At 46.9% G+C, this 286,422-nt stretch overlaps 5 protein-coding genes across 12 annotated transcripts; 4 read left to right on the top strand and 1 right to left on the bottom strand.

Moving 5' to 3' along the window:
• The first annotated feature begins 56,706 nt into the window (after positions 1 to 56,706).
• MYH10 (myosin heavy chain 10) lies at positions 56,707 to 180,095 on the top strand. Of its 5 annotated transcripts, none has more exons than XM_041770848.1 (43): positions 56,707 to 56,795; positions 63,176 to 63,551; positions 77,804 to 77,960; positions 84,483 to 84,510; positions 100,944 to 101,046; positions 101,672 to 101,701; positions 108,029 to 108,121; positions 116,356 to 116,419; positions 117,616 to 117,714; positions 119,763 to 119,906; positions 120,142 to 120,237; positions 120,910 to 121,028; positions 121,681 to 121,833; positions 124,965 to 125,138; positions 128,140 to 128,313; positions 128,552 to 128,666; positions 132,743 to 132,805; positions 139,772 to 139,965; positions 140,059 to 140,180; positions 141,882 to 141,951; positions 142,038 to 142,198; positions 145,104 to 145,212; positions 145,300 to 145,431; positions 146,169 to 146,375; positions 150,037 to 150,174; positions 150,551 to 150,674; positions 152,239 to 152,410; positions 153,590 to 153,802; positions 156,945 to 157,089; positions 158,279 to 158,485; positions 160,946 to 161,050; positions 162,061 to 162,213; positions 162,620 to 162,868; positions 163,328 to 163,540; positions 165,256 to 165,468; positions 166,806 to 166,967; positions 170,119 to 170,247; positions 173,525 to 173,613; positions 174,356 to 174,479; positions 174,562 to 174,770; positions 176,177 to 176,285; positions 177,501 to 177,673; positions 178,500 to 180,095. In XM_041770848.1, exons 1-43 carry the CDS (start codon positions 56,737 to 56,739, stop codon positions 178,642 to 178,644), a joined length of 6,114 nt encoding a protein of 2,037 aa, XP_041626782.1. In that variant the 5' UTR covers positions 56,707 to 56,736; the 3' UTR covers positions 178,645 to 180,095. The 5 variants fall into 5 exon arrangements, with proteins under 5 accessions (XP_041626782.1, XP_041626783.1, XP_041626784.1 ...); XM_041770851.1 differs by lacking the exon at positions 56,707 to 56,795 and adding an exon at positions 56,852 to 57,059; XM_041770849.1 differs by lacking the exon at positions 101,672 to 101,701 and having other exon boundaries at positions 56,708 to 56,795.
• Positions 180,096 to 184,750: 4,655 nt separating this feature from the next.
• NDEL1 (nudE neurodevelopment protein 1 like 1) lies at positions 184,751 to 235,388 on the bottom strand. Of its 3 annotated transcripts, none has more exons than XM_041771838.1 (10): positions 235,325 to 235,388; positions 220,323 to 220,386; positions 205,776 to 205,873; positions 204,569 to 204,722; positions 203,282 to 203,430; positions 201,212 to 201,348; positions 199,634 to 199,807; positions 195,926 to 196,017; positions 191,985 to 192,136; positions 184,751 to 185,983 (listed from the first exon to the last, which is right to left on the bottom strand). In XM_041771838.1, the coding sequence occupies exons 3-10, from the start codon at positions 205,859 to 205,861 to the stop codon at positions 185,890 to 185,892; spliced, it is 1,038 nt and encodes a 345-aa protein (XP_041627772.1). In that variant the 5' UTR covers positions 205,862 to 205,873; positions 220,323 to 220,386; positions 235,325 to 235,388; the 3' UTR covers positions 184,751 to 185,889. The 3 variants fall into 3 exon arrangements, with proteins under 3 accessions (XP_041627772.1, XP_041627771.1, XP_041627770.1); XM_041771837.1 differs by lacking the exons at positions 220,323 to 220,386; positions 235,325 to 235,388 and adding exons at positions 189,094 to 189,128; positions 214,841 to 214,997; XM_041771836.1 differs by lacking the exons at positions 220,323 to 220,386; positions 235,325 to 235,388 and adding an exon at positions 214,841 to 214,996.
• A 19,380-nt stretch (positions 235,389 to 254,768) lies between these two features.
• RNF222 (ring finger protein 222) lies at positions 254,769 to 255,449 on the top strand. The gene has a single exon (XM_041769987.1). It carries the CDS (start codon positions 254,844 to 254,846, stop codon positions 255,447 to 255,449), a length of 606 nt encoding a protein of 201 aa, XP_041625921.1. The 5' UTR covers positions 254,769 to 254,843.
• Positions 255,450 to 263,487: 8,038 nt separating this feature from the next.
• On the top strand, positions 263,488 to 269,263 carry RPL26 (ribosomal protein L26). Its single transcript, XM_041773115.1, has 4 exons — positions 263,488 to 263,574; positions 264,310 to 264,482; positions 265,986 to 266,126; positions 269,094 to 269,263. The coding sequence occupies exons 2-4, from the start codon at positions 264,315 to 264,317 to the stop codon at positions 269,220 to 269,222; spliced, it is 438 nt and encodes a 145-aa protein (XP_041629049.1). The 5' UTR covers positions 263,488 to 263,574; positions 264,310 to 264,314; the 3' UTR covers positions 269,223 to 269,263.
• A 1,616-nt stretch (positions 269,264 to 270,879) lies between these two features.
• Positions 270,880 to 274,737, top strand: KRBA2 (KRAB-A domain containing 2). Of its 2 annotated transcripts, XM_041772242.1 has the most exons (3): positions 270,923 to 271,060; positions 271,670 to 271,819; positions 273,087 to 274,737. In XM_041772242.1, exon 3 carries the CDS (start codon positions 273,110 to 273,112, stop codon positions 274,340 to 274,342), a length of 1,233 nt encoding a protein of 410 aa, XP_041628176.1. In that variant the 5' UTR covers positions 270,923 to 271,060; positions 271,670 to 271,819; positions 273,087 to 273,109; the 3' UTR covers positions 274,343 to 274,737. The 2 variants fall into 2 exon arrangements, with proteins under 2 accessions (XP_041628175.1, XP_041628176.1); XM_041772241.1 differs by lacking the exon at positions 271,670 to 271,819 and having other exon boundaries at positions 270,880 to 271,060.
• Positions 274,738 to 286,422: the final 11,685 nt, after the last annotated feature.

Below are 286,422 nucleotides of genomic sequence, written 5' to 3'. Positions count from 1 at the left end.
GTATGTCAATTCAATAAGATTGATTTCTTATTGTGTTCTATATCCAAAATAGGTCATCAGGAAGCCTTTGCTTGTCACAGATACTCAGGGACCAAGCTGATGAAATATCCATCTTGACACGTGCTTCCATTGGGATTAAGGCAGAGAGATGAGACATGGTGAATTGCATACTGATTTTTTTTGTTAAGAGAGAGACAGAGAGAGCATGTAAGGAGGGGTGGGGAAGCAGAGGGAGAGGGAGAATCTTAAGCAGGCTCCATGCCCAGTGCAGAGCCCAATATAGGGCTCCACCTCATGACCCTGAGATCATGACCTGAGCCGAAATCAAGAGTTGGACACTCAACGGACTGAGCCACCCAGATGCTCCTGCATACTGATTCTTAAAGCTTCTCCACTGAAAATGACATGTATCCGTTGTGCTCATGTTCACGACCACATCTCAGGGAGAGGAGAAGGGGAGTGTTCTTGGCAGGGGAAGAGAAGGGACAGTGATTGTCCCAGGAGTCATAGACATATATGTAGTAACAGAAGAGCCTAAGTACCTGATACAAATGACCTACCCGGTGAGAGAGGACAGAGTGGACAACACGGGGCCCTTGGGGCCTGGCCCTGAGGAATGCCACCAGCCTGAGAGAGGGGATGAGCCCATGAAAGAGGCTGAGATGGAGCAACCAGGGATGGGAGATGGACCAGATGAACTCATGATTGGTCAACTGCATCTAACATGATGGAGGGGTCATGCAAGATTAGGACGTGAACAGTAGGGTGTCACTGACGTGCCAGTGGAGTGACAGAGGGGGAAGCCAGAGAGAAATGAGTAAGAACTGAGTGTGTGGCAGAGAAAGGAACACAGAATATCTTCGGACACCCTTTGAAGATGTAGGTTGGGAAGGAAAGGAGGGCAGTATCTGGAAGAGGGCATGTGTTCAGAGAGGATTTGTTTGTTATTTCAGCGGGAGAATCCAGAGAAGTTTCAAATGTTGATGGGAAGAGTCTAGTTTGGAAGAAGTGGTTAAGCACACAAGAGAAGTGGGGGCAGGGACACCACGGGGTTCCTGGAAGGTGGGGCTTGAGAATCCGCAGTGGAGGCTGCGGTAAGGAGGGGGAGACAAGCCAGCAGAGGAAACAGGGGAGAGGCAGTAGAATGGAGAGATCACATGGTGAGCAGCGGCGGGAGGGAGAAAGTCTGCAACACCATCTTGATGGCCACTGGGGTTGCTTCCATTCTGACTTCCAGTTCTGGGCCTTCCATGTCCTTACAACTCCATTTTTCTTGAAAATATTTCATGCATTCAACAAATATTTCTGGAGCATCTGCTACATGCCAAACCTGGTCCTGAGCACCACACGTAGAGCAGTCAACAAGACAGGTGGCCATTCCCATACTCAGAATCTTATCCTTGCCCCCAACAAAGCCAGGTGGCCCAACCTCTTTGGCAAGACAGGTGCCCTCGATGTGAACCGATTCTTGAATAGCAGCAAATAGACACAACAGATATGGGAGGGGCAGAGGGAAACGGACTTCTTGTAACAGTAAGAGGGCCATTGCATAGGGTTTGTCATCAGGAAAGTCTTGGAGACTCTGGGGAGAGAGGGTGTGTGTCGAGTGATGTCTCTGGGGCAGCTGGATGCGGAGAATCAATCTGTGGTTCAGGAGTGTTGTGTGTGCACATGAGTGTGTGCACATGAGTGTGGTTGATTGTGGTTGAATGTGGTTGATTGAGACGAGCGCCTGGGTGGCTCAGTAGGTTGAGCATCTGCCTTCAGCTCAGGTCATAATCCCGGGGTCCTGGGATTGAGCCCCGCGTCGGGCTCCCTGTTCAGTAGGGAGCCTACTTCTCGCTCTCCTGTTCCCTCTACTTGTTTCTCTCTCTCTCTCTCTCTCTCTCTCTCTCTCTCTCTAATAAATAAATAAATAAAATCTTGGAAGGAAGGAATAAAGAAAGACCAACAGAGCGACACCCTCGTAGGAAGCATGCCCATTCTGATATTTTGTGGTTGTTTTTCACTTTTGTTGTAGAGGTTTGAACACACACACAGAAGTGGACAGAATAGTGCAGTGAACCTCCAAGACCCATCGTTCTCCCTCATAGTGACCTCTTCCTCCTCCAAACACCTCTGACCAGTCCCTGCTCACCCTCTGGCACTTCATCGTGTGCTTTCTCCTGGGATTCAGCTATTCCTGAAACCAGGACTATTTCTCAGCTTTTCTGTTACGTGAGCCAACAAACTTCCTTCTATATTTCATTTAAAAGTGATTTTTTTTTCCCTCTCTGGCAATGGAAAGAATCCCATCTAATATAGAGATGGGAGTTTAGTTTTTAGTTTAGATTTAGCAGAGTTTAGTGCCGCCCAACCTTACCCGCCTGTCACCCTGGGCCCAAGTGGCCTTGCAAAGGCACCCACCGCTTAGTTATCTATGGCTGCATAATAAAGTACCCCAAACTTGGTGACTATGGTAACCAGCCTCTAATATGGCCCTTAAAGATCCTCATGTGCTTCCTGGTAATCATGCTCGTATGTAGACCCTTCCCATAGCCTATCAGGGTTCCTCTGTGAGGCCACTAGAACACAGTGGAGGTGATGATGTGTGACTTCCAGTCTGGGTCATAAGAGACCCTACACTCTGCCCCTTGCTTTTGTTGGGCATGTCCCACTGAGCTGTGATAGCTGAGTGAGCACAAAGGAGGGACCAAGGAGGGCTTCCTGGAGGAAGCAATAACTGAACCATACCCTAAATTCTTATCCTCCTGTGGGAATGCTCAGGGCACACGGGTCTCTACAGGCATATTCAGTGATGACACTCACCCCTCAGGACAGGCTCTCAAGCCTTCTAGGATGTCCAGGGACACATCAGGTCAGTGTATGCACCCTGGAGGGCAGAAAGCCAGGCGAGGCCCCCAGATCCTATTTCCCTGCAAGGCCACACCAGAGCAGCTTCTCAGGGACCTCCTGTCCTGGCCTCTGTGGTCGCTCAGAGACAGGGAGCTAAGGGGGAGGCCCTGAGTGACAGCCCTCAGAAGGTGGGTGCGGACCCCCTGCCCCTGCACACACACACACACACACACACACACACACACACATCCTGAGATGAGCTGCTCAGTGGCAGGAGCCACTGCTCAGATTCCCCCACCCTACCTCCCCTGACCTGCCGTCTCCATTCCTGTTTGGACCTTCCCCAAAGGGGGAACCTGTAGTCTTCTAGAATGGCCTTCCCCTTCCAGCAACCTTGGCTCTCCTGCCCACGCGCCTGGCTTCCTGGCGGAGTGCCTTCACCAGGCCTGCCTTCTCTCCCTCAGGTTCTCATTTCTATCACATCGTCCCCTTCTTCCCTTCTGCTTAATGTCCTTGTTTATGTGACAGGACAACGGGTGGGCATGTCTCTGCCCACATTGCGTCTCTGTGCACATTCCTGGGTGCGTGCTGGGTGTTGGCACGTGTGCGGGACCCGGGGTGTGGGTATGGGCCTGTGCTGGGGGCTCAGATGCGACAGGAGGCTGGGGAGGTAGGCAGAGTTCCAAACCTTTTAGCGTCTTCTGGAAAAGGCCTCCCTGCTTTGGCTTCACATCTCCCTGTGCTCCCCAGGCTCTTGCTCTTTCTCCTTAGCCTGGACTTTCTGCTCCCAATCCCCAGCCATTGTTATGCAAACTAGTGCTTGTACGGTGTCACCTCCTCCCAGGACACTCCTTGGACCCCTAGGTCTGGGCTGTATGTCACCTCCCCACAAAAGCAACAAGGGCCAAGGCCTCATCTCTGCCCCAGGGTGAGCTGCTGGAGGGCAGGGCCCTCACCTGTGCTGGTCACCTTCCCCCAGCATCCAGCCCTGCACCTGGCCCAGAGTGAGAACTCAGAGCACCAGGATGAGCCCAGCAGGGCAGTTTGGCTGCTGAGATGGGGCAGAAGGGGAAGAAGGAATTGCAAAAGGCAAATAATAATAATAATAATAATAATAATAATAATAATAATAATTTTTTTTTTCTTATTCCCAGCTAAACAGTCTAGACTCAAATTTCTCCTGGTGGGTTCAGGTCAAGGGAACTGTAGAGGTTGGGGAATGAGGGTTTGCGATGCCCTGGGAATTGGGGATGACAGTGCCCCCCTCCACCTGCTACCCACATCTACAGACACCACACTCTGCTGTTTTCCCGGAAAGAATGTGGGTTTATCACTCAACTTCTAATCTTCCTGGTTTAGGGCCAGGATCAAACACAGTGCACCAGCTCAGAGCCTCCCCTAATCATCCACCCCACCCCGGACACATGGTAAAGTCTGTCCAGGCCTGAGTGGGGGGGGGGGGGGTGTGGAGGAGGAGGAGGGAGTGGGAGGGGGAGGAAGGAGCGGGGAGAAGGGAGGGAGGCCCCGCCCCCTGGGCCCCCACCGCCTCACCCACACACACACAGCCAATCGCTGAGCCCCTGGGGTTTCCGGAGCCAGGGTGGGGGGCTGGAGGGAGGCCGGGAGGGGTTTCGAGCCAGGCAGGCTGCATGCTCCGGGGGCTGACGCAACTGGAGAATTTGGCTTCTTTTTATCACATATATCATTTTGCCATATATGGTCACCGAGAGCTACTGGCAGGGAGGCTCGGGCCCAGATGGTGGGCTCCCAGCGCGAAATGAGCTACATACCAGCCCAGAACAAACAGACCATCGCTCACGCCGCGGGACAGGTGGGTGGGCCAAGAGCGGGGTTATATATAGTTCTGGTCACATTCCTTCGCTAACGCACGTTGGCCCCCAAATGCGCAAACAATCTCCATTTCTGGCTCTTTTTCCTGAATTTGCTAATTGCTATTCTTCTATAACCAAGGGAACGAAAAAAAAATCCGAGAGGAATGTGGGGGACGAGATCTGCCGGCCATTCCCCTGCCTTGATCCTGTGACCCTCCCTCGGCCGCCTCCCCGTCCCTACTCCCCTTGGAGCCCCCTGGAAGCTTTCCCGTCCCGCCACCGCCACCGCCACCGCCACCGCAGACCGCGCCTCGGCTGACCCTCCTCATTTGTCTCCTCCTTCCCGGCAGCCCTCCAGCCCAGGTGAAGCTGGCCAGGTGCAGGTGAGCCCGAGGCTGCAGACCCCAGCTCCCAGCCCCCAGCTCCCAGAGCCCCCCCCCCCCAGCAAGAGATGTGCCCCCACCCCCCCCAGTCCTCCCAAGGACCCGAAGGTACCTGATAAGGGCAGCACAGGAAGCCAAGCCCCGGGATCCTAACAGACCCAAATAAATAAATACTGGCGATCCCCCAAAGCCACCCTGGGGACTTCACTTCCTCCTTCCAGGTCAAGTGGTCAGGATTTCTGAGCTTCACTTCTTCAGCCCGGATCTTCTCTGGAGCACCAGACTCGGGTCACAGGTGGCACCTTTACCTGCCAGGGTGGTGGCACAAGTCTGAAGCCATGAAGGCAGATGGACTAAGGTTAGACCAGCTCTTGAGTGACTGACACAGGTTTGACGCTGGAACCCCCCGATGTAAGGGGTCAGGAAGACAGTCGGCCCCTGGCACAAGTGTCTGGAAGCCAGCCTCGGAGCATGCCCTGGGTGAAATGTGGTTTTGCTGCCCCTCGTCGTCTAATTCGCTCCAAATAATAGGGACTGGTTCTTCCAAAACCGCATGCGCATGCCCTGTGCCTCTGGCCCTACTGATGTGAGAAACCCAAGGCAAGTTTTATAAACTGGGGGTGTCCAGGCCCGGTCCCTTCCGACGTGATGGTCCGGGATAGGTCTCAGGTATGTGATATGATTTATATCTGTCCCCTCAAGCTTCCTGGATGATCTGATGTGTGTGGCTACAAAGCAAGCTGGCTCTTCCTGGGGCATCTGCCCTGAGCCCACCAGCTCCTGATCCCCCGGCCTGGGCCAGGCTGAGGTCCCCCAAGCAAAGCCTCTGACCAGGAGGCAGACGGGGCCCAGCTGGCCAGGAAGGATGAGCAATTACCAGGACCCCCTTCACTCCTAATTTCTTAAAACTCCAGTCTCTTCAACCACAAGATCTGCCACTCAAGAAGTCTTAGAAAGACCAGTGAGATGATTTACAGGGCAGTAAAACTACTGAACAATTACTGTGTACCCACACCGTGCTGAGTGCTGAAGACATGTCATTGCATGTTCTACTCCTCTGCCCTTTTTTTTTTTTTTTTTTTTTTTAAGATTTAAGTTATTCATGAGAGAAAGAGGCAGAGACACAGGCAGAGGGAGAAGCAGGCTCCATGCAGGGAACCCGACGTGGGACTCAATTCCAGGTCTCCAGGATCACGCCCTGGGCTGAAGGCGGCGCTAAACCACCAGGGCTAAGCCACCAGGGCTAAGCCACCAGGGCTGCCCCCTCTGCTCGTTTTAAAGATGAGAGAATTGAGGGTGAGAGAGGCTAAATCACTTGGCCAAAGTCCCACCAACACTGCCTACAGGAGGAACAGGAATCCAATTCCAGAGCTTGCATGCCCAAGCACTACCGTTGGTGCGCACACACTGGGCCTATCTCTGGCTGTCTTTTCGGGAGTGTCAAGGTTGACTCAGGCAAGACCTACTCTGGGAGGACGCTTGAGGTCATGCAGAGAAAGGTCATCAGCACGCTCCTTGATTTTGGCACAAGCCGCAAAACCAGCATTTTTATGAAGCGTTCACACTTACGACGTGCAAGTTAAAAATCCAGAAAACTGAGTTGAGAAAACACTACTTTTACAAGGCAAAATACGTAGAAACCAGTTGGTAGGTTCATACCCCGGTTCCCAGTTCATGAAGGCCAGACTCCCATGGTTCTTGTCCTTATTCTGTGGTGATTCCAGTGCGAGGAAACTTTGCCTTTTTGCTTCACCTGCCTGATTTGCTGAGCACACTCCTCCAAGGGGTCCACGGTCAGCTCTACAGCCGCACTTGGAATCCACATCCCTGCGACCCCAATCCAGCACTTTCTGCAGCACCACTGGAGGAGCTGATGGCAGGGCCATGGAGGCAGCATTGGGGATGCCATAGGCTAGGTCTGAAGGTCAGGTCTCAAGGTCAGAGGGGCCTTCGTGCAAACCATGGTTCTAACCATGAGGTTTCCTGCTCCAGGGTGGACGACAGTCTCAGTGCATGATAGAGGATGTGAAATGTCAGCCACAAAGCATCCCCCCTAGACTTAGTTCCCCTGTTTCCCTCTGGGGAGGAAGAAGCAGATAAGAACCACAGTTAGAGCTCCTATAAAGCTTCTGGAACCAGGTTTACCCAGTTTACCCAGAGAAGGGAGGCGTCGGTGAGGCCCAGGTGAGGCAGGGTCAGGAATACCAGGTGTGGGAGGAGGTCTGGTCTCCAGATCCTCCTGGATAGGATCATCCTTTTTTGTTTTTAAGGTTTTAATTTATTTATTTGAGAGAGAGCACATGCATGAGTGGGGTTGGGAGGGCATGTGCAGAGGGAGAGGGAGAGGCAGACTCCCTGCTGAGCAGGGAGCCCAAATCGAGGGGCTCCATCCCAGGACCCTGAGATTATGACCTGAGCCAAAGGTGGACCCTTAACCAACTGAGCCATCCAGGCACCCCACAATCGTCCTTTTAAAATGTTTTCACAGGGCACCCTGGCTGGCTCATTTGGAGGAGCACACAACTCTTGATCTCACAGTTATGAGTTTGAGCCCCATGTGGGATGCAGAGATTACTTAAATAAAACTTAAAAAAGATAGTAAGCAAAAAATAAGACATCCGCATTATTGAAATTTTCAAGCATATACAACAGTTGAGAAAATAATACAGAGAACCCCCTCATTACCTGCCATCCCATTCCAACAGTTAGCGACATTCTTGGGCTCTTGCCTCATCATTCCCTCCATGCGTACTTTGCTTTTGTTTTTTTTTCCCCCTGAAATATTTAAAGGAATTTTCAGATATATTTTTTCATCCATAAATACCTCAGCATTTATCTCTAGCAGATAAGGCCTTTTTTAAAAGGATTTTATTTACTTAGTCATGAGAGACACACAGAGAGAGGCAGAGATACAGGCAGAGGGAGAAGCAGGCTCCCTGTGGGAAGCCCAATGTGGGACTCCATCCCAGGACCCCAGGATCATGACCTGAACCCAAGGCAGATGCTCAACCACTGAGCCACCCAGGTGCCCCTGTATTTTTTATTTTAAACACAACCATAAAAAAAAAACCCACACACACAACCATCATACCAATATCACATCCAAAAAAAACTAAACATTAATTCCTTAATATAAAATAATCTGTATTATGGTTCCTCTAAGCCATCTCAAAAATGCCTATTTTGGGGTTTGTTCGAATCGGGGTCCAGACAACGTCTGCACACAGCATCAGGGTGACACGTGGCCTGTCTTTTTGTTTATAACACTTTCTGCACTCCTGCTCTGGTTTTCATGTCATTTTGTTGTTGAAGAAACTGGGTCATCTGTCCTGTAGAATTAGCCACATTGGCTGCCTGTATCCTCATTGGATGAGTTAGCTGTTCTTTGAGGATAAGATCAGATGCTCAAATTCAAGACCTGGGTACTCTCAACCCTGGCTGCACAGCGGTGTCACCTGGGGAGATGTCAAACCGTTCAAGATTCATGGCCTTGCCCCTGGTGATTCCTGTTCAGCAAATGTAGGGTAGAGTCCAGGAGCCTGTTTTATGGGTGTTTTTTTTTTTTTAAGCTGCTCTGTTGATTCTTTTGGGCATCCCCTGGTTGAGAATGACTGACTTTTCCCAAAAGGGCTTGCTGATATCCTGGAGGTGCAGAGAGGAGGGAGGGGAGAGGCAGAGGAGGGGAAGGAAAGGGGAGGAGGAGTTAGTGGTTGCCAGCTACCTACTGAGCACTTAGCCCTAAGTTACACGGGAATGGCATTGTTGAGTGAGAAATAAAAGAAATCCAGCTTACTGGTTTAAAAGTGTAGATCAGGAAAATAAAAAATAAAATAAATAAAAAGCATAGACCAGGGAACCCAAACTCTGTGACATTTGGCACATAGGATAAATCCCTTATGTGGCATATAAAGAAAGATGAATGAAAAGAAAATAGCTTCTTTCTATCCTCTTAAGTAAAAGTCTAATAATTATTTAAAGTCTAATAATTATTTAAAGAATAGCACTTTGGAAGGGTGCTCTTCATGACGGAGTATGAAAATTTCTCATTATTCAGAGAGGTGAGTCTGATAGGAGACAAGATTCAAATTGGGGGAAAATAGCATAAGGGAAAAACGCTAATCATTAAATATGATTAAAATATGATGTATCTAGTGCAGACTTGAAACAAAATTAAGGCAAAAGCAACAGAGTAGGAGAAAATATTGGCTATGATTTTTTCAAAATAAAAAAACATCTCCAGGGCGCCTGGATGGCTCAGCAGTTGAGCATCTGCCTTCAGCTCAGGGCGGGATCCTGGAGTCCCGGGCTCGAGTCCTGCATTGGGCTCCCTACATGGAGCCTGCTTCTCCCTCTGCCTATGTCTCTGCCTCTGTGTGTGTGTGTGTGTGTGTGTGTGTCTCATGAATAAATAAATAAAATCTTGAAAAAAATAATCAGTACCCTGTACACCCAAAAAACCATTTGCAAAAATGGTCTTTTATTTACCTATTCTGTAAATATTTGTTGAGTGTCTGCTGTGTACCAGACACCATTTTAGGCACAGCAAGAACAAGGCATCAGAAAAAGGGTTTCCTTTGAAGAAGTTGAAGCTCCAGTGTAGGCCAAACAGAGCAAAAAGCAAAGGAACAATCCAACAAACAGGTGACTGAAATAGGATAAAGTCAGACAGTTAATAAATGCTACACAAAAATATTTAATGCGGCATGATAATGAAGAAAATTTGGATACCACTTACATGTCCTTCAAATGGTAAATACTTTTAAATATACTCCTAGTATAAGCTATTATGTAGAATTCTTAATAAATGAAATATGAAAAAAAATGAAATACGGACACGATGGTGAGCTCTCCAAGATGTAAAATTATTAGGTAAAAACAAAAACCACAAAACCTAAAAATCTGCGATTCAATATGTAGAATTTAATCCCATTTATGTAAAAAAAAAAAAAGACACCAAGTTAGATATAGATACACGTATGTACGGAAATGAAAAGGTCTCAAGGAACACACAGTAAATGGATAATGTGGTCACTTCTCAGCAGGGGCTTAGAATACGAAGGGAGAGCCAAGGGGAATTTTTGCTTTTTCTGTATGGTTTGAATTTTTTACAGTGGGAATGTTTTTATAAATGCCTAGCATATTAAAAGGAACAAACTAACTCACAGAACAGAGAAGAAGATGGAAAGCTTCCCAATTCAATTAACAAAACTAGCATAACCCTGATATCAAAACCCAGCAGCGTCAGCACAAATACAGAAGACTAGAGATCAATTGTCACCTATGAATATGGATGGAAAATGCCTACGTGGGACATTAGCAAATGGAATCCAGCAGTATATAAAAAACCATGACTAAGCAGCGTTCATTGGAGAATCACCAGGGTGGAGGAACATTAGGAAGTGTATTCATACAATCTCTCAGGACAATGGGTACTGCCCTTGGGCCATGACAACAGAGCCCCCCCCCATCCTGACCACCTCCAGCCCTGGTCCCAATGGGTAAAGGGTTCCTCTCAGCCAAGAAGACTTGTCCTGTGTTCCTCCTCTCTGTCAGACCACACTTTTCCGTACCAGGACTCCAAGAGTACCTGCCCAGATGGCCCCAAGCCCATATTTCCAAAGCCCTCACCAGCCTCTTCCCTGGTTCCATGCCCTCAAGGGTGGATTTTGCCTCCAGCGCAGTGGCACACCGCAAGGCCTAAGGGATGGCCAGGGTGAGGCTCTGTTTGTGGAGGATGGCAGTAGTAATAAGGTGGAGCCTGGAGACAGGGGTGGGGGTACCCACAACTGTGCACGTGAGGTGCCCCACAGTGTGTGATGGATCTGGGTGATGGGAAGAAAAGAATTGGCAGGCTGCAACATGGCTCAGAGATGACGCAGGCTTTCTCTATGCTTCCATATTCTAGCATGAGGTTCCAAGGACGAGCATTCTAAATTCACACCTGGCCTCCCAGGTTATGCAGGTAAAGGTCCAGGTAGGAGACACAAGAACATATCATATTTAACACTTTGACATTGGAGTTTGCAATTTCTAAATAATTAGAAATATAACAGGCCAGGTCTCTGTTTATACTCTGGGCCCAGGCCCAACTGTTAAGGGCAGCCCAACAATAACAGAACCCAGGAGACAAAGGGTGACACCAAAAATAGAACCGATGTTGGAAAGTTGCATTGAGAGGAAGAAGGGACAGACAGTGGGAGGGAAGATAGAAACAGAGACAGTGTAAAACGCAATCACTTAGTCCTTAATACATGCTCTTGTCATCGCCTTTCCTCTGCTAGATGATGGGGTGAGGAGGACCATGGTAACGCGGGGTGGAGGAGAGACTGTGAATTTAGAGACTTTGAAGGGGTGGCAGGAGGGACTGCAATTTAAGAGTTAGGAGCAATTTTTCCGTTACTAAAGAGGGAGCTTGCAATTTCTCTTTGAGGCCAATGCTTTCTATCATTGATTGTCTAGCAAAACATGCTCGAATTGACCCTTTGTCACGCAAGTATAAAGCGGAGACCCATCCACTCTTCTACAAACTGAGTAGTCCACACAACCTGACTGCATTTGCTAATTGTGGTGGTTCCCTCCATGTCTGCTGAATCAGAGTGTGGAAGAACGTGCCACTACTCTGGCCTTCTCTACAGAGAGGTGGTTTTGTGTTTATCTTTAAGGGAGATTGACTTCTGGAGCTGAGAGTCCAAGGAACAAGGTGCTCTGAGATTTCTAGTCTTCTATCTTTAACCTTGGCACACACATGCACACACACACCAGTGAATGACTTTTCTCTTTTATTTTTTTAAAAAATTTGTATTTATTTATTCATGAAAGACACACAGAGAGAGGCAGAGAAGCAGGCTCCCTGAAGGGAGCCCAAAGCAGGACTTGATCCCAGGACCCCAGGAATCATGCCCTGAGCCAAAGGCAGATGCTCAACCACTGAGCCACCCAGGTGCCCCGACTTTTCTCTTTTTAAATAACTTTATTAAGAGATGCCTAGGTGGTACAGTGGGTTATTCATCCAACTCTTGGCTTCAGCTCAGGCTATGATCTCATGGTTATGAGATCAAGCCCCACGTTGGGTGCCATGCTCAGTGTGGAGTTCTGCTTGAGATTCTCTCTCTCTCTCCCCCTCTGACCCTCCCTCTTGTGCTGTCTCTCTCTCTAAAATAAATGGATAAAATCTTTAAAAAGAAATAAATAGCTTTATTAAGGTATAACGATGTACCATAGAACTCACCCATTTTAAAGGTACAGTTAGACAAATTTTAGTAAAATTCATACAGTTGTACAGCCATCACCAGAGTCCAGTTTTAGAGTTTTTCCATCACCCCAGAGATTTATTTTGTGCCTATTTGCAGTCATTCCTTGCTCCCACCGCCAGCCCCAGGCAACCACTGATCTGCTTTCTGGCTCTACAGATTTGTGTTTTCTAGAAATTTCATCTATGTGTAATCATACTTTATTGTAATCTTGTATAACGTGGCTTCCTTTGGTTAGCATGTTTCTGCAGTTCATTCCTCCATGTGATCGAACACATCAGAACTTCACACTGATGTTTTGTTCATGCTGTTTCTGAATAGTTTTCCATCGTGTGGACATTACCACATTTTGTCTACCCGTTCGTCAGCCGATGAACATTTGGGTTGTTTCCAGGTTTTGACATTATGGAAATCTTTGCCATGAACATCTGATACAAGTCTTTGTATGAACATATGCTTTAGTTATTCTTGGGTGTACACCTGAGAGTGAAATTGCTGAGTCATCTGGTGAGTTTGTGTTGAAATGTTTAAGAATCTGCCAAACTGCTTTCAAGTGGCTGTGTCATTTCAGTTCCCACAAGCAATGGCTGAGCATTCCAATTCCTTCACATCCTTGTCAGCACTTGGTATCATCAAATTTTTTATTAGAGCCATTCTGACAGAACATGTTATTATTGCTTTACTGTGCGTTTCCTGTCTCATGATGTCAAGCATCCTTCCTTATGCTCATTTGCCATCCAGGTATCTTCTTCAGGGAAGTGTCTATTTCAATCTCCTGCTCATTTAAAAATTGACTTATCTTTTTATTTAGAATGATCTGTGAAAAACATAAATTGTATTGGGACACACGGATGGCTCAGTGGGTTAAGCGTCCGACTCTTGGTTTCGGCTCAGGTCATAATCTCAGGGTCGTGGGATTTTTTTAAATAATTTTTTAAGGTTTTTTTATTTATCTATTCATAGAGACACAGAGAGAGAGAGGCAGAGACACAGGCAGAGGGAGAAGCAGGCATCATGCAGAGAGCCTGACATGGGACTCAATCCAGGGTCTCCAGGATCACGCCCTGGGCTGCAGGCGGCGCTAAACCGCTGCACCACCAGGGCTGCCCAGGGTCGTGGGATTGAGCCCCACGTGGAGCTCTTTCATGCTAGGCGTAGAGCCTGCTTATGATTCTCTCCCTCTGTCCTTAGCCCTTTGCCCCTCCTCCCTCCAAAAATATAATTATAAAATAAAAACATAAATTGCATCATGTAACTGCTTTGTTGAAAACCTTTCAGTGATTGTGTTCCCCTCCTTCTCCTACCACCTCCTCTTCTCTGGGCTAACTCTCCATCATCCTTCTTCCCTCCACTCAAGTTCTCTTCTTCAAACTAAGCCAGGAGCCTCCCCTGTGACACTTTGTCATGGCACCTGCTACCATTGTGATTAAACATTTACATCTCTGCCTCCCAGGCCTCCCCACCCCGGGCTCCATGAAGGGAGCATGGCTGCAAGTGGCCTCTTACCGCTAGAGACAGGCCTCTGACAGGAGAGAATGTGTACACGAGGAATTCCTGCCTAAGGAGCAGTCATCTAGCTCTTGAACTGAGCGTCGGTGAGGAATCACCACAGATGAGGTGCAGAGAAAGCTCTGCTGTGAGAGAGGCCTCTGAGGAATCCCCTCCTCCTACACCCCAGCTTAGGCACTGAAGAATTAACTGGAAGCCAGTATTGTTAGGAGAGCCAAAAGGGCCACTCGCCTGCCTGCACATGTGCAGGAAATAAGTCTCTCAACCTCTTTCTCTCTTGGCCCTGTGTCCTTCCATCTCTGTGTTCACATTGAGTGAAAACGTCTTTGTTGGCGATTCTATTTGTTTGCAGTAACCTAGTGCTAAGAAAGCATGGATACAACTGAACTTTTTACAAAAATCACTCTCAAGAACCATCTCAATGTCCCTCCATGTCCCCAAATGAGGTTCTCCCATATTATTGGTTTCCTGTGGGTGGGTGGATTTGGACAGATGAGCTCTTTGAGTGGGAATCCCTTTTATTTCTGCAAAACTGTGTGGCTTTTGATGGCGGAAGAGAGAAAGAAGACTGAGTCTTGTATAGTGTGACCTGGATAGGGTTGGCTGTGAGCCGGGCGCTCCACACTCCACGCTCCACACTGGGAACCCCAAGAGCCATGAGGATGAGGGACGAGGTGCCCAGAATTGGGTCTTGAGCCCTGACCAAGCCTTAAGATCCTCTAGCAGATTGCAATTCAGAGACCCTGGTAGTGAACCGGGCCTCTTAAGTTGTGGGCATTGGCTTCTTCACTCTTGAATGTCCAGGAGAAAGAGAATCTCTGAACAATATACCAGGATATATGGTTACCTGTTATTGGGGACGCAGAAGGGGGTCAAGGATCAGAGGCAAAATTTTTACTAGGTAATTTCAGACATTTCTATTTTGCAACAATCTCACATGTATACAAAAGCTGCAGGTGTGGTCAAAAAATTTTTTGAGAGTAAGTTGTTGATTGGATGCCTCATCATTCCCTGGGACTCAACTGTGAATTCCATATAGCTTGGACCTTCTGTGACATAGACGGAACACAATCAACACCATCAGGAAATTAACATTATGTATATTTCCACCATTTGAGTTTCACCAGATGCCCCGACAGTGTACTTCCTAAAAATGAAAGAATCCAGTTCATAACCACATGTGGCTTTTAATTGTCATGTGTCTTTGGACTCCTTTGGATCTGGAGAAGTCCCCTAGAGTCTCCTCAGCCCTCACGGTCATAAAGATTACAGGCTAGTAATCCTACAGAAGGTCTTTCAGTGTAGGTGCATCTGATGTTCCTCACGAGTAGATTTGGGTTCTGAGTCTCGGCCAGGACTATCCCAGAAGTGATATGTGATCTTCTCATTGCGTTCCACCAGATGGCACATGATCGTGATGTGTCCCATTACCAATGCCATCATTAACTTGAATCACTTCATTAAGGTGGCGTCTGCCAAAATTCTCCTCTGTACACTTACTCTTTATCCCTTTGTAATGAATGAGTATTTTGTAGGGATGTCCTCTGAGGCTACATAAATATCCTATGCCATCTCAAATTTTCAATGTATTCATTTTTTAACATATAGACTCATGGTTTCCTATTTTATTACTCTTTAGCTTCCAAAATGTTATTTTTTTGGAACCATGTGACTGTATTAACTATTTTAAAATCTAACTCTTTTTAAAAGAGGGGACCTGATGTCTAAACCCTCCACCGATCATATGCCTTCATCGAATCCAATGGATGATGGCCAGGCTTAGGGCACGCACCACCCCCTAAGGTGCCTGGAAATGTGTGTAGGGTTAGGGGTGGGTCTCATCACCCACATGGTGATTCTCCACATGGAGATGGGTGGCTGTTACCAGAAACAGGGAGAATGGAAAGCAGCCATCAAAGACGATAGTGGGTATAGAAACAACAAAACACAGACAAGGGGCTATTATGACCAGAGGGGGTCTGGTGTTGGGAAATAGGGGCTATATTGGAAAAGAAATGAGTGCCAGCAAGTCAAGAAACAAGCCCCAGAGCCGGAGGGTGCTCTGGGCAGGGAGGCCCCTGCTTGCTGGTGTTTTGAGTCACATACTGGGCCACTTTCCATGAAATGGGTACCCCACTGGGGCCAATTGGCCCCAACTGGCTGGGGGGGGGGGCAGTAAGGGGTCAGAGAATCAGCTCCTGGGAAAGGTGGACAATGTCTTCAAAAAGCCAAAACCAAAAACAAAACTTGTGGGATGCCTGGGTGGCTCAGGGGTTAAGTGCCTGCCTTTGGCTCAGGGCGTGATCCCGGAGTCCTGGGATCAAGTCCCGTGTCGGGCTCTCTGAATGGAGCCTGCTTCCCTCTCTGCCTATGTCTCTGTCTCTGTCTCTGTCTCTCTCTCTCTCTCTCTCTCTCTGTGTCTCTCATGAATAAATAAATAAAATCTTTTAAAAAAACACACACACACTTGTGTCTTGGTAGAAGACTTCCCCAGACAGAACCACCCTGAGAACTTGCTAGCCATGCTTCCCAGAGGTGGCCATCAGCCCAGTGTTTGACCTTGGCAGAGACGCTGGAGTGAAGAAAGTTGTCGGCCCGGGGCTCTGGGGAGACCCCGTTTTTTAAATGCAGGAAGTATCTGCCACATTACATGAATTATGCTTAATGCCACTTACTCTATACCTCTCCCCCAGGCTTTTCTCTCCCCACCTCTCAGCCACAAATCCATGGAGTCTGCTTATCATTCCTGTGTGCGCAGATATTTTAGGAAACTGTTTGCATGTTGGCAGCTGTCCCTAGCCTGACCAGAGCACACCTCCGCAGACAGACACATTCTGCAGATTTCTAACAAAGCAAATATGTTGGTTTTGGCGTAGTTTGGCCCCAACTTATCAGACTATATTGCTTGGTTGACTAGGAGAAAATATCTAGGGAAAACACATTTTATGATTTTAATTGTTATTATAGGTACTCTCAAAAAATAAATCTGTGACCTGCAATATATTTCAGTGAAAGTACTCACATCTGGTTCTGATTAGCTCTGGAGTCTGTTGGCTGACTTAGCACGGGAGCCTTTTCTGGAAGTCAGCTCTGTGTCTCAGGGATTTTGTTTTCACCCAGAGAGGCACAGTGGAGACCTTGTTCCAACACAAAGGCATTAACTGTGAGTATGACCCCTCGCAAACATGGCAGTGCTAACCAAAGACCTTAACACGTCAGAATCCTGTCCCGGAGAACTGAGACCAGCAAGTCTGAAGGCAAGGGCAGAATGGATGGAGAGTTCCAGAAGAGCTCGACAGCTCATTGCCATTTCAACCTCCATTCACCAGAGGACCAATGCAAGCTTGGATAAAGACCATCTGGCACTTCTCAGCTTTGTTCTGGGTAAGAGGACAGAATCCAAATGCTGTGCCATGTCCACTTCCATTATGAGCAAGACAGTGGAATCTCTAACAGACATCTCCTCGGATGGTTCATACTCTTCTCGCAAGATGAGAAGAGCTATAATAAAAACGTTGGTATGTCTCACTTTCTCTGTGGGCAAGATGGCAGAGTGGATGATAAAAATGGGTAAAATAAAAAGAAGCCCCCACAGTCAATACTGTACTGGCTCTGTAGAATCCACGAAGCATCTGTGACCCAAGCCCTGGTGATTGTAAAATCTGTGGCATGAGCACTTTCAACTCATGGGGTATCACAGCTCTTCCCACACCCTTCTCTGTGGGTAGGAAGAACAAGAGAGCTTCAAGCTCCCATGTTTCTCTCTCGACACACATTCTTCCCATGGACTTTGGGGGTCATGTTAAAAAAGAGATCCCGCCCAGCTCCTGGGACATGAGTGGGTCATACTTGGGGTGGCCTGCTTTCCCTCTCCGTCTTTGTGGCCCTCAGCCCCCTGTCATACCCTTCAGAAAGCCACATGAGGCTCCATGAGCCATTGGAGGACTCCTCACTTTTTGTCACAAGTAGGGAGCTACTTAGGTGCAGGGATGAATGAATGCCTCTTGGGACAGAAATGTATGAATAATAATTGTTTGAATAGCCAACAGTTATGGAGTGTTTACTATGTGCAAGGCATTGCTCTGACTACCTTCCAAGGGTTAACCCACTTATCCTCACCCCAGCCCTGTAGGGGAGGTGCCATCATGATCCCCACTGCACAGGCCAGGAAACAGTTACAAAGACTTGACTGAGGTAACCCAGCTGGCTCCAGAGCCATCATCAGTAACACTGCAATAATTCACTTACATTTTATAGTAAAACTCACTGTAATGTTCGCAAGTGACAGAAAATACTTAAAAGCTTTGAAAATTCCATGAGAATTTTCAGCTTCTGGTCACAGTTTTGGCTCTGTCTGTCCTCAGTGTCCCTGCATCATACTTCACAATGTCCCCTCCTTTTCAAGCCCCCCCAGCCACCCACTCTGATTCAGGCCTGACTCTCCCTGCCCTGAAATCTTGTAATGGCCTCTTCACTGGTCTCCTGGCTTTCTGCTGCTTCTCTGCTCCAATTCAGGTACTGCTTCTTTGCCAGGTCGAAGGAACACAGTGCAGCTCTGGCCTGATCCTTGCCAGTTCACAGCCCACCAATCTCTATATTCCATGCCTTTCATAGCATGCTCCAGCCGACTTTTCCAGCATTGTCCAAGTTATGCTCTTTGACTCCATACTTCTTTTTTTTTTCTTTTCCCCAGAAATGACCATGAGCCAAAATACCATGGTAGGTGATGGGAATTCAAAGTTGAAAGGTCATATGGCTTATCCTCAAATTGCTTTTCATAGTGAGAAGATGAATTTGTAAACGGATGCATGATCATAATCATAGGAATGTATGAAATACATCTGCCTATAGGCATCACAGAGGGCACCACGGACAGGGAGCTTTGAGTCGGAAGAACGAGCCAGGGTCCCGAGTGGACCAGGGGAGCAAGTTTCAGGCGGAGGACACAGTGCGTAATGACGGGGAGCAGAGAGTGAGCAGGGGTAAGTCTAGTGAGAGCATAAGGTTTGATGAGAGATGGAGGAAGCTGAGAAAACAGGAGCCAGAAATGAGACTTTTGTGATTGTACAGCTATAAATCCAGCTGCAAACTACAAAGTGATTCCAAAGTTCGTCTGGAAAAATAAATGTGAGAATTTCCAAGAACCCTTTCTAAGGGAGAATAATGAGGAAAGAAGAAATATTGCTTCGCTAAATGTTAAAGTATAAAATCACTGTAGTCGGAATTGTGTGGCCCTGGAGAAGATTAGGAAGATAAAGGGAGAGATCAAGAAGTGTAGATCAAGATCAAGAAATGAGTCCAAGCATTCATTACCAGACTCACAGGTAGTATAAATGGGACATCTCAAATCAGGACCAAAGTGATGACTTATTCAAGATATGTTGGGACAACTACCTGAACTATTTTGAAAGAAAGTTGGATTTCCTACCCCTCTCCATCATTCAACAAAATAAATTCTAGATCCGTCCCGTCCAATCGAACGTTCTGTGATAACAGAAATATTCTATATCTGCAGTAGCCACTGACCACATGCATATTCCTCACTTGAAATGGGGATAGCACCAAGGATCTGAACTGCCTATTTTATTTTATTTATTGTCTTTTATTTTTTAAAAGAGTTTAAGTATCTCTACACCCAACATGGGACTCGGACTCACAACCCCCAGATCAAGAGTCACATGCTACACCAATTGAGCCAGCCAGGTACCCCCTAAACTGCTCATTTTAATTGGTGGAAATTTAAATAGCCATTTGTGTCTGGTGCCTACCATACTGAACAGCAGAGTTCTAGATGGACTAAATGTATCAATATAGGAAAGAAAATAATAAAATATAAGTTAATATTTATATAATCTTGGGGTATAATCTTTGACATCATACCAAAAGCAGAAATCATAAAAGAAAATGTGGCATTTAGTACCTAAAAACATTGAACATCAGAATACATGAAATATATTGGAATAAGTTAAAAGACGGTCAAAAAATAATTTACCTCATATATGATGGATAAAGGGCTCATTTTTTTGATATATAATGATTATAAGTCAACACATCAATTGTAAATTAATATTGCAATTTGATGTAGCATTCCAGCTGTGCTCTCTTTAAATCTCAAGCTGACGGGGATCCCTGGGTGGTTCAGCAGTTTGGCACCTGCCTTTGGCCCAGGGCACGATCCTGGAGTCCCAGGATCGAGTCCCGCGTCAGGCTCCCTGCATGAAGCCTGCTTCTCCCTCTGCCTATGTCTCTGCCTCTCTCTACATATATATATCTATCATGAATAAATAAATAAAATCTTTAAAAATAAAAATTAAAAATAAATAAATCTCAAGCCGAATTCATAGGTTTTCAGGATGATTTGAAAGTTAGATAATTTGGTGGGTACAGGTGACTTGGGGACCCTACTCTTCCGCCATCTTGCTCCTTCCTCCATTATTGCAATTTGATAAAAAGTGAAGAAGCTTTAGAAAACCAAAGGATATGAATTTTTGAAAATCACAAAAGTAGAAATAAAAAAGCCTGGAAGATATGAAAAATCTTCAACTGTACCAATAATCACAGGTTTTAGCAATCAGGACAACTGAGATATTTTGTCAAACTGGCAATGCCATTAAAAGTGTTGCTGTTGTAGAGTACCTGGGGGGCTCAGTCGGTTAAGCATCTGCTTTGGGCTCAGGTCATGATCTCAGGGTCCTGGGATTGAGTCCTGGGTCAAGCTCTCTGCTCAGTGGGGAGTTTGCTTCTCCCTCTGCTCCTCCCCCTGCTTCAGCTCTCTCTGTTGCTCTCTCTCTCTCTCTCTCTCTCTCTCTCTCTCTAATAAATAAATAAAATCTTTAAAAATTTTTAAAAATAAAAAAATGTTGCTATAAGCATTATTTTTTTAAGTAACCTCCACAGCCAACTTGGGGCTCAAACTCATGACCTCAAGATCAAGAGCTGTGTGCTCTTCCGGCTGAGCCAGCCAGGTGCCCCTACTCTAAGTGATACTGAAGAGGATGTAGGGAAGCAGGCACCTTCCTAGATTTATGTCCAAATGTAAATGGATGCAACCTTTCTGGAAAGTAATTGAGCAAAACAGATCAAATTACACATTCTTGGGTCAAATTCTAGTTTATTCTTATAACCCCCTTGTTTATCTTACTGGAAAACCCATAAATGAAGACCCTCAGATGGCCTCTGTGTGTGTGTGCAGTAAATTTTTATTTAATTGAATCAAATATTTCGGGATGGCCATCACGTAGGCTCTTTGACGGCTGTACTCCAGGTCCTGTCTCGGTGGCATTCCTATGGCAAAGGGGAGCCGTGGAGGGATGCCTGGGTGGCTCAGTGGTTGAGCCTTTGGCTCAGGGCATGACCCCGGGGTCCTGGGATCGAGTCCCACATCGGGCTCCCCGCAGGGAGCCTGCTTCTCCTTCTGTCTACATCTCTGCATCTCTGCTTCAGCATTGTCCCAGGCAGCTGGATGCCAGGATTGAAAGCCAGGTCTGTGGCTACTAGCCAGGCTCCTCGTCCTGGCAAGGACTCCAGGACCCTGGGTGGCACTGAGGCCCCCGTAGGCCGAGCTCACTCAAGGTAAATCCTACAAACAGGGAAGCTATGACCCTGGGCTCTCCCACTCTGCAGCAGGAACCCCACCAGTGAAGACAGTCAGACGGCCTACCCAGCGGTCCGTGGGTCTCTAAGCTACCCCCTCCCGTGACCTGAAGTAAAGACAACTGATGTAGATGTAGGTGGAAAGAAACTGGGTTTCAACTCATTTGAAAAGACTCTAACTTGTTGAGGCTGAGCCGGGGCAGAGCTCTCAGAAAAGGAATTTGGAGAATTGAGTGTCCTCAGACTTTTCCATCTGCTCTTTGAGGAGGCTGCGCCAAGTGACCACGGAATGCTGTGTGGGTGCCCAGCCTCGTCGCGGCTCATCCATCTCCTGCGTCCCGGGGCCAGGCTGGGGTGCAGGTTCTGCAGCTGTGGCGGGGAGCTCCTAGGGGAGAGAGAACCGCAGGCTGCCAGCTGCCTCTTGCAGCATAGTTAGAGCCTGAGATAGTTGTGCGCTCAGAAGGAAGTGGGGTGGGCAAGCAGAGCCAGACACCATGTGGTCTCCATCAGCATGCAGGAAGCGCGTTGGGTCAACGCTGCAGGCAGAATTGGTTCTGCAGCAAGGACAATGCGACAGGGACATTTCCTGGGGTGGCTGGACCTCCCAGGGAACCTAGAGAGAAAAGTGGTCTCCCCTGGGCTGGGGGGATGGGACGGGGTCGGTTTGCGGGGATGGATAGAGACCAGCGTACAAATGAATTTTAAAAAATTTTATTGGTTTATTCATGAGAGACACAGAGAGGCAGAGACACAGGCAGAGGGAGACGCAGGCTCCCTGCAGGGACTCAATTCCAGAACCCTGGGGTCATGCCCTGAGCCAAAGGCAGATGCTCAACCACTGAGCCACCCAGGTGCCCCTATTTATTTAACTTTTTAATAGTTTTTTTTAAGATTTTGTTTATTCATGAGAGACACAGAGAGAGGCAGAGACACAGGCAGAGGGAGAAGCAGGCTCCCTGTGGGGGAACCAGGGATCATGCCCTGAGCCGAAGGCAGACGCTCAACCACTGAGCCACCCAGGTGCCCCTTAGCTTTTTAATAGCTGAGGATACTGAAGCACTATTTATTTCTTCGCCCAATTTTATTGAGACCTAATTGACACACAGCGTGGTATACATCTAAGATCCACAGCATCATGACCTGCTGTATGTATATGTCGCAGAATGATTATCACAGTAACATCCATCACCTTGATAGTTACATAAAAATTCTTTTTCCCTTGTGATGAGAGATTTTGAGGATCTACTGTCTTCGCGATCTTGAAATATGGTATATTTAGCTCCAGTCACGCCGTAGGTGACATCCCCAGAACTTATTTACCTTCTAGCTGTAAATCTATAACCTTTTGGCACCTTCATCCCATTCCTCCGCCTTCCACTCCTGCCTCTGGGCGGCCCTGGATCTGATCCCTGTGTCCACGAGTTCGGTGCGGTTCTTCTTAGATTCCACACACAAGTGAGATCATGCAGCGTCTGTTTTCTCTGTTTGACTTAAGCTCACTGGACTCTGTCGCTCAGCACCCCAATGAGTCTTACCTCAGGAAAATTCAGGAGTGCCTGGAGGAGAGGGGGTGTCTCCAAATTCCCCCTGCCCTGTTATTTTGGAGAAAGAAAGAGAGGAGGAGAGGCTGGGAGCACCAGGCTTTAGGGGCTCTGTGGTATCGGGATGGGGAGCCTGCGATGCTGGGGGTCCTTGTGTCCTCCGTGGTGTCATCAGCAGCCCCCGGGGACCTAAGGCTCTTGCGTGAACTGGCTCCCACATCTGGACACCCAGAAGGGGCAGCAAGTGATCGGCATGGGGCTTGGGGACCACACTCCAGACCAGGCTTTTAAGGAATAGACTCTGGCTCATCTCTGCCACTGATCTTGGCAGCATCGCTTTGTGCCACTTCGAGCCAGGGCTGGACTTTTCCTGAGCTCTGGGTTATTTAGCAGTGAAGTGGGGCCATTAATAAGCACGAATATTATCATCTGGGGTCTGTTAGGGTCTGTCTTTTAGGCTTGCCAGCAGCGTCCAAAGAGGCATGAATGGAGGTCCCTGGAGCAGTTAGGAGCTCTTTTACCCACATTTCCCAGAGCGTGCACCATCATGTGAGCTATTATTAATAGCGTCCCATGAAAATAAAAGGGTCTGTATTCAGTTGAGAAAATGCTTGATTAAATTGAATTAAACAGTTTCTGATTGAGGACTTCTCTGAGTCCTTATGAACACACTGTACCTCCAGGGCTGAGGCCATGTGTGTGGGGGCTGCGAGGGTGGGAGTCAGAGCTCCCCAGGCTGGTTTCTTGGGTGATGCCACTAAGGAGGGTAGCACCTGTTTCTGTATGTGCGCGGTAAGGTATGCATAATGTGCAATGCACTATTCAGGAGCATTAAGTGCGTTCACATTGTATAACGATCACCACCATCTCTTTCTAGAACTGTCTCATCTTCCCAAATGGAAACTCTACTCATTTTTTTAAAGATTTTATTTATTTATTCATGAGTCACAGAGAGGCAGAGACACAGGCAGAAGGAGAAGCAGGCTCCCTGGTATGGGACTTGATCCCAGGACCCCAGGGATCACAACCTGAGCCAAAGGCAGATGCTCAACTACTGAGCCACTCAAGCGCCCTGGAAACTCTACTTACTAAACAGCAACTCCCCTTCCCTCTCCAAGCCGCTGGCAACACCATTCTCCTTTCTGTGCCTATAAATCGCAGTCCTCTAGGAACTTCATATAAGTGGAATCATACAGTATCTGTCCTTTTGTAACGGCCTCCTTTCACTCAGCCTAACTCCCTGACATTCACCTGTGTTGATAGCAGGTGACTGAATTGTCTTCCTTTTTAAGGATGAAAAATACCCATTGGATGGCATGCGCCAAATTTTGTGTATCCGTTCATCCATCCGTGGGCACTCGGGTTGTTTCCACCTTTTAGCCCTTGCAAATAACACTGCTGTGAACATGCAAGTGTCTGTTTGAGTTCCTGCTTTCAATCCCCTGGGGCATACACCCAGAAGCAATTGCTGGAGCATCTCATGGGCTAGTGTTCTGAGGAACACACTTTGGAAACAGTGCTCTTTATCGCTCTGAAGGACGGAGGGGGCGTGAAGAAGCGAGAAAAATGTCCAGGGATTTTTCCTGCCTTAAATGATTTTGACGGAAAAGCGTCCCAGGTTAGGGGTTAGAACTCACATTCCTCCCTGATGAGGACCTCTGCAGTCCTTAGCTTCTGCAGCGGTTAATTAAGCGTGGTGAACCTGAGGATCTGAGATTCTCAGACTTGGTATGGTCCCCTTTCACACGATGTGGCATCAGCATAGAGCATGGAGGGGACAGGGGACAGTCAGGGAAGCAGATTTCCTGGGTGGCTCAGGGGTTAAGTGTCTGCCTTTGGCTCAGGGCATGATCCCGGGGTCCTGGGATCAAGTCCTGCACCAGGGAGTCTGTTTCTCTCTCTACCTCTCTCTGTGTCTCTCATGAGTAAACAAATAAAATAAGATTTAAAATAAAACTTATTTCCTTTGAAGGGAGAAAACGATATTTAGCCCTTTCCTGACTTCCATGCTTCAGGATCCAAACGTTTCAGAGTCGACCTTTGACTCTCTAGAGCTGGTGTCATAATCACAGACGGCCTGTCCCTCACCAATCAGCCAACTGCTAGTAGGGAAGACAGGGGTGCTGGTATTCATCCTTCCGCATCCCTACTGGATGGGTGGCTTTCCTTTTCTTCCACTGTTAGAGATACAAATGAAAGAGTCATCACCTACGTTTGGTGTGTCTTGAGGCCACAAACCATGAGCCTCTGAGACGGGAGTGATTTCCCACTTCCTTCTTCAAAAGCAGAGTTTCCCCTCTCCCATTAGGAATCTCTGGCTGCTACTTGAATTTTAAATATAATAACCAGGTTTATACAGCAAGCAAGCTTTCCCTGGTTCCCTTAGCAACGGCTCTAACTTTTATAGCCAGCCCGAGCTCATTCTAAAGGAACTTGCAGATTCTATGATAATAACATCTCCCTGATCTGGAAAGGAAGAGAGCTTAAACCTTTCAAATGATGGAAATCTAAAATTAAGCCACAAAGCAAAAACAGAACCCTTGGAGCCCCTGGAATAACCTTCGCAAAGTCCTGTGCTAAAAACCAGAGCTTGGCGTGTGAGAAAAAGCATTTAGGAGGCCTGGAAATTCTATTTACCTTTTTTTCTTTCTTTCTTTCTCTCTCTCTCTCTCTCTCTCTCTCTTTTTAACACATCCTTCTCAACAGGGTGACAGGGAGGGGGCTGCTAAAAGCCAAGTTAGCAGCAGTGCTAAACCATCTGGTTGCCTGGGGATAAAGGAGGCAGAAAAACTTTTAAAAAGCCACGTGGCACTGTGCTGTGACATTTTTGACAGACCCCAATCAAAACGGCTAAAATAGGCGAAGGGCTGGTTTTTGCAAAGATGAGCCTCAGTTATTTGGAAAATTTATCTGTTTTTTGAAGAACTGGGTGCCAGCAGAGCTATCTATAAGCGAAGCGCCATTGAGTTTTGAATCAAAAACAAAACAAAACAAAACAAAACCTAGCAAGATGTTCAAAGATTCAAAAAAAAAAAAAATCTATCAATTGGATGAATCACCAGTGGTGTGCACAGGGGTGGGGGAGCGGGTGAAGTCTTGGGTAAGCCTAACACCTGGATTTGGAGAAAGTTTGATGGTCCTCTGCAGGGAAAACCAACATTTCAAAGGCCTAGGGTGTCCCTCCTGTGTAGGTAGAGGCTGGGATTTTTAACTCGAGGGCAGTTTGCTGCCTTGATGTAGGGAAAACGCTCTAATGGGTCTTGGATTCCGCCTCGGAGAATGTGTCACTTGCTACAGAAAATGGGAAGTTTTCACTTCTCTGCATGATAATGTAAACTAGTGTCTTCCCCCAGGGGCAGAGCTCCAGCAAGGTAGGTCTGAAATTGTTTCTTCTGGGGAGATGTGTGGCATGGTCTTGTCCAAGATTGGGGACAGTTATTAGAGGGTTCAGGGAAGATGCCTAGAGGCTTATCTACACTTGCCTGACAGACAGAGGTCCTCTAAAGGCAACCAGACAGGCATAGCCTGAGGCAACTCTTACAGTCCCCCCCAGGCTGGGTTATTCTAAAACAACTGTGCCATCTAGACATTAGGAAATGTGCAGGTTCCAGAATATTGGTCTGATGCCCTTTGCGAACAAAGGACAAGAGCAAATTCTTCTGGGTGTGGATGGGGTTTCCCTGAAAATGAAAGGATGTTGCCATGATCGATCACCAGGGGACAGGGGAGCCCCAAAATAGAAACTTGGAAGGAGAGCCTTAGGCTTTCCAAGGGGCAAACCATTTCTTGTTCTTGGAGCCTCGTGGTCCGAAAAGCCTGGACCCTGGGGAGGGAGGGTTTTTCCCAATTCCTCCTACTCTGGGAGGTTAAGTTGAAATCTGCAGTGGGGGACATGTCAAGGGCCACTTGAGAGACACCAGGAAGGGACAGGCTTCCCAGATAAGATGCTGGACGCTCAGTTAAATCTGAATTAAACAGCAAATAATATTTTACCATAAGTATGTCCCAAATATGGCATGGTTCCTAATATTGCACAGGACATACTTAGACTAAACAATCATTTGTTGTTTGTTTGAAGTTGAAATTTAACTGGGGATGCTGCATTTTTATTTGCGAAATCTGGCAATCCTAAGAAGGGAACCTCTGGGAAGACCCTTCCTACGATCCCTTCTGTTACCCTCAAGTTTTCAGTATTAAATATTAAAGAAGTCTGGTTCAGGCTTACTGGGGGCGCTTGAGGGATGGGTCTATGCCAAGCCTTGGGTGAAGCTGTACTGAGGGAGGGGCAGTCCTGGGGAGCAGGGAGTGAGGGAGTGACCCAGAGTCACAGGGCTGGTTGGGATGGAAGTGGAGGTTGGGGCAGATGTGTTGCAGAAAAACTTTTATAACTTGCAGAAGAGATCTTAAGCCTTTCAAATGATGGAAATCTAAAATTAAGCCACAAAGCAAAAACTTCTGGAGTCCTAGAAAACTTGCAGAAGGGAACCTGATAAAAGTCTGTGATCAGAGAGGCAGAGGCCCTGGGCTATTGGAATTTGGACATTAAAGTGCAATATGGGGGCGCCTGGGGGACTCGGTTAAGCATCTGCCTTTGGCTCAGGTCATGATCCCCGAGTTCTGGGATTGAGACCTGAGTCTGGCTCCTTGCTTGGCAAGGACTCTGCTTCTCCCTCTCCCCCTACCCCTTCCCACTGCTTATGCTCTCTCGTAAATTAATAATAATAATAATAATAATAATAATAATAATAATAGTAAAAGTAAAAATAAAAAACTTTAGAAATAAATTAAATAAATAAAAATAAATGAACAGGGATCCCTGGGTGGCGCAGTGGTTTAGCGCCTGCCTTTGGCCCAGGACGCGATCCTGGAGATCCGGGATTGAATCCCATGTTGGGCTCCCGGTGCATGGAGCCTGCTTCTCCCTCTGCCTGTGTCTCTGCCTCTCTCTCTCTCTCTCTCTCTGTGTGACTATCATAAATAAATTTAAAAATTTTAAAAAAAAGAAAGAGGTTGAAATAGAACAAACTCTCTAAAAAAAAAAAAATGAAAATAAATGAACATAAATAGATAGATAGATAGATAGATAAATAAATAAATAAATAAATAAATAAATAAATAAATACAAACCTCCTGAGCAAGTGAAGTCCTCCATGCATGGGTTAAGGGTTCAACTCAACGCGTCAGGGTTAAGGGCTATGATACCATGATTTATAATAAAAATAGGTATTTGGTCTTTAACCCCATTTCTGGCACAGAGCTCCTAAATCTCTAGGAGTATCCTAAGTGAAGAGAGCCATAAAAGGTGTCTTTTGTTATGTTAATGAGGCCCATGGAGGGGGGTGATATACCTGTGGGGTGGGGGTGGTTGCCAGGGCAACCAACCACAGGATTGGGGGAGGGGTAGAATTTTCAATCCTACCCCCACCTCTGGGAAGGGAGGAAGGGCTGGAGCTAGAATCAATCGCCAAAGGCCAATAATTTAATCAAGCATGACTGTAATGAAGCCTCCATAAAATCCCCACAGGACGGGCTTCGGAGAGCTAACGGAGGAGATTGGAGGAGAGGGAGAGGGAGGTGCCTGGAGAGGACAAGGACGCTCTGAGCCCCTCCCCACACGCCTCATCCTCTACATCTCTTCCATCCAGCTGTTCCTAGTTCTCTCCTTTTCTAATAAACCAGTGATCGAGTATATAAAGCGTTTCTCTGAGTTCTATGAGCCACTCTAGTGAACTGCTCACACCCATGGAGGGGGTCGGGGGACCCTCCAATCGCCGGCAGGGTAGTCAGAAGCGCAGATGACAACCCGGACTTGCAGTTGGTGTCTGAAGTCACGGGGGAGGGACAGTCTTGTGGATAGTGCCCGAATTGAGTTGGATCATAGGATACCCAGGTGGTGTCTGAGAATTGCTTGTTAGTGTGGGGGTCCCCCTCCCCCACCACCCACACACCGATGTTGGAATTGGGTGCAGAACCCTTATAGGGGTATTTCTACACAAAGACATCCTTTAATTCAAGTTCTCACACAGCATATTAACACGCAACTTATTCTGTTGTGTCTGGTGCAGCTGAGCCGCCCAAGCTGAGAGGATAGGATGTCAGGTGCCCACATACTCTAAAGTGAGACTCCAAACCATCTATGCAGAGCTCACTAAAGTAATTGGGGAAACTGGTCAGGGGACCCTCAGAGCATCAGCCACTGAAGGTGGTGCAAGGGGAGCTGAGGTATCCAAGGGCACTGGATGGGGAACCCCATCCAGAGTTATCAGGAAAGAGTGCAAAGCATGGGAGGGGGTGTCTTTCCCTTCCAAGCCAAGTGAAATGGATCTTCAAGTACTTTGAGAGCCTGGCTGTGTCCCCGGGGTGACCTCACCCCAGAGCCAGCCACACCTGCAAAACGAAGGGGGCACAGGTGCCTGGGGGCGGCTGCCCTTGTATGTATGGCAGGACATGGGTGAGTGGGTTTTCCCGGGGGCCCTGAGCGCCTGTGGAAAGTGGCCAGGCTTCTGTTCCTTGGAAAGTGCCTCCGGGAAGAACCTTAAAAGAAAGATGCTGAGTGAAAGAAGCCCACCAAAGAGTGCACACTGTGTGGTGCCATTTATAGAAATTTCTATAAAATGCAAACTTATCTGTCATGCCAGAAAGCAGATCAGTGCTGCCTGAGAGAGGAGGGGGGGAGGAACAAGAGAGGAATCACCATGAGGAAACTTTTGGGAAGGATGGAATGTTCATTGCCTTGATTCTGGTTCATTGGGCTCCTTCAGAAGTCAAAACTTATCACGTAATATGCTTTAACTATGTAGAGTCTGTTGTGTACCAACTATATCCCAATAAAGCTATTTACCCAAAAAAGGACTCTGGGTAGGAGGGATCTTCTGTGAAGATCTACCCAGCAGAAAGAGGTTGGATACAGAAACTAGTGGAGAAGAGGGCTAAGTCCTAAGTGGTTAACCAGGGGGGTCATTATCCTGGCCAAAAAGTCTCTCTGTGGGCTGTCCCCAGGGAGAGACTCTCTGGGGAATTCACACAAGAGGCCCTTGTCGAGAAGAGCCAGCATTTGATCACCTGCCACAGGCAGAGGGCAACTAAAGCCAAGAAAGACTCCCTGTGACTCTCATTCCCCCTTGCCACTCCCACCCCTAATTCTGCAGGAGGAGCCAGAGGAAATCAGGAGGACCCCCATCCCCTACCCCGTGACCTCCTTCCCTGTCACAAATTTCCAAACCTGGGGCAGGAGAGAAGCTTTTAAATAGCTGAGAGACCAGAGTTCTTATGCAAAATTTGATTTCAGATTTTAAATCTCCAGTGATGAAATCGTTTCTTAATTCCTGAGAGACGCTGGTGTGGAAAAAATTAAGTCGTTTCCTGTTTATATACCAATGAGTCTGGCTCACTCAATAACCAGTTATGTTTTATTGCTTGTAGTCTAGCTACCTGGTCGGTTTTACCCACCCACCCCACCCACCCCCACCCAAGGACCAAATGATCTGCTGATTACTCTTTATCACCTCTGTGGGAAATGAAGAAAAACAGAGCATACATGGGGATCTTGCCAGCTAAAGAAGTCTTGTAGGAAACCAACAAGACATTTTCAGAGGTGACATGGGGAAGTGGCCAAGAGCGTGGACTCTGAGGCCAGACTGTCTGGATTTGAATCCTGGTTGTAGGACTTCAGGCAATCTCAGGGTGCCTTGCTTCTCTCCTTGGTGGAGTAGAGGTGATGCTAAAACCTTAGGCTAAATAGTGCTGTAGTAACAGCTCCAAACACTTAGGGACATACAAAAAATAAACCCAAGGTTTATTTCTTGCTTATATCACATGTGCACTACAAGCTTAGCTTTGGCTCTTCCCCCTGGGACCCGACTGAAGGAGCAGCCCTTATTGGGGACATTCCTGGTGTTAGGGCAACAGGGAAAGATGATTGAGGGTGGATCTAGGCAATGGCTCTTAAGGCTTGTTTTTGAAAATGATATATGTCACTTCTATTTACATCTCCTTGGCTAAGATTTGATGTCAACATTGACAGGGGAGATAGAATTCTCCTACAAGGAGAAACGAGAATATTTGGGACAATCCTACCAGTCTATTGCAGTACTTGCCCATGTAAAATGCTTACAACGGTTCTTGATAAGGCCATGTAAGTGCTATCTAAGCATCGCTATTAATATTTCTTTTTTCCTCCTGGATATTTTGGGGGTTTTCCTTAAGGAGGCCTGGTGCTCTCAGAGCTGGATTTAGGATCAGTCCCTACATCAACTGCCCAATTGAGCAAGAACCACCAAAACACCAGAGAGGAGCCCTAATAGAGAGGTTACTAGAACTTGGGCCCCCACCCCACCCCACCCCATGCTGAGCTTGATGTCGGTTCTAACTGAAACATTTTGGGAGGCCTGGATGGCTCAGTGGTTGAACCTCTGCCTGTGGTTCAGGTTGTGATCCTGGGGTTCTGGGATCGAGTCCCTCATCGGGTCCCCCGCAGGGAGCCTGCTTCTCCCTCTGCCTGTGTCTCTGCCTCTCTGTGTGTGTCTCTCATGAATAAATAAACCTTAAAAAAATAACAGTAAATGAAACATTCTAATGAAGAGGAATAAACAAAGCTGTGTTTTCCTGGACCACTCACAGCAAGTCACCCCCTGAAAGACAGGTGTCAAGGAACTGGCAATGATTCCTCAGCTATTTCAAGGTGAGTAGGTCCCACAGTGTTATTCTTGTCTTGAGGCAGACTACAGTAGCTCCACTGCTGTCAAGTGTTTAGCCCACAAGGGTAGGAGGGAGCGTGGCTCATTGCTGGGAACAGCCCCCTCTTTGGACCCGGTCACTGGCCCAAGGTTTTCTGTGAGGTGTCATGAGTTCCACACTCCCCCACCAGGCAGTCTTCCTGGTGTGTGTTTGATCTTGGGTTTTCAACTGGGCTGTCAGAGTCTAGGGCTGTAGGGCTGGGAATCAGAGGGAGGGGGTTTTTTCACTGTCCTTAAGCTTCCAGGACCATAGGGCTACTGGAGAGGGACCACTCTGGGGTCTCAAAGACTTTTCTCAGAGCATTTGAAAACCCTCCCATCTAGATGATGATGCAAGGACAAAAACTCCGACTATTCCAAGTGGGGAGGGAACTGGGGCGAAGGAGCTGCATGCCACCGAGAGATAAAGAAACTGAAAACATTTCAGTTCTTTTTTTTTTTTAAGATTTTATTTATTTATTCATGAGAGACACAGAGAGAGAAGTAGAGACACAGGCAGAGGGAGAAGCAGGCGCCCTGCGGGGAGCCTGATGTGGGACTCAATCCCAGGACCCGGGATCACACCCTGAGCCGAAGGCAGACGCTCAACCACTGAGCCCCAACATTTCAGTTCTTATTAGAACTGCCTGAACTTTCTTCCTTTCTGATGGCTTAAAAATTGTCCCAGCATGCCCAGTAGAGCCCTTCCGTCTCTCATCTTACTGCTTTTCTCCTTATCAGGCTCAATTTGAAATAACAAATATTTCTAGATTATTCGCTGGCTCATAAAACAGGTACTAGCCAGGGGCTTTGGACCATATGGACAAGGTTTGAATTCTCATCCAGAGGTTCACGAGCTCAAGGAAGTTCACAAGTGCCCAGACTGTGGAGCCAGTAAAGACAGGGCTGCAGTGGGGCTCGGGAGCCCCTAGACCTGTGAGCCACAGGCAAGGGCTGAAGGCTTCTGCAGGAGGTGGCATCATGCCAGCTGGGCTTTGTAGGATGATGCTCCCCAAAGAGCTTTGCTCAAGTCCTAGCCACCATACCTGCAAATAAGGCCTTATGTAAATATCGGGTCTCTGCAAATGTGAGCAAGTTAGGATGTGGGGTGGGCCCTCCATCTGGTGGCTGGGAAATTTGGTCACCAACACAGATATGCCATGTGACAACAAAAGCACATATTGGAGTGACAGGTCTACAGGCTAAGGAACTCCCAGCGATTACTGGCAGCCACCAGAAGCTGGGAAGAGGGCTGTTGGGATCCTCCCCTAGAGCCTTCAGGGTGAGCACAGCCCTGCTGATGCCCTGGTTTCAGACGTGGAGCCTCCATAACCACAAGAGGACAGATTTCATGCTAGGGTAAGCCCCCTAGCATGTGGTAATTTATCCTGGGGAACCAGTGTAGATGGACTGAGATGTAGGACTCTGAGATGCAAGAAAGAGGCATCTGTAGACAGAGCCACTGCGAGAGTCTAACAACTTTTGAGCGCATATGGTGTCCTTATGGAATAATTAGGAATTGGATGTGGCTGGAGCAAAGGCGTTGGAGCAGAGGGAGCCAACTACAGTAGGAGATGGTGGAAATACCGCCTGGCCTCCAGTGCCAGGATGAGGACTTGGGCTTTTGTCTTGTATGGGATCGGAAGCCATTAGCATTATTTGACTGGAGTCTGAGTTGTCCCCAGTAAATTACTTTCATTAATCAGGAGTAACAAATGGCCTTCTCGGTATAACACTGGATTTTTTTTGTCCTCCTTATTAAGTTTTGGCTACAGTGATATATGATATATGTCACTTCTATTTACATCTCCTTGGCTAAGATTTGATGTCAACATTGACAGGGGAGATAGAATTCTCCTACAAGGAGAAACGAGAATATTTGGGACAATCCTACCAGTCTATTGCAGTACAGTGCTGGGCTTAGTACAGTACAGTACAGTTAGACAGTGCTGGGCTTAGTGCCACGGGGGGGATGATTCAAGGTGGGGACAGGGTTTAATTCGCCTCTGCATTCCCATCACCCAGAGTAGGTAACACGTTCGTTGTGGACCTGAGTGGTATCGGAAACTTGCTTAAGCAAAACTTGGCTCACAAGACAGAGGGAGAAAATGAGAAAGAGTGGTTATCATTTTGCATGGGCCACTGTGAAATTGGGATTTATAATAAGAAATATATATTCGGTCTTCTTCCCAGTTTCTGGCACTAAGCTCCTAAAACCATTGGAATTCCCTAAGTGATAAGAGCCATAAAAGGTGTCCTGTTGCATTCAAGAGGTGACTTTTGGAAAGCCCCTGGGTCAACTCCCTCCAAAGGCAATGTCTCTGGAGGCTCCAGGGTGGATTGCACCCAAGGTCTTTCTCAGCTGCTGTGGTGCTGGTCATCCTTGGCTTGTGGACACATCCCTCCAACTGTCACGTGGCATTCTCCCTAAGTGTCTGTCTTACGCTTCTTATAAGGACACCCAATGGTGTCTTCCGAACTCAGTTGCATCTGCAAAGACCCTAGGTCCAAATAAAGTCCCATTAGGACACCTGGATGGCTCAGTGATGGAGCGTCTGCCTATGGCTCAGGGTGTGATCCTGGGGTCCTGGGATCGAGTCCCACATTGGGCCTAGACACCCTGTTACCTGGTTGGGGCAGCTGTCCCAGTAAAGTACAGGTACCTAATATAACATTGTCTATTACTTCAATGATTAAAAAGTGGGGGGGGGGGGCAGGTGCCCAATGCCAGTCTGAAGAAAGATCACTCTCTTTCTGTAAAGTTGGGTTTCCTTCTAGGACTATTCCCCATTCCCCTGGTACCAACCCTATCATTCCCCTTTAGGGTCATCCCCCTACTATCACTCCCCCCATTCCAGCTCCCGGGGTTGGGGGGTTCCCTGAAAACCCCAGACTAGGCAACCAGCACGGTCTAGCATCCCCTCGGTGACTGTGATAGGCTGCAGGAAAGGCGTCCTGTCTGGTGGGTCCTCTACCTAGACTTTTTCTAGAACTGCTGGTACAGAGAAGCCTTCTTTTCCGCGGGGGTTGTGAAACCGGGAGGATGTAAGTGTGAGGCTGCCAGGGACCATCTGTGCCACCACCTGGGAGAGCCTGCCTCCGAAAGAAACCAAGGCAGAGGAAAACAGGGCTGAGAAGTAGGGAGAGAACCTGCAGCCTGGCAACACGCTTGGGGATATGGATCTAGCTCAGCCAGATGGAGGGGAGCAGAGCCAGTAGTCTACAGGGGTGTGTGAGTGTACAGACCTAGGACAGTAGAATGAGGCCAGGCCCCGGTCATCCAGCTGTCCACCTGTCTGCCCAACAAATAGGAAAGATCTACCAAGAGCCAGGTTCTTTGCTAGTTTCTTTTTACTTGTTTTTGTTTTTTGCCAATTTTGATAATGAGTTTAAAATGACTAAATAAGGGGGCACCTGGGTGGCTCGGTTTCAACTCTTGGTTTCAGCTCAGGTCATGATCTTGTGGTCCTGGGATCGAGCCCTGTGTTGGGCTCCTCACTGCATGTACAGCCTGCCTGGGATTCTCTCTCTGTCCACCTCTTTCTCTGCCCCTCCCCACCCTGCTCTCTCTCTCTCTCTCTCTCTCTCTCTCTCTCTCAAAATAAAATAAAAATTTAAAAATAAAATAAAGTAAATAAATAAGGCAGGAGCCCTGTCTGCAAGGATTCCTTGCTCCATGAGGAATGCTAAAGGCACCTTTCCAAGTTATGTTAAATGGAGAGGCATTCCCAGAAAAGGAGCTGCCTGAACAAAATAAAAACCATAAAGTGACAAAGGGATGGGCCAAAAGTTGCAGTGTTGTGAAACATAAGAAATCTGAGGTGGTGGGGAATCGGACAGCCTTGAAAGGTGCACTCAGAGATGGATCTGGGAAGGCTGGTGGAGGCCAGAGGAAGGGATTGGGCTGTATTCTATTGACAATAACTTTTTACTTTATTTATTTATTTATTTATTTATTTATTATTTATTTATGATTTTATTTATGATTTTATTTATTTATTCATGAGAGACACAGAGAGAGAGGCAGAGACACAGGCAGAGGGAGAGGCAGGCACCCTGCAGGGAGCCCAATGTAGGATTGGATCCTGGAACCCCGGGATCACTCCCTGGGCTGAAGGCAGATGCTCAACCACTGAGCCACCCATGTGCCCCTAATTATTTATTTTAAAGCAGGAGCCCCGTGCGTGGTTGGAAGGGCAAGAGACCTAGTGTAGGGAGCAGTTTTGCAGGTGAGAAGTTAGAATGTCTCAAGTAAGTGAATGTTCTGGTTCTTCATTGCTGTGTCAACAAATCCCCCAACACTTAATGGCTAAAAGTAACAGTTTTATTATATCTTACAGGTGTATGGATCAAGAAATCGAGCTCAGACACAGTTGTGTAGAGCAGCCCAGGACTCCGCTGGATGATCCTTCTGACCAGTGTAATGCCAGCCTGAGTCACTCAGGGGGACTCAGCGAGTAGGCTTGGAAGGTCTGGAAGGTCCGAGATGGCTTCCCTCTTAGGTTGGGCTCTTTGGCAGAAATGGCTGGAAGGCTGATCTCACCTGGGCCCCTCTCCCTCTTCGTGAGGTCTCAGGGTCTATACCGCAGCCCACAGCTCTAAGAGAGAGTGCTTTCAGAGACCAAGTGAGGGGGCACCTGGGTGGCTCCATCAGTGAAGCGTCTGCCTTCAGCTCAGGTCATGATCACGGGGTCCTGGGATCGAGCCCCACATCAGGCTCCCTGCTCAGTGGGGAGTCTGCTGCTCCCCCTGCTTGTGTACTCTCTCTCTCTCTCAAATAAATAAATAAAATCTTTAAAAGAGAGAGAGACAGGAAGTGGACATTGCCTACCTCTTAAATCCCAGGTCTGGAGAGTAGCACAATATCCCCTCTACTTTATTCAATTGGTTGAAGTAGCACAGAGTCTGCTCTGGTTCCAGAGCTGGGCAGGGGAGGTGGGCAGGGGTGGGGGGGTGGGGAGGTGGAGGGGGCGCATATGCTTCTCATCTCAATGGGAGCATTGTCAAAAAACGTGGTCATCTCTGGGGCACCTGGGTGGCTCAGGCGGTTAAGTCTGACTCTTGGTTTTGGCCCAGGTCATAATGTTAGGGTAGTGAGATTGAGACCCTTGTCAGACTCCACCCTGAGTGCAGAGTCTGCTTGAGATTCTCTCTCCTTCTCCCTGCTCATGCTCGCTCTCTCACTCTCTGATAAAGAAATAAATCTTTAAAACAAATGTGACCACCCTTAACCCACCACCAACCCACCCTTAACCCACCATTCCTTAACAGCAGGAATGCGAGACAACAGATCCCAGATCCATCATAGAGGGAGAAACCGTGGGACTCGGGCAAGGGCTTCACTTCAGCCATTTGTGGAATGTTCATTGCACGTCTGCCATGTGTCAGGTGATGCTGCAGTCACTGAGGACACAGCAGGAAACACATAAAATCCCTGCTCCCCCAGAGCTCGTGTGCTGGTGGATGGCAAGGCAGACAAGGCACTGAGGTCCCCACTCTTGTGTACCTGGCAGGACGGTGGTGACATTGTCAGATAGAGGGAGCCAAGCAGGCCAGTGTGGATCCAGTTTGACAGCATCACCATGAAGCTGCACGTTGGAGTCTCCCAGTGCTTCAGCTGGTAAGCATCTCACAGCAACACCCCACTCCAAGCTCTTGAAGAAATCCAGGATTTTGCATCCAACCACAGGCAGTGCCTGTAAGATGACAAGAGAAAGGCAGGCACTTTATCAGCCCCGTAGGTTTCCTGCCTTCCTTGGGCAGGAAGAGCATGTGGAATCATTCAAATCCACCGTTCCTTGTGAGCTGTATTCCATTGACGTGGCCTCTAAGGTTAGAATTCACACTCTGACACACTCAGCTTGCTTCCCGTGTGTTTACTGGAGAACTTCTCTGCTGACTCACATCTTTTCTTATTTTAATTTATTTTGTTTTTTAAAGATGATGTATATTTATTTTCATTTATTTTTATGTATTTTTTTATTTTTTATTTTTTCATGTTTTTTTTAATTTTTAAAAGATTTTTTATTTATTTATTCATGAGAGACACAGAGAGAGAAGCAGAGACACAAGCAGAGGGAGAAGCAGGCTCCCTGCAGGGAGCCCAATGTGGGACTCAATCCCAGGACCCCGGGATCAGGCCCTGAGCTGAAGGCAGATGCTCAACCACTGAACCGCCCAGGTGCCTCTTTTCATTTTTATTTTTTATTTTATTTATTTTTTTTTTTTAGAGAGAGAGAAAGAGAGTGCATGCATGAGCGGGTGGTGGGGGGCAAGGAGGGAGACGGAAAGAAAGAATCTTAAGTAGGCTCCACACCCAGTGTGGAGCCTGACACGGGGCTCTATTTCATGATCCTGAGATCATGACCTGAGCTGAAACCAAGAGTCAGATACTTAACCAACTGAGCCACCCAGGTTCCCTACTGACCTGTATTTTATTTTATTTTTTTAAAAGATTTATTTATTTATTTATTTATTTATTTATTTATTTATTTATGAGAGAGAGAGAGGGGCAGAGACACAGGCAGAGGGAGAAGCAGGCTCCAGGCCAGGAGCCCGACGTGGGACTCGATCCCGGGACTCCAGAATAGCGCCCCAGGCCAAAGGCAGGTGCCAAACCTGCTGAGCCACCCAGGGATCTCCTGACCTGTATTTTAAAGAAACAAAAATTTCTGGCATGAAGAACTGTTTAGGGGCCTTTGAGTATTCAGATTTTTTCATTTCAAGGTAGATTCAAACGCCTATGATACATTATTGAGCTTAAAGAAAATTAAAATTTGAAGAGCAACATGTATGCACCCCCCTCCACCATGACCTGTCCCCCAGCTTCCAATGACTGTTAAATCAGAGACAATCTTATTTCAACAGAGGATATGCACTCCTCCTTCCAGATTATTTTGAATAAGTCCCAACATCATACTAATTTGTCTTAAATATTTAAGTATCTATCTCTAGATACTTATTATTATGTGGTTATTTTAAAAATAACCACAATCTCAAGGCACCTGGGTGGTTCAGTTGGTTAAGCATCTGCCTTCAGCTCAGGTCATGATCCTGGGGTCCTGCATCAGGCTCCTTGAGCAGTGGGGAGCCTACTTCTCCTGCTTCTGCTTGCCTGCTCATGCTCTCTCTCTATTTCAAATGAATAGATAAAATCTTCAAAAAAATAAAAAATAACCACAAAATCATTATCAATGCCTAAAAAAAAGTTGTAATTCCTTAATATCATCAATATCTGTTCAGTGTTCAATTTTTCCCAATTATATATATACACACATATATTTTAACATATATACATATATATATGATATATATATGATCATAAGTCAATATATATATATATATATATAATTTTTTTTAGTTTGCTTGACTCAAGTTCCAAATACGGTCAGTATATTATGTTTGATGATAGGTTTCCTCCCTTGAACTTGACCTACAGATCTCTCTCACAATATCGCTTTCCCCTTCTTGTTAATTTCCTTGCAATTTATTGTTGAAAACATCAGGTTCCCAGTCCTATAAAATTTCACAAAGTTTACAGATTGCTTTCCCATGGTGATGTTTAACATGTGTGTCTGTACTTTGCATTTCTGGCAAACCGGTAGTGAGTTCTAGAGGCTTGATCAGATTTAGGTTTGGTCATGCACATATCACATTGGGTATGTTTGTATTATGTCGGGTTATATATATTTCCACCATGAGACACAAGGCGGGCTGCTTTTCTTTTTTGTGACTTAGGATCCATTGATGATGATTGCCTAGATCCGATATTTTCTGGGGTTGTAAAGCAGTGCCTTCCAATTCTATCACCCCTTTGTCATTTATTCACTGCAACACTTCTAGAAAGAGAAAACTTTTCCCTCATGGATTCTTAGGCTATCCCAAAGTGCGGTTCGTAAAAGGAAAAGCATGATAAACACTTGATTTTTTTTTTTAACCTCTCTTTGCCTTTTTTCAAAATCACGTCATTGTTCGCTTTACCTTCTTTACCTTAACCCATGAATTTGCTTTTTTTGGTGTTTTAATCACTATGAACTCCTGTATTTAAACTCTTATTTAACATGTTTCAATTTGGGGCCCCTGGGTGGGTCAGTGGTTGAGCGTCTGCCTTCAGCTCAGGTCGTGATCCCGGGGGGTGCTGGGATCAAGTCCCACATCTGTCTCCTCGAGGGAGCCTGCTTCTCCCTCTGCCTGTGTCTCTGCCTCTGTGTCTCTCGTGAATAAATAAATAATTTTTAAGAAATAACATGTTTCAATTCATTGCCGTTGTTATCAGTGTGCCTGATAAATTAAATTGTGCCTCCAGTCCTTGGCCAGAGGGAGCCCCTGCCAGTAAGCCTTGAGTCTTTTGGTCACACCCTACTCTTGATACTTTGTTTCCAAGCTCATCTTGTCCTCTCCTGCCTCAGACCCAGACACTGGCCCAAGGAGCCCTGCTTTCATCAATGGGAAACAGTATTTGTTTGCTATGATTGGTAGCCCTTGGGGGTACTCATTGTTTCTAGGCCTTTCTAGTGGGCAGAACCAGGAAATGACAGTTGACCCTTGAACAATGCAGGGGTTAGGGGCACCCAACCCCCTTGCTGTCGAAAATCCGCATATAACTTTTGACTCTCCAGAAAGGTAACTGTGATTGGCCTCCTGTTGCTGGGAAGTCTACCAACAACAGTCAATTAATACATAGTTTTATGTCCTGTGTATTATCTACTGTATTCCTACAATAAAGTAAGCTAGAAATATTAAGAAAATCATAAAAAAGTCAATACATTTATAGAACTGTACTGTATTTATCAAAAAATTCCACATAGAAGTGGATCCATTAAGTTCAAACCCACGTGGTTCAAGGGTCAGCTGTATTTTTTTTTTTAAGATTTTATGTATTTACTCATGAGAGACACACACACACACAGAGAGAGAGAGAGAGAGAGAGACAGGCAGAGGGAGAAGCAGGCTCCATGCAGGAAGCAGGATGCGGGACTCGATCCCAGGACTCCATCCCTGGGCCAAAGGCAGGCACTAAACCACTGAGCCACTCAGGCGTCCCCAGCTGTATTTTTTAATGACAAGATAGTATCATCAATTCTTGCTAAAACTTCTTTTTTAAAATTTTTTTGTATTATTTTTTAAAATTTATTTATTCATGAGAGACCCACACAGAGAGGCAGAGACAGAGGCAGAGGGAGAAGCACTCAACTGCTGAGTCACCCAGATGTCCCAATCTTCTTTTTTTTTAAAGACTTTATTTATTTGAGAGGGAGAGGGAGAATGAGTAGGGGAAGGGGCAGAGGGAGAAGCAGATGCCCCGCTGTGCAGAGCCCTACATGGGGCTTGATCCCAGGACCCTGAGATCATGACTTTAGCTGAAGGCAGATGTCTGACAGACTGAGCCCCCAGAACCCCCACTTGCTAAAACTTCTGATTCAAAGGCAATATTAAAAGTTTTTCTTTAACCTTGTCTGTCTTACCTGTCTTCTCCTACACAGAAATCCTGGCTCTGGGGACACCTGGGTGGCTCAGCAGTTGAGCGTCTTGCCTTCAGCTTAGGTTGTGATCCTGGGGTCCTGGGATTGAGCCCCACACTGTGTTCCCCGCAGAAGGCCTGCGTCTCCCTTGCCTGTGTCTCTGCCTCTCTGTGTCTCTCGTGAATAAATAAATAAAATCTTTAGAAAAAAGAAAAGAAATCCTGGCTCTGGACAATCTAGCAGAATTGCTCATCACAGCACACACATCATGGAACAGCAGCACCGGCCAACATTATATTTAATGAAAATGGTTTGATTACTTTTTTTTAAAGATTTTTAAAATTTATTATTTATTCATAGACATAGAGAGAGAGAGAGGCAGAGAAACAGGCAGAGGGAGAAGCAGGCTCCATGCCAGGAGCCGGACGCGGGACTCGATCCCGGGACTCCAGGATCGTGCCCTGGGCCAAAGGCAGGCGCCAAACCACGGAGCCACCCAGGGATCCCCTGATTACTTTTTTATTACTTCCTTCCTTTTCCTTTCTTTCTCCTCCTCCTCCTCCTCCTCCTCCTCCTCCTCCTCCTCCTCCTCCTCCTCCTTCTTCTTCTTCTTCTTCTTCTTCTTCTTCTTCTTTCTTCTCTTTCTTTTGTCCTTAGGCTATCGTCCTAGGAATGTACACTCAAGTTTCTACACTTTCAAGTCACTTGGACTAGCTTTTCTCCATATGGTTATGCCTTGGACAGAGGTTAATTTCTTTTATCTACATTAGCTTTTTCATAATGACCCTTTCTTAAAACTTCTGTTTTGTTATAGTTATATAAGGCATTTACCTGGTTCCAAAGCTGTATTTACAAAACAAACTATACTTAGAGAAATCCAGCTTCTGTCCTTCTGTTTCTACCCAAATATTCTACCCAAAAATATATATATAATAAAAAATGCACATTATAGAGGTGCCTGGATGGCTCAGTTGGTTATGCATCTGCCTTCAGCTCAGGTTGTGATCCTAGGGTCCTGGAATCGAGCCCTGAGTTGGGCTCCCTGCTCAGCAGTGAGTCTGCTTCTCTCTCTGCCCCTCCCTCTGCTCATGCTCACTCTCTCTCCTCTCTCTCTCCCTCAATAAGGAGTAAAATATTTTAAAAATACACATTATAAATCTATAAATCTATAAAAAATATATTACATATAAATACATATGTAACAGCATACCTTTTGTGATTGAATTTTTTTAGAAGCCATATACGCTCTATCTTACATTCTAAACACAATGTACCTCCACGTTGCTTTTTCACTGGAGGTGACTCCAAAGCAGGATTTTCCTTAAAATCTGGCAAAAGGGGTTCCTACATGGGTCCCTGCTGCAAAACTCATGCTTTAGAGGCTCCTCCTCCTCCCAATTCACAAACACAAGCAACACACTTATCAAAGAACACCAGGCCCCCCACACTCCACACTGGCACAACGTGGTGCAAGGGAGGGCCCATACATCCTCTCTCAGAGTTAACACCTTGTGTGGAAGCCTCAGGGAGATGCTTCTCCTCCTTTCTTGCCCTGGGGCCTTGAAATGGCGGTGTCTGTGTCTAAGGCCTGGACCATTGCCACCTGAGAGGGAGATGGACACAGCTTTGATATATGGCAATGATGTGAGCAAGGCAAGTGCTCGGGTGAGAATAAAGACAGATAAACTGACTCATTAGATCCTGCTAGTGCAAATCCAGGAGGCCCTTGCATAATAAAACTGAGTTTCAGAGGGTGCCTGTTTCTCTACCACTTTGCCAAGAGCATGTTGTAAAACTTTTGGGTTTGGGCCAGTCTGATAGGTTGGAAAGAATATCTGTGTAGTTTTAATTTTCATTGTTCTTCTTATGAACACATTTGAGTATTTTTTCCCCGTAGGATTAAGAAGCACTTAATTTCCTTTCCTGTGAATTATATATTCGGATCTTTAGCCCGTTCTTCTGTGATGTGTCTGATTATTTTCTTCTCTATTTTTACCAGCTCCTCATAGACTAGGGATATGAATCTTTTTGTCTGCAGACACCTGCAATCCTTCCCTAGACTAGACTCTGGATTCAATTTGGGGAATTCAACGAAATATAAGACACCATCCATGCCCCACAAAGGAGCTTTAAAAATTAAATAACAACAAAAAATATAAGCAATTTTATGAAACAATAAGGAAAGAGATCTCAAAGGAGAATAGAATTAATTGCCAGATAGAAAGACCCCAAGAAGTTCAGAGAGAGGGAGTGATCAGGGTGTGGTGCCCAAAAGGCCTTAAAAGGTGTAGTGAATTCAGGTTGAATCTCCAAGAACGAATTGAAAACATAATGAGAGAAAGGTGGAAAGTAGGATTCCAACTTTTAGCAGGGTGGGCCTTGAAAGCTGGAAGGGTCTAGGCTTCTTGCGTAGACCACAGGAGAAAGACACAGGCTATGATATCAAATGAGAGAATATAGGCCATTGCCCTGGATGCCTGAGGACATGTACACTGGCAACATGTGTATGGGTTATCCTCTACATAACCCAACATATCCTCTACATAACCCAATTTAGCCGTTCCCAATTTTCCCCGCAATGAAAGTTGTGGCTATGAAGATAGATAAACTTTTAACAGATCTTGACTCCAGGTGTGGTCCAGGGGAGCTCCAGGGGTGGTGTGGGAAGAGAGAGAGAGAGAGAGAGAGAGAGAGAGAGAGAATCTGCAGGGCTTGGGGAGAAGGGGTGGTCTGGGAGACTGAACATTACCTAAAAGGACTTTTTTTTAAAGATTGTCAAAAATTTTAAGTATAATCTACCCCAACATGGGTCTCAAATTCATAATCCCAAGATCAAGAGTCATGTCCTCTATGGACTGAGCCAACCAGGCGCCCCCTAAAAAGACTATTTGAATAGATCTATTTAAAAAGACTATTTAGGGATGCCTGCCTGGCTCAGTGGTTTAGTGTCTGCCTTTGGCTCAGGGCGTGATCCCAGTGTCTCGGGATCGAGTCTCGCATTGGGCTCCCCACAGGGAGCCTGCTTCTCTCTCTGCCTCTCTCTGTGTGTCTCTCATGAGTAAATAAATATATATATATATCTTAAAGGCCTATTTAAATAAATAGAGAGTTCAATTGGATTAGTTCACCTCAGCCCTAACACAGGTAAGGGGAGTGGGCAGGAGACTCAAGAAAAAAAGCTGATTAGTTATAGACAAATAGAATACATTTTCATCTTCTGTACTGTACTCATCTTCTCTACTGTCTCAGCTGTAGTGAAGCTAAAAGTGTCAACTCTGCTATGTACTGATACCATCTCACAGGGCTGCTGGAAGGATAATAAGAGGTGGTACATACAAGGTGCTTAGACCTGGCAAGTGCTAGCAGTCATTATTTATCTTTAAAGATTTTATTTATTTATTTATTTATTTATTTATTTATTTATTTATTCATGAGAGACACAGAGAGGGAGGCAGAGACGTAAGCAGAGGGAGAAGCAGGCTCCCCAAGGAGAGCCCAATGCAGAACTCAATCCCAGGATCCCGAGATCACACCCTGAGCCAAAGGCAGATGCTCAACCACTGAGCCACCCAGATGCTCCACTAGCCATCATTATTAAGGGATCATAAAATAGTTGCTGAGGGACAGAATGAATAATGGAATCAAAGGACAAATGACAAACCAATTGGCAACAGTCGGGGTACATGCCATGAGGATCAGGCAAGCCCAGTGCCCTGTGCTCTTCTGCTGAAAGCCATGAGCATCCCCTGCCTAGACCCACACTTTCCCCAGCAGGAACCGGTCGGTGCTGGTTTGGCACACAGATTCCTTCGCTGTGTTTCTTTGACAATTATAACTGAGGAATTCAGCTTATTTTGGGTGAAATCCCTGGAAGCCCGAGTTCAGATCTCAGACAGAGCAATGCAGCCACATTTTCCAATGAGTAACCCCGTCCAATATAACTCCTGGCAAGCGACCCCAACAGTCACTGAGAGAATGTGCCGTCATGCGTGGTAAATAGTAAGACCACTGGGTGGGGCTTGACTCATCTGTCAGAGAAGGGGTATTTTGAAACCTTGACCTCACTCGCAAACATGTGTTTGCACATACCTTTTGTCAGATGTAAATTTTCCGTTCCCAATTTAGCCGTTCCCAATTTTCCCCGCAATGAAAGTTGTGGCTATGAAGATAGATAAACTTTTAATAGATCTTGACTCCAGGTGTCGTCCAGGGGAGCTCTTCTAGGTCTCAAGGCCAGCTTCCTGTTGACTCAGGAGCTGGGACTCCAGAGACAAGGGCGCAAGGTACCAGAATGATAACAGCTGCCATTTATTGAGGGGTTACCTGCATGACACGCACCGTGCTTACTATGTTATGGAAGGTGACCCCTCCAACCTCCATCCTGATCGTGACGTGTGGGAAGGAGATGCAGACTCAGAGAGGCTATGTGACTTGTCTAAGGTCAAGCCACTCCTGAGCTGGGATTTGAAGTTGAACTCACGCTGTGTCTTCAAAGCGGCTCTGTTTAACCAATATGCTAAATGTTACCTGGATCTCACCTGTGTAGAGCACACACCTAGCCTCTCACCCTCCAGTTGGGGACCTGGAAAAAAGTTTTAAACATTTTCACAGGCCATTAGGTATTGTAGGGAAGACAAGATAACTGGAGGTCTCTATGATTCGTAAATAAACACTTTGGGAGAAGAATGGACATCTTTCTATTTGAGTCTCCCTTGGGCTTCTAGATGGGGCTCCCCATTATCTATCTGGATGCCCTTCGCCTGCCTCTCCATACTTCTGTCCAAGCTGAGCTAGAGCCTGGTGTCCCTGAGTTCTCTCCATCCCTCCCCAACCCTTACCTAAACACATTAGCATCTTTGGAATTCTACGAGAAAGATGTGGCTATGAAGAGGGATGAGAGAAACTTTTAATGGATCTTGACTCCAGGTATGTTCCCGGGGAGCTCATCTGTCTCTAGGCCAGCTTCCTGTCGACTCAGGAGCCAGGATTAGGGAGACAGGATGCTCTGCACTATTTTTCTCTGCACACAGTATGAGCTCCGCACACAGCAGGTGCCCCCCACAAAATTGCTATGATCAACAATGCTGACACACAGAAAACCCTGGATGGGGAGTGGGCAAGCAACTTAGGACAAGTCCTGGCTCAGCCTAATCTGGGCTGTACTCTCAGGCAAGTCTACTCAGCGCCTCATCTGTGAAAGGATGACCTATGGCTCCTCTGGCCTCTTCCACCTATACCGATCTAGATTCTGTGATGCCCACATGCCCTTCTGAAGGGCAGGCACAGGGTCTGGAGCTCCTTTGTGGAAGCTGGGTTCCTGGGCAGGGCCTCTGTATTTTCCACCTGCCAACCAACTTTCACAAACCTATGGAAAGTCGTGTTATCAGTGGGCTCATGGCCATCAATGTTCTCAATAGAAGGAAATTGGGAAATCTCCTTTTATGAGCACATCTAAAAGCAGAGCAGGAACTACCATTTCCTAATGATTCAAAAAATGCTGGACAACTAACATGAAAACTTGATTTTAACATAGAAGGGGAGTGAGGGCTTTTGCTTGAGCTCCCCAGCAGCATTTCTCACACAGGAGAGCTTCCGCAAGGCTCCCTGACATGCTACACTGGGTGATCCCATTGATGGCTTCCAAGCCACTTTGGGCCAGACTTCTTTCGAGAAGAAAATGAGCTAACTTGGCTAAAATATTCTTGGTTACATATGAGTGGGATCCTGGAAAGACTGCACAACAAATGTCTTTCAAGCACCAACAGCAAAGTTAAGTGACGTATGGGGTTTTTTACCTCCTGAAAATGCTCATAATCTAGAAGAAAAAGTGTCTCATCTATGAATAACCTGAGCACCAGAAAGATTGTGATCAATGTGATAAGGACGGGACCTGGGCAGGAATGTAATCTGGGTCCATGAGCCTCTCACAAAGTTAGCTATGACATGGTGTTTGTGCATACGTGCCTTCAGGGTGAGGAGAAGAGTGTCCACAGCTTCCATGAGATTCTCAAAGTGTGCGGTGATTTTCTCCTGCCAAAACTGTTGAAGAATTTAAAACTTCAGGGTGCATGGGTGGCTCAGTTGGTTAAGCATTCACCTTTGGCTCAGGTCATGATCCCAGGGATCAAGCCCCACATAGGGCTCCCTGCTCAGAGGGAGCCTGCTTCTCCCTCTCCCTCTGCTTGTGCTCTCTCTCTTATGTCAAAGAAATAAAATCTTTTTAAATTTTATTTTTTTAAGATTTTTTAAAATTTAAAAAATTTTAAATTTTTTAAGAATTTATTTTATCTTTTTTTAAAAAATTTATTTATGATAGACACACAGTGAGAGAGAGAGAGAGGCAGAGACACAGGCAGAGGGAGAAGCAGGCTCCATGCACCAGGAGCCCTATGCGGGACTCAATCCCGGGTCTCCAGGATCGCACCCCGGGCCAAAGGCAGGCACCAAACTGCTGCGCCACCCAGGGATCCCTATTTTATTTTATCTTATTTGTGAGTATCCCACTGAGGGATTTCTTATTTTCTATAGGGTCTCATTTCCTTTCCTCTAAACTCCGGACCTCCCAGTAGAAATCATAGCAACAAAAATGATTTTGGGGGTGCCTGGCTGGCTTGGTCAGTGAAGCACATGGCTCTTAATCTCAGGGTTGTGAGTTTGAGGCCTGTATGGGTGTAGAGATTACTTTAAAAAAATAAAATCTTAAAAAAATGATTTTTTTTAGATGTTCTATTATGGAGGATTTCAAATACATACAAACATAGAAAGACCAGTACTGCAATGAAATGAATGTGTATGCTCCCTCGCCAAATTCATATGTTGAAATCATAGCCTCTAATGTAATGGTGCTTGGAGGTAGGCCTTTGGGAGGTGAGTAGGCTGTGAGGAGGGAGCCTTTGTGAACCGGACTGGTTCCCTTATTAAAGACTCCAGAGAGCTCCCTTGCCTTTCCAACCATGTGAAGACACAGCCAGAAGACTGGCATCTACCAACCAGGAAACAACCCTCCTCAGACACTGGGGACCTTGATCTTGGACTTCTAGCCTCCAGACGGTGAGAAATGAATTTCTGTTGTTTATAAACCATCAGTTATATGGGATTCTTTTACAGTAGCCTGGCTAGACTAAGACAGGTCATAATGAACTCCCTCTACCCAATACCCCATTCAACAACTCATAGACAAACTCATCTATACCCTCTCTTCTATCCCTTTGCCATTTTATTTATTTTTTTAGATATTTTTGTAAAGGAATCCCTACACCCAACGTGGGCCTCAAACTCACAGCCCTGAGATCAAGAGCCACATGCTTCACCAACTGAGCTAGCCAGGAGCCCCCGCTGTGTATCTTTTTTAAACATACATCTATAAAGAGTCATGGAAGAGCACTGTAAACTCCCCATGAAAGTCTGTGTATAAGTTCTTTCGACAGGGAACAGATACTAATGAGGGGTGTAATTGTAATAATAAGGAGTAATTCTACTGTCTGCTAATTTGTGCTGAGAGCTTCACAAGTGCCACCATGTTGTGTTGGATCCTCCTGCAACCCTATGAAGTAAGTGCTATTATCCTTGTTTTGCACACAATTAAATTGAGGCTCAGAGAGATTAAAGGTTTCCCAATAGCAGGCAGGATATTTTATTTTAATTTTTTAAAGATTTATTTATTTATTATTTAAGAGAGAGAGAATCCCGAGCAGATGCCACGCTGAGTGTGGAGCCCACCATAGGCTCAATCTCATGACCCTGAGATCACGACCTGAGCTGAAACCAAGAGTTGGATGCTTAATTCACTGTGGCACCCAGGTGCCCCCAGATGGTAAACAAAACAAGCCTTTGATAAAAAATATCTTTCATGGATAGACAGATTTGGATTTTCAAAACAACCTCCAATGAGATAGATGCCCACACATTTTTTTTTTTTTTTGACTGAAGAACCATATCCATTTTCAGCAAATTCAGGGCAATTTCCTGATTTTCTCTACATCTGGTGAGCAGGACTGATGCAAACCTGGCTCCTTCAGGGCCAGGTGACAGTAACGCTGCATCATATAACAAGAGTCAGGCTTGATTTCAAGCTCAGACCCTCTACACCCACACACAACACTCCACATTCCCTCCAGGACTGATTGACCAGGGACCAGCAGACCTTCTGAGACCAACAACCTTGTTTCCACTTTGAACTATTGACCAGACTTTGGGCTTCTCCCGCTGTTTGCCTCCAGTGACTCATTCCCCTTTCATCAACCACCAGGGATGATGACAACCTAGATTTCTTGAATAAACTTTCCTATGGTTTGTTTCCTGCCCATATGAACCCCAGCAATTGTTAACCACTTGGCTAACGTTTTCTTTTCTCCTGTCATCCTTTTCTGGTACCTCTTCCTCTCACTGACCTGTTCATTTGTTCCTTAAATATTTACTGGTTGGAAATTACTCTGGAAGCTTGGGAATCCCCAGATGTATAGGGTTGCATGTCAGCTTTCAGCAAACTCCAGGACCACTTCCCACCTTCTTTTCTGCGGTGTGCAGCACATACTTTAGCCAAACTACTCTCTGCTATTTCCCAGCATCACTTTTCCTTGCCTATGCTTCAGTCCTTCGCATCCGTGTCCTGGCAGCCCACCGTCCTTAACTGCTGACCTTTCCTGACTTAGCTGTAATGACATCTGGAAAGCTGGAAGACATCTCCTCATCCATCCATCCATCCATCTTTCCATCTTCCTATCCCATAAACAGTTACTGGGCATTGACTAGGTATCAAGCACCAAGCTAATTGCTGGGGATACCAGTTGAGCACACTGGCCTTGCGGGCAAGGAATTTGCCATCTAGCTCTGTGCTCTGTCTTCTATGGTAACCACCAGCCACATGTAACTTGAGCATTTTTTTAAAAAGATTTTATTTATTTATTTGAGTGAGTGAGAGAGAGAGAGAGCATGAGCAGGGGGAGGGGCAGAGAGAGAGAGAGGGACGAGCAGACACCTCACTCATTCAGTGAGCCCCAATCCAGGGCTCAATCCCAGGACCCCGAGATCATGACCTGAGCTAATGTCAGACACTTATCCGAGCCCCAAGCACCCCAACTCTTAAGCGTTTCAACTGTGGCAGGTCCGAAATAAACTGTGCTTGTAGGTCTAAAACACACATTGGATTTTGAACACTTAGCACAGAGAAAAGGATGTGCAACTTCCTAGCAATGATTTTTCATTGATTACATGTGGAAATGTAATATTCTTTCCGTGTTGGGTTAATACATCATTAAAATTAATTACAGGGGTGCCTGGCTGGCTCAATCGGTAGAGTGTGAGACTCTTGATTTCAGGGTTGTGAATTCAAGCCCCATGTCAGGCATGGAGCCTCCTTTTAAAAAATTAACTAATTTCAGTTATTTCATGTTAATTTTGGAATATAGCTGCTAGAAAGCTTAAACTCACTTATGTGGTTTAAGACCTTAAGGGGCCCAAGGAAGTTCTGGAAGTTTTTTTTCTTTCTCAGCTCATTGAAGTCTCTGTTTTTACCATTTCCCCCGCTGATTGAAGATGTCAATAGCTGAGTCATGTTCCTTCAGGTTGCTCAGGCATGTGGTATGCATTGGTGGCTCACCTTCCATACCTATGGGACAGCACTAGTCTTGAATGAGGGTACAGGGACAGGGCAAAAACGTGTAAGGATTTTTAGATAGATCCTTCTATAAAAAGGTGTGTGCAGGATTCAGTGGGGGAGTATTTTTAGTTCAGGAGGCCAGGAGATGAAGGAGCAAGGGAACCCATTTCTCATGCGTCAAGTGTTGTGCAAGGCGCTGTAGATATGCTTGTGCACAGTGCGAGGCACTGTAATATCTTCAGGCTTTGGCTTGGCATTTAAAGTACCTCCCTTAATCCCTGCACCAACAATCACCACAACCAGACTACACCTTTCCAGCCTGCTTGGATCAGGTCATCGGCATCTCTACGCAGAACTGTTTGCTGCAGTGGCCTCATACCCCGCTTCAATCCATCCTCTCCATTGTAACCAGAGTGATCCTTCCAAAACACAAACCTGGCCATGTTACTCTCCAAATTAAAACTCGCCTGTAGTTCCCCACTGTTTTCTCAAAGAATTATCCTCCTCTCTTTGCTTGGTTAACATCTTACTCAGATTATATTTTCAAAATAAAAAATTTCTCTAAGGAGACTTTCTGGAACTTTCCCCAGACCCACCCCTGCCACCATTCTGACACCAAGTGTCCCTCTTAGGTATCCCTGGATCTTACTCTGCTTCTGAGTATAGTACTGATCGTACTATATTGCATTTCCTCAACCTTTTTGGATGAGATGCCTCTTTGAGAATCTACTAAGACCTGTAGATCTTTCTCCCCGGGGGGTGGGGGTGGGTAGGAATAAAGCACACAATAAATTTTGCATATAATTCAAAAGTTTTGTACAATTGAAATTCTCTCCATGGACTCCAGATTAAGAGCCCCTGCTCTATAATTATATATTTATCTATAATTATAATTCTCTGCCTATTTGCTTTTATTTCCTGCTAGACTGTATGCTCCTTAAGGATAGGGACCATGCCTATGTTGACGTAGCATTTTCTTGGCACCTGGCACAAACCCCAGACACAAAAGACGCTTGATAGGCATTTGCCAAAATTTTTTTTAAAAGTATTTGCCGCAGGTATGACTAACTCTAGGACATTAGGATACAGGGACTCTCACACTTTCATTTCTCTTTATCACATCGAATCTGACTTAACTTATTCTACACGATTGGCAAGAAATCTTTGATTAGGAAATTTCAGGAACCTCTTCTCATGGCTCATTTATTTGGTTTTGTTCTTTCCCCCAGAATTCCAGAGCTTAAGGGGCCCAAGGAAATTCTGGAAGGTTTTTTTTTTTTTTTTTCTTTCTCAGTTCATTGGAGTCTCTGTTTTTACCATTTCCTCTGCTGGTTGAAGATGTCAATAGTTGAGCAGTGTTCTTTTAGTTTGCTCGGGCATTATTCCCCCAGGAGAGCTGTTTATTATAGAGTCACTATAATAGTCTGTGCCTCAATGCCCAGGAATCATGTTGAAAGGGGGCCCCTCTCTGTACTTCTCACGGACCCTCTAACCCTTCACCACCATCAGGGAAATAGCTTTTTTAAAACAATTTTTTTTGTAGGATCCACGCCCAATGTGGGGCTTGAACTCAGAACCCTGAGATCAAGAATGGAGTGCTCCACCAACAGAGACTGCCAACGCCCTAGGGAAACAGCTCTACAACTCAAAAATACCACCCTTCTCCTCTCTCTCTGAGGTGATCTGGTTTGAAATTCTTCAACAGGCAGAACAAGGAGTGAAAAACCTCAAATAAATGCCTTAAAAGGCCAAGCAAAGAATGTCAGTGAATAAAGCAGGTCGGCTCTGAGAGACCACAGGGATTAGCTGTGGCTGAGGTACCCTGGGGACACTTGCTTTGTCAAAGAATGAGTGGCAGTTAAGGTACCACCGCACTGACATCGAATTTCCAGATCTTCCCATTTTTCCAGGGAAACCAGAAATCTGGATTTTTGTGCAATGGCTCTTTCTCCCCTATTTTTAAAAAAGTACTTTAATAAGGTGTGTTTTGCAAATCATGTCATTCAGACTATAGAATTCAGTGTTGTGGTTTTTATTTTTTTAGTACATTGTACAACCATCACAGTGAATCCATTTTAGAACATTGTCACCAAAAAAAACAAACAAACAAACAAAAAAAATAGAACATTGTCACCATCCCAGTAAAATTCCTCATGTATATTTTCTGCTAATCCCAGTGCTGTCACTTCTCTCCCCACCCTGGTCCTCACCTCAGGCAACTACTGTTCTACTTTCTGTGTTCCTTGCTTTGCTTCTTATGGGTATTTCATATAAATGGGATCATACAAAATGTGTCTCTGTTTCTGACTTCTGTCACTGAGGGTAGTGTTTTCGAGGTTTCTCTAATTTGTGGCACATATTATAGTTTGCTTCTTTTTTTTTTCTGAAGTAGGCTCCATGCCCAGGGTGGAGCCCTATGGGGGACTTGAACTTGGGACCCTGAGTTCAAGATCTGAGCTGAGATCAAGAGTTGGACGCCCAACCAACTAAGCCAGCCAGGCACCACTGTGGTGGGTTCCATTGCATTGATGTCCACTGTATGGACATACCTATCACATTCTATCTATTCACCAATTGATGGACTCCCTTATTTATTTATTTATTTATCTATTTATTTATTTATTGCTATTATGAATAATGCTGTTACGAGCATTGACATGCAAGTCTTTTTAAAAAAATTTTTTTAAGATTTTATTTATTTATTCATGACAGAGAGAGAGAGGCAAAGACAGGCAGGGGGAGAAGCAGGCTCCATGCCGGGAGCCCGACGTGGGACTCGATCCCGGGACTCCAGGATCACGCCCTGGGCCAAAGGCAGGTGCCAAACCGCCAAGCCACCCAGGGATCCCTGGCAGATGACTCTTTAGAGTGGCTGCACCATTTTATATTCCCCCCAGAAATGACTGAGGGTTCTTTTTTCTCCACGTCCTCGCCAACATTTGTTATTGTCTGTCTCTTTTTTTTTTTTTTTGTCTCTTTGATTCTAGTCATTTCAGTGGGTGTGATATGGTATCTTATTATGATTTTTGATTTGTATTTGCCTGCTGGCTAATGGTGTTGGACAGCTCTTGATTTGCAAATGTTGGAATTCATTCAATTTCAAAAAAAAAAAAAGCTTCATATCAGCCCTGTGCAGATGGAACAAAACAGTTTAGAACAAAACAGGTTCATGGGCCGGAACCACCCTGAGGGAATGAGACTTGGACTTATGACCTGACTGTGCAAAACAATGGTCTGTGAACTTTCTCTTTTGGGGGCAAAGCAGCCTAGACTGCCAGCAAAAATTACTATGGAGAAAAAAAAATTACTATGGAGAAAGAGGGGAAAGATCTCTCTCCCTTGTAATGAACTTGTAGACTAAGAAACAATTTTCAGTCTATTATATTTCATAATTCCTCTTCCCCCCAACCCCAGCACATTATCCTGTTACACATCCATTGGATGAGTCTTTGAAGCATCCATTCATATCTCCTTTTTCATGATGAGGTTTAGGAGTTGGTCAAAGGTTAGACACCTAGTAATGGCAGAAATGGATTCAAAGCCAGGTCTACCTGGTTAAAAATTCTGTGTTTTCCTCATCCAAATGGCAGCAGATTCTGGGCTAGAGTTCTATGGGGTGAGAATGGAGTCAGAGAAACCTGACTGGCTGGATGATAGAGGGATAGAGGGATGTAATATTGAAGTCACAGAGAGGAAGAAGCAGGGGTGTTAAGGTTGGTTTCATTAACAAACAAAGGGGTTGGGGAGAGGGTGAGTTTGAGTTGTAGGCTGAAATGGAAATGGGAAGAAAAGAGATTTGAGGTTTACTGCTTTGCAGTTTTTCTTTCATTCAGGTAGAGATTTCCAGCAAGCTGTTAAAAATGTCAGGAGAGGGATGCCTGGGTGGCTCACTTAGCTCAGTTAGTTGAGCATCTGCCTTGGGCTCAGGTCATGATCCCAGAGTCCTGGGATTGAGTCCCCATGAAGCAGCGAGCCCTGCCTCTCCCTCTGCGTCCTTCTCTTTCATGAGTAAATAAAGTCTTTAAAAAAAAAACTGTTGGGAGAGTCACCAGGGCTAGAGATACTTTTGGGGACTTTTTCTTTATTATTGATTTCTCAATAATTAAGACTGACATCTTTGTGATGTTTAATTCTGGTGAATCTCCTGCCCTCTTCTGCTGCTGATCCACTGGGTTTGTTTTAAAATTGGGAGAAACCACAGACTTGGTGGCTAATAGGGCTGTGTGTGTATGGATGCTCTAGGCAACGCACACCACATCGGGGGAAATGCCCAGTGACTGACAAAGCCGAGATGGAGTGCAGATGGAGTCTTTGGTCTTCTCTAAACACACTTAAAGATTCAGAAGAGGGATATCATTCATGTATTTTTTTTTTGTAAGGATTTTATTTCTTAGAGAGAAAGTGAAAGAGCATGAGGAGAGGAGGAGGGGCAGAGGGAGAAGCAGGCTCCCCGCTGAGCTGGGAGCCTCCATGTGGGGCTGATCCCAGGACCCTAGGATCAAGACCTGAGCCAAGGCAGGTGCTTAACCCACTGAGCCACCCAGGCGCCCCACCATCATTCAAAGTTTGTACCGTTCACTTGTACTCCATGTGCAGACTGCATTAAGGGCAGACCTCTTCTCCAAGCCAAGTCACAAGACACCTGGACAAGGGGCAGCTTACCTTAGTGGGCTGGGGGGCGGGGGTGTGTAACCAGATGCACTAGGACAAAGGACAGAGACAGGACCTGATTCTGACTTCCCCAGGAAGGACTCTGCACTCGGCTGCCTCTTGGAGCCTCCTCTGTGAATTCCACCAACCCTTCCTTATCATTTCCTGCTTTTTTTTTTTTTTTTTTTTGCTTTGTTCACTTTTTACCAGACTGGACGTTTCGGAGGCTCACCCACTTGCCCTGTCATAACGTATTGCTACGCACCCATTCCCAACATGAAGTGTAATCGCATTTTGCTGTAAACATTTTTGAAGGCGTTTCTGCTAACTTGCAGTTTTTGCAAGAATAAGTCATTTTGCTCTTGAGACTCCAACTTTATAATATTTATATGTAATTATGTAAGAGCCCTTCCTGTTGCAGTAGACTAGATTCTGCAGATATTTCATTATTTATTAACTTCAATTTTTCTAGTTTCCTTTCCTTATTTTGGAACCTTCTTTTCCTCTCCCCTCCCCCCAGTTCTCAAACATTTTCTAAGGCCTTCGAAGAGCTCACGGGTCCTAGGGGCTCTGACAGCTCTGCAGAACCTCCTCACAGGCCCTTCCCACGCAGTGGAGGCGGGGGCGGGGGGCGGGGGGCGGGAGGGGCTCCCCGTGATGAACGAACGAATGAATGAAATTAGGAATGAATGGATGAAGTGAACGAGGTCCTTTCCCAAGTCTTCTGTCCTTGTTCTGGAATCTCAGGCCAGCCAGGAGCCTGGGGAGGGGAAACAACAGAACTGCGGCAGCATTGGAAGGCATCCCCCGCTCCGCCGACCCGGGCAGGGTCAGCCCCGCAGCCCCGGAGCGCCGCCGGTGCCCCCCCGCCCGCCCCCCCCGCCGCCGCAGAGCCTGTGCGCAGGCGCAGAGCCGCAGCGAGCCCCGCCCCCTCCCCCACTGCAGGTGAGCCGCAGAGCCGCGGCCCCCCCGCCCCCCTGCAGATCCCGGGGTGACGTAAGGCCTCTGGACCGCGCTCCGGCCCCGCCCCTGCAGGCAGCGCCGGGGGGCCCGCGACTCGGCGGTGGCAGCCGGTGCCGCTGCGGGACACGCCGGCTGCCGCAGGGGGAGGCGGCGGCGAGGCGCCCGAGGGGGCTCTGTGCGGCCGGACGCCGGCGGGGGCGCGTCCGGGCGCAGGGCCGGGCTCCGGCCACCGCACACCTGCCCCCGCGGCCGCGCAGCCGAGGCCCCTGCGGGGTCCGCAGGCGCTGTCCCGCGGGCTCGCCGGCGCCGGGTGGCGGCGCCTGTTCATCTCCGCGGGCGCCAGCCAATCACCGACCAGCGCCGCGGCCGCACCTCCCGGAGTCCTTGACGGACGTGCGGGGCGGCCTATGAGACGGGCGCCCCGGCGGCCTGGGCCGGGAGCGGGAGCCAATGAGCGTCCTTCCAGGTGGGTGGGGGAGCGGCCTCGGGAAGGTAGCTTCGTTCGCGTTGCTAACGTCTTCCCTTGGAGATGGGCGCGCAAACGGACCAGTGGGTCTGGGGGCGGCGGTGACGGGCGTGGAGCTGGCCCAATGAGGGTGGGGGTGGGTGGGGCAGCCCCGAGCAGCAGTGCTAAAGGAGCCCGGCGGAGGCAGCGGTGGGTTTGGGGCTGAGGGGCCGGCTCTGTGGTCGCGGCTGGGGACGTGCGCCGGCGCCACCATCTTCGGTGAAGGTGAGAGGGGCGGCTGCCCGGGTCCGAGCGCGGCGGCCGCGGGGGGCGGGGGTGGGGGTGGGGGACGCGGGGGACGATGGGGGGGCAAGGGTCCCGGGCTGGTGGGGGCGGGGGCCGCCGGGCGCCTCTGCAAGGGCTGGAGCGCAGCCCGAGCGGGAGCACGGGGACGCCCGAGAGGGCTCTGGGCGGAGGGCGGTAGGTTCGTGCGGGGACCGGCCCCGCGGACGGAGGCGGGGAGCGAGCCGACCCCGGTGGGTGGAGAGACCTCAGGAGCGGCGGGCAAGGGGGGGCCTGGGGCTGGAGACCCCTGCAGGGATCGCGGCCCGAGTGGGCCGGCGAACGACCCCTCGGGGGCTGCAGGGAGCTAGTGCTCGGGGTGTGGGGTCCGTGGGACGCGGGGGTGGGGGAGGCCTAGTGCCCCGGTGGGGGTCTCGGGGCTCCCGGGCGGGGCAGGCGGGGAAGCGCGACCCGGGTGCGGGTGGGGGGCTCCGGACAGAAAAGGGTGGGCTCCTGGGCGTGTTAGGCCGGCGGGGCTGCCCGGGTGCGGTCGGGGCTCCGCAGGGCTGTCGGAGCGCGGGCGGCGCTCCGGGCCCCGTGGGGTGGGGTGGGGGGCCCCCGAGGGCAGGGGGCCTGAGCTCGGCCGGGGCGGGGGGCCGGGCGGGAAATGTGGCGGGGGCGCGCTGCGGCAGGGCGGCCGGGGGGAGGGTCAGCGCTCGCTCGGGATCCCTTTATTGTGTAAGCGATCCGGGCACGGCTCGCCGCGGACTCCCTCGCTGGCCTTCTGCAGCTGGGGTCACACCCTGATCCCGTGAAATGGGACCGGAATGGGGTCGGGGCGGAGTCGTGGCGTTGGCGGGCGCTTTGTGGGCCCGCGGTGGGCGGGTGCGGCCCGGCGACCCGGGAGCCCCCTCCACCCACCCCCCCAGCCTGGCCGGCCTGGGAGCCCGGGCCTGGGGAAGGGAGGCCGGCCAGTCGGCGGGTCTGGGCTCAGCCGCGGAGGCCGGGGTGGCGTGGCCGCTGCCTGTGACCGTTATCTGTGTCTCCGGGCCTCTGCGGCTTGCCTGCGAGCCCACTGCGGTGGATGCAGGGGGGCGGGGAGGGGTGGGGTGGGGTAGGGGAGAGCAGGCGGGGGAGATCCAGCCTGCCCACGGAACAAAGGCTGCTGTTTTCGCTGAATAATATAATATACTAGATGTAATACTTGGGCTCTGCCGAGATTTTGTTTTTTTTCCACGCTGGAAGTGAGGATCCTTTTGAGTCAGGCTTCATTATTCTCCGTAGCCTCCTCAGTCTGGAAAACTTTAATCTATTTATTGTGATATTTCCTTTCTCCGTCTGCCCTCCCCAAGTATTCGTGGGGTCCCCTGCTCTTGATGCTGAAGTATGCCCTGTCTGTCTCAGATCCCGAAAAAGTGGCCATTTTATTTGATGCATCTCTTGACTTGTGCATCTTAAATTTGCTTCTTTGCCATCCTTATCTGGAGACAGCATATGCTGTGATGGGGCGCTATACAGTGCAGGCTTTGGCAGTGAAGGGATGTGACCCTAGAGGTTGGCTTTTTATTTGGGCTCCTTAGGGAAATCATCACAATGAAGACAGACTGGATAAGATGATAAGAGACCAGATGGAGAAATTCTGAAGGGCACATTGTGCAAGAGGGAAGACTCGGTGCTTCAGCGGGTTATGTACTTTCTGATTCTGTAGGAAGGATTGAAATTCCTGGCGTTGCGTCCACATTTTTAGAAAGATTTTAACCCAGTGTGAAGATGTTCACTGAGATGGCGCGGGCCATACAGAGCGGTAGTGCCCTTGTGTGTTTGGTTGGTATCTGCGCTCATGTGGCTAAGCTGAATTTTGGTAAATATACATTTGGTTTGCACATCCCTGTCATGTCAGTGACCGCAGTGGGGTCGTTAAACCAAGTGGCACAATTCTGTTTTAGTTGATGTGTTATAGATCATTTGTGTTTTGCTTGTTATGTGCAAGGTAGTCACAAAATTGAGTTGTTTTCCTGTCTCTGTACCTGTGGTAGGTGCTGGGAGGCAGGCAACCCAGAAGTTTACCGGGTGGCATTTTTTTGGAAGTAAAAAAATGGCTGTGGGGGAGGGGACAGAGCTGCAGGGGAGTGTATGTCTAAAACCAATGAAAGGGATGGGGCTCTGCCTTGGAAGGGGCTCTTTCATATACAGAATAATGACTTAGGTATAATTAAACACTCTTTTCAAAATGACACCAAAAACCTTCCAGATTATCTTTCTGTCTGTGGCAAAGAGTTTGCTCTTTATTCCTTTTTTTCCTAAATATAGGTGTTTTTTCTCTTAAATGTAAAACCTATGCCAGATTGTGCTGGCATGTTGATTGCTGAGCCTGCATTCTTGAAACTGTAATCGATAGGATTTTTATTTAATGGAGAGGCAGCGTAGAGTGCCCTCCACACCCTTCAAAATCCTTCAAAATCGGCCCCTCCCCCCCCACCGTTGTTGTGGTGGGCATTCCAGCAGGAACTCTGAGGTTAGCCCAGCTCTGCTACTGGGAGCTCCGTGACCTTGGGCTGGTTATCGGCTTTGTCTCTACCTTAGGTTTCTCATCTGTAGAATAGAGATATTAATAGTACGAACCTCATAGGGCTGTTGTGAGGATTGAGTTGATAAAGGTAAACTGCTTAGCATGGTTCCTGCCCATAATTAATGATACAGAACTGTATTTGCTGTTTTTAAAATTGTGGTACTCCCCCATGCCGTAAAGCTGAGCATTTGGGAGGGGTTCACTGGTAAATACCAGCATTATCAAGATCAGATACACATGTACAGTAGAATGGAAAAAAATACAACATACTTGGCAATCACAAGTGAAGAGTTAAAGTGGACAAAACCTCCTCACTGGCCTCCCAAACTCTATCCAACTAAATCGCAGTTGGAGTACCTGCTATGTGCTAATAAGCCCTCAAGTAGGGTGCTGGGGAGGGCAAGAAAAAACCAGAAGAGCAGTCGAAAATGTTCAGAAGGGGGCAGTTGCCAGAATGACCTGAAAAGAACTTCTCAGAGGGTGGCATTTGGGTCAGGATTGGAAGGAGTGGTAGGTGTTTGTGGAGAAGGTGAAGCTCACTGTGGGGGTAGGGACCACGTGTATGAGGTTTGGTCAGGAAGGGAGAGATCCCCCACCCACCCACCCACCCCATGCAGACCTGGGAGCCACCTAGGTGCTCACCAGATAGCCAGGGACAGGAAAGTGTCCTCTCAATGACATTAGTTGTAGAAAGCTCTGGAAAAGTAAAAAGTAAAAGTAATTTGTAATCTCACTGCCCAGTGAAGACCCAATGAATATCTGTTCCTTTTAAAAATATTTATTTATTTATTTATTTATTTATCTATCTATCTATCTACCTACCTATCTATCTATTTATTTATTGTTACCTGTTCCTTTAAAAAAAAAGTGTCTAGGTAATCTCCCCCCACAAAGTCGGGAGCATTTTTCAATTATGTTTTTGTGATCTGTTGGTTTCTTTCCCATAAATTATAAGAATTTCCTCACCTAGGAAAAATACTGATAAATTTTAAGTGTACCAATTTGGTGAACTAATTTTTAAATATATCATTTACTTTTTTTTTTTTTATAAAGGTCTACTGCAGAAATGACCTGTTGGGCTACCCTAATTTATAGCCATCCACTAAATTTAAGCATATAATTACATGCCCAGTGTAAAATTAAAGAAATGTGTGTGCACACGCCTCCTAGCAGCAAGACCTCCTCCTAGGTGTCATATGGGATATACAGTTCCTACCTATTAAGGATATGAGTAACTTGTTACCATATTTTGTTATAGTGGGATATTTTCTCTTTTAAAAGGCTCTCAATCTTAAAGGTGGAATGTGTGTCCTGTTGTCCATGTCCAGATTTATCTAGGACGATTCCCACCGCAGAGCCATGCCTCCCTTCTTTTTAGCAGTTTGCAAAGTATAAGTTGGAAAGACAGAAAGTGTGTTAATAGTCTTACGAAAGCCAGTCCCTAGAGATAATGATGGGCTTTGGAAACCATTCTTCAGAATGTACACATACCCTGTGAATATTTTCTGAATTGCCCACCCCCACGTGAATGCCTTAGAAGGTAAATTACAAGTTGATTTATAAAACGTATTAGCATTTTTATTTGTAGAAGTCTTAATATTACATCTTTGGTGATTTTTTTTGTTTCATTTTGTTTTGTGATTTTTGTTTTATTCAAACCCATAATTTAAAAAACATTCGCATATCCTTTAAATCAGTTAGGAATTGGTCAACATTGGTTTTCAGCCTTTTTTTTTTTTTTTCTATCCCAGCATACCTGTTAACGACATTGGTTCACCATGGCAACCAGAGAACTGTGGAGTGATGGTTCTCAAAGTGTAGTCCCAGGACCAGCAGCATCTGAGAACTTTTTAGAAATGCAAATTACCAGGCGCTCTGCCCCAGACCTACTGAATTGGAAACCCTGGCAATGGGGCTTTGGTCGGTATTTCTGTAAGCCTCCTACGGGCTGCCCGTGCACACACCAAAGTTTGAGAACCATGCTCTAGGGCATGCATGTTTATAATGCACTACATTATAACATGATTTCTGAAGTATATATTTTTATACCATTTCAGTGACTTCACGGAGTTTGAAATTTGCGGACTCAAGGTTAAGATCCTTGTAACCATTTTGCTTTTTTTTTTTTTTTTCCAAAGATTTTATTTTAAGCAATCTGTATACTCAGTGTGGGGCTTGAACTCATGACCCCGAGATCAAGAGTTGCATGCTTTTCCAACTGAGTCAGCCAGACACCCCCACCCCAGGCTGTTCTGTGATTAGCCTTCTGTCTGTTGCCTACTAAGAATCCCCATCATTTTGGGAGGAGGGAAAAGCTGGGAAGAGGTAACAGAAGCAGGACTAGTTACTCAGTTGGCCTCTTATGTTGACTCGGATGAGGTCATGGAAACCATACTTGTGAGATTTGTACTAATGTGGAATCTGGGGTAATAACAAAAGTGTTTAATGATGGTATCAGATTCCAAAAAGATATTATCAGGCAGGAGTGATGAGTCACATCAGAAAGGTGAGTGATGACTGTAAAATCCTGCCACTTGGTTGAAAATGTCAGTTGCACCAGCATCGGATGGGTCGTAGCTGAGAGTAGTGCATATGGAACCATAGCTGATGGCTCATCATGAGCCAATGGTAAGTGAGGGCTAAGTACACCAGTTAGGTCTTGACTTAGGTCAAATTTGAGCATCACAGAAACAGTGCTTTTCCCAGTGTTAGTGGTTGTCTTTCTTCTGCACCTGGTCAAACCACATCTGGAATGCAAGTGTGCCTCTGGGCCGCCCTGCCTGCCAGGGCATAAGTAGGCACACTGCATGTTGGGAGGGTAGTGGAGTGAGTCTTGATGAATGATGGAGGCTCGCAGAGAAGATGGGGAGCGGGAGCAGCTGCAGAGTGGGGGTGAGGCCTGGAGAGCCCGCATCACATGCTTGAGTAGCTGTCCCTCCCTGGCATCCTCCAATTGCATTAAGACCACACGGGCCATAGAGAAGCTACAGGGGACTGAGTTTAGGGGTGTTTGTAGGGAAGAACTTCGAGTCTCTTATCTGAAGGCAGAATGGGAGGCCTGTGTAGACCTGACCTGACGCTTTACACTTTTGGGACCTGCCGTGTGTTTTGTAGCTGCATCCTTGTGGCCACGTTAATTCCTGTGCTGCTTCCCAGACCTTTTATTATGACTCTCTTTTCCTTTGTCCTCATTGCCTTCTTAACTCCCTGTTTAATTTGTGGTGAAGGTGCAAGAGGGAATGAAGAGGAAAAAGAAGTCCCAACTGGAGCCCTGCCTTCTCCCCCTTGCTGGTTTTTCAGCCCTCAGCCACTGCCGGCACATCTTGCCTGGTCTTTAGACAACCAGAGGCATAATTTGTGGTTACCCCTGAAATTTACCTTGGACTCTCGGTTAGTATGGCCGTGAAGAGCACTACCCTGGCTCCTCCACTAAAGGTTATGCTTTCTGTTTACCCAGGGTTCCGTTTTAAGTTCCTGACAAGAGTAAAACCTATGAATCGTTGCATGTTTTTTAACATCTAACCTGGTCCTCCTCCCCCTCTTCTCCTAGAGGCAATTGCCCTTGGATCCTCCTGTTTACAATGGCCCAGAGAACTGGACTTGAAGACCCAGAGAGGTACCTCTTTGTGGACAGGGCTGTCATCTATAACCCTGCCACCCAGGCCGACTGGACGGCTAAAAAGCTAGTGTGGATTCCATCAGAGCGCCATGGTTTCGAGGCAGCAAGTATCAAAGAGGAGCGGGGAGATGAGGTTATGGTGGAGTTGGCGGAGAACGGCAAGAAAGCCATGGTCAACAAAGACGATATTCAGAAGATGAACCCACCTAAGTTTTCCAAGGTGGAGGATATGGCAGAATTGACGTGCTTGAACGAAGCTTCTGTTCTACATAACCTGAAGGACCGCTACTATTCGGGATTGATCTATGTGAGTACTCGCTGCTAAGTAATCAAGGGATGGGGTGGCTGGCTGTCAGTGTCGGTTACTCGTGGTGTCAGAGCCAAACAGAACGTGGGATGCCCACCCTCTCTGTTTCACGTTACTGTTCGAGTTAAAGACAAAGATTGTCTCTTGCTTACCCATCTTGCACCGCTTTACATCTGAACGCATAATTTTGAATAATCTAATCTGTGATTAAGCATACTGACAGGGCAGTTGAGGACTTCTAGAGCGGTTTGCTGGAGCACGATGAGAGGGGGAGAGCGTGGGGCGGGAGGACCGGGGAGGCGGACGTGGGGTAAGAGTTGCGTGTATAGTAGGATAGCGACCGCACACCGGTGAGAAGTCAGCGTCTGTCCAGGAGAATGGAGTGGAGGGGATTCGGCAAGGAGCCAGAGCTTCTAGAATGACAAAACATGTTTGAGGGATCATAGATGCAGGTGGCAGCGAGTTAAAGAGGCGACATAGAAACTTCGATGTAAAAAAAAAAAAAAAAAAAAAAAAGAAACTTCGATGTAGAATGAAAAGAAGCAGAGAGAAGAGTTGACTTTGTATGGTCTGCATTTGGGGGAGAGCAGTTGAATTTCTTGAAGGGGTATGCACCTGGGGCTCACAATCATTCAGAAATTCTGCAAATCAGAACGAACTTTCCCATAGAAATGGGTGTACTAAGTGACCCTATTTACTGAACACCTATAGGTTCTAGGTGCTGAGGAGGGTGGTGAACAGGCCAGGCCAAGTCCCTGCCTTCCCAATACACCCCATAAGGAAATGAAGCCAGACTAGGGGATATAGTGAGTCAGGGAATGGCTTTCCACAGCGGGTCTGTGCAGGGCTCTTTGAGAAGGTAGCATTGGAGCTGGACTCTCTCTGCTAGGAGGGAGCTAGCCATGGGAAGCTCTGAGAACTGAATAGTGCTCCCATGACCCTTACCAGAGTGGATACCATCAAGCCTGATGGTCTCTCATTTTTGTTTTTCCCCTATGAGGTAAGGTGCAAGGTGAGTTTAAAAGGCACCATGGTTGGGAAGGTGGCTTGAGAAAGGAAACGGCTTGGGGAAGAGAAGCTACTAGTAAGAACATCACTCGGATAGCAGCCTTGAGAATCCGGCCAAGCCTGCGCAGCAGAGCGTGTGGGGCCACCGTATCCTGGCCCCGCCCGTGATTTTGCCAAGTCACAGGCTTGGGAAGGCAGGGGACCCCTGGCTGTTGTCTCTAGTGCCCACGTGGTTCTTCCCTTTGTCCCTCATCCAGCAGGTTGAAGGGGTCTGGAGAGGAGGTGAGGGAGTGCGGGAGTGGGATGGGTGGGATCACGAGTTGAAATTTCAGCTCTGGGTGGGGGTCAGTGAGTTGACAGCTTAGATCTGAGTGGGAGTCAGTTTTGGGTGCCACCTCGTGCTGGACATGTGATACCGCCAGAGTTGTGGGGAATTGCAGTGTGGAGGGGAACCAGGTGCTTTTTCTGCCAGCATCTTCACCTTGCTTCCCCTCTTTGGACTTTGTGCGTTCCTGCAAGTAAGAGAGAGAAGAGAAATACGAAGAGGGGAGGAGATGACGAAGAGGGGAGGAGACAGTGGGAAAGAGAAGGAATCGGACAAAAGACACTTGGTTCATTTGTGGCCATTCTTCACTGTGATTCTAAGACTTGTGTCTTTTATTGAGCTTGTCTGATTTTTTTTCTCCAGCTGAACTCAGGGACAACTCAGGTGATATCTGAGTTTCTCTTCAAAGCATGCCCCCCCCTTACTCTTTACAGACAGACAATCTAAGTTCCTCTGGAAGCTGGGAATTTGAGGTGATCATGTGTGCAGTTAGTGAGGCGGAGGAAGGGTTCCTTGGAGTTGGAGCACTTGACTTGAAAGAATCCTAGTAGGAAAGTAGGGCTGTGGGTGCCCGAGACTGTGAGGGATGTGCCTGGGTGTTGAGATTCCCCAGTCAGTCGAACTGGAGCCATTGAGTTGTGTGATGTAAAGACCATAGTAACTTGGGGAGGACCTTTCAGACACATTTCTAGAGGTGAGCTAACGTATGTTCGTTTAAATAAGTTACTTTGCTAACAGCTTGGCTTATGTTAGTTCCTTACATTTTCTTTGGATTGATTCTCCCTGACCTCCTAACTTCTTGGGTCATTAATTTTCACCTCTTTCCTAATAAAACCATTTGAAAACTGCAAATGTCTCCTCCAATATGATTTTAGCTCACCTCACACATGGGGATGCATGGCATTTTTATTACTCGATCCTAAATATTTTCTGTTTTGTGTTAGGATTTCTTCTTTGACGTGTGAAACATTTAAAAGGATACTTTAAAATTTTCTAAATATGAGTTTTTTTAAGTTACCTTTTTACTACTGTTTTTTTTAAAGATATTATTTATTTCTTTCAGAGGGCGAGCACAGGGGTGAGGAGGGGCAGAGGGAGAGAGGGAGACTCTTAAGTAGACTCTATGCTGAGCGCAGAGCCTGATGCAGGGCTCAATGCTACGACCCTGAGATCATGACCTGAGCCAAAACCAAGAATCAAGACGCTCAACCAACTGAGCCATCCAGGCAGCCCCTTATTACTGAGTTTTAAATGAATTGTGTTGCAAAGAATATAGTTCAGCTAATATCCTGCTTTGTTTTTGTTGAGACTTGCTGTGTGAGACGTATTGTCTGTCTTTTTGGTTTTTTTTAAATATTTATTTATTTATTTATGATAGACATAGAGAGAGAGAGAGGCAGAGACACAGGAGGAGGGAGAAGCAGGCGGGAGCCCGACTTGGGACTTGATCCCAGGACTCTGGGATTGCGCCTTGGGGCCAAAGGCAGGCGCTAAACCGCAGAGCCACCCAGGGATCCCCCGAATTGTCTGTTTTGATGCGCCATCTCTGTGTCTGGGAAGAGCATCCCTTCCGTTATTGCTGGGTGTAGGGTTCTATCTGTGGCCATTGGAGTAAGCTTTTTAATTCTGTTTAAATCTTCTTTACCAATTTTTGTCTGCTTGGTCTGCTAATTACAGAGAAGTGTCTTAAAATCCCTTGGTGTGTTTTATCAACTAAGTGTGCCTCCCTGACCAACATAGTTTAATTTTTCTGCTTATGAACTTTTTTATGAATGGATCTCACAGCATATTGCCTCCATGTCTGCTTTCTCTCTCAGCATTACATTTTTAAGGTCCATCTGTATTGCTTTGTGCTGGTATAATTTAGAAGCTCTCGAAGTGTGGCCTGTGGACTCTCAGGGTTTCCCTGAGATTCTCCCAGGCGATCTGTGAGATCACAACTGTTCTCATGATTATTTGAAGCTATGATCTGCACTTTCCACTGTTGGCGTTGGTACCGATGGTACAAAAGTCATGGTGGGGAAAACCGCATGCATCATAACATGACCCCAGACTGTGCTAGTGGTCATTTTAATCTTTCCACTGGAGAATGTCCTTGAGAAAGCAGGAGAAAAGCTTGATTTTATTAAATGTCAACCCTTGAGTACATGTCTTTTTGATATACTGTGTGAGGGGTGCCTGGGTGGCTCAGTCAGTTAAATGTCTGCCTTTAGCTCAGGTCATGATCCTAGGGTCTTGGGATTGAGTACTGCATCCGGATCCCTGCTCAGCAGGGAGTCTGCTTCTCCCTCTCCCTCTGCCTGGCTCCCTGCTTATACTCTGTCTCTTGCTCTCATTCTCTCACTCTGTCACCGCCCCCCTTCTCAAATAAATAAATAAAATCTTTTAAGATTTAAAAAAAAATTAGGATTCAGGGAAATTTGTATTTACCACTATGAACGTGACAGCTTCTCAGCACTTAAAACCCTTTCTGGTGAGATGGATGGTGACATTAATGACTGTTTTTTTCTTTTTTTTTTTAATGTCATATAGTGAAATGGCATCATGTGGAAGACTTGCATAATTTATTGAGCTAATGTTTTCCAAATGATGTGTACATTGTAACAAAATCACATGTGGGTAAAAGACCTTTCCACACGCAAGATGAGCCCATGGATTTAATGGATTTTGATGTACGTAATAGTATGAAAGTTCATCCATGGGTTTCAGATGCCACATCGCATCAAATCTTTAATTCTCACTTGTTGTATTTTGGTGTAGTGTCAAGGAGGTATATCCATGATCACTTGAAAAGTCAGTTAAACTACACCTTCCTTTTCCAACGAAATATCTGCGTAGTCTAATTTTCTTCATGTGCTTCAATCCAAACATCATCACACAACAGATTGAATGTGAAAACAGATATGAAAATTGAGCTATTTTTGTTAAGCCAGATAATAAAATAGATTTGCAAAAATATGAAACAACCACCCCCTTCATACTTTCATTTCAGAAAAACAAATGGTTATGTTTCATGAGAAATGTTATTTATGTTAACATATTTTGTTATTTAAAAATGAATAGATCTACATATGTAAAAACTTGGTTCTCTGTGTATGGCTATACATAACAAGATCTTTGGGGTCTTTTAGTAATTTCCAAGGTCAGAGGGCCCTAAAAGTGAAAAGGTTGTGTTATTTTCTCCATCTTGTTAGAGCGTACTGTTCCAATGTAACCTTTTTGACCCATTTATCCACTCAACTACTTCTGGGCGTTTGCATTTTCCAGTTTGGGGCTGATACCCGGTGCATCCAAGCATGCCTTTCCATACAGTGGGTAAGAAGGAGTGGATATCCTGGGTTGTTGGGTTTGTGTCCCTGTAACTCATGCATTCAGCTTTTCTAGGTGAAGCCTGATTTAGCCACGTTCCAGCAGGATACAGAAGGCCCTTGAACCGGGTGTTCTGAGAGCTCAACAAGGGGACAGTTTACAAACATGCAGGCAGAGTTCAGAAAACAAGCGCAGGAGAGGACAATGCCCTGGCATGGTGATGGCTGGGCCCTTGCTGTGTCTCCCATCTCTAAAGGCGTGTTGGGCCAGAGCTGATGCCTCGGCTGGTGGAGGGTGGCTGTGTGGGCAGGCCTTCCCGTAGGAGGTGGGGCCTCCTGACAGCTCACACGGAGGCCTGGGTCTAGGCCTGGGTGGCAAAGGTCCTGACTTCATTCTCCTCTTGCCTTGGTCTGGGAAGGAGATGTGATGATTACTTGGGGTTGGCCTCGGGTCCATTTGGAATTGGATTTTGTGTGTGGTGTAAGATAAAGACAAGAGGAGCGTCTGGGGGCCTCAGTGGAACATCTACCTTCAGCTCAAGGTGTGATCCCAGGGTCCTGGGATCTAGTGCCGCATCAGGCTCCCTGCAGGGAGCCTGCTTCTCCCCCTGCCTGTGTCTCTGCCTCTCTCTGTGTGTCTCTCATGAATAAATAAAATCTTCAAAAAATATATATTTTATTTTTAATCTTTTGCCCAACCTGGGACTCAAACTCACAACCCCGAGATCAAGAGTTGCCTGCTTCTCTGACTGAGCCAGCCTGGAGCACGTGGGTGCTAAACATCTGACCCTTAATCCCAGCTTGGGTCTTGATCCTCGGGGTCGTGAGTTCAGTCTCCATGTTGGGCTCCACGCAGGGCATGGAGCCTACTTAAAAAAGTTAAAATAAAATGTAGATTAAATTAGATTTAAAAATACAAAAAAAGTCTTACTAAGATTACTTATGGGTTACAGCACTTTAGCTGAAGATTCTTTTGGATTTTCTATGAATGCACTCATGTTGTCTACAAAGAATGACAGTTTTATTTTTCCCCTTTCCAGTTCTTACACATTTCTTTTACTTGCTTTGTTGCACTAAGACCCTCAGTAAGTATTCATTGAAAGAAGTGGTGATCATGGGCATCTTTGTATCATCCCTGATCTCTGAGAGAAAGCTCCAACATTTCACCATTAAGAATGATGGTTGTTCCCATTTTGGTTTGTTTTTAATATTCTTTATCAGATTAAGGGAAGTTTCCTTCTGTTCCTAGTTTTTATCTGAATGGATAAACTTCTAAAGTCCTTATTGGATATTAATTTATCAAATGTTCTTCCAGCATCGAGTGAGATGATAGTGTGATTTTTCTGGCTATTGTATTATTGTGGTGATATATATATATATATATACATATATATGTATATATACATATATATTTGAGTTTTAAACTAACCTGGCAAGGACCAAGTATTCTTTTTCTATACTCCTAGATTCCTAGATTCTGTTTGCTAATATTTTGTTTAGGATTTTTGCATCTTTGTTCATGAGTGAGATTGTCTTAAAATTTTTCCTTTCTTGTACGGTCCTTATTATATTTTGCTATCCAGATTATGCGGGTTTTAGAAAAATGAATTGGAATATCTCAACTCTGTGGATTCTCAGACACTGTTCATATAGGATTCATGTTATTTCTTTTTATTTTTTTATTTTTTTTAAAAATTTTTATTTTTTTAATTTATTTATTTTTTTTTAATTTTTTTTTTTTAATTTCTTATTTATCCATGATAGTCACAGAGAGAGAGAGAGGCAGAGACACAGGCGGAGGGAGAAGCAGGCTCCATGCACCGGGAGCCTGACATGGGATTCGATCCTGGGTCTCCAGGATCGCGCCCTGGGCCAAAGGCAGGCGCCAAACCGCTGCGCCACCCAGGGATCCCTCTTTTTTAACATAACACTATAGCTCTCTTTGTGGGCAAGTTTTTCTTTAATAGATGTAGAACTTCTCAGATCTTTGGTTTGTTGTGTCAGTTTTGATAATGATATTTTTCTAGGAATTTCTCTGTTTCTTTTAAATTTTCAAAATTTCTAGGCATAGAGTTGTTCGTCATACCATCTTAATTTCTGTAGGATTTGTAGTACTGTTCGCTCTCATCCCTGATCTGCTGGAGTTGCACCAAGGTCTAAGTCATAAGCGTTGAGCTGTATTGTACAGGTGTTAGTGTGTTGTATTTTCACTACCATTCAGTCCAAATAATGGGGGTGTCTTCGTGGTACATATGAGTTATTTAGGAGTAGATGGCTTGTGATTTCCAAACGTAAGGGGATTTTCAGGTTTATTTGGTTATTTCTTTTTTTTTTTTTTTTTTTATTATTTATTTATGATAGTCACAGAGAGAGAGAGAGAGAGAGGCAGAGACACAGGCAGAGGGAGAAGCAGGCTCCATGCACCAGGAGCCCGATGTGGGATTCGATCCCGGGTCTCCAGGATCGCGCCCTGGGCCAAAGGCAGGCGCCAAACCGCTGCGCCACCCAGGGATCCCCTATTTGGTTATTTCTAATGTCAGCTCCCCCCTGGTCAGAGACCATACCCTGGAAGACTTGCTTGTCTGGCCCATCATGTGCTAGGGTCGGCTACAAGGTCAGCCATTGGGCACGGGTCCCTTGTGTACAGTATCACTCTGTCTTGAGTATAATCACAGTTTTCCATGGTTATCCACTGGTTATCCTCTCTCTGCTCCTGCTAATCTGTTTCTTTAGTTCTGTCATTTTTGCTGTATACACTTGAAGCTGTGTTACTGCATATATGCAAATGCAGGATGTTTCTATCTCTCTGGTGAATCCTCATGAAATGCTGTTTAGCAGTGATGCTTCTCGCAAAGGATTAGTTTTTTTTTTTTTTAAGATTTTATTTATTCATGAGAGAGAGAGAGACTCAGCCAGAGGAATAAGCAGGTTCCCTATGGGGAGCCTGGTGTGGGACTCGATCCCAGGACCCCGGGATCACAACCTGAGCCGAAGGTAGATGCCCAACCACTGAGCCACCGAGGTGTCCCTCCTGTGTCTACTTCAGATGGTACATCTGTGGGAAGAGAACCCTCGCTGAGCACGGAGCCTGAGGGGGGCTCAATCTCATGACCCCGACATCACGACCTGAGTTGGATCCAGTGTCAGACCCTCACCCGGGCCCCCCAGGGTGTCTACATTTTAAACCCCATGTTAGCGCCTGCCTTTGGCCCAGGGCGCGATCCTGGGGACCTGGGATCGAATCCCACGTCGGGCTCCCGGTGCATGGAGCCTGCTTCTCCCTCTGCCTGTGTCTCTGCCTCTCTCTCTCTCTCACTGTGTGCCTATCATAAATAAATAAAAAAAATTAAAAAAAAACTAAACCCCATGAGGTGCTTCCCACTTCTCCATATGGTCAGTGTTCACTTAGCTTTCTCTTGTCGCTATGTTCCTCTCCACCTTTTACTTCCCCTCCTCCTTTTAGGAAGGGCCACCTTGTGTGATAGCACCTTTATATCCTCCTTCATGGTGTTTGAAGTCCGCTCCACACCCAGCATGGGGCTCGAACTTACGACCCCGAGATCGAGAGCCAGTGGGCTTTCTGCCCCAACGTACTTGGATCAAGTTCCTTCTCTGTCTTTGGTTTGGAGCTTATAGCATTTTTGTCTGTGGCTGGATGCCTTTGGTCAATGTTGGAAAATTCTTAGTTTAGTTGTCTCTGTAGAGACTCTTCTGCCCCCACACTGTCCGTCCACCTTGGACTCAGGCATCTTGAGTCACCTTTCACCATGTCCCATGGAGCCACTTCTATTTAATCCTGTTTTCCCCTCTGTGCTTCAGCCTGGATATTTGCTTCTGATAAATTGTGGAGTAACTGACTCTTTCTTCAACTGTGTCTAATTTGCCATTAAGCACATCCGGTGAATTTCTAATTTCAGTTACTCTGTGTTGCAGTTTTCATTTGGGGTTTTCTTTTTGTGATTTCTTTAAAAGGCTTTCTATGTTTGTTTGTTTGTTTATGGCTTCTTTCTTATGGCTTTTTTCTTTTAACAGTTCCCAAAACTCCAGCAGAATCCTCGATCAGGTTTTTTAATCACTTGAACATATCCAAGATGATAACACAAGGCGACACAGGGGTGTGAGGATTATCTTGGATTATGGTCACAGGTGATGGCTTCTGTGCCAGTTATTGGACCTGAGAAACTGGGGAGGTGATCTGCAGCTCTTGGTGCCATGAAATTCTTTCTGGAGGTTTGCTCTGGGTGGGTGGGAGGATGACAGGGACTAGCATCAGGGATGGACACCCCCCGGCTGGGCTTTGGGCTGTGCGGGGCCGGTGTTCCTGGTACACCCCAACCCTCATGGTGTAGCCACCAAGGACTCAGGGGGCCAGGGTGGGGGAGAGGGGGACATCAGGGCTGTTGCCAGCCACTCCCCTCAGCCTCTTGCTTTCTAGCCTCATGTTTGGGGTTGGTAACTCTCATCTGCATAAGCAAGAAAGAATAATCCTGTGTTGTCAAATTCTCCATCACATTCACATTGTCCTTATTTCTCATGAATGTTTATCATAGTTGCTTTGGTCTGTTTGCATCAAGGTGCAGGCATGGTCACCATCCTGGAATTACTTGCTCTGTCTCTTCTGATCTATACATTTCCCCTCTTCTCTGGTCCATTGTGCTGTAGAGCCTCTCGTAGTCTGGATTTTGTTGATTGCATTCGCGTCCAGAGGCTTGACCAGATGTGGATTTGGGATGACCTTAATGCCAGGTCCTCTCTCAAGTTGTGGTGTTGAGATTGAAAAGCAGGGTCAGTCAGAGTCTGGGGTTTTATTGGCGAAGTTCATGCAGTAGGAGTGTCTTCGTGTGCCATTCATCTGAGAGTGTGGCAGCCGTGGGGAGCACTGTTCAGATGCGTCATCTCGTGAGGCCTGCACCCCTTCTACGTGGACTGGCTTGGTGGATTCTGTTTGACTCAGTGTATGTTATACACCACCCCGCGCATGCCCATACTACATTTTCAAATTTGTTTTTGGATGATTGCTCTTTTTACAGAATTTTGGCCTTTCTTCCCCCAGAGAAGCGATAATGATTAATATTTTAGCGATCGTTGCTTTACTTTCTGGATTCATCTGTCCTTGAAGTATTTTTGTTGTTTTACCCTCATGCCTTCCTTTTATTATTGTACGTTTGTTCTATTTTGTCATTAAGAGGGAAGCTCTCAGAAGAAATGTGTCCACTGTATCACTCCATTTCCTGATACCCATTCTGCTCTTTATTTTCTCTGCTGGGACTTTTTGTTTTTTTATTTCATATGATTCCTTACAGCTTTTCCTCGCTTGCCTAGCCACCTCTTTTTCTCTTATGTGTGTCTGTTCCGGTATTTAGAGTCCCTGTTATCCTACATCCCCTTGTAGCTATAAATCAGTTTCCTAAACTTTTCTTTTAGCTTATTTTATAGGTAGTTTCCATGGGTACATTCTTTGTCTGAAACCTTTGGATGCTGTTTTCCTTCTTTTTTTTTTTCCTTCTTATATCAGATTTTGGTTTGATTTTTTAAAAAAAATATTTATTTATTTATTCATGAGAGACAGAGAGAGGCAGAGACCCAGGCAGAGGGAGAAGCAGCCTCCCTGCAAGGAGCCCGATGCGGGACTCGATCCCAGGACCTTGGGATCAATCACAACAGGAGCTGAAGGCAGATGTTCAACCACTGAGCCCAGTGACTCACCTGGTGAGTGACTCACCCAGGTGCCCCTGCTTTTTTTTTTTTTTTTTTAAATACACACGTTTTTGTCTGTTTCCCTTAGGTAAGGTATGTGATGACATCAGCTGGTGTCTTAAAGGCTATGCAGTTCTGCAGAATGTCCTCATGGCTTCAGCAGTGTGTCCAGCTCTCGCTGGGCATTTTCCTGGACTCACCTGCTATAGCGAATCGCCTTTCAGCTTCCCACGATCTTGCTGTGCTCAGAGGGGGGTCTTTATCTTCCCTACGAATCAAATCATTCCTTTTTATTTTTTAAAGATTTTATTTATTTATTTATTTATTTATTTATTTATTTATTTATTTATTTATTTATGGGAGAGAGAGAGAGAGAGGGGCAGAGACACAGGAGGAGGGAGAAGCAGGCTCCATGCTGGGAGCCTGATGTGGGACTCGATCCCGGGACTCCAGGATCGTGCCCTGGGCCAAAGGCAGGCGCTAAACCGCTGAGCCACCTAGGGATCCCCCATTCTTTTTTTTTTTTTTTTTAAGATTTTATTTATTTATTCATGAGAGACGGGGGGGGGGGGTGTGGGTGCAGAGACACAGGCATAGGAAGAAGCAGGCTCCATGCAGGGAGCCCAACGTGGGACTTGATCCCAGGTCTCCAGGATCACCCCCTGGACTGAAGGCAGGTGCTAAACCACTGAGCCATCCGGGCTACCTGAATCAAATCATTCTTGCTTTTCGTCAGTAGCATTTCCAGCCTCTCAAGCTTAAAAACTTGGGGCAATTTTTAGCTTGCCTCTTTGGTGGTTTTTATGCTAAGAGCTTCCAAGTACCTTTGAGTCTCCCTCCCCGGAGTGGGTTCTTATGACCCACAGTCTCCCTCTCACCTGGGCCCTCTCCCTGTGCTAGGACTAATGCAGTAGTCTCTATTCCCCCCACTACTCACCTCTCTCCCTTCAGTATTTTTTCCATGGAGCCTCCATATCTATACTTTTGCAAACATGCTTCTTCCCTTCATTGCTCCTCTCCTCTGAACTTCTAATAGCTGATCACTCTCGCAGGACATAACCTAAATAGTTGAGTCTGCCTTTCTAAGCTCCTGCCGCACACATTCCATGGTTCAAACCACTTTCAGTGAAGCTGAGTTTCCCCCTCTGCCTCACCTATATCCTGGCACCAAGTTTTAGGCTCTCCTAGTTTTAATAGGAATTTCTTTATCCCTCCTTTTGACCTTTTAATAGTCTTTAAAAGAACATCAGAGACCATCTAGGTCTGAATTTCTTTCCTCGTTTTACAATTTCTGACGAGATGGCTATGACTTTCAGGGCCTGGGGTTGGTTGTATGTTCTGCTCTGGAGTTTCTGTCCTATTATAATCCTGTTTGTCTTTCTCCTTTTCTTTTCGTACTCCTTTCTTTTTTAGTGCCTAAATTTGTGTTTTGTTTGTTTAGTGCGTATATATTGTTTTCATACCCAGAGTGTGGTATTTCTGAAAGGTACATAATGTCCTGTTTGTGTATTCAGACAGTGAATGAAGTCTAATTGGAATGTCAGGCTCTCAGAGACATTATTTTAATAACATATCACCCTCCTGCCATGTGCCTTGGGGAAGATAAAGATGACACAGTGTCGCCTCCTTTATCAGTTCTAGAGGAGCCTGGTATCGGAGCCAGTTTCCAGATAGTTTGAAGTGAGCTCTTTAAGCACTGAAATTGAATAATATTTCCACATAAACATTTTTTACTCCCCCTCTTTGGCAGGCACAGGCTTCTGATGATTATTTAACCTTGTTTTTAGATGACGTACTCATATTTGTGAGACTGAGTCATCTTTGTAACCCTAGACCTCAGAAAAGTACCCACCACGTGGGAGACACATATGTTGAATTATTTCTGATTTAAATGTCATTGTTATGCTCTGCTAACCATGCCATACATGCCGTGGGATGTCAAATGGAACTTCCATATTCTGATTTTCTTGGGGTTTTTTGTTAATTGGTTGGTTTTGGTTTTGGTTTGGTTTCTGATTTTTTCTTTTTGGCCGATTGGTAATTTACCTCTTATAAAAGTGAAGTGTAGAATCTGTAACTTCATGACAGACTGTGATCTAATTTTCCAATGGAAAAGCGAGGAATATATGAAGATTCATTGAGGTGTAGATAGTTAATGTCTTGTTAACTTGACCCTGTACAAATTAAGCTCAATAAACTATGAAACCAAGATTGCCTGGCCTTAGCTTTCTCACCCTTAATAAAACCCCTGTTTTTCTTGCCTCCTGTTGCCTTTTGGTCATGTGGTGGCAGAGAGAGGCTGGACTGGGTGAGTAAGACAAGGGGCTTGTCCACAGTGGGGAGCTGAGCTGCCCAGGCCTCTCCAGGAGCTCCCCGGACATGAGAGCCACAGCCTGAAGACCCGAGTGGTCAGCTGGGGATGGGCAAGCACTTACTCTTGGCCTCAGGCCCAGGATCAGCTCAGAAGGAAGGCACACAGCCCCTGTCGGTGAACTTGAGGCAGAGCCTTTGGCCTTTTATCCTCTCTCTACCCCTAACCCAGGTGGCAGGTGTGATCCACATCCGAGCCTCTGGTTGTTACATAGGAAAGCTGCAGGGAGAACAGCTCTAGACATGCTTCTGATCACTTAACTTCTCCTGGCAGGCCTGCATTCCCTAGTTGGAGTGTTAGTTAGTAACCTAACTGCAGGGTTCACAGGAGAGCAGTCTCTTGAGTGCCTTCTGGTGGCAGCTGCCAAGGGGTTCAGCCTTTATGAACACAACTGTTGCTGAGAAGCACCTGGGGTCTCTGGGGAAGCGGGTTGTGGCATGAACACCATCAGTCCTCAGCCTTTTTCGTGTCCTCTTCCTGTAGACTTGGGCACTCAGATCACCAGATCACCCAAGTCGCCCAGATAAACAGATTGCCCAGATACGTAGATCGCCCAGATCACCCAGATCACCTTAAATTAAAGGCCTGCATCCATCCAGTGTGACAGACTGCCCTTTCCAGATGCCTTGGTCCCTCAGTAGGCTGGAGTCCTCTGGTTCTTCCACCACCCCAGGGGCAGTTCGGCACCTTCTTCTTAGAAATCATTCTTAGTGAATTGAGAAAACTCCCCCATATCAAAAGTGCTCTTACCGTCAATTCTGAATCAGGGTTATTTTGCTGATCAGGAAAGGTTTGTAACTTAAACGAATGGTCCTTAAAAATTATCAAGCACCTGACTGGGTGAACGGGTGGAGCACACAACTCTTTTGTGTGGTTTATATTTATCAATGTTTACTGTACTTGAAATTACAGCAAATTTAAAAAATATTTCTCAGTTTGGTTGACAATAATAAAGCATTTATTTATTTAAATAAATTCATAAAATAACTGTGTAGCAAGTTAACATAAGTATCTTTCATGAAAAAAGCTATTTTCTTTCCTTTTTTTCTTTTTTTAAGCTATACTTTACAGAGCAAAAAAATTCAGAGAAGTTTTTACACTTTTGCAAATCTCTTTAACAGCCACCTTTTCAGATCATTCTTCTTTGATACATACCCAAACTTAACAAATGGTATTTTCTTAAAGATTAGTTGCAATGTGGAATCTGGAACTATATTACTGACCTTCCATACCTTCTATGCTCAGGAAAGAGTGACCATGAAAAGTGAATAACCTTATCTTTTCAACCTTCTAGTAATAGCCCTAGGAGGTCAGGAAGCATATGTGATTACGACCATTTTATCCAGGAGAGTACCACTTAGTAAAGCATCTGTGGGAGACCTTCCTGTGGCTTAGAGTTGCCCATCCTTGGCTAGATTTAATTGGGGAATAGACAAGTTACTTCAGAGATGAAGGCCTCTATTCCAGTCACTGTATAGTTTCTGACTGGCTGATATGTTTAGGGTTTTTTATTTTTAACCACTGTATTTTATTTTTCTTCTAGACTTACTCTGGACTCTTCTGTGTAGTCATAAATCCTTACAAGAATCTTCCAATTTACTCTGAGAATATTATTGAAATGTACAGAGGGAAGAAACGCCACGAGATGCCTCCACACATCTATGCTATATCTGAATCTGCTTACAGATGCATGCTTCAAGGTAACTGGAAGTGATAGAGTCCTCAGTACTCAGTTTCTTAAATGTGATTTAGTATTTTTGTGTGTACCTTGATCTGTTCTCCAAAGGGCTTTACGCTTAAAAAAAAAAAAAATTAAAAAGAAAAGAGGTAAATGTTTATTGCAGAAGAATATTGAATTCTTCAGATTATAATGGGCAGTGTGGTCATTTTCTGGGGGAAGCAGGTAAGGATGATTGTGGCTTCATAGCTACATCACATTAATTTTTTCATTGAAAAGCATCTAGTTTTTACATAAGTTTGCTCTTCACTACATGCCAGTATGGTCACAGCTCTCTCACAGTATGTTTCAGAACCCACAGAAGGAGCCACAGGAGGAATGATAGAAAGGGTAGAGGCTTCGTTGGGAAAAGAAAGGTCATAAGATATTTCTGTCTTAAATACATGTAAAGGGAGCAACAGAAGTTAGAAAGCACAGGGCAAGTTGGTTGATGTCAACCGATTCCCTTTGGATTTGGGATGAATTATAAATCTGGAGTCATTCACTTGCATGATGGTGCATTTAGACATGGCATTTTCCTGAAAATCAGAACAGTTTTGAACACATTGCATATTATTGCTCAAAAAGACTGCATTGAACATAGGCCTTCCTAGTGCTGTGTGAGATCCCCTGTAATGACGCTGCGTCTCCTTTTGTCTTTTAAAAAAGAAACTTTAGGGATCCCTGGGTGGCGCAGTAGTTTGGCGCCTGCCTTTGGCCCAGGGCGCGATCCTGGAGACCCGGGATCGAATCCCACGTCAGGCTCCCGGTGCATGGAGCCTGCTTCTCCCTCTGTCTATGTCTCTGCCTCTCTCTCTCTCTCTGTGACTATCATAAATAAATAAAAATTAAAAAAAAATAAAAAAGAAACTTTAAAAAAAATAAAATAAAAAATAAGTAAACTTTTTTTTTTTAAGATTTCATTTATTTATCCATGAGAGACACAGAGAGAGAGAGAGAGAGAGGCAAAGACACAGGCAAAGGGAGAAGCAGGCCCCCTGCAGGGAGCCCGATGTGGGACTCGATCTCAGGACCCCAGGACCACGCCGTGGGCCAAAGGCAGACGCTAAACTGCTAGCCACCCAGGAATCCCCTAAAAAAGAAACTTTTAAAGTGCCCTAAGACCTATTGGTTCTTATGAGATAGTTCGGTGATCTTTGGGGAACAGAATAGGCTGCCTCCTGCTGTCGCTGACTTGCAGTTCACGGAGGCTGGGTCTGAATCTAAGGGTAGCATGAAGCCATTAATCAAGAGCAGGTCTCAATCCCTTATTTCATGTTTTACTTAGACGCTTCTTATACCAGGTCCCTTGGCAAATAGGAGGTCCTTCCCACCTAGAAGACTGTCATCGATTGGTAAGGACAGGTGAATATCCACAGTCAGCTCAGGCTAAGATGACATTTAATACTCTCTGATTCTCAGAGCCAGAGAATCCTAAGAAATGCCTACAGCTCTGGTGAATTGCTGATGGTGGAGAAAGGATGGTCAGCTTTCTTGCTTTCGGTTCTGTGTCTCTGTGAAGAAGAATCTTTATATATGCAGAAAAGCAATTTGTGTGAATGAACAAACTTTGCCTTATATGGGAGAAGAAATTGGAGAAAGCATACTCCTTCTCTAATTAAATCCATATTTCCTCATTGAAACAAGCACGTTCTCACAGTTGAGATGGGTCCCTGAGCTGTGATATCTAGGAGGGGAGTTTCCAGAAAGTGGGGGCAGAGTCCCATATACAACCCTAACTTTTCAAAAGGGGAAGAAGCTTCAGGCCACTGAGCTTTACATACCTGCCAGGAAGGATTCTAGAATCTATTGTTAAAAGTCAAAGAACAACACGAAAATATGCCCCACATTCCTTTAGCTTAGTGGGCAGGGAAATTATAGTGGAAAGTGTTTGCTGAGAATCAGGACTTCCACGTAGCCTCCCACAGTCTCCTGTGATGTCCTCATGGCTGTTGGTGGGAAAGGTGCACGTGAGGTGCTGGTTGGTGATGGAGGTTGTCCAGCTTTGTCAGGATGTCCACAAAGGGGTATCCCGTTGAAGTCTCAGGATACTTCAAGATAAGGGATGCATGCATGCCCATGCAACGTATAGATGACTTGAAACTTCCATGCCATAGATACATTTGAGGAAAAGAAACAATCTTAAAAATTATCTGGACAGGTTGAATGGAAAAATCGAATCTAACAAAACAGTTAACAGGGATTAAATGTTAATGTGCCATTAATGTTGCCAGACCAGCTTTATGCATACGGAGTGGGGAAGATGTGGCTTACCAACCTATTGTTTTTCTCACTGATACCATCATTAATGCTAGAATGATATATATTGAATATTATTGTGTGCCAGGCGCTGGGCTAGGTGTTCTGTGTGTGTGATAAAATCTACAACAGTCTTATAAAATAAAAAGAATCACTGTCCTGCTTTTACGGAGGCACAAAAAGTTAAAAACTTGACCCCCGAAAGTATAGAGAGTTAGAGGTTATGAACTAGGACTTAAAACCAGGGCACTGTGACACATTCTTTTCCACAATAATAAAATTCCATATGAAGAATAAAAATAACTGGTTGATAGTTTTGATTACATAACAGTTGAAAAGTGTGACACAAAATGAAAACCAAGAAAAGCCCACTGTAAACAATTTCATTGCGTTCCAATCTGTAGGTGGGGGGGCTGCATGCTCATGGACCACACAATACAGCTAAGTTGGGACTCGCACTAGACTAAATGCCACTGGGCCTGTGAAGAGGATCTGAGAAGGGACCAGGGGACAACTCAGAGCACAGGGTCCCACTGAACAGTTTGTGTCTTGCATGCACAAAGCCAGAAGAGAGCTTCAACTTGTTTCCCTAAGTTTGGATGCTAGAGGATACCATTTTAATAAAATGCAGAGTGTGTCTGGCACATAGTAGTTGCTCAAGAAATGTTCATTGAATGAATGAATGAATGAATGAATGAATGAGACCTCCTGGACATAAACTTGGTTGCAAAAATCACAGACTCCGTTCTTGTTAGATTCATACCTAAATAAAATATATACCCTCACCTAAATAAGGGTTTCGTGGTTTTTTAGCGTTAAATGGAACTTTAAATATAAAAATTTCCAATCTTGCACTGTATATATATATATATATATATATATTTTTTTTTACAACTTTGTAAAACTCACTTATTCTGGAAGGTTTTTTTGATAGAATATTGGGATTTTCTGTGTAGAATCATCATGTCCTCTGCAACTAGAGATGTGGCTATGTCCTTCCCATCTTAGGCTTTGGACTTTTTTCTTGCCTTATACTACTGAATAGCTGTGGTGACAACAGACATCCCCCCCCCTTATTCTGGTCTCAGGGGGACAGCATTCAGGTTTCCACCATTACGGATGGTGTTCGCTGTATGGGCTTTTTTTGGTACATGCTGTTTATTGGATGTGTGAAATTCTCTTTATCTGTTGCTTGCTTAGGTTTTTTAGATCCTGAGTGGATGTTGAGTTTTATCAAATGTTTTTTCTCCTTCTATCCAGATGACTAGGATGTTCTTTAGTCTGTAAATGCGGGGAGTCAGATTGTTTGCTTTTAGACGCTGAGCTAACCTTGCCGGGATAAATGCCACCTGCTTATTGGGTGCCCTCCCCTTGCCTCCCCCCCTCCCCCCGTGTGTATTGCTGGATTGGATCTGCTAACACGTTAAGGATTTTTGTGCCCTTGCTTTGACAGACATTTGTCATTTTTTTGTATTATGATGTCTCTTTAGCTGGAGGCTCAGGGTGAGGCTTGTCTCTGAAGATGGATCAGAAGATATTCCTTCCTCTTCGATTTTCTAAAAAGTTTGGTTTTTTCCCTTAAATGGTGTATAGAATTCACAGATGGAGTATGTTTTCTTTGTGGGAAGGTTTCTAATTATAAATTCATTTTTTTAACAGGTGTAATTGACGTATAACATTGTGTGAGTTCCACAAACTCAATTTCTTTAAAAGGCATGGGACCAATCAGGTTATTTCTTTCGGAATGAGCTTTAGCAGTTGACGTCTTTTTAAGAAGTTGTCCCTTTCGTCTTAGTTGTCAGAGTGGGCCTGTGGGGTTCAAGGTAGTTATTTGCAGATATTGGTAATTTGTGTCTTTTTCCTGATGAGTTTGCTAGAGGTTTATCAACTGTATGATTTTTCTCAAAGAACCAAGATTCGGTTTCATTTCTTTTTTCTTTTTCCTGTTCCCCACTTCATTGATTTCTGTGCTTTCTCATTTCCTCGCCTGTTTAATTTGAATTCGATATGCTCTTTCGTGGTTTTTTTTTAAGGTAGGAGCTGAGGTCATTGATTGGAAACCACTTCCACTGTTGAAATGTGATTTAGCTTGGTGTAGATTTATCAAGGAGCTGCGTCTGTGATTCCTGGGAGGTGCTTTGGAAATCACTGAGCTAGGAGAAGAGTCTGTAGTCTTCAGAAGGCTAGTTGCATTTTTGAAAGTGAAATTGTCTCCCTTAAATAACAATATGAGGCTGTGGTTACATTTATAGGATTTTTGAGCTCAGTCATTGTGTGTGGTGACAATGCTTTCACCGGCCCTTGTAGGGTGAAGGAAAGGAGTCGTGGGGTCACAGTCAGAGAGAATCTTGGAGGTGGTCAAACCCAAACCCTTACGCATGGGTAGGGAAGCTGAGACCCAAAGCCATACAAGACCAGACAGACAGACATGGAGGATGGGTGATAAGTCTGACTAGCGGAATTGTTTGGATTTGGGTTGGGCTGGGGGTGAGAAGCGTGGAGAATGAAGTATGGAGCAGGATTGAAGGGTAGGTGGTTGTGTAGGTCTGTGATTTCAAACAATGATAATAAGTACATACAGATGCAGGAAGAAAGCCATTCTGAACTAATGAGGTGGCAATTGAGTTTTGGTTAATTTTTACACCTTTTGATGTATGAACCAGTTTGGAAAAGCCATAAAAAAGTTAGTGAAGTTCTATAGAAGTTGCTGAGACCTGGAGAATTTAGGGGCCTGGGGGCTCATATTTACAATGAATAAGCAAGGACTTGATAAAATCCTAGCACCCTAGGAGAAGAACCTGACGCCAGCAAGGTCGCAGCGTTACATGTGTAGACGCGAAGTGAGTTTGCAGCAGAGAGGGAACCAGCACACAGGAGCTCAGTCCCCACCATCCTGCCAGCACCCAGGGTAGGGGGCCCTCGCACTAACTCTCCCTCAGCCCCCCAAACAAGGCTAACCGTAGCCAGTGTGGGAGTGAGGAAAGAAGACAGCCCAGTCTCAGGCAGCACCTTGTAGCAGGGGAGATACAGTGGCTGTGGGTCTGGGGGAAGCAGGTGGAAGGAAGGGCTTGGCGTGGACCCCCGGAAAGCCAGCCAGTAACCCCAGTAAAGGAGGCAGTGGTCAGCCCGGTCCTGGGAATGTCACCTGTGCAGCCAGAGGAAGGACTGCGGTTAAACATGCTCTTTGCAGAACTCGGTTTATACACAGAATATATGCATGGGTTTGTTTATTTTAATAACAATATGGCAGAGCACACAAACTCTTTATTTCTAATAAAGGCTTTTTACACCTAAACTGCTGAGACCCCCATTGGGTCCCCGGTGGCAGCCACCTGAGGCACAGCAGGCACAGGAGGGAGTGACAAAAGACGTAGCTGGGCCCGGCCTGAGCACAGGTCCTTTCTAAGCAGTGGCAGCCTTGGTTAGTGGCGTAGACCACACAGGTGCCAGAGGCAGACACACAGGCCCTCGGCCCTCTGCAGCTGTGGAGCCTGGGTGGATTCCCCTGACCCCCCTCCAGGAGCATTTCTCATCTGTAAGATAGATATTTGGGTTCACAAGTGATTGGAGGTCATACATCCCACACTGCAGGTTCATCCGTGGGCTAGACATGGGTTTGAACTTCACCTTTTCATTTGAAAAATCTAGCTGAAGACTCAAACATTCATCACTTTAAAATCATGTTCGATTTTTTTTCCTGGTACATGTCTTTTATTTTGGGGGATGTGTACCGCATGAACTTGAGACTGTTTAAACTTTATATCGGTGTCTGTCCACCTGCCACCTTCTCTGCTCAGAGTGTGATTTTTTGTTTTTTCCTCTTTTAAGATCAAGTTAATAATGATTCCTCTCTGGTTATGGGTGTCCTGGAAGCCTCTGTGAAAGGCAGTGGCTTCCAAACCTGACCCTGCATCAGAATCACCTGGGGAGCCTATTTACAGAGGGCATTTCAGTCCCTGCCCCCTTGAAAATGATTCAGTAAGGGAGGAGCTCTGGGGGTCGCATCTTTACAGGGCTTGTGCATCAAGGCTGACAGGCATATAATAAGCCTTCGAGAAGCCAGGGCCCTCATTTACCCTTAGGAATCTGGCATTATCGTGAGCGAGCAAGACTGGGTTTAGGGCTACATAAGGGGGTGGGGAGCAGAGTTACTAACATGATGAGGGCCTTTATTGCAGCTTTATTATATCGCATATTTGAAAAACCAGGCAAATGGTCACCTTGTTCTTTTGTTTGTTTTTTATAGATCGTGAGGACCAGTCCATTCTTTGCACGTAAGTAAATATGAACGTTCAGACTTGTTTTTGATTCTGTCGGAAACAAAAGCAATTGCGTTTTTTGTTTTGGGGAGAGGGGGGAAAGTTGAGCAGTAATTTGAAGAATTCGATGTAAAGCTTGCAGTAATTCTAAGACTGAGATGATGCAGATTGCTTAAATCACTGTTTGGCTGTCACACCTGGTTTCTCCGACATTTCGCAGTGTTTATGTGCGAAACTTGCGTGTGTAGTCCCTGTGTACACCTGTGGCCTCCTGCATGTTCCAGCAATGCGTCCACGTTACCTGGTAAATGTGACCAGCAGTCATGTCCTTGTGAGCTGAGTGCTGGAGCACCAGGATCGAATGAAGCCGTATTGACAGCAGGACACCATTAGTTTGGCTTAGAAAGACCAACCTGGCCATGGTGTGGGTGGAAAATGAATTGGAAGACCGGTTGGAGGCTGTTGGGCATTGCAGGCAAGGGTTGGCTGATGGCTTCAGGCAGCAGTGTGACCGCACCTGGAAGGGAGTGAGGAGACACACCGAGTATGCAGGGGGAGTTAGTGAAGGGGTCGGAGTGTCTTTCCCCCGCTGGCCCTAGGATACTGGGTGTGGGTGGGGACACTGGCTGTGATGCTGCCAGCCTATCTTCCCATCTCTGCCCACCGGCCACCGTGCTGCCTGCCTGGAGGTGGAGCTCAGGAGAGGGCTGCCCCAGGCACTGAGACCTGAGCTGTCGGTGCAGGCCTGTGAGAGGGGCTCCTTCCAAGAGGAGGGAGAGAGAAGGCCAGGGGTGGAAAGACACATTCAGGGGGGGCCGAGGAGGCAGGAGGGTGTGTGTCGGCAGAGCGAGCCCCATGGAGACAGTGCGTTGTGTGTGTCCTTCCAGCACCTGGGGGCTAAGAGGGAGGCAGAGGCCAGACTATGCTTGAGGCATGATGGGGAAGTGATAAAGTTAACACCCAAAACACTGAGTATAGGCCTGCTGCTCTCAAATAGCAGGAAGCATGAAGGGTGGTTGTGAGAGACAACAGAGTCTTGCTGTTCACGGTGGAGTGTTTACTGGAAGAGATTTTTTTTTAACATTTTATTCATTTATTTGACAGGACAATTGGGGCGGGGGGGGGGGGGGTTGGGGAGGGAGAGGCAGAGGGAGAAGCAGACTCCCCACTGAGCAGGGAGCCTGATGCAGGACTCGATCATGACCTGAGCTGAAGGCAGACGCCTAACCACTGAGCCCCCCAGGTGCCCATGTGGAAGAGATTAAATGGGGGCTGGAAACTCATCCAATGGCTTCTGTCTTCAATGATGTCACCACTCCAGTATCTGATGGGGATGTGGAGAGGTGGGAGTGCTGGCACCCATCTGCTTATTGTGTACCTTCTCTCCTGGCGTCATTGGGCTCTGGGTTCTACAGGTCTGCTCCTCTGAGCACCAGGCTGCCCTGGAAAGACTTCTAGCAGCAGTTGGGTTGGTCTCAGCTGGGCGGTTGCACGGATCTGGGTCGGGCTGAGTGTTCGCACCTGGGCTCTCCCACCGGCAGCCAGCTGTGGGGATAGCCAGGTGCCTTGTCTTGCCCCTACGTCTCCTCCTGGGCACCCAACACGGTGCCAGGACTCCAGGAGCAGCGGGAGGGCGAGATCCGGCATGCAAGCGTCGTTCAGGTCTCTGCTCGTGTCACGTTTGCCAAATTCCTGTTCCCACGCCAGACACATGGCCAAGGCCAGAGTCGGTGTGAGAAACGCTACGTTGCCGTGGACCGTCCTCCATCCAGTCCATCAGAACGTGGAGTGATTGCCGTTTTTGCAAGTGGGGGACGGTGGAGGGAGAGAATGGAGAATCTTGGCAAGCAGAGTCATCCCAGGGGGATGTGGGCAGAGGGGAGTGGACAGATTGGGTGGGGGGCAGCAGGTGGGTCGGGACAGAGTGCCAGGGGTCTTCATGGAATAGAGCAGATAATGCTGGGGACACCGGTGTTGGTGCAGGAAGGGTGGGCGTGTGGTCATGGGAGTGAGTGGCTGGAGAGGTAGGAGGTGTTGATGGAATTGAGGGCGCCCAGGGTCAGGGGTCCGGGTGATGTGTCCTTGACATGCAGAGAGGAGGGTCTTGGCCACACGCATGCGTGTACACACGCACACACCAGCGCTGAAGTGCCAGCTCCTCATTAAGCTAAATGATTTCATCTAAAGGAGAGCCCTTTATTCCAACATAATATCCTTCCCATTTTGGGGGGATAAAAACTGCTTTTTTTTTTTTTTTAAATTTTCATCCATCCATGATAGTCACACACAGAGAGAGAGAGAGAGGGAGGCAGAGACACAGGCAGAGGGAGAAGCAGGCTCCATGCATCAGGAGCCCGACGTGGGATTCGATCCCGAGTCTCCGGGATCGCGCCCTGGGCCAAAGGCAGGCGCCAAACCACTGTGCCACCCAGGGATCCCTGCTTTCTTTTTTGAGACCAGAGTAGAGGTTTTTGTTTTTAACCATCTTCCTGGGTGAGAGGAGGAGGCAGGGAGGGGCAAGGGCTTTTTCCCATGCAAAGCTCTGGAAATGGCATGAGGGTAAGTGAGCAGGATGACTTTGCTCCTGACTCCAGTTGGGGGGGAGGGGAGGGCAGGAGAGAGAGGGGTGGCCCTCACCTGGGAGGGCAGTCTAGGGCACGCTCACTGAAGAGGTAGAGGATGTGGGTGACTCTGCTCACTCTGGAGTGGGGGATCCCGGAGTCTGCAGAGAAAACTGGGGGTGGGGTGCTGGGGGTCAGACTATAGCAGGGTTTGGGGTCAGGGGAGGGCAGTGTGGGGAGAGACTGTGAGAATGCAAAGTGACCAGAGGAGCTGATGTCTTTGGCACTGAACAAGCACAAGGACAGCTAGGCTGTGAGCCTGAAGGATTCCCACGAGTCCATGGGGGGAGGGGGCCTGGGGCCTCTGGAGGCTGTGGCCGCAGCTGGTACCTCCTGGTACCTCTGGTGCATTGCTAGCTCAGGTGAGGCCCCCAGCCAGGTGAGTTTCCAGACCCTGATCCTTCTAACGCTCCCTGATGGCTTCCTGAAGAACCAGTGTGCCAGGTGGATGAGGGCGATCCCCTGAAGCCTCCAGGCGGGGAGGACAGCAGGTGAGAATTGGCATCCGGCAGTTGTCAAGGTTTTAGTGTCACTAGAGCATATGGTGTGAAGTAGGGTACAAATGCCAGCTTGAACTCAAAGTGCTGAAAAAAAACCTACATTCCTGTACAAGAATCACACAGTTTCTCATCAGCTCCTGTGTTTTAGGACTCAAAGCCCCACATCTCACGGTGTCCCTCGTTTCTAGTCACATGGTCAGACAGTTCTTTCTGTCTTGTCCTAGCCCCACACCTCACATCTGACCCATTCTTTTTTAATATATTTTTTTAAAAGCTATTTATTCATGAGAGAGAGGCAGAGACACAGGCAGAGGGAGAAGCAGGCTCCATGCAGGGAGCCCGATGCAGGGCTTGATCCTGGGACCCCGGGATCATGCCCTGAGCCATGGCAGATGCTCAACCACTGAGCCACCTGGGTGCCCCATGTCTGGCCCATTCTATGTGGATCCCAGCAGACTTTGTGCCCTTTAGCTTCTTCTTCCCTCCAGGGAGGAAATCTGCAAATTGAGTCACACCTACATGACCTGTTCCAATCCACATTGGTTTTCTCTCCTTGGACCTTTCTTCACATTCACTACTGTTCTTGGTCCCTTCTTTGGGTCACCCGTGTCGTGTTTCACAACTAGGCCATAAGGGGGATACTCTGACTTCCTCAATTGCTTCTTCATGACTCCTGAGACCCTGGCACGCTATTCTGAACATAGTACGTGCTTCAGAAACAGATAAAATTTCAAACGAAAGAACAAATCTAATGAAGCAGGAACCCAGATAATAGACTACACTGTAGAAATTTTAGGAACTGGTGAGGCTATGTGTTTTCTTTTTTTCTTAAATTTATGATAGACATAGAGAGAGGCAGAGACACAGGAGGAGGAAGAAGCAGGCTCCATGCCGGGAGCCTGACGTGGGACTCGATCCCAGGACTCCAGGATTGAGCCCTGGGCCAAAGGCAGGTGTTAAACCACTGAGCCACCCAGGGATCCCCAAGGCTATGTGTTTTCATGGGAAAACATTGCTGCTGCTGTTCTTAAGAGGCATGAGTAGAATGGTACGTGCCCCCCCCGCTCCACGTGCATCACCCAGCTCCCGTGATTTTAAAATTTTTACCACATCTTCATATTTTCCCCTTTTTAAAACTTTTGCTGATGCATTTCCCCAAGTTATTTTAAAAATTTCAATACTGTCCATTGTTACATACCCTTTACTTTGTCAGTTTTCTCTCTATGCACATGAGCCCTTTTTTTTTCTAATCATTTGCAAGTTGACTGCAGACCTCCTGACACTCCGGACTTCTCCAGCATGTGTCTCCCAAGGATGAGAACTACAGGCTGTTATCACCCTTAGAAGGTCAACATCAGTTCTGTAACATCTAATGTGGAATCCATATTCAATTTCCTGTAGTGGTTCTCAACGCATTTTCATATAACTTTGAAAATCCATGATCCTGTTAACTTCTTGCATTAAGTCTCTTCATTTCAGTCCTGTATTCTAGAATAGTCTCACTTTTTTTTGTTTGTTTGTTTCATTGGCTTGTGTTCTTCGAAAAAGTCAGTTATTTAGAACCTGATCTGCAAGTATCTTTTAAAGATGATCCATGGCAATGCAGTTTTGACATGGACCACCCAGAGCTCACTCCTCCACACAGTGCCCCGACTGCGGACCCCAGACATAAGTCGGTCCCAGGCCACCTGTACCTCTGACCAGCTGGCTACAAATTTGGGGGTTGCTACCCCCTGGAGGTTGATGGTTCATGGGGATGACAAATCAGAGCCAGCCAGAAGAGACAGCTAGGGTGAGGTCTGGGAGGGTCTCAAACATAAACTTTCCATATCCTCTGGATACTTCCTCTCCCTGCATGTCGATGTTTATCACCAACCAGGAAGCTCACCCGAGCTTTGGAGTCCAGAGTTTTTAATGGGGTTTCCTGAAGCAGAATGATTGATTGAGTCATTGGCCATGTATTTGAATTACATCTCCAGCCCTTCTCCCCTCCCAGAATGTTGGGATGATCTCACATGACTCAATGCTTCCAATCACTTGGTTGGTCTTCTGGGATGGCCAGTGCCCCTCCTGGAACTTTCCAGGGGCTTGCCGTGACTCCCCTCGTTAGCACAAGCTCTCAGGACCCACCATGAATGATGGAGACTTTCCAAGGACTTAAGAGGCTCCCTTCCAGGAGCCAAGGACAAAGACCAGTCCCATTCTTCATTGTATACCATCAGTTAGAGTCACACAGGAATCTGAGTACTGGACGATTCTGTGGAAGGAGGGGATAAGGAAGCTGCATTCTGCTCACACGGTAGGAAAGAAGAGAATTTGTGTATTCATGGTCTTCAGTGTCTTGGGGATCATAATAACCCCACATACAGTAAGCAGGGAGCCAGGTGCAAGACTCAGACCTCTCCCCTTGACTGGGCAGTTTGGGAGCTTGGGTGACCTTTTTTTTTTTTTTAATTTTAATTTTTAAAAAATATTTTTTGAGAGGAAGCAAGCATGATTGGGGGAGGGGCAGGTGGAGAGGGGAGAGAGCAACTCTCCAGCCAACTCCACACTGAGGAGATCCCAACTTGGGGCTCCATCTTGTGACCCCGGAGCATGCTCTGAGCTGAAATCAGGAGTCAGGCACTTAACTAGTTGAGCCACCTGGGCGCCCCTGGATGACTATTTTTGATGAGGATTTTTTTTTGTAACGTCTGGAAGCAGGAAACACTCGGAATTACTGCCGTTGATAATAATGAAAGGTTAGTGAATGCTAATTTACTTTTGTCACCGGAAGTGACCTTTGTGGGCATTTGTAATTAGGGTCATTTTAGACAGCTTTGTCATCAATGAATAGGTTTGGATGTATGAGGTGAGTCTCCTAGCATCTGATTCTCTCTTCTTGAGCATAAAGTAGCAGTCAGCAAGTACCTTCTTTCCTTTTCTTCCCTTTAACTTAGTCCAAGCATCTTACTGTGAATATTTCCAAACATGACTCAAAATCCCTTCCACTTTAAGACCCATATATCCCTCAACCTAGGTCCTAGATTCATGTTTCACTCTATTTGCTGTTTGATACATTGATCTGTTCATCTTCTTTCCATCCACCAATCCATTTTGTTGTGTTGGGAGGGAAGTTTCTTCTTTTCCACCCCATGTCCAGCAAGTGGGGGTTTGCAAATTAACTGGCCATAGATTAACAGGAGAAAAGACTGTTTACCTGCACACACGAGAGTACTCAGTGATGAGTATCTTGCTGAATAACCGGAAATAAAAAGGCATATGTACTAAACATGACAAAAAAGGAGAATTAGGTCTTCCAGGAAAAAGCATGGAGGGTTCTCTTTACCAAATGCTGAAAGACCTCTGACTTAGCACTTCCTGGGTCTGTCTGTTCCCCCATCAGGATGCTCCCTGGGATGAATGGCAGCTGAAACTCAGGAGGCTCTGCTTAAGGTTAGGTGATGTTTCCTTCTGTTGGCTGCTGATCAGGTATTTTCCAGTTCAAAGTAATTTTTATACCACTTTGATGAGCTATCAATCCCTTCATTTGATTTATTTCAAGTTAAATTGTAGACGTCAGTACACTTCCCCTTAAAACCTTCAGTGTGTGTAACATTAAAGTCCAATATTTATATGTTTATGTTTGGAGTAAAATTTGTATGTAATGAAATGCTTAAGTCTTAAATATATACATGATTGCAGAGTTATTTGTGTAACCTGAACCTGTATTGAGATAGAGAATGTGGGGCACCTGGGTGGCTCATTGAGTGTCTGCCTTTGGCTCAGGACGTGATCTCGGGGTCCTGGGATCGAGTCCTGCATTGGGCTCCTCACAGGGAGCCTGCTTCTCCCTCTGCCTGTCTCTCTGCCTCTCTGTGTCTCTCATGAATCAATACATAAAATCTTAAAAAAGAGAGAGCTAGAGAACGTGACTGTTGCCCTGAAGAAATTTCCCCAGCAGATCCCTACCCTCACCTCTTTTAGCCTTAGCACACTTCCAGTAATTCTTGGATGCCCCAGTTATGATATTTAATAACATTTTTTTTGTTCATATCTATTATAAGCTACATTGTAACTTGAGAAATATGAAAATGTGAAACAATGTATCTCAGATTTGAGAGAATAGGATCCTTTCAGTGGTGCCTTTGAGTACCCAGCAAATAAAGAAATCCAAGAGTGTATAACTGGAATCCTTTAAAATTTAGCACACAGCCAAGCTACTTACATTTCCTGTGTGAAATTAACTATTTAGTCAATTTTACCTAGTGCTTATTTTTTTTAATTTATTTTTTAAGATTTATTATTTGTTTATTCATGGAGACAGAGAGAGAGAGAGAGAGAGAGAGAGAGGCAGAGACACAGGCAGAGGGAGAAGCAGGCTCCATGCTGGGAGCCTGACGTGGGACTCGATCCCAGGACTCCAGGATCGCGCCCTGGGCCAAAGGCAGGTGCTAAACTGCTGAGCCACCCAGGGATCCCCTAGTGCTTATTTTCTATTAAGTACTCATGTTTGCATAGTATCACAAAGAAAAATATAGTTGGAGGCAACTTTTTTAAAGATTTATTCATATTAGAGAGTGTCGAGCAGTGAGAAGGACACAGCAAGAGAATCCTCCAGCCAACTCTGTACTGAGTGTAGAGCCTGATGCAGGGCTCGATCCCACAACTCTGAGATCACAACCTGAGCTGAAACCAAGAGTCAGACATTATACCACTGAGCTACCCAGGCACCCCAGAAGCAACTTTAAAAAAAAAAAATCAATACTTAGGTATTGATTAGATATCAAAGTTCTCTCTAAGCTTTACCATTTTAATCACTCTCTACTTTTCCTCCAAAAGGACAAACCTCTTCATCTCTCCTCTGGTCTCATCTGCCTACTACCACCACCCAGCCTTTCCCTCTGCAGACTCAGGCCAGACAGTGTAGACCTCCACTTAGGGTCCAGCCCCCTGCACGGTCCTTGTTCTCCTGTTTCACCAAGGTCTTTAGTGATGATGTTCAGAGTTTCTCTTATCATAAGAAAGCCGTGTTCTCCACACTTGCATCCCAGGTCATCAGCAGTGAAGTCCTACTAAGAACATGTCCTCATGTTGACTTTCCTCTCATTAGCATTGAAACTCACAGGGCAGTCACCTTGGTAAGAAAATGATTCTGTTCTCTAAGCTCCCTTTTCAGGGGATCCCTGGGTGGCTCAGCGGTTTAGCACCTGCCTTCAGCCTGGGGCGTGATCCTGGAGTCCCAGGATCAAGTCTCACATCGGGCTCCCTGCCTGGAGCCTGCGTCTCCCTCTGCCTGTGTCTCTGCCTCTCTCTCTTTCTGTCTCATGAATAAATAAATAAAATCTTTAAAAAAAAAAAAAAACCCTCCCTCTTTAAAGAATAATTTGTTTAGAACTAACTGCTGGTTAACTCAGGTTTTTCCTCCTTTTAAGTTATTTGATCATGTAACAATTGTAAATGCTTCACATCAGCCTTCCACTGGGACGTGATGAGATTTTTTTTCTGTTAAGGAATTTTATCCCGTGCAAATACATTAAGTGGTGGTGACCGAGCCAGCCTGGGTTTAGAACCATTAGTTCTTGCTCTGAGTAACCTGCATTAAAAGCTTTAACAGGGAAGCCTGGGTGGCTCAGCGGTTGAGCATCTGCCTTTGGTTTGGGGCTTGATCCTAGGGTCCCAGGATCGAGTCCCACATTGGGCTCCCCTCAGGGAGCCTGCTTCTCCCTCTGCCTATGTGTCTCATGAATAAATAAATATTTTTTAAAAATAAAAGTAAAAGTTTTAACATAACTCAGAAGAATTGATGAACTAGCTAAAACCCAAAAATAGGCCCCATGAATGTAGTGAACAGATCTTTGACAGAGGAGCAAAGATAGGCCCTTTAACAAACAGTGCTGGGACAGCTGGACATCCACATGTTAAAAAAAAATCCAGGTGCAGGCCTTACACCCTTCACAGAAATGAACTAAACCCAAACTATAAGATAACATAGGAGGAGGCACGCCTAGGGGGCTCAGTTGGTTAAACAGCCATCTCTTGACCTCGGCTTAGGTCTTGATCTCAGGGTCATGAGTCCAAGCCCCACCGTGGGCTCCACAGAGGGCATGGAGTCTACTTAAAGATTAGAGAGGAGGAAACGTGGATGATCTTGGGTCTGATGATGCTTTTTTAGATACAACACTAACGTCGTGATCCATGAAAGAAATAATAAGTTGGACTTCATTACTATTAAAAACTTGTCGGGCCCCCTGGTGGCTCAGCGGTTTAGTGCCACCATCGGCCCAGGGCCTGATCCTGGGGATCCGGAATTGAGCCCCACGTCAGGCTCCCTGCTTCTCCCTCTACCTGTGTGTCTCTGCCTCCCCCCTTTCTCTGTCTCTGTCTCTCATGAATAAATAAAATCTTAAAAAAAAAAACAAAACTTGTCTGCAAAAGACATGTCTCGATAATGAAAACAGAAGCCATAGCCTAGGAGAAAGTATTTTCAGAAGACACATCTGATAAAGAAGATTGTTATACAAAATAAACCAAAAACCTCTTAAAACTTAATAAGGAAACAGCCCCATTAAAAAATGGGCCAAAGACCTTAGCAGACACCCACTAAAGAACATAACAGATGGCAAAAGAGCCTGTGGAAGGGTGTTCCATGTCCCGTATCCTCACTACACACCTACTAGAATGGCCAACATCTGGAATGTTGACAACCCGAGATGCTGACAAGGATGTGGAGCAACAGGAACACACACTCATTCATTGCTGGTGGGAATGCAAAATGGTGCAGCCACTCTGGGAGACTATTTGGTTTCTTATAAAACTAAGCATACTCTTTTTTGAGAGAGTAAGCGAGGAGCAGAGGGAGAGAAAGAGAATCTTAAGCAGGCTCCAGGCTTGATGTGAAACTTGATGTGGGTCTTGGTATCATGACCCCAAGATCATGACTTGAGCAGAAATCAAGAATTGGACGCTTTACTTCCTGAGCCACCAGGCACCCCAAAATTAAGCCAATGACCCACCAATCACACCTCTTGGTATTTACCCTTTGGGGTTAGACTTAACGTCTACAGAAAAACCTGCTTTGTACATAATTACCCAAACTAGGAGGCTACCAGGATTGCCCTTCAGTAGGTGAATGGATGAACTGTGGTACGTCCAGGCGGTGGAGTCCTAATGAGCTCTCAAGCCATTAGAAGACCCAGAGGAATCCTAAATGCATATTAGTAAGTGAAAGAAACCAGTCTGAGAAGGCTCCATACTGTCTGATTCCAACTATAGAGACAATGAGTACAGAGGGTGTAGGAGGGAGAGGAAATGAACAGACAAGGTACAGAAGATTTTTATAGGGCAGAGAAAATATCCCATATGATATTACAATAGTAGACACAAGTCGTCACTTATTTGTAGGTGAGAATGTACAACACCTGGAGTGAACCATAACAAAACTATGGACTTTGGGTGACCATGATGTGTCCGTGTAGTGTCATTGTTAGTAAAAATGTCCCATTTTAGTGATGTTGATAATTGACATTGTGCATGTGCAGGCACGAGATAGATGAGAAACCTCTGCCTTCCTCTCAGTCTTGTTGTAAGCCTAAAATTGCTTTTAAAATATACTTAAAAACAAAAACAAAAAATGTCTCAAGCAACAGTGTGGTGTAGTTGAAAAGTCAAACAGAAGTCTGGTGTTCTATCTCATACCCTGAGCTACTCTGTGACCCCAGGCCCAACCGTAGGCTTCTCTAGAACACACTTTGCTTTTTCTTTTTTTTTTTTTTTTTAAACTGAGGCTGGTCTCAGATTTCTTTCTTTTTTTTTTTTTTTAAATTTTTATTTACTTATGATAGTCACACAGAGAGAGAGAGAGGCAGAGACACAGGCAGAGGGAGAAGCAGGCACCATGCACCGGGAGCCCGATGTGGGATTCGATCCCGGGTCTCCAGGATCGCGCCCTGGGCCAAAGGCAGGCGCCAAACCGCTGCGCCACCCAAGGATCCCCCACTTTGCTTTTTCTGATGATCCTTTGCCTTGGAAGTACTCAAGTCTGAAAACTGGGGCATTTTTAGATATTCTAGGTGCATCTCAATGATAGCTTAGTTCTGGGGGTGGGGGATGTAGGAGGATAAGTATGCAAATCAACTGGTAAATAGAAGTTTAAGATGTTCCCAGCAAATAGGCCAGGAAAGGGAACTAACATCTGCAAATGTTCCCTCCATTCATCTTTGCAGCAGCCCCGTTAGCCCCAATCACATGTCGCTTTATCCGAGGCTGGCCCTAATGTTAGTGGGATGCAGGACTGGAACCTGCGCCCATCTTGATCACAGAAACCTCTGCTCTTGCTCATGAGCTGCTTCCTGGCAGAACAGGATTTTGAAACTGGGGGAAATCCTCAGCTAATGTCCCATGGGTGATAGGAGCTGTTGGTTTTCTGGCAGAGGTCGTCTGAAGCAAGAACTTCCAGTGCAGGGTGTTTTTGGAACTGGGCTGGATTTGATGTATCTCGAGAAGACCAACAGAAGCAGTGAAGATCTGGGCGAGGAGTTTCTTGCTGGGGAAAGGCACCCCTGGTCCAGAAGGGACTCAGAGAAAGACCTCAGGATTGATCACGTGTTGACGATCTGCTTCCCCGCTTCTCAGCACTGTTGGTTTTTAAATTTCATTTTGGATTGTGCACCTGGGAAGCCCCGAAGGCCATAGACCTCTCTAGAAAGCTGGAATACCTCCAGGCTAGAAACCCCTGATCTTCGGTGTCTCAATGTCCTGCACAAGATGCGGGCACTCCACCCTTCAGGCTCCCTGCTGTGCTCTCTTGTTGACCTTGAACCTCTTCTGCATGGACCAGCACTGAAGCCTGCAGTGTCTCCAGTGTAGACCTATTTCCTCAGTGGATCTTCTTTTGTTGGTGAAACCAGATCAGATCCTTTTGTTGTCCTTGCTCTTTGCAGTCCTGTTCTGTTGCTCTCCTCTCTGAGGATCCTCCTGACTCACTTTCTCAGGGAGACCTCTGCCGAGCTTTCTGTTTGGCTCCCTCTCATCTTTACTTAGGTTCAAGCTGCTTTTATTTCTCTGCCTCTGCCTGGGATGGATGTGCCATTTCCCTTTATAAAAAGATCGTTTCCAAGAATTCTCATACTGTGCCTTTGATCCTGCCACCTCTTTCATATACACACTGGGGATAGTATCTGGGTTGTTTCCGGGTTATTTGTTTGTTTTTTTTAATTAATACCTTCCTCCTCCCCATACCTACTTACTAGCACTATTACCTTTACTGAGAGCCTTTAGGCCGGGGCAGCGCTGGGCTCCTGTGCGTGCTCTCAGGCCTGTGAGGTGCTGACCTCTCCTTGAAATAAGCTGAAACCCAGAGAGCCAGAAAGTGGTGGACAGGACTTGGATCTAGAGGGGTCATGTGGACACCATAGCCCACATTCTCAGCCATTCTGCAGACACTATAGATTCGTAAAGTAATTCGGGGCTTCATAACCCAGAATGACTCCTGAGCAGTGGGGGGTAGCTGAGTGGGCAGGAACTAGAGATGTCCATCATATGCTTATTATGTGCCTCCGGTGGGCATGGTTCTTCAAACAATCTCATATGTTAGAAGCTGCTGTCCAGGGGCACCTGGGTGGCTCAGTGGTTGAACATCTGCCTTTGGCTCAGGTCATGATCCCGAGGTCCTGGGATGGAGCCCCACATTGGGCTCCTTGCTCAGCGGGGAGCCTACTTTTCCCTCTGCCTGTGTCTCTGCCTCTCTATCCGTCTCTCTCATGAATATGTAAACAAAATCTTTAAAACAAATAATCTCTCCACATTTTAAGATGGGGAATATGAGGTTCTCCATCTCCCCTGTTGGGAGCTCCCTGGTAACAATAGGTCTTTGCAAGTAGTGGCTTCTCCATCAAAGTTTCCTTAGACCTGAAATACAAGAAACCGTAGCAGAGATTATAAGCAGGTGTCGAGGCACCGCCCGGTGAGTGTGACAGGGAGGGAAGAAACGTGGTCAAGACACCCTGAATCAGCGTGTCTGATCGACAGGAGTTAGCTGAGCAGCCACACAGGCAAACGAAGCAGAAGGGGAACAATCAGAGCTGTTTTCCAGACAAGGCATCATCAGCTTAAATGAGAGGCTCATTTCTTCGCGTAACAGAAAAATTATTTGTTTGAAGCCAACTGCCAACATCATGATTAGCCTGGAAATGCTAAGTGTTTTTGAATAAAAGTTAACAAATCCGAGAAAACTGCTCTCCTAGCTCTTGAGAAATCACGCTTGAATAAAATCCGGATTCCGCCCCCCATGGCTGGGGCCCCTCCTACCCGCCCCCTTCCTGCCTACCGAGCTCCTGCAGCTCTCTGCCTTGCTGGTACTTTGCACCAAATCCTACATTTCCAAGTGCCCCCACCCCCCAGTTCTCAGCAAAGACCTTTGACCTTTGCATTCCTGTCTCCATCTGCATGATTACCTGATTGGGGTGTCCCCCCATTTCACTGGCCTATTCTCCCTATTTAGGAGTCTCTACCAGACCATTGCATCTCCTCTCTGCACTCCCTCTCCAGTTGCCTTAACGGCCTTCCTCAGGCCTTCCTCACATCCTGCTCTCCTTGTTTGTTTTTGTGGTTTTGTGGTTTATCTTCCATCTGTTCTCCTGACCTTGAGCTCTGCAAGGTCAAAGACTTTGCTCCCTGCCCTGGCTCTTGCACTTAGAAGCATGCCCACCATTGATTTCTATTTGTTGAAATGAGTGAATGAAATTATTACCTTATCCCGGTACCAGTGAATAGCAGGAATAAAAAAAATATTTAGAAAGAGCCTAGGAGGGGCGCCTGGGTGGCTCAGTCAGTGAAGCATCTGCCTTTGTCTCAGGTCATGATTCCGGGATCCTGGGATCCAGGCCCACATTGGGCTCCCTGCTCAGCGGGGATCCTGCTTTTCCCTCTGCCACTGCTGCTTCCTCTGCTTGTACTCACTCCATCTCAGATAAATAAAATCTTAAAATAAGTGGATTCCTAGGCTTTTTTTTTTTTTTCAATTAAACTTGTAACAGGACCTGCATTCATTTTATTCAGTGGTATTTACCCAGCACCTACTGCATTGGGCACTAGGATTTCAAAGATGTAGAAGACAAACATGGTCCTTGCTTGTTGTGAACCTAGAAAACACAAAATTTACCTGAGAGAGATGAAGACCTCATATCTCCTTAAAAAAAATGTATTAACATAACTTCAAAATTCTACCTCTTTTTGTGTGTGAGGCAAGAGAAGGAGGGATAGCAGAACAAAATTATTGAGGTTTATCTGAAAAGATAAACTTCAGAGGCTTTTTTAAAAAAGATTTTATTTATTCATGAGAGACACAGAGGCAGAGACATAGGCAGAGGGAGAAGTATCTGAAGGCAGATGCTCAACCACTGAGCCACCCAGATGTCCCCTGTTTTTTGTTTTTTTAAAGAAGAGCAATGATGGCTGCTCTGGTTAGTGCTATTTCAAAACTACTGCAACATGATTCTGGACTTGGAATAAACTGTATGTATAAGAAGTAAATACAAGCTAACATTTTGGATCACTGGATAATGAGCATCTTTGTCAAGCATTGATACTGGGATGTGGGCTGAATCATTTAGGGAAAAAAATTAGATTATATTTTTTACCTCAACTATAATTTTTTCCCCCAGATGAATTAAGGATTGCATTGTAAAAAGTGAAACCATCAAAGTTCTGGAAGAAAATACTGATGGATTTAAGAATAATGGGTGTTACAAAAATAATATAGATGATTATAATCTTGGTGCAGAAAAGACCTTTTTTAAGCATGAACAACAGGGCAAAAAACCCTTAAAATGTGGTCAGGGCACCTGGGTGGCTCAGTGGTTGAGCATCTGCCGTCAGCTCAGGGTGTGATCCCGGGGTCCTGAGACTGAGTCCCACTCGGGCTCCCCGCAGGGAGCCTACTTCTCCCTCTGCCTGTGTCTCTGCCTCTCTGTGTGTGTCTCTCATAAATAAACAAATAAAATCCTTAAAAAGCAAAAATTTGGTCTATTTAAATACATACAATTCAAAACTTCTAGATGGTAAAACACACAAGGGGACTATTTTTAATATAATAATGGATGGTGGTTAAAGAGCTTCATATATAAAATATGCTTATAAACCCGTAAATAGGTTATTTCTAGAATCTTCAAATCTTGGTAGCTAGAGAGGCTCTAAGAGAATTCCTCCATTGTATAGACAGTGGCATGGAGGCCCAGAGAAGGTAGTTCCCTTGCTCAAAGCTCTCTTTGCTCATACCCTCTGCAGTTGAGATAGTAGGTATTGGGATACAGAGAATTGAGATAATGCAACCAGTAACCCTGAAAATTTTATGTTATGGCCAGCTCAAATAGTATAATTCTGAGTATATTTCCAAGGAAGGGTCAGAGTTTATTAGAGAAATTAGACTTTTTTAAGCCTTGGATAAAACGAGCTTAGAGGATTATTAGCCAGCCATGTGTATAATACTTTTGGGTTTCTGGTGCTTTTCTTCTGTTTTCTGGGAGTTTTTGTTTTTTTTCTTGGGTTTTTTTTTTTAATAAAAAACCTAATTAGATGTTAAAATTGTTATTTTAATCCAAATTGAGATTTTTATTGACTATGAAGATAGATTCACTTTATTCAGATCTTAGGGAGCCTTAAATATTTGAACAGAAAGGCCCTAATGCACCACTGTGCCTAGCAGCTTACCTGAATGTCAAGGTCAGTCCTTGAGCAGAAATAGAAATCCTTCGAAATGTGCCAGTCTGGTTTTTAAACACAAAGCAGATAAAATGGTGGCATGAAGTCCAAGTTCATCACAAAATTCATAGTGTTATTGCATACTGGTGGGGTGCCTGGGTGCTCAGTGGTTGAGCGTCTGTCTGCCTTTGGCTCAGTCGGGTCGTGATCCCCGGATCCTGGGATCAAGTCCCAAATCAGGCTCCCTGCATGGAGCCTGCTTCTCCCTCTGCCTGGGTCTCTGCTTCTCTCTCTCATGAATAATAATTTTTTTTTTTTTTAAATAAAAGAACTTTCACTTCTCTGGTGGAACCCCCCACCAAACTCCTAAGAAAAAAACTGTGTTGTGAACCTTATCCTTATCTTGCCTCCATCTTATTGGCATCTTCCAAAAAAAAAAAAAAAATGTTGGGTTAATTTAATACCATTTTAAAAAGAATAATAATTTTTCTAACCTGTGCTGGCAGGTTTTTTCCCCTGACTTCCACGGTTTCCCCTGACTTCCATGGTGCCAATTCTTGTCCCAAGTCCACCTCATTTTGCCAGTTATGACTCGGGAATGTGTATGCTCTGCTTTCTTTAAGGCGGCCTGTGTACTGTTTTCTTGCAGGGGCGAATCGGGTGCCGGGAAGACAGAAAATACCAAGAAAGTCATTCAGTACCTTGCTCATGTTGCCTCTTCGCATAAAGGACGGAAGGACCATAATATTCCTGTAAGTTTTTCTTCTGTTGTTTGTTGAACTCTTGGGCTTACTCTCTTATAATTTCAGAAGAAGCAGGCCTCCTATAAGGAGGCCCAGCATTCTGGTGGGATAACAGCTCCCTGGTCTCCTCCACTCTCACCCAGACACCTCCCCCTGCTCAAAAGGGAGCACGCTGACCTGGAAATTGCTATTAACTGGGTGTCTGAACAGGCCAACTGGAATTAACGGTTCTAGCTTGAAGCCTAATTTCTGGCAAAGCTGTGGGAAGAATTGTTAGCGATCGATAAGCAGTGCTTATGAAAATTTCTTATTTCCACCAAAGGAGGGTCCTCAGGTATCTTTAGCAGTTCTTTTGCAAAGTAGACAGCAGCCCATTGCTATTGTCCACTGCAGCTTGAGGCGAGGAGAGAGACCTGGGGTCAATTGATGGTAGAAAAGGATAAGGACAGAAGAGTCCGTTACTGCTAATCTGTAGGTGTGCAGAAGAGGCAGGTGCCCCTGCTGAGTGAATGCCAGCTGGACCTGCTTTCACGGTTCTGAGCTGCACATTGACACAGTGCTTTGGATGTGGCTCACTGCTCAGGGAAAGACTCAAACTCGCTAACGTTTGCATTTATCTGTTTGTAACAAACAGCAGGAATCGCCTAAACCAGTGAAACATCAGGCAAGTGCTTTTCTTTCTGCTTCTTAGTCTTGAATGCTTGCACTAATTTCTGTCTCTAGATTGAGTCTCCATTAGAAACAAGTACAGTTAGCTCTGAGTGAAATTCACTGTGGAAACTTAATTTTGAAAGTGTTGTTGCTTACAGATGTATTCTTTTGCAAGCAGCATGCCCTCCTGCTTTTAAATTTGTTTTCTAGACGAGTTTTGATACTTATTTGCCCTTTTATCATGACATTGAATCACATGTTTATGAAGCCTGTCCCTTCAGGGTTTTGTATTTCAAAGACCAGGTGGAATTATTTTGATTCTCCTCAAATACGCAGGAGGCTCGCTCTGTGCCAGACGTTACATTTTGAGTCCTGGGCTGCAGCTCGAAAAGTTGTACCTTTTTGGGTTCACACATTTCTAATCTATTAAAGTTTTATAGCCCATAAACGGTTTAACCTTCAAGGCTTTAATGATTTCCTATATAAAGTTAGCACTTTTTGTATCCAGGGCAGGTAGTGGAGGCATGTTAGATCTTCCTGATTAGAGAATGCCCCTGCTCCTGGCTCCCCAGAGCACAGCAAGGGACAGGTGACAAGCCAGGAGGACAAGAAGGGCAGTGCCAAGCCAGACACCTCTGAAGGAAAAGAATGTGTGTCCTGGACTTAACCCTTTCCCAGGCACTGGAGTGTCTGCCACAGGCGTGATGATTTCAAGCTCAGTTGAAGCAGGGAAGAGTGATGCTACAAAAATGATCTATTAATAGAAATTATCTTAGTTTCTGCAGGCACAGTCCTAGATACCAAGATTTTCAGATGTCTTTCTCAAAATTGTTTAGCTGTCAGACAGCAAAGCCACATTACACCTGTGGGGGTGCCTACAGTGTGCTTTTGTTCCTTCCGCTGTAGAGCAGATTTGCGCAAGTGAATATAAATTGGAAGGGTTAATGAAATAACTGTTATCCTAGACAATACTTAAAGGCTTTTTTTTTATCAATAACAGAAGGAATCTCTAGACCAGAAATTAGCTTTTCTTTGTGCCTGGTTGATACACACTAAAAATGACCTTTTAATGCGTGCTTAGGTCACTAGTGAAACAGTGTTAGATGATTAACGGCCAGATTTGGGTTTTCCAAATCCACCGTGGAGTACACACATCGTTGTTGTTAACATTTTGTTTCGATGTCATTTTAAACTACAGAGTGGATCCCCATGGTGTGTGAGTCGCATGCCTATCCCTGGGTTTGACTTTGGGTCAGAGAAGTCCCTGCGGAGCAGGTCTTCTCAAAGGCAGCAGCTTTTCTGGCCGCTGATGTGCATGTCTTGCCTGCATGAACTCGCTGCGCGGACTTTCCAGAGCTGCTTTTCTCCACGTTTATTTTCACAGTCGTCTAGTCCAGCTCTGCTTATGTTTTTAGAAACCTGAGAAGGGTGCTGGTTCTCAGCTTGAGGAACGGGATGCTCATGAGCAGCAGCAACCCTGGAGGGGACTGTGTCAAGAGACCTCTTCTCTGCCCACACTCCCTCCCCTTTCCCAGGGACCCCCTTGCCCCATTCTGGGAATGGCCACCAAAAGTCTGTACTTTACAAGGTGTTTCTTTTGGTTTGAGATCCCTGGTTTGTGAATTTACATTGAACTGTGCGGGCAAAACTTGCTCAGAGTGCCAGGCACCATTTGTATATGTTCCTAGCATTTTTTCATCAGACTGTAGCATGAATCATCAGAACCAAGGGGAAGGCGTCTTTGGGTTCCTGATTTTGTGAGTCCTTTATTTATTTGTCTCCTTGCTCATTCTTTTTTTTTTAAAAAACAGCTTTATTGAGGTTTAATTCACATGCCATAAAATTCATGCATTTCTACAGTTCAGCATTGTCATTTTTTTTTTTAGTATGTTGAGTTATGTAGCTGTCCCTGCTGCACACTTGAGGACCTTCTTATCACCCCAAAAAGAAACTCATGAGGAAAAAAAAAAAAAGAAAAAGAAACTCATGAGGCCTCCCCTTCCACCTCCCTTCAGCCCCCGGAAACCATTCATCATCATCTCCTTTGTGTCTCTATGAGTTTGCCTACTGTGCGTACCTTCTGTGAATGGAACCCTAGCGTATGTGGCTCCTTCCCCTCAGCATGACGTTTGTGAGGTTCATCCGTGTCATAGCGCGTGTAAACATGCCCTACCTTTCCCTGGTTGGATGCCACTCGTTCTATGAAATCAGTCACACGGCCCATCCACCAGCTGACACATGTCTGGATTGTATACATTTTTTGGCCACTTTGAATGATGCCCCCATGAACGTGTGTACAGTTGTCTGCGTGGACCTATGTTTTCCATCCTCCTGGGCATGCACCTAGGAGCTGGGTCCCAGTAGTGTTCCACTGACCATTTTGAGGCCCTGCCCCACCATTCTCAGGAGCAAAGAGTGATGGTGCTGCTGGGCATCCCGCCCCACCAGCAATTCATGAGGGTGTTAGTTTCCCCATCTTGTGGCTAGTGCATTCCTCCTTGTTCCATTTGAGCTGTCCCCGCATGCCTTTGTACTTGCCTTTATTTTTTATTATTATTTTTTTAAAGATTTTATTTATTTATCCATGAGAGAGACATAGAGGCAGAGACACAGGCAGAGGGAGAAGCAGGCTCCTTGCGGGGAGCCCGATGTGGGACTCGATCCCAGGACCCCGGGATCACGCCCTGAGCCCAAGGCAGATGCTCAACCTCTGAGCCACTCAGGCACCCTGTACTTGCCTTTAAAATTTAATCCTTATTAATGGAAATATAAACCCATTTTCAAAATGAAGCTCACAGTGTTTAAGCAGTGAATGGTAATCAGCATTTAAAGTATAGCATTATAAACTGTGGGTGTGGATGATCCCTGGGTGGCTCAGTAGTTTAGTGCCTGCCTTCGGCACAGGGCATGAACCTGGAATCCCGGGATCGAGTCCCAGGTTGGGCTCTCTGCATGGAGCCTGCTTCTCCCTCTGCCTGTGTCTCTGCCTCTCTTTCTCTCTGTGTCTCTCATGAATAAATAAATAAAATCTTTTAAATAAATAAATAAATAAAACTGTGGGTGTACTTCTTGGAACAAAGTTAGGTCTTACCTGGCTCTGTCCACCCCCCACTCATGTCAGCTGGAAGTAGTTTGATTTCTGTGTTCCCTCCCCAAAGCTGGCTGTGCCACACCCTCAAGAGTCTGGCGCAGTGTCCAGAGCCTGGCCCCAGGCTGGTTTCAGAGCAGCTCTTAACAGCTGACTCCTAACACTGAACCATCCCCTAAGAATGACCCCTTCTGGTCAGCCTACCTGCCCTGCTGACTCTTGAGTCTTCCACACGTGGATGGCAGGTTCAGGATGCCTTCCTACCTGCTGGTCTAGACTGCCTTGAGCTAAAGCAAGATGGGGGCAGATAGCCGGCAGCCAGCATGGAAGTTAGAGCCGCCAGTGGATGTTAAGTCTGGTCCTCAGCATGGCTAATGAGCTCCCACCACCTCTTTCAGGTCCTTATGGGCAGCGGGACACCTGCAGCTTTATCCACCGGGCCCGCAGAGCCCAGCACGATCCCAGCCCACATCCCATTGCCGGCTGACCTGGAGTTATACCAACTTCAGACTCGTCTCCCATCTATCACATAGCAGGCATATATTAATTTACTATATAATAAATGCAAGGGCATGGCTTTCATCAGGATTTGTAATCCTTTAAAGCATGATATAATTCTAATTACTTAAAACTCTAAAAATAATGTCAGTAGCTAATGCTAAGTGTTCCCCCTATGTTCCCAGTAGACCTTTCTCGTTGTCCTATAGAATACAAACAAGGGACACTGCCCCCCTGATTCTAGCAGAAAGGTTAGCACTTAGCCACCATCCCCTGATGGTTTCTAAGGGGCTCCATAATTTGCTTGAAAGATGTTAGTGCTGTTTGATCAAAATGTGAAATTGTATGACACCCAGATGATCAAATGTCATGGTACTTTCTTAATTCAAGACCCTTTTTATGTGTTTTCTGGTGTTATTTTTGAGATCTTTACTTGGTCCCATTGATGTCACCAGTCTATTAGGAGAAAAGTGATACCACGACCCTGTTAACATAGTGGCCCCAAGAGCAGAGACTAGGAGTGCCTCAGTTGGCAGGTACCATGGTGCCAGTGAAGACCCTTGACTCGATTCTTACCACCACCCTTGGCTCACCACCATTCCACCCCCAAACCCTACTAGAAGGTTTTGGGACTTCTGATCATACATTCATTCAGCAGACACTCCCGGAGCATCCTTCTGACCCAACAATGAGCTCAGTGCAGAGGATACGACCAGTTATCACAAGCCAGCAGAAGGACTAGAATCAGTAGATCACTCACATAAGCACACCCACATACGCAAAGAAGGAAAGAATCCTTGTGGCCACCTCTAAGGAATATTGAAATGAGATGTGCCATACTCGTTTTACCTCCAGATTAGGAAAACATCTGAAAGGTAAAATATTAAAGTTTTTTTTTTTTAAGATTTTATTTATTCATGAGAGACAGAGAGAGAGGAAAGAAAGGCAGAGACACAGGCAGAGGGAGAAGCAGGCTCCACATAGGGAGCTCAATGCAGGACTCGATCCCAGGACTCCAGGATCCCAACCCTGAGCTGAAGGCAGATGCTCAACTGCTGAGCCATCCAGGTGCCCTAAAGTATTTTTTTTACCTTATGATTTGACAGGATGATAGTGTGTCATTTTAAGGAATCTAGATTCTAGTTCCCTGATCTAACAGTAGATGGTTAGTGTAAAGGTAATGCCCCATTTATGAAAATTCAGGGTTTTTCTGACAGTTTTTACATTCTGATCACACAAACCACATGAGGTAAGGAGGATTCTGGAGCCCAGTTTGCGCAGCGCTAGGATACCCAAGACTTTGTAAGATGTTGGTCATGGCCAGCCCAACATGGGGCTCGATCCCAGGACCCCAGGGTCATGACCTGAGCTGAAGGCAGACATATAACCAATGGAGTGCCCAACACCCCAATAACTGCCATTCTTAATGATGCTTCTCAGTTGTTCAAATTGGTCCCCAGGATACCAAATTTAAGAAATCTGGGGAGCGTATAATGGTTAGAAAGATTTACATCAGAAATAATCTGGTGTCCATAAACCAGAGGATGCGCTGCAAGGGAGCATCCTATCTAATGCCAAGAAAGGAAGTTCATAGCACAGATGTATGTTGTGCTTGAGACCTGTCAAGATCTGGACAATTGAGATAAATGCTAAAGTGTAGACCTGTGGGGAAGTACCTCCCTGTGCCCTGGGCCTCCATAGCACTTCCCCACCCTTCCTGCTGCACTAGATGCTAAGACTGAGTGTATGGCACACATTTGTTCTGCATCATGCAGCAGCTGGCCATGAGTTTAAGAATCTTATGTGAGGGTCCCTTTATCCCTCTCTTGCTTAGAGAATCCCATTTGCCTGGTGGTTTGTAAGGCTTTCTTCAGGTCTAGAATACTGGTATTCTAAAATACAGGGGTAAGATCTGTGTTTGGAAAAAGCAGATTTCTCTAAGCCCTACGATATAATTCTAAAATTACATTCCAGGAACACAGCATCACTTTCTAGTGCTTTTTGTGGCCGGTGATGGCATCATGCTTTCTCATACAGCTTCCTATTGTGTGTCATGATCAAGGCACATATTAACGTGCTTACATCTTCTGTTTGTAAAAACCTGCCTTCTAGCTGAATTTGCTGCACATAACTAAAGACACTGATAAAGCATGTAGGTTATCACAGACTCTACTTAGCCCTTAAAATTTGAGCAAAAGGCCGTAACAGCATCTGCATCTCTGTCCTGTCTGAAAGTGGAGGTGAGGACATTGCCCTGTCTGCATCATTAAGACACTGCGTGAAGCCCTTGGCACATCTTCCACAGTCTAGTGGTGATTATTAGAATTGGCTGCCTTAAGTCACTGGAACAAGGCAGAGGACAAATGAACAGAAGCGTAAGTGTTAATATGTTCTTCATCGCAGCGTCCTGCTAGATTTCATTTCATGAAAACGTGTTTGCTTTATTTTCACAATTCTCCACCTAATTTATGTGCCCTGCCCTTAGAGTTCTCTTCTGTGCTCAGTGTAACCTTTTCTGATCCCTCTGATCACTTTATAAACTTTATAAATTGTTTTCCTTTGACAGAGCCCAGTGGGACCAAGAATCAAGCTGAAAAGGGTACAGGGTGGCAAAAAAAAATGAAAACACTGAGGGGAAAAAAAGGATGTGTTTTGTATTTTCCCCCGAGGATTGGAGTAAAGACATGAGATTAACGTTCACATGCTGTGTGTGTGTGTGTGTGTGTGTGTGTGTGTGTGTGTGATGTCTTTTAGGGGGAACTTGAACGGCAGCTTTTGCAAGCAAATCCAATCCTGGAATCCTTTGGAAATGCGAAGACTGTGAAAAATGATAATTCATCTCGCTTTGTAAGTCTGAAAACACCAGAAACTTTTAATTTCTCTGATTTTTAGTTAAATGTCTATTGGGATTAAGCAGCTAGAGTACTTTTTTCTTCCTGGATTTTGGGGAGAGGCTAATCAATGCAGTATGGAGCGATACCGTAGCCCAGTAGAAATATTGACGGGTCTCACGTAATATTCAATTTTCTAGTGGTCGCATTTTAGAAAGGAAAAAATATGGAAGTCATTGTAATGATGTATTTACCACATATAATTATACTGGATGGCACATGACTCGTTCTTCATCTTTGGGGACAATCTGTAACACTCGTTGCTGGCTGGGCATGGAGGACTTAGCACACAGCACTAGGAATGTCCACGCTCTGCCGAGTTGGTATTCAGTGTCGTCAATTGTCCTGTTCATACTTGCTGTTTCTACAGGATATGGAGGTCAGAATAATGAGTCTGTTCTGTTCCTTCTCTGTAAAAATCCTCTCAGCTGTTTGGCTTGCTCAATTCCTGGAGAGCTTTCCTCTCTCCCTCCATTGGATCACCTGTCCCTGACTGCCTGGGGCTGGCCTTCTAGGCAATGGCCAGATCAGCTCTCCCCGTTCAGCTACTCCCAGCCCACTCATCAGTGGCAGATCTTCTCTAGAACCATATTCAGCAAATTGGGCCTGCCCGCAGTAAAGCCCTCACCCTGGATTATAGTCCTCAAGATGCAATAACCATTTCCACAGTGAGGTTGGAAGGGAGCTTCAATTTCAGTTATTTCTCCTTAAATCATTGAGTTAATATCTATGTTTTTTCTCCCTCCTCTGATACTAGAAGTATTTGTAAAAGCTCAGAAGGCCACGTTAAGAGAGGCTTTAATTCTCATGACTCTCTGATGGGTAGTTTTGGGGAATCTAGTACCATTATGATGTACGGTTTTACCCTGAGAATGTGAAGTCATGGTGTTCGTGTTGACTTTCTGATGGCACAGATTGGGGTGGTTAGTGGAAACAGCCAGATATGGGATCACAGAGGACCCAGTGAACCCAAAGGTAGCCAGATAACCATCTGTAGGAGTCTGCAGGACTGCCATAAAGAGCTTCCCAAACCGAGGAGCTTTATTTTCTCAGTATTGGAGGCTGGAAGTCCAACACTAAGGGAGAACAGGGCTGGTTTCTTCTGTAGCCTCTCTCCTTGGTTTGTCGGTGGCCACATCCTCCCTCTGTGTGTGCCTATGGCCCTGTTCTTTTCTTGTTAAGGACACTAGTCCTGTGGGACTAGGGCCCTAGTGACCTCGTTTGGACGTAATTATCTTTGTAAAGACCCTGTCTCCAAATATAGTCCTGTTCTGAAGCACTGGGACTTAGGACTTTGACATAAGAATTGGGGGCAGGACATCCGACTGAGCCCATGGCACCCTCAGAGGGTCCAAGAGGCTGTCAAGTTACAGAAGAAATAGGGATCTATTTGTTTGAGACATTGTTTATTCCCAGAAGATAAATTTTGAAGATTCATTTAATCCGAATTCATTAGGTAGTGTTTTTTTTTTTTAGCTTTACATACAGAGTGGGATATGAATATACCTGTGTCAGGAGAAAGTCTGGGTGTGACTTTGGGGTTTATAAAAGATTTGGGGGCACTAAGCTTCACTTATAGAGTTTTTGTCATCATCCCCTGGATCTTCAGCATTGAGCCTGAGCCACATTTAAATCTTAAATTCTTCCCACTTGAAAGCCCTGTGTTTAGTGGCTATATCACAGGATAGAAGAAACAGTGAGCTACCAGCTTTGGTATGTGCATCTCTATGAAGATTTACAAGGATTTCTTAGTGGAAAATGTTTCATTTTACCACATAAATGTGAAGTTACCAATCTATTCTGATTCCCCCCTGCCCCAAACCACACTTTAAATTCAGGAGAAACCATTTTGTGACTAGGTGTCCCCTCTTTGCCTAGAAAAGATAAATTGCAGCCAACCAGTCCTTGTTCTTTGGTAAAGAATGTCGTGAGTCTGTCACTAAGTGGTCGGGATCCATCTGCCTGCCAGCAATTTTGTGTTTGGTGCAGATGGAAGTAGTATTCTGTATTAGTCAGCTGTTGCTGTATAACAAATTGCCCTGACCCTAGTGACCTGAAACCTGTATCACTCGGCATGTCTGTGTGATGGGTGGTTCTGACTCGGGGCCTCTCACCACCACTAAGGTGGTATTGGCTGGGGCTGTAGTCCTCTGCAGGATCTTCTTCCAAGCTGACTTGGTCAGGTTTTGGCAGGAATCCTTGGTTCCTCACCTTGAGGCCTCTCTGGAGGCATGCCCGCTCATGACCTGGCAGCTGGTGTTCCCCTAGAGCAGATGATCCAAGAGAGCAGGACAGAAGCCGCACAGGACAGAGCCACACTCTTTATGACCTTGGAAGTCACACACCAGTCCTTTGATGTATTCTACTGGTCACTCAGACCAGTAGAATAATGGTACAGTGGGAGCAAGGGAACTGCACAATTACACAACAATGGGAACGCCAAGGTTAGGGATTACCTAGGCCATCTTGGAAGTTGGCTCCCACACGTTATTAGAGAGATTTCTGTATTGACAAATATAAGTTGTGACCTGTAATTTGCATTACTCTAGATCAGTGGTTCTCAGTTGGAGACGCTCAGGGGACATTTGGTATCATCTGGAGGCATTTTTGGTAGTTCGATTTGGGTGACACTTAGTGGTCTGCCTCTGGCATCTAGTGGGGAGAGGCCAAGGATGCTGCTAAACATCCAACATTGTACAGGACAGGCCCCGCGACAAAGAATTATCCAGCCCAAAGTGTCAAACTGTCGAGGTTAAGAAACCCCTGTCCAGCTTGTTTCTTCAAATTGGAGTCTAAAGTAAGGTAATCATTTTTGAAATTTATTTGCGAAATAATTACTATACACAAGTCTCTTTAAAGCTTACTATTTAGGCATCCTATTCCAAAGGTTGGTGTAAATAATTCTGGTCGGAACTAACTTTACATTGTACTGGCAGGAAGAATTTCTTAGATGGTTTTCTAACAAGATGGATTCCAGTGAGAATCACGCATCTAATCTAAATCCTTAGTAAGCCCGGTGTCAGCTGGAGTGCCAGCTCCCAAAGCACTTGTACTACTGGGTGATAATCTCGAAGTCTACTCATTCTAATCTATTAAAAGCTCATTATTTTTAAGGAAAGAAGATTTTTCACTAAGGCAGTGTTCTTACATGTAGCTAGTTCAACGGAGACACAAACATGTCCTTACATTGTTGGCTTCAGGTTGCAATCCTTAGAAAGTCAGTTTTATGTTGGTATATAGGACTTTTTTTTTTTTTTTCTTAAGAAACAGCAGTAGCTAGCTACTAACCCATCGTAAGGCATTCACTGTACAAAGCCACAACAAGTAGTTGGTTTTAGTGGTTCCACAAAAAAACAGTGAAGGATCTGGTTACACTGTGGACAGGAGCTCATGCAGCTGAAAGGTCCCTTTGGCAGTTCTCTGCAAGCGTGGCCGATGCTTTGCTTCTTGGGGCGCTCTGGACTCATCTTCTAACCACATTGTACAGAATTCACATTTGGCTGCCGGGCACTCCAGTAAATTCTTGAGCTCCTGTCCTCTGCCAGGCACTATGGTGTGCACATGCTCTTTCCATTGGGATGTCGAATAGGTCTCTCAGATGTCATGTGTTCCATATGGAACCTTTTCTACTTGAAATCTGTTCCTTACATCTTCTGTCAGGATGTGGTCCCATCAGCCCACCCCCCCCCCCAGTTGCATAAGTGTAAAACAAAACACAACAACAAAAACCCAGAAAAATAAAATAGCTAGGAATCCCCAGGCCCCACCCTTTCCTTGTGGCCCCTGTCCAGCCCGGAGCACATCCTGTTGCCACGCTTCCAGATCAGTCCACAGTTCTCCTTCCACTTTTCCTAAACACCTGCTTGGTCTAAAATTCTACCCGAGACAGTCTCTCTGTGGCTCTGCATGGTGTCCTGTTGGCTTTTTTCACGTACTCACAGTCTGTGGGTGAGCAGGCTGCTTCCTGGTGACCCCTGTATCTCACATGAGGGACTGTCTCCCTGCTCTCTGGATCCATAGTTCCTGGCGCTGTGCCTTGCACATGGAAGTACACAGTAGGTGCACATTAATGGAATACATTTAATTACAATGTGGTTACCTACACAGCAAGAGCCTGTGGCCTCCTTGGGCTTGAGCTTGCCTTCATCTGGGTCTTTTTTTTTTTTTTTTTTTTCCATCTGGGTTTTGACCTCAGTGTATTTTCAATGACATGCCATAGTGCACAGTTGAGCCCAGGGAGTGTGTGTTGCATGGGCTGGACCCTCCAGGAACACGCGTGCCCTGGTTTTGGAAGCTTGAGCAGTCTAAGGTAACCTGGGAAGTGACAGCTTTGGGGCCAGGCCAGGCCTGGGACCAGGAAGGATGTCGCACGTCACACCAGAAGAGCAACGTGATGGGTGAGAAACACGTTGCATGTACGGTGGAGCTGCGTGGAGGCTTTACAGGACGCAGGCTTGCAGTGGAAATATTTGGAACTATAAACTCTGTAAGCTTTTAGAATCCATTTGTTTCCCTCTCTTTGATCTGATAGAGATGAATAATTTCCTGAAGAGTATCTTTTCTTTCAAAGATGCTAGCGTATGGTTTGTATTAGAGGGGCTTCTTTGAGGAGAACATTAGCCTTACGAAAATAATCATTCACAGCTAGTCCCATTCTGTTTATGGAGAAGTCAGATGCGTTCCAGATGGAGGGGATTGATGTCAAATGACTCTCTTGTAATGAAACTTTTAAAACAGGGACTTCAATTTCTGACTTGTATCAGTAGAGACGTCTCCTCCCAGAAAGTTTTGGTAAGAATCCCTCTCTGTCTTTATGCAAATGTTTTTTTTTTTCTTTCCTCTGGACAGAATTAAGCCAGTTTGGCAACCCCTGGTGTTACGTACCTTTGGGGAGATAACTAGCCACAGTAGAGGTCAGTAAAGGCTCAGGTGCCCTCCCTACCTCTGGGGAGCAGAGAATGGCGGACGCAAGCCAGAGCCCTGGGCCCTTGCCTGTACTTGTTAGCAAACAGACACTAGAAATGGTTTTGTGAAATCAGTTGAATGCAGTCCCTGCTGTGTTCTTGAGCGCTCGCACCCTCCTCCTAAAGACTTTTGGGGGCTGATGTGACTTTGTCACAAGACAGTGTGACCTGCAGTAAGAACCCGGCATGCAGCCGTTTCAGCCTGGAGTTCAAAGCAGCCTTCCCGACAGACACCACGGCCTCCAGGCCTTTCTGGAGTCTCTGCACCTTGTTCCCACCATAGTGGAGGTGTCTGCGTCCTTCCACGTCACCCCGGGAATCCTCCTCTCTGTTATATTAAGCAACGAGACCACTTGATTAACTCCCCTTACTCATGAACAAAGCTTCTGGTACAGTTTGGAGATGAAGATAGCTGAAGCCTTCAACCCCGCCATCTGGTCTCGGGTTAAATCTAGCTCATTACTCCTAGGATGGCTTTCCCCATTTAGGGCAGAAGCTGCTCCCAGACTGGAGGATTTTTAGTGGTGTGAGCTCACACACAGAGCACGCCCTCGATGCTGCGATGTTTGGAAGTAGATTCCAGATATTACGATGACTTGAATAATCTGGCCTGTGTGGCAGTCAGATGTGGGGCGGGGAGCGTAAGTGCAAGTTTCTCCACGTACCGTTCAAAGAGACCCTGTTGGCAGAGGAGCATAGAGGGGCCCCCAGGTGCCACTTGAAGTAGCTGTTGGCCAGAAGGTCCTAATTTTCCCTTGAAGTATGGAGTAGTTTCTCTCTTATGGAATGCTTACTAATGGGAGATCAAAATCGGGTTGTCATGTGTCATGGACTTCTGCCATTCATAGTGCTTTTATTTTTTTTTAAAGATTTTAAACATTTTTATTTAAGAGAGAGAGTGCGCAGGAGGAGAGGCAGAGGGAGAAGCACACTCCCCACTGAGCAGGGAGCCCAATGTGGGACTCAATCTCAGGACCCCCAGGATCATGACCTGAGCTGAAGGCAGACACTTCACCAACTGAGCCCCCCGCCAGGTACCCCAACAGAGAGCTTAAAGTGGAGAAGCACAGAACCTCCCTTTAGTAGCATTTAGCCAGCAGCAAACTAACACATTTATAAGCTATAAGATCACTTGACTCAAATAGTGATCCTTCTTGAAGCCTTCCTCTGTGTCCCCATAGCACCTGTTTGTCCTCTGGAGGCATATTACCACGATGTCCTTCAGGTGTCGGAAGAACACAACCCCAGGATTCTGCTTCCATTCGGGGAGGACATTAAGTTAGCATCTCTCAATGCCATGATCATACAATTTGTGTAAAATTATTTGCATAAAAGTAGTACTTCTGTGAGATCACAACAGCCTATCTTAGAAGGAGGGAAAGTTTTTCTTCTGTTTAAAAAAAAGAGAGAGAGAGAGGCACCCGGCTGACTCAGCAGTTGAGCGTCTGCCTTCGGCTTGACGTGACCCCAGGGTCCTGGGATCTAGTCCCACAATGGGCTCCCCGCAGGGAGCCTGCTTCTCCCTCTACCTGTGTCTCTGCCTCTCTGTCTCTCATGAATAAATAGATAAAAATCTTTAAAAAAAAAAAAAAGAGACACAAAACTCTCTCCCCACGCTCCCAAAAAACAGAACTACCCAAACAAGCAACTTGTCATTTTTGTCTTGTGATTTTTTTTAACTTATGACATTGAGCAATCCTTTTATATACTACTGACTGTTTACATATCCTCTTTGATGAAATAATCTGTTTAGATAATTTACCCAGTGGTTTTTTTGTGTTGTTTGTCTTGTTATTGAGTTGTAAGAGTTTTTTAATATACTCTAGGAACAAGTTTTTACCAGGTAGGTAGTTTGCAAATATTTTCTGCTAGTCTATGGTTTCTCCTTTCATTTTCTTCGCAGTGTCTTGAAAATTAGAAGCTTTAGATTCTGATGAAATCTAGTTTATCAGTTTTTAGTTGATAAACTAAAGGTTCGTGCTCTTTGCATGTTTTCTAAGAAGTCTTTCTCTACTTTAAGGTCATAAGGATTTTCTCCTGTTTTCTTTTGGAAGTTTTATGGTTTTAGCCTGTACTTCACATTTATGATCTCTTTTGAGTTACCTTTTTTACATGGTGTGAGGAAGGCTGTAAGTTCTTTTGGTTTCATTTTACGTATTTTTCAGGCACCCGTTTGTTGTTGTTTTGGTTTTTGTTTGTTTTTAAAGATTGGTCGTTTCTCTGTTAAATTATCTTGGCACCTTTTGTGAAGATGAATTGACCGTATACGTGTGGTCTATTTCCGGACTCTTCAAATCCATTGATCTGTATCTCTGTCCTCCCACCAATACCAACCTGTCCTAATAAACTTACACCTTTTTGAAATCTAGTAGTGTGAGTCCTTGAGGTTCTGCTCTTCCTCAACATTGTTGTGACTTTTTTAGGTCCTTTCCATTTCCCTGTAAATCTTGGAATCAGCTTGTCCATTTCCCCATAGAAAGCCCTCCACTCCCTTGACCATTTGTGTGACAAGTGAGCTTTGAAGGACTAAGTCCTGGAATAAACCATTCATTGCCATTGTCAGGCAAAGGATTTAATTTGTGAGATACTTGCTTTTATTTTATTTTTGCTTTCTCATTTTAATGATCACTTTACCAGCTTTGATATTTAGTATTATGATAACTTTATGAAATGAATTATGAAATCACCACTATTTCTGTTTCCTTAAAACAGTTATGTGTAGTAAGGCCATTAAATATTCCTTAGGAACTGGCAAAACTGTTTGATCAGACCAACCCACCATTTTTGAATAAGTAATTATATTTCATTTTTTATGATTACAATCTATTCAAGTTCTCTTTTTTTTTTTCTTGAATGGATTTCTGTTTTCCTAGGGAATTACATTATTCTGTTTTTCAAGCCTGTCATTATAAGGTGGGATACAGTGTTCTTTAATGCTGTTAAACCTCTTATCTCAGATTATGTGGAAGAGCTTCTTAAAAGTTCTAAATGATTAGGATCTCGTTTTTATTATGTTACAGCTCAGGAAGGTCGCCTGTCCTGTTGCTGCTTTGGGGGAATTTACTGAGGTTTTTCCTTCTCTTTCTATTGGAGACAATATTTAAGACCCATTTTTTTATAACTAACGGATACTTGGCAGGGCACTTTGATTTATCATCTTATTACAGTGTTCGTATCATCTGTGTCCTTACTTATTTTTAATTTTCTTGCTGTGATTTGTTTTCAGGGCAAGTTTATTCGAATCAACTTTGATGTAACTGGCTATATTGTTGGGGCCAACATTGAAACGTGTATCCTTTTCATAATAACATAATCCAAACTAAAGAGGGATTTCATCTTTGTCTAGCCTTGAGGTGACCCTCTGGCATCACTGCCATCACCACCCAGATGATCAGCCTGAAGCCCGGAGAGATGGTAACCTGGTCAGATACTTCCAGCTGAGGAATGTTAATCCCTCAGCATTGTTTTGTTGGTGGGGTTTGTTTTTAACACCAGGTCCTACCCTGTTCACAGGGTGGGGGCAGTGGAGAGGACCTCCAGGTGAAGGCCATCCTATTGAACCACCCTTCAGTTTCCTGTTGGGTGTCGGGTTAGCCCTTTATTACCATCTGCTTCTGGTAGTATTGGGATGGGCACATACCCCCAAGACAAGCCTTGTAAAAGTACAGAGTTCTACTAGTTTTGGTTAGTGTTACACAGAATAAGACCAGAGGAAAAACAAATGTCCAACACATAAAATAGTCCTAGGAAATGTCACATGCCTCAAGTGGCCGTCAGAAATGCTCAGTCTACGTAGAATTAACTTGATTTAGAGAAATAACAGAAATGATTCTGAATGATAGTGTGACAGTTAGGAAGGAGACAGGTGACAGTTCTCAGCTACTTCTGGCAAGTGCCAGAGATTCAGTGATAGAAATAAAACGTTTCCAGGTGAGGGGTGCCACAGCTGACTCTGGAGAAGCAGCCAGAGGAGGCCAGTGGTTCACTAGGTCAGGGTGCTCTCAAGAGTATTTGGGAAGTCCGAGCAAGACCGTGGATGTAGAGGGGCCGGCGCCACTTGCATGAGGGTTTCTGTGAGGGGTCCTTGGGGGGCATGGGCCAAGCACATGGGTTGTGGGGTTGAACCGAGCTTTGATTCCTGACTCTGCCTCCAACAGCTCAGCTTCCTTTTTACAGCTTCTTAGAGTTCCTGGTTTAGCGCTGTGTTCTTTGAAAATAACTCGGATTAGGAGTATGGGTGGGGTGGAGTGGGGCGAGGGAAGCACCCTGATCTTCTATCCCCCTCCCATCCACCATTCTCGCAGATTAGCTAGGGACATGAGTGCCTGAATTTTCCTTTTTCACTTACCATTTTTCATCATTCAGAGTGGTTAATCACAGGAGGGTTAATATATATCCCAGAAAGAAAATGTTTTATGCCTTACATTTGTGTAGACTCAGAGGGGAGGCCACCTTTTCTATTCCATCCTTAACCATCCTCACTCAGACCTTCTGGAAAAATCTCGTGCTGTTCGTCAAGCAAAAGATGAGCGTACTTTTCATATCTTTTACCAGTTGTTATCCGGAGCAGGAGAACACCTAAAGTGTAAGTTCTAAAGTTTCTTACTATTTTATACTTATTTGAGTTTTTTTTTTTTTTAGTAATAATTTTATTGAAAGAGAACATTTTGGGGAAACAGTACAGTTGACCCTCAGAACAATATGGGGGCTAGAGGCACCACTCCCTGCACCGTCACAAATCTGCAAATAACTTGTGACTTCTCCAGAAGTTAACTATGAGAGCCTATGATGGACTAGAAGGCTTACCGATCACCAGTCCTTTAATGCGTATTTTGTATGTTCTGTGTATTATATGCTGTATTCTTACAATAAAGGAAATAGAGGAAGAAATGGTGAGAAAACCATAAGGAAGAAAGCACACATTTACAGAACCGTATTCTATCAGAAAACACTCGTGTGCAGGTGGACCCATGCCGCTCAGACCCATGGGGTTCCAGGGTTGACTGTCATTTGTATACACACCAAATGGAAATGAAATTTAACCTCCATTCCATGGGATAAATACTTTATTTTAAATGGCAGTTACATGGCTCGTGTTACATTATTTTCAGTATGTATATTTCTTTTCTTTAAAAAAGTTTCAGGGGTGCCTGGGTGGCTCAATTGGTTAAATGTCTGCCTTCAGCTCAGGTCATGATTCTGGGGTCCTGGGATCAAGCTCTGCATTGGGCCCCCTGTTCAATGAGGAGTCTGCTTCTCCTCCTCCTTCTGCCTGTCACTCCACTTGCCTGTGCTCTCTCTCGAATAAATAATAAGTAAAGAAATAAGTTTTAAATTAGAGGACAAATGATGGAGTTTTATAAAAGTTCTGTTTCAACATTTACAAGGATAAAAAGTCAGAAAAAAAATTATAAAATTGAGTTAAATATTTTTGTTCCCAGGCTTATAACAGAAAATATATGCTATGCTTCCACTAGTACAAGAAGGAGCTTATCATGGACTTTTATTTTGTCACAAATCCTAAGGACTGGAAGCTTAGGGACTGGGTGGGGCAAGGTTCCCAAGCAGAAATTTGCTGGATCAGAGATATTTGAGGGTGAGGGGAGGATGTACAACTTCCTGATTCCTTCTCTGCGACATTACGTATGTTCTCCAGAGATACCAACAGACACAGGCTTCGTACTGCTTTTGTCATCTAGGGTCCAGGCTCTTGCTAATAACCACAGATACCTGTGCAGGCGTTGAGCCCAGAAATGAGACCAAGACGTGCAAGAAAAAGTAAGAGTCACTGCTGTTAGAAACTAAGCATTCAAGCCGATGACCATGTGTAATGCTGGAGAGGAGGACACCCACAGGCTTTCAGACTGGCAGTAACTCTGTGCTAGTAATGTGAATTAAAAAAAAAAAAAAAGGGATCAAAGTGTTAAAAGAAGGAGGTAGGAAAAGAAAGCAGTCAGTACCCAGAGCAGGTGTAAGAATTAAGAGAGGTGTGCTCGCAGAAATTCTCTACAGGAGAGCACATGGTAACATCCCATGTGAGGGGAGAGAGCCCTGTCTGTGCTCATCCCTCCTGAGAAACATCCCACTGCTCTCTTAAGTTCTAACTCATGGACCCTAAAGCATCAGTGGTCAATGGGGGCGGCCGTTAGAATAGCCTGTCATAAATAGGGGTTGTGCATCACCCGCAAAGGCAAATTCACTACCGGACAAACTGGCTCAAGAGAAAGGGTTTCAGAGCATTGGCTGGGCTGGAAGTCTGTACCTTCGACATGAGGGTCTTCAGGTCCATGTCGCTATCAACTGCTTCGCTGAAGGATGCCTGGGGGCCTCAGTTGGTGAAGCATCTGCCTTCAGCTCAGGTCATGATCTCAGGGTCCTGGGATGGAGTCCTGCATCGGGCTCCCTGCTAAGCAGGGTGTCTGCTTCTCCTTCTCCCTCTGCCCCTTGCCCTGCTTGTGCTCGCTCTTTCTCTCTCCTGCTTTCTCTCAAATAAAATCTTAAAAAAAATAAAATGAATCTGCAAAGAAAGAACAGATATGGCAGGAAACTGTGTGTGGTAGTGAGGATCAACCCAGGTGGGTGTGTTTGGTCTGCAGGGGCATTAAACTGTAACTTATTTCTGTTTTCTTCTAGCGGATTTGCTCCTCGAAGGATTTAATAACTACAGATTCCTCTCCAACGGCTATATTCCCATCCCGGGACAGCAAGACAAGGACAACTTTCAGGAGACCATGGAAGCGATGCACATCATGGGCTTCTCTCACGAGGAGATTCTGTGTACGTGGGGTTTCCCTGAGTCTCTGCTGCCCACTTAAATAGGACTCACGGGGGTGGAGAACAAAAGCCAGGAAACAACCAAGGAAATAACAAGAACCACCTGTATGAGTTCCTGGGACCTGAGATACTGAAAAGTTCCATGTAGCTGCTTTTGAGCACAAAATAAATGAGGAGATATCTTTACTACATTCTGATGCAATAATTTTGTTTTTTTTCTTTTTATGTCCTTATAAAGCAATGCTTAAAGTAGTGTCATCAGTGCTACAGTTCGGAAATATTTCTTTCAAAAAGGAGCGAAATACTGATCAAGCATCCATGCCAGAGAACACAGGTAAGCGGACCAGTAGGGATTTTGTTTGTGTTTGGACATTTGTTGTTGTGTTGTGGTGGTGGTGGTGTCACAAGCGCATGTTGTGATGTGAGTGTAAACGTGTTCCTGAGGCTTTCCTGCAAGCTGTCGGGAGCAGAGTGGGGGCCTGCAAGCCCATATGGGGGCCGACCAGTTCCGTGAGTGAGGGGCAAGCCAGACTGGCAGTGGAGACCTGGCCCCAGCACTGGGGGTGCATTGGGAACTGGGGCCAGTAGACCACGAGCTGTGGAAAACACGCGGCTCATCGGAATGGGGGCTGCAGGTGTAGAATCTGGCCAGTTGTTCCCTTGCCGGGAATAGAGGCCTGTGTTTCCAGATGTTATTTTTCAAGGAAATCCGGATTTTAATATGAAACCTTCCAGCTTTGAAATGTTAAATGTGGACTTAACTCTCCTGTGTACCATCGGTGGGTTCTAAGACTCCATGACTTACATTAAACAACCCAGAATTAGTATCTGCGGCCTGCCTCCTATGATCTAAGAATGGGTACTGTTCATTTGAAAGGATGAAGGCCTAAACCTTGTCCTCCTTTAAGACTTACTTAGTTTATTTCTTGATAAGGCTTCTTAGGGAGGACGTTGTGACCAGATCGTAGGTAGAAGTCTAGTATTTAGGAGACTTTTCACGCTCTAGTTGCACAGAAACTCTGCCATCTTCTTGGGATGAACGTGATGGAGTTCACTCGGGCCATCCTCACCCCCCGGATCAAGGTCGGCCGAGACTATGTGCAGAAAGCCCAGACCAAAGAACAAGTGAGTTTAGCATTGTCGTTACCCATTTGTTTGAATGACAAACCGGTGTCCTAAGACCCTCCGCTTTGGCGAGTAACAGACATTAATGAAAGCTCTCCGTAGCAGGTGTTTCTTGGTACCGTGTATTTTATTCTTATACAGTGTTCTCTTTCTCAAACATATTTTAAAGGTGACTGTTTAAAAAGTAAATGTGAAATGTCACCCTAGATTTTCCCCAGGTCAATAGATCATCTAGGAGGACAAAGCTGTAGATGCCCGTTCCTTGGTGGGGCGCAGTGTCCCCTGGTCCCTGTGTGGGTGGCCCCAGCACCAAAGATGTAGGAGTCAGGCGCACCCATCTCATGGCAGACTCCTTTCAGACTAGATAGGCCGCACAGAGCCCTGAGGGCATAGGGACAGGCTTATTTCTCCTGGGCATCTTCACCTTTCCCCTAAATCTCTAGTGTACAGTTATCTCTAGCGTACGGTTCTAGTGTACAGTTCTCCATTGAACTAATGCCCTCCGTTGCCATATAAAATTAAGACATGATTAAGTAGCAAGGGCTCTTTTAGGTTTCGGGAGTGCTATAGAACAGTTAAGCTCCAGATGACACCCTGTAAGGCTTTGCTGAGATCGTTTCCAGAACAAATAGTTGATACTGTCTAATTCTAGGCAGATTTTGCGGTAGAAGCATTGGCAAAAGCTACCTATGAGCGGCTCTTCCGTTGGCTCGTTCACCGTATCAACAAAGCTCTGGACAGGACCAAGCGTCAGGGCGCATCTTTTATTGGAATCCTGGATATCGCTGGATTCGAAATATTTGAGGTATGTCACTCTGTCACCATGTCACTCTCTTTCCTTCCCTCCCCCTCCTATTTTTTATTCTTCCAATAAATATTAATGCAGGTCCCCTGTGTGCCTGCACCAAGCAAGGGCCATAATGGCAGAGAAGCAGGTGTGGTCCCCACCTTTCTAGGGGTGCTGTGAGGAAGACCTGGGGGGGGGGCAGCTATAGAAGCAGAATCATGGAGGGGGGGTTCTCTGCAGCGCTAATGGGTGAGCATCGTGGAGGAGACCCCCCCCCCCCAGCCTCAGTAGGGTTTCCCAGCATAATGAGAGTAAGCCCAGAGATCTTGGACAGGAGAGCATTTGTCAAATGCTAGAAACTGCTAGAAAGCCAGCGTGGCAGAGACTCAGCTGATGGAGGGTGAGGGCAGTAGTGGACAGATGGAGGACCTCAGAAAGATCGTGAAAGATCATGCTCCGTGTCCTGAAGATCCAGCCGAAGCATCTGACAGTGGATTGCTGTGTATTTCGCTGTCGCTCTGACCGATGTGTCCACACACCCTGCATCCATTCCAGGTGTGTAGACACACATCCACTCTGGTTTGGAAGAAAGGCAATGCACTTTTGGGCTCCTAAAAATGTGTCTCTTTGATGGACTGACTGTATGATTGGGGACAAATACTACATTAAACTCGCCTTGGGATCGGTGTACCACGTTGGCCGCTTCTGTGAGAGGAATGGCCTTGCTTTAAAATGAACTCCTTTAAAATACTCAGTTTTGCCCAAAAAGATCAGAACTGTTACCAATCCAAGCACTTTTATCCACTGAGTGCCACTGTGCAAGATTGCGTTGACATGTACCGATTCGTTAAAAAAAAAAAAAAAAAAAAAAAAACCTTGAGAAATTGTGGAAGGCGGCTAGCTACGTGTCACATTTAAAAAAAAAAAAAAATCTGTCGCCTTCCTCTACATAATCAGATACAACAAAAGAAAAGATCCCCGATTCTAACTACAATGTAAACATAAGATTCCAAAGAATCAGGTGAAGAAGAAATGGGCATGATGTAGTTGAAGGCAATCTCTGGGTGCTACCAAGAAACAACAGAGCAAATGTGCCTTGTTCTCCTATGGGAAATCCTGCATCGTAAAGGTGTAAATCTTCCCCAGATTATCTCTAAGTCGAACATACGTGTTCAAAGCCCATCGGTGGGAATTTTAAGGGGTCAGAGAGGACAAAGCCACCTTCTTCTAAAACCAACTTGAAAACAATTAATGAAAAATAATAGTAAAATTCTGGAAAATGAAAAGGATATGAAATGATGTAAAACATTATAAAGCTGTAGAACTAGAAGTATGGTTTTGACCTATGAATATACAGACAGGAGAAAAATATAAGAAGCTAAAGATGCAGAATTGTTTAGCCAACGTTATTTGTTCTGGGGAAAGAACGGGAAAAGCCTAAATGTCCACCATGAGGAAATTGGCTAAAGCAGTTACAGCATCTCCATACAGCAGAATGCTGGGGACCCGTTATAAAGAAGGAGGTGCCTTTATTTACTCATATGGAAAGACCTCAAGGCACATTAAGTTTTAAAGAAAAGTTGGTAACACACACACCTACGTTCCCAGACATCTCTGGAAGGGTACTGAGAAGCAGGTGTCAGTGGCTGACCACAGGGAGCACAAGCAGATGACGGGACACGAGACGTGGCATCACTGCTCTTCGTCCATTTGTAATTGCACACTCTGCGTGACCATTGTAGGAACCAATGATATAAAACCATAGCTGGCAGCTTAAATATGGAAAAGCAGAAATCTAATTTGTTATGAAATGTCGTTGCACACAGCCGCCCAGGCTGAAGGGAGCAGTAAGGTCTCCTGATCCTAAGGCAGGACAACATCCATGTACTGAGATGTGACTAAGCACCACCGGCGGTCCTCATGCTTCCCGGAGACATGGTGCGGAGCACAGCCAACAGCGCTGCCCTCCGAGCGTGGCCTCCTGAAACAATGTCACAGCCCTGGCGGGGCGGAGGCCGTAGTGGCTTCTTCTGGCTGTGAATCTATTCTTGGAGTTGATTTGCACCTTCCCTGAAGGGAATAGCCCTCTTTCTATGGAAAGAGGTTATTTACAGGCATGTGCTGCTCGAGCACAACGTGGAGGCCAGACAAGGGGTTGAGGGCCTCTAACATATAAAGTGATCACTTGTAAAAGTTAGAGCCCCCAATCCCTCCATCCCTTCACCTCTCCCCCAATCCCCCCTCCACTCTTCTATCCCCCATCCCTCCATTCCTTAGGCCCTCCACCCCTCCATCCCTCCATCTCTCCACTCCTTGGCCCCTCACCCTCCCACCCCCCCATCCCTCCACCCCATCAGCAGCCTAGTGGAGAAATGGGCAGACTTTGCAGAGAAGGAAACAGCCGTGTCTATAACACGGGAAAAGTGTTCAAGTTCACTTCTGAGGGCCACACGCTAGCACTGTTTCTGCTGAATTGTCACGAGCAGACAAGGCTGTATCAGGTCCAGGTGTGCAGTTTGATTCGATACTGCTGTACAGACACCACTCAGGGCTCAGGCCATGAGCGTGGTCACCCTCGGTCATCGCACAGCGTGGCCGCTGCTAAGGAACAGGAAGGCGTTGAGAGGCAGCCTGGAGCCTCACACGTCCTGAGGGGTCTTGTCAGGCCCGGCTAGAATCTCATCAGTGTCCCTGTGAACCAACAGGACTTCTCTGAAGCTGCCCCAGAGTCCGCGGCTGAAGAGAAGATGGGACAGGAGCACGTCCACAATCTCCCTCCTCCCAGCTTAGGGACGCATGTGCCACGCGGCCTCTGGCCTTCCTGAGCCTTTGGTTTTCTTCCTTTTCCCTCTGCCTTTCTTGCTGCTTCTTTCACTTCTTTCCGTGAACCTTGTAGCAGTAGGATTGGAGTTGTCTTCTGTGTCGATCATGTACTTAGCGCAGCAAGTTGAGCGTTTTGGTGAAGTTGCTGGGCCCGGGCCATGGGCGGGGGAGAAAGACACAGGGACGGGCTGAGGCCCCTGGGCTCAGTCACCCTCATCACATGGAGCCGGTGACATGGTGGGCCCCTGGCTGAGAGTGTCCATGTAGGTGGCTCATGTTCATGTTCTTCCTCCCTCTCTCCCCACATTCGGAATCCCCGCCTGCAGCTCAACTCGTTCGAGCAACTGTGCATCAACTACACCAACGAGAAGCTGCAGCAGCTCTTTAACCACACCATGTTCATCCTGGAGCAGGAGGAGTACCAGCGCGAGGGCATCGAGTGGAGCTTCATTGACTTTGGCCTCGACCTGCAGCCCTGCATTGACCTCATCGAGAGACCCGTAAGGGCGCGTTCCACTCTGGTGCAGGCAGGGCTTCCAGGCAGTTCTGGCACTAACCCCCGCTAATTAACCTCTTAAAAAAAAAAAGTGGGCTCCACGCCCAGCATGGGGCTCGAACTCACAAGCGTGAGGTTAAGAGTTGCTTCCTGGGGGGGGGGGGGGGGGGTGCGGGAGGAGCGGGGGGAGTGGGACGGGGCGGGGAGGGGGTAAAAAAAAAAAAAAGAGTTGCTTCCTCTACCCACAAACCTAGACAGCAATCCCCCTACCCCCCACCCCAGGCAAGTAGCCTTAAGACAATTTTCTGACATCAATGCTGTAGGAAGGTGCTACTTTGATAAAATACGTATTTAAAAAGTAAGCAAGCAGCCAGGGAGGCTCATCCTCAGCCCTCCTACGTGTGAGCCTGTGGCTCACAGACCACCGTCCACAGTGCGTCCTGCCCCCTCCCCGCCCAGCCCGTCTCCCTACACCTGCCAGGGCCACAGAGGCCGCTGCCATTGGCCTAGGGCAAGACAGGGCATCCAGACTTGTTCACATAACTAAAGCTTACCCCGGGGGAGTATAAAGGCCTTATTTTGGCAGGGTTCTTTTTTCTAATTTGAAGTTTCAGGGGTTTTTTTGGGCAGATTTTTTTTCTTTTAATACTATTTATTTGAGAGAGAGCACACAAGCAGGGAGAGGGGCAAAGGGAGAGGAAGAAGCAAGCCCCTCTTGAAGCAGGGAGCCCAATGTGGGCCTTGGTCCCAGGACCCCGAGATCATGACCTGAGCCAAAGGCAAATGCTTTACCGACTGAGCCCCCCAGGCTCCCAGGGCAGATGTATTTTTTACAGCAAGTTTAGCAAGCATCAGGCATTCTTTCCCTTTTGGCTTAGTGTTAACACAGAAATACACAGGACTGAGACGCCTGGGTGGCTCAGTTGATTAAGCGTCTGCCTTTGCCTCAGGTCATGACCCTAGGGTCCTGGAATCAAGCCCCACATTGGGCTTCCTGCTTAGTGGGGAGCCTGCTTCTCCGTCTCCCTCTCCCTCTCTCCCTCTCTCTCTCTCTCTCTCTCTAAGTGAATAAACTCTTTTTAAAAAGAAATACAGGACCACGTAGAACTCATTCACTCATGATCTCAAACAAATAATGACTTGGCTGTTTTCCCTGGCAGTCAGGAAGCTCAGCAAGCCGCTTATAGAACACCTGATGCTGCCTCCGGCCTCAGATGGAAAGTCTCCCAGATTTCCAGCTCTGTAGAAATCCCCAATTAAAGGAGAAGCGGTAACAAAGGACTTGACATTGAAGGATGGAGTAACAAAAATAAAAAGACCTAACCGTGGACATTCATAATCGTGCTGTCACTGAGCCGTTTAGGAAAGATTAAATTACATTTGGGATCCTATTTCAGAATTTAGGAATATTTTCATTGAGAGGGATTAAAACGTAAAAATGATGGTAGAAAGATGAATGTGTCCTTATTAATGTTAATACAGATTTTTTTTTCTTAAGATTTAATTTATTCATGAGAGACACAGAGAGAGGCAGAGATACAGGCAGAGGGAGAAGCAGGCTCCCTGCGGGGAGCCCAATGCAAGACTCAATCCCAGGACCTCAGGATCACGACCTGAGCCAAAGGCAGACACTCAACTGCTGAGCCCCCAGGCATCCCTTTACGGATCTTCAGAGTCTGGTGAATGAGGCATATTGACTTACCTACCTCTCTGAGATCACCTGAATCCTGCCTGCCTTGGATTATTGCTCTTCGAGCTGGTCTGAGTCCTAGCAGTTCTTTCAGGACCAGTTAGCCATCCAGGGCTCATTGCAGGACCCCGGCTCCTCCCTGCTGGCCTCTGTGAAGTCAGTCACTGCCTTCCTCTGACCACACGGTCACATTGACTCCCCTGTGCGTTATCCTCTGCTTTGAAGCCGGCTCATTCCCAATGGCCACAAAGGCCACAGGAGTTGAAGCAAACAGCTGATTTCGTAGGCATGCCCCAGAATTGCCTCACTCAGGCTCGTATCACTCACCCCCGTATTGAGGGGGTGATAGTGAGGGATGACCCAGAAGCATTGACCTAGGCCTTCCCAACCAAAGCATTCATGCTGCTTTCACGCACTGTCTACTTGCCTCCAAGGGGGACGTCTGGGCACAAACTCTATGCTTTTTCTTTATTGAGCCATAAGTCACGTGCCCTAAAATCCACTCTTCACAGGAGCAGCTCAGTGTTTTCCATATGTGTCACCCTACTGCCCAATGGCACATATTCATCGTCCTAGGCAGAGACGTCGGGCCCTCTCCTGCCCCCGGCTACACAGATCCACTCTCTGTCATTCTTTCTGGGCCTGTCTTCAGTGAACTAGTTGAGTGAGATAAAATAGCCTCCCAAGTATTGGTTGAAATAAAAACATAAAACAATTGATAACCTATTATTACCCCACCTTTTATATCCCCTACGAAACGCTCGTTTCACTCTTGCACCAAGCATGAAGTGACACATTTTATTTCATCATCCCTTAAACAGGAAATTAAATCAATTAAGAGTTAAGATGCTGGAAGTGTTCCATCTAGGTGAGGTGTGCTTTTGTTTTGATTTTAATTTTTAAAAACTTCCCTTTATCTTGCACCTGCTGCCTCCTTCTGGCAGCCACGCTTTGTTCTGGTGGAGGTTTTAGGGTAATTAATCTGTCCAGTCATCAGATGTCAATATTTTGCTCTGTCTCTCCACTCCTGGCTCCTTACCGGAATCTTTTATTTGCTGCTTTTGGGGGAACTCGTTGACTTAAAATTTGGAGATCTGTAAGTTTTCCAGAGTAAGTGACTCCCCCCTTCCTCAGCAGCTCAATCCTCTGCCTGAGTCATCGATCTGGTATCTCTGTGACCTGCTGTCCTGGTGGCTCAGTTTCCTAGATCTTCCTAAAACTCTTAATCATTTTAGAAGTTAAGCTGCCAAGCGCAATGGCCAAGAGCATCCTGGTGGCGCCACACTTGTCCACTCTCGCTGCCTCTTGTTATCAGGCTAACCCCCCCGGTGTGCTGGCCCTTTTGGATGAAGAGTGCTGGTTCCCGAAGGCCACAGACAAAACCTTTGTTGAAAAACTAGTTCAAGAGCAAGGCTCTCACTCCAAGTTCCAGAAACCCCGGCAACTGAAAGACAGAGCTGACTTCTGCATCATCCATTATGCGGGCAAGGTAAGGGCCAGGTGACTGTTACCTGTGGCTGGAAACGTTGGTGCGTCCGATGATGCTGATGACAGATGACAGATGTCCTGATAAACGGTCGCTAACCCTAAATGTCGTGCATGTTATGAATGCATGGCCCTCAACACGGGCCACTCGTCCGGTGGTTCTGTGAATGTTCTTGGTTGAGGCTGAAAATGTTCCTTGTGTCTGTGTGTCCCTGCATCTGCCCCGCGTGGCCTGCGGCCAGGTGGACTACAAGGCCGATGAGTGGCTGATGAAGAACATGGACCCCCTGAACGACAATGTGGCCACCCTCCTGCACCAGTCGTCTGACAGATTCGTGGCAGAGCTTTGGAAGGATGGTAAGAACGCGCTTACGTTTGTAATTCGGCTTGGCCGGAAGCTTTCCCAATTAAGATGCTATCTGGTGGTTCTGCTGCGTAGGTATGTGCACGTAGATTTTACTTTAAAACTCTCTCTCCCTAGAGCAGGGCTGCCGCTATAGCAAAGTTACCCACTCTTAGAACACATGGGTAAGGGGACATCTGCCTTCTTGATCAGATGCTGTGGGAACTGTGGAACATTCTAGGGCCCGGTTCGCCTGTGATCCAGGGGTATAGGGACATGAGGCCAGAGGAGCCCCGCATGTGCTGTCGGTGTCTCATGTAGGTCAGCGGAGAGCATCCTGCTCCAGTGGCAGCCCTCCATTGGCTCACAAAGTGGCTGGTGAATAAATTCAAGAACCCTGCATAGAGATCAGTTCATATTCCCCCGCCCCATCCCGTCTGTGTCCATAGTTCTCTCACTTACATGAGCCTTAGGTATAGATTTGGGCTGATTCGTCACAGCCTAGGAGGTCAGGCTGGCCCCACAGAAGCCAAGCTCCTGTGAGGCTGTGTGCACAGTGGGAGGCCGTGCCTTCCAGAGCTGTGTGCTCACTGTGGTGTCCGTCCTAGCTGCACCCCGCAGCCCGTCACCCCGGATCCACCCCTGCCTCGACCACAGCCAGGCTGCCTCAGGGAACTGGCTCGCTTCTGCTCTTTCTGTCACATCCACAGACCTGGTGATTGGGCCTTCTTCACAGAGGTAGAAAGAAACCCAGGGAGCAGAAGGGTTAGGGTTCTTGAGGCAGAGGAGCAGAGCACAGTGAGCGCCGAGGCGGGAGAGAGCCAGGCCGGATGGGAGGTACACGGGCCTGCGGGAGGGGACGCGCCGGGGCCTTTGCATGCTCAGGACTGGGGGGCAGGCTAGGGAGTCTGTGTTTCAGGTGAGAGCATCCAGCTTAATGCCTAGTGTTCCTGGGCAGCCGAGGGAAGTGGCAGGAGTCTAGTGCAGGGAGTGGTATCTGGTGCAGGGAGTGGTAGCCCAGGGATGCGAGACACTGGAACCAGAGCAGACAAACCCAGTCTGAGTGTGGCTGTCCCAGTGCTCCGGGTGCAAGGGGTCTGGTGTCCCAGGGAGACGAGGGGGCAGTGGCACCCGTTTACTCGGCTGTGACTCTGCGAGGCCCCAGGCCCTCCCCTCCTGCCCACACCCTGGTGAGGTCTCTGAGCATAGGAAGGGGAGACAGGAGATGCCCACAGATAGTCGGGCACCAGCGGCTGCTGTGACAAAGGCTTCATGAGTGCCAGGAATGAGCTTTTGGCAGTGTACAGTAGAGGAAGGGTGACCCTCTGGCCTGGGTGCCAAGGCGTCTTGTTGTGGAGCTGGAGGCGCAGAGTTCCTTGTCCTCGAAGGATCACGCTTTGCTGAGTGATGAAGGCTGACACTTACTGGGCACATCTTGGGCGCCACGTGGTTTCCCAGCACTGCCTTTTGAGCACGCGTGGCCTGGGGGTGAGCCGGCTCGCACGATCAAAAAGGGTCATGCTGGATGAGTTACTGCAGCATGGAAGCGAGAAGCCCAGCTCGGGGCATCCTGCGGGGGGGCCAGGCAGGAGGGTGCCAGCAGGAAACCTGGGGGTGAGGGTGGCCACCAGGCCACAGGGAGCCCTGCCTGCTGCTCTCAGGTGGGCTTCGCTCTAGCAGGTGTGCACGAGGGCGGCACCCCGGGAGGAGTGGAAGGAGGAGCATGGGTCTGACTGGGGAGCTGAGTGCGAGGTGGCTGAGGAGGCAGTGGCTGTGGAAGAAATGCCCATGGAGCTGGGGACAGAGGAGGCCGGCATTTTTTACTCCCAGAGCCTCAAAACCTGCCTTTATCTTAATTCTGAATGTAAGGAGGATCCAGTATTGGAGAAATAATGACCATGTTACAGGAGCAACCAATCCTCAGCTAACACACCGGTTCTGATACTGTGAACTGCTTTTGACACCTTTTTAGTTTTCTTTTTTTCTTTCAGTATATTTTTTAAAGATTTTACTTATTCATGAGAGACACAGAGAGACAGAGATACAGGCAGAGGGAGAAGCAGGCTCCCTGCGGGGGGGGCCCCGGTATGGGACTCGATCCCAGGATCCCGGGGTCACGCCCTAAGCTGAAGTCAGATGCTCAACCACTGAGCCACCCCAGCGGCCCACATTTTTGAATTTCTTAACCAAAAACCATAATGGTGGGAAACTCCTGGCCCATCTGGACGAGGCCACCTTGCCCTGTGCTCACCACGGTCGTAATGTGGGGTCCATGAGGGCCCTGCCCCTGTCCACAGAGCCTACAGTCCAGCGGGACACTGGGGACACACACAGAGGTCGCAGTTAGGATAGGGAGCCTCTATCTTGGCTCCCAGCTCCCTTCGCGGGCTTCTTTCTCCCCTCCTCCTCTACCCCTGTGCTTTGGGAGGAGCCGGTGGCAGGCATGGGCAACAGGGTCAGTGCCCACCTCAGAGCCCAGGTGATGTGTCTCTCAGGAAGGACCATGGCCGGAGGGTCGAACCTGCTTTCCAGTGCTGTCTGTGCCCGTGGAGAAGCTAAGGTCTACTGAGCAGCCTCGCGGGCTCCCCTGGGCCTGGTGCAAGCCCTGTCCATCCGTACCTCATCCTCGGCTCAGGACCCCCAGATGGTAGTGTTTGCTAGGCCTTGTTGTGGGCCTGGACTTTGTGAAGTTAGCCGCTTGGGAGTGAGTGTGGCCACTGCCGTCACAATAGGCTGAGAGGAGTCATGTGTGCCCCCAGCCTCATGTGGCCGTGCTGGCATCCACCCCGGAATCACCCTCATGGCTGCTGCCCTGCAATGGCTATTGTGAGTGGAAGTCCTGCCTCCCATCAGCTTAGCTGGTCATTACTTAACCGAGTGCCAGGATCCCAGAGGTCGCTCAATGCCGCAGAGCACGGGACCAATCTCCAGGGCCTAGGGCAGGCGGACGGTTTTGAGGACTGCGTGTTTCATTCAGAGAGTCAGTGGCAGGTGCAGTGTTTGGTGAGGGTTCTAGGCTGGAAGTCACCCTGGGTGTAGTGATCTCTTGGCATAAGGGGAGCTCAGTGGGAAAAGAAAATAACCCTAGAAAAACATGTCCTTATTTTTCTCTTTTTATGGCCACATAAACACAAAAGCAGAAAATGACAAATTGACCATGAAAGTAGGAATGAATATAACCTGGAAAGTAGGATGTATGAATATAACCTGCCTTTGAAGTCACAGTCCCCAGGGTATAAAACATTTGTGTTAAATGGACTTTTAGGGTTTTACGGAGTTCTCTCAAGGCTTCAAACCAGAAGCAATGAGATTTTTGGTGGCAGCCCTGCCCTAGGATTCATAATGCCCTGCTTTTTGCTAAAAGGTGTTTTGGGATTTCTCTACCAACTGCACAGGACCCCTTGCCACTTCTTGGGGCTTTATATACAGAAAAAAAAAAAGCTTAACAATTGCATTTTCGTGTAAATGTGCCTCCTCGCGTATATTCACGGGTAACAGTATGATCAACAAGTGTCACCTTATGACTTAAAGTTGTTTTAACGTTTTGCTGCAACAGAACTTGGATTTTGTTCCCTTAATAGTAGTTACCTATCTATCTGTTACTAATTCCTATTTGAAGTAAATTGTATTTCCAATATCTGTATTGGAAGTCAAAGTAGACAGCAGTGTGAATTTTTAACAGTACAAGCCATTACTGTACCCACTTACCAGAGTGCTCAAACTTACGCAGTCTCGTCCTGATGTTCTAGTTGCAAGATAATTTTATGAAAGACAAATAGGACCTCATTACTCTTAAATCTCCCCCTGCGTTTTCAGGGGGCTAATCACGTAACATTGATAATGATATGATGCTCATACTTGCAGGGGGGATGTGCTCTTTTGATTCAGTTTAAGTGTATTTTATAAAGAACTTTGTCCAAATGTGCAAATTCTCTGGGCAGTAATGTTGCATGGGCTCTGCCCCGGACTCTAGCTACTGTCATAGCCCAATTTCAAAGTTGACTTGTAATCTCAAATGTCTCTCACACTAACTGAAGTGTTTGTGTATTTGCTCTTCTGTCCTCCTGTTTTTGCTGTTTCTCTGCTTTAGAGATTCAGAATATTCAGAGAGCTTCTTTCTATGACAGTGTTTCTGGTCTTCATGAGCCACCAGGTGAATGTATAAAGTCTGTAGGTCTTCCACACAGAAGGGTTCTAAGCCCACAGGAAGAGCTCGCGGGGGGGCTGGCAGGGTGGCCGGGAGGGCAGGGTAACTGGGGGTGGGGTTGGTTCCTGGGTTTCTGTTTTTGTTTTGCTCATAGACCTGCATGAACCTTTCATTTCATGCTCACTTTTCTTATACTTCAAGGCAACTGTTTGAGTGCATAAACAATTCGATTGCTACCGCATACACATTGCTTCTTATTTTATGCATAGCGCCTACAGCACTGCATATTAAAAGGTATGTCATTACCTTTTCCAACAGTGCCGTTTTGATACACAGTCCTCGGAGGGAATGCTGGGAATGGATGTGCTAATAATTAATGTCTTCTTTGTCTCTGGGTCACCTCTGCATTTCCCAGGGAACTCCAGAGAGAGGGATGGATTTCTTTTTTTAAAAGTCATGAACATTTTGGAGAATAGAGAATTCCACATTTCTGTCACATGTTGGTCTCATCATTATACCTTATATTTGGAACTTTATGTGGATATTTAGCTACTTGGCTTTTCTTTGGAATTTGAGATGGAGAAACTATCCACAAGGCTCGATAATGCAAGTTGAGACTAAGGCAGTGCAGCAATGGTCAAATCTGTGTCCTGAACCTGAAATTGAGCTCACACGAATGAGCCTTGTGGTCTGAAGCCTTAGCCCTGTGTTTAAATACCGCCTATGCACAGCTAGAGCCCCCCCCCCCCCAAAAAAAAGCTCCACCTAAAAAAGAATGTACTAGCCAGCCTTGTAATCATGTACCAAAACTGTCAGGAAGTGACGCTCAAAGTCAGATTCATCTTACAAAATTTCCTTTATGATTTTTTTGGAACACAATAATGCTGAGACCTAAATCCATCTCAAAAGTTTGTTACCCATAAGATTAAAGGAGCGTGCCCATCTTAATCCAAGTCACCACCATGAGCTCTAGTTTCCGTCCTGGGGGAGACGCGCATTAGGAGTGCTGAGGGCCGGGGTGCGGGGTGGCTCATGCCAGAGGTGGTTCCAGGCTTTGGAAAGCACATTCCACCAAAGAATCCAGACCCAGAACTTCTGACGCAGCCCTCCTTGGCCTTGGGGCATCCTGCCTGAGTTGAGGACGTTGGGGAGGGACAGAGAAGTAGGAGGTAGTTTTAAGCTAACAGGCTGCCAGAGACGTGTGCTCTTGTTAGAAGGTTAGTGCTTGATCTTCTGGACTTTGTCCCAAAATACAGTGCCCTCTTTATTTTTTTTTAAGAGTTTATTTATTCATAAGGGATCCCTGGGTGGCGCAGCGGTTTGGCGCCTGCCTTTGGCCCAGGGCGCGATCCTGGAGTCCCGGGATCGAATCCCACATCAGGCTCCCGGTGCATGGAGCCTGCTTCTCCCTCCGCCTGTGTCTCTGCCTCTCTCTCTCTCTCTGTGACTATCATAAATAAATAAAAATTAAAAAAAAAATTTAAAAAAAAAAAAAAAAAAAAAAAAAAAAAAAAAAAGAGTTTATTTATTCATAAGAGACACAGCAAGGCAGAAACACAGGCAGAGGGAGAAGCAGGCTTCCAGCAGGGAGCCTGATGTGGGACTCGATCCCAGGACCCCAGGATCACGCCCTGAGCTACCCAGGTGCTCAGACGTTCAGCCACTGAGCCACTCAGGTACTCCCAGAGTGCTGTCTTTAAATTAACCCTCTGTGACTCTTGAGCTTCTGATATCTTGGAGGCCTTTGGTGCAGTTACATGGCTGAACCAAGCATCAGGCCTCCATCTCTCCTCCTCCTTGGGAGGAGCCTTCCATCCACCATGGCAAAAATCTGGTCCTTGAGGTTGCATGTAGTCTTTCTACCACAAAATGCCTTCCTCCCCAACAAGTGTTTATGGATTCCAGCCCCGGGGAGAGGTAGTCGGCATTAAATGGAAATGTGGGGCTTTAGTCAATGAGTTCTTGGAAGACCAAGGGTGAAGGAGTTTCTGGGCATCAAAGTTGTGGTCTAGTCATCTCTGATGTGCTGGTAACGCAGTGCGTGTCCTTCTGATTGTGAGAACATGAAGCACGGCAGACCATGGGCTTCTGGGCACTCCTGTAGGGTCAGGGAAGTAGCATGGTGCACATGGAGGCCCTGAGAAAGGTGAGAGGCTAGAGTAAAGACAGGTTTCCAGAAGCATCAGCAGACAAGTGGACAAGAGGAAGGAGCAGCATCCCCACAGGCAGAATAGGGAGGTCAGAGAGTTTCTGCTGTAAACCAAGGGGCTGTTTCTTCCAAATCTGATTTGAAAGTCCAGACCTTCTGAGTTAACCCAACAATGAGCCTGTGAAGAGGGTTTGTAACCTCAGAATTCTAGGTAGTGTGTCTGTGCCACAGGGTGGCTGTGCGTCCTTGGCCGTGATCCCAGTTCTACTCCTGCTGTGTCCTTCTGAACTGCTGCGAGTGCCAGGAGGCCTCCAACAGCTCTGGAAGGCTGGGCTCCACCAGAGAAAGCTTGAGAAGAACACAGAGCAAGTTCTAACTGTTGCTAGAGTACCAGCCCACCTCCATGCAACCCTAGTCCTTTCCAGTCTTCCATAGAAGCAGCCCTTGAACTTGGGATCCCAGTTCACTTGGACTCACCCAGGAGAGGCTAGCCAGTGCTGTGGGAGGGCTTCCTGTCTGTCACGGGCTCACAGGGCCTCCCTTCATCTCTGATATCCACTGAATTCTTCCCTTCCTTCTTGTCACAGTTCTGGGAGGAAGCTTCTCCCTTAGCCATGCTTCCAACCGAGATGATGTGCTGGCTTCAAAAAATGCTGAACCAGTCTTTCTTTCTTGGCCCAGGAAGTCATTAAAGAGGTTCCAATTAGAATTGAGGAGCATGACTGATGAGATGGCAATCATTTTAATCTCCTTATAAGTTGTGTCCTTCGGTCACGATCTCTGTTGTGCCAGTTTAGACTCTGCGGGTCGGATCTGACACAGTTGTGTGTGGCATTAGATTGTGGATGGAGGTTTCTTTGCCGCACAAAATATCCTTGTCCTGGTTTTTCTTTACTCTTGAGTCTTAACAGGAGCTGGGAGAGAAATAGGTTTCTGGTTTTGTAACTTGTGTCCCTGAGGTCACGTGGGGACAGTGACACTTTGCTCCCAGGGCTATCATGAGTGTCACACATGAGGGGCTAAGAGCCTGCCTTTGGCTTCAATGTTTTGCTGCTGCTCTAATTCTGAGAAACAAAATCAGTAACTGTCCGTGTCCTTGAGGGTTGGTTGATGCAAGTCCCCTTTCCTCTCATGCGCCAGGGCCACACCGGGGGTGGGAAAGGACAGGTGAGGAATGGAAAGGAGAAAACCTGAAGTGCAGGTGAGCACCAGGGCCTGGGAGCAGGAAGACACAGAATCACAGGCTCCCAGGCAACCTGTAGACTTACATGAATTCTCAGGATTTCCAAATACGCCACTAACAGATCAGTTCCACCACCCAGCAGTAAAACCAGAACAAATGTATTATTATTACATGTTGGGGCTACATGGAGATATGCTACTTGATGTTAAGATTGTTTCTGGGAATTCAAGCACTTACAATTATATTTGTTTCCAAACCTGTGCTTAACTGTTGGTAGCGTTTTACCATAGGCTAGAGTAGAATTGTTGTAATTTTTTGGAATGAGTATCGAGAACATGCTACGCGCTTTGCACAGTGCCTTATGTCTTTGCGAAAATGCACCTGGTTTATAGTTGGAGCTTCAGGTAGCAGGGAGGGTGGCCAGAGGTCCCTCCATTGAGCCCTGGAATGTTCCCCAGGCCCTCACACTGAGGTCAGTCACTATGGCTCCATCTGCAGAAGAAGTGGCTGAGACGGGGAGCAGCCAGGTGAGTTGACTCCAGATGCCACAGCTGGTGAGGGGCAGGCGTTTCTGGCTCAGCGCTAGGCTCTGCATCGCCGGCTGTACTACGGGGCTCAGTGATGTGGACTGTACCCTACAAGCTGCTGGAGAAACGGAAGCATTTGAAGTATAGGGATTAGGAACCAGTTCAGTTGGGTCTTTCATAAATCCCTGCTAATCATGACCCTGGGACCAGAGGCCTACGTGGAGAGAATAGGTGCTATGTAGAGCACCACAGGTGGCTCCGGGAGAGGACCCAGGGGCAGAGTGGAGCCCGAGGCAAGAGCAGGTGGGAGGTTACTGCAGGGGAGGAGTCCAGGGGAGGAGTGAGAGCCCAGACAAGTGCTGTGGAGCAGAGCAACGGGTGGAAAGACCTTTTGAGGTTTGGCTTGGACCGGTTTTGGTGAGCAGCCGATCCAAGGGCAGTGGAGGGGCTTCCTGGTCTCCGGCCTCTGTACCTGTGGGTCCCTTCTGTGTGGGAGGCAGAGAATATGCTCTCCACCCCAGGGTTTTGACCTCCTGGCTCTCCTCATCCTCCCGGCTGGCTCTTCCGCTCTCCCCAACTTGGTCCCAGGTCCCCCATCCCTTGCCAGTCACCCTAAGGTGGCCCATCTGGCCCCATGACGACTACCCACAGCTGACAGCTCCCACATCCACCTTCCTAGAGCCTTCTTCTCCTCCTGGCAGCTGCCCACCACCCCAGACTTCCAGGATTTGCAGCCTGTCTCCCCGGTCTGGCAGTGGCACCACCAGCCACTCCTATGCTCTGGCCAAAGTCCCAGGACTTACTCTTGACACATCTGTCTGCCATATTTTCCACATCAGCTTGATCGTTAGCACAGGTCCGTCCTTCCACCGAAAGATGTCTTGGATCTTCCTTCTCCTTCTCCCTCCTCTGCGATCACCAGTTCGCCTGCCCTCCTCTTGCTCAGAGCCCAGCCTGGCACAGCCATCACCTCCCCAGAGACCCCTCCCCAACCATCCCTTGTGCAGCAGCCGGCATGGGCACCCTGTGTATCCCTGCTGTCCTGCTTCCTTCCACGGGCTGCTGTCCTTTCTACCCCTGGTCCTTTGAGCTGCCGCCTGGAGTGATCTGCTCCCTGCTGGCTCCTTCTCACCCTGTGGGTGATAAACAGACTTTCTCCAGAGAGATCCCCCAACCACGCGTCTCTTTCATGTCATCTTGTTTTCTTTCCGTGCTCTTCCCATTATCGGTCATTGTCAACGTACTCCGCGTTTGCTTCATTTATTCACTAGCATGCGCATCAGTCCTGTGACAGGCCAGACCCCAGACGTTGTGCTGGGCACTTAACAAGAATTTTTAGGAGGCAGAGACACCTTTGTGACTGCAGGGAGATAGGAGACTCCGGTGTTTGGTGGCTCGTGCTGGAGTCAGATGATGAGAGCACCCAGGACGAGAAAAGCAGGTGAGGTAGTAAATGCCCCTACTCATAGGTTGTCTTGAGGGTTTCAGGGGTGAGCGGAGTTTGGACCTCCAGTGAGCACCACAATGCTCAGGAAAAGGACAAGAAGAGTCACCGTAGCAGTAGGTGGGGGTCCGGGGCAGGTGGTGTTCACATGGAAGCCCCAGGGGTAGAGGGAGTTCTTAGGGTGCTGTCAGGACGGCAACACACAGGTGCATGGAGGTCAGGTCAACGCTGGGCAGCCTGTGCAGCCTCGGGCAGGGGCAGGAGGGCGGCCTGGAAGCCAGTCAGCTGCCATGGACTGGGAAGCAAGCGGGAGGCATGCGGGGCGCCAAGTTTGTGAACTGCCCTTGAGGAGACCAGGAAGTGGGTGGACTCGGTCAAGGGCCATCCCTGGTCTGGTGGTGCATGCAGGGCTGGGCGCTGGGCTGGGCGCTGTTTTCTGCTAGAACACATGAAGTGGGTTGTCGGAGGCACAGAAAAGGATGGCAGACGGCAGTCTCTGAGGTGGGCAGTGGGCGGACTGGGGCAGGACACGAGCCAGGATAGCCTCCACCCCAACCTTCGAGTCCAGTGGTGCTGCTTCGCAGATGTCATAGGACAGGGTGCATGCCCGGGCCTGGAGACAGATGAGTCCCCTCCTTCCCCAGCTTACACCTGGCCCACACTGACGGCCTGCATGCTGGGAACCGTGACCTCGCCACTGGTGTCCTGGGGTCCTGTCCCGTGGGAGCCTCTCTGTGCTTCACCCAGTGCCAGGTCCCCACCACTGCCTGATGAGGGGCAGACCACAGAGATGGAGGTGGCCGCTAGGGCCCACCGGGCGTCAGTGGGGATAGTTCAGTGGACATTTTGAGTGCTTTTAAAACATCCCAGTACCGAGTTTCATTTATCTCACGGCTGTTGTGAATCAGAGCACGTCACATGCAGGATGCTCCGCTGGCAGCTGCGCTCGGAGTCCCTGTGCTCGGAAGGATTAGGTCCGCCTGGTCACTGGTCGTGTCTACTGCTGCCACCAGAGCGAGGCCTCTGAGTGGTTCCACCACCACCACATGGAGCTGAGACCCTGACTCTTGGGGGGCTTCCTCCCGCTCCACGCGCTCATCCCTTAGCATTACTCCTGCCTAGAGGACAGAGCTGGCACTTGCTCACCCCTCACCCGGTCTTCCTCTGTGTGTTCCTGAAACTTAATGACTTTAACTGACAATCTGATGACGGAGATGAGAAGACTCTGATCCCTCCGCCCCGAGCATATCCTTAAGGGATTTGCTTCATGGGGTCATGTCTTTTCACAAGCTGCTTCCTCTTTCGAGACTTGTCACAGGGTCCCTTTTGTGTATCAATAATGCCCGCGGTGATCCCGCATTTACCACAGGGTGGTGCGCGTAACAGGCAAGATGTTACCAAATGCAGTGCATTCCCAAAGTAGCGCAGCGGAAGGCACCTGCTATGTGGTGTGGAGCTGTCCGGGCACTGACTATCCTGCCATGGGAGTGTGTGGCTGTTGGTTCCACGGCTTGTGCGGTGTCTGAATATGCTGACTGCCTACCGACACACGGCATATCCTATCATCTGTCCCACAAAGCTTGTGCTGCTGCACTATCACTGTGTCTTTCCTTTCCCTGCGGAACAATTCCAGTTGGCTTATTTTCCTTTTCTTTTTTCTTTTCACCAGTGGACCGTATCGTGGGTCTGGATCAGGTCACAGGCATGACGGAGACAGCCTTTGGCTCTGCGTATAAAACCAAGAAGGGCATGTTTCGGACTGTCGGGCAGCTCTACAAAGAATCCCTCACCAAACTGATGGCAACTCTCCGGAACACCAACCCTAACTTCGTCCGCTGCATCATTCCAAATCACGAGAAGCGAGTACGTGTCACATAGAACATAATGCTGGTATTGGAAATGGACCCGGGTCAGGTAACAAAGATGAAAGCATAAAACTGTCATTTGCTTGATTAGGCTGGAAAACTGGATCCGCACCTAGTGCTTGATCAGCTTCGCTGTAACGGCGTTCTGGAAGGAATCAGGATCTGTCGCCAGGGGTTCCCCAACCGGATAGTTTTCCAGGAATTCAGACAGAGGTATTGCTAATTTTGACCTTTTTCCCAAATGTTTCATAGCTTATCTTGACAGGTATCAAAACAGTGAGCTGATGAGGAAAAATGTTTCCTTGTTTCCGGGATGTTTGAGTTGCCTTTCTTTTTTTTTTTTTAAATAAAGATTTTATTCACTTATTCATGAGAGACACAGAGAGGGAGGCAGAGACACAGGCAGAGGGAGAAGAAGGCTCCCTGCGGGGAGCCCGATGCAGGACTCGATCCCAAGACCCCAGGCTCACGACCCAAACTGAAGGTAGATGCTTAACCACTGAGCCACCCAGGTGCCCCTGAGTTGCCTTTTCATATAGGGAAGGGATAATCATTACCTCGTTACTAGCCAAGAATATCGAGCACTGTCTTTATAGAGCGCTAACTTGCCAGTGGCCACTACAGGTGCCTGAAAGTCTAGCTCCCGGCAGCGTGAGCTAGATCCTTGAGGCTGGGAGCCGGCCCTGCACTCGTGTGCACATGGGTCTGCCCAGGATTCACACATGATTATTTTCTGACCAATTTTTTAAAATATGAGTAATGTTTGTTCCTTTAGAAACATTTGAAAATATGTGAGAGGTAAAAATCATTCAGAAGTGACTCCTGCAAACATTGGAGTTATTTTTCTCCACCTTTCAATGAGTATATCCATGTAGATGTGTTTATGTGTGAACGTACATGTACGTTTCCCACCGTGTGTGTGTGCACAGGTCCACTCACAGTCCTTTTACTAACATAGGAGAGGGACCGGGATAGATTAGAAAAGGATTAAGAAAGAAAGATCAACGAAGTGGATGCGATACAAATGAATAAAAACATGAGAAACTGATTTTTTCTAACATATCGTGTAATTTGTGTATCATTGGGTATTTCTGTTATTTGCTTTTTTCATATTTCACTTGGAAATGAGATCTTCAGTTATGATGCATTGGCTGTCCTGTGACATAAGCAAGTCTGCAGGTCAGAGACGGGCACATTCTGCTACCAGTCCAGATGGAATCCAGCTGAGAGATTATTCCAGTCCTTACGGGTTTGGGGGAGGCCTTACCATGGCCCTGCTGTGTGCCCCCAATGGTAGAATTTTGCTTTTTGTTGGTAGGAGAAAAAGCACCATAGTTGGTACTGACTGACGCAGGCAGGATTCATCCTTTCACGCAGCCACTGTCTCTTTGCTAAAATGTGTTTTATGGAGGTACGACCCACCCAACGTGCCCAGATCTTAGGTGTGCAGCCTGGCGAGTACACGCATGCCCAGGCCAGTGCCGTCGTGAGCATCACCCTGGTTCTTCCCAATGTTCTAGGTAGAGGCCTCCAGGCATTGCTCTACTACATAATAAACGCCTGCAAATCACCGCACAGAGAGCAGGTTCTCCTTGCAGTTTAGGCCTGTGAACATTTGGGGGAAAATAAAAAACAAAAGATTTTTTTCAAACACCCTGCCTTACTCTTCTCCGCCACAACTTCTCAGACCTAGTGTTTGTCTTTGGAGAATTCATGTCCTGTTCAGTTTGCCTCCTGTTTTGGGAAAGAAAAGCTAGATCTGCAGAAAATCTCAGATCATCACCCTGTCGTGTTTTTATTCTTCCTGTGACATGGTTACCTATCCCATTCTTGCATCTTAAAGAAATGTAACTCACAGCAGGGAGATGTTTCCACAAATTTTTACCGAAGATTTTGGGGCTGTTTTTCTTACAGATACGAGATCCTAACTCCAAATGCTATCCCTAAGGGTTTCATGGACGGCAAACAGGCCTGTGAACGAATGGTAAGCTTTCTCTGACTCCACTGCCCTGCGGGCTACCGATAGCATCTGCCCCATAGCCAGCAGTAAATGGACTCTTTATCTTTTAGATCCGGGCTTTAGAACTGGACCCAAACTTGTACAGAATCGGACAGAGCAAGATATTTTTCCGAGCTGGCGTGCTGGCACACTTAGAGGAAGAGAGGGATCTAAAGATCACCGACATCATTATCTTCTTCCAGGCTGTCTGCAGAGGCTACCTGGCCAGAAAGTAAGTGGGGACTCACAAATTAGATGTTCGCTAAGCATGTGCTTGGGCTGGGCGTTGTGCTGGAGATGCAAGAGTGAGGGATGCAAGATCCCCGTCCCACAGCAGGATGGGTGTCCAGGTGTGCAGATGGATATTCCACCAGAGGACACGCGGCCATGAGGGAAGAGATGAGTCGAGGCACAAAATCAAGGGTTCAGGGGCTCACTTCAGCGTGGGTTCTCAGTGAAGGTTTCTCTGAGGCTGTGAAACCTGCAGGATGAAAGAGTGCTGACCCTGGGGAAGGGGGCAGGGGCAGAGCAGTCTGGGAGCTGCTGGGGAGGGGAGCTGTCTGGGGAGGGGAGCACAGTTGTAGTTCTGGAAAGCATCAGCGTCCTCTGAGCAGGTGCGGCAGCCCAGCATGTCAAGGGCATGATGGGGCAGTGGGGGACCCTGCGGGCTCGCTGGAGTTTCAAGGTCTCCCAGCTGCCACAGCAGACTGGAATGGGGCCAGAGAGGAATCAGGTGGGCCGCATGGGCAGGTGATGGAGACCCAGAGTAGTTACTGGACTCGAGATCCAATCACAAGGCCTCAGGGCCGGCGCAGAACCAGAGGCAGTGATGGTGTTTCCTTTATCTCCTCCTACAGGAGGCCGGGGCTTGGGAGGGAGGAGGGCACAGCCTGCCGTCCAGGCCCCTGAGGCCAGCAGCACCAATAGCACCCCGCTGGAGGCTTGGGACCACAGCGTTGGGCTCAGGGTGTCTGCCCCTGACACTGTTGCCAAATGAGGAGGAGGCGGTGTTTGTGAGTCTCTGCCCACACATAACAGGGTCCCGAGCTAAGGAGGAGGCATAGAAGGTCAAGGAAAATGATGGTGTCTTCAGTGGTTCACAGCAGGACACCATGGGTGAGGAGGAGTGGAAGCCTTGGGTTTACCTGTTGTTGCTTGCAGCATGTTAACTGTTGGCAGCATCACCGTCCCATGGCCGCCAGCTGACAGGATGCCCAAGGGGACAGGACTGAGCACAGCCAGGTGCCTTCCTTCGTGCCTTGAGCTGGGAGCACATCCACAGCTTCCAGAGCTTCCAGAAACTAGAACAGTTGATGCACAGGGAACGAGCTGCATACACTGAGAGCATGTGCCACTGCTTCACCAAAGTCTAAACCCTGCAACACTGTCGTTGGGATCAGTCCTCAGGAACAAAGATCTTGTCTCGAGGACAGAGACCGGATGCCTGTGTGACTGCTGCATAAGGAGCAGCTCTGTGACTTGCGGCCCCTTCAGTCATGCTCCGTGCAGGCTGGGGTGGACCTAGAGCGAGGGGCTCAGAGGAGCCAGAGTAGAACGTGCAAGAAGCAGAGCAGTGCTTACAGTGGTCAGGAAAGGTAAGCGTGTGTCCGTGACCCGTGACCTTGAGGTTGGAGCACCTTGGGGTCACCAGGACAAGCGTATAGAGACTGAAGAAACAGGTGGCTTCCTGACGATGTGCTTCAGGTGCGGGGCAGGTGTCCCAGTTCCAATGAGTGTTGCGGGGAAGGAACTCCTCATTGAGACAGAATGGCTGGCGTGTCCTTGACCCATTCTGACGGTCTTCTCCCAGGGGCCCCCGGATGCAACAGGACAGCAGGTCTCACTAAGGACATTGAGGGATGTTCACTGCAGTCTTGAAGGACGCAGTGAGGATTGGGAGGCAGATGCTATTTTGTAGTCTCAACATACTTAAAGTTATCACTCTTGCAGAAACTTAAAATTAAGACTTGGCCAAGCTTGCTTGGCTGGGGAGCATATATTAGGAGGAGGAAGGTCTTATAGGGAGCAGAGCAGTGGACTGGAGGACGGCCTATGCAGGGATTCTTGTAAGGAAATGTGAGCCACAGCAGAAGGGCAACAAGTCTCAGATTGTGCCTTGGACCTAGAACCTTCTGCTCCCAAGGCCATCCTACATGACTCCAGTGCATGCTGGTCATTGCAGTGAGCGAGTAATTATAAATGTTTCTTACCATCTTTCCCATTTCCTCCACGTGCCCCTCTTTCCCGGGAGAACCCCATAGCCAGTCTTGAAAAGAGTTTTGGAAAGATCTCAAGAGGAATAATCGCAGGTCCCAAGGAGCCCAGGTGTTTGTTCATTCACCCGGAAGACATGACTTGAGGGGCCTCGAGTACATGGCTCTCTACTCCTGGGGAGCTGCACCTGCTTGGAAAGGGGCCACATTCATGGACAGAGTGGTGCTTGATGCTGCGACAGGGAGTGAAGGAGGCCACAAGTCACACCAGCGCCCAGAAACCCCAGGGAACCAAATGTTTGAAGTAGCAGGTGGTCCACAGGAGTGTGAAGCAGAGAAGGCAAGCAGACGTGGCTGATGGAAAAGCTTGAATCTACGAACCCTGTCACCAGTATCAGAAATACAGGGTCAGGAGGTGATGGGCAGAGCCAGGAGCTGTGTCTCCTAGAAGCGCCACCGTGAGCAGAAGATAAGCGGCCTCCTAGGAGGAGGCAGCACAGGACCATGAACGAGGATGGGGCTGGGACATCAGAAAGGGAGCCCTGTTCCTGAAGGCATGTGAGAAATTGAAAAGACTCATAAGCACAATTAGCAGGTGGCTCTCAGGGCACATGGCCCGGACAGCACGGGGTGGTGAGAAAGCCCAGACTTGGTGACAACGAGTTCGAGAAGCACCCGTGTGTCCTGACTCCTTGGTCTCCAAACAGGAGGCATTCACCCAACCATCAAAATGCTGTAGAGGGAGGTCGCCCTGGGAGGAAGGGGGGCCGACGCTTCCTCTGTGCCAGGTGGAAAGAGAAAGTGCCAGCCCAAAAGGGAAGGTCGAGGGGCGCCAGCAGGGGAGGATGAGGAGGGTGGGTCTCGCTGGGTGGGCACCGTCAAAGCGTGGTTTTCTGTCCCTGCTGAGCTGCTCTCGGTCTCCAGGGCCTTCGCCAAGAAGCAGCAGCAGCTGAGCGCCCTGAAGGTCCTGCAGCGGAACTGCGCTGCATACCTGAAGCTCCGGCACTGGCAGTGGTGGCGTGTCTTCACGAAGGTGGGCCCCGGGAGGTGGCAGTGGGGGATGGACAGCGGGCCCCCAGCCAGGGCGCACGGCGACGCTCACAGTCCCGTTGTGTCGCAGGTGAAGCCGCTCCTGCAAGTGACCCGCCAGGAGGAAGAGCTTCAGGCCAAAGACGAGGAGCTGCTAAAGGTGAAGGAGAGGCAGACGAAGGTGGAGGGCGAGCTGGAGGAAATGGAGAGGAAGCACCAGCAGGTGTGTGCCCGGCCTGTGGGCCTGCCCCCATGTCTTCCCCATGTGTCGTTGGCACTGCTCCCCAAAGCACAGGCATTTGGGAAGAGAGATGACAGACACAATGCCCCCCGCATTCGGGCTTGTGTAAAGTCAGCCCGCCCCGTGTGTTCCTGCCTTGGTCCTTCATGGAGCCGTGGGCAGTCATGTTTGTGGTGGGGCGCGTGTCTGACACCTCTTTGCCCTGAGGCTCCCAGCAGTGTCTCCTGCCTGAGAGTGCATGCGAGGGACCTCAAAATGAGGATGGGACTGCACCAGGCCCCCTTGGGTCCCAGCTGGTTACGCTTCAGGGGCAAAGCAGAGCCCCAGGAAGCATCCCACAACAGTGGGATGCTTGGGGCCACAAAGGGGAACCACCAAGGTCACTGTACTCGCTTGATGCCAAACCACCACAATCATCCCCACAGACATGTTTGAATAACATTTTCCCTCTTTGTCCATTATCTTAATAGAAGAACAGTCATTAAAACAATGTGAGTATAGTGTTAAGATAGTCCGAGACCATAGAAACAACCAGAAATGCTTTCATCTAGCTGGTTTTTGCTGTAGCTACAGAATATCAAGTTTCCCCAGCGACAGTACATAGCTTGAACCCTCAGTTTCTTTGGTGGCGAGCCCTTGGCCTCTGAAATCCTGGAGACTGTGTCTGGTGTGGGCATGGGGGGCAAATGATCATGCCGGGTGCTCCGCTGTGATTGCAGCTCCTGGAAGAGAAGAACATCCTAACAGAGCAGCTCCAAGCAGAGACAGAGCTCTTCGCTGAAGCAGAAGAGATGAGAGCCAGGCTCGCCGCCAAGAAGCAGGAGCTAGAGGAGATTCTCCATGACTTGGAATCCAGGGTCGAAGAGGAAGAAGAACGAAACCAAATCCTCCAAAATGAAAAGAAGAAAATGCAAGCTCACATTCAGGTACATCTTTATTTAGGATTCTGTTGTGGGCTTTGCAGGTGGATCTGTTAGGTCAATAGAGGCTGTGGATCTGGACGGGAGCCCCAAGTCAAGGTGTTGCCCCTAACGGAGGACCGTCGTTGGAAGCGCACAGGGATAGATCCTGTTTGAGCACAGAGCTGTTGTAGTTGTGTTCTGAGGGCACACACAACGATTCGCAGTAGGAACAGCCCAGGGTCTCCCGCACTCTGGGACCGCATTTGGCCCGTGTTGTCAGTAATCATGGCACTGCTCACCCTGTTCCCCCTATAGGCACCTGTCAGGTGGCTTGGTTCCTGAGACAGGCTTGGGTCTGACCCAGGAGGTGGCCAACAGTCAGGATGAAACACTCGGCCCTTCCTGGGCTGTGTTACCGGGACACAAGCTGTCCTCACGCGAAGCGCAGCTGTACTGGGGTTGGTGGGGTCAGTGTCCAGGCACACGGCTCAGACAGCCCTTCCCTGCCCACACCCAGGACGCACCCCCATCTTCCCCTGGGCTCCCACCCCACACCTCCCCAATACCTTCTTCCTTCACGGGCCCAGCACCAAACCTCCTTCCAGGTCTTGCCTTGAGTTTTTTCTCACCCTGTAGCTTATGTTGACAAAGCACAGACAATTCAGCTGTTTCACAGAGGCACAAAAGATATCAGGTTACTTCCTTGGCAGATATCTCACATGGTAACTCATCTGGACACTTTCCATTCTTCAGCAGAAATGCTTTCCAAGTACCGCCTAATAGGTGAGCGGAGTATCACCAAACCTGGAAAAGTACATGTTAATCCAGCAATTCTAGTTCTGGGACTTTAAGCAGAAATCTGTGCAAGCCATCTAATTATCTTAACAACTGGGGGTTTATTAAGCTGGGATAGTACCATCCAGTTACGAGTAATAAGTTTATTTCCATGGCGATCCATTAACGCATTAAGGATCGTTGTACAGATCCAACCAAAAAATGCATTTCCGTAACAAATTCATACACATCATTTCATATGGGAAGACACAGAGACCCTGACTCTTCACAGTAATGAGCTCTCCTTAGTGGTGACAACAGTTTTGATTTTTTTTTTCCTCTTTAAGAGCCATGTGCTCGTCTTAGAAATAACATTTGTCTCGTGTGGCAGGAGGACACCCAAACTCCCCACCAGGGTCCTCAGCCTAGTTTCTTATACTCCAGATTTTAACACCCTCACATGAAATGCTTATATTTTTTAAGACTTATTTATTTGAGAGAGAGGGAGGAGGGGCCAAAGGAGAGAACATGGAGCCTGATGAGGGGCTCAATCTCACAACCTGAGCCAAAATCGAGTTAGATGCTTCACCACCTACACCACCCAGGTGCCCCAGAATGCTTCATTTTTTTAGTCTATTTAGAAAAACAAAGATGTCCCTATAGAGCAGCAGAGTTTGCATTTGTGTTTTGCTTTTCCAGTACTTTCTATTTCGTTCTTCTCTAGACTCTCTTCTCTAGACCCTAGATTTTTGGCATGGCTATCTGAATTTATTATTTCCTTCTGTGACACGTAAATTCATTCAGACATATTCTAAAAACAGTAAAGTGATAGTTATTATTTTCTTTTGCCTTTTACCTCTCTCTGAGGAAAGTAGAGGTATCAGAAGCCAGGACCTCCTGGGCCCTATGGTCCCTGCACGGTCCCTGGGAGATAACTCAGCCTCATTGGTCTCTCCTGTCCTTTTTCTGACCTGGGAGGCTTTGAGGGGCTTCTGACCTGTGCCCTTTGCAACCAAAACTACTGGAGCTGGTTTTGGATTTGATGTTTTTTAAGATGAATTTCCTGATGACATTATCAATAAGCGATTATTGTAGAAAAACCTAGTGACCACAGCAGCACTCCTGGTCTCCTCCCTCCCATCAGCCCCATTACTGCTTTTCTGTCTGCTTACATGGGTTTCTAAGCAGATTACGCAGATTCATTTATTAATTGAAATTATAGGGACGACTGAGTTGGTTAAGCATCTGACTCTTGATTTTAGCTAGGATCATGGGATCAAGTCCCTGTCGGGCTCCACGCTGAGCGTGGAGTCTGCTTGGGTCTCTCCTTCCCTTGTCCCCATTCATGTTCTTTCTCAAATTTTTTTTAAAGATTTTATTTATTCATGAGAGACAGAGAGAGAGAGAGAGAGGCAGAGACACAGGCAGAGGGAGAAGCAGGCTCCCTGCGGGGAGCCTGATGCACGATTCGATCCCAGGATGCGAGGGTCACACACTGAGCCAAAGGTAGACGCTCAACCACTGAGCCACCCCACGTGCCTCCCCCCTCAAATAAGTTTTAAAAAAGAAAAGAAGTGATACTGAACACATAGGTTATGTTCACTGCTCTTGTGAACTTAGGAGTGTCTGGTGCAGGGGTGCACCTCAGAAACCCCACTGTGGGAAAGTGTAGGGCAAATGACCTATTTTGTTGTGTTTTAAAAACAAGTGGCGAGGGAGGGAGGGGGAGACCCAAGGGGGCCTAGAGAAGGAAGGAGTCTTTATAGGCTTACCAGTCACCTTGTTTGGATTCCAGTACAAACGAACAAATGTATTTTTAAGCAGTCTTGATCTCTTAGAAAGACAGCTGGAGGTTTTACAGAATAAAATGTGAGGTTTGGGAGTAGCTTCAAAATAACCTTGGTGGGGGGCACCCGGGTGGCTCAGTGGTTGAGTGTCTACCTTGGGCTCAGGGCGTGATTCCAGGGTCCTGAGATTGAGTCCCGCATCGGGCTCCCTGCAGGGAACCTGCTTCTCCCTCTGCCTGTGTCTCTGCCTCTGTCTCTGTGTTCTTTCATGAATAAATAAATACAATCTTTTTTTAAAAAAAAATAATAAAATAACCTCAGGGGGACCTGGGGCGGGGGGGTGAGGCACTCAGGTGGAGAAGAAGTGACATGGGCCAGAATCAATGCTTGTCACGGCAGAGCCAGTGGCCGCGTCAGTATCAGGCTCTGTGCTGCTCTGAGCTCTTGGATGTGTGTTCGAGGCTTTTACATGGGTGTCCTTCCAGAATCAACCATGATCAGTGTCTGAAATTTCCTGAACATTGATGTGTACGTACAACCCTGCTCCGTTGCATCTGTTTATTACAGACATAAGGTAGGGTGTGAGACAGAAGAGTAGTTCACCGAATCCGCTGTAGACACTAGCATCCCACCCCGCCTGCGGGTGGGCTCATGCTGTGGAAGTCAGGCTTAAGTGGAGACCACCCACCTCACTAACCTGTGACCACAGTATGAGTTTGAATTACTGTGTTACTCATTTTGAAAAATACACCAACTTCTACCCACTTTGAACTACCAGGATATTTCGTAGCGTGTTCACTGTTCCTCCATGTTATAAATAACGCTTTGCTTTTTTTTTCTTTTACGTAAATCACATCTGCGATTATTTCCTCAAATTCCTGGTTTAAAAGGCACGCTCGTTTTCAGAGCTTACCATATGTCACTATGTTGGCTTCCAGAAGGATCTGGCTTGTACTCCAGCCTGCAGCAGATACATGTCTGCACCTCTATTTATACAAATGTCCTTGCCATTTTGAAAACCAAAAGTTGGCATTTGACTTTTAACACACGTTCCTCTGATGCTTCGCGTGCGGCAGGACTTTGTGGAGCAGGTGGGCAGCTGACTGTGTGTTCTGCCTCCCAAGGATCTAGAGGAGCAACTGGATGAGGAAGAAGGCGCTCGCCAGAAACTACAGCTGGAAAAGGTGACAGCGGAAGCAAAAATCAAGAAGATGGAGGAGGAGATCCTGCTGCTTGAGGACCAGAATTCCAAATTTATCAAAGTAAGAGAGTATTTGCATTACAAGGTTGGTCTTAGACCTGGGAAGTACATACGTTGATGCACTCACTGGAAGGGGCTTCTTCCAATGGGAAATTCTCAAGAATTCGGGTTCGTTTACTTACTTTTCTCTCCAAGGCTCTACCCGTAGAGGTTTCTAAAGATAGAAACAACGTAATTTTTTTAATCCACCAAATTAATAGCCTTATCTTTTAGATGTTTGACGTGCATGTCTCACACCTACTGAGCCCTCCTCAGTGACCTCATCTACAGAGCAAGGGGATCCAGGGGCGGGCCACAAGCACCTGCTTTCTGAGCGAGACCAGGCCCCAGGTGTGGTTTGGAAGCCTGCTCTGAAGCCGTCAATTCTTTCTCCTCAGGAAAAGAAACTCATGGAAGATCGCATTGCAGAGTGTTCCTCTCAGCTGGCTGAGGAGGAAGAAAAGGCCAAAAACTTGGCCAAAATCAGGAATAAGCAGGAAGTGATGATCTCGGATTTAGAAGGTTAGTGTTTGGTGTCAGAGAAATGGAGGGCTGGGACGTGTGAGCGTTTAGATTTTACTTACATCAGAACAGGCTGTAAAAAATGTGCATGTGGGTCAATCCATTTGGAGTCAATTACTAAAATAGGTCTGTTTTGAGTTATTATTTCCTGCCCAGTCTCCAAGCATTTATGATGGGATAGTACTAATTTAACTTAGTTTTTTTAAAGATCTTACTGAGAGAGAGAGCACAAGCAGGGGGAGAGGCAGAGGGAGAGGGAGAAGCAGACTCCCCGCTGAGCAGGGAGCCCGATGTGGGGCTCCATCCCAGGACCCCGGGATCAGGACCTGAGATGAAGGCAAATGCTTCACTGACTGGGCCACCCAGGCGCCCCTAATTTTATTTTTTTAAGTGAGATCCCCTGGTGAAATACGTAGCCTCCCCTGGGATGGACCCAGCAGGGCTCTAAATTAAGTTTGAGTAGTGGATGCCGCTGGACTTTGTGTGTGTCGACTCTAAGCTGCATGAGGGGCCCCTACTGCCACAAAAACTGGCAGGGACTGGAGCCACTGCTGAGGGCAGCCGCACCGTATGGTGACAGCCGGAATAGCCTCGGGGAATCCTAGAACGTTTGCAAACTAGATCCTAGTTTTCTGAAAACGAAAGAGGGGTAGGACTGGGGAGGACCCTGGAAGCCTCTGCTGTGACACAAGCAACCAGGGCTGGCATGTACATTGGAGGAGCAAGGGCACAGCCCTCGATCCCCCGGGTCGTGCGATGCTCGTGCAGTTGTGACCGCACTTTCTCAACGCGCTGCTTTCCTGGTGTGGCGGAAGTGTGGCTGTCTAAAAACCACCTCAGGGCTTTGCTGTCCTGTTGTTGAGCACAGACAAGGGAGGATGCCAGCATGAGAGGTGTTCACAAACCAGTTTTGCCAATCCGCAGCTCCTCTGCTGGGGAAGAACACAAGGCAGATGTGCCTCTTCCTTCTCACACATGTGACCAGCCTGTGATGCTCGGTCTCCTCTCTGAGTATGGGTTGTGCCAGAGAATGTCAAGGCGTATGGGGCTCAGTGTCACGAGGACCCCTTCCTGCAGAGTGTGGAGGGAGGGCGTGAAGACATAGGACCCTCTGCCCACACTGTCCCCTCCCTCCTGCTTTGGAGCTGTGGTTCTTGTTCCAGGCAGGGATCCCCAGGGAAGGGGCACAGAGTAACGGGCAGTTGCACACACCACCCTCGCCTCCAATGAGCCTTTTGCTTGTTGTGGGCCTGGTGATGGGTGCAACATGAGAGGGCCTGGGTTATTCAACTCCAGGCGTGTGGGCTCACTTCCCACAAAGGGACCTCCTTAGAGTCCCTCCACCCCCGATTTCTTCCCAAAAATTCCATCCTCTCACCAACATCTCTCTCCATCAGTTTGATCTCAGTGGGTTTCAGATGACTGAGCCATTGGCACAGTGGTGACAAGGCGGTGACCTGCTCCTGAATCAAGTGGCTGATTTTCAACCTCAATTTATATTTGAATTTGTTCATCCGGCGCACCGTTCGTGGGTTGAGCTTCTTGGCTCTTTCTTGCCTTACAGAACGCTTGAAGAAGGAAGAGAAGACGCGTCAGGAGCTGGAGAAGGCCAAGCGAAAACTGGACGGTGAGACCACCGACCTGCAGGACCAGATCGCGGAGCTCCAGGCGCAGATCGACGAGCTCAAGGTCCAGCTGGCCAAGAAGGAGGAGGAGCTGCAGGGCGCGCTGGCCAGGTCTGCCCCTGGCTCGCCGGCCTCTGCCCTGAGCCGGCACCGCGGGGTTTGCTCTCTGCAGAGCCTCGTGTCTGGGGCTGGATGGGAACCTGGGGAGGCGGACATGGAGTCTCCCTGTTGTGGGTGTGACGGCGGAGCCTGGGACTTGTGTCCAGGCAGCAGGAAGCTCTCGTAAACCGCCCTGGGTGTCCAGGCTCAGAATCAGCAGTCATGTCACAGGGTCCCTGGAACTTCAATCCCAGAAGTTATTTTACCATATCAAACAGGTTTTTTTAAAAAAGGTGTTATTTGTTTATCTGATAGATAGTGAGAGAGCACGAGCAGGGGGAGGGAGGGGCAGGGGGAGAGGGAGAAGCTGACTCCCCACTGAGCAGGACGTCCTTTGTTAGCCTGATTCCAGGACCCCGGGATCATGACCTGGGCTGAAGGCAGACGTTAACCAACTGAGCCACCCAGGCGCCCCTCACAGCGTGTTCTAGAAGTTGAGAGGAAATCCCGTTTTAGAATGGAAATCGCATATAATAAATATATTTATAATCATCTGGCTATGTGGTCAGAGAACTTGGAGTTTAATTTATAATTTATTACAACTGAGTACATCTCATAACAAATTTTTTCCCTGCTCTCCATCACAGTGGGACCTACTTTGTCCAGACCTTCTGCTTTCTCTCTCAGCGGTGAGAGCTAGAGTCTAGGACTACAGCGTCACCCCGGGGCCCCCTTCCCTCACCCCACATGTCCCAGCCCTGCCAGTCCAGAAGATCTGCCACCACTGAGTGGGGAGGAGGCTGCAGGAAGGAGGAAGGGACGGAGGAGGGGGGGGAGGTGGTGAGTCTCCACCTCCGGCTATGTCCTGAGAACGCAGGGGGATGCACCGTAGGCTGGACAGTTTGAAGGGATGGACTGTGTTCTCGTTCTAACATTTCACTGGAGAGGAAATGTTTTTCTCTTCTGACCATTAACAAGAGCTTGTCCTTCCTTTCAGTGGAGGACTGTAGCCCCTTGGAGAAGGGCCTGGGCTCTGCTGCTCCCGGGTCCGGGCCTTTGGGTCGGTGTCCCACGGGCCGGGGATTGGTAACTGGGTCTCCTCGTGGAGAGGTCCTCACTCGGGTGGGTTGGCCCGGACACTGTCCACCTGGGCGCAGACTGACTGCTCCCCCTGCCTGGATGTTTCAACAGGGGTGATGATGAGACGCTCCATAAGAATAATGCCCTCAAGGTGGTGCGAGAGCTGCAAGCCCAAATCGCCGAGCTTCAGGAGGACTTTGAATCAGAGAAGGCTTCACGGAACAAGGCGGAGAAGCAGAAGAGGGACCTGAGTGAGGAGCTGGAGGCCCTGAAAACAGAGCTGGAGGACACCCTGGACACCACCGCGGCTCAGCAGGAACTTCGGTGAGTGGCGGGAGGTGGTGTGTCACCTGGTGTCCGGCAGATGTGCCCCCCACCCCTCAGACCTTCCTTGAGGGGTGGGGTGTTTTCTTGCTGTCTTCATTCTGAGTATTTCTCTTCCTCCTAGAGAGGGAACAAAATAGCCGTGGTCAGAAACAAACTGGTGTCCGTGCGGGGGTGAGGTGTGCAGGGTGAGAGGGTAGGGTGCAATCAGGAAAGCCCTGCTCAGGGAGAGACCCACAGGAAAGACACGGGGCTGGCACACGAGGAGCTGGTGCAGACCTGCACACAGACCAGGCGTGAGACCTCGAGAGAGGATCAGAGGGGCGGGAGGCTCAGACACAGAATCAGGAGATGCAGGCGCGCCTGGGCACCTGCTGCGGCACCAGCTGGTGTGAACTGGTTGGGCGGGCAGCTGAGAATGGAGGTACGGGCTCACGCTCACGAAGATGGGCACCATGCAGAGTGCGCACGGGGCAGAGGTGTGTCCTGTGTAACAGGTGAGCCGATGGCCAGGCACAGGTGCACACCCAGGGGATTCATGCGCCCTGGCCTGAGCACATCAGCCCCCAGGAGGTCACAGGGGCCGGAGCCGTCAGCTGGGGAACAGGCCGGGCAGAGGGGACCAGCGTGGCTCCTGCCCGCACACGGGTCTCGGGCTCCCGTGAGCTGCTGACTTGGAACCTCCTACCTCTCAGCCTCTTCCTGGCCGTTGGCTCCTGCCTCAGGTCTCAAGCGGCCAGGGGCATGAGGCCCCCCAGGCGCCTCAGCTCGTGGCTGTGGCTGGCTGGTGCCCGTGCACACACACCTGCCATGCACACACACCTGCTGGGGATCCTCCTGTGTGTCCTCGCACTGAGGTGGTAGCTAAGGAAAGGCCTGGAATAAAACAGGAAGGGGAATCCCTTAGCAAGACAGGTGGGGGCAGAAATAAGAAATGGCCTGGAGCCACCAGGAGGGAAGTGTGTTGTGGTGAAATCAGGGGGCCCTTCCCTGGACAAGGCTGTGCTCTTCCGGGGGTGTAACCGGACAGAGTGACCTCACTGGGTGTGCAGAGAAGGCCGCTGGGGGTGAGGCGGAGGTCAGACTGCGGGTGTTGGGGGAGTGATCAGAGGTGGGGAGCCCAACGGCGGGTCAGGGACTTGGCCCATGAACACATGCACCTGCAGCAGCCTCACGGAGTCTGCTCCCCCAAGACAGCTGGGGCCTGTGTGCACCTGGCAGGCCTGAGGCTTCCAACCCCCCTGCAGCAGAGCAGCTCCGTGAGATGTCTGCTTTTCAAGATCTGGAAACCACTGAGTAGACCTTGAAATATCCATTCTCAGCTGGTCTCTTGGCCACAGTAGAAAAACCCTGGTTTTAATAAATGCTGTTCCATGAAGACTCCCGACTGCCTGAGGCTCTGGCGGGTTAGCGCTGACTCTGGCTAAGGACACCCCTGCCTCCCCACTGGTCCTCCCGGCACGGTGAACCCCAGGGCTCATGTGAAAGTGACATCCCCAGCACCCCCGACACCCTTCAGCAGACTCAGCCCATAACTCTCCATAGGACTTGCCATGAGAGCCTCACAGCGGTTGGGTTCCTGAGCGTGGAGATGGGAAGGGAAGGGCTCCCAGGACTCGTGGTTTCGAGTCAGAGTTAAGAGCAAAACTCTTCACCCGAGAGACGGCTGCTGTTGCCGTCTAATCCTGGATGGTGCTGGTCATTCGTTGGGGTGAGCTCAGGTAACCAGACGGAGCGTGTCCGTCTGTCTGGGCTGGTGCTTGCATCTGGGGTCCACCCCCTCTGCCGATCTCTTCCTCTCGAGACCACCTCAGGGACGGGGCCCGACCAGCACGTCTCCTGCCTCCAGGAGCTGGTGGTGATCACTGCTGTCTAGCGCCTGTGAGCCAGAGCCAGCTGCCGCTGGGCCCCTCAGCACAGCGACCTCAGCCCCCAGGCCCCCCAACCCGCTGGAAAGGGAAGAGAGCGTGGCCACAGGCCCACACCCCAGTCACTGCCCCAGTTGCAGGTCTGGAGCCGTAGAGCAAGTTTGCCAGCTGGTTGTTTGTGATGGTCGTCAGGTCACAGCTGCTTCATCTCCTACAGCCCCGAGCAGGCGGGTCAGGGTGGGGGGCGGCCTGGCTGGTTTGGGCCTTAACTAAGCTGGTGTGCTCAGACAGGTCTGAGAAGTCTCTCCCAGTTAGCGAGACCACTGTGATCTTGCAGGTTCCCCCACGTATGTTACAGCAAATTATAAATTAAAAAGCCACATAAAGTCATTTAACACTAACATGATCCTCAGTCCCCATGCTGAGATGAGAGGAAACATGAGTTCGTCTCAGGACATTAGAGTCCAGGGTCTTGCACCTGCCAGGCTGTCCCTCCAAACTCTGGAGACCTTCTAAGCCAGGAGTATGGCCTCTCCTCCTAGCCCTCAGCCCTCCCTCCTTCCGGTAGAGTTTTGGGAGGGGGTTGATGAACCACAGGCACTCCCCAGGATGGCAAGAGTCCCCGCCTTTGTTGGAATGTGGTGTCCCCGTTCCCCCCCCCCCCCCCCCCGCCTCGTGGGGCCTTCACACCCCTTAGCTTTTGAAGCCTCTTCAGGATCCATCTTTTCCGGTTTCATTGAGAGGTAGCTGGGGCCGTGGCGGGCAGTTTGGCCTCTCTCATGAAGCAGTACCCGGCCTGCCAGCAGCCAGACTGCCCAGAACATTCTGAAGGCCCACAGGGATGTCACACTGTGTCTGATCTGAGTCAGCCGGGGAATGGGAGCTGTGCTCGTTCTGGAAGGATTCCCGATATCGCAGAAACAACGTACGGCCTTCTGAAATGTAACATATCAAACAACTATCAAAGGAATTAATGTGATACATTTTCCTGACAACAGTAACACCCCAGATTTCCTGAGGGCTGTTAGGGACCAGGCCTGCCACGTGCTTCCCACATGCAATGCTCACAGTGGCCTCCGAAGGCTGGTGCCCCTGTGACCCCCGTGTCATGGATGGAGGAACCAATGTCAAGGGTTGTCAAGTGGATGGAATCCACGTCTGTTGACTCTGGGGAAAACTGCTATCATGTTCAAAACAAAACACCACCTTAAAAATGTACTTTTGTTTCATTCAGTTAATTCTGAGTTGCTTTCTCTACAAATATGTTTGTCTAGCACGAAGCGTGAACAAGAAGTGGCAGAGCTGAAGAAGGCTCTGGAGGAGGAAACGAGGAGCCACGAGGCTCAAATCCAGGACATGAGACAGCGACACGCCACGGCCCTGGAGGAGCTGTCGGAGCAGCTGGAACAGGCAAAGAGGGTGAGTAGGGGAGGCCGCCGCGCCTCCGCATCCCGTGGGAAATCCACCAGCAGGTGCCCATCCGTCCGCTCAGTGCAATGAATTCTAAGGCTGATGGGGCCCCAGCTCTCGGGGGGCTGCCACCCAAACGCACACGGCCTACTGCGAAGAGCCATAGGCCCTTGGCTGTGCATGTGTTTTCTAGTCACGGGGTGGTCCTGCCACCGTCTGAAACGCCATGTCCCTCCCCGGGTGTCCCTCCAGCAGTGTCACCCCCAGTGACTGAGCTCTGAACCCTTCAGCAGCCTGAAGCCCCTGGCTCATGCTGCCAGCCAGTTCCCAGGTCCTGTTGGCCTTTCATGTGCCCCTTACCGTCCCCTCCCCATACTGACAACAAAGCATCTCGTCCACCCTCTGACTCCTGGGCAGATAGCTGTCTTGCTCATTATCCCCTGTCGTCCTATTCAAGCACTCTCCTCTCACCCTGCCTCCCCCTGCCTGCCCCGCCTGCGCACACGCCGCCTTTGGTTTCTGCACTCACGGCAGCAACAATGGCTGGACATCTGCATCCGTCACCGCGCTAAGTACTCGACATGCATTGGCTCCCTTAACTTTTATCCCAACCTGGTGGGGGAGACCCAGCAGGGTTCAGAAACTGACGAAGGGTCACACAACCACTAAGTGACAGCAGAGGGAAGCCAGGAGGTCTGGCCCCAGAGCCCCCACCAATCCCCTGGCCTTGGAGGCCCACCCCCTGGTCCCCGCAGCCAGCTGGCCTGATGTGATCACCCCCGCACTGGCATGTGTGCACTCGTGGAACACACCCGTGGTGGTCTCACTCCATCATCAAGACTCTCGGCTCCTCGTTAAAAACAATTCTGTGAACTAACGGGATGTGTTTTACACCAAGGCCTAACATGAATGAAAGATTACACTTTGGGTGGGATGCACCTTGAGTGTCACCCCCACACTGCGCTGACCAGAATCAAGTCCGCAGTGCGGTGAGCCCCTAGATATCCAGATCTCGTCCCCTAGGTAGCACATGCCGACGTGTTCCTGCCCTAGAAACTTCATGCTCGGGGAAGAGCTCAGGTTTTCAGTCAGACATTGACAGCAGACCGCGTATCAGGCTCGATCCCATGGATACAAAAAACAGCACCTTGTATGGAGTGTTCTAAAAATAGCACATTTCTTTCCCTTTCCCCCCTAGTTCAAAGCGAATCTGGAGAAGAACAAGCAGGGCTTGGAGACTGACAACAAGGAGCTGGCGTGTGAGGTGAAGGTGCTCCAGCAGGTCAAGGCTGAGTCTGAGCACAAGAGGAAGAAGCTCGACGCCCAGGTGCAGGAGCTGCACGCCAAGGTCTCAGAAGGGGACAGGCTCAGGGTGGAGCTGGCCGAGAAGGCAAACAAGTTACAGGTAAGCCTGGGAACCCCAGGCCTGGGCTCTGGGCAGGCCCTTTGGGAGCACGTGCTTCTCCTGAACACCTGGCAGGTGCCACCACAAGCCCTCAGCATGAATTAACCTTAAATGTAATAAATCAATCCCACACTGGAGGGGAGGGTATAGTTCTTGACTGGTTGTAGGCACAATTACAGCTTTTCTGTTAATCTGGTCAATAAGAGAACAGGAACAGTGAGCAAAAAAAATTGTACCTAGTGTTGGGGAAGATTTGTGAAAATTGGATTGTTTATACACTGCTGGTTTCAGGGTAAATTACTACTACCCTTTCCTAGAGGACAGTTCAGCGATTTTTTTGTTGCAAATCTTAAAAATATGAATACCCTGGGGCGCCTGCCTGGCTCAGTCAGTGGAGCATGCGACTCTTGATCTCAGCACTGTGATTTCAAGCCCCATGTTGGGCAGGCAATGATCTAAAAATATGTGTGTGTGTGTGTGTGTGTGTGTGTGTGTGTGTGTGTGTGTATCTGAGGACCATACAATCCCATAAACCCATGTCTAGAATTTATCCCAGGGAAATAAGGATGTACATACAGATCCAACTTCTAAGAACATTCACTAAAGAAATATATGAAAAAAAAAGAAAAAAATATATGTAAAAGAACATAGAATTAACTGTAATGTCCTAGCATGTACTCGTGCAGCCAGTGGAAGGCAAGGAGTGATGTACGTTACGTGTTGCTGTGCTAAAAACAGGTTGCTGACCATGACTGATAACTAGGACCAGCCATGGTTTGGGGACTCACTGGGCGACTCCTGCTCACGGCTGTATTTCTGCCAGTGAAAGGACCCAAAGCAAATCCATAAAGGGGGAAAGGTGGGGGACCCTGAGGAAGCCTGGTGCGAGCTCCAGCCCTCCAGCAGGCAGGCCTACCCTGCGCCCCATTCCTCCAGCAGCAGCTGGGACAGTGTGCCTGGGAAGTGCCATCTCCCGGGGAAGCTCGAGGAAACTCTGCCCCGTGATTCGGGTGGGGGGGCCTACGGGGCGGCCCCCCCGGCCTGACACTCCCAACACGTCAGGCTCCCAGAGGGAAGCAGGTGCTCAGGATAACACCGTGTTTACACAAGCCACTCCGGCACACTGAGCCACTCTATTTTAGGGAATGGTAGGCGCTTTCTGGAAGTCGTAAGTTCCCAGCCGCGAGCCATGGGCCAACGTCCCAAGCAGGCCTTTCTAAGGAGAGCAGCCTCCAGCCGCCTCAGTTAACTCTTTCCTGCACACGCGTGCCCCGAGATAACGTGTGAGGTCATGCATGCGCTCTCGCCTATCCAGAAAGGTGTTTTCGAGAGAGATGTTCAACAGTGTTACAAACCATCGTCATGTGTTACCATGTATGGGGCGGGGAGGCCATGGTGCCCCAGGCACACGCCCTTCAATCCTCACGTCATCCCCCACGGTGAGTCTGGAAGGGTCAAGGAAGCTGAGGAGCACGCCACCCTCTGGCGACTCCCCAAGCGGTTCACAGAACCAGAGCTGAAGGCTGGAGGTCTCGGTTGAGTACAGAGCCCTTACAACTATGTTGCTGCCAAGACTGTGGACACCTGGGCTCTCCAAAGGATGTCGTTAAAATGAGCAGAAACAGAAATGTCATTGGCTTGAATCACGTGTGTAGATATGTTCTCCGTGCACCTCCCCTTTGCTGATATGACCAGAGGACAACCCAGAGTGAGGGGTACCCCCCCCCCGTCTGTGCCAAGCACCTCCCCTTCTCCCCAGTCCTGACAGCGCTCACAAAGATTACAGAAGGTCGTATGCTATGGTGATTGGGGGCGGAGAGGATTTTTACCACATTACTCATGAAATCTGACCATTAGAAATAGCTAAATATTCACAAAAATGCACATCACCAGATTCTTAAGCTTACAAAGTACTTTAGACTAAATACTGGGAGTTAAACTTTGACTCTAATCAAGTTTTCAAATTGTATAAGAAAGTGACTGCACCGGCCACCCAACACAGGGTTCATGCGTCTTAGTGTGAAAAAGGACCAAAACGCAACACCTGCTCATCTTAGAGCCTCTTCACGCAGCAAGGCAACCACTGGGAGGGTTTAGTGTACTTTCTGTCTCTTTGTGATAAAACAGCAAGATGCTAACCGGGGTTAGAACACACTCCATCCATGTGTGGGCTCTGCCACTGGAACTCTTCCCCCCGCCCTGCCCTGCCCCGCCCCGCCCCGGTCCTTTCCACAGAGACTCAAAGGTTGTCCCTCGGCGGCTGGTGCCGTGCCTGCCGCCTTGGGCGCGCGGCTGGGGGAAGCAGGCCCCCCAGTGATGGAAGTCCTCCTTGATGGGGTTTGGCAGCTGCGGGATCGCCCCTCCTCCCTCGATCCTGCTCTGTTCGTGTGCATGTAAGAGCAGTGGTTCTGGACCCTTTCTATGTGCTTACTCGTGAATTGAATCTTTTACTCCTCACAGAATGAACTGGACAATGTCTCAAGTCTTCTGGAAGAAGCAGAGAAGAAGGGCATTAAGTTTGCTAAGGACGCAGCTAGTCTTGAGTCTCAACTACAGGACACTCAGGTATCCCAGGCGGGGTAAGGGCCCTGATACCAGCTGCAGCGGTTCTGGGTGGCAGCTCTGGCTGGCCTTGCCTGGGGTATGGTTCACTGAGCGTGGTCCTACTGCACGCACAAGTACTGCTGCCCACTTTAAATAAGACTATTTTGTTGTGGTTGAAATCTGACTACCCCGACTGAACAAAGAGTCCCTTTCGTAAAAGGACAGGTTAAAGCTTGCTAAGTCATACTGTTAAATCTCATACCGAAACATTCACTGAGGAATGATTGTCTTTAAGCCTGAGAGAAGTTAGGATAGTGACTGATACAAAAATAATGTAGTACCTGGAGTCTGACATCTTATTTTTATTACATTTTCTAATTTGATATGAATGTTTATTTGCTATGTGCTGGGGACATGGGGGTCAGAAATCTCAGACAAACAAGTCCAGTGTCACTGGGGCTTAGGCTGTGACAAGGCACATCCTGGACCACACAGAAAGCCCCGTGTGCGCTTTTGGAAACTTTCAAGTCTGAAAGTCATGGGAACAATACATTCGCATTGACATATTAGAAAAATGAGCCTGGCAAAAAGCATAAAGGACAGACGATTGAGGGGTGTCCCGAATCTAGAGGTTACCATGGTGAGAAATGCCAAGTGTCTGAACTCTGAGGGGCAGGAGTGGAGAGGAAGGTTTGCCCGGAGCTCAGAGATGCAGGAGGCGTGGATGCGGTCGCCGTTGCTCGACAGCCAGGTCAGAGTGGTATTTCTGTTCAGGGCATTTATAAAATGATCCTGTGTGGTTTTGAATCCTTTCTGTCTCTTCACATCCCTGGGTATTTCTGGGACACTGAGGCTCTCTGGTTTTTGTGACATGAATTTTTTTTTTTTAAATAGAGGTGTTAAAATAAATAGATGATTGATAGATAGATAGATAGATAGATAGATAGATAGATAGATGGATGGATGATAGATAGAGTTTCTGTTTTGGTGACTAATGTAACCTCAGTGTTGGCCTCTGTGACAACAAACAGGAGCTCCTTCAGGAGGAGACCCGCCAGAAGCTGAACCTGAGCAGCCGCATCCGGCAGCTAGAGGAGGAGAAGAACAGTCTCCAGGAGCAGCAGGAGGAGGAGGAGGAGGCCAGGAAAAACCTGGAAAAGCAGGTGTTGGTGCTGCAGTCCCAGGTACGTGTGTCCCCCTGGGTGGCCGCGGCAGCCTAGATGTGCGTCTCTAGCCACCGAGGTTTCACACTGTCTCCTCCACTGGGGACAGTTAACCAGGTTGTCCTAAATTAAGCACATTAAGGGGTTTTTCCCTTGAACCAGCCAAATGCTGATACTACACCAGTCATGGCATTGGAAGTGTCCAAAATAAAGTCCTAGGACGGCGTCCACTGTTTAAACCACTCATCCCCTTCTAGATCATTAGCTAAGAAATTCAGTTACAGTCGAAGAGTCATTGACTCAAAACCCCACAGCGGTGATTTGCAGTTCTTTTCACAAAATATCGAAAACTCGTTTTCTCTTTCTCCCTTGCCTGTAAAAATCAACGGGGTTGTTGAATGTACATCTCTCCTCACGGAAAACCTAGCTCGCCGATACCAAGAAGAAGGTAGATGATGACTTAGGAACCATCGAGAGCTTAGAAGAAGCCAGAAAGAAGCTTCTGAAAGACGTGGAGGCCCTGGGCCAGCGCCTGGAGGAGAAGGCTCTGGCCTATGACAAGCTGGAGAAGACCAAGAACCGCCTGCAGCAGGAGCTCGACGACCTGACGGTGGACCTAGATCACCAGCGCCAGATCGCTTCCAACTTGGAGAAGAAGCAGAAGAAGTTTGACCAGGTGGGTCCTCTGCGTCCATGTTCAGGCTCCATGGCCAGTGCCACGTGGTCTCCTCCTGGCAGAGCTCTCCCTTTGGTTCTTTTGGTTTAAGATAATCTTATTCGGGGGGGGCCCTAGGGGGCTCAGTCAGGGAAGCGTCTGCCTTTGGCTCAGGTCATGATCCCAGGATCCTGGGATCAAGCCCCAGATTGGGCTCCCTGCTCTGCAGGGAGTCTGCTTCTGCCTCTGCCCCAACCTTTACTTGTTCTCTGTCTCTCTAAAATAAATAAATAAAATAATCTTATTCAGAAGCTGCACATATTTATAGAAAGTCGGAAAAGGAGAAAAGCAAAGAGAACTAAGAGCCCACCCCTAATCTGACGGTACTGTGCTCAGCAATAAGTCAGACACAGGGTGAGGCAGAAGGGGTTCTCGTGCCGTTTAGAGCGTTCCTGACATTTCCCAATGCCATCCCCACAGCTGCTGGCAGAGGAGAAGAACATCTCCGCCCGCTATGCAGAAGAGCGAGACCGTGCAGAGGCAGAGGCCAGGGAGAAGGAAACCAAAGCCCTGTCCCTGGCCCGAGCCCTCGAGGAGGCCCTGGAGACCAAGGAAGAGTTTGAGAGACAGAACAAGCAGCTGCGGGCAGACATGGAGGACCTGATAAGCTCTAAGGATGACGTGGGGAAGAACGTGAGTGTCCATAGGGACCGGTCCTCAGAAGGGGCACAGGGGGGCCTCACCCAGCAGCGGAGCAGCCTGGGAGGACCCGGGCCTGTGCATAAGGATGGGAGCGCCATCTTCTGGGATGTGTGGCCTGTTCTGGGTTCTCAGTGCCAAAGCCAGATTGGAGTTCTTGTTTGTTCTTGTCACATCCTGGGCCCACCCTGCCCTACCCTGCGCCCTGGCAGGGGACGTGGAAGCAAGGATGTCACAGCAGTTACCAGCACGAGTACCAGGGATCCCTCAGATCGAGGGCAGCGGGCACCTGGGGAGGAGCCTGTGGCAACAGCTTTCTCCCAGACCACCATCTTCCCCGAAGGCTTCAGATGTTTTGGGGACTCATTCAGGGTCTGAAGGTTTCTGTGATACCGCCCTCCCCCTGGGACACATGCCACAAGAGCTGTGATCACTTCTCTGTGCCCCACGTCCCTCCCTTAGGTGTTGAGGATGGCCAGGCCAGGCCTCAGCTCAGAAACAGGTTTGGGGCTTGGCTCTTCACCCAGTTCCCGTTCTCGGCAGGAGAAGCCACTTTACCTCTCGAGCCCAGGTTTGCTCATCTGCCGGCTGGACATTACACTCCCCCTATTTCACAACACTATGGCACATATGCTTTGAAAACATCAAGTCTCCTTTTCATGGGATGTGGGCTCTCTGACCACGTCCTAAAGGGGGAAGACCATCCTAACTTCCCGTTGGGTCTCCTGCAGCCCAGGGGATCAGCCCCCTGGACAAGAGGCCACCTACAGCAGAAATGGCTGTGATTACACAGTAAAATATAGAGGAAGAACTCCACAGTTGCTTTCATTGTTTTGGGATTTGTTTTTTTTTTTTTTAATCAAGCAAGCTCTCTGCCCAACATAAGGCTTGAACTCACAACCCTGAGGTCAAGAGCCAGCCAGGTGCTCTGTTGTTTTCTTCTTCCCTTAGTCATTCACTAGACTAATCAACAGTCACACATTAATTCCACACACATTTCTTTTGAGAAGCACCAGACCCTGAGGAGACCTGCAGGGCTGCCTCATGCCAGGCGTCTGTCCCGTTGCTGCATGAGAACTGGCGCAGCCATGAACCCCCAAGGGGAAGCACAGCACCTGCACCTGCTACCTCCAGGGTGTCTCTGGGGTGGATGAGAGGGGACGTGGGGTGGAAGCGGTAGATGGAGGTTGGTGATGAGGATCTTTGCCCAGAGAAAGCCCAGGCCTGTGTTACCTGTATGCTGCTTCACGGGCCTACACCTTAATATGTAAAAGCTTCCACGTGCATTTTTGGTACGAGCCATCTTGCCCAGAGCAAGACGGGACATACCGTAGCACCTTTCACACACTGACAGCAGGCAGGTGGCCATTCTGCAGACCAGCACCTCTGACATTGCACTCCTCTCATTGTTCTTTGGCTCCCAGAGCTCACTGGGCCTCAGGGTCACTGGAGAATTGCTCTTGATTACAGAGCACGTCAGTAAAGAGCTCCCTACTGTTCTCTAATGGCTTACTCCAAAATGAGGAGGAGCGGAGGCTGGAGCAGGATAGGGAAGGACCGTGATGTGTGGGGAAGCTGGCCTGGGAGGGACCAGAGCGGCCTTCGTGCCGTGTGGGGGCTTCTAACCGAAGACGACACAGATGGCTGTCCTAGTCCTTGTCTATGGCTCTGCCAGGGTCATCTCTTCCCTGCTGTGTCCCATGGTCCAGGTGCACGAGCTTGAAAAATCGAAGCGGGCCCTGGAGCAACAGGTGGAGGAGATGAGGACACAGCTGGAAGAGCTGGAGGACGAGCTTCAGGCCACAGAAGACGCCAAGCTTCGCCTGGAAGTCAACATGCAGGCCATGAAGGCCCAGTTTGAGAGGGACTTACAAACCAGGGACGAGCAGAATGAAGAGAAGAAGCGGCTCCTGGTTAAGCAGGTAGGTGGGAGGAAGCATGGTCTTGGGAATGGGAACATGTTTGTTCTCGAAGTCTGCCTGTGGGTCAATGTCTTGTCCATTCATGTCAGAACATGTTAGCAGAAGTAAAACTAATTTAGTCGATCATTTGATTATTCTTTAAAATTTAGCTTACTTGTTCTTGATTTCCTGTTTCCCAAACACCACCAGTGATGCTTACAAGCCAGAATGTTTACCGCTTATTCCATACTCCTCAGTGGGATCCCCAGAGGATACATAGTACAGTTCCAATTCTTGGTTGCAAACATGTGGGTAAAGGAGAGAAGCCATACACACCTGATGAGGGGTCTCCACTTTTCTGAAGGTGACATCACATGTCCTCATGAAATCACTTTGAAAAGGAAAAAAAGCCAGATGATTCTTTTTTTTTTTTTTTTTGGTTTTGGTTTTGGTTTTAAAAATGTTGCTGGGCACTTACAATTTTGTATACTTTTCTGAATGTAGGTCTAATTTCTAAGTTCACTTTTAAAAACAAATTATGGATATTTTGGCAGTCCTTTGAAGTTCGTGGTGTCAAATCTTGGATCTGGGATAGATTTGTTGTTTTCATTGTACTGATATTTAATATATTAACCATTTATTGCTCGATAACTAATTACCTCAGACTTAGTGACTTAGAGCAGAACTCACTTAACTCCCAGTTTCTGTGGGTCCAGAATTCTGAATTGATGTGGCAGGGTGCATTGTCTGAAGGCCTGACTTGGCCCAGAAGCCCGGCATCCAGGCTGGCTGTCCACCCCCACCCCCCCACCGGGGTCCTGGCCTGAGACCCCAGCTCCCTGCCACATGGGCCTCTCTATAGGTCACCTGAGTGCCCCCACAGGAAACCACCCCGAGAAAATATCTCCCGGTGACCATGAAGGAGGGCACATGATATGATGAGCACTGGGTGTGATATAAGACTAATGATTCACTGACCTACCTCCAAAACCAATAATACGTTATATGTTAATTAACTAAATTCAAATAAAACTTTTTAAAAATACGAAGAAAGAAAAACAAAGAAAATGAAAATGTCTCCGAGCTTTCACCTGTATGGTGTCACCTTGTCTGTGACCTTGAAACCAAGGACTCTGCCTTCCCATGTGCCCTCATGGGTAGGCTGTGGGAACGGTGCATATGAGGCGCCACTGTTTAAAGACCTCCCTGAACACAGTTCAGCTGTTATTATTATTCCATTAATAATACCTACTTGGCAGTAGGGAGCCCCCCACAGTAACCCTCTGTAGTGACAGGCTGCCTGGCCCCATGAGGGGACACCTGGGTCCCAGCAGGCCTAACCTGATGCCACCCACCAGGTGCGGGAGCTGGAGGCAGAGCTGGAAGATGAGCGGAAGCAGCGGGCGCTGGCGGTCGCTTCTAAAAAGAAACTGGAAATAGACCTGAAGGACCTTGAAGCCCAGATTGAGGCTGCGAACAAAGCGCGGGACGAAGTGATCAAGCAGCTTCGCAAGCTTCAGGTATGTGTGGCCGCGTCCTTGAGGGTGTCCCGTGGCCCTGTGGGGACCAAGCCTGTGACCTGGGCCGTGGCTTGGGACAAAGGCTGGAAGGACCACAGTGCATCTGTCGTGTCTGCAGGATGTGCGTGGCCCCACCTAGCAGGTCCTGGACAGAGCAGGGGGTCACACAGCATCCACGGGGGGGAGGGGGGGGAGGAGGGGGGGGTCAAGCTTTCAGGGCTCCAAACAGCCCCCGGTGACAATGTGGAGCCACCCGGGAGGAAGGTGGCTTTGGCCATGAGCTTCAGTCCTCTTCCCAGTCTGATTTCATCGGCACTTCTGCTACTTGAATGCTGTGCCAGCTGTCACTATCATGATGTCAAGGTGATTTCTAGGATAACTCCCAGTTCCTGGCAGGATGTCATGGGCCCTCTCTCGTAAAAGGCACAGCTTCTCTGGGGGGACACTGGTCATTTGTGACAAACGCTTTAGAAAACATCCATTTCTCTGACTGTGGTGATTCCACATCTTAAGAATGTGTTCTAGCAAAATACAGAGATGAGAAGAAGTATTTTTATACAAAGATCAGAGCTGAAATGTATTTGACCACCAGGCATTTCGATGCTGGGGAGGACACGGCGATAGAGCCTGAGTGAGGAAGCAGCGTAGGGCAGCTTTGCTCAAGCCCACACACGTGTATATTAAAAAAAAAAAAAAAAAAAAGGAAAACCTTTAAAAGGAAAAGTCAACTCTGGATAATGGGTTCAGAAGTAATTTATTTGCTTCCTTCTACTTTTTAAAAAAGCTTAAGTACAAAGCTTTTATTTGGATGAGATAATTACAAAGGTTATGAAGCACCTGGTAGAGAACATCAGTTAGGCTGTATTTACATCACGGCTTTAGGGAGATGTAATTCACAGGCCGTGCGACCTACCTATTTAAAGTATTTTGAGTATATTTTAGTATATTCACAGGACTGTACAGACTCACCACTAAGTTTGGACATTCTGACTCCCTTGAAAAGAAACCCTGTGCCATTAGCTGTCCCCCCCCCACCATGGTCTGCTGCGTCCAGCGCTGATCAACCACAAATCCACTTTGTCGCTCTAGATTTGCCTGAGCTGGACATCCATATAAATGGAATCCTAGCAAACGTGGCTTTGCGGACTGGCTGCTTTGCCTCCGTGTGCTGTAGCCTGAATGAGTGCTTTGTTCCTTTTTATTACTGAAGAATATTCCATTGTATGGATGCACCACATTTCCATGCATCAGCTATGGCCATTTGGGTTGGCTTTTCAGCTACTAAGAATACTGCTGCTGTGAGCATTCATGAACATTTGTGTGGACACGTGCTTTCAATCCTCGGGTATGCCCGTACCTACGAGTGGAGGTGCTGGGTTATATGGTGATTCTGTTTAACCTTGAGGAACGGCCAGACCTTTCCACGGCGACTGTCCCGTTTTAGTATGAGGACTCCAGTGTCGCTACATCCTCACCAGTATTTGTTCTTGCCCATCTTTTATAGTCATCCCAGTGGGCGTGAAGTGGTATTTCATTGTAGTTTTAATTTGCGTTTCCCTAAGGACTGATGACAAACATCTTTTCATGTGCTTCTGCCCATTATCTTATTTGGGAAAAATATCTTTCAACCCTCTGCTCGTCTCAATTGATTTCTTTAATAAACAGAGTTGTGATGTATCTGTATGTATTCTGGATGCTTCTTGTGAAATTGAATGGTCTTGGCATTCCTGTCAAAAATCTACTGACATAGACTTAGGTGTTTATTTCTGGACTCCGTTCTATTCCATTGATCTCTGTGTCTTTCCTTAGACCAGAATCACAGTCTTGATTGCTGTGGCTCTGTAAGTTTTGAAATTGGGAAATGTGACTCTCTAGCTTTATTCTTTTTTCAAGATTGTTTAGCTGTTCCTTATAATTCCATATGAATTTTAGGATCAACTTGTCAATTTCTGTAATGAGAGGGAAAGGAAGCCAGCTTGAATGTTGATAATGTGTTGACTTAGGTGGACTGATTTGGAAAGGACCACCATCTTAACAGTATTGTCCTCCAGGGCATGAACATAATGATCCTTCCAGTTATTTAGCGGTTCTTTTTTCAGTGATATTTTGTATCTTTGGTGTGCAAGTCAGATACTACTTTAACTAAATTTATACCTAAATATTTTACTGGTTTTGATGCTTATCAGGGTGGGTGACTGCTTTCCTAATTTTTTGAATGTTTATAGTGTATGGAAATACAATTGATTTTTGTATACTGATCTTGTATCTTATAACCTTGCTGGATTCCTTAGGATGTTCAGTATACCAGATCATATTATCAGCAAATCAAGCTGGTTATTTTTGCCTAAAGCCTTTCTAATCTGGATGTCTTTTTTTTGGTCTTGTCTTGATGTAATTACTTTGACAAGACTCTCCACGATAGTGTTAAACAAAAGTGGCAAAGTCAGACATTCCTGCTTCGTTGTTGATCTTAGGAGGAAAGCATTCAGTCTTTGAACCACTAAGTATGATATTAGCTAGGGTTTGTTTTTTCAAGATTGTATTTATTTATGAGAGAGAGAGAGGCAGAGGGAGAAGCAGGCTCCATGCAGGGAGCCCGACATGGGACTCAATCCCAGGTCTCCAGGATCGGGCCCTGGGCTGAAGGCGGCGCTAAACCACTGAGCCACCCGGGCTGCCCTAGCTAGGGTTTTTTGTGGTTGCCATTTATCAGAGTTAAAGGAAATCTATTTATTTCCTTAAGTGTTTTTATAATGAAAGGGTGTTTTAGATTTTGTCCAGTGCTGCCTCTGCATTTTTGAGATGATCCTACAGCTATACTAATTCATTTTTAGGTTTTGCATTCCTCAGATAAATCCTACTTGGATGTTGGGATATAATGGTATATAAATATACAGTGTAATTCTTTTTTATATGCTCATGGATTCAGTTTGCTGTTATGTTCGTAATTTGTTGTGGGATTTGCTGAGGATTTTTGCATCCATGTTCATAAGGGATATTATTCTAAATGTTTTCGTGTAATACCTTCATCATTTCCATTTATTTTTATGTTTCCAATGGCTATATATTACTTTTACAATCTGAAAAAAAATACATGTTTAAAATCTAACAATGAAAACTACTCTAAAACCTTCTTCCCACTTAATTTTAGGCTCAGATGAAGGATTACCAACGTGAATTAGAAGAAGCTCGTGCATCCCGGGATGAGATTTTTGCTCAATCCAAAGAGAGTGAAAAGAAACTGAAGAGTCTGGAAGCAGAAATCCTTCAATTGCAGGAGGTTGGTGTACTTATTCATCCATTTATTCAAAAAATATTTACCCGTCAGCCCCAGTGGCGCAGCAGTTTAGCACCGCCTGCAGCCCAGGGTTTGATCCTGGGGACCCTGGATCAAGTCCCACATCGGGCTCCCTGCGTGGAGCCTGCTTCTCCCTCTGCCTGTGCCTCTGCCCCTCTCTCTCTCTCTGTGTCTCTATGAATAAATAAATAAAATCTTTAAAAAATATATATATTTACCCCTTAAAATTTCTCCAGGGGCAAGGAAATACGTGTCACTGTCTTTATAGCCTAGTATACAATTTCACTGCCCATTTGTAATAAGATACTGGACCATCTTACCACTCAGTCCAGCCTATGACACTGCTCATATACAATTCTCTACCTGACCAAAGGCTGAGGCTTGGATTAGTACTTGCTCAGGCAACTTTCCAGGCCTCGTTCCGTGTGTAAACAAAGGCAGTGGTGTTTCTGTAGTTTAGGTAAGCATCAGGACTGTTAACTCTAATCTTAGTGTCCTGAGATGGCCCTGTTTATGCATATGATGCTTACAAGGGGAAAAGTAGGTTTCATTGAGTTCCTAAGTGAATCATCTTGTGATGGATTCTTTCGTTTATCTCGTTTGTAAGTTCTCAGGAAGAGGGACTAAAGAAGGGATACAGAGGGTCTGGGGTTCTATCCATGGTGGGCACACCAGAACACATACACACATTATAATGGTTTTATTGAGGTTAACTGACATACAAAGGAACTGTACATATTCAATGTGTACACACATTTCTGTATAAACAGTGATCAACATTTATTCCAATTGAGAAAGATAAAAGCAACTCAAGTTGAGATATGATTACGAATTAATATGAGAAAAAAGCTACCACCATCTAGAAATGTTGGATTTGGTGTTAGCAAAGACAACTGTAAATGAGGGGTAGACCTTGCAAGAAAGGAAGGGAATTCCCTCAGTGTTCGGAATGGAAGGAACTGAAGACCAGGTGAGTAAACACTGAGCAGACCCTTGGCTTCCTCCAAGAGGCAGCTTTTGGTTTGGATCCTTCTTTATTTCCAATTTCATTGATTTTTTTCTCCCCTCTTGTCTTTATTTCCTTTGAATCTTTTTTTTCTGACTTCTTGAGTTGCACACATTAATTTTTTAGGCTTTTCTCGTCTCATTCTCCTAGAACACTGGAAATTCCTCTCCTGTGTTCACTGTGTCCTGCAAAAATCTGTGCTCTCATTGCCATCTTTTAAATTTTTAAAAAAGATTTATTTTAGAGAGTGAGAGGTGGATGGGGCAGAGGGAGAGAATCTGAAGCAGACTCCTCATTGAGTACAGAGCCTGATGTGGGACTTGATCCCACGACTCAGAGATCACCCACTCAACTGCTCAACCAACTGAACCACCCAGGTGCCCCTAGTTCTAAATTTTTCTAATTTCAATGATGGTTTCTTCTTTATTCCATGAATAGTCTAAAAGTGTGGTATAAGCTTCCAATATGTGACTTTTGGGTTTGTTTTTTGTTTGGTTTTGTTTTTTGCTTTTCATAGCTGGTTTCCGTTTTATTGCATCATGGCTAAGAATATTGAGAGCAGAGCAGCGTTAGGGCCTAGCATGTGGTCCATCTTTAAAAATACTCCAAGTGCTTAAAAGAATATGCATTCCTCAGCAAAAGTAGATGCTCATGATAGAGCTTACAGGGCTACACACACAGGGGACGGGGCCCTGAGGGCCAGGGCACTGCCTCTGTACCCAAGCCCAGCAGCAACGCAGCCTCTTCAGAAAGTGTGTATTCCAGGCCTTCAGACAGGGGTTTGCTGCAAGAGGGAGAAGCCATCCCACAGAGAAAGCAAGCCCCACCCTTCCCTCCACCTCCCTCTCTTTTTCTCTCTCTCTCTCTCTCCCCCCAGACCCCTTTGTCCTTCAGCTCACAGGCCCCAGGCTCCTCCCCTCTCTCTTGTCTGCAGCTCACCCAGCAGGTGGACAGGAAGGGCACCTTGCTAGGCCCGGGAGGATGGAACACCTAAGGCCGGCCCTTGGGTCAGGCCCAGAGCATCCTACCAGCTGCCCTCACAGTCAGGCTCACTCTGTCCCACGTGCAAGGGCCTCTGGCCTACATCCTGGGCACTAATGTAACCTGCATGCCATGCACACAGGTGAAATCCTTTTTATGCAGCCCTGCCCCACAGGCATCTTAAAGCTGTACCCTTGTCAAATAGAGATCTTTTGGGAGGGCTAGCTGCAGGGGAAGAGGCACCAGATAGGGAGGTGTCAGGACCCCGACTCTCCGCTGTCGACCAGCCTTAGACTTGGCAAGCCACTTCATCCATACGCTCATGGAAATGGTACTCTCTTGGGAACCCTGGGTGGCGCAGCGGTTTAGCACCTTCCTTTGGCCTAGGGCGTGATCCTGGAGACCCGGGATCAAATCCCACGTCGGACTCCCGGTGCATGGAGCCTGCTTCTCCCTCTGCCTATGTCTCTGCCTCTCTCTCTCTGTGTGACTATCATAAATAAACAAAAATTTAAAAAAAAAAAAAAAAAAAATTTAAAAAAAAAAAAAAGGAAATGGTACTCTCACATCCTGAGAGTAGCTCTGCCTTTACCCATGGGTGGTGAGAAATGTGCCCTGGCTGCTTCCTGGGGCAGGTCCTCTTTCCAAACAAATCCATGGAAGGGCTGCCACAGGGCCATTCTTCCTGCAGAACTGGCAGGTGCAGAACCGTGTGTCCTGCACCCCCTCCATGCCTTTTTGGGAGGCGGCCCTGCTCACCGCAAAGCCCGAGGCCTCACACTCGCCCCCCTCCTCCTCACAGGCACTGTGATCCTGACTGTGCCGCACAACGGCCCAGTTTCCTGGGGCCTTTGATGTTTCTGGTCTAACTAGTGTCCTTCCTCCAAACTGTATGACCCGTGTATCCGTGTATGTGATAGAGTCATGCCAAGACCATGAGCTGGTCTAGTTCTGGGTTTGAATAAAGTTCATGCTCAGTCTGTGATTAAGAAACCCCAGCTTTCTCAGGAGGGCAGGAATAAAGCTGTCTCTTAAATTGGAAGTGACAGCAAAGCACTTACACAGACCAGGACTCCCCTCTGGGGTCAGTTTTTCATAGGATGTTGACAAGAGCACACTGCCTGGCTGGCTGGCTTCGTTTCTCAAATCTAACAGCAGCTTGAGGTACAGAGTGAGCTGGATCCACGGAGGCTGCAGCCAGCAGGGCAAGGTCAGACCTCACCATGGAGTAGATGCTTCACCAGAGCTTCAATCCCGTCTCGTCTTCCTTAGGAACTGGCCTCATCTGAGCGAGCGCGCCGCCACGCCGAGCAGGAGAGAGATGAGCTGGCTGACGAGATCGCCAACAGCGCCTCTGGCAAGTGAGTCTCCCGGCAGCCAGTGGGCCAGGGCGGGCGAGAGACCTGGAGCAGTCCCATCTGTCCTCTTGGGCACCTGTGGTCTGTCCCCCTTGGGGCATGCCCACCGCCCCCGGGGAAAGGCAGGCGATCAGACATCTGGAAGTCAGGTTGGTCTGCTCCTCTGTTCCAAGTCTGGGCAAAGAGGATGCTGGGCTTCCAAACTGCCTTGAGCACAACCCAGTAGGTCACACCCCCGCGGGTCAGTCATTCCCACACTAGGCGGGAAGGAAATACACCTGAAACTAACCCAGTTAAGTCTTCACCCTCCAGGTCATTCGGTTTGGCAAGCAGATCCCTTAAGACCAACATCCCTTGTGTAGCCTGGATGAGGGCTGACGTTTTATCTCAGTGCACTGGAAACCCAGTGGAATCTAAGCTAGGGCGTACTGGGGTCACTTTGCCCTTGTGGAAGGTCACCATGGCCGCTGTCTGCAGAGGGCAGATGGAGTGCAGCAGGGAGGCCAGCTGGAAGGGGACCGAGGTGGTCCAGCGCGAAGTGACAGAGCCCTCACTAGCATTGGAGGCTTGGAAGTGTCATCACCAGGACTTGCTGACGGGCTGGGGGACGGGAGCAGGGGGAAAGTCAACAATCAAGAATGATGCTGGTGTGGAGCAGCCCCCCTGCATCCCCCACCCCACCCCCAACCCCCAGGCCGGGCAGACCCAGTGTTGAGTCATCTCCCTCTCTTCCTGCCCCGGCCAGGTCTGCACTGCTGGATGAGAAGCGGCGTCTGGAGGCACGGATCGCGCAGCTGGAGGAGGAGCTGGAAGAGGAGCAGAGCAACATGGAGCTGCTCAATGACCGCTTCCGCAAGACCACGCTGCAGGTGGCCCGCGCAGCGGCCTGTCGCCTGGGAAGGGCTGTGGTGCCCGCCGGCCCAAGTGACTAAACCCGGCTCTCCTCTCCAGGTGGACACGCTGAACGCCGAGCTCGCGGCTGAGCGCAGCGCCGCCCAGAAAAGTGACAACGCACGCCAGCAGCTAGAGCGGCAGAACAAGGAGCTGAAGGCCAAGCTGCAGGAACTGGAGGGCGCCGTGAAGTCCAAGTTCAAGGCTACCATCTCCGCCCTGGAAGCCAAGATTGGGCAGCTAGAGGAGCAGCTGGAGCAGGAAGCCAAGTAAGAGGGTCTTGCTGTCGTAAACCCAAACTTCCTGCATCTGCTGCAGGCCAGGTCCGGGCTGAGCCTGTGAGTCAGACACAACCCACACTCCGCGGCCCTGCAAGGGCTCCCTTAGCCTGGGAAGCTACGACAGGGACAGACGTACCCAGAACGGGAGACTGAGGTGTTGTGAGCCCTTAGGGATGGCTGGCTCACCTGCGGGCTAACCCTACTGTGCCCTTGACCTCCTTGGGTGCCAGAGGTGCTCTCCCCAGTCAATGTCCCAAGTGGCTGACATCACACGAAATGCTACAGCTGGTTGGCAGAGAGGAAATGCAGTTTGACCAAACAGCTTTTCTTCTCCTATAGGAAAGGACTGCCCGGCATTTCCCGTTGTGTTGTAGTAAAGCATCTGGAGAGCTGCACAGGCAGCTCTAGAGGCCACTGACCCCACCCTGGGTTAGAGCAGAGCTTCACGTTTGCCCTCCCGATGGGCAGCTGGGGGCCCAGGATTGCAGGGCCCCCAGCATCCACCCAGGCCCCGCTTCCTCAGTCTCCCACTCTGCAGACCCCACTGCACTCAGAGAATAGGGCTTATTCGCCGTCACAGTCATTGTGACCTACCCTTTCCAGCCAACTGCAGGGACTGGCCATTCTTGGTAACATTTGAGAAGGAACAAAAAAGACTGTTTTCCGTAGCACTAAGTTCCTTCTCTTCGGCATGGCCAGCGTGGGCCTTTCAGGAAGCATGCTTACTTGCTTGGCTTTAACTAAACAGGGAGTGTGAGATTTTTTTTTTTTTTCTGTTTCATCAGTAGCTGCGACAGCCCATGAATTTTAACCTAAAACAGTTAACAAATCGGTTTGTTTGGGTTTCCATGCTAAAAAGTTAGGTAATGAGAGTGACTAATTATGGTTTTTATCCGCAGAAGATTTGAATATATAGGCAGGTAGCTTATTTTAAAAAAAAAAAAAGATTTTGAGAGAGTGAAGGAGACCAAGCGGATGAGCAGGGGGAGGAAGAAGCAGACTCCCCACTGAGCAGGGAGCCCAACGCAGGGCTTGATCCCGGGACCCTGAGATCATGATGTAAGCCAAAACCAAGAGCCAGGCGCTTCACCAGCTGAGCCCCCCAGATGCCCCTGGGGCAGGTCGCTGTGATCTTCAGAAGGCCACCAACACGATTGACCTCTGTGTGTGAAGGAATAACGAATGCGCTTTTTCTACCCACCTGCATTAGGATATGTTACATCAGAAAGGAAGAGTTTCTGGGCCATGTTAATTATATTGTTGTGGTCAGAGAGGTCTGGGAAGGCATTCCAGCGTGTGTCCTCTTCCAGAGACAAAAGACTAAAAAAAATAGTTTCCCCATTCCACCGTCATTTCTGGAGTTGCCAAAACTAACACGTTGGTCGTTTTAATAGGGAACGAGCAGCTGCCAACAAACTAGTCCGTCGCACAGAGAAAAAGCTGAAAGAGATCTTCATGCAGGTTGAAGATGAGCGTCGACATGCGGATCAGTATAAAGAACAGGTAAGGAAGGGGAAAGAGCAGGATGACGATGCCTCCCGCCTTAGAGCAGCTTTACTCAGCAAGGACACTCATGCACAATGAGCCCAAGTGTCACCATCTGACTAGCGACATGAAGATGCTGTTTGAAACTAACACTTGTGTTCTAGCAAACGTGCTGTTTGTTGTCCTCAGCAGACACAGAGATGTTTGTGACACAGCCCCCACCCTCAGGGCTCTCCCAGGGCAGCCAACATAGGCAGTGGGGAGCCTGGACCAGAGGCCTGAACGCAGTCTTACAGTTAGTGGTTTTCTCCAGAGCATGTGTGCCCCATGGGGGAGGACACCTCTGCCTGTGACACTCACTCTCCTAAGTGCCCAGAACACAGTCCTGGGCATTGTCAGCACTCACTGGGCACTGGCCCTGTGTGCGGGACCCGCCTGGTCTCCCTCGTCTGCACCCAGCCACACCCTGGTCTGAGCATCAAGGGGCTACTCTAATGGGACTGGTTGCCATGGCCGGGTCCACAGTGCCTGCTGCCTAGGGGGGCCCGTGCTTTCCCTCTGGGCCTCCCCACTCTGCTGTGATGACACGTGGCCCCTGCAGATGCTGGGAGGGAAGGTGGCCAGGGCGGAGAATGCCGAGGCCCTTGGCTCTCCCTATCCCACCCCCAGGACCTAGCACCACTGAGGGCAGCTCTGGGCAGACGTGAGCGACCTGCGAGGCGCTGGCCAGCATCTGCATTGCTGCATTCTTGCATTCGCTCTTCCAGGGTGTCTTTGTACTTGAATCAAAGCGTAACATCCGAAACACCCGTGCTGAATAGAGGTACAAAACCAATTGTACCACCTCCTGGGGTGGGAGACTGTGCCCCCCTCTGGCTCTTTTGTATTCTGCAGGAATCGGTTCCTGCTCTTAATCCCCTAGGTCACTCATGTGAAGCTACTCAATTGTATGTTTTTTTTCCCTACCGAAAACACGAGGGTGAAAATAGGATTTGACATTAGATTTCCTTTAGCAGTTTGCTTTGTAGACACTGGCTGTGCTGGGACTGGCAGGCTGATGAGAAGGCCTCAGACCATCCACCCCCCACCCCCGCCATGTGTGTGTTTGTGTGTGTGTGCACGCGCACGCATGCACACACATACACATTTGTCGGGGACATGCTCGGGATATGGCCATGCCAACACCGAATTCTCCCGTCTGGTCTGACTCGGCTGGTGCGACTCATCCCCCAGATGGAGAAGGCCAACGCCAGGATGAAGCAGCTCAAGCGGCAGCTGGAGGAGGCAGAGGAGGAAGCCACGCGTGCCAACGCATCTCGGCGTAAGCTCCAGCGGGAACTGGACGATGCCACGGAGGCCAACGAGGGCCTGAGCCGTGAGGTCAGCACGCTGAAGAACCGGCTGAGGTAAGCGACCCGGGTTAGGGTCTGGATGGGGATGTCCCACAAGAGGCGCTGGGTCGCAGAGCCCCAAGCTTTGTGAAAACAGCTGCATTTGTCGCTTTGCATTTGGCCCAGAGGATTCCTCAGATCCCCGTAGTTCTTCCCTCTGGCTCCGGGATCGCTGTGCGTTTATCCGGTCAGGATTTCCAGCACAGGCGGCCCAGGCCCACTCCCTTTCTGTGCTGTGCAGAGTAGACTCCACCAGGATGGCAGGAGGCCTGAGAGCCAGGTCAGGTGTCCCATCCCTGTGCGGAGGTCCCAGCCTCTGGGAAAAGCAGGGCAGCAGCTCCTGGTGCCACCTGGTGCCCTTGGCCCTCCTCCCACAGTGGGGACAGGTGGGAGTGAAAGCCACCCATCGCCCCTGCCAAGAACAGGTTAACACAGGTGTCGGCGGATGGTAGCCCGTTGGTCAAAGTGTGTCGGTGCCCTGCTTTCTGCACAGTGAGCTAAGAAGGGTTTTTTACACTCACAAAGGGCTGTACAAGAGCCAAAACAATGTGCAACAGACCTTACGTGGCCCACAAAACCTAAATGAGGACTATCTGCCCTCCCTAGAGCCCCGCCTGTTCCCATGACATCCCATCCCTGCACGCAGCCACCCAGCCCTCTGAGCACTGCCCAGGGTCTGCTGTGTGCTGGCCAGGTGGCACTGGAGCAGCACAGGGCCTTCCCGAATCCCAACCCCCCATCCCTAGGTCGTGTCCTGAGGAAGGGGTGCAGGTTTGGGGGCCCCTAGACAGTGGAACACATCACCAACTTTATCCACACGTGTCCACTTCCCATCCCCCAGACGAGGTGGCCCCATAAGCTTCTCATCCAGCCGATCGGGCCGGCGCCAGCTACACATCGAGGGAGCCTCCCTGGAGCTGTCAGACGATGACACGGAGAGTAAGACCAGTGACGTCAACGAGACACAGCCGCCGCAGTCGGAGTAGAGCCCCAGGAAGCCAGCGGAGGCGACACAGCGGGACATGCAGGTACTCGGCCGGCGCCGGCCTGCCCTGGGGGCCTCCGACATTTAGGAACTGGGCAAGCTTTGGGCTTCCTGACAGATCAACCGTGTCTTACAGCTTTCCAGCCCACACATACCGTATCCTGCTTCAGATTTAAGTACAACTGCTCCCCTTTTTCTATATATACACACAGAACACACACCTACTCAGCAGAGTCTCCTCCTTGCATCTATTTTCCATATACTCATCCAGAGACCATTTTATAATCCATGTTAAGAGAACCCCTTTGCAGACCAACTCCAGATCCTCGTGGCCGGTGGCTGGGTTCTTGGGGCAGCCCCATGGTGGCCGCTCTCTCTGCATGCGCTCTGTCTACAGACAGGTAACTTCGTTCTGTGTTGATGTGGCCCCGACTCCTCAGCCACGTCGAGTCTCTTAGCACATTGTGGAACCTGACCCACACTTGCATCTCCCTGTCCTTCCTCCGATGACGATCAACACTATTTCAGTGAGCAAACTGTGAAGGGGGCTTTGGCAAGATGAGGAGTGGGTCTGCAGCATCCACTTGGGGCCCCCGCACCCCTCCCACCCTCGAGTTGGTGGTTGTCCCCGCATCTCTTCCTGTGAAGCGTCCCCGGCCAGGGCTGGCCTGTGCACTGAAGGGACAGCGGCCACGAGGCCGCAGGTGGCAGCCATCGCGCCAACCCCATGCCCTCTGGCTTGGCCAGCACGCTGCCCCCTCGCCCCAGGAGCAAGCAGCCACAGGGCACTCACCGGGCCAGTAGGGGGCCCTCCCTCTCCAGCCAGGCTCGCATGCTGACCTTGCAAATTCAGCCACTGCTTTGAGCCCAAAATGGAAAAATATTGGTTTTGTGTCCCACACTTATTCCAAGTTTGTCCGGGAGGTTTACGGATCCTCCAGAACAGATGCCATCTGCCTGAATGTTGATATGCCAGTGGATGTGAATCCTTTTTCATTTCTCCTTCCCTTTGGACAGTGTTACAGTGAACATTTAGCATTCTGTTTTTGGTTGATAGTTAAGCAAACTGACATTACAGAAAGTGCCTTAGACACTACAGTACTAAGACAATGTTAAATATATTATTTGCCTCTGTAACAATTCAACTGTGCTTCATATCATGTACCTCTCTAGTCGAAGTGGTATTATAAACATTCAGTGACAATGAATCAGTGTTAATTATAAATCCTTGATCCTCTGCAACGTGCTTGAAAAACAAACCTTTTGGGTTAAAAGCTTTAACACCTGTTAGGAAGAATTTGTCATGTGGGTTTGGAATCTTTGGTTTTCCCCCTTTATGAATTGTACTGGCTGTTGACCACCAGACACCTGACTGCAAATATCTTTTTTCTTGTATTCCCATATTTCTAGACAATGATTTTTGTAAGACAATAAATTTATTCATTATAGATATTTACGCCTGCTCTGTTTACTCGGAGGAAAAAGCACCCGTTGAAAATAAACAGACCTCAATAAACAAGAATAATCACGTGAATGTGGCATCTATCTTCTCACCTTCTGTGATCTGATTGGAGGCTGGGCACCCCACAGACTTAAAAATGCAGAGGCCAGGCCCACGGTTGCTGAGGGCGCTGTGGTCCCAGAATCTGGCAGACACAGGCTAGCTCTCTGGGCGGTCTTGGCTCCGAGTCCTGTTCTCGCAGTGGCCTCAGCATGCAGATGTGTGGGGGAAGGACAGGGCCACTGGGGCCAGACACCCAGCCGTTAGTGGACAAGGGAGCCATTTAGGGCTGCAGGATGAACCCTTCGGGAGGGTTCTGGTCATGGACCAGCGCAGCTCATTACTAGATCAGCGTTTTGTTTCAGACTATGCTCTCGGGCAGGATGCATGCTGAAGATGCTTGGGGGAGAATTCAGGGAGATCCTAGAGCGGCCTCTCCAGTGTGGGCCAATTCAGATAGTCTGGAATGAAACACTAGGACAACGTATGATCCCATAGAGAATGCGGATTTTTGTTGTTTTCAATATTCTATGATGTTCTCAGGCCAGGCTGGTATTGCTTGGCCATGCTGCTTGGCCGTGGTGGGGATGTGAAAAACACAGGCAAAAGTGCAGGATGCCCTCTCGCGTGTCCTCACCCTTGTATCCAGGGTCTTACCCAGGTGTGTCTGGCTTCCCTCAGAAAGTAAGAGTTCCTCCCTGTTGGCTGGTTTAGGGGGTGTTAACGCCAGCACTGTCTGCCGCCAGCTTAGCTGTCCTGTGCCAGCCTAGTCAGGAGAAACATGATCTGCATGGAATTGTCCCAGTTCCTGTTTCTACAGAGATGCTAACCAGAAGGAACCTCACTTCACGTGACAAACCACTGCTTTGTGGTCCAGGGAAAGGCAGTTCATAAAGCCTTTGTTGGGCACTGAGAGCCCCAGGAAGAGGGTTTATGGGAGCTGGGCTCCTAGTGTGTTGGAGACTCAGAGAAGCCAGCGGGTTGCCACCCAGCAGCAGTGCAGCGCATCATCAGGAAGACTTCAGGCCCAGTGCTTGTTGAGATGGAGCGGAGATGCGTTGAGGCTCTGCGGGAGTGTTCACTCTGCTTCCCACACGAAATGCCCTGTCTGTCCCCACCACATCACAGCAGATGTCCCAGGGATCATCTTCATTTGCTTTACTGAGGAAAACACACCCATTCCTAGCCGGGCTGGCCAGAAGGTATACTTCTGGAGCCCAGACATCAGACCAGAGCCCTGTCACAGTCCCTTACCGTCACCAATCTGCCCCATCCCTGGAAACTCCACCTTAGATGAAGTATGAACCAGACAGCCAAGCCATCTCCCGGCCGGCCCTCCCTATGGCTCTGGGTCTGACCTGTGGCCCTGCCTCCTGAAGCCAGTGTTGCCGGGACACGGGTCTGTGTCAAGACCAGGGAATTAATGCGCTCACGTCTGTCACACTCCAGGAAACACCGTGTCCTGTCCGGGTGGAACCTGACAAAAGCCATGCTGCAACAGGCCACAGGATGGAACCTTTAGGAAAGTGGAGAAGCTGACTTCTCTCCCCGGGTTCCAGGCAAGACAGAGAGCCCACAGCTGAGACTCGAGGAGAGCCCCTATCCACACAGGCTTCCTCGTCACTCTGTGAGGGCAACGTCTACACCAGGAGCCTTCCCAAATGTGCTGGGGTGCTGTGCCCTGTGCCGGCTGCAAGGACCAGGCGGGGCACTCCCATTTCCTAGTACAGCCAGCTGGCCTATGGGAACCTGGCAAATCATGGGACACGATTCTCCTTGCTGGAAATTGAGTATGAAACACTCAGTAATGTTTCAGTATATGGACACGATGGTATATGGACTCAGTATATGGACTCAGTATATGGACACGATGATGCCAAAGACCACAGTAGCTGTAATTATGCAAAAGAGTGGGAACACGTCCTTCCACCTTTACTACAACTAGAATTCACGTTTGATTAGTTAATGCCAGCGAGATCTATTTTTCCAAAGGAGCCTAATGGCTCTGCCTCTGCTGCCTGGATGTCACCAGACCTCATTTAGTGATGTCATGTATGACACAGCAGGTCTGATGGAAACAGCACTCCATCCCTCCAAGCACCACACCGCGTAGGTTCTAAGATGCCCGTGTTCTCACATATGTAAAATCTCAGGCCTCCCACAACCGCCATCAGTGGGGGGGCCATTGTGCCATGGTTGCCACGGCCGGGCTCCTCCTAGTAAGGTCAAGAGAGCCCATCAGTTCTTGCAGAATGATTATCAGCAGCTTGGGAGGAAATTTCTGGAGCCAACAGCAGAATACGCTTTCCAGAAGTGCTGCGTCCCCAAGCACTCACCACAGCACAGAGAACAGTTTGGGAAAACAGAGACAACCTGGCCCAAACCGTTCAGAGCACCAAATCACAATGCAAAGTTTTAGGAATATCTCTTACATTTTACTTTTTAATTATGAAGTGCGATATGAAAATCTGTCTAAAGCCTAAGTAAAGCTCTTTCGGTAAATATAAAAAGTTTATAAACGAGCGTTTCCATGGTTCTGACTGGCACATTTTCCTTAATGGTTCACCGAATAAAGGTGTGCCTCCTAAGTGCTGGGTCTGGGATTGTAGCAAATTTGCCCCTCACTAGGCCGGTACAGGGGCAGAGCCTGGGAGGACCTGTATTTTTAACTTCCTCAAGGGTGATGGCTGGTCACCCAGCAGGTCAGAGAGCCCCTGCCCTGTGCTACTGGCTGAAATCTCCAAGCTTCTCACCCCAGGTCTTCAGGCCAATTTGGACAATCCAGGAAAACCAATTTCATTACTTCCATTTTAAAAAGTGAATTTGGGAAAAAAAAAAATGAATCTGGGCAACTTTAAATTTTTTTTAATTTTTATTTATTTATGATAGTCACAGAGAGAGAGAGAGAGAGAGAGAGAGAGAGAGAGGCAGAGACACAGGCAGAGGGAGAAGCAGGCTCTATGCACCGGGAGCCCGATGTGGGATTCAATCCCGGGTCCCCAGGATCGCACCCTGGGCCAAAGGCAGGCGCCAAACAGCTGCACCACCCAGGGATCCCGAATCTGGGCAACTTTATAGAAAAATTTAGAGGACTCACAAAACATTTACATCTTTTTTTTTTTTTTTAATAAAGCCATTCATCAGGACGCCTGGGTGGCTCAGTGGTGGAGCATCTGCCCTTCGCTCAGGGCGTGATTCTGGGATCCTAGATCGAGTCCCACATCAGGCTCCCCACAGGGAGCCTCCTTCTCCCTCTGCCTGTGTTTCTGCCCCTCTCTCTCTCTCATAAATAAATAAAATCTCTAAAAATAAAGCCATTCATCTGTGTCCACTATTTCCCAACAGCCACTTCCATTCCCATATATTGGCATATCTGCACACAATGGCCCTGTGGATAAGTCATCCTGACCATTCCCCAGCCATGAGACATTCATGTTATTTGCTGTCGAGATTATTTTATTTGCTCTTACTACCATGGGCAAGTTTCCCAAAAGGGGAAAAGAGAAGAGTTTTCATAGCGTGTCACATTGTTACATGGACCCCAGACCTAGAGGATAATTTGGTGACACCAAAGTGTACCTATTCCCCTAAATTCTAGGTGACAGTAGAATTTGATTTTTTTCCCCTAGATAAAGCAATCTTTATTTTTTGAAATGAAAGTGTTTCTTAACTCCATCGTCCACTTACAGGAAACAGTGGGGCTCTGAGCTCATTCAGACCTCTCTCAAAGGACTGCAGTCCAAGCACCTGCCAGGGAACCCATGACTGCCCAGGCCTCCTACCCACAATCATGACCCAGGCAGGATGGGGGCAGCAAATTTGATCCCCTCATTTCCCTCGGGGAAGACTTCGAGCTGACAGGAAACCCTAACATAACACCTGTGGGCCCCAGCAGACAGAAGCACCACAGGATGACACGAGACTCCAAATCCTAAGCTCACGTGGCACAAACCCCACTCAGTCTGCAGACACCAGCACTAAAAAGCTGTGTTCTGTTCTCAGAACTATCCAATTAAGGAAATCCACAATGTTAATAGTCACTCAAGGTTAGTGCTCTCCCTTAAAACTGAAAAAGAGCTACCATATTTACCTCAGGTCTCATCTGGAATAGTTGTAGGAGCAGGTTTCAGAGATGCTCTAGGTCACAGGAAAATGACCAACAAGGATGCCTCCTCACCCAGCCTCCATTTTTAGGAAAGAGGAGAGGAGCCCAGACCCAGGTAACTCCCACTCCCAGAACACGGACATGTGTCATGAAAGGCAGTGCAGCAGGCCGACTGGCTCCTGAATCGACAACCTAGCACACAGCCTCCCCCAACGTCCCAGTCCCTCCTCCCAAACTGTCAGGCAAGGCCAGGCCATTCTCAGGGCACTCTTGGAAATCACAGCTGCGAGCAGAAACCAGCACCAGGGGTCAGCATGAGAATGCTGGCTAGGGGCACCAGACACCTCGAGAAGCCACTGGACTTTTCTTTGCCTCAGTCTGTGGCTGCTGTCCATCCACATGCCTGTGTCAGAGCAGAAGCAGCAGGTCTGAACCCGGCTTTGGAACTCCCGAGTCTTCTCACTCGGGCTGGCAGAAACCCAATAAAGCAACCCTCCATCCTTTGTTTTCTGTGAAATTTATTGTTTCCACATTAAAAGATTTTTTTGAGGGGAAATATTTTCTTTTTTTCCTCTTTTAACCACATGATGATCCTATACAGCTGCCCAGAGTAGGACACCATCAGTCATGAACATGCCATATGAATTCTGAATAAATAAAAGCTACAAAGCCCAAGTTATATATAAATATCTTAGGCAATAATGTTTACAAACCTATGTACAATAAAACAAATGTAAACAGTAAATGCAGCATGAGAGTAATCGAAGGACACACAAAAACAACCACGTATGGCCGGTCTGCCTCCCAGGAGCCGGCGCCTGCCAGCCCCTGACTCAGGCCACTTGACCCTTCCTAACACAACTGGACAGGCCCTCCGAAGGCAAAACAAAACGCTCTGAAAGATGTCACTTAACTGAAGGACCAGAAAGCTGGCGAGGAGGTGGCCCCTGCTCCCCATGTGGAGGCACGTGGAGGAGGAGACCCAGCGCTGTGTGTGCCCTGGCCTCAGCAGCTCCTGCTACCTGGGGTCCAGATGGGCATCTCGCTGCTCTGGGAGGCAAGTCTATGGAATGATAACTGCGAAAGTAAAATCAGAAGGTGCAGAAAATGTTCCCTAATTCAGTGACCTTCCTGACTCTGTGCCAGCAACAGGCCAAACTGGGAAGAGTGGAGCTGGGGACACATGATCGTGAGCACTGGAGATGCCTGGGTGGGAACTCGGGAAGAGGGCACATGTTGACCTGATCTGGGGGAGAACTTCTAGAACATCTGCAATGTCTTAAACACAACTAAATCCTATCAGTACAGCAGGGTGGGAGCTATGAGGCAGGTGTGATGAATGGGTACTTCTGCATCCAGTGACCAAGGAATACACGTACGTATCACCTTGTGACCCACAAAAGTGCAATCATGTGAAACCAACGGCACCACGGCGAGAAGAGAAAAGAGCCAGCATTGATATCGCGCAGAGTCCTGGGGCTGGACAGGGCCCGGCAGCCGCCACTGCATGCAGCCTGCCCTCTGCCGGCCATGGGGAGGCAGACGCAGGGGCCCAGGCTGGGCCCAGGCACCAAGGGGTGAGGCGTGGGCGTCCTGGGCTGTTGGAGGAGGGCAGGAGCCCCCACCTGGAGGCCGGGCACTCACACACTGAGAGGCAGCATACCCGGTGCTGACGACGGCCGTGAGGAGCCCAGACCAGGAGGAGGAGGCGCTGGGTCAAAGCCGTTTACTGCCCTGTGGGGGTGACCGGACCAGAGAGGGGGAAGGGAAGGGAGAAAAAAAGAGAGAGAGAGAGAGAAACGGTCATTTAGCATCACTCGACTCACAACAAGAAATGCACTTGCTCTCTGTAACTACTCCTCTTCCTGGCCCATGGTAGAGTGGCTGCCTGGAAAGCATCATTTGGACAGAGACCTGAGAAATCTGAGGTCCAAGAGCAACACGATCACGTGCTCCCTTCTTGATGACTTCATCCTGCCAGTCACTGCCACAGAGCCCTGACTTTGCCCCCCAGAGCTGGTCTAAATGTCTGCCAGTAGGGAACTAGCTAGATAAATGATACAATTAAATGAGAAGTATTACGCAGCCATTAAAAACAAATTCGAGTTCTTTAACAGCATGGGAAAATACTCAGAATGCAATCAATGCTAGGTCAAAAAAATGCAGGTCACCAAACTATATGGTTCGATGATGTGAAAGAAAAAAATTAAATGGTATACATTCTAGATTCTAAACTACAACCTCTTATATGGACATCACTCCTCTGTAACTAAATCTACAAATGTAGGGGGCTACACAAACACACATATATGTACAGAAAATCATATGTTACAGACAGAAAATTTAACAACAGTTACTTTTCTTCCATCTGGGGAGTGGGTAAATTTTGTTTACTATTTCCCACTTCATTGTTTTCCAAATCTACAATGTACATGAATATCTTAATAAAGAGGAGAAAAATAACTATGTTAAATTGTCTGGCAAACAACGCCAAATAGAGGGGTGAGTGCCCTGCCCCCCCGCCCTCGGCCCCACCCCGTCCTCCACCTACACAGCCACCCAGGGAAGCAGCGAGGGACTGAGTGCAGGTCTAGAACCTCTCTCAGGAAGCCACTTCAGCCCTTTCACACAAAAACCCTTCCCGGGAAGATTTGCCCCACTACCAATTTGGGAGGTGCAGCCAACTGTAGGGCTGCACTGCACCACACAAGCCATCGCTGTCCTCCCACCTGCTCCCCGGGAGGAGTCCAGGGACCTGAATACAGGCTCAGGAGAGAGGTTCTCTTAAAAAAAAAAAAAAAAAGGTAGGGTGGGGGGGCAGACACATTTCCTGCAAAGATAACTGCTTCACAGACTGCAGAAGGAAGTGCAATCTCAGAGGAACAGACATGCAGAGACAGATGACCCCTGACTACTTTGAACAAAGAGTGTAGATGTTGACTGGAAGGTGAGTCACCCCCCGCCCAGGCCAAAAGCAACAGGAGGGGCTCCAAGGCCCATAATCTCTCCCTGCTGCACACCTGTCTCCCTCAGTGATGCACCCCTTCTTGGGCTGGGGGCCATACCCCACATGCCCCTGCAAGCCTTCACAGGATAAGCCCCACCTGCCACTTGTCTGGCTGGTCCGAGAACCTCAGTGGGAACAAGGCAGGCCTCACACATGGCCTCAGATTTAAACACGGGAACATCATATTGCCGGCTCAGAGCATGGCAGCAGGCAGGACAAGCCCCACCGGGCACCAAGAACCTAGCGCCTGCTCCACAGGGGCATGCAAAAAGCCCCACAAGAACAGCACCACATGCAGTAGTTCTAGGGCTGGCATTCCCACATTTTCAAGCTAGATGGACCTTAAAAAATATCAAGTTCATCCCTATTGTTCTACCGCTAAAGAAACCAAAGCAAGCAGAGGTCCAGCCCGAGGTCACCCCCTGAACGCGTCAGTGGATGCCGGGGCCACATTCTCCTTTCCCCAGCTCCTCCTTGCCAGCAGACACCTGAGAGCCCTCAGCAAACAAGAACTCTCCTGCTCCCGACACAGCTCCACTCTAATGGGAAAAAGCAGCAGAGCACACAAGCAAAGAAAAGGAGAACAGGATACTTGAAAGGCAATTTCCCTTCTGTGGACAGAAGTGAGAATTCTTGATGTGAATGTCCAATGGAGCAGAGAATAACCACCTGCCAGGGTCATGTACCTAGCACCCATCCCCTGAGTTGAGGAATGGGAAGTAAACGGCCAGAAGAAGGTTGACCCTACGGGTGGGAGCAGCAGTCTGGTGAGGTACCTTCCTCCAACTGCAAAGCTGTGCAATGGGGGAGGGGTTCCAAGAGGACCAAAGCCTCTTCACTCACCAAACTGGGTTTCGGGAAGCAGCAAAAGAGCCGCAGGGGAATGTCCCAGTGGACAACACAGGACTGAACGGAGAGTGAGCACGCAAGGATGGAGAAGCAGATCTGGGAATCAGCTATACAAAAAAGGTTCCAGAAGCTATGAAATGTCATGGTCATACCACCAAAATCTAGTTCAATTTAGCTCGAGAGTCTGAAAAATAGACAATCTAGCTAAGAACAGGGGCCAGGGGCAGCTGTAAAACAGCAACAGAAGTGAGGAGTGGGACAGAGCCAGTCAGCAGGAGAACACATCTAACATGACAGAGACAGAGCACCAGGCCAAACCCATCCTAGCAGCAAGGGCAGGTGTACCCGGCGCAGCAAGGACAGGATGAGAGAAGGCCAGAGCAGATGCGGGAGTACTGGCAGACACACTCCCGATCCGCCACTCTAGCGAGACAGGAGAGTGGAGTCTCAGGCAAGCTCCAGCAGCTCCACAGACTGAAATGTATGTTCCTGAAAAGGTAGACACGTCACCATCTATCATCCCTGTACAGGAGCGAGCAGAGGAGAGTTCCCAGGCAGCAAGGCTCCATGACCCACTGGTGCCTGCTTTGAGAAAACAGAAGACTAGGCAACAGGAAGAACCCTGCTCTCCCCTGGAGTCAAGTCAAATGTGATCCCGGGGCCCGACAGTGGCACCTGACCCTCATGCCCAGACTCCTCGCAGCATCACTACAGCTCCGACCCCGTGTCAGGAGCACCACCAAGCCTGCTAGTCACAACCACCCCAGGACCCCTACACCATGAATTCCTTCCGTTTTGCACAGCTGAACCGGTAATAATGGTGTACAGTCAGGTCAGACAGGAGCTTGAAAACTCACTCACGGGCTGTAAGTTGGTTAAAGCAGAGTCAGCCCCATGCAGTTAGTAAAACCAGTTTGTTAATGCGTCTTACACCACACACCATCACTGAGAAAGAAGGAAAAAGAGCACAGCAAACAAATTCAGTTACCCATGAACAACGTGGGAAATATGACTTTTTCTTGCCTAATAAAAAAAAGGAAAAGACATTAAACAGTAATATAAGCACTATTTTCACAGCATGCCCTACAATCAGTCTACGCCCACGTACACACAGCCCAAACAAAATCACACTGGCTTACAGAATCAGGGTAAGTGATACTTGCTGAATGAAAATGATGATGAAAAAATGTTTTTCAGAGAAGTCAAGTAACCGTACTACACATGAGGTTTAGAGAAGTGACACGAAGGGCTGTCAGTGGCTGGAGGACACACAGCAATGCCAGGAAGGAGGTCCAGCGAGCCACATTCTAAAAACTGGCAGAAGTGATCACAGACTAGATAAAACCATTTCTAGGAAGCCCTCAAACCACCAAAACTTACAGATTATTTTCAAACCACATGTGCTGATATCTAATGAGGAGATGTATCATCTGGCTTCACGTGGTCAAGCCTCATGGCATCACAGGACTTTGAGGGAGGGGCATGGCGGAGTGGACACATGCATGTCCACAAGCATGCACACGTACCTCCCCTGATGAACTCTCCCCACAGGTCTCTGGGAGTGCTACAGACACACTCTTTGGGAGTGAAAGGCAGGGCAGGCATGAGTTTTCTCTCATAATAAAACTCAAAACTACACACTTCTATGCTTCTGTAAGAAATGGCATTTCTTCTTTTAACTGCCAGACTCAACAATGGAGCTGAGGACTGGGACATACCCCCACCCTTCCTGTCCCAGCTGGTACATACCATCCTGATTTTTACTATCTAGTCAACAGGTCAGCAGGAAAAAAAGACCAGAGTTTAAAGCCAGGCAGGCCAGAAGGAAGCCAGAATCGAAGCAAAGCAGCAAGAAGTATAAACACAGCCAAACCATGCGAGTTAGCTTCAGGAATATGGCAACTAGACGCACATGATTCAAGAAGTAGGTTAATACATGAGTGGGGATGGACAATCCATTTAGCATATAAACTAAACACTTAAGAAGAGGATGGCCCACAAAAGCCTATTTAATTCTTAAGAAACAGTACAGTTAAAAATGTGTACTATTTAAAGCAAAACTAGGTATCATCTCTGTTTCTCTTGGGAAGTACGTCTCCAGGTTCAGTTCAGAAGATAAAGCCTCCACATGCATCTAGGATGTTCCTCAGGGGCTGGGGGGCTCTGTGATGGAGCCCAAAGCTCCCAGTTCCGGCTTACTCTGAATCCTCCGCATCTACCTGAGACCCGGTCCGTCTCTGGGCCAGGGTCGTACACCAGGGCCCACATGGAAGAGCAGTGAGCCTGAACTGAGTTATCCCTCCCTCATTGAGACTGTTCTGAGTAATCCCTGTGTACAGAGGCATCACCCCAACCTATGTGTTTCTGGTTCCTCTCTGTTCTTATGTCATAGGGCATCCGAGGCAAGAAACGGGATTCCAAATAAGGACTCATAACTGCTCTACCTGGAGGTTAATTACACTTTGGAAAAATTACAAGTCAGACAAAATAATTAGGTACTGTTCTCAATGCTCGTGAAGACTACCTCTAAACGTTTCCTGCATTATTCAGAGAAATGGCAACTTTAATGTGAAATATGTATTCCACTTACCATTATAGTATAAAAATTAGTCCTCAAGGTTGCCTGAAACTCCTAAACCTGAGGAAAACTAACTTTCTACTTACTCCCCCTAAGAAACCCCAATGGTTAGAGTGAAGTTCTGATTTATGTATTGCTATTTTAGAATGTGCTCCTTAATGAAGTATGTACCCCTTATGGTAGACATCCCTTAAGGGAAAGAGAGGATCGGGATGCTCCACTCCACAAGGGTGACCAAAAAGGAGCTTTTCAGAGCAGATGGTGTGCCAAGTCAAGTCCTCCATCAATGTGCCACAGTGATCAAGGAAAGCAGAAAGGACAAGCTCCTTTAAGAAACTGCGAACATCTCTAGACTTGTATTTACACTTTTTCATAGAACAAGAATAAACAAGTGCCCCAGCTCAAAACACAGACAGGAGCAAGGGACCACAGGGCCTCTTTACTGTTCCAATAACAGCTACCATTGGGAATCTGGTCAACACACCCAGACTGCAGGTTCTGACTGGTTGTTAGTCAAATGAAGGCACATTCAATCAAAGCATAACCATGCAGTTTTGTTTTTAGTTTTTTTTTTTTTAAACTTGAGATAGATCAAAATGCACTGATAAGGAAAGATACTGGCACTATAAGTCATGATGGGGGTGTTGCAGAGCCATATTTAAGGCAGAGCAAATGCATAAAAATATGATTTTACAGGCCTAAAAACAAGCATAAAGATGCAAAAATGGTGTGAAAACAGAAAACATTTACTCTTCACTTATACACCTCCGTACCAACTGAAATGTTTTTGCATTAAGGATGCTTCAATCTTATGCCACTTTTTGTCAATACACCCCCACCTCCAAAAAAAATCTTCGAATCATACAACTTGCATCCTCTAAGCTGTATTTGATCCAGCGCTTTCATACTTTTCTAAAATATTCCAACAAAACATTTCTTGCAAAGTATGCACATACACAATCACAGTGTTCTCTTCTACCATTACCAATCATTGGCCAAGACCCTTTAAGGGCCCTGGGAACAAGAAATATTAACACGGTTGTCTTTAACTCCCAGAGCCTAACACTGCTGCCCTGCAAGAGTCTGCTTCCCAAGACAGAAGTGTCAGAGTTCTCAGGGCAACAGACTCCATGGGGACCAGAAGACAACAACAGATTTATGTCTCCTAAGACTTGAATGATACCTACTTCAGGTAGGTTTATCAAATTGAATTTACCTTTTCAGAGTCCAATAAGCTCACTTAATAATGTGCAACTTTACTACTCAAAAATAAATTATCGTTTAAAATGTCCAATACTTACCCTTTGTCAAAGAAAGACGTATGTCCTGATCGAGAGAACTTTGTGCCATTGCTATTCATCACCCCACAGTTCACATTCCCTGAAATATAGGATTTTCGTGATGCTTGGTCCTTTGCAAAATTCCTGCAAGCTGCTAATTTGGATTCTAAAGCCTACAGAAAGGAGGAGGAATGATATGGTTGTCAAAACAGTAGCTGTACATAAAAATCTGCATTTCAAACCATTTCTATTTCAAGACTAAAATTACTCTGTGTTGATAATGGTAGCCATTCAAGCCACAATCAATCACCTCTGATAGAAAAGAGGGAATGTTTATTGCTGACTCCGATCTCATGAGCTCAGAATAACGTACTAATTCCTCTCGGTATTACTGATGAATACAGATATAATCTTGACCTTACAACTTAGAAAAATGTGACACAAGTAGACAGATCCCAGGGCTCTTGACCTACACCCATGGTCCTTTCTAAGTTGGGATTGTTAAAGAGACACTAATTTCCTGTATTCATTCAAACACCTGCTGAGCATGATCATCTAGCAGGTACAAGCTGTGTCTGAGGCATCGGTAAGAGACGTATAAAGGGAAGCACCAGGTCCAGCACTGGGGGAAAGAGTGGTCAAGAAATGCAGACTTGGGATCCCTGGGTGGCGCAGCGGTTTGGCGCCTGCCTTTGGCCCAGGGCGCGATCCTGGAGACCCGGGATCGAATCCCACATCGGGCTCCCGGTGCATGGAGCCTGCTTCTCCCTCTGCCTGTGTCTCTGCCTCTCTCTCTCTCTCTGTGACTATCATAAATAATAAATAAAAATTTAAAAAAAAAAAAAAAAAAAAAAAAAGAAATGCAGACTTAGGGCAGCCCAGGTGGCTCAGTGGTTTAGCGCCACCTTCAGCTCAGGACGTGATCCTGGAGACCTGGGATCAAGTCCCATGTCGGGCTCCCTGCATGGAGCCTACTTCTCCCTTGGCCTGTGTCTCTACCTCTCTCTCTCTCTCTCTCTCTCTCTCTCATGTCTTTAATGAAAAAATAAATAAAATCTTTAAAAAAAGAAAGAAATGCAGACTTAAGATTTCATACCAGGTAACAAAGTCAGGACTATAAATGATAAGATCAGGAATTCAAGGACAGAACTCTGAATAAAATCAACCTTAAAGGGTGGGCAGATAAAGACCCAATGAGATGGCAGAAAGGAATGGGCAGGAAGCAGACCTGACACAGCAACAGAGCAGCAAAGGAAAAAAAAGCATTGGAAAAAAAAAAAGTCGGTATTGAATGTTCTAAGTAAAAGTAGGGCAGAACAGCATCCACCGGGCTTGGTAGTGCTGAGATCATCAATGAGCAGTTCTGGTGGAGTGAGCAGGGAACTGAGTCCAGACCAGGATGTCTGGGGAGCAGGTACAGTCAGACATGCTAACTATAAATGAAGACATGCTTTCGAAAAGCTTGGCTATGAGGGAAGAGAGAAAGAGGGTGACAGCTAAAGAGAGATACAGGGTAAAAGAATAGCTGTTTTTACTTTTTTTTTTTTAAATTAAAAAATTGTATGATATGTAATACACAAATATTACATATGAAGTATGTGTATCATATATAATGTGTAATCCATACAGATTATGCATATAAATACCTAAAATACAGTAAAAGGCTGAAAATACAGGAGACATCAACGAGAAGGCTGGAAGGGATGGGATCCAAGGCACAGAGGGACAAAATTAGCCACAGGCAGGAACAGGATCCTTTAACCACTGAGATAAAGAGGAAGAATGGCTATAAACAGAGCCAATAATAGGAGCGTAATAAAAGAAGTCAGAGAGGAGAACAAACAAGTGGGAATCAAATGGCCTAGAATTCTCAATGTTAGAGGATGCAGGGGTGGGGATGGAGCCTCCAGTTCAAGTCATGGGACAAAGGAGGCAAAGAAGTAGAAAGGGAAACACTTCGAAGAGCAAGCGGAGGCTGGCTGATAACCGCAGACCTGGAAGTCCCAATGATATCCTGGAGGCGGAAGGTCAGCCCAAAGGACAAACCGAGGGAGGACTCCCAAGATCACCTTTCATGCACCATTTCTGAATAAATTACATAACTTAATCAGCAAAACAAACAAGGGACAGAGAAAGCTGCAGACGTGAAGCCAAGGAACAGACAGAAGTAACTCAGGAAGAGAAATGAGGCAGCATGCCAGCCCTGCGAGCCCCTCAGAGTGCTCAGCAGAGGGAGAGAAGGAAGCTGCAGACGTGGGATGGAGCCAAGAAAGGACAGTGGTTTCTTCTACCCACAAGAAAAAGAAGGTAAGTGAGAAGATGTGAAAAGGAAAGTGTACACGAGGCAGCTTTGATACAAATATAAAAACCCTTGGTATGATTTTGAGTAAATGATAAAAAACTTAATACATGAAACATCTGTTGAGATGTTACAGATAAAACGACCCAAGAACCCCAGCTCCACCTGATTCTGCAGTCTACAATCTATACATGGGCAGAACATTGTAGAAGTTGCTAATTTTCAATTTTCAGAACCAACCAATGCAGGGTTCAAGACAGGAGAGAGAGAAAGACACAAACATACAACAGGGAGCTAAGATGCAGTCTAATAAATTCAGAAACAGAGGTTTGAGCATGCCAAAGACTTTAAATTATCAAAAGAACAGAAAATTTAAAAGTGGGAGAGTGGGAGTTAAATTCTTCATCTTTTTGCTTAAAGTTGGTAAGTCAAGACACCAAAAAATAAACACATCATTTTGAGTTATGGAGCCACCTGTCACATCTCTTACAACAAATAGCATTAAAAAATCGTTATGTTACGAGGGAAAATTACTCTATAGACTGTGTGAAATAATTTGTGTGTGTTGCTTTTTATAGCAACGTTGAACTGCAGATTCAGAATTTAATCTAATGATCAGAAAATAATTCTGTAAGTCAAAAAAAGCAAGCACAGGGCCTTGTACCTCAGCCTCCCATTTCCTCATTATGTAAAGTATAATGCAATTTCTGCTTTTTTCAGCAGATGTCTCTCACAAACAAGTGAAGGGGTGGTGGATCACGGGCAGTTTCAGAGGTAAATTACTGAAGGGAAAGGTAAAAGTTGCCCAGGGAAACAGGAAAGGGAACCCACGCAGGAGATGCTAACTTCACAGTGGCGTGAGTCCACAGTTATGTAATTGTTTCCTGCACTCCAGATTCAGGGAAGGAAAGCTCCAACTGCTGGACTGATCCAGACTGTAGGTCTCTTCCATGGCCAAAAAGACCATGAGTCAGCAGTGACAAAGGAAGCCACCTGTGGGATCACTGATGAGCAGGAAGGAACAAAAGTAAGAGATAGCTAAAAAACCCAGAGTCCTACTGTTGATGAAGTCAAAGAGTAGGTATTCTACAAAGCAAAAAATTGAATAAGCAGAAAAACAAGTTTAATATTTCCAAAGCCCAACTGTTCTGGAATCCAAGATTAGAGCCGAGGAGACAGCACAGAAGCTAAAGCTCCTCTTCCAAGGAGCAAGAAGACGGGCATAAGTAACTGAGAGCCCCAAGTCCTATCTGGGAGCCAGTGCTGAAGTCCTACAAGGAGAAAGCTCCGGGGCGGCCCCAGGGAGGGCAGACTGCGGCAAGCACAGGATACAGGAATGGTCCAGAACACACAACAGGCCAGAGAGCAGTTATCTTAGGAAAAGACAGAGGAGTCGTGACGGAGAAACAGTCATGGAGAAACCGAAGAGTGCCCAAGGGGGATCTCAAGGACAGAGCACAGGGCCTTTTGCAGAGGCACCAGCAAGCCCAAGCCCAGGCGCTGTTTACCGGGAGTTGCCTCAGTGGTCACTGGATGCTCCTGCCTCTCTGCTGATTTACAGCCTTCACTACAGGAAGGAACCCTTCTTTCTTCCCGCACTCCAAATTAAGAACTCCACACCTTGACAGCTTCAGTACTGAGTGCTAAATAATGGAATGCTTACCCCTACTTTCCGTAAGAGATCTCCCACGATGTTTAGCGCTGATATCCTAGCAGAAGGAGTTAGTGGACTGGCACCAAAACCATTTGGTATAGCTAGAGAGAAAGAAAAGGTGAGTGATTACACTTGCAGGTCCCTTTTGTTGTTGGGTGCACTGTGCAGCATATGCTCAATGACAAATCAATATAGTATGCCAAACTATGGGTGTAAGGTTTAAAGTGGAGACACCCTAACGGTGTCTTCAGGTGAACGGTCTCCTTCAGCTGATGGATATTTGGAATATATCCAATTTTACATCATGAATAATGCTAAAAGAACACATATCCTTAAAGCATCTAGACAAGTATTTCCAGAGAAGAGATTCCTAAAAATAGAACTGCTGGATCAGAGGATATGCTCATTTTCTTCACCTTAATAGATACTGCCAAAACACTCTCTGAAAAGGTTGTGCCAATGTCAGCAATCTCTATGGTTGTGCCCTCAATAATATTAGACGTTACTTTTTTTTTTTTTTTTTTGGTCAATTTGATAGTCATTTTATTTTCTCTTTTGTTTCCTTAACTAATTATTTTAATATCTTATTCTAGAAATCATGTTTATCCTCTGCACTTTGTCTACCGGGTTGTCTTTCCTTTAATCAGTGGGCAAGGGCACTAAATGCTATATATATTCACCCTTTCTCTCATAGATCTTGTATTTTTTTTTTTTTAAGATTTTATTTATTCACGAGAGACAGAGAGAGAGAGAGGCAGAGACACAGGCAGAGGGAGAAGCAGGCTCCATGCAGGGAGCCTGATGTGGGACTTGATCCTGGGGACTCCAGGACCATGCCCTGGGCCAAAAGGTAGGCACTAAACCGCTGAGCCACCCAGGGATTCCCCAGATCTTGTATTTCTCAATGTGACATTTATCTTTCAAACTTTCTGTTTCGGTGAGGTAAGTTTTGGCTTCCTCACCTTGTTTTCCTAATTTTTTTTTTATATTTAGGTCACTTAATTCATCAAATATCTAAATTTTTTTTCATCCAAATGGATAGCCAATCATCCTAATACCATGTTGTGAAGACTCATCTGAAATGGCACTTTACATATACTGAATTCCCTATATATTTTAGTTCCACTGAATTATTAGTCTATTTCACCAGAAACATGCTGCTTTCATTATTACAAAGTTAAAACATACTGTGGTATCTTGAAGGGGAAAGCCTCTTGTCTTCACCTTATTTCGAACTTTCTTGGCACAGTTATTCTTCAGAGTAACTTTAAAATCAACCTGCCAACTTAAACCCTGTGTTGATGTCATTAGGAATTTAAACAGCTGACTGATTTGGATACAATGGCTACTGTAAGAGGCTTCCCATTCAGAATCGGAGCCATTCAGGGTGACGTTCCCATCTTCTTGCACGCCTCTCGACAAAGGTTTTCAGTCATGCACATTTCTTCAATTTATTTTTGAAGTCATATACACGATGGTTAATAGCTCTTAGGCTACACTGCAAGAGACAAGTCCATCTCTGCCATTCAGTAACTGCGTGAGCTTTAGTAAGTTGCCCATATGTAGAAGAGGGCTAATGACAGTACTTATAAAGTCATCATGAAGTTTCAGTTACTATGCTTTTTAAATACCTAGCACATAGTTAATACTCAATAAATGTTAGCTGTTATTCTTTCATCCGTTTTCTACAGAGTGCTCTTCAGTATGTAAATGCTTTGTTGCTGCTGCTGTTCTGTCCTCAGCCTCCAGGAGATAATCTCACTGAAGGTAGGGACTTCACCTTATTATTCACCAGTCAACCCCCACCGCCTAGAAAAGTGCGTGGCACAGAACAGGCACTTGACAGGATATAAATAAACTGCTGTACTTTTCCCAGCAAGGATTTCCAGATCTCAGTTCTCCCTGTTCTCCACAAATTATGAAATCTGTGCTTTTATGGTAAGTTGTCTTAAATGCTTTTTGGAAACAGTCATTGTTATCGATAAAATGCAATTAAAGACAGACCACTTCATCGGGCTCAGCCCTTCCAATTTGCACCGATTCCTCTAACCTCCTGCTTCTCATTAGGTCTGTCCTGACTGATTTGTCATTCAACTGCTGTGATCCAGTGCACAGCAGCTTTTAGGTTAGTGAAAGTTCATGCCATCAGTTCCAGTCTAAAAACTTGTCTACTTGGACAAATTTCCTGCCTTGGAGTTGACATGTCTTAATCCTCTGCCAGAGCAAGCAAGCTCTGTGTCCCACTGACCTTGCCCGGCTCACTGCAGCCAAGTCCCTGAGTTAAAACTCTAATCAGCTATTAGAGAATGGGCACCTCCCTGGGTATTAACCTTGACTGAAGTTCCAGACTATTCAGAAGATTAGTACTCAACTAACAAATTTTCAGAACTGAACTGCAGAATTCTAGTTAGTACCTAAAAGCAAATCTTTGTTAATTCTCAAATGTTAGCAATTCTGAGATCCTCAAATGCCCAAGTAGCCCTTCTGAAAAGTGGACAGTGAGTTTCTGATGGCTGCTGTCATCTCTACCCTGCCTGCTCTCATCCTCAGCAGCACACTCAGCATGAGTACAAATAACACCACCTCTGACTCTACAGTATTTTCACACTAATACCTAGATGAAAGTGGGATGAGTAGTTATCCATTCAAGGGCTTCTGGGCACCTGAAATGCAGCTAATGCAACTGAGAAACTGAATTTTAAATTTTAACTAACATTAATAGAAATGTGAACAGTCACATGTGGCCAGTGGCTACTGGAATGGGTGGCACAGACACAGAGCACTTACTTCACTAACTGCCCAGAGAAAAATCCTTCTATCACGCTGGAAGATAAAATCCTTTACTTAAAAAAGAGAGGGGAAGAAAGAACTTATTTTGGGAAGAAAAAAAGTATGGAGGAATAGGAAATGCTGAAATAGCAATAAGCTCAAAAACAAAATAAATCTGAATTAAGAGCTTTGGGGTTCCATTGTAAGGTTCTGTGTATAGTGGCTGCTAAGTGTTTTCTCTGCTTATCTGGATTAAAAAAAAAAAAAAAAAAAACCTCTGCTGATGGAAAAAGGAACATTCTCCATGTATTAGTCATTGGTTACTCCAAACGTCACCTCTGAAAACGGCAGCCATGTAAAAGAACATGTATGCATGTAAGCATGTAAAAGAACAGCGTGTCCACCTGAGCCAGTCTTACATGAGTCTGAATGGCAGCTCAACGAGTCTCTATACAGTCTGTGTAGGAAGGCTTCTAGTCCTTTACAATCGGTTCAGTGGCAAGAGAAATAAACCATATATAAAAATGATCCCCAAACGTGAAACAAGTAGGCATGTGCAAAAACAAACAGGCACATATGGCAGGGAAATTTGGTGTCAAGAGTAGTTGGCTTTCAGGGGCAGGACTGCAGAATGGGCCCCTCTCTTTTCTTTCTCGATTTTTTGGCATAAGCGTATATTACTGCCATCATCAAAAGGTTTGACTTTGCCTGAAAACCTTTCTTTTTAAAATCTCGATTGAGATGCTCCTGTTTTACATGTGGCCACCGTCACCCCGCTCCCCGTGTGGGAGCAACCGTGGAAACTTCTTCTTCTGCCTCACAGAGCGCTTGACTTCCCCAACTTCTCCACTGAAACCATCGCTTACACGTGCCTTGCCCTGCTTCCCCAGCAAACCCTCCTCAGTTGGATAATCTACCACAGGTTCAGAAAGAAAAGAAACTGCAAACCTTTTGGTGAAGGAAAACTGTTCTCTGTGCCCTTGCCAACAGGAGTGGCTGGCAAAGAAAGTGACGCCTGGACAGCGGAGTCCATCTTTTCACAATCAAGAGTCGGAGAACTGGGGGCCGACTTTCTGGTTACTTCCTGTTGTCTTTCCCGAACTGCCAGTTCTTGTCTTAAATCTGCAAAATGGGGCACAGGTAATAGAACTCACCAGAGGAAGCAAATCACCCAAGCAAAGTCACCTCTAAAATGCCATAACTTCCAAAATTATTATATCTCAAAAGAAGAGTTTCCTACGTAACACTTTTTTTCCTCAGGGTATAAAAATGACAACCCTACTGTCTAAATGATCTTTGAGAATAATTTTTAAATGCTAGAATTGATACAAATGCTATAACCTAAGAGAACAGTTAACTATGCTCATTATATAAAAATAGGGCAGAGTCCAAAGAACAACTCGCAGTGAGCCTATATGACACAAAAATAAATATTCTTTTCAACTCATTTGCTTTTATTTTGAAATGTGTACTTTGGCAATTACTGCAAAATCAATGAAGTACATTTTTGTAATTTTATATGGGTTAGTATTTTTTTATTAGTTGTCAAAATGTACTATTCTGTTTTAGAAAAGAAGTATTCGAAATAGTTGCAAATTTTTTCTTGCTTTCAAATACTGAATTTTTAAGCCAAAATTAACACTTTCTTTTCCAGTTATGCAACTGACCTACAGAACACACATTTAAAAAGGATACAAAGTTATCCCATTTCTGAGTATTATATCCAAATGTCTGCCCATGGATAAATGGATAAAGAAAATGCAATACAAGCATTTAATATGATCTTATTCAGCCTTAAATAGGAAGGACATTCTGATACGTGCTACCACATGGATGAACCTCAAGGACATTACGCTAAGTGAAAAAGGACAAAACACCAGTGACAAAAGGACAAACACTGTATGACTCCACGTATATGAGGTCCCTAGAGTCATCAGATTCATAGACACAGAAAGGAGAATGGTGTTTCCAGGGGCTGGAGGAAGGGGGAGGGAAGTCAGAGTGCTGTACACATTTTATGCATGTGGTGATTATACACTTTCCTTTAAAAGTCTCTTTCCCTCCCTCTCTTTTTAATACATGGTAGAATGCAGAATATCATAAAGACGAAAATAGCCTCTTCTTTATAATATGTGCACATATGCAGTGTTACTATGTGCATAACACAAAATTATTTACACAGAAGCAAAATGTAAAACACCAAAACAAACCAAACAGGACATGAACAGTGGGAACAGAATTAAGGTTTTGGAAAAAAGACCAGTGTCTGAATTCCCACTGAAAAGCTCTTAAGGCTTTGGACAAAACTCAAACTCTCCATGCCTTGGTTTTCTGACCCATAAAATGGGGACACTACCTACCTCTCAGAGTTGGCTCATAGGTGTTAAGAGACTAAAAACACTTAGTGTAGTGCCTGACAAAAGTATACAAATGTGCACAACTTTCAGAGCAGATCCCAAACCTAACTTAGAACTCGGACTTAGAGACATTAAGGTAAAGGATAAACTTTAAGTTGTCAGTTTTTACCTCTTGCTTCATCCTTTAACCGTTGTACGGAGACCAACAAAGATTCCTTTTCATCAAGTTCACTTTCTAAAAATGCATTGCGTTCAATGGCCTGATTTAACCTTTGTTCAAAGTCTTCCAGTGAAACTATTGTTGCCCTTAAGAAAAAAAAAAAAATTGGAGTCCACAAATTAAATAAACAGCATGCAATAGCTAATACAAAAGAAAAATGTCAGTTGATCTCATGCCATTTCCTGACCTAGAAAGCCTGGCCCAGTTGAAAGAGAATGATCTCAATGCCTTCTGACTTTTGGTGGCATTTAGTATCTCTGCTATTAGTTCGGGCCATTCAATATATTCTTTTAAATTCCCGCCAAAATTCCCTATGATTCCTTAAAGGAAGGCCATTATTACGCATTATATCTCCCCACTGAATGTTAAACAATCAAAGTTTACACATTTTCAAGAAGAAAACTTTTCAACAATTTTAGAGTACACTAAGAATTAGTTATTTGTTTGAAACATCAAGTCCTAGCTCCCACTCCATTTACTTCCTAACTCCTCTTTCTGCATTTTTTGTTACTCATTTATTCAGGAAACAGTAACAAGCACCTACTATGCACCACCACCACAACCACCACCACCCTGACAATATGTGCTATCTGCTACAGAAATAAAGTTCTATAACCTCCAGTCAGAACTCTTAATGCCCTGGCCAATTTTATCAAGAAGTCTCTCAATTCCAGACTAACTCTGGGAAAAGAACAAGGGGTAGTGAAAGGGGAGGTGGGCAGGGGGATGGGGTGACTGGGTGACAGGCACTGAGGGGGGCACTTGTCAGGATGAGCACTGGGTGTTCTATATGTTGGCAAACCGAACTCCAATTAAAAAATATACCAAAAAAAAAGATGTCTCTCAATACCATCTGCTCTCCTCCAGTTTTGTGCCCTGGCTTAATCCTTCATCCATCACCTAGATGACTCCTCAATGGTCCTTCCTCTCTACTTCCAATTCCTCAGTATTATCCTCTCAGCTCAAAATCTGATCTTACTCCCTTGTTTAAAAAAATTCTTTAAATTTTTTTTTCTTTTTTTTTTTTTTTTTTTAATTTCTTAAAGAGCCCCTCATTGCCTACAGAATGGCTTTCAAACAGAGCAAAGTTCTCTGTAATCTGGCCCTGACCACCCTCCAGTCTCATCCCATTCAGCCACACTATCTCTATACACTTCAATCAAAGTGAAATATTCCTACCTTTTAAGCCTTCCTGCCTCTCTGCCTTCATATCTCTCTCTTCACTTGGCTGGCTTCTTTCCTCCTTGCAAAGTCAGCTTCAATACCGGCAAACTTCCCCCAATTCCCCCAGGGCACTCTAGAGGCTCCCTCCTCGGGGCCCCAGAGCTGCCTGTACACTCTCTTCACCAGAGTATTTCTCAGGTGAAATGTCTACATCTGTCACCCCCGAGGAGTAGAGTTATCTCCTCAACTCTAGCATCGAGTCAGGCATTTAAGAGTCACTCACATATTAATAATTGCAAAGTAACAGGAATTAAGTTTGGAATGGTTAAGAAACACTAATTATAATTACATAATAGCTTAGCAACAGTAACAGCAAGCCGCTCTAGGCCGTGCCGCACAATCGTAAGGGAAGCGGCACTCTGAGAAAATCCATCGGTTCGTGTTAAAGCCAAAGAGAACAAAAAGGAGTTGAGATGTAAAGACAGATCAGCCATGAAGAAACTGCAGACTTTGGGAAGAAGATCCAAGGCCCATGACAAGTGTGGGAGTGCTGAGAGAACACAGAGGGAAAGAGAGAGATGAATGAGACATGTTTTAGAGAAAAACCAACAGGACCGAGCACCAGACCTGCAGGGAAAGAAAAGGACAGAGGGAAAGAAAACCCTAGAAGGGCACAATCTGTGAAGATAGGGATTCGGGGTTGGTGTCGATATGACCAGTTACAGGGGACGTGAAACACCAAAAGGAGATGTCCTGGGACTAAGACCCAGGTGACAGGCTGAGCCCACAGACCTAGATTTTTGTCATTGATGGCCACCTTCACTTATTCTAACCAAACAAGCATCCTCCATTTACCTTTTCGCTCGCTCCAGGTCATCATTGGCCTGCTCCAACTCTCTCACGTACTTATGCAGCTGCTCCTTAATGGCCCGAGTCTGACTTAAATCATCTTCCAATACTGACACCTGCTTGTAGCTCTGTGCATACTGATGTTCTAGTTTCTCCTGAAGGCACGGATATAGGAAGGGGAGTGGAAGTCATTAATATATAGTTTTCCTTAATAAAGGAAGTAACCCAAGTTATGGGTGCAGGTGGCAGGGTAGCGGGGAATCCAAGGAATTTACCCACAATCTGAGTTGATGGTATCCCTCTCCTCCTTGTAATATTAATTAAAAAAAAAAAAAAAAACACATTCATCCCAACTACTTTAATTCATAAATTTAGAGAGTCAACCATTCTCCTCTCAGAAAGAAATCTAATAATGATCTCTCTGAAAAGTACAATAGTGAAACTGCCACCTCAGAAATCCCACAGTTGGCGGGAGGACCTCTGCATTCTCAGGCTTAAACGCAGCCCGGGGAAGCAGAAAGGAGACTGCCACTCTGAGTTCCAATTCCCTCACTCTTATCCACCATCCCCACCTACCTAGAACCATGCTCTCCCCAGGCACAGAAACAGCTCAAGCACTTGGCTAAGGCAGGTGCTGAACAGCAGCAAAAGGGGTTAATCCTTTTACTCCTGGAAATCCCTATTTAAAAAGGAATTTTTTTAACCCTAACTAAACTTCAAAACCAAAGAGACTATGAACAATAATGAAATAAATGTGTATTTCATACAAATATAATTTTAAAGTACCCTGGAGTGAGGCAATCTGTCAAATCAGGCAGCTTTTGAAAATGAAACGAATTACATTATTACAAGAATAGTATTGCTAAAAAACTGACAGCTACAGAGTTTCTAAGTGAACTCCAAAACTCTAAACCACCTTTTCCCTGGCTCCCTGAAAGAAAAGTTTATTTTGAAAAAAGAAAGAAAGAAAGAAAATTTATTTTGAGCCTTTTCTATTTTGGAGGTCCCTGGGTGGCTCAGTTGATAAAGCGTCTGCCTTCAGCTCAGGTCACAATCCCAGGTCCCTGGGATGGAACCCTGCATTAGGCTCCCGCTCCTCCCTCTCCCACCCCCTACACCCCCAGGTGCATGCTCACTCTGTCAAATAAATAAAAATCTTAAAAAAAAAAAAATACAATAAAAGCCTTTTCTATTTTTGTGGTTGCCTGCTGCTCTGAAGCTCCACCTAGAAAGATCTATTTCTCATTTTAATCTAAGCCAGCACATTAGATACCCTTCTACTTCCAAGGTTACCTTTAATGCTTCCACTTCATACTTCAGTCTTTGGTTATCAGCTTGCAAGTCTCTGTTTCTTTGTTCAGCCTGTACTAACTGTGCCTCCAGCTCTGCTTCTAATTCTCTGCTTCCCTCCTGGAATTCAACTAGCTCATCCCGAGCTTCCTGGAAGCTGATAAAGAGATAAAGTGGGAAAGAGGAGTTAGAGCAAGAATCACAGGGTCAGCTTGAAGAAGATCATGTATCAGTTCAGTAATTTGGCCTGAATGTGGCACTACCACCAAGTAGACGACACAATAAAGACAATCTGTTCAGCAACTCGTACTCTATACTTGGGGTTCAGTGAAAGTGAGTTAAAAGGCCCCGAAGGACTCACATTTTACAGACTCGTACGTCTTTCTTATTTAAGGTATTAATAAAGCAGCACATACTACGATACCACAAAGTCATCTAATACTTACAGTTGCTTTCCTTTGTAATTCTATTATTTAATCTCATACGTTTAAAAGCACTATTCTGAGAAGGGGTTGCAGGTTTCCCCAGCCTATTAAGGCGTCTATGGCACAAAAAAGATTACAAACCCCTACCACAGACTGACCCCTTCTACAACCACTGGCCCAATAACTGCCTTCAACAATAACAATGAAACAGCAATAAGAGGTGTGATAAGGCTTAGCAAGCTCTGTAAACCAAAGCAGAAAAATGTGTATGTTACAGTATGTTTTAAAAAGAAATCTAAGACAAATTTTGGTGCTTGAAGGTTATTATATAAAAGTTTTCCCAACTAATTAAAATAAGTGAGATTTTATAAAATGCTCCATACCCCTGAAACTCTTCTCCCCACTTCACAATGATGCAGGCTCCCGACACTGATTGAACTTGCCTGAAGAGACTAGATTCTGCCGTGTGTGCCCGGGACAGCTTATCAGAATCTCCAAAGACCACATCATGAGGCAGAATCAGGGCACACACAGAAGGCCAAGGACAACCAAATGTAATGAGCATAAAAGCAGGTAAACTACCAGAAGAAATCACAAATATGAAGTTTTCTTATGGTATTGTTATACTATTTAAACACAAGCAATGCTAGGACTATTTCCAGAATCCTAAACCTAAATCTGAAACTCTAAATTTAGCTGATGGTTAAAAACAACAAAAACCACACATGCTAGAGTTGCTATATTCCAAATTCCCTCCCCTATTTCCAGGATGCTTTCAACATTACCTTTGTTTATACTTCAAGGAAAGTTCCTTCCAGTAAGCAGTTTCCTCCTTTAAACTCGAAAAATCTGGTATATCTTCACCATCCATGATCAAGAAAGCCTGTGAAATATTAAAGACAAATCTTTAAATTAAATAGAAACGGGGCACCTAGCTATCTCAGTCGGTGGAGCATGTAACCCTTGACCCTGGAGTCATGAGTTCAAGGCCCACATTGGGCAGAGAGCTCACTATAAATAAATAAATGACAGCTATTAAAAACAAACCATATGAAATTTTTAAAAAATAGAGAACATAGGAATCTAAATAGAAGTATAAAATCTGGGACATTAAATCTGCAGCATTCTGGATGGAGTTAAACACGACAGATTCTGAGAGTGATTAACTCTCTATTATATGTCAGACACATGAATCGCTTTACTGCCCCAACCTTAGGGACCACAAGTATTGTGGATAAAGGCAGGACAGGAGATCCACAAAGTGCTCAGGTATGAAGGCATATGAGGCACTCTGGGTAGAAGCATTAGGTTCTAGGTAAACTGGCCCCACAGAATCATCCCACACATGGGGCTCCAGCAATTGGGTTACAGCCAGCCAGTCTTCTGGGAGTCAGGTGACAGGAGCTGATGCTACTACTGCACATCCCTCCCTGCTGTACAACTGCTTCACAAGGCCTCTCTGAAACATTTCATGCCAGGTGACCATACTAGGAAATCAGGTACCACATTCTCAATAATTTACCATCATTACATTTCTAAAAACTTAATTATCTTTTAACCCCACAGCTTCCTCCATAAATTCACTAATCCCCAGCTTCAGTATTTTCTCATCTTGGTTGCTCTCCCAAAGCATTGGGGGCCAGGGTTCTATTTAACATTGCATTTAGACTAACCACCTAAAAACCCCCAACTGGCTGGACACTGTGCTCACCCTCCACTCACACCTAGACCAAATGTCTTATTCCTACAGCACACCGCCGCCCCCCCCCCCCAAGTGTTCCACTTCACATTCCAGCAATACTGTTCAAAACCGTCATAACGCGACATCAGGTCTGGACACTTCCTCTACCTGGAATGGCTCTCCCTTCCTTGTGCATTTGGAAAGTTCCTGCTTGTCCTTTAAAATGATGACCTAGCTGTCATCTTTTCCAGAAAGTCTCTCCTGCCCTCACCCAGACAGCACAAAAATCCCCCACACTCTTGCCTACCAGACTACCCCTGAATATACTTACCACACAGTAATGCATTTGCTTTAACCTGCATCCCTATTAGGCTGTGTATTATTATTTCTTTCCTGGCACGATGTCTGCACAATAGCAGAGACTCAATAATATTAGCTAAACTACACCTAAATTGAATCAACTTAATCTATACAGGGCAGCAAGAACTAAACCAGCTTTGAAAGTAAATTAATAGAAACCCAGAGTTCACACAGCACAATCCACTGGCAAAGGCTGAGCAAGAAGTAACAGACCAGAAACTCCAACTTCAGGATGGGTATGCGAAGAGGTCTAAGAGTGATTTCTTGCTGACTAATATTGACATATCATTTCATATACTTAGTTTGAGGCTGATTGCAGTATTCTGTTTCAGCCAAGTCTTCCTGACCACACCACTTTCTGACTTTTGACAAGTTAGTCAATCATCTGATTATCTGAAATTCCCTATCAGCCCAGAGCTCTCTGAAAAGAAACAGACTCTTGGGGTGCCTAGGTGGCTCAGTCGGCCACACATCCAGCTCTTGGTTTCAGCTCAGGTCACGATCTTAGGATCATGGGATCTAGCCACACATCAAAAGCCATGCTCCCTGTGGAGTCTGATTGATATTCTCTCTCTTCCTCTCCCCCTCCCTCCACCTGCACATGTGTGCTCTCTAAAATAAATAAAATCCGGATCCCTGGGTGGCGCAGCGGTTTGGCGCCTGCCTTTGGCCCAGGGCACGATCCTGGAGATCCGGGATCGAATCCCACATCGGGCTCCCGGTGCATGGAGCCTGCTTCTCCCTCTGCCTGTGTCTCTGCCTCTCTCTCTCTCTCTGTGTGTGTGACTATCATAAATAAAATAAAAATTTAAAAAAAAATAAAAATAAAAAAAAAATAAAATAAATAAAATCTTTACCAAAAAAAAAAAAGGAAAGAGATGGATTCTTGACATGCTTTGCATCCCTTCATGCATAATACTTTGCTCAGAGAAAGTACTTAACACTTTCAAGCATTTACTGAGCAACTGCAACAGTGTCAGACACTGTTAAGTACTGGAGGAGTACTTAGGACCCCAGCTGTGCCCTCCTCCAATGCCATCACCCCTACACTAGTACACTCCTGTCTGTACCATGCTCTTAGGGTCCAATAACACATGAAAATATAAACTTCAGAGTGGGGAGTTCTGCCGAGACCAGGCTCTAGGGTTCTGACTCTGCCATCCAGCTCCTTAAGCTATCTGCCTCACCCCTTAAGGTCTCTGTTTTTTCATCTAATGAGAGTCTGGACCAGATGACAGGGTTCTTCAAGTATGTGAACTCACTAGTAAATATTACGGATTAATTTTACAATCCTATCCTTTCATTAAGGTTCCCAATTCCCACTCCATTTTCCCAGTTGTAGCAGTAATCTCATTTATAGCTACAGTTTGTAATAAAGTGTCATGAGGAAGAGGCTAGTCCAGCAGAAGTATCTGTATTTCAGAATATCCAAAAGCCCTTGAACAGGCATCACCATGTGGTGACAACCTCTCAATAACCCTTGAGAGCTCCTGCCTAAGTCTTGTTGAGGGAAAGGGCAGATTTTGTATGAACAATCCAGATGAAGGTATAATTACAGCACAGAGGCATCTCAAGGTGAAGTAACAATCTCCGTGTCCCTTGAATGCTCCACATAAGGTCTTTCCCCAAATGCCAAAAAAAAAAAAATGCTGGTTACATCTGAAATCTATGAATCTAGCCCTAAAGAAGGTCATGGGCACAGGTCCTCAAATTTGGAAATGCACTCATCCTTTGAACACTGGCAACCATATTATCAATGTATAGTTCAAATATCCAGGGTTTTTTTTTTTCAAATATCCAGTTTTTGATACACAATCCGATTAATTATGGTTTTTGCAAATTACGGGACAGGAGAGGCAAAGTTTGCTGCCACTTATTCTAGCTCAAGTAAGAAATATTTATAGAATCATAATGAAAGGGTAAGTCTCTCTAGCCAGCCCCTTGAGGGCAGGACCAGTGTCTTAGTTATAAATCCCATCTGCATCACCAGAACACAGAACACAGTAGAAATTCAACAAATGTTTGAAGGGACTTATAACCTCTTTACTTTCCAAAGCACTGCTTTCCTTTATTAAGATCTAAATTCCTATTTCAGGAATGTTGTAAGAAAAAGATGTGTGGGTAATTTATTTCTCACAATGCACCACCATGTTTTTGTTTTTGTTTTTTTAAGATTTTTCATTTACTTATTCATGAGAAACACAGAAAGAGAGGCAGAGAGACAAGCAGAGGGAGAAGCAGGCTCTATGCAAGAAGCCCGACGCAGTACTCGATCCTGGGACCCCAGGACCACACCCTGGGCCCAAGGCAGTGCTAAACCGCCGAGCCACCTGGGCTGCCCTGCACCACCCTGTAGTAAACCAGGATTATAAAACCTATCATTCTCGGCTAGACAAAATTATCAGTCTGATGCATGCCAAGCCACATTCATAGTCACTTAAAAAGCTCCACGCAGGCTCCACACCAAAGAATAGAAAGTGGACGGGACTAACTGGGGAGAGCCTTAGAGACTCCGCCACGTACTCGCTACCTAAAATAATCACTGTCCAGCTCTTCAGTCTTAAATATAAATGGACAACCAAGAACCACCGGACAAATGACAAAACCCAGGAGCATGAATAAGAAGATCCTAGGACCTACTGAACTGAGAGGAAACAGGTAATTCAGACACTGAGAGAATTTTTTTTCTCCTACAAGAACTCAGGAGGGTTACCTCCCACACACTTCCTGAGACAGTTACAGAAGGGAGAGAAAACCAAGACCCCCGCAGCACAGGGTGCAAAAAACAGCGGCTCTAGCTTAGGACTGCAAAGAACAGAGGTCCCCAGATGAAGAAGCCTAGTCTACCCATCAGACCAAGGGAGTACCTCAGCCAGACGGAAGGCTCCAGGAAAAACAAGGAGCCTGGGAAGCTGGAGAAATCTGAGGTTGTGTTGAAAAAGCACATAGCTCTTGTGCCAATCAGAAAAAAAGCAAGTGGGGGCACTTGGCTGACTCACTCAGCAGAGTGTGTGACTCTTGATCTCAGGGTTGTGAGTTCGAGCCTGATGTTGGATGCAAAGATTACTTTAAAATCTTGAAAAGAAGCAACTAAAAACTCCAGAGGGGTGCCTGAGTGGCTCAGTCTGGTTAAGCATTTGAGATCCTTAAGAGCCCTGCATCATGCTCCCTGCTCAGCAGGGAGTCTGTTTCTCCCTCCCCTGCTCCCCTTGCCTGTGCTCAGTGTCTCTCAAATAAATAACATCTTTAAAAACAAAAAAACCCTCCAGAGAAATGAAAACACAATCTAAGGTCCTGACCCTTATATATACTATTTTAAAATTAAATATCTCAAGTCTAAAATTTTTAATTTGCTGATTTTATGTTATTTATGCATTTGAGACAAGTTCCATATTTTATAGCCATCAGTATATTTCCTATTTTTGGCCTTAAATTTGCCCTAACTTTTGTGTGTTGCTCTTCTGTAAGGTTCTAAAATTTGATGGACGGGTTTGTATTATTTCTTTAGGCTTTTTAATTTTGTACTTTGATGATAATACTTCTCAACCATGGTCTTTTCAAGGTGAATATTTCTTGTCTTTGTAGCTTATAGTCCCCTGGCAGCCATCTTTGTCCCTTAAATATGTCACTGTCATGCTTCGGACCTTCTCTAGATTACATATATGGCTTTCTGGAATTGGGGACGGGTGTCTCCTCAGTATTTCAACATTTTATTCATGGGTAGGATATTTTTAAAGTTTTCAGTACTCTTCCTGTTTCTAGGCAGTAACGGCTAGGGGTGGATTGTGTGGTCCATGGACCAGAGTCCTTGCAGAAGTTATAATGACTATCAGATGCTGTCCTTGCATCTAATATTTGAATTTTTTTAAGATTTTATTTATTTATTCATGAGAGACAGAGAGAGAGAGAGGCAGAGACACAAGCAGAGGGAGAAGCGAGCTCCATGTGGGGAGCCTGATGCTGGGCTCGATCCCTAAACCCCAGGATCACACCCCCGCCAAAGGCAAAAGTCAAAGGCAGCCCCACCACCCAGATATCCCTATTTGAATGTATTTTAATGTGCAGCCAATCCTTCTACAAATAAATCTTATTTGTAGAAGAATTGGCTCAACAGTTTTTAATCTACAGACATTATCATTCACATGCTCAATGTGAAACTTTTCTGGGTGAGGCTCTTCTGTTGACATTGGCTCTTTACTCAGTATCAGAAGACTCATGAGTAGTAAAGACACTGAGAAGCACTGAGCTAAGTAGTGTTCCCTAAGGAATCTACCTGTTTACACTTCTGGGTGTGCTATATTCATTTGTCCCTGATTTTTGGTTCCTAAATAGGGCCATATTCTTAATACAACCACCAACTTTTCCATCAGTATCCCCTGGTGACTTGGGTTTTAAATAGACTTTCCTGCGAAACTTCTTCAATATCTAGCTCTATTTCTTGTCCTCCTTGTCCAACTACCTAGTTCAGTGTCAAATAATGCTAGCAAAACTAATATGTGTTTTTATTTCACACATGCATCTCCTATTTTCTTGCTGAATCTTACACAAATTGAAAGTTGACTACAATTTTTAACAGGCTACTTTTACAACTTGTTTATTGGCTCCTCAAACAGTATAATCAACAACTGAAGCCTTTTACTAAAATGACCATTGCCTTTTCCAGAAGAAACCAATTAAAAACATTTAACCCGGGAATAAGTGGGAGAACCAACACAGCAGTAGTGGGGAGCCCAGACACTGGAGCGAGACTCCTATATTCACTAGCTAGGTGACCTTGGGCAAGTTACTCAACAACCCCATGCCCCCGTTCTTCACCTGCACAATGGAGATAATAATTAAAATAGGGCCGTTATGAAGATTAAGGGAATTAATATTTATAAAGTAATTAGTATAGAGCCTGGCACATTGTAAATACAGCATAAATTTAATTAAATTGTAAAAAAAAAAAAAAAAGTTTAATAGTGGGCCTCTGAAGTATGACCACAAAATAAATGTGCTTCAGAACTTATATAAATGATTCCTTAATTTCTTCCAGAAGCTATATCCATAGTCCAATGATACCACCATAACTGAAAACATTTTTCAAAACCTGTTTTGGAATAGCCTTCAAGAGCCAGATTAAAAACTGAAGGAAGGGGGATCCGTGGGTGGCGCAGCGGTTTGGCGCCTGCCTTTGGCCCAGGGCGCGATCCTGAAGACCCGGGATTGAATCCCACATCGGGCTCCCGGTGCATGGAGCCTGCTTCTCCCTCTGCCTACGTCTCTGCCTCTCTCTCTCTCTCTGTGACTATCATAAGTAAATAAATAAAAAAATAAAAACTGAAGGGAAAAAAAAAAAAAGTATTTGTGGTCACACCTCATTCTTAATGCTTCCTGATTGGTATTACCTGTTTTACCACTCTGGTTTTATTCATCAGAAGTACCCTTCCCAAAAAAAAAATCAGAATTTTTACAAATGATCAAAACTTGCTACTACCATAGATATTCAAAAGATCTTCTCAGGAGCTGTGGAGATAGTCTGTTCAGTTTGTTTCAGGTTACAGGGGGAGGATGTGTTCACTGTGCTATTTGAAACTATGTAACTGGAGATATGAAGGCTATAGAAAGTTAGCCAATACAGACAAATCACTGCTAAAAAATGTTTTTAAAAAGCTTTAACAATACATCAACAATCTTATGAGGCTGGTGAAAGCAGATAACTATGTACTCTCCCTTGCTCCCCAAATATTCCCTCCATACCATGTCTCACACAAATGGGAGTATGGATCTCAAAAATATGACAACTTTCACATAGGGCATATCACACACTCTATGTGACCTTCAGTTAGCAACTGACAAATCAACTCATTTGGGTGAAAAACAGCCTGTCCAAAATGCTATACTCACTGAGAACTACTTTTTGTGCAATGGTAAGAAAATCCATCTCACGTGATATGGTCATCCTATTTTTTTTTAATTTTTTTTTATTATTATTATTCATGAGAGATGCAGAGAGAGAGGCAGAGACACAGGCAGAGGGAGAAGCAGGCTCCATGCAGGGAGCCCAACGTGGGACTCGATCCCAGGTCTCCAGGCACACCCCGGGGCTGAAGGCCGCACTAAATCGCTGAGCCACCGCGAGCTGCCCTGGTCGTCCTATTAATAGTTCTACTATCGATGAATGAGATTGAGAGAGTTCTGGAACTCACTGTAGGTAATACATGCCTTTTAACCAAAATCTTCTACTTCTCCCAAAGGTGACATTTACAGAATTTTTTCCTTTCCAAAGCTGATCATAAATACAATCTCTGTCTCAGTCCTGACCACCAAACTTCTTCTTCTGCCTTACAAAGTGATCAGGAACTTATGTCAGAAGTCATTTTAAGCTTTAGTCACCACATTTATCTCAGCATGATTTAAAAGGAGAATAAAAATAAGTTTTGCAGATGTCATGAAACCCAGATGTAAGTGTTTACTGAGGTTTTCACTTATTTTTAATGTCCCTTACCCAACTCAAATTTATTAAGTTAAAGGAGTCTACATTGAACTGAAAAAGAATAGCTTTGTAAGATTTAGCAACTATGTGGACCAAGTCAACCTCCAACCAGAGCCACCCAAGGTCTTCTTTGTTCCTTATAATCTCCCAATTTTAAATATTAGTTCTAATAAAAATTTGGAAGAGTTACCTTCCTCCGCTCCCCTTTTACTTCTCTTCAACCCACGACTTAAGGTTGCATTTACCGCACCTCATGATTTAGCAAAGGCGTTACCCTACTTCAGAAGTGGATCAAGAGCAGCACAATTTTTCACGCAGAACAATCAGCCAGCGACCCAAGAGCTGGTTTCAGACAGAGTAGGATTCTCTTGATGCGTGAGTAGCAGTTCTCATCCCAGATGAGTCTGCTCAAAAAATATTCGAAAGCATCTTCTACTAGGTTCTAGCAAATTTTCGTCAGGTCCAATTTTCTGCCGTGCTTTTCTTGCTGAGAAGGGTATAAAAATCACAAACACACACACACCGTAATTTCGAAGCAAAAATGTAAAATCCCATTCAAACGAAGCCATTCGCCAACTGGTAGCATCCAAAGCACCGTATAAATTACTTCCTCCCCCCAGCCCCACCCCTACCCCCGCCGGGGCTCAATTTCCCCATCCGTCAAATGGAGGTCACACAATCAGGCACAAGCACAGGATGATGAGATTCAACAGACAGCAAGGAGTGTTCTGAAATGCGTCAAGGCGCTGCAGAATTGTAATGTCATTATCGGCACCGAAAGAACCCCTCACTTCCTCCGCAAAACTTAAAAGGTTACTTCGGTTGCTTACGAGCAAAACAAAAAAAAAAAGAAGAAGAAGAAGAAGAAGGCGAGCACAGAGAGCTCGAAACTGTCCCCGGTGCGGGGACACTTTTGCCAACTCCAGGAGGGGCGGGGAGTCAACGGGGACGCCCCCGAGCCCGCCGTGGCCGCCCCCGCCGCCGCCGCCGCCGCCCCCGCCAGGAGAGGCCCCGGGCGCCGGGAATCCGAGCCGGCCCGAGCCCTGGCCGCCGAGGGCAGCCGCGGAGGAGGCGGGGGAGGGCTGGGCGCGCCGCGGCCACCAGCGCCCCGGCCCGCGGCGCCACGTCCCGGCCTGCGCCCGCGCCCGCGCCCGGCTCCCGGGGCCACACCGCGCACCGGGGCGGGCAGTTAGAGCGGTTGGAACAGCCGCCCCGGCCCGGCCGCCCCCAGAGCCCGGGCCCGGGCCCGCGGGCCCGGCCGGCTCCCCGGGGACAGGCCTCGGCGGCGCCGCCCGACCCGACCCCTCGGGAGCGGCCCCGCACCGCCCGCTCACCTCCAGTGTGTCAAAAGCGCATGTTCGCCGCCGCTCGACCGACGTCTCCGCTCCGCTGGCCCGGCCAGGCCCGCCCAGCCGCTCGGCTCCGCTCCCCTCCGCGGCCCGGGGCTCCCCTCCGCGCACCTCGGCGCCGGCTCCTCCCCGACACGTCAGGGGCCGCCAGGGGTCCGAGGCCATTCTGTGACGCACGGGGGCGGGGCCCGGAGCATGCGCGAGAGCGCGCGCGCGGCCGGGGCGGGGCTGCGGCGCGGAGGGCGACGCGGGGAGGAGGCGCGCGGGCGCGGCGCGCTGACGTCTGGCTGGCGGCGGCCTCTGCGCAGGCGCTCCCGGGCCTCGCGGTTCCCCCGAAAGGGGTGCGCTGTTCCGGGGAGGTGCCGACCCCCAGAGGGGTGACACCCTCCTGCCTCCCCGTCTTACAGCCAGCGAGGCCCTTCGAGTGTGAGTCTCAGGGAGCTCGTTTATAAGGACTCACCTCGGAGCGCACCCCCAGCACCCCGGTCCCCCTCGTCGCTCCCACCGAGGCCTGCATGGTGTTGACGGCACTCCCTCCAGCTGACATTGCACGCCCCGACTTGTCTCCCTCTGGCAGATTGTAAATTCCATGAGGGCTGAGCCCGCCATCCCCCCACCCCGTCCAAGGAGCTTGGACACACAGTGGGCATTCAGATACTTGCTGATCAGAGTGAATGGACTCGTTGAGGGGCATACAAATACATCCCCTTATATATTTTGCATCTCTAAGTGTATGTTATTTGTGGGTTTCTCCCCCTGGGGCCCCTGAAGACTCTCACATCCATAGGGGACTTGAGACAGAAGAGGGCTGAGGGGGTACTCAGCTCAAAAAGTGGAGAGGTGAGGATGAGCAACTGCTTGGGGAGCAGCAACTTGAGTAGAGCTGTTTTAAAAACACCTCTAGGAACTTTTACTGCATAACGTGCAGTGTAATTATCTCTGATGTCAATGCTCTCAGAATTGGATCTGTGGGTTTTTTGGACACGGTAATCATGTGAAAGACAGGCCTCAAGGCAAAAGCAAGGTGAGGGTGGGAGATCCAGTTACGTTTTTTGAGGCAAATGGACATAAATGAGAACAATGCAAGATGGACTGGAAGAGGGGTCCAAATCAATAAAAATTGGAGATGTGATGAATGGGATTTATGAGAAGGATGGCATGTTGAGCTAGACTCTGAAAGATAGAGGCTTGAGAAGATCATGATAATGACAGTAAGAGTAGTCCACTTTTGTTGTGCTGTGTGTATGCACTGGCAATGATGTGAAAGTTTGGTGTGCATAATTTAATCCACACAACGACCCTGTGAAATAGGTACTGTTAGAATTCCCATTTTATTGACGCCTGAGTGGCTCAGCTGTTGAGTGTCTGCCTTCGGCTCAGGGCATGATCCCAGGATCTGGGATCAAGTCCCACATCGGGCCCATTGCAGGGAGCCTGCTTCTCCCTCTACTTGTGTCTCTGCCTCTCTCTCTGTGTGTGTGTCTCTGTGTGTGTCTCTCATGAATAGATGAAATTTTTTTTAAAAATCCCATTTTACAGAGAGTCAGCAAAATGGTGTTGCCCAAGGTCAATCAACTAGAAAAAGAATAAAATATAAAAGAGGACTCAAGATCCAAACCCAGATGTCTGGATGGTTTCATTCCAGAAACCATACTATTAACCTCTACTATACTGCCACTCAACTAAGGGGATCTGTTCACAATAACTACCATTTATTGGGCTAGAGCACTGTGCTAAGTGCTTTATATAAATTGCCTTCCTCAATCCTCATAAGCAGCTGGAATTATTACCTCAAGTATATATATTACAAAAGTGAGGCCCAGAGGAACTGGAGTCTAAACCCAAGGTGGAGTTTAAACTAAGTGTCCAAGCCCAGTGACCTGTGGGACACTGCGGAAGCTCTTTCAGGTCTGAGGCTCTGCTTCCCTGGTCAAAGCTGTGGTCTGACCGATGAGATCACAGGCAGAGAGATAATTAGGCAGGGAGGCCTTCCTGTGGACCTGGAGCCAAGATATAGCAGTCCCACCCGGAGAGGAAAAAACAAAGTCTTCGAGTCTTGTCCCCGCCTCCTGGCTGAAGTCCTGGGAAATACACTGAGTCACCTAATGGCAGGCCAGGCCCTGCAGAAAATGTTGGCATCATCTTGCAGGCCACCACCCCTCCTACTCAGTCTGGATCCAGAGTTGGTGTTTGTCAGGACTCGTGCATTGGCCCCATCTTAATGAATGGGCTCTGCCTGGCCAGGCTCTCAATAAATAATATCAAAGCCCTTTACTGATCTTCCGCTGTGCTGTTGCGCTTTCTCCCAAGTAATAGTCAACAACCTTTGCCCCACTCCCTGTTTCCAGTATGCCCTTCCAGGAAAAGTAAAGTGGAAGTGAAGCCAGAAAGCAGTCTCGAAGGGGAACAGAAGTGACAAAATCAGCTTTGTAAAGGTAAAAGAGATGAGTGAGGTTGCTGCATCTTCTGCCTTCATAAACTCTTTAGTAGGGGTTTCCTGAGGCATGGGTCCTGGCACAAGGTCCTCTTCGGGTCTTTGGAGCCAAAGGGGTCAATATCACAGTTGACCATGCACAGCATCTCACCTTCCCTCCCACCCCCTCAGAGACTCGGGAAACAGAGGCCAGTTTCTACTGGGGGAGGTAGGGGTTGACCAGTTGCCTTAGGAGAAGTTTGGCCACAAATGAAAACTCCAGCTAATGAGAATGTAGGATTCCAGCCACATCACACACAAAAGACCTGCTTCCTGCAGGCCTGCCTTGAAAACGCTGGAGAGATCAGGTCCATGTAACCCTCCATTGAATCAGGTAAGCAGAGATCATAATCAAAGTTTTGATTCAGCCTAATAATCTCTCCATAATTTTTTGGCCAATATTTTCTTTTTTTAAGATTTGTTTATTATTCATGATAGACACAGAGAGACAGAGACAGAGACAGAAACAGACAGAGACACAGGAGGAGGGAGAAGCAGGTTCCATGCCAGGAGCCCGACGCGGGACTCGGTCCCAGGACTCCAGGATCGAGCCCTGGGCCAAAGGCAGGCGCCAAACCACTGAGCCACCCAGGGATCCCCTGGCCAATATTTTCTGCTGGCCTTTCAGGGCATAGATCTCTTGTGCCCAGGCTGGCCAAGGGACTCCCAAAGGGTGGCTGGTTCCTAAAAGCCAGCTGGATACATCTACCAGACATCCCACCACCACCTCCAACTCTGCCTGAACCCCACACAAATCCTCCCTTTGCCCCAGTGGAAATTTCCAAAATAAGTTTCATGTTTCTGACAATGTGTTGACACTCACCTAGTTACTAAGGCACAAAAGGCCTCCTCCGATCCCCTTAATTATCCCCTTTCCCAGGGTTTTCCCAGCTTTCATTTCCAGGGTTTTCCCAGCTTTTATTTCACTCTTGAGGTCACCAAACCCTGGTAGACTCTCCCATCATCAACTCTCTCAAATCCATTTTCACAGTATTTTCCTCCTAGATCTTCCCAGTTTAGACCATGCAGCCATCAGAATAACTTTTGCTAAAATCCCTTTGGCGATAGACAGCATCACTGGTTCCAAAACTTGTTTCAGCATTCTGTTGCCTTTGTGATAAAGTACAAACTACAAAGCCAAGCATTCAAGGTCCTTCTAACCCACTTCTACAGTCTACTTCCTGAAGTTCACCTATCTGGTTCTGGCCAGACCCTCCACTGTGTCTCCCAAACAGTTCCCTTCCTCTCCGGGCCTCTTATTGTCTCCCACTGCACTATGGACTACAGCTGTTCCCTAAGCCCGGCTAACCAACCTTCCTCTCTGCCTTTTGAAGTCACATTCATAAGTTTCCTTCTCCAGGAAGCCTTACCTTATACCTAAAGCCCCCAAATCAGTGCTCCTTCCACTGAGTTCAAGTAGAACCCCACATAGTTCACAGGAGAATTGCTGAACATGACTTTTTGGTCATGGAGGTGTCTAAGCTCTCCCCAGGGAGTCAAAGCTCATTGAGCACAGGGGATGTCTGTCCTACTATTGATTATCCTACTATTCCCCAGCAACAGGTATTTAGCAAACTCTCAGATGTGTTTCAATTAGGGACGCCTGGGTGGCTCAGTGGTTGAGCATCTGCCTTCAGCTCAGGGCGTGACCCTGGGGTCCTGGGATGGAGTTTTGCATCGGTCTCCCCACAGGGAGCCTGCTTCTCCCTCTGCCTGTGTCTCTGCCTCTCTCTCTGTGTGTCTCTCATGAATAAATAAATAAAAATTTTTTAAAGAATAGTCATAATAATAATAGGGTTTTTTATTTAAAAATTATACTCCTGGGGCAAAAAAATATATATATACTCTTGGACCTTGAGGTAAGAAGTAGTTTTCTAGAGAGAGGTAAGTCTCTCATTCATCAGCTAGGAGTTTAGTGCTGGCTCTGTTCTAGGCCTTGGGGTTCAAGCTGTCATCACTATCTAAAGCACCCCACCTCCACAGAGCTTATCTTCTAATGGGGAAGATGGATAATAAGGAAACAGATCAATTTATTTCTGTCAGATCATGCAGATGCTATGAAGAAAGATGCCCAGGGTAAAAGCATAAGGTGTGGCAGGGGCTGCTCCCGGAGTGAATATCGGGCTTAATGACATGGGATCATCTTCTCTATAAAACTGACAAGACCCTTAAAATAGAAGACTGCTATATAAAATGCAACAGAGATGTGGAATTAAGAACATAATAATATATGCCAATGCTCTAGATAGAGAAGCTCACTTTCTATCACAGTGCCTGGCATAGAGTGGGCAGCCAATAAATACCGATTGGGTGAACCACTTGCTAAGTGGTCTACAGAATGCCCAGCCTTCGGTCAGATGATAAATTCCCCCTTCTAAGATAAGGCATGATAACCAGTTCGTGTCTGATTCAAGAATACCCACTTCTGGGGCACCTGGGTGGCTCAGTGAGCATCTGCCTTCAGCTCAGGGCGTGACCCTGGGGTCCTGGGATTGAGTCCCACATCGGGCTCCCCACAGGAAGCCTGCTTTTCCCTCTGCCTGTGTCTCTGCCTCTCTCTGTGTGTCTCTCAGAAATAAATAAAATCTTTTAAAAAAAAAGTCTTTGCTTAGCCTTTTTTTCCTCCCCATTAATGGAACCTGATATCCTGCCATGCTCCCATGAATCTCTTGGAGCTGCCCTAATTATTCCCCAGCAACCTACCTGAATTGTGGGCTTCCTCCCGTTCTGGAACTATCTGAAGCCTTGTGGCATTCCTGGCTTCAGAGCCTCCACTCCCCCCAAGCTTCTGTCTTCACTGTCAGCCCTGGCTCCCAACCGGCCGGCCCCTTGTGTCACTACCCACACCCCTGAGTGATAGCTGCCTCCGCAGGAGAGGATGGCACGACATTGTTAATTGCTAGCATGGTTAACACCTGGCAACCCCAAGGGCTATTGACATCACACCTACATAAACAATGTGACCATCCCCAGACAAAAGATCTCCTCACATACCTTTACACAGGCAAGGTGGCACTGATTTTGTTCACTCCCAAACCATTCTGATGAAATGACAAGGCTGAAAAGAAACGGAGTGTTTCTTACCAAGCTGAGCCAATCATATTAGGCAATTTCAGCCAAATTCCCATTACTGGGGAAGCCAGTGAGTCAAAGTTACCAGGACTGAATGATCATGCACGCAAGCATCCAACAGATCGTCTTTTGAGTGCCCGCCCTGTTCTAGGATCCAGGAATAGAGCAGTTAATGACACAAGCTCACAGAAAAGACAGGAAACAGAAAAGAGAGACACATTAGCCCATCAGGTAGTGATAAGTACTGAGGAGAAACAAAGAGGCTAGAATTTTTAATATTTTTTTATTTCAGGGGGCATTTAGGACAGCACCTGGCACGTAGCAGGTGCTTAATTGTTGAATGAACAAATACCCTGCGACGAATGTTTTTTAAGTTCTGGGATATTTTCTTTGCTCTCAGCTGCTCCTTCCTCTTTTTTTTATTGTTTTTTTTTAAGATTTTATTTATTTATTTATTTGTTTATTTATTTATTTATTTATTTATTTGAGAGAGAGAGCGCTCAAGCAAGGGGAGGGGCAGAGAAAGAGGGAAAGAGAGAATCTCAAGCAGGTTCCTTGCTGCACGCAGAGCCTGACGCAGGGCTCCATCTTACAACCCTGAGATCATGGCCTGAGTCCAAATCAAGAGTCAGATACTCAACCAATTGAGCCACCCAGGTGCCCCTTCTTTTTTCTTCCTTTAATCAAATCACTTTTTATTATTTAGAACTCCAGTAAAGAACTCTCCCATAAAACAAAATAAGCAAGAAGAAGCAGCTCACAAAATTTAAAAATACAGGTGACTAACGCGCATATCATATTCACCTTGCTGCTAATCAAAAGCATTCCAAATAGAACAGCAAAGAAGGTGGGTGCCGGCGTGGCTTAGTTGGTTAAACATCTGCCTTCAGCCCAGGTCATGAACTTAGGGTCCTGGGATGGAGTCCCACATCAGGCTCTTGCTCAGTGGGGAGTCTGCTTCTTGACCTCTCCCTCTGCTCCTCCCCCCTGTGCTCTCTCTCTCTCTCTCTCTCTCTCTCTCATATCAAAAAAAGAAAGAAAAAAATCTGGAGAAGCTCGAGAGAGTTTCTTTTAAAGAAGAAGGAGAAGGAGAAGAAGAAGAAGAAGAAGAAGAAGAAGAAGAAGAAGAAGGGCAGCAGTAAGGAAGAGATTCCATATTTCATCCAACAAATGTATGAGATTTTAAAACAGTAGACTCCAATATGCAGATGAGAGCACATAAAAATTAGTACTGCCGTGTGCAGCGCCCAGGGGGTGTCCCTAGGTGAGAGCTTTTCTGGTACACAGCTTAGCAGCAGGAATTAAAAACTTTAAAATGCGCAACCCCTGTGATCCAGCCTCCCCTCGGAATTTATCCAAAGAGAAATAGCAAGGATGTGTGCAAAGATTTTTCCATTAGGATTTTCATCAAGGCATTGTTTAGCAAAAATTTGGAAGCAAACTAGGCAAAGAGGTGAGTTGAGTGGAATGATGTGATTGCCCCACCATACCACAGTACACAATTGGTAACAATGTTACTGACGAATATTTAAAAACAAAAGATAAAAAAATAATAATAATAAAATAAAAACAAAAGATATTCACGGATACGTGCTTAAATGAACAAATTACACATATTGTTAATACAATCCCACTATTGTAGAAGAAGAAGAAGAAGAGAAGAAGAAGAAGAAGAAGAAGAAGAAGAAGAAGAAGAAGAAGAAGAAGAAGAAGAAGAACATGTATACATTAAACATAGAAAAGTTTGGAAAGGTAGATGATGTTAACAGTGGCCAGCTCTGGGAGATGAGATCACAGGTTATATATTTTTTCTCTTTCTCTCTCTCTGTCATCTGTTCTTCCTTCCTTTTTTGTTTCTTTTCTGTACCTTTGAACCAAAAATGATTAAATGTATATTTTTTAATTTAAAAAACATAAGAAAGCAGCCACACTTAAGATAATTTCCTCAAAATTCTTTGCAAGTGATTTTCTCCAGTCTGTGGCTTTAGGACCTTTTTAAACTCCATCCTTGCAGCCAAGTCTTTCCAGCATATACAAGAGTGATGTGGATACACTGGGATCAGTAAGTTTTAATTGGGGGGCTCCTGGGCAGCCTGGGTGGCTCAGTGGTTTAGCGCCACCTTCAGCCCGGGGGCCTGATCCTGGAGACCCAAGATGGAGTCCCACATCGGGCTCCCTGCAGGAAGCCTGCTTCTCCCTCCCTCTGCCTGTGTCTCTTCTCTCTCCCTGTGTGTGTCTTTCATGAATAAATAAAATCTTTTTTAAAAAATAGGGGGGCTCCTAGTGGTGTGGCACTGATCTTAGGAAATACCTTCTTCTGCTAAGACTCCCTGATTGGCCCAATCTGATGTGATTCCCTCCCATAAGCATGTACATGATCAGTTTCCACCCTACAATCTTTTTCAACTTTGTAAACACCTGTTAACTGACAACATAATGATATTTGGGATTTTGAATGGTGGAACTACCTTGGAGCTACCTGGAACTACCTGGAACTAACCTGGAACGTGAGGATTGCTTTTCTGTGAGAGGTGGGGGAGTGAGGGGGAGGAGTCTCAATAAGGGGAACAATACCCTGACCGTGTATAATTATAAACTAACTTGGGATCCCTGAATGGCTCAGCGGTATAGCGCCTGCCTTTGGCCCAGGGTATGATCCTGGAGTCCCAGAATGGAGTCCCACATCGGGCTCCCTGCATGGAACCTGCTTCTCCCTCTGCCTGTGTCTCTGTCTTTCTCTCTGTGTCTCTCATGAATAAATAAATAAAAACTTTTTTTAAAAAAGTGTTATTTAAAAAAAATTATAAACTAACCTGAGTCCCTGGGATCTTGGAGGAAATTGCCACTAGCCTTCATCCATCCCTACCCAGTATAATGCAGAGCAGGTTCCGATATCCACTTTGCAGACTGAAGAAGGGGAGTTTGTGATCTGAACACGAGAAACATTTTCTGCTCGAAATTAGATTGGGCTTTTTTCAGGAGTGTATGCTCCATGGAGGCTGATTTTGACTCACAAATACTGAAGTGCAGAAACGAAACATCCCAGGTTTTGTGTTAATTATGGTAGAGGGACACCTGGGTGGCTCAGTGGTTGAGCATTTGCCTTTAGCTCAGGTTGTGATCCCAGGGTCCTGGGATTGAGCCCCGTGTCGGGCTCCCCGCAGGGAGTCTGCTTCTCCCTCTGCCTGTGTCTCTGCCTCTCTGTGTATCTCTCATAAATAAATAAATAATCTTTAAAAAAAAAAATCATGGTAGAAATGTGCCTGCCATGAAATTCATGTCCTTTGGAGGAGAGTGGGCCAGGCAGAGAAGATGTTGATTTAAATGCTGGCTGCAGGACCCAGGTGTGGGTTAGAGCAGAGTGGGGGGAGAGGAGGACAGGAAAGCCTTTTCCCCAAGCATGTTGCTGTTTCAACGATTTTCAAAAGTCATGTGTTGACAGGACAGTTATTAAAACCCTGATAAAAAGATATTAGAGGCAGGGCTGTGAGAACAAGAAGCCCAGACACACAGAGAAGGCATCAAAGGGTGGAAGGACCCACCCTCTACCCCCAGCCAGAGCCCCGCCCCTTCTCAGGTCTCCTCACCCTGGTGTGAGAACCTGCAGTCTCTGCCTGGAGCCCTTCCCTCCCACCACCTTAGACATCCAGGAATTTCTTCTACTCGGTCAAATTGGGCCCCATCACAGGTGATTTTGCCCACATCTTGAGAGTCTCGGGTTCTTTCTCTATAAAACGAGCAGGTTGTTGGCAGCTCCCATGAGTCAGGACGAGTCCTGCCCTCTAGGTGCCCAGCACCCTCATGGGGGAGGTGCAATCCCTGCCTCTCCCGGGCCAATTTACCCTACAGTCATGGCAGGGTCAGGCCCCTCCTCCTTCAGTGCGGGCAGGCAACTGAGGAGTCTAACTCTCCTGCCAAGTTCCTTTGCTATGCTCTAGAGAGTCTCTGACCTTGCAGAATGAACCACTTCCAAGGGCATCCCAAGTCGGGTGTATTCGACTTCTGCGGCCGCTCTAACAAATTACCACATGCTTAGTGGCTTAAACAACACTACTGTATCCTCCTACAGTTGTGGGAAGTCAGGCATCCAAAATGAGACTTACAGGGATAAAATCAAGGTGTTGGCAGGGCTGGTTCCTGCTGGTGGCCACCTCTCTCCAGCAGTGCTTCTGGGGTCACGTTGCCTTATCTGACTCTGACCATCACCGCCCCCCCCCACCTTCTTCTCATGAGTACCTTTTGATTACGTGGGGCCCATGTTGATATCTCAGAATAATCTCCCCATTTCAAAAGCTTTCACCACCTCGGCAAAGCCCTTCTTGCCATATAAGGCAACACATAGGTTCTGGGGGTTCAGGTGTGGATATCTTTGGGGGGCTGTTATTCTGGCTACCACATCTGATGTTCTCATTTTACACTCTTCACAATATTTGTCATTTCTGCATATCATCTTTGAATTTTCTTTGAATTGAGTCCTTTTTTTTTTTTTTTTTATGATAGTCACAGAGAGAGAGAGAGAGGCAGAGACACAGGCGGAGGGAGAAGCAGGCTCCATGCACCGGGAGCCCGATGTGGGATTCGATCCCGGGTCTCCAGGATCGCGCCCTGGGCCAAAGGCAGGCGCCAAACCGCTGCGCCACCCAGGGATCCCTCCTTTTTAGTTTTTAAGTAGGCTCTATGCCCAGCATGGAGCCCAACATGGGTCTTGATCTCATAACACCAAGATCGAGACCTGAGGTGAGATCAAGAACTGGATGCTTAACCAACTGAGCCACCCAGGCATCCCTAAATTGACTCACTTTTAAAAAAATAGACCTAAATCCTTCATTAGCCTCATCCTAAATAATCATATCTATGAAATCGTGGAATTGATCCCAGTCCTATTTTCCCTAGTATTCTGAAAAATAAATACATAACAATTAAAATGTCAAGCGTCAGGACACCTGGATGGCTCAGTGGTTGAGCATCTGCCTCTGGCTCAGGTTGTAATCCCAGAGTCGTGGGATTGAGTCCCGCATCGGGCTCCCCACAGAGAGCCTGCTTCTCCCTCTGCCTGTGTCTCTGCCTCTCTGTGTCTTTCATGAATAACTAAATAAAAATCTTTTTAAAAAGTAAAATAATAAAATAAAATAAAATAAAATGTCAAGCGTCCATGTTTGTGCCATGTAACATCACTTTGCCTGCTACCAGTCATATAAAGGACACTCTTTGGGGAACAAAGATAGAATCCAGCCTGCTGGTTTTACAGAAAAGGGTAATTTGTCCAAGAATGTATAGCCACAAAGAGCAAAATTTCAGCCACACCCACAACTTCTTCCCCCTGCTCCGTGCTCACTCATCACAACTTGAAAGTGTGTCAGTTTTTTCTAAATAGCATCCCTACGTTGGTGATTCATATCACCTTGTGCTCAGGTGCCCTCCTGTTACACTCATGGATATTTTATATTTAGAAAGTGGAGTTTCCTATTACTTCCCCTGTCCACTAGCATTCGTACATTCCACTTATCTGTGTTCAACAGTTGCATGTCTACTTGGCCTGCATCTGGACAGCGTCCAAGCCCTGGGGAAAAATGATCTGAAAAAGAAGGTCAGTGGCCAGTGGTGACTTTATACTGGACTCATTGGCATCTGTCCCAGCTGCAGACTGCACTTCGAAAACCACTTTTGAGATGACAAAGTTCTTTTCCATCCACACAGTGTGGGATGGAATAATTACCCTCCTCTTACATAACGATCGGCGTGCAGTAAAAATAGCTTTCATTTATTGGATACTTGGTATGGGAAGGCCCTGTGATAAGTGCTTGCCAAACATTCATACACAGCAACTCTATGAAGTAGCTATTAGTGTTCCCACATTACAGATGAGAAAACCAAGTATCAGAGAAGGTAAGTAGCATATCCAGATCACACGGCAGGTGTGAAAAGTCTGTATTCATAGTGCCTTGGAAGATACAGGAGAACTTAAAAATCCACCAGAGATGAGGAAGGAGGGTAGGGAACCCAGAGAGGCTGAGCAATCTGCCTGAGGAAACACAGTTGGTGACAGGCTCAGGGACAAGATTCAGGTTTCTTCCACGCTCAGATCAATTCATTCTTTCTGATTTTCTCTCTTAAGATAGTATTTCTTGGATTATTTCTTCAGACACCTGCCTGATATGTTACTGTTGTCTCATCATTACAAACATCCCTCTTCCCTAGTCTTTTGGCCTCCATCCTGTTCACCCGGGGTGAAAGCTGTGGAGGAATCTAAGGAGAACCCCCAGTGACCTTTCTCCATCTCTTCCTCCAACTCACAGGAAAAAAAAAAAAAAAAAGACAAAGTGCTTGAAAATCTCTGTGAGTCCGTATTCACTGATTTGGAATTAGTAATCATTTAACTAGAAAAGGATTAAAGTTTGCCTTTTATCCTTCCCCCCTCCCAAAAAGAGATTGCTAAGCAGATAATATAGTAGAACAAGCTTAGATGAGGTCATGATCAAAAGGAGAACTTGTTAGTGAAGATTTTAACCCAAAAGAACTTAAATGTCCATCAATAGGGTATTGACTAAATAAACGATCATATACCTATACAATGGAATACCATGTTACCACTAATAATGATGTCATACAACAATGTATAACAATACAAAGACAAATTGTGCTTAGTAAGTTGAAAACATGAATACACATTAAAATGGCTCTTTTATAAGCACATAACTATAGAAAAGGTGATTCGTGTTTTCTCTTTTGTTCATCTATATTTTCCAAATTTGCCATAGTGAACACAGGTAGATTTCTTTCTTTCTTTCTTGCCTGTCTTTCTTTCCTTTTTTCTTTCTTTCTTTCTTTCTTTCTTTCTTTCTTTCTTTCTTTCTTTCTTTCTTTCTTTCTTCTTCCTTCCTTCCTTCCTTCCTTCCTTCCTTCCTTTTTTTAAAGTAGGCTCCACATTCAGTGTAGAGCCCAATGCTGGCCTTGAATTCAAAACCCTGAGATCAAGACCTGAGCTGAGATCAAGAGTTGGATGCCTAATCAACCAAGCCACCCAGGCACCCCTACAGGTTATTTTCTTAATCAAAGGGAGAGGAAAAATATCATTTAAAATTGTATACATAGTCATTAAAATCCACTGTTTTCTGAAGCCTGTTCTCTGAGACTGAATATATAAGAAGAGATTGACTTTGCCTCTTTACAGAGAGCTGGCCATATATCAACAATTTAACAATTTTGCTACCCCACTAGAAAAATGAGCAATGGATATAAATAAGTGGTTTAGAAGAAAAAAACACAAATAGTCAATAAATATGTGGGAAGATACTCAGCCATATCATTAGTAAGTTTTGAACATGTAAATTAAAATAACAATGAGATATCACTTTTTCCTTATCAGATTAGCAAAGTTTAAAATAAACAATAATGCTCATTGTTGTTAAAAGTATGAGAAAGCCAATACTTTTGTATAATGCTGGTGAGTGCAAATGTTATAACCATTGCAGTTACCATGTGGATTGAATACTTGTATCTTCACTTCCTCTTGAAACACCACAAAAGGCTGCCTGGGTGGCTCAGTGGTTGAGCATCTGCCTTTGGCTCAGGTAGTGATCCTAGGGTCCTGGGATCAAGTCCCTCATTGGGATCCCCACAGGGAGCCTCTTCCCTCTGCCTGTGTCTCTGCCTCTCTCTGTGTGTCTCTCATGAATAAATAAATAAAATCTTTAAAAAAGAAAAAAATCACAAAAAAGGACAAGAATTCTAATAGGCATAAATCCACCAAGACACAGTACAGAAGAGAAGACAATGATGGACACAAGGTGTTAACAGGATCTTAGAAAATGGAAAGTTAGACTGGTGAGTGGTAGCTGATGGAGTGGATCAGAGAAGGCTGGAAACCGAATGCCAACCAAAAGCAAAAAGTGTTATGCCTCTGACCCACAGACAGGCTCGGGAATTGGAGGTGGCAGCTGCATTAGAAGGTGTGGTGGGGCGGAGAAGATCTGTTGAAATTATGGTATGTTTACAAAGCATTTTAGAGGCTGACTTCACAGCCTAGGCAATGACAAGTCACTCACTCTAGCAGGAGGAGGACGTTTACTCTAGAGAAACCAAACCAGAGAAGCTCCAGACCAGGGGACACTGGGCCACATTGGAGGGCAAGGCTAAGTCACCATACTACAAAGAGAAGGCAGATGGAGGGAAGGTAGATTCTTCAAAGGCTGCATATGGAATGAGGAGATCCCAGCTTCCTTCCCCTGACAGCCTCCCAGAATGCCTGCAGCCTGACTTGTACCCCCAGGCAGGAGATCAGAGAGTTTTTCTCAACAGAACCCAACTGGCTCAAGAGAAGTCTCCCAACCACATGGTCTGCTCTGGATTACCTCACAGAGAAGCCCAACAGCCAACAAGACCCCCTCCCACCTGCCCAATCCCCGTACACACAGAGCCTCCAATCAGCTTCTAGTTCCTTGATCATAAAAATGAACGTGTAGCAAGGAACCACCAAACACAGAAACCAACTGAGCCACCCAGGCATCCCTAAATTGACTCACTTTTTAAAAAAAATAGACCTAAATCCTTCATTAGCCTCATCCTAAATAATCATATCTATGAAATCGTGGAATTGATCCCAGTCCTATTTTCCCTAGTATTCTGAAAAATAAATACATAACAATTAAAATGTCAAGCGTCAGGACACCTGGATGGCTCAGTGGTTGAGCATCTGCCTCTGGCTCAGGTTGTAATCCCAGAGTCGTGGGATTGAGTCCCGCATCGGGCTCCCCACAGAGAGCCTGCTTCTCCCTCTGCCTGTGTCTCTGCCTCTCTGTGTCTTTCATGAATAACTAAATAAAAATCTTTTTAAAAAGTAAAATAATAAAATAAAATAAAATAAAATGTCAAGCGTCCATGTTTGTGCCATGTAACATCACTTTGCCTGCTACCAGTCATATAAAGGACACTCTTTGGGGAACAAAGATAGAATCCAGCCTGCTGGTTTTACAGAAAAGGGTAATTTGTCCAAGAATGTATAGCCACAAAGAGCAAAATTTCAGCCACACCCACAACTTCTTCCCCCTGCTCCGTGCTCACTCATCACAACTTGAAAGTGTGTCAGTTTTTTCTAAATAGCATCCCTACGTTGGTGATTCATATCACCTTGTGCTCAGGTGCCCTCCTGTTACACTCATGGATATTTTATATTTAGAAAGTGGAGTTTCCTATTACTTCCCCTGTCCACTAGCATTCGTACATTCCACTTATCTGTGTTCAACAGTTGCATGTCTACTTGGCCTGCATCTGGACAGCGTCCAAGCCCTGGGGAAAAATGATCTGAAAAAGAAGGTCAGTGGCCAGTGGTGACTTTATACTGGACTCATTGGCATCTGTCCCAGCTGCAGACTGCACTTCGAAAACCACTTTTGAGATGACAAAGTTCTTTTCCATCCACACAGTGTGGGATGGAATAATTACCCTCCTCTTACATAACGATCGGCGTGCAGTAAAAATAGCTTTCATTTATTGGATACTTGGTATGGGAAGGCCCTGTGATAAGTGCTTGCCAAACATTCATACACAGCAACTCTATGAAGTAGCTATTAGTGTTCCCACATTACAGATGAGAAAACCAAGTATCAGAGAAGGTAAGTAGCATATCCAGATCACACGGCAGGTGTGAAAAGTCTGTATTCATAGTGCCTTGGAAGATACAGGAGAACTTAAAAATCCACCAGAGATGAGGAAGGAGGGTAGGGAACCCAGAGAGGCTGAGCAATCTGCCTGAGGAAACACAGTTGGTGACAGGCTCAGGGACAAGATTCAGGTTTCTTCCACGCTCAGATCAATTCATTCTTTCTGATTTTCTCTCTTAAGATAGTATTTCTTGGATTATTTCTTCAGACACCTGCCTGATATGTTACTGTTGTCTCATCATTACAAACATCCCTCTTCCCTAGTCTTTTGGCCTCCATCCTGTTCACCCGGGGTGAAAGCTGTGGAGGAATCTAAGGAGAACCCCCAGTGACCTTTCTCCATCTCTTCCTCCAACTCACAGGAAAAAAAAAAAAAAAAAGACAAAGTGCTTGAAAATCTCTGTGAGTCCGTATTCACTGATTTGGAATTAGTAATCATTTAACTAGAAAAGGATTAAAGTTTGCCTTTTATCCTTCCCCCCTCCCAAAAAGAGATTGCTAAGCAGATAATATAGTAGAACAAGCTTAGATGAGGTCATGATCAAAAGGAGAACTTGTTAGTGAAGATTTTAACCCAAAAGAACTTAAATGTCCATCAATAGGGTATTGACTAAATAAACGATCATATACCTATACAATGGAATACCATGTTACCACTAATAATGATGTCATACAACAATGTATAACAATACAAAGACAAATTGTGCTTAGTAAGTTGAAAACATGAATACACATTAAAATGGCTCTTTTATAAGCACATAACTATAGAAAAGGTGATTCGTGTTTTCTCTTTTGTTCATCTATATTTTCCAAATTTGCCATAGTGAACACAGGTAGATTTCTTTCTTTCTTTCTTGCCTGTCTTTCTTTCCTTTTTTCTTTCTTTTTTTCTTTCTTTCTTTCTTTCTTTCTTTCTTTCTTTCTTTCTTCTTCCTTCCTTCCTTCCTTCCTTCCTTCCTTCCTTCCTTTTTTAAAGTAGGCTCCACATTCAGTGTAGAGCCCAATGCTGGCCTTGAATTCAAAACCCTGAGATCAAGACCTGAGCTGAGATCAAGAGTTGGATGCCTAATCAACCAAGCCACCCAGGCACCCCTACAGGTTATTTTCTTAATCAAAGGGAGAGGAAAAATATCATTTAAAATTGTATACATAGTCATTAAAATCCACTGTTTTCTGAAGCCTGTTCTCTGAGACTGAATATATAAGAAGAGATTGACTTTGCCTCTTTACAGAGAGCTGGCCATATATCAACAATTTAACAATTTTGCTACCCCACTAGAAAAATGAGCAATGGATATAAATAAGTGGTTTAGAAGAAAAAAACACAAATAGTCAATAAATATGTGGGAAGATACTCAGCCATATCATTAGTAAGTTTTGAACATGTAAATTAAAATAACAATGAGATATCACTTTTTCCTTATCAGATTAGCAAAGTTTAAAATAAACAATAATGCTCATTGTTGTTAAAAGTATGAGAAAGCCAATACTTTTGTATAATGCTGGTGAGTGCAAATGTTATAACCATTGCAGTTACCATGTGGATTGAATACTTGTATCTTCACTTCCTCTTGAAACACCACAAAAGGCTGCCTGGGTGGCTCAGTGGTTGAGCATCTGCCTTTGGCTCAGGTAGTGATCCTAGGGTCCTGGGATCAAGTCCCTCATTGGGATCCCCACAGGGAGCCTCTTCCCTCTGCCTGTGTCTCTGCCTCTCTCTGTGTGTCTCTCATGAATAAATAAATAAAATCTTTAAAAAAGAAAAAAATCACAAAAAAGGACAAGAATTCTAATAGGCATAAATCCACCAAGACACAGTACAGAAGAGAAGACAATGATGGACACAAGGTGTTAACAGGATCTTAGAAAATGGAAAGTTAGACTGGTGAGTGGTAGCTGATGGAGTGGATCAGAGAAGGCTGGAAACCGAATGCCAACCAAAAGCAAAAAGTGTTATGCCTCTGACCCACAGACAGGCTCGGGAATTGGAGGTGGCAGCTGCATTAGAAGGTGTGGTGGGGCGGAGAAGATCTGTTGAAATTATGGTATGTTTACAAAGCATTTTAGAGGCTGACTTCACAGCCTAGGCAATGACAAGTCACTCACTCTAGCAGGAGGAGGACGTTTACTCTAGAGAAACCAAACCAGAGAAGCTCCAGACCAGGGGACACTGGGCCACATTGGAGGGCAAGGCTAAGTCACCATACTACAAAGAGAAGGCAGATGGAGGGAAGGTAGATTCTTCAAAGGCTGCATATGGAATGAGGAGATCCCAGCTTCCTTCCCCTGACAGCCTCCCAGAATGCCTGCAGCCTGACTTGTACCCCCAGGCAGGAGATCAGAGAGTTTTTCTCAACAGAACCCAACTGGCTCAAGAGAAGTCTCCCAACCACATGGTCTGCTCTGGATTACCTCACAGAGAAGCCCAACAGCCAACAAGACCCCCTCCCACCTGCCCAATCCCCGTACACACAGAGCCTCCAATCAGCTTCTAGTTCCTTGATCATAAAAATGAACGTGTAGCAAGGAACCACCAAACACAGAAAAGGCCTCCAATGTGAAAAAAGAACAAAATCACACAAAAGAAATTCAAGAGTAGTAGATACAATGGAGGAAGCAGAAGTAAACTGGAAAAAGAAAAACTTTAATATCTTCTGAGAAAAAAAAGGTATCACTACATCCATAAAACAAGAACATGGCGTTACAAAAAGGAGCAAGACAAAAACCTTTTGATTTTGATGAGAGTTGAAATTAAAATATGTGGCAGTTGAAAACAAGATGAAAACAGAGAGATTGTCTGATCTCTCTGATCCTATTGAGAGAAATTTTAAAGCCCCGTTGGAGAGGAAACAGTGATATGTATGTGAAAACTAAGAAAATAAAAAACTGAGGCAACCATCAACTCCAGGGGGGAAAACGTAGACAAAATGAAGGTAATAATAATAATAATAATAATAATAATAATAATAAAGTAGATAGCTCAGAGAACAATACTTTCCCTCTCTCCCTCCTGCTATTCATGCTCATGAGCTCTCACATTCTCTCTCTCTAATAAATAAGTAAATAAAATATTTTTTAAAAAAGGCAAGATAGATATTTATAAATTAACCTTAGACAATACTCAAATGATATTAAATGAAAAAGTCTTTTTTAAAGATTTATTTATTTATTCACGAGAGAGACACAAAGAGAGGCAGAGACATACACAGAGGGAGAAGCAGGCACCCCACGGTGAGCCTGATGAGGAACTCGACCCCCAGACCCTGAGATCATGCCCTGAGCTGAAGATAGATGCTCAACCACTGAGCCACCCAGGCATCTCAAATGAAAAAAGTTTAAAGGACAGAATTTGACATAAGAAACATTTGTTTTAAAAGTCTAGTCAAGGGGATCCCTGGGTGGCGCAGTGGTTTGGCGCCTGCCTTTGGCCCAGGGCGTGAACCTGGAGACCCGGGATGGAGTCCCACGTCGGGCTCCCGGTGCATGGAGCCTGCTTCTCCCTCTGCCTGTGTCTCTGCCTCTCTCTCTCTCTCTCTCTCTGTGACTATCATAAATAAATAAAATTTTTTTAAAAAGTCTAGTCAAAAATAAATAAATAAAATAAAAGTCTAGTCAACTTCCAGAATATTTAAAGAACTCCTACAGCTCAACAGCAACAAGAAACAACTCAATTGAAAAATGTGTGAAGGACTCAAATAGACATTTCTCCAAAGAAGTATACAAATGGCCAACAAGCACATGGAATGATGCTCCTCATCACTGATTACTACGGAAATGCAAATCAAAATTGCAGTAAGATACCACTGCACATTCAATAGGATGGATACTATCAAAAACACAGAAGGTGGCAAGTGTCAGAAAGAATGTGGAGAAATTGGAACCCTTGTGCGCCACTGGTAGGATTATAAAGCAACGCAGCCACTATGTATGAAGTAACACGATTCCTCAAAAAATTAAAAATAAAACTGCCATATGATCCCAGCAATTCCAATTGTGGGCATATACTCAAGAGAATGGAAAGCAGAGACTCAAACAGATATTTGTGAACTCATAGTCCTAGCAGAATTATTCACAATAGCCAGAGGTGGAAGCAACCTAAGTGTCTATGAACATACGAATGACTTAACTGAATGGTGTCTATACATACAATAGGATCATACTCAGCCTGAGAAGGGACGGCAGTTGTGACACATACTACGATAAGGGTGAACCTTGAGAGCATTAGGCTAAGTGAAATAAGCCAGTCACAAAAGGACAAATACTGTATGATTCTATTTATATGAGGTTCCTAGAGTCGTCAAACTCACAAAAACAGAAAGCAGAATGGTGGTTTCCAGAAGCTGGGGAAAAAGAGAGTGAGGAGGTGGTGTTTAGTGGGGACAGAGTTTCAATTTTGCAAGATGATTAGAATTCTGGAGACGGATGATGATGATGGGTGCACAACAATGTGAATGCCCTTGATGCTAAACTGTGTACCTAAAAATGGTACATTTTATGTTATGTATATTTTACCACAATACATTTTTAAGTCCAAAAATCATGAAAAACAAAACAAAACAAAAAACCTTTCACTTTTCTGTATTGTGGGGGTTTATATCGACTATTGAGCCAAGAAAAAAAAAAGTTGAGTTCCATTTAGAAAATGAAATAAAAGTAACCTCAACTCCTTTAAGGATATCATCTTACAGTTTATGAAACATTTTCATAATCATTGTCCTGCTTAAGCATCGCAAAAATCCCACAAAACAGAGACACTGTGCCATTGCCATTTAGTAGACAAGAAAACACGTTCAGAGGGAAGTAACTTGGCCATGAGTGAAACAAGGAGCCCGGACTCCTGGCAATCTCCTAACTTGGTCAGCTCAGTGTGATGTTAAGCATCACATGGACTATGTATATCTCAGGCAGCACCAGATAAACCTGTCTGAACCCAGGAAATTCTCTGCAAGCCTAGAAAATACCATCGAGGCAGCCCAGGAAGCAAAAAGAAACAACAAGGCAATGGGATCTTAGGGAGATGTGGACAGACAACACAGTGTTGGGACGCCACCAAAACAAGTGGCTGGTGTCACTCCCACAGAGGCATAACCAGCTTGACAAGCTGACCTCAGCCTTTGACAGTCCCTCCTACTACGTGGTTGGAGAGAAGGTCCACAGGCCACCAGGCGTCCCCCATGTTGGGGTGTCTCATGCTGGCCCCCACCTGGCCCAGACCTCCTCCAGTCAGAGCTCCCCGGTCCCCTGCTCCTCACCACCCCACCGTACCTGGTCCTGTGTCCTGTGCCTCACCAATCAGACCACCAGCAGAACACGGTTCCTAGCGCTGAACCAGCTGAAAACCAAGCAGAAGTCAACAGGAAGCATGAGAAATCACCGTATGACAAAAGAGGCACAAGGACAGGAAGTGGGTTCAGCCCGCGAAGGCTGGGGCCTGTCATCTGGAAGTGAGGCAATCCTGTCAGCCTCCTCACTGAGCTGGAGTCGAGCAACACTTCCTTCCATGGTCCCGAGGAAGGGGAGAGAGAGATCAGATCCTCACCCTCAGCCAGGCGTTCAAGGCTCCCTGTCGCAACATGCCTGTATGCTCTGGTCCCTGTATCTGGAGAAGAATGAGGGAAAAGCTGTCACTCGCTAAAGGTAGGAGCTGCGCAGCACCTGGCATAGCACATACGTGGCATAGAAGAGGATGAACTGAAGGCAGAGGGCCGTCATCACTTTTATAGCTGGGAGGCCTGAACGAGCTCTTGGGGTCTGAGTCTCACTTTCCACATCTGTGAAATGGAGGTAATACTAGCACCGGTACACACAGGTCTGTTTACACTTGAATGACATAATGTGTGTAACAGGCTTCACACAGGTCCCATGAGTCCCTGTCTGTCCCTCCTCCCTTCTGCCTCTGCGAATCTGGCCCACTCCTCAATCTATATCAGATTGGACAACCCTGGTCTGGTTCTGGTCTGGAGACTCACCCCAAACAGCAGCTATCATTTAGTCTCCCTATGTAGGAAGAGCACTGCTTCTTTTTTATTTTACTTTTTAAAGTATTTTATTTATTTATTCATGAGAGACTCGGAGAGAGAGAGAAAGGCAGAGACACAAGCAGAGGGAAAAGCAGGCTCCACGCAGGGAGCCCGGTGTAGGACTTGATCCCAGGATCCCAGGATCATGCCCTAGGCTGAAAGCAGACACTAAACCACTGAGCCATGCAGACATCCCTTATTTTATTTTATTTTATTTTATTTTATTTTATTTTATTTTATTTTATTTTATTTTATTTTATTTTATTTTACTTTACTTTACATTATTTTGTTTTATTTTATTTTATTTTATTTTATTTTATTTTATTTTATTTGAGAGAGAGAGCACAAGCAATGGGAGGGGCAGAGGGAGAAGCAGACTCCCCGCCAAGCAGGGAGCCTGATGTGGGGCTGGATCCCATGAGGTCATGATCTGCTATGCTCAACTGACTGAGCCACATGCGCGCCCCGAAGAAGCACTGTTTCTAAGAACTGCTACTGAGACCCTGCACTGGCTGACCATTCCTTTTCCATAGTGATGGGTTACCTCCCTAGGGACACCCAGTGAGGGTAGAGGCTGTGTGGATCTGTCTCTGATTCCCCCAGAACATCTAGCAGAGCACTGGAAGTCAGTCCATAAATGTCCGTGAGCCTTTGAGATGCTGTGGAAACACCACCCTATTTAATGCACGCAGGCAAACTCAGGAGCCTGGGCTGGGGACCCCACAGCAGTGGAGTGAGGCTATAGAGGCCAAGGCAAAGCCTTGCATGAGGGCAGGGCCAGGGTGAGCTTTGGCTCCTCTTAGCACCACTCACAAATCCCTAAAATCTTAAAAAAAAAAAAAAAAAAGATTATTCCCTCCAATTTACCACTCCCCCAGGGTGGGTGCCTAGCTTCTTCTTTTAGTGCACCCCAAGCCTTGCTGAGGCTTACTATGTGCCAGGCACAGTACTAAGTGTCTTACCATAGGACATCCTGCTTTAACTTTCAAACCACTCTCTAAGGAAGGGGCTGTTAATCTCCCCATTTTTTTTAATTTGTTATTTTTTAAGGAATGTCTACACCCAATGTGGGGCTTGAACTCACAACCCCGAGATCAAAAGTCACATACTCTTCCAACTGAGCTAGCCAGGCGCCCCTCTTCCCATTTTACAGATCAGGAAACTGAGACCCTAAGAGGTCACACAGCTTGCCCAAACTCACCCAGCAAGTGGACTCACACCTTAACCCATATGGGAGACATTTCAGTGATATTTTACTCCAGAAAGCTGCAAGCCCCAAGGGCAGAGCCCTCTTCCACCTCCTGTAGTGCACAGAAATGAGACCTTATGGGCAGTGTGTTCTAGATGTCAGAGCTACTGAGCATGAGTCATCACCAGGGAGTTGGAAATGCAGATCTCAGCCCCACCCTAGGGCTACTGAATCAGAACGAGCATTTTCTTTTTTTTTTCTCAATATTTTATTTATTCATTCATTCATGAAAGGTACACAGAGAGAGGCAGAGACACAGGCAGAGGGAAAAGCAGGTTCCCTGTGGGGACCCCGATGCAGGACTCGATCCCAGGACCCTGGGATCACAACCTGAGCCCAAGGCAGGCACTCAACCACTGAGCCACCCGCGTCCCAGAACTTGCATTTTCACAAAAGAACCACGTAGGTGATTGGCTTGCTCATCTGGACCCATGTTGTTCCAAATTAAATTGAACAGATGGTGCTCTACAGGTACCCACAGGGGAATATAGGGGATATGGGGGAGAGGAATATGGGCGGAAAACCTCTACAGGGCTCTTGATCTTGGGGGTCTCACCTCTGGAGGAAGCACAGAGCCAAAAAGTTAGGGCTCAAGACTCCTCATGCCTCAGTTTCTATTCCCTAGGTGCTCAACCAAGATTTTGGCCCCCTCCAAGCCTGGATGGCAACGGCATGTCTTTAGAGTGCCACCTGCTGATTTTGCTTAGGTATGCACCATACATTTCTGCTCCAGGCATCCCCTCCTGAGTGAGAGCCCCAGGTCAGTGTCTGGGGCTGGCTGAGCTGTCTCTCAGGGGTTCTCTCAGTTCTTGCCAACCTGGTTGACTTCTGCTCCTGCCTTCCACATCCACTCTCCACTATTCTTGTCACTGGTTCAGATAACTCCTTCCTCTATACGTGATAACAATGCGGGGCCCCGTAGTGGATGAGCATAATGACCTTCTCAATTCAGTTCATTTCAATAGCCATTTCTTGAGCTCCTACTGGATGCAGAACATAAGACTTCAACCGACTTCATTCCTCTTCTCACTGACATCAGAGCGAGTGGTCAAAGCAGGAGCATAGTGTTTGAGCTAAGGCATCAAAATTTAAAACTGATCTCTACCAGAAGGTATTTACAACATTCACACCCACATATCTCTATTTACCTCTATTTACATCCATCTAAAATCAATAAGAAAAGGAAAGCCCACTTGGCGGGATGAGCACTGGGTGTTATGCTATATGTTGGCAAATTGAACTCCAAAAAAAAAAAAGATTAGCTATTTGGCAAAACAATTTAATTGAAATTCTCATCCACTTACACTAATATAAATTCCAGTAAAGAGTAATGTAAAGAAATAAAGCACTACTAATACTGAAAAGAAAAAAGAAAAGGAAAGCAACCAGCTAGAAAGCTGAACAAAAGATATAGTAAGTTCATGGCAGAAGAAAATCAAATAGCAAGGGCATTTTTAAGAAATGTCCCTATTTTAAACCTTTTTATATTCTTTTTTTTTTTTAGCTTATTTGCTTATTTAAGTCATCTCTACATCCAGTGTGGGGCTCAAAATCATGATCCCAAGATCAAAAGTCACAGGCTTTTCTGACTGAGCCAGCCAGGTGCCCCCAAGCTTTTCTTACATTCTTTCAAATTTGATTTTTAAAATTATTTCTCTTTTTCCACTATTAGCTTCATAATGAATTGTACATTCTTTTACTATTCTTTTAATGGTTATCAAGAAACTATGTGCATCTTTGAATTATTAATCCACTAGAAGTTATACTTTTCCCACTCCCCAAATAATTCGAGAATCTTACAGTTTAATTCTATCTATCCCCTGCCTGCTTTATGTTATTAATGTAGAGTATTTTAATGTTTCACATATTTTTAAACTCTTAAGATTTTTTTTCTGTGCAGCCAATATTCATATATTTTTCCTACACATGTACCTTCTTCATTCATTCATTCATTCATTCTTTGCTCCCATTGGGATCATTTTCATTCAGCCTAAAGAGCCTAAATACTAAATCCTTTAGTATTTTTAGCATAGTTCTCTTCTCAATGAATACTCTTTGCTTTCATTTGTAAGCCTCTTTGTTTCACCTTCATTTTTTGAAGACTATTTTTCTCCATATAAAATTTTAGATTGGCAGTTGTTTTCTTTCAATCATTTAAAGATTATATATTTTTTAAAGATTTATTTACCATAGACAGAGAGAGAGAGAGAGAGAGGCAGAACACAAGAGGAGGGAGAAGCAGGCTCCATGCCGGGAGCCCGACGTGGGACCCGATCCTGGGTCTTCAGGATCGTGCCCTGGGCCAAAGGCAGGCGCCAAACTAATGAGCCACCCAGGGATCCCTCATTTAAAGATTATAAAACATAGCCTTGACTTCCACTGTCTCCTGAATCCCATCATTTATTTTACAAATCAGCCGTCAATATTGTTACTGCTCCCCTAAAAGTAAGGTGTCTTTTTTCTCTCAGCCAATTTTCTTTTTCTTGTCTTTTTTTTTTCTCTCAGCCAGTTTTCAAAGATTCTCTTTGTCTTTGGTTTTCAGAAGTTTTACTACAATGTGCCTATGCGGGAATTTTTTTTTTTTATTTTGCTTGAGATTTGTCATTTGTTGAACTTGTGGTTTAACATCTTCATTAACATTGTAGCATTTGTGATCAGTAACTCTTCAACCACTGCTTCTAAACTGATCACTAACACTCCTTTACTTGAATGCTTCCAGTTAAATGTATCTAGATCTTTACACCACATTCCATATTCTCTGATGTACATATTGTCCGTGCTTTTCCCCCCCTCCATGTTTTGCCCCCCTTTTTTCCCCACTCCATGCTTCAGCTTGTCTATTTGCTACTGAACTATCTTTCAGTTTACTAATTTTCTCTTCTGTTGTATCTAACCTTAAACCCATCTATAGTGGGGTTTTTTTTTTTTTCAGTAATTGTATTTTTCAGTTTTAGAATTTCTATTTGGTTCTCTTTATTTTTTAAAAGATTTTATTTATTCATTTTATTTATTCATTCATGAGAGACACACAGACAGAGGCAGAGACACAGGTAAAAGGAGAAGCAGGCTCCCTGCAGGGAGCCCAATGTAGAACTTGATCCCAGTATCCCAGGATCACACCCTGAGCTGAAGGCACACAGATGCTCAATGGGGGAGCCACTCAGGCATCCCTCTATTTGGTTCTCTTTAAAAATTGTTTCTATGGATAGAGGATGGGCAAAATGGGTGAAGGGGATGGCAAGTGCAGGCTTTCAGTTATAGAGTGAATAAGTCATGGGGAAAATAGCATAGCATAGGGAATATATAGTCAATGATATTGTATTAGCATTGTATGGTGACAGGTGATAGCTACACTTGTGAAGAGTAGCACGACATATAAAGAAGTTGAATCATTATGTTGTACATCTAAAATTAATGTAGCGGGATCCCTGGGTGGCGCAGCGGTTTGGCGCCTGCCTTTGACCCAGGGCGCGATCCTGGAGACCCGGGATCAAATCCCACGTCAGGCTCCCGGTGCATGGAGCCTGCTTCTCCCTCTGCCTGTGTCTCTGCCTCTCTCTCTCTCTGTGACTATCATAAATAAAAAAATAAAATAAAATAAAAAATAAAAAAATAAAAAATAAATAAATAAAATAAAATTAATGTAGCATTGTGTGTCAACAATACTCAAATTTAAAAAAAAATTAGGGACACCTGGATGGCTCATATGGTTGAGCATCTGACTCTTGATTTCAGCCCAGGTCACGGTCTTAGGGTCAGGAGATTGGGCTCCACATCAGGCACCATACTGGGCATGGAGACTGCTTGGAATTCTCTCCCTCTCCCTCTGCCTCTCTCTCTCTCATTCAAAATAAATAAATAAATTGGAAAACCAAAACCTTTAAAATTTTTTTTGAAAACTATTTCTAGTTATCCTTTTACTTTCTTGAATACAGTAGAGTCTGTGTACAATAATACTAATATCATTTTCTCCACAGCGAGTCTGTTTCCCCTTCTCCCTTTCTCTCTACCCCACCCCACTCACATACACTCTCTCTCAAATAAGTCCTTAAAAAAAAAAAACACTTCCTGCAACAATTTTTTATAGTAGGGGAAATTGAAAACAAGTATCAATCAATAGATTAAATAAGTGACTACATCTATTAAAAATGAGGGCATAGGGATCCCTGGGTGGCGCAGCGGTTTGGCGCCTGTCTTTGGCCCAGGGCGCGATCCTGGAGACCCGGGATCGAATCCCACGTCGGGCTCCCGGTGCATGGAGCCTGCTTCTCCCTCTGCCTGTGTCTCTGCCTCTCTCTCTCTCTCTCTCTGTGACTATCATAAATAAAATAAAAAAATTTAAAAAAAAATGAGGGCATAGAGGTGCTTCGGTGGCTCAGTCAGGTAAGTACCAACTTTTGTTTTCTGTCAGGTTGGTGAGTTCAAGCCCCTCCTCCGGCTCTACACTGGGCTTGGAATCTGCCTAAGATTCTCTCTCTCTCTCTCTTAAAAAAAAATGAGGGCGTAAAAGACTGTTTATTGGGGACCACAAGACAACAACTGAAAAAAATCAGGTCCTAAAAGTATTTACACAATGCGATCCTTCCCACTTATTATCTTATTATAATCATATATTATATAATATATAATTATGGTAAATATATCATTATATCCAAGTAGGCTGGAAGAATAAACGCCAAAATATTTATGGAAGCTACCTGGAGAGATGGTGTAGAGCTTATGTGTTTTCTTCTTCGTTTGTGCTTTTATGAATTTTCTACATTTTCTCTCCAAGGGCAGTTCTCGTTTTATAATCAGAAAAAAATATAATTTTCTTTCACTCCCGAGTCTGCCCCTGACTCTGGCCTCACCCGTCTCAAGCACTGAGGACTCTCAATTGTCAGGGAGGTTTTCAGTTCTGGGATAAAGAGCGAAGACTCAAGTAAATCCTCCATCAAAGCCTCGGTTGTTATTTGTTCTGTTTTGTTTTGTTTCCCAGCTCTCTTTCTCCTGCCACCCTGAAATCAAACTTCCCTGGGGTTAGAGACCCGCAAGGCCAGGGAGTTTCAGAGGCAAGGGTGCGGGAGCGCTCGCGGAGCAGGTGAGCGGCTGGTGCGCAGACCCGCGAGCTGGGGCATTCCTCCCAGCCTTCCTGCTCGCCGCGCCCGCTGCCCCCACTCCTGCTTCTCTGCCTCCGCCCACACGCCGCACCCCGGTCCTTGCCAATCTCAGCCTCACGTCCTTTTTTTTTTAAGTTTTTATTTTTTATTTATGATAGAGAGAGAGAGAGAGAGAGAGGAGAGAGGGAGAGAGGGAGGGAGGCAGAGACACAGGCAGAGGGAGAAGCAGGCTCCATGCACCGGGAGCCCGACGTGGGATTCGATCCCGGGTCTCCAGGATCGCGCCCTGGACCAAAGGCAGGCGCTAAACCGCTGCACCACCCAGGGATCCCCCAAGCTGTCTCCTTTCAGGAGGACTTCTCTACTTTGATCGTACTCTGTGGCTTCTGCGCTTCCGGGCCAAAGGGCTCTTGGAAAACTTTGCTTTTGTTTTGTTTTAGTTTTTTTTTTTCCTATTCAACAGTAGGTATTAAATGTGCTACTTATTAAAAATAGAATTGGGGTCGCCTGGCTGACTCAGTCGGTGGAGCCTACCACTCTTGATCTCTGGGTTATGACTTTGAGCTGCACGCTTGGTATAGAACTTACTCTTTTTTAAAATCTTTTTTTTAAAAAAAAGTATAATTAGAGTATCAGAAGTGTGATTTCAAAGGTATAGGTGCTTCGGAGGTCAGAATACATACTTAAATTTAAAATGTGATTCTATTTCTTTTTTCAAGACAAATCAAGTGGGGCACCTGGGTGGCTCAGTGGTTGAGGGTCTGACACCTTCAGCTCAGGGTCCTGGGATCGAGTCCCACATCAGGCTCCCCACAGGGAGCCTGCTTCTCCCTCTTCCTATATCTCTGCCTCTCTCTGTGTGTGTCTCTCATGAATAAAAAAGTAAAATCTTTTTTTAAAAAGACAAATCAAGTAAACAATTGTACACATGGCATTTTGATACTGCAAAAATCACTGAAGACACACCGCTAGGTAGTGGGGCATTCCTCCCTCTTCCCCAGACCATCATCCCTCCCATTCCCACACTCACCTCCTGTAGAAGGACCATGCCTTTTCAAAGACAACATTAGTGAAGGAAGAAGGCTAACGTAAGGCTCTGACCAGAAGGTGGGCTCATTCTCCTGTGTCCAGCCACATTGGAGGTTCTCAAGTCTATTATGACTTTGAGGAGGGAACTTTCATGTAGATTCCAAAGGGGTGTCCAACAGAGAGTTGAACAACCATGTTTCCTGGGCTTGCCTTGCACACCACGCCAGCCCCTAGCCCCACACACTTGAACTAGGCTTGTGAAGGTAGATCTATTCATTTAAAAAACATTGATTTATTGGGCTCTAAGGATACCTGGCCACTGTCCTGCACCCCTCCTTGAAGGTCTTAAAAGGTAGAGATGCAGGTGGGAGGGGCAGGTGATGAACTGAGAGCCATCTCTGTGGCCACAGTGTGTGGTATGAGGCACCCAAGGGGAGGGTGATGAGAGCCTTGTGGGCTGGCTGAGTGTGGGCTTTGCACGGAGGGCTGTAGGGAGCCACAGAAGTCCTTGGAGGGAGGGAGGGAAGGGGAGACACCGGTGAAAATGCTCTGTGGCTGCTGCATACCATGGTACAGTTGGGCTAAGAAGGCTGAGGGCCAAGGGGGTAGTTAGGAATGAAAAGAGGCCCTTATTCTGCCTACCAAGCCATGTGCCTGGGCAGGGCTGCTTTCAACCCAGACAAGGGGCATCTTTGTTTTCTGTCCAAAGGCCCCTGGTTTCACCTGTGCTACCAGCAGCCCTAGGCTATGTCATAAATGAGGAGAGCCCAAGGAGGTAGAATGAAGGGAACAGGGAAGGCAGAGATTTCAGAGGCCTGGGCAGCCTTTGGGGAGGAGGTGAGCCCAGGAAGTTTATAGGAGTGTGAATGACTGAAACCCCAAAGCAGGTCCCAGAGTTAGCTGGCACGAAGCAGGGCCAGGGTCCAACGGATGCACGGGGATGGGGAGACCACCAGGGCTGCACCTAATTCTGGGTCCTCCTCTGGCCACACTGGGCAGGGGTGGTGTGTGTGGCCTCACCAAGGAGGTCCAAGTGGCTGGACTATGCTGGCTGGTGCCGGAGAAGATCTTCAGGGATGACTAAAGCCTTAGTCTCTGCATGGGCTTCCCTGGGAACCAGAGGCTCCTCTGCTCCATACTTTGGGGTCCTCTGCCCTCCTGGGTTTGCCTTTCCCATCTGCCCACGTTCCTCAGGCCAATCAAGAAGCTGACGAGTGGAGGCAGAGCAGGAGGGGGGTCGAGGGTCATGTACACACACACATACACACACGCACACACGCTCAAGCACGGCAAGGAGACACCCACCTCCTGCCACACAGGCATCATTTAATTACAACCACTGTGAGCATGCACAGGGACACAGACAAATTGCCACCCATCTCCTACCCTGCCCCCCTTTATATGACTCCAGCCTCATCCAGAGCCAGGATGGAGCAAACCTCCACTGCCGGAATATGGACAGTCAGGGCAATGGTCTCCTGCCTCCTAACCAAACACAGCCCTCAGTACCCCTGATCAGGTCCCAGTCCTTGCTCCAGGTGTGCCCACAGCTGCATGTTCAGCTGGGGAAGATCATTGTCAGGTGTCTGTTCACGGATGGCAGTGATCTAAAGACCAAGAGCCTCTGTTCTAGCAGAGGTCGGCCTTAACCTTCATCCCATTCTTCCTTCTCCTCTCTTACCCCCTCCACCCTCCACTGCCTCTAGCTCCAGGTCTCCTCCCCTTGGCCCCTCCATCCTTTTTAGCCTTCAATACTTAGGGTGACCCACTTTACTATTCTCCTTAAATGATTGGCCCTGGCATAAGGTTCTGAATGGCAGGAGTGACTCCATTCTCTTAGGGCAGCCCCTGCCTAGCAGCCCCACCCATCCCCACAGCAGGTGGAGAGAAGGTGGAGCAGAGGGTGTAGTGTGCCCCTGCTACCACACATCTGGAGTCTCTCCAGGGGAGCAAGAGAGCCAAGATCTGCAGGGAATCCCATCTCCCTGGGGGATGCTACAGAGGGATGCCTCTGTCTGAAAGAGCCACCTCAGCTTCTGGTCCTCCTCTACCCATCCTAGAGGAAGGAGTGAGGATGGAGGTCCAAGCTACCCAGGACCCCAACCCCAACCTCTGGCCTGGGAGAGGTTCCCAGACAGGCCACCCCTTGACGTTACTTGGAGAAGTTGCTAAAATCTTGGATTCCAAAACCGCACTGTACATGTGTGATCATGGAGAAAGCTCCAAGATGTCAGTTCAAGTAGGATATGCAAGATGCAGAAGCGTGCATGTGGAGCGCTATCTTTTGGCGAAAAAAAAAAAAGTGAGAAAGGAATACAAATCAAGATCTGTATTTTCTCTGCAGATATAAAGAAGATACACAAGAATAACCACTAATGACAGTGGTTATCTCTTCTAAGAATTGTGACAAAACACGTACAATATGAAATTTACTATCTTAACCATGTTTAGTGGCATTCAGCACATTCACATTGCTGCACGGCCACCACCATCCATCTCCAGAACATTTTTCTTCTTCCCAAACTGAAACTCTGGACCCATTAAGAAATGATGCTCCATACCCCCTCCTCCAGTCCCTGGCCACCACCATTCCCCTTTCTGTGCCTATAAATCAGAGTCCTCTAGGAACATCATGTAAATGGAATCATACAGTATTTGTCCTTTCATGGCTGGCTTATTTCACTCAGCATAGTGTCCTCAAAATTCATCCATGTGGGAGCTTGTGTCAGAATGTTCGTCTTGTTTAAAGCTGAGTACTATTCCATTACACGCATATGCCACGTGCTATTTACCTATTCACCTGTTGGTGAATGGACGTCGGTTGCTTTCACCTTCCAGCTGTTGTGAACTATAAACACGGGTATGCAAATATCTGTTTGCATCCCTGCTTTCAATTCTTTTGGGTATAGATTCACAAGTAGGGTTGCTGGAGCATATGGTAACTCTACATTTAGTTTTTTTGAGAAACCATCACAATGTCTCCCACAGTGGCTGCACCATATTACATTGTCACCAGCAGTGCCAAAAGGTTTGAATTTCTCCACGTTCCTGCCAATATTGGTTCTTTCTGGGTATTTTGTTTTCTTTGTTTTTTATAATAGCCACCCTGTTGGGTGTGAGTTAGTGGTGACTTTTTGGGACACACAGAAAATGGGCAGACAAGGAAGGAAAAAGAAGGGGAGAGAATCTCTACTGCAGGACTTCTAACACTTGTTCTTTCTTTTTAAAAAAATTTTTTTTAAGATTTCTTTATTCTAGAGAGAGAATGTGTGAGAGAGAGCAAGCAAATACGGGGGAGCGGAGGGGGGCAGAGGGAGAGAATCCTCAAGCACAGAGTCTGACACAAGTCTCGATCCCAAGACCCATTAGATCATGACCTGAGCTGAAACCAAGAGTTAGATGCTTTGACCAACTGAGCCACCCAGGCGCCCCACATTTTAAAAATCATCTGGATACATTACTTATTCAAGAAATTAAATCATTTTTCCAGCATTTATTGTTATTTCCAAACATACAGCAAAGTTCAAAGAATTTTATGGAGAACCCATACATGCAATACTCAGATTCCACTAGCATGCAGTATTCTTACATTATATCCATCCACTCATTTGTCCATCCAATTAAAAAATTAATATAAAATATAGTTTCCTAGGCCTCTCCCAAGGTCTGCTAGGTCCTGAGGTAGGACCTCGGAATCCGTATCTTTCATCAGTTCTCTAGATGATTCTGATATTTGAGAACCTCTGTCCTGATCCAGCCATTCATTGCATGCACAAACTATACTTCCAGTCATTTGTCAAGTCAGCCAGCCTCAGTCAGGATTCTATTCTTGTCTGGAGGCTCCCTATGCTCAGAGAGGTCTCTCCAAGGAAGGTCTTATGGGGTCGCAATGGTCCCCAGACCCATCCCTAACCTAGCTGGCTTCTTCCCCAGAACACACATTGGTCCCCCAGCAACACCACCCCTAATGTGTCCCCAAAACTGGACACAACTCTCCAATGTGGCCCGACCAGAGCAAAAGCCACTGGTCCCATCCCTCCCTGAGCTGAAAACTAGCCTTCCACCCTTCAGCGTCCATTTGTCCTCTCTGCTGAGAAAGACAGGACACTATAAATTGGGGTGGTGAGATTGGCAGGACTGATCGGCTCAGACCCTCGAAGTAAAAATTGTTCAAGTCCTCTTATCGCTCTTCAGCCTTCTCTTTTTGCTGTGATGATGACAATGATGATTGTAGGGGGTAAGGTTGACCAAGCCCTTAACATATAAGAGGCGTGGTTTCAGGCACATTATTTGCACCCATTCATTGAATCACCACGATCCTAGAGAGTAGGTAATATTATCCCCATTTTTCAGATGAAGCAACTGAGACACAAAAGGATTAAGTAACTTACCCAAAGGAACATGGCACATTCTCTTTATATAAACACAGAGCAAGTGTACTTCTGGCTAACTTACCTGTGATCTCAACCTTCCCTGATGGCTAATTCCCCTTTGCCTGTCAAAACCTAATAGTCCTATGTCCCACCTTCTCGGGGGCAAGATGATAGAGCCAACCTGACAAAGTAAAGCTAAGGTTTCTCCACCTGATGTATTTCCTGTCTCGGGCGGGAGGGGTACATGTGCACACACACATGTGCACATATTTATTTATACATACATATATATATAAATTCCAAAGTTAAATTCTTATTTTGGAACACAAAACCATAACAGACTATGGTAATAAGTATTCATTCGAAGTTATCTTCAAAGTCAAGCTTCATGGCAGAGCTAGTAGAAGAGATTTGGGGGCTCCAGGAACTTCCTGTCACCCCAGGGTCACATCACATTAATCTAAAGACAGGCCAGCCTGGATCAGTCCCCTCCCCCAGGGACATACAGGGCACAGAGGATAAGTCTCCTTTTCTCCCAGAAGCCCTAGGCGGAGTCATAAGCCAAACTATTGCCTCACTATTGAAGGGACCCCTGGTAGTGCTGATGGAAGGACAGAAATTTGGGGAGCCCTCTCAGACGGGAGAAGATGCAGAATGAAACATACAAAATTGTCCAGTGAAATTTGAATTTTAGATAAAGAACGAATAATTTTTTAGTATAAGTAGGTCCCAATTACTGAACTGAGGATGCTCATACTTAAAAGAAGTATTTGTTGTTTGTCTGAAATACACATTTCCCCAAGGCAGTCTGCATTTTTATTTGCTAAATCTAGGACTGCCTGAAACTCCTCCCCTTCAGCTCTTGGAGAAAGAACATAAGAGACTGTCGTGACAGTTGGCACTCAGCCATCCCCATGTCCCTGGGCGAGGCGGCTGGGTGCACCGCCTTGACTACCCTACCCAACCGGCCTCTGGGTCCCTGTGGAGACAGACCATGATGGGACAGGTCAGGAGGGGCCATCCTGGGGCACCGTATTGAGTCACACTCACGCAAGTCGCACACTATGCCTTGGATCAGGAAGCTCCTTTTTCAGAAGAAAACCAATTTTTTGAGGACTGGGCCTCCAGCCCTGAGAAAACTGGGAGAGAATCCCTCAAATGGTATCCAGTTGTTCTCTGTCACCCTCTTTGTTCCTGCCTTATTCTTGATTATTTCTCATCACAAAATAAGCAGGATGAAAATTCAAATACCACAGAAATGCATAAGTTAGAAAGTCCCTCCAGAGATAACTACTTTCAAGGTTGATATATCATATTCCAGATTTTTTGCTATAAAAATATATAATTTCCATAAATAGAATCATATTTTACAAATTGTTTGGAAATTTATCCCTATTCCCCATGATGTCAGGGATTTCTTTCCAGGCAGGTTCATGTTTCTAATTCATTGGTTTACTCTGCCTCATTCTTCTTTTTTTTTTTTTTTTTAAGATTTATTTACGATAGACATAGAGAGAGAGAGAGAGGCAGAGACACAGGAGGAGGGAGAAGCACGCTCCATGCCGGGAGCCCGACGTGGGACTCAATCCCGGGACTCTAGGATCGCGCCCTGGGCCAAAGGCAGGCGCTAAACCACTGAGCCACCCAGGGATCCCCTACTCTGCCTCATTCTTTACCACCATGGTGTTTGGTCTTGGGAGCTCTGAGTCCCTTTGAGTGCTCGATGAATGGCAAATGCATATGGACACACCACCCAGATATTTGTATATGATGTTGGGTGTTGTGGCCTCCCTGAGGCTGATGTGACCCCCCCCCCCATCCAGTGCATGGCAACTGAGCAGGGGTTTGGGAAGAAGATCACTGAAATGGGTCCGGGAGGGTGAAGGACCATGAGGATAAATTTCTTATTGTTGGAATCGGGAGACCCACCCATAGGGAGCCCACCCTGGGTCCTGGGTCACTGCCTCCAATGGGAGACTCATCCCTGGGCTCCCCCTTAGATCGGGGGCTCCTCTCCGAACATCCCTGTCAAGATCACCTGACTCCAGCAGCTGCCAAAGCCCTGGGCAACGCCAAGAGCCTCTGGCCTCAAACGGGTTGGGCGACATTCACTTCCCTCCGCTGTCCTCCAGACCTGCTCAGTCATTAGGAAATGCCTCAGCGGCGGCTGTCACAGTAACAGCAGCAGGAAGACGTGCTGTCTGCCCAGCACCTGTGGGTGGCTCAGATCTGCTCCGCGGAGGACGTGGTGGAGAGGTGGATGCTGATCCCAGCAAAGTGAGTCTGGGGGCCTGGCTGGGGGCGGGGAAGGAGTGGGATCCAGCCAGAGCGTGGCGAGGTTCTGGACTGAAACTGGAATAACACAGGGGTGTGGGAGTGTGTGCGTGTGTGTGTGTGTGTGTGTGGTATCTAGGGAGTGGTCACAGCCGAAGCCACAGGGCCTTGCTTTGGAAATCCAGGAGGGAAGCCCAGAAGCATCTCTCTGCCTCAGGGGCTCACAGTCCCGAAGTGGGGAGGCAGGAATCTCCTGGGCTGATGATTCCCCCAAACAGCCCTCTCGATAGGCTGCTGCTCTGGGTGAAGTGGGGCACTGGGGCTTCAAGAGGTCAGCGCCCCTTGGCTGGCCCAAACCCTGCCTCACAGGTGGCTGGAGTGGCAACCTTGTTTAGAGTCACTCTCAGGAGGGACTTTACCAAGGTGAAGCAAGTTTAATCTTTTCCTCTTTTTCTTTTTTTTTTTTTAAACCACTTTACAAGATATGCTAGACACAAAAAAAGCTGGATTCTGGAGCTCCCAGAAGGTATTTTCATCTGTGGATTAAAAAAAATTATTTATTTATTCATGAGAGAGAGGCAGAGACATAGGCAAGAGGGAGAAGCATGCTCCCTGCGGGGATCCCTATGCAGGACTCGATCCCAGGACCCTGGGATCACAACCTGAGGTGAAGGCAGACACTCAACCACTGAGCCACCCAGGTGCCCCTGTGGATATTTGTTAAATCAGTATTTCTGCACAGGTATGAGGGCTGGGACCTCCTGTTCCATCACTCTGCTCTCCTTTGGAGGCACATCCAAACCCCCACTAGAGCTGGCAATCCCTAGCGCCCTGGGTCTATCCTGCCCCAGCCATGTGACTTTGAAGAAGTTACTTAAGCCCTGGGCCTCAGTTTCCTCATCTGTAAAATGAGGATAATATCTACCTCCCAGAATTGTTGTCAGGATTGCATGAGGAAGGGATGCGACATGCGAAGCACATAATTAGTGTTCAATAAATGGTCGCTGTTATAATTATTTATTACTAGCTCGACACTGGTCCCACCTCACCTAGAAAGACTTTCCAGCCCTCCTCTCCCACCATTTCCTAAAGCACCAGTGGGGTTGCCTTTTGGCATAGAACATCTCATGTTGTATTTGAGCTAGAGTGCACCCAAACTAGAGCATGGTCCTTGCATTTCTTCTGTTGCCTTAACCCTGGCCCCAGCACCCAAGACAAAGGCATGCCCAGGAAAAGAACTCAAGGAGCAAAAATGAGTGGAATCAAGAGAAAGAGAGGGAGTGGGCAGGGAAAGACTGAGAAAGAGAGGTCAGTAGAAGGTGGGAATGGGTGGCACTGTCCAGGCATGAGTGACGTGCCTCTTCTGAAGCCTAGGAAGAAGAAAGGATTGCCCAGGGAGGCCACCAGTGGGGACCTGGAATGTCTTCTGTATCCCTGGATCCCTTTTACTTTTCTTCAAACTCCAATGACTATTAGAGGCTCTCCTCCCCCCTCCCCTGCTCCTCCTGAAGAGGATAGTGCTTCCTGACTCAGCTATATAGCTATAGAACTCCTCTAATGTTCTCTATGTCATCTATGGAATTTCCTCTCTCCGTCCTTCTCTCTCTCTCTCTCTCTGCCATCTCCCTCTCTGTCACCTTCCCCAAGTGACTTCACCCAAGTCATTTCCTCCTCTCTGGACCTACGTCTGCTCCCCTATAAGACTAGATTTGACTAAATGACCTCAAAAGCCCTTCCTTCCCCTAGCATTCTCTTAACTATCTGCTTTAATTCTCTTGCCTACCTTGATACCTACTTCTCAGTTACTCAAACAACTTCAGCTGCCTATCACCATTCCTTCTTTTAAAAAAAAAAATCTTGGGCACCTGAGGTGGCTCAGCGGTTTAACGTCACCTTCAGACCAGGGCCTGGTCCTGGAGACCCAGGATCAAGTCCCACATCAGGCTCCCTGTCTGGAGCCTGCTTCTCCCTCTGCCTGTCCCTCTCTCTCTTTCTCTCTCTCCCTCCCTCTCTGTCTCTCTCTCTCTCTCTCTCTCTCTCTGTGGGTCTCTCATGAATAAATAAATAAAATCTTTTTTAAAAAATCTCTTTTTCAAAACCAGTTATACATATCCACTACTCTAAAGTTTCATGAAGGACCTTCTTGAACCTGCTTATCTTCAATGCCAAAGGTCAGTGCCTAGCACACAGCAGGAGCGCAATAACTATTTATTGAATAATTGGATGGATGAGTGGATGGGTGGGTGGGAGAATGGAGGGATCAACGGATCAGTGGATGGATGGAACTGCTGCCATATGCCTGTGGGGCACTGTGAGATACAGGGGGACATATTAGAAGTTGGCTTAAGAGAATCATGGTCATCCTTGAGAAAACCCCAGTTTAGTTTAGGCATCTGCAAGTGTGTTATGAAACAGAAATGACAGAAACATTGGATTCACCATCTTGATTGTTATCTACTGCCCATCATTTATCTAATCCCTCCTTGGACCTGTTGCCCCATCTGCCCCGGGAGCCACAGGTCTTCATCATCTTGTATAGTTACTCTAATTTGACGGGGGCTTCCCTCTGTCAGAGATGTGTGTTATTTTTTTTTTTAGTCGTCTACATAATAAGAACAACTGGAAAGAAGAAGAAGATAGATGCTAGAGGATTTGGCTGGCCTTAACAATGACATCTACCATTTGTTGAGCATGTACTGTGTGCCAAACTCTTCACTCACATTAGCTTACTTAATACTCTGAACAACTCCAGGTGCACCTGGGTGGCTCAGTAGGTGAAGCATCTGCCTTTGGTTCGAGTCATGATCCTGGGGCCCTGGGATCGAGACCAACATTGGACTCTCTGCTCAGCGGAGAGTATGCTTCTCCCTTTCCTGCTACTACTCCCCCTGCTCATGCTCGCTGTCTCTCTCAAATAAATGAAATCTCAAAAAAAAAAATTACTCTGAACAACTCTGAGAGGAAAACAATACTATTACCCCCATCTTAGAGATGGGGAACAGGCTCAGGTTAAACAATTTGCTTGAGGTCATACAGACAATAATAGGTATATCAAGGATTTGAACTCAGTTCCAGAGTCTGAACACTTGAAACCCTCACCCCCAGCCTGGGGGCCACACTGATCACCCAGAGACCAAAGCTTGAAAAGGTTTTGGAGCTGTCTTCAAGGTCCCAGTTCCCCCATCCCCACCTTTACATATTTTTGCTCCTTATTCCTTATGGGGCATTTTCAACTTGGCAAAATGCACTTAGGACCAAGCCAAGAGAGGAGAGAGATGCCAAAATATTTATGATTTGAGAAACTACAGTTTTTTCTAGTAACTGATCTGGTTCCCATTATGTCATCTCTTGGGTCTAGGGGCTGGCACAGAGTTCTATTTGTCAGTGTGTTCAGGTGTCTTTTGTCTACATCCTTGATGGAAGAAAATGTCAAAGACAGGTGATCACAATTCCTTCTAAAGAGGCTAACCTAGATGAGTTTATTCTACACAGTTATGATACAGGGGACTTTTTTTAAGATTCTATTTCTTTATTCATGAAAGACAGAGAGGCAAAGACACAGGCAGAGGGAGAAGCAGGCTCCCTGAGATGAGCCTGATGCGGGACTTGATCCCAGGATGCTCAACCACTGAGCCACCCAGGTGCCCTGATATGGGGGACTCTTAAGTGAGGACACTTGGACTCTTAAGTGAGGACACTTGGACATACCAAGCTGGTGTCTGCCTTCAAAGCCAGCATCTTGAGGAGCTGTGTACTTAATCCAACAATTCTGCTGTTGCTGAGAACACCTTTGGGGTCTCAGATTATGTTTAAAACCCACCTAATTACTTTATGGTGACTCTGTATATTCAATTTAAAACAGTATCATGCCATTGATCACTCCTGTACTTTCTCACCAGGCTTCGATCCCAGTGACTTTGGCCATTTCCAACATATCAGACACATCCTCAAAGGATGAAAATCTGCCTTTGCCAAGGTTAACCAGGAGGTTCTCTCTCACTGCCTCAGGCAGCGCAGTAAGAATCTGAAGAATGAGTGAGCTGTGGCAGGCGGAGGTACGAGCCCACAGCTCCCTGCCGTGACTACACAGAGGGCCAGCAGGCATTTGGATGTGTAAGTTCTGAGCTTTATTTTCAAAACAGTCATTGCTTTATAGCCACGCTTAGCACAGAGGAATGCAATCCAATGGCTGGATGCAATCCAATGGATCAGCCAATCCCTGAGCAGGGAGATAGAGGAGCAGCAGAGGATCTTCTGGGAAATGACCACTCTGGGGACAGCCACACTGGAGACCGGGCTGAGTCCGGGGGAACATTGGCTTAGCTGCCTGCTTCCCCTAGGAACTGGATCATCCTTGAGAAAGGATGATCATTGCAGGCATCCAAGCAGGAAGAGGTGAGGTGATGACCTCACCAAGTCAGTGTGCCCAGTTGAGGTATCAGGGAGGTCAGACTTCAACACATTCCATGTACCTTGAACCAGTTTCCCGGGGCTGGAGTTGCTCCTTATGGGTCTCCCAAAGCCCCTTGTAGAGGTGCCCCCCTCATCTCCTCCTAAGGGGCCTGGGCCCTAGGTCCTAGTCTCAGTGTAAGCCAAGTAGACACCTGGGGAGGGGCAGCAGAAGAGGACAAGAGAGAGGGGGGCAGAAGGCAGTTGGGAGGGAGTTGGGAAGGAGGGAGAGGGCTGGTGGCTCCCGGCCCTTCCCTCCTGCAGCTAAGGCCCTGCCTTGGCAGAGTGGCCATGTCCGAAGGAGAAAGCAAAGACAGCTCGGGCAGCGAGTGCCCCGTGTGCTACGAGAAGTTCCGCGACCTAGAGGGTGCCAGCCGCACGCTGAGCTGCGGCCACGTGTTTTGCCACGACTGCCTGGTCAAGTACCTGCTCTCCACCCGCGTGGACGGCCAGGTCCAGAGGACTATCGTCTGCCCCATCTGCCGCTACGTCACCTTCCTCAGCAAGAAGAGCTCCCGCTGGCCCTCGGTGCTGGACCGGAGCTCGCAGACCCTGGCCGTGCCCGTGGGCCTGCCCGACGCCCTGGGCCACACGAACCCCCAGGTGTGGAGGCCGGCCCCCAGCCAGGGCGCCCAGCCCCCCTCAGACCTGCCACCCGGCCTGGTCCGGGAGCCCCAGGTCTTTGTCATCAGCCGCCACGGGATGCCCCTGGGGGAGCAGGACAGCGTGTTGCCCCGCCGCAGCCTGGCCGAGCTGTCTGAGGCATCACCGGCCCCCAGCGCAGGCCGGGCCTTCTGCTGCCGCTCACGGGCCCTGCTGCTCATCACGCTCGTCGCCGTGGTGGCTGTGGTGGCCGCCATCCTGCCCTGGGTGCTGCTGGTGAGGAAGCAGGCCTGAGCGCCACCCTAGGCTGAGCGTGGCTGGTGGGGGAGGGGGGAGCCTGGATGGGGCGAGACCCCAGGGCCAGCAGTCTGGACCCTGGATGGCGTCCCCACCTCCCACACCACCTGCTCCATGGGGGGAGGCTGGGGGCTGATGATCTCTGCGGCTGGAGCTGAGCTCTGGGCCCAAACCCAAACTCCATGTTCCAGGCCAGGGTACAAAATGGGGTGCCTACCCTTTCTGGGAGCAACAGCTATGTCCCCCCCTGGATGGGGGGCTATCCTCAACAGATACTTCCCCCTCCTCCGGGCTGGAACTGAGCAAGGTGGGAAGACAGGTGGTCCCCCTCGTACTATGGGGTCACCAGCCCTGAGGTGTGGTCCCTATCTGCCAGGTGACCCACCTGAAGTCAGGTGGGGCCAGATGGGGCCCTATAGTGGCTGGATGGGGGCTCCAAGGCAGGACTCGTCCAGGTCAGAGTTCCCACCCAGGCTTCTCTAGCTGGCTCGCAGGAACAAACAGAAGGAGTGGCTCAGGGGTCAAAGCACCTTTCCCAGGATCTCAGCAACCACCCATGAGCCTACAGCTGGGCAAGCATATGCCTTCCTGCCCCCAAATCACCAGCCTGTAAGGTCTTCGCTGGTGGAAAAGCTGATCTCAGAGGCTGTGGCCTAGGATCTCTGGGGGACATGACAGGAAAGCATCGTCCTGGGGAATGTGGCAACATCAAGGCACAGGAGTGGAGGCTAGAGGTCTCTGCAAGCCTCCCAAGCCCAAGGAGTGGTCCAAAGTTTGAATCCTGGAGTTCCCAAGGATGGACCGGTGGGCCGGGAGCACAGGGGGAGCCTGAAGGCCGAGACTTGAGTCAGCAGAGAGCTATGCGGGCAAATTAACCCCTAGGGGCTCCCCTGACTCCTTCCTAGCCCAGGTCCTCCTCCTCCTCCTCATGACCCAACCACTTATTAGAGGCCACACCAGCTGGGCCAGTTTCCCTGGGCGGATTCCCAGCTGGGCAAGGATGGGTGGGGAAGAAAACAGCTGTGCTTGTCAGGGACGCCACTGTCTCAACAAACGCTGAACCCCAGCTCCTGCCAACCCCACCCTGGGCTGTGCTAGGGCTCCGTGGGGACGGCCACTCAAGAAGCCTCAGACTGGGTCTTGCCTGTGGGGCAAGTCACTTGCAGACAGCTGTTTTCTATTTAGTAAGGGCCATGATCTTTATTTTTGAATTAAAAACAACAAAAACTTCCAGATCCTCTCTCAAACAGGTGGTTGTTCACAGGCCAGGCTTGCCAGCAGCTAAGTCCCCCTGCAACCTATTCCTCCCTCGGCAAAGGTCGCTATCGGTGGGGAAAGAAACAGCACCCTGCCTTTTATCTGGTTCCCAAGTCCCCAGAGTGGTGTCTATTTGGGGACCCCTGGGGAATGGGGTTCCCCCCCCAGAGGGGATATTTGGGACACATGGAGAGCTGATTGAAAACACTTATGGTCTTCTTTATGCTCTTTTCAAGACTAGAGAAGCACATAGGTGCTATTTGGGGAGGGATACAGGTGGGTTCATGGGAAATATATTTATTATAGGACTAAAAATGCTAAATTTACAAAGACTCCAATTAGTCTTGTTTTAACCTCAGCCAGGCTGCTTTAAACAACATCATGAATTTCTGGGGATGTGATTCTCAGATTCCGTTGCATTTGCCAAAAGTTGATTTCAAAATACCCATAGTGTTTTCATATTGTTCAGGGGCGACTCCCAGACGGCACTTCTTTTATTTTCAGAAAATGTCGAATGGCTATTTTATAAATAAAGGTATATGTATATTTTCTCAAAGATTGCAGAGACATCACCGATGCACGTGCAAAGCGCTGAGCTTGGACTTTCCGGATAATCCACATTAGATGAAAGAGACAGCTCAGAAAAGACTAATGCAAATGGATCTTAAGCATCTAGTCGGTGACACTTGTGAAAGACATGCAAATTAAAACTTCTACAGGTGTCCCAACTTTCACCTGTTAGCCTGTCAAACCCTGAAGGACTCAAAACCCACTCTGCCGCCAAAGGAAGGAAAGCAGGTTCGGTGGTGGGATGTATATGGGTAAAACCCCTGGGAAGGGAAATTTGACATTAGCTATCAACATTTCCACCTTTTGACCCAGAAAGTCCTATCCTAGAAATGTATCCTCTAGATCAACTTGTGGATATTGCCACAGAATATCTCCAAGATACGGTGGCCAGTGGGAAAAACACAGTGTGGAACATTGTGGAAGGGTGGGGGGAGTAAGAATTCACATTCCTATGTGTGCTTTTTAAAAAATATTATTTATCTATTCATGAGAGACACAGAGAAAGAGGCAGAGACACAGGCAAAGGGAGAAGCAAGATCCCTGTGAGGAGCCCAATGTGGGACTCAATCCCAGGATCCCAGGATCACAACCTGAGCCAAAGACAGATGCTCAACCCCTGAGCCACCCAGGTGCCCCTCACATTCCTATGTGCTTATTTATGCATCAAGAAATTGAGAAGATCACACAAAAAAACTAGTCACAGTGATTAACTGTGCAAGGGGATGATAACTGATGGGACAGGATGGGGAATTTCCTTCCCTTTGATACTTTTTTAAAAAAATTCTTTGGAGAAAAAAAATTCTTTGGAGAGAGAGAGAGAACATGAGCAGGGGGAGAGGCAGAGAGGGAGAAGCAGACGGTCCACCGAGCAGGGAGCCAGATGCAGGTCTCGATCCCAGGACCCCGAGACCATGATCTGAGCTGAGGCAGATGCCTAACCCACTGAGCCACCCAGGCGCCCCTGCTTTGATATTTTCTGAAACAAGCAAAGGTACTACTTATTCAAAAATTAAATTGAAAAATGCTATCCGATGCTAGGGATATTTTCAGCATCCACACTTGTTGCTCCGTGAGGTGCTGGCCCCAAGAACATTCAAGAACTGCCCCTGACTACCTGTCCTGCAGCTCAAGAGTGTCAGCTACCGACCAGTTTGGCAGGGCTGGTTTGTCTGGTTAGAGGTGTGACATCTCCTGCTTAACAGGAAGGAAGGTAAAAAAAAAAAGCTTCATATTTGACTCAGTGTTTCTCAGTTCCTATGGACATCTTTGGGCCGGATCATTTAATGTGCCCGTTTGGATTTTTCTCTGCCTTCTTTTCCTTTGTCAAGTATAAGCTTTTGCTTTAAGCAACCACCCTGAGGTCAGGACACTCCAGAAAGATGCCATTAGATAAATAGATAGACGGGTGGATGAATGCCTGGTATTATTACGCACACACATTTTGCTACCTCCTCTCACAATAATCTTTAATTTAATTTAATTTTTTAAAGATTTTATTTATTCATTGGTAAATTGAACACCAATAAAAAATAAATTAAAAAAAAAGATTTTATTTATTCATGAGAGACACAGAGAGAGAGGCAGAGGGAGAAACAGGCTCCCTGCGGGGAGCCCGATGCGGGACTCGATCCCAGGACCCCTGGATTATGCCCTGAGACGAAGGCAGTTGCTCAACCACCGAGCCACCCATGCGTCCCTAACCTTTACTTTTAATACGTACTTGCACAGTATAAGCCTACCGAGCTAAATGTAAGGATCCATACATTTCTGGTGAGCCCTGGACCAGGGTTCCCAGGAATCTCTGTGCCCCTCAGATACCATCCCATGACCTCCACCCTCAGCAAAGCCTGCAATGACTCAGGCAGCCCTGTGAGTCTCTTCACTTCTCCCTTTGACACCCTCATCAGTCCAGATACCCTTTTTTTGTGGGGGGCGGGCAGAATAACCTGGCCTCGTCCTCACAACTTCCCTCATCCTCCTCTTACCTGGGACAAACTGATTCGCAACACAAACTATTTGTAGATCCAACAAGTTCTGTTGGTGTAGGATTCGAGGCTTTTGCTTGGGTGGCTCCCTCTACCTGGAACATATTTCCCCTCTTGTCTACCTGAAAAACTCTCACCTAGCTTTCAGAAACAGTTTAAGGGTTCGCCTGTAAAAATTTCACCACATCCAACTTCAGTTAGAATTGGCTGCATCCTGGGGCACCTGGGTGGCTCAGTGGTTGAGCATCTGCCTTCGGCTCAGGGTGTGATCCCTGGGGTCCTGGGATTGAGTCCCACATCACACTCCCTGCAGGAAGCCTGCTTCTCCCTCTGCCTCTCTCTGTGTGCCTCTCATGAATGAATGAATGAATGAATGAATGAATGAATAAATAAATAAATAAATAATTTTTAATATAAAAAATGGACTGCATCCAGTCATCTTCCCAGGGACGCTGTGTTATGCCCATTTGTTGACAGGGCCATTTCTTCCTTCTAGACACCGTGCCCCTTCGAGGGAGGCTAGATCTCACTGGTCTTTGTATCTTACTGGTCTTTGTATATGAAGCTTGCATGGCATAGGATTTGGTAAAGAGTAAGAGTTGGAGAGATCTTTGAAGAATGCATGAGTGAAGGCAGGCAAGCAGGGAGAAAGGAAGGAAGAAATGGGATGGTTTGGTGTCTAGAAAAAAAAAAAGTTTAGTCCAAGGGATGTAGATGTAGAATCTGAATAGCCAGTTTGTCTTAGGGCTTCGCAAAGACCAGCCTCAAAACAACCTGACAGAGTCCATTTAAAAGCCACCACCGGGATCCCTGGGTGGCGCAGCGGTTTGGCGCCTGCCTTTGGCCCAGGGCGCGATCCTGGAGACCCGGGATCGAATCCCACATCGGGCTTCCGGTGCATGGAGCCTGCTTCTCCCTCTGCCTGTGTCTCTGCCTCTCTCTCTCTCTGTATGACTATCATAAATAAATAATAATAAAAAAAAAATTAAAAAAAAAAAATTAAAAAAAAAAAAAAAGCCACCACCATTACCTGGGTGGCTCAGTGGGTTAAACATCTGCCTTCGGCTCAGGTCATGATCCCGGGGTCCTGGGAGGGAGTCCCGCATTGGGCTCCCTGCTCAGCGGGGAGCCTGCTTCTCCCTCTCCCCCTGCTTGTGCTCTCTCTCTCTCTCTCTAATAAACAAATAAAATTTTTAAAAAAACAAATAAAAGGACCTTTGTCAAATCATGTAAGAGACATGTAAGGAAGTGGAGGGGCAGCCAGGCTAGGTGGCCAGAGGATCATGCAGGGCTGAGCCAAGACATTTATGCAGGTAAACAGACTTCACAACAAGGCCACCAGTAATTTGCATCTGTGCATGCAATTTGTACCCTGGCGATCTTCGCACTGCACAGTGGCTGTGCTGTCCAAATAGTGGCCTGAAGGTTTAATTTCAATGACTCAGTGTTGCATGGGTAGAGGGAGCTAAGGAGGCCTCCAGAGGGGAGGGCAACAGCAGAGAATGATGAGGATGATGAGAGAACAAAGAGGGCCTTTGTGGGAAGAGAGGAAGAGGCTAGGGGGGACCCGAAGAAGTGGAGGTGAATGGGCAACCAGCTGGCTCCATCAGAAGAGCATGCAATGCTTGATCTTGGGGTTGTGAGTTCGAGTCCCACATTGGGCATAGAGATTACTTAAATAAATAACACTTAAAAAGGAAGAAAGAAAAGAGGGGGTTAGGGAATCTAATAAGAACAAAAAGGGAGAGGATGAATCTGTGAAGACCAGAGAGGAAGACAAGGTAGGAAGGCAGGAGCCTTGAGCATCTCCCTGTAACTTTCAGCTGCCAAATGAAATTCAGATCAGGTGGGAGCCTCATGGGCTTTTCTCTGAAGGCTGCTCACTCCAGCCACAAGGACCTAGCTCCAGGAGACAACACGTCATGCTGCTTCACAGCTCCAAGCCTTCCTGAGAGCTACTCCTACTGCCTCATGAAGCTAACTTTAACATTCTTCAAAACTCAGCCACGGGTGATCTCACCCCAGAAGTCTTCCCTGACCCCAGAATGCTCTCCTATTCCTGAAGCACAGAACTAGTAAAAGCGGGGCGCCTGGGTGGCTCAGTCCATTAAGCAACCACTTCTCCATTTCGGCCCAGGTCATGAGCTCAGGGTCATAATGTCAGGATGATGAGAACCAGCCCAGCAATGGGCTTAGCATGGAACCTGCTTAAGATTCTCTTCCTCTCTCTCCCCCTGTGCTCTCTTTCAAAAAGAAGAAAAAAACCCCACCAAGGGCAGCCAGCTCATAAAGCACTTTTCCTGGGGTCCCATGGATGCTAGTTTCACTGTTTATCTCTCCTCTTAGACAATGAGCTTCCTGCAAGCAGAAGCTCTAACTAATTTCATTTTTTAAGTCCAGTGTCCAGTTTAGGGATAGCATGCAAAAGACGCTCCATAAACATTTGTTGGAAATAATTGCAGAGGCACCTGGCTGGCTCAGTCCTGGAGCATATGGCTCTTGATCTTGGCATAGTGAGTTTAAACCCCATGTTGGGTGTAGAGTTTACATTTAAAAAAAATTTTTTTTTTAAAAAGAATTGCAATAGAGGTAGTCTCACTGAATTTTTCAGTTAAGAATAAAATCTGGGGCTGTTGACAGTATATTTAAAACACAACTTTTTTAAATCATGAAAACCCTGTGCTCTTTACTGACTTAACTCTGGCTCCTCAAAGACATGTTTCCTCACTCTTTTTTTTTTTTAATTTTAATTATTTATTCATGAGAGACACACAGAGAGACAGAGACACAGGCAGAGGGAGAAGCAGGCTCCCTGCGGGGACCCTGATGTGGGACTCCATCCTGGGACTCCAGGATCACGCCCTGGGGCGAAGGCAGGTGCTAAACCACTGAGCCACCCAGGCATCCCCAAGTTCCTTACTCTTTGACTTGACCTAATGGAGTCCTAGAAATTAGGATTGAATCAGGAAGGGACTGGAAAGAGCTTACATGGGTTCATCTATAACCTATGGGTTCAACTTAATTGGTACAAGTTCCTCTCACTTCTCTGTGACTCAATGATCCCATCTGTACAGTGGGAATGATAATACTGTACCAGCTTCACAAGGCTATTTGGTGGAGTAAAGGAGTTAAAAGAGATGCTAGGGTGGCTCAGGGGTTGAGTGTCTGCCTTTGGCCCATTGTGATCCTGGGGGGATCCTGGGATCCAGCCCCGCATCTGGCTCCCTGTGAGGAGCCTGCTTCTCCCTCCGTCTGTGTCTGCCTCTCTCTCTTTCTGTTTCTCATGAATGAATAAATAAAACCTTTAAAAATATTTTTTTTCTATATATATTTTTTTTCTATTTTTCTATAGGAGTTAGAAATGTAGAGTGAGTGGAAAAGTGTCTCCAGGACTCAGCAAGCTCACTACGTCCTATTATGACCATGAAATGCGTGTCTTCCATCAGTTTGACACTGCATCATTCATTCAATGATAATGCTTTATTCATTCGAAGGAAACGGATCCCCCACCGGCTGCACGGCCAGGCAAGCTGCAGGAGTTAACCCCAAGCACTGCCGCCTGCCCAGAAGCGGTTTGCAGGCACCACACCCCCTTGCCCTGCTTCCACCAGACCTTGAACTGAATGACAGCGGACAGTAACACTCAGAAAGGGGCACAGTTCTCCCCTTGCAAAGGCTCTTTCCAAGTGTGGTCTCGGACCTGCACCCTGGGCATCCGTCACCTGCGAGCTCGTTAGAAATGCAGGTTCAGGCCTCCCGGCGCGGGGGTTGGGGCGAGGGAAGGATCGCGGGTCCCCAGCCTCGCAAGGCGGGTGTGTGGCTGCAGCCGAATCTGGGGCGGGGGCGGGGGCGGGGGCGGGCCCCACCCCATGGCCCCTCATCGAAGGGCTGGCGAGCTCGGTGTCCACGGAACCCAGGTGACCCGCGGCCGCAGGCCCAGCGTCACCTGGCGGCCGCTACTACAACCTGCCCTTTCTCGGAGAAGGGGGCGCCCGCTCCCTCACCACGCACGGGGGGACAGTGACGCTCTGAGCAGCTCCTGCCACCTGCCCGGGAACGACCCTTCCCGGACCTGCCCAGGGAGGCACCAGGGTCTGAAAGACGCGGTTTCGCAGCTCCTTGCAGTTCCCCTCCAGGCCGCGGGAGGCACTAGTCATCCATTTCTTTCCCAGCTTCCTCTTGTCATTCAAATCCCGCGCCTCTCTCGCTCCTGGCGATGATCAGTCTCGCGAGATCTCTCATAAACTTACAGAACCGGAAGTAGCGTGTGGCTCTCTTCCCTTCTGCGGCCATCGCTGCGGCGCTTGCAGGTGAGTTTTGGCGATGAGAGCGCGAGCAATCCGCGGCCATCCTTTCGCGGGCGCGGTGTCTTTTGACCCCAGAGGCTCGATACTCTTCCGGCGAACGAAGAGCACCCAGGGAGAGCGGCTAAGATGATCTGGACCTGTTTTCCCGCTAGCTTGAGGGCCGCCGGACTCGGGAAGGGACGGGGAGAGGGGATTTGAGAACTCGGCATCGGCGCCTGGAGGGGAAGGGCTCTGTGCGGATGGAGAGAAGTCTAGTCGGCGTCGTTCCTTAAAGAATGGTCTCGAAATAGCTTTCTGTTGAAGCCGGGGGGCCTTCCAGGCCGCGCTTGCCCGAGAGGCGGCTTTTGCGACCCCGGATTTCCCAGGTTTGGGGACGGAGGAAACGCTGCACTTTGTCGGGAGCTCGGTGTCCTCTCACTCGAGTTCACAGCGTGTGGACGTTGTTGGTTTTTGCAAAGCGTGACGTGCTGGTTGAGTGACTGAGTTTGTGGGTCCGGTTTGCTCTCACGCATGGAGGTGCGAATTGTCTTCACTTCCTCCGCCGGGATTTCGGAGGTTCGGAGGGTGTGACCTAGAACGGGTATGTTTGTGGAGGAAGCATCCCGGGAGAACGTGACCGTGTCCTGGGCTTGCTCACCCTCTCAAGGTGACGTTGTTGCCGTGACCTGTCTGGAAACCGGACGACATCGTGCAATCATTTTAAGGGTTTTTAACGCGTCTTTTGCTTTTTCTCTGCAGCCAACATGAAGTTCAATCCGTTTGTGACTTCTGACCGGAGCAAGAATCGTAAGCGGCATTTCAATGCGCCTTCCCACATTCGCAGGAAGATCATGTCTTCCCCGCTTTCCAAAGAGTTGAGGCAGAAGTACAACGTGCGGTCCATGCCCATCCGGAAGGATGACGAAGTGCAAGTGGGTGCAGTGATACAGGTCATCCTGGCGGATGTCCTGCACATCTGGCCTGGAAGAGGGATTGTGTTCGGGGAATGATGCACCAGAGCAGGGTTGCAACAGGAAACTGAAAAATGAAACGGGAGGTGGGGGGCGCCCAGGTGGCTCAGTCGGTGAAGTGTCTGCCTTCCAGCTCAGGTCATGATCTCCGGGTCCTGGGATCGAGGCTTATGTCCTACACCCTGCTCATCTGGGAGTCCGCTTCTCCCTCTGACCCTCACCCTGCTTGTACTGTCTCACTGGCGCTCTTAAATAAATAAAATCTTAGAAAATCTAACAGGAAAAAGTATTGATTGTTCCAAACATCACAATGTGGACATAATTAATCAGAAGAGGAGAGATGATTCAGAGCCAGGGCATTGCCCCCCCCCCCTTTTTTTTTTAAGATTTTACTCGTGAGAGAGCCGGGGATATAGAGGGAGAAGCAGCCTCCATGCAAGGAGCCCAGTGTGGGACTCGATCCTGGGATCATGCCTGAAGCCAAAAGCCAACACTCAACCACTGAGCCACGCAGGCGGCCTGCCCCAGGACATTACTTTGTGATGAGCTTTTTCTTGGTGTGGTTGGTCACCAAAGATGCATTTGAGGACAATATACAGAAGTCTGAATCAGAACCCAGATGCAGAAGCCCTAACTGAACCATAGTTTTACGTGGTGGTATTACATTTACCCAGTAAATAAGTCATCAAATCCATTTAAGTGAAGATCTCTGTTTTCTTAGCTGTAACCTGCAGCTGCTGTTGATAAGATTCAGGCAAGTCTCTAAAGCAGCTTGCCTGTCCCCAGTATTATTGGATGAGGTTAACGCCTATTTAAATAAATAAATAAATAAATAAAAACGTCCTCAGATAGTGGTTTGGGTTGAGAACAGCCACTGGTTGCTACTGTGCTGGTGCCAGGATTGCCAGTGGATGCAGGAGGTAGTCTCTGTTTTCCAGATCTCTTAATGCAAGGAAATCTGCAGCTGTAAAGAACCATCTGTGCAGAAGCACAGATGTGCTTGTGCCTGAGAAATGTGATCACTAGGACTCCTGGGTAGGAAACTGAAACTGGGAAAGAATTGGTTCCCATGCGTATTTGCTGCTGCCGGTCTGGCACTGAGATGGACGCTTGAATGGGTTGTGGATTTAATCTTACAGCCTCTTGCTTCCTTCGAGATGAAGTAAAAGCTCCTTGTCAACCTGCTATTAAAAGCTGAAGTGTGCTCGTTTTTAACCTTTTACCAAGCCCACTGCTGCTTATTGACCACCAGTTGATGGATGCGCTGTCCATCACTATACTTTGGTTTATTTGTAGGTTAAAGCCAGAGATAATTACTGGCTACGTTTCCGTTAACTGTTAAGTCTTTCAAGATTGAAAGGTCTTGCAGATCTGATGTTTATGTGATTTGTAGCTTTCTTGGTTCACAAGGTTAATCTTAATATTTCTGGGGTTTTTTTGTTGTTGTTTTTTTTTTTAATTTAGGTTGTGCGGGGACACTACAAAGGTCAGCAGATCGGCAAAGTAGTCCAGGTTTACAGGAAGAAGTATGTCATCTACATTGAACGAGTACAGCGAGAGAAGGCAAATGGCACAACTGTCCACGTGGGCATTCACCCTAGCAAGGTAGGTATTATTGAGAATGCTCGAGGGTAGAGAAGGAAGTTCCTGGAAGTGTTAGCAAATGTGATAGCTTGTTTGCAGAACCTTCCCAAAGAAATAGAATCCCTGATTTTAGAGGTTCTAGAACGCAATATTTTTTTTTTCTTTTTATCTTTTACAAACCCTGTGTTAAGGGCGGACTTTCAGTAGATCGCAGGAAGGGAGCCACTCTGCTACATTCAAGACCCCAACCCAGAAGCTGGATGTCTGAGTGATTTAGGACCAGGTTCTCCATGACCCTGTGTTGCTTGACAGGCAAGGGGGTAGCCCCTTTTCTGACCAAGCAGTTTTTGGTAAGAGGGGTTCTCCACACCGGACCCTGTCCAGCCAACATCCCAACGTGGGCACGGCTTGCCATGCTAGGAACTAGTCTTAAACATACAGTATTTGAATGGAGTTCTGGAAATTTTTTCAAATCAAGAGGTCTTTAACAGTCATCGTATATATTTTATGTATTTTTTCCTCAAAAGTCACAGTGAACAAATCTTAAAATCTCGGAAATACAGTAATTTTTCTAGTAAATGGAGCTGATACCCTGTTGAGTAAGCAGGGGTGCCTGGGTGGCTCAGTGGGTTAAACGTTCGACTCTTGGTTTTGGCTCAGGTCATGATCTCAGGATTCTGGGATTGAGCCTCCCTGTGGGGCTCCCTGCTTGGCACAGTCAGATTGAGATTCCTTTTTCCCTCCCTCCCTCCCTCCCTCCCCTCCTAAAACAAATATTTTAAAAATAAATAAATAAAGCCAAGTAAGTAGTATGGCAACTTTATAACCCTGCAAAGTATTAAGCCATTACAAATGGGAAAACCAAAGCCCAGAAGCTAAGATCTCGTCGATAGTGGTAGTGTTTGAGCAAGGATAGAGATTCTGGTCTGCCATAGTAGGTGCCTGTCTGAGGCTTGAATGTGAATTCTCTGATATTGCAGTCTCTTAGGTTTTTTTCTAACAATTTTTAAAAGATCTTCTGGTGCTGCCATAAATCTGTTTTTTCAAACTACAGAAAAGTTGAAGGGTTGATGGAGCAAAATTCCTGCATCTCTTTGAGCTGGAATTCACTACTAGCATTTCCCACGTTCCTTACCCCTCTGCCCTATCCCCAAAGGATTACAGGCGTGATGACCCTTCCCTTTAATTCTTCTAGTGTGTGTCTCCTGAGAGCAAGGAATTGGGCCGTTTTCTAGGCATCGCCAGTCTTCTATTTGGTCCACCAGTAGATAGGCTGTTGTCCTGGTCACCAGTCCAAGGATACATTCATCGTCTTTTTAAGACAGCACGGTGTAGGATATACCATCCCTTCACTGTGGCTCAGTCCTCATCTGTTATATTTCATTCTGAGGACTTCAGACCTCTAAAGGCTGATGACTCCAACCCAAATATCAATACCCAATTGCTTATTTTGCCTTCTTGGATTTCTAATTGATAACCGCAAACCTAATATGTTCAGACTTCTGAATTTGTTCACTATTTGCCATGCTCACCTTGTATGGCAGCTTGTCTCCACTCATCCCCACCCCCTTAGCTGCTGTCAGGTTATATCCAGAATCCCATCTGTTCCCATCAAAGTGGCCTGCAAGGTCTTACTTGATCCCCTCACCAACCACTTGTAGATGTCCTCTTTTCATGATTGGTCTACTGGCCTCCTGGCTCCTCCTCCAGCCATGCTAATCGTGGTGTGTCCTCTGTTAGCAGTATCACCTGGCCCACCTGGTAGATTCCACATTCTGTTCCCAGCTCTACTGGGGACAGGGGGCAGGGTCCAGGGATCTATGTTAAGAAGCTCTCTGATTCTTAGGCACACTTAAAGTTAAGAAACACAACCTGTAAAACTTCCAAGTTGTTCTGCCCTGCACCTTTGTACTTGCTGTAACTTTTACCAAAGCAACTCTTCACTTTCTTTAGGTATTCCTTTCTTTTCAGGTATTTGTCTTTATTGTTTCCTTTTTTTTTTTTTTTTTTAAGATTTATTTATGTCTTTGGTAGAGGGAGGAGCAGACTCCCCGCTGAGCAGGGAGCCAGACATGGAGCTCCATCCTAGGACCCGGAAAGATCATGACCTGAGCCAAAGGCAGACATTTAAACAGAGCCACCCAAGTGCCCCATGTTTCCTATTACAGAAATACATTTGACATAATGTGTAAATTAAAGGTGTGTAAGATGTTCAATAGATTTGTATATAAAAGGATTGCCATTGTAGGGATAATTCACACTTCTAATGTGCTATATAAGTATCTTAGCAAGCTTGGTGATTATGATACAATATTGTGTATGTATCGCAACTGTACTGTAAGTTCATATACCCTTAACATCTGTCCTGTTCCCCATCTCTTGCTGACCATATTCTTGTTTTCACAAGTTTGACTTTATAATTTCCACCTATTAGTGACATCATACAGTACTTATGGTCTGATGTCTCTCACTATCCTGTGTTAGTGACATCATACAGTACTTATGGTCTGATGTCTCTCACTATCCTGTGTTCAAGGTTTCAGGTGTCTGTATGTAGCCTTGTCAGTAGGGCCTCGTTTGATACCCTATAGGATTTAGCCCCTGCTTGGCAGCAGTCCTTAGCGTCCCCATATTGCCCTGTTTTTCTGAATATCAAAGTCTGGTGTGCATCCACTGGATTGGTTTGCGGAAATACAAGCTCTCTGACGGCAGAGATTTTCCTTTCGGTTCAGGTTCCTAGACCTGTATTGGTTCAGAGCCCCCTTACCCTTTTCCTCACCTTCCTTCAGAAGACCTGAATTTACCATCATCTGGAGTCCTCTAACAGATTTGTCACAACATCTGTACTGTGGTTTTATGGGTTGAAGCTAAATCTCTGTTCCAACTTAATGATCCTCAAATTACAATAGAAACAAACGTGTGTCTGACTTGGTTAGCTCGAGAAGCTGGTAACTGTTGAAAGCCTAGACGTGTTTTATTTTTCTGCAGGTGGTTATCACTAGACTAAAACTGGACAAAGACCGCAAAAAGATCCTTGAGCGTAAAGCCAAATCTCGCCAAGTAGGAAAGGAAAAGGGCAAATATAAGGAAGAAACCATTGAGAAGATGCAGGAGTAAAGTAACCTTATATGTAACTTTAAATAAAAACTTAAAATGAAGAGCCTTTGCTTTCTGTGTGGTGCTTGGGGAAGAATCCTCCCTCCCAGTGAGTGGATTTGCCACCTGGAGGCAGGCCACCCTGTCCTGTGGCTTGATCAAGTAGAGTGGGTTTTCCATTTGAGCACCAGCTCTTGAATAATCAAGATTAACCCAGTCCTGGAATCAGGACTGATAGGTAGTGGGGGTTTCCCCCTTTCGAAGCAGGTAGTATTTGGGGGGCACTGTGGCCCCCAGAGAAAAAGCCCTGTGGGGTCCTGTGTCTCCTGAACGGGTTCTGTCTCACTGCTGCTGGGCTGCAACTAGATGTGCATACAGTGTGTATGTTCAGTCTTGCCGGTGGGCTAAGGCTTGTGTGGAACAGGAGCTGCTGATTTCCAGGAGCGCCTGGACCCCTGCCCCGGCCCCCTTACCGTCTTGTTTGTGCTGGTGCTGCTCCGAGGAGTGGCAGTCTCAGAAGAAGTGCTGAGATTGCACTTGAAAGGAATGTTCGTTTTATTTATTTTTAAGATTTTATTTACTCATGACAGAGAGACAGAGGCAGAAGCAGGCTCCCATGCAGGGAGCTTGACGTGGGACTCTATCCTGGGTATTCAGGATCACACCCCGGGCCAAAGGTGGCGCTTAACCGCTGGGCCACCGGGGCTGCCCAGGAATGTTCATTTTAAACGGACGGCACGTGCGCTTCTGCCTTAGCTTGGTGAAGCTTCTAGGTGCAGAATGCAGCTTACTTTCCTATTTTCCAGGCTGTAGGCTTTGCCACAACGACGGGGGATCACTGGTCCTGCCGCGGGGGTCCGGGCTTGGTGGCTCGCCCTGCCCAGGTCACGCAGACCGGCCGCTGGTACCCCAGACCGCCAAACGACAGGCGGCGCAGGGCCCGCGCGCGACCCGTCCCGGAGCCGGACAGGGCGCCTGGCGGCCCGCGGCGTTGGGGGCGGGGCTTCCGGCCGACGCCGAGCGGCTTCCGGTGCGAGCTGCCTGGGAGCGCCGGCGGGAGGTGTGGCGGCGGCTGGTCGCGGGCCCGCGGGTGGTGTCGGGGGACAGGCCCCGACGCTGCGGCCCCCGGCGCACCTACCCTCACTGCCTGGGCCTCCCTCGTCCGACTGCCGACCGGCCCGGGTTCGGGGGCCGCCGACCCTCCTTGCCTACTCCCGGCCTCGGAGCTGGAGGCCCTCGCAGGAGAGGGGGTGTGGCCGCGCCCCGCGGGGGTGCAGGGAGGAAGGCTAAGCAGGGGAGGTGGCGCCCGCAGCAGGTCTCCGGGAGCTGGCGGAGTATCTGTCGGCAGGTGCTAAGTGCTTCATCTGCCTTTTCCTCGCTTCTTCATCAGGCGACCGGTACCTCCCCCTGTTGTGGTTAGGGAGCTGAAGCCTCAGAAGCTGCCCGAGGCAGGCACGCAGTCCGTACTAGAGTCGGAAGTGGAATTCCCAAGCCGCCACTCAGTCGTCCCCGCGCACGGCCTGGCGCGCTGCACCTGTACGCACCTGTACGGAAAGTGCCTGCCTCACATCCTCTGAGCATCTTCTGTCTCAGCTCTGAACCCCTCGGCCCTCTGAGGGAATACGGCTGGGTAAATGGCTCAGCCCCTACCTGCTGGGTTGTGTCCACCTGAACCAGTAGACTGCAAATGCAAAGCAGAGCGCTCCAGTGGGTGGCTCGGGCTCTCCGGAGGAGGGAGAGGTGGCAGTCAGCTCCAGCCGCTGATTGCATCAGGAAGGCGGCTGAATTGAGCTGGGCAGGGATTCGCAAGATCAATGAAGGACATTACAGGTCTGGGACGCTGAAGCGAGGACTCACAGGTAGGTGAGGAACTGAGATGTTTCCAGTTTCCTCCAACCAAGGTCACTTATCAGTTACCCCACGTCACAGATCGCACTAGTAAGCTCACTGCAGTTCTTTCTCTCTCTCTCTCTCTCTCTTTTTTTTTTTTTTTTTTTTTTTTTTTTGAGATTTGATTTTATTTATTCATGGGAGATACAGAGAAAGGCAGAGACCCAAGCAAAGGGAGAAGCGATGCGGACCCGATCCCAGGATTCCCTGGTCACGACCTGAGCTGAAGGCAGCCGCTCAACCACTGAGCCACTCTGGTGCCCCTGCACTGAGGATCTTAAGCTCAGACTTAAACAGCATTTGCAAACATTCTATTTCTTTAATACTAAAATGTATGTTGCCTTCATATAGTAATTTGGATGTGTTCGTTTAATATAGATTCTCTGTTTTTTCCCCTCAAAGTCATCAGTAAGTCAACGGTTTTATAGTCAATAATGTCTTAGAATCAGGAATATTCTATGGTCAACTAGTGATGGTGAGCAAAGGAGTTTGAAGCCTTTTTAGTGGAGAACCTTCAGGACCCCAGCTTAACTAAGACTCAGAGCTTTGAAACCTTTTCATCTTTCTCTGCTTTTCAGGATTCTGCTCTGCCCCTCGGCTCTACATTTAATGGCTGGGATCCCAGGGATCTTGTTTTCCTCAGATTGTTGTTAACTCCTGTTTTCGTCATGTGAATTCTTCCTGGGGCCGCATCACCATCCTATAACCGGGAGTTCCAAGAAATCTCAGTTGAGTGTCAGATTCTCTCCCTGCAGAATTCTCCAATCATGGTGGAGTGTGGGCCATTTGGCATACCTCTTTTTGGCATGATACTCTGCTGACAAATCTCTCTGCACATAGGTGCAATTTTTCCATTTCTGGAAACAAACCCTGCTGCCCCTCTTCAGAGCCATCAAGCCTGTACCCAAAAGTGTCTCCCAGTCTTGGAATACCCAAGTTCACTTGGACTCTCTGCTTTGTTCCGGAAATATGTGGGCCTTAGCTCAGGCAGTGTCAAAACAGTCTAGGCCTGTAGATCTCCCAGGAGGCCAAAACTTGTTTTCCTCACCCACAAAGCTAGACTCATCTGTTGGATTGGAGAGCATTTCTTTACTTCTGTTATCTTCCTTATAATATTCCCATGACTCATATTCTGAGCCGTTTATGCTGGCATGCCTCCATTCCTGGTACCTTCCACTGTCTCGCCCCAAGTCCTGCTGTAGCTAGCTGTTCTGTAGCCCAGGCCCCAAGAATGGTTCCTGTGGCAGCAGCTGGTGTCATCTCAAGAGGTAGTGACATTTGAGGATATGACCAAAGATTGGAAGTATTCAGAGGCCTCTGGGAAAGACTACTGCAGGGGAAGATGTTAGACAGTTATGAGAACGTGGTCCCTGAGGGTAAGGACTCAGAATCTTCATTCACTAATCCTCTGTACAGTCAACAGGGAAAACCATCATTCAAAAATTTCCTACCACTTTTCTCCTTGATTCTCCTAAAATGGGGACAGACTCTTCAGCCACAAGAAATGGTTATGTTAATTGTGGGAAGGCTAAAAAGCCCTCCCTGGTGCTAACTTCAAGTTCAGAGTTTGCTGTTATCATGTGTTCCTTCCAGCAACATTCTCCCATTTATATTTTAAAAGTTACTGAAGGAGGATATTAGTCTACTATCTTAAGCATTTCCATTTATCCTCTCTCCTATTCAGTTAATAAAGACCAGTTAGTCTTTGTTTTATGAGCTAACAGTTTGATTTATTCCATTTGCCTAAAGTCTAAAATTACTGCATCTTTGTATATGTATCTTGCTGATTTAAAATTCTTTTGACATGCTCTGGTTTGGGTGATCTTAGCTGGCTTTCTAGTTGCTTTCTGTTACTGCCTTGTACTGTTACTCTGTTATCTTTCTTTTATGTAGTAATCTTCAATAATCAGATGGAAGAGTGAGGCACTTTGTAGGGAAAGTCTTCCATATGGCATAGCAGTGATTTTTAATGTGGTTTCTCTCTCCTCTTCTTAGACTCCTTCTTGCAGTTCTCCTTGATGCCCCAGAAAGCTGGAAGTAACCCCTCTGGCATTTCCATTGCAAGTGATACGGAAATGGAGATACATAACATGAGAGAAAAGTTTCTCATAAGCGTGACAAAGTTAGTAGAAAGCAAAAGTTACAACAGCAAGGTATTTTCCAAAGAAAAGTACTTTCAAACAATAAAGGAAGTCAAAGAAGCTAAGGAAAAGGGGAAGAAGTCATCACGTGACTACCGCCGTGCAGCAAAATACGACGTGATCTCCGTGCAAGGCACAGAGAGACTAATAGAAGCTACTCATGGAGAACATGATCGAATACGATATTACGTGCATAAGGAAGAGTTGTTTGATATTCTCCATGATACGCATCTCAGTATTGGACATGGAGGGCGGACACGCATGCTCAAGGAGCTACAAGGAAAATATGGCAATGTCACCAAAGAAGTCATTGTCTTGTATCTGACACTGTGTAAACAATGTCACCAGAAGAACCCAGCACCTAAGAGAGGTCTTGCCCCCAAGCCCATGACTTTTAAGGACATTGACTCCAGATGCCAGATTGAAGTACTTGACATGCAGTCAAATGCTGATGGTGAGTTCAAGTTTATTTTATATTACCAGGACCACTTGACCAAGTTTATTATTTTACGGCCACTAAAAGCGAAACAGGCCCATGAGGTGGTCAGTGTCCTATTGGATATCTTCACAATTCTTGGTACACCTAGGATGTTAGAATCTGGCAGTGGCGTAGAGTTCACAAACCAGGTTGTTAATGAGCTCAATGATGTATGGCCGGACCTAAAGATTGTCTGTGGTAAGCACCACCCTGGCCAAGGCCCAAGCTCCCTGGAGCGAGCAAGCCATGATGTTAAGAACATGGTAAATGCCTGGATGCAGAGTAACCGCTCACGTCGCTGGGCCGAAGGCCTGAGATTCATGCAGATGGTGAAGAATCAGCTGTTTGACGTTTCCTTACAGCAGAGTCCATATGAAGCGATGTTTGGTTTTAAGGCCAAACTTGGGCTGTATTCTTCACACTTACCCCGGGAAACTGTGGCCGTTTTACAAACAGAGGAAGAGCTGGAACTTGCTGAAGAACAGCTAGAAAGTAGCCTTTGGATCAGGCAGGAAGAAAGGGCTGAGGTTGGGGCAGACCGATCTGATATGGATGAGGACCTCGACCCCACTGCTCCAGAAGCTGCAGAACCCAGCACCTCACAGGGGGCCCCGGGTCTCTTCTGCTGGTGAGAGGGCACCTGCTGAGTGGGCACCCATGGCATCCGTGGGCCCTGCACAGCCATGTGGGAACTGGTGCCATACTCCCCAGGGAAAGGGATACGAAGGCTGCCCTCTGGTTGGTCATATTGTCCATGGCAGTCCTTGCTCAAAGGGGAAAACCAGGTCAGGTCTAGGACCTCGGGCCTCCATAACAAATGATCACAAACTTGGCAACTTAAAACAATAGGAATTTATTCTCTCACACCATTCTAGAGGCCAAAAGTTCAGAATCAGTGTATCAGCAGGGTCTCTTCCTTCTGGAGGCTCTGAGGAAGAATCTATTCGATGCGTCTCTCCTTTCTCTGGTGGCTCCCGGCAACCCTTGGTGTACCTTAGCTTGTAAAATAAGTCCAGTCTCTGCCTCATCTTTGTGTGGGTCTTTACATGGCCTTCCTTCCTTGACTGTGTGTGTTCTCCTGTGTCTTTTACAAGGACACCGTTGGATACCAAATCTGTGTCACTGGGTTTAAGGCCCACCTCAATCAAGGATGATCTCATCTCGAGAGCCTCACCTTAATTATATTTGCAAAGACCCTTTTTCCAAGTGAGGTCAGATTCACAGGTATTGGGGGTTTGGACTTGGATGTAGCTTTCTGGGGGACAGAGTTCTACCAACTGCAGGTAAGAAGTGTATGTTTGCCTGCAGAACATGAACCAATGGGGTCTTAAGTGTGCTCCTCTGACAATGTCCCAGAAGATGGGGGCATCAGGGCAAAAGATGTAGATGAAGAACAAGTAATGAGAAAAGAGGTTGCTCCAAATACCCTGGAGACTGGCCACCTCAGCATCTCAGCTCTATTTCCTGCTTCAAGGAAAAACATGTGTGCCCTCCATGCTCTCAGAACGGCATGGATAGGGAATTGTGGGACTTGCCTGAAACATATTTGAAAAGTTGATCAGAATGAAGTCAGGGATGGGATTTGGGTCTGAGTCTGCCAGGTGTCTCTGCCTCAAGAATAGAAAAGCATGTCTTTCTGGAACAAGTCAGTACATTCCAGGAAATGACCAGTAGCCAGGGACTGTGGAGCAAAGTGCAAACATTGGCCAGAGAAGAACAGAGCAAGGGCCAGTCAGGGTCATGGTTCAGAGTGAGGAAAACTGACCTAGCCAAGGAGAAGGCTAATGCCTTGCATCTGTGTACTGCTGTGCTCCCAAGGCCCAGATGAATGCCTAATCCATCAGAGGTGTTCAGTAAGGATTTGTTGTGGAAATGAGTCTGCAGAGGAGGACACCGGGAAGGAGAGGGGCCTGCAGTCTGTGTTCTCCATGTACCTTTCCTGCATATTCTGGAACTATCCGGAGCCCATCCGAATTGCCCCTAGAGCTGGTTTCCTCCTCCGTAATGGGCAGTACCTACCCCTACCTGCAGAAGGGGAGACACTGCCTGCCTCACAGCATTGTGAGACCAATGAGGGAATGTGTGTGGAGGAGCTTCTCTAAACTCAAGTTCTATCATGTGAGTTGTCTTTGCTACCAGCAAATCCCATCCCCCCCCCCCACACACACACACACACGTGAAAGCAGAAGGCCTCGGTCCTTCCTTTGGTGGTTAAACTGTTAAGTTGGGTATCCAGGAAGGCTGCATTATTGTTAGAAAGGAGGCATGCACTTTCCAGCTTGTTTCGGGGGGCAGAATCTTGCTCCATACTTGGCCAGGACCTCACTCCTGGCATTGCTCCTTTGTCACTCACCCTGGCAGGGTCTGGGAGGCCTGGCTTGACCCATGTTACCCTCATGCTGACCTAGCATAGTTGCCAGGCCAACCAGGAAGCCCATCATTGACCCTTGCGGGTGAGAGGTAAGATGGGGCACAGCATCCCTGTCTTCCCCAGGGAGGGGGCAACAAATAACCCAGGTTTCCCGAGCTGCGCTGTTGCCACTCTTCCTTCCCCTTTTACTTCTTAGTTTTGGTGGTGGGAGAGAGTGGTGGGCACCAAGATCCAGTGTGGCCTTAACCCTCCCTGTCAGCATCTGTTCAGAGGCCTACCTGTGCACCACCAACTGCTTTCAGCTTTTGTGTGCAACTTAGAAAAATTATTGCCATCACTCTCAAAATGAGATTTCACAGGGACGCCTGGGTGGCTCAGCGGTTGAGCATCTGCCTTTGGCTCAGGACATGACCCTGGGGTCCTGGGATCAAGTCTCCACATCAGGCTTCCGTTCGGGGAGCCTGCACCTCCCTCTGCCTGTGTCTCTGCCTCTCTCTGTGTCTCTCATGAATAAATGAATAAATCTTTAGTTACAAAAAAATGAGATTTCACATATACCTCTTGAAAACTTAGAAGAGCTGGCAACACCAGGCCTGCATCTTTGCATGGCAGCGAAGAACTGGAGCTCAGTGGTAGCCCCCAGGGGGCAGTCTGCATGTGTGTCCTCCAGGGGCCACCATCTGGCTGTGCAGAATGCCGCACCTGTATTTCTGTGCCTGTTGCTGAAGAAAGGCACGTGGAGTCAGAATACGAACCAATGCCAGAAACTGACCTCTGTGCCTTTAAGGATTTATGTTAAAAGTGGCATTCCACATCAGCGGGAGGGGTGGTATCTGCCAGTCAGTGGTGCTAGATCAACTAGCTGTTCATCAGGGAAAACATGAAGCCTAATTCCTAAACAAGAAATGAAACTATAAAAATACTGGGTGAAAGATGGAATTGTCATGATCTCAGAATGGAGAAAGCCTTCCTGAGCACTACAGAAAATTCAAAAGGCATAAAAGAAAAAGTCCATATATTTGCCCTCGTGAAAATCTCAAATACATATGGAATTTTAGGTATTGTTTTAAAAAGTGAGCGAATGAGGCGCCTGGGTGGCTCAGCAGTTGAGCGTCTGCCTTTGGCTCAGGGTGTGACCCTGGGGTCCTGGGATCGAGTACCACATCGGGTTCCCCGCAGGGAGCCTGCTTCTCCCTCTGCCTGTGTCTCTGCCTCTGTGTGTCTCTCATGAATAAATAAAATCTTAAAATAAAAAGCAAAGATACATGAAAAATATTTGCGGCATCTAAAACCTACTAATTTTTAAAAGGGGACGATGAAAAGAGCAGCCAGTAGAGAGCGAGCAGAGGCTAGCCACAGAAGAAAAAGAAACGGGTAGTTAACACCCTATGTGCCTGTGTGCAGCGGCGGTGTGGAGGAAGAACGCTTGTCATCAGAGCAGGGCCGTCCTTTTCTACGAAACACATTCGAGCTGGGCAAGAGTTTTAATGTTTCCATTGTGCATGCGGGAGAGGAGAAACGTGCTGGTGATCCTGTCTTGAGTGAACAAACCTTACTGATGAGATACAGTGATTGTGCTACGTTATTTTCTAGACCGCTATATGAGTTTCCTGGGGCTGCCCCCAATAAACTGGGGGCCAAAGCAAGAGAATTGTCTCCTATCACAGCTCTGGAAACCAGAAGTCTGAGATGTCAGCAAGGTTGGCTCCTTGTCAGAGCTTTGGGGAGACTTCCGTGCCTCTTCCAGCTTTGGGTAGCCTCAGGTGAAGTTCCTGTGTATGTCTCTCCATGACCAAGGGTTCCCTTCTTATAAGGAGCCCATTGTGTTGGATTAGGGCCCACCCTAGTGATGTCACTTTAACTTGTTCATCTGCATCCTTTTTTGGAAGTAAGGTCACATTCAAAAGTACGGGTAGGTATGCCTTCAGCATCCTTTTTGGAGGGGTGGAGGTGGGGGCTGCTGTTGAACCCATAGCAACAATTAGAAGGACAGTTTCTTTCAGAGGTAATTTTTATGAGGTGCAGCAACAATTTCTAAAGTCGTGGGTTACTTACAAATCTCAGTATTCAAATAACACTTGCAAGAGCAGATTATACTAATAGAAAACAAAAAGTAACCATTAAAATCATACAGATCTTCGTTTTGCACAGCAAATTGCTATTTTTTTTTAAGATTTTCTTTACTTAAGAGGGAGAGAGAAAGCACAAGCAGGGGGAGAGAGAAAGAGGGAGAAGGCTCCCCACCCCACCCCCCACCAAGCGGGGACCCGGACGCAGGGCTTGATCCCAGGCACCCTGAGATCATGACCTGAGCTGAAGGCAGACTTATCTCCACAACTCAACTGACTGAGCCACCCAGATGCCCAGCAGATTGATACTCCCCCCCCTTTTTTTTTTAAGATCTTTATTTGTGAGACACAGAGGGCAGAGACACAGGGAGAAGCAGGCTCCCTGCAGGGAACCCGATGCGGGACTTGATCCCAGATCCCAGGATCACGCCCTGAGCGGAAGGCAGTTTCATAATGCAGAATGGCTTCTACCTCCACATCTTTCCAAGACTTCCTCTGTGACATATGAAGACTTGCACTTTTAGGGCTAATCTCTAGAATTCTGGGAGGAGGCCCGTGGAGTTCAGTTTTCCTAGAATACAATGGAGAGCAGGCTGAAAATGATCCCCTCAACAGTGAAGGAAGGATTCTGTAGCATCCTTCCATGGAGCTCAGGTGCTGCCTCTGCACGTACCCTGCACCTGCCACCTTAACCATCCCCTGAATTCCAAGTTCGTCCATGAAATGGAGCTGATGATAACCCCAACCTCAGGTGGTGACCCCACATGGTACTTCCATGGTGACCACCAAGAAAGGCATAGAATTGTTGAAGCAGTACAATGTACACCCGAAACCAGTGTAGTGTTGTATGTTGATTACACTTCAACCAAAAAGGCTTTCGTTGAGTAATAATCCCCACATCACAGAGCCACTATGAGGTTTGAGAGAGGGAGCATCTGTACAGGCATGGGTCAGCACAGGGCTCGTGCCGTCGTCCCCTCTGCGTGTTCACACGCACAGCATGTTCTCAGCCCAGCTGGCCCTGGAGCACTGGGTCGGGACACGTTTAGGCCTTCAAGTTTGAGCGCACCGCGGCCGTTGGCCTACCCTCGCTGTTCAGAAGTTGCAGTGGAGCTAGTCAAATACACAGTGGAGCTCAAATACACTTCTGCTTTCTTTGTGTGGGTTTTTAGGGTTTTTTTTTTTTTTTTTTTTTTTTTTTGAGGGAGGGACGATCCTTGTTTGGTTTTGGGCAGTAAGAACATCTCACATGAGATCTCCGTCTTAACAAATTTTTAAGTATACAGTACAGTATTGTTAACTACAGGCAAACACACCGATGTCTAGAATTTAATCATCTTGCATAATTGAAACTCTATACCCATTGAATAGCGGCCCCCCGTTTCCCCTCCCCCTAATCCCTAGCAACCACCATTCTGCTCTCTGCTTCTCTGTATTCTGAATATTTTTGGTACCTCATAGGAGCAGAATCCTGCAGTGTTTGTCCTGTATGACTGGCTTATTTACATAATGCTCTCAAGGCTCATCCACATTGTCATATTTGGCAGGGTTTCTTTCTTTTTTGAGGTTCAATAAACCATTTGGGGGCATATAGTACATTTTCTTTATCTGCTCATCTGTTAATGGACATGTGAGCTGTTGCCACCCTGGCTGTTGTGACTAATGTTGCTGTGAGCATGGGAGTGCAAATACCATCTCAAGATCCTGATTTCACCTCTTTTAGATACATGTGTAGACGTGGGACTGCTGGATTATATGATATATCTATATTGAATTTTTTTAGGAACCTCCATATTGTTTTCCACAGTGGCTGCACCATTTTCCATTTGCCCCAGCAGTAGGCCAGAGTTCCCATTTCTCCATATTCTCTCTAACACTTGTTACCTTTTGTGTCTTACTGATAGTACATTCCTAACAAGTATGATGTGGTATCTCACTGTGGCTTTCATTTGCATTTAGGGAAATGACTAATGATGTTGAGCATCTTGTCATGTACCTGTTGACCATTTGAATGTCTTCTGTGGAGAAATGTCTATTCAAGTCCTTGGCCTATTGTTTTTTTTAAGATTTTATTTATTCATGAGAGGCACGGAGAGAGAAAGGCAGAGACACAGGCAGAGGGAGAAGCAGGCTCCCTGCGGGGAGCCCAGTGTGGGACTTGATCCCAGGACTCCAGGATCACACCCTGAGCCACAGGCAGATGCTCAACCACTAAGCCACCCAGGTGCCCAAGTCCTTGGCCTATTTTTAAATTGGGCTATTTAGGGGTTTTTTGCTTTGAGTTGAAGGAGTTCCTTATATTTTTTGGATATCAACCCTTTGTCAGATGAATGATTTGCAAATATTTCCTCCCATAGTGTATCTTTTCACTCTGTCCTTGAGTGTGTAGACACTTTGTAGTTTGACATGGTCCCACTTGTCTATTTTTGCTTTTGTTGTCTGTGTTTTTGATGTCATCCCCAGGAAATCACTGCCAAGACCAATGCCATGAAGCTTTTCTCCTGTGTGTTCTTCTAGAAGTGTTATAGTTCTGGGTCTGAACATTTAGGTATTTAATCTATTCACTTTTGCTATTAACGGGGGGAGGGAGGGAGGCGAGGAGTGGCTTATTTTCCAGCAAGGCATTCCAGCCTTGTGTTGCAGTTTTTTTTAACACTAGAAAGGGCTATATAATGGTACATGCTGGGCAGCCCCAGTGGCGCAGTGGTTTAGCACTACCTGCAGCCCAGGGCGTGATCTGGAGACCCTGGATCGAGTCCCACGTCAGGCTCTCTGCATGGAGCCTGCTTCTCCCTCTACTTGTGTCTCTGTCTCTCTCTCTCTGCATCTCGATGAATAAATAAATAATAAAATCTTAAAAAAAAATGGTACATGCTATGAATTACTTTCCCAAAGGTCACCAGGGTACCCTCACTTCCTAGCCCACAGCCTCTTACTCAATCCTAATCCATCTTGAACTTCTTTGGGATGTTAAATCCAGTTCAATTATTTTTTTTAAGATTTTTATTTATTTATTCATGAGAGACACACACAGAGAGAGAGAGAGAGGCAGAGGGAGAAGCAGGCTCCATGCAGGAAGCCTGATGTGGGACTTGATCCTAGGTCTCCAAGATCACGCCCTGGGCCGAAGGCAGGCGGTAAACCGCTGAGCCACCCAGGGATCCCCAATCCACTTCAATTCTTAACTCACCTTCTTTTTAGCTTCCATGAAACTGAAATCTAATGGGTTTTGTCCTACGTAGGTCCACTTGTTCATTCCTCCTTCCACTGAGATACTGTGTTCCAAGAATCTGGGTTTTTGTTCCCTTTCCTCCTCCTCAACCATTTTTTCTAGTCTATATCAGCTAAAAGATTTGTGTGTGCCAAACTCCCTTAACCCCTTCCAAGCTCCAGTCTTCACATTACTTATGGTCTTCTCAGGGCCAGTAATCACCCCAGACATGCTGGAAAAGATAAACTGAAGCACATTAGCTTTTGGAAAAGCTTGTTGGCACAAATATCAATTTTAATTGAGCAGTGCTGACCCAAAAGTGGTTAGGAGTGCTCACCTGATAGGAGCTGGGGCAAGGTTTCACAGGGAAGTCACTGAAGCAAAGCAAGACAATTATGTGATTGGTTATACTTAAGCAGTCACCTTACTTAGAAAGCCTAGTTGGCTACTTGTGATGGGTTCTAAAGTTTCACTTGCCTGGATTTGAGTTCTTTGGCTCTGGCCTAAGTTTTGGTTTGCTTATGGAGGCTATTATGGTTTTAGCACCACCCCAATTTAATGGCCTCCTTGTTTGAATACTTTAACAATACCCTCTGTGTTCCCAAATTCTGTTAATGGCACCACGGGGTCACCTAAGGCAGAAACCTCAGTAATCCTCAATAACTCATTCTTCCTCACTGCCTGTAGTCAATCATTGGCAGACCACGTCATTCCCTACCAATGGCAGGCTATGTTTTCCAGGCATGGATGCGACTTCTATGATGCATGCCCTTCTAGACTCCCATCAAGAGATGGGTTTTGTCATCTCCTTGAACTTAGATAGACCTGCATTCCTGCCTGGACCAGTAGAGTACAGAAGAAGTAGTGATATTTGTCTTTAGAGATGAAATCACAAATACCATCTCACTGTTTTTGGAATGCTCATTCTTGGAACCAACCACCATGCTATCAGGAAGCCCAGGCTTTCCCTGTGGAGAGGCTCACTTGGAAAGGAACCAATGCCTCCAGCCCTCAGCCCTGGCTAAGCTCTTAGCCAACATCCAGAAACAACTTACCAACCATGTGAGTAAGCCATCTTGGAAAGAGGACCCTCCAGCTCCTGGTTGATCTTCCTCAGATGATGCTGTATGAAACAGAGACAAGCCCTGGCCAAATTGCAGATGTGAATTTGTGAAAAATACATGATTGTAGTTTTAAGCTACTAAGCTTGGGGGTGGTTTGCTATGGAGTAATAGATAACTGATATAATAACTCTGAAATGTCTCTTAAATCTGTTGCCTTCTCTCCAATTCCCCAAGTCAGGCCCCCATTACCTTGCTTCAACTGAGAGACAATCTGCCTCATGAATCTGGTAGTAAAGCTCTGCTCACAATAGTAAGCACCACCGAATGCCGATTTATCTAAAATGCTAAGGTGCTTTGAATTATGTTATTTAATCCTTAACAATTCCACAAAGTAGTTTGAAGCTGAATAAGTTTAAGTAGCAAAGTCACTTGACTTAACTTCTCTCTTTTACAGTGGAGGAAATGATGCTCAGAAAGAGCATCTATACCAAGATTCGAACCCAAGTCTTTCTAAGTCCAAGGTCACTTCTTGACCTTGCTCATGAATTTCTAGTAGCACCTGTTACTCATGTGGCACACAATGTGGTCATGACACGTGCACAATGTGCAGATTTGGTTCTGTGTGAGGCCTCAAGTCCAGGCATGTTGAATCTTTCCATTGTGCTTGTCTTATGGGGGCAGGAGGGAGAAAGTCAGGCTGTCAGCCAGTCTAGGCTCCCACTGTAGTCACTTACACTTGCCAGGACCTGGTTCCCTCAACCAAAAACAGATGATTGAACCAGCCCAGATTAGAGCTCTCTTCCTGCTCTCTGTGTAATGTGGAAACTGTCCTCTTGTACTTTTGTACTTCCTGCCTCTCTGAGAACCCCAGCGCCTGAGGTTCCCATCAGGGCTCATGTCTCTGCTTCCAAGAAGGTGAGAGAAGATGAGAGACTCAGAGATAGATGCTCTAGCAAATGTTCTCCACCTACCACTTTGTCAGAACTAGCTCTCTGTTGTGAAATAAATGCTTTTCTGCAGTTCTAGAAGGAACACCTTCTTCTGTTATCTCTGAAATGCTGTTCCCAGTGGCTTCATGAGGCCAAGCTCTGGAGTGTCCCTAGTTAGCACTGAGAGGAGCAAAGAAAGTTGCCTGAGAACCTGACTGACACACTTGCTTCCCAATTATGTTGCATGCTATTTGGACATTAGAGCAACAGACCATTAAAGCACGGTTTGCCAAAGCCAAGTTCAATCACCGTGGAGGCTAATCACCTCTGCCCACTTAACCTTAACCTCTTCCAGTTCTGTGGCTTTGAGTTGTAGTATTTGAAAGGGAAGGTTCTGAGGAGTTTTTTTTTTTTTTTAAGATTTTACTTATTTATTCATGAGAGACACAGAGAGTGAGGCAGAGACACAGGCAGAGGGAGAAGCAGGCTCCATGCAGGGAGCTGGACGTGGGACTCGATCCCGGGTCTCCAGGATCACGCTAAAGGAGGCGCTAAACCCCTGAGCCACCCGGGCTGCCCGGGAGTTTGTTTTTAAATGGTATTTACACACCTTTCTTCTTGACTTGTGGACATTTTACAGAAATTGATTGAAAACCTGAGATGATTTAAATATGAAAGAGCAAGAGTCCTCACCAGGACTTTTTTTTGTTCAAAAAGTTAACCAATGGCAAAATAGGTTTATCCCTGGAATCTTCTTCTGAGTTTTGTCCAGAATTCTACCCCTTTGAATTTATTGAAATGTGGTTTCTCTTTTAGTTCCTGGTTCCTTTTATTGTTTTTATCTTGGCGCTAATCTCTGTTTACCCAGGTTCTGACATTTCTACCCCAGAATTAATTACCCCAGATGGTCTGCTCTCCTGTGTTTTCCAAGCAAACAAAGTGGGCAGGAAATATGAGTTTCCTGAGCAAATTGGCCTTCCGTTTTAGTATGAGACTTTGCCTTTTAGAAGCTTGCTTATTTTATGTCTACCTTTTCTATTAATAACTGATTAAAGATTTTTTCATTTGGATCTAATTAGATCTTACCTTTTCCCATTTAAAATTTAGTCCTAATATTTTGCCTTTTTCTTCCCTGAGTCTCCTTCATAGAATCCACTGCTCTATTGAATTTGAACTGTGACAGCCTCTCTGTTGACTAGCTCCTTGCTCGAATAGCTTCTCCACACCTGGAACTTTGGCCTCAGATTTCTTCTCACTTTTAGGCACTTCCCTTGACATGACAGTGTGCCTGAGCTCTCGTGAGCCTTGCCTCTTGGAGTTTCACACAGATGGGTCACTCCTGACCTTGGTGAGTCATTCAATGACCAGAAGTTGCTTCTCTCCTCCACCTCAGCACCAAGTGTGCTGTTCTTTGAAGGATATCACCTCTTTCTGCCTTTCTGCAAGGCAGCAATCCGGAAACAGCTGCCTTAAATGTAGGGACCACTAAGGTCTTCCCTCCACATGTTACCCAGATCACCAATGTTAACCCAGTCCCGAAACACTGCCCCTCTGCCTAAACTAGAGTTAGGCCAGGCTGGACACGGTAGCTTCCTCTCCAGTTGCAGACACTTTCTGTATCAGGAAAAATCTCCCCAAAATCTGTCGTCAGGCTGGACTTTTCCTCTTCTCTCTCTCCTCACACCCCCACTTCCATCCATCCATTCAGTGTCTATAGACACCAACTGTGTGCCAGTCATGCTGGTCTTTGGACACCACCAGGGAAATGACCGTGGTAGCATGCTAAGTGCTGACTCAGGACACGGCAAAGACTTCCCAGTCTATAAAGGGGAGTGAAAAAAATAAAAATAAAAATAAAGGGGAGTGAAGGTTCAGTGATGGCCCCACATGAAGGCTGCTCAAGCTGAGTGTTGAAAGATTGTTTGCAGTTCATCTGTGAACATCCTCCATTCTGCCTACTTTGTACCAGAGGACTGCTCTCGGGGGAAATAAGCTTGGCGGGATGGTCAGCAGAAAACCCTAGCCGACACCACCTTAACCCAGTGATTAAATTAACATCCCCAGCATTTGTACAACACAGCACTTCTGTGACGTTTCTACCCACAGTGCATTACCTGAATCTAATTATAAAGAAATGAGAGAAAAGCCCAGATTGAGGCCCATCCTGCAAAACAGCTGGCCTGTGCTTTTCAAAAAGATCGAAGGTGTGGAAGACAAAGACTGAAGGAAATAAAAGAAAGACTAAGGACCTGTCCCAGGTAAAGGAGGCCAACAAGACATGACAACTGGATGCAGTGCATGGTCCGGGACTTTTCTTTGGTTGTAATGGACATCGCTGGGACAATTGGCAAAATCCGAGTATTACCTGCAGGTTACAGCATTGTTTTATCAATGTTAATTTCCTGACCTTGATAATTGTACTGTGGTTATGTAGGAGTTCCTAGGAAATACACAGAGGAGTCTCTGAGGGGAAAGGGGTATCGTGTTTAATTTATTCTCAAATGGTAGTAGAGAAAGTCTGTGTGTGTGTGTGTGTGTGTGTGTGTGTGTGTGTAGAGATAGAGGCCAGGGGAGATAAAGCAAATGTAACCATGTTAACATTTGGGGAAATCTGGGTGAAGAGTATAAAAGAATTCTTTATACCGTTCTTGCAACTAGTATTCTATAAGTCTGCAATGTCTAAAACAATTTTTTTAGGAGTGCATGGGGTGGTTCAGTCTGTTAAGCATCCGACTCTTGGTCGTGACCTCAGAGTCATGGCATCAAGCCCCATGTCCCGCTCCTCACTCAGCAAAGGAGTCTGCTTGAGATTTTCTCCCGCGGCCCCTTTGCCACATGATCTCCCTCTGTCTCTCTAAAATAAATAAATATTTTTTTAAAATGTTTTTTAAACAATTGGTGGGTCCTGGGTGCCTGGGAATTCCAAGGATTTAGTAGAATACAGTGTCTGACAAATCCCTAGTCAGCTACACAGACAGAGCCAGACTTCTCACAGGTGCCTGCAGTTTCTATCTCATCAATCAGCTTCTCCCTCAAACAGTAGTCCTTCGTTAGCTGAATCCTTTCTG

The sequence above is a fragment of the Vulpes lagopus genome, chromosome 10 (assembly GCF_018345385.1).
Source record: "Vulpes lagopus strain Blue_001 chromosome 10, ASM1834538v1, whole genome shotgun sequence".
In the NCBI taxonomy this organism is placed as follows: domain Eukaryota; kingdom Metazoa; phylum Chordata; class Mammalia; order Carnivora; family Canidae; genus Vulpes; species Vulpes lagopus.
Note: the sequence above shows the minus strand (reverse complement) of the source record. Positions and strands in the feature narration are given on the sequence as shown.

What these genes read in the sequence shown, in the direction of transcription:
- MYH10 (XM_041770848.1), top strand. Translation starts at nt 56,737, where the DNA reads ATGAGACGGGCGCCCCGGCGGCCTGGGCCGGGAGCGGGAGCCAATGAG. An exon ending in TGTTGGTGCTGCAGTCCCAG is followed by an intron (nt 162,214 to 162,619) that starts GTACGTGTGTCC and finishes CGGAAAACCTAG; the next exon opens with CTCGCCGATACCAAGAAGAA. An exon ending in CGGATCAGTATAAAGAACAG is followed by an intron (nt 176,286 to 177,500) that starts GTAAGGAAGGGG and finishes CTCATCCCCCAG; the next exon opens with ATGGAGAAGGCCAACGCCAG.
- NDEL1 (XM_041771838.1), bottom strand. Translation starts at nt 205,861, where the DNA reads ATGGATGGTGAAGATATACCAGATTTTTCGAGTTTAAAGGAGGAAACT. An exon ending in ATGAAGTGGAAGCATTAAAG is followed by an intron (nt 203,431 to 204,568) that starts GTAACCTTGGAA and finishes CCGTGCCTTCAG; the next exon opens with GAGAAACTAGAACATCAGTA. An exon ending in GACCTGGAGCGAGCGAAAAG is followed by an intron (nt 201,349 to 203,281) that starts GTAAATGGAGGA and finishes TTTTTTCTTAAG; the next exon opens with GGCAACAATAGTTTCACTGG.
- RNF222 (XM_041769987.1), top strand. Translation starts at nt 254,844, where the DNA reads ATGTCCGAAGGAGAAAGCAAAGACAGCTCGGGCAGCGAGTGCCCCGTG.
- RPL26 (XM_041773115.1), top strand. Translation starts at nt 264,315, where the DNA reads ATGAAGTTCAATCCGTTTGTGACTTCTGACCGGAGCAAGAATCGTAAG. An exon ending in GGAAGGATGACGAAGTGCAA is followed by an intron (nt 264,483 to 265,985) that starts GTGGGTGCAGTG and finishes TTTTTAATTTAG; the next exon opens with GTTGTGCGGGGACACTACAA. An exon ending in TGGGCATTCACCCTAGCAAG is followed by an intron (nt 266,127 to 269,093) that starts GTAGGTATTATT and finishes ATTTTTCTGCAG; the next exon opens with GTGGTTATCACTAGACTAAA.
- KRBA2 (XM_041772241.1), top strand. Translation starts at nt 270,889, where the DNA reads ATGCAAAGCAGAGCGCTCCAGTGGGTGGCTCGGGCTCTCCGGAGGAGG. An exon ending in GCTGAAGCGAGGACTCACAG is followed by an intron (nt 271,061 to 273,086) that starts GTAGGTGAGGAA and finishes TCCTCTTCTTAG; the next exon opens with ACTCCTTCTTGCAGTTCTCC.